Raw genomic sequence first — 208,156 nt, 5'->3', positions numbered from 1 at the left:
ATGGAAATGAGAAAGCTCCATGTCACCTCTTAAGCTTCGGGAGCTCTCTCGTCACTGTGTGAATAATGTAAGCGCCTTTGGCGTGAAAGACCTGGGTTCGATTCCACGTGAGATCACATGTGGTTCGGATCTGAAGTTAAACTGTAAGTCCACGTCTCATATAACCTCACTACTGAACGGGACGCTAAACTTGCAATCCAATGCAATCCAACCTTTTGAGCTACCTTTCGTACCATGAGTTGAGGAACTGCTTACCCCTTTATTTCCTTCTTAATATTTCATCAATAAATTCTACCATATTATTAGAGTATAACTAAAAGAGTCCGAAGATGAGACATACCATTCTATAGATCTCATTCAGCGGAACAAAATTAATTATGTGAATGTAAATCCTCATGTGCAGTTTTCGAAAAAAAATCTGCAGAAAACTTTTTCTAAACCTGAAAATTAATTATATACTATTACTATACCACCTCTTAAGATGAAACTGATAACGAGTTATACTCTTATCAACCTTTACATTATGATACCAGCAAGGTGATAATGCACAGCATGCGTAACGAGTTATTTCTCAAAATTATAATTAATTCTAAAATTAATTTTTGTTTAATAATAATATTGCTCAAATGTAAGGCACACCAATTGTAGAAGACGTGGAGCTGAATAAAATGACACGCTTGAAGATAAATTTTCATGCAAAGTGTTCGAGAAAATTTTTTTATAGCTCTAAAAAGTACAAAGGGCTTTCAATAAATGTTTAACAGATTGTTATAATATTATTATTAGTTGCAATATGATGATGAAAGTTTTAGGTGAACATCCCTTTGGTCCTTTGACTACAAGACCATTCACTGAATGTAGCTTCCATCTGCTGCGGCGCATCTCCTGCAACGTTCTTCCCATGTCCTGAATGCACCTTGGTGAAATTCAGGTGGCTGACTTTTATACCATTGTTTCACACACAAAATGAGGGCCTTGTTGCTGTCGAATATTTTTTTTCTCTCAGGTGTACCTTAAGAAGACGAAACAGGAAGAAATCTGAGGGAGCCAAGTCCGGACTATAGGAAGGCTGAGGGACGACTTCCGTGATGGAGTTTGATGTGCTTACCTTGCAGTTCCAGTCTCTTTGTCTCCACAGCACAAAAAGGAGGCCGTAATTTTCTGGTTTGATCTGGAAAATCTAAGTTTTTTAAACCGCTGCAATCGGCGTTGGTACTGGCACAATCTAATGTATGATCCCCATAAACTGGAAGCAACTTCCTATGAATTGATGCGACTGATTCATCACTGGTTTTGAATAGGAATTCCATAACCGACCGTGGTCAAGTTTTGATGTCTACTTCAGCGTCCAGTGTGGTTTACCTGTAAACAATAGGAAACAACAATTATTGCCGTTTTGAAGCCAAAGGATCAAAGTGTGATCACTTAAAATTTCATCACCATGTTGTAATTAATAACAATATTATACTCATCTCTGCAAAACTCACTGAACGCCTTTTGTACAGTATGTCGTTCTTTGCCAATAATAGTTCTGCTGGAACAGGTTGTTTATAGCATATTTATGTCCTACATAGAGAAAAATAAACGATATTCAGGTTATATTTTCTCCTATGTTGGCTGTATATCTATGTCAAATATTCCATGTTTTTAGATATAGCTAGGGTTACCACTCATTCCGTTTTGACCGGAGCAGTTTCAGTTTGAAGGCTCTTGATCCAGGCCAGTAGCCAGTCCAAAAATGTAGGGGGGGGGGCTGAAGTTAGGAGGGGCTCGATCCAAGCATATTATAGTTCATTTGCAAGCCTACCGTGAAAATTTTAGGAGGGGAGCGAAAATTTAGGGGCGGCCCCATAGACCCCCATGGATACGGGCATGTCTTGATCTGGTGTCTCACCGATTTACATTTTGCCCGTTTTCGATCGAGACAACCTCTTCTCTCCCTTTTTGTGCACCCTAATCTCATTCCAGTACTCCGGAGTATTACTTTAGTTATTACGTGCTCTTATTTTAAGAGTTACAATCACAGAGGAATATCCGTGTTCAGTGGAACAAACACAGGTCTGTTTTCAAAGCCATTGCTGGGTCTTCCAACTGTGTTAAAAGATGTTAGTATATTAGTGATAGTGACTTGTGTACGTATTGGTGCCAAGAAAATAACTTTACGTGTCACATGGCTGCTCCGATTCGTGTCCCAGTTGGGATAGAAGAAACCCAATCTTAGTACTGAAAAGAGACGTTAAGCTTCAAATCAACAAAAATGAGAAGGTGATCGAAAAACTACAAAATAAGCTTACAAAGAAAACTCAGGTAAATGTCAGGAAATATATTTTACAGTGAAAGAACAAAGTAATCAAACTTTTGTTGGAGATAACTGAAGAATGTCCTTATTGCTGTACCTTAAAAAAAAAAAAAAAATGAACACCATAAAATCAAAATTCCTTTTGATTTCATAGGCTTATTTGATTTTGCTTTATGGTCTTAACAATACCGAGCTTATACAGGACGGGAGCTACTATTATAATGGATCTGAAGCCCCATTCGGTCGATTGGTTGGACTATAGTTTAGCGTGCCTTTCAGCATCGAGGTTGTATGAGACACGGATTTAATGTGGGATTCAAACCACATGTGCTCCCACCAGGAATAGGATCCAGGTCTCTCCCACCACGTACGCTAACTATATAGCCAAACGAGAGCTCGAAGCACAATTTTTCCTTTTTTTTTAAGTTTAGCATCTCGTGATTATACACTAAGGCTAAAAGAAATTGTGATAATAATCATAAAGAAATGATGGAATGAAGAAGTGGGAGGAATCTGGAGAATCCCAAGGAAGTCCTCGCAAACAGTGTTTATCCACCACAACGCATAATATGTGAGATCAACATTGTGGAGCCCCTGCGGCCCCACTTACCTTGGCTTCCGAGTCATTATTTCAATAACCACGCCCACTTAAAGCGCATGTTCTAAGCATAAATTACGGAGCAGTCTATTAGATTTTATCTGTTGTATCTTATAATCTATAATAGGCCTACGTATATTAATATGGGAGAAATTAAACATTCTAACACCTTGATGTTTCGTTTATTTAGTATGCGACAATGATTGTATATTCAATGTGAATTTAATTTGTGATTTTCATCGAAGCGTGTCAGTTAGCTCGTGTGAAGGTCAGTGTTGTATTTTCATTATTGTTCATCTATGTACTTATAATGGATAAATATTGTAAGAGGAAATGAACTCTTTTTCACTTTCTCAGGCAAGCGGAAGGAAGGAGAACTGAAAGTTTACTTAACAGTTATAGTTATACTTTGAAGGATCTTCCGGCAGTCATTGCGGAGCTTCATAATACGTATTTCCATGCAGTTAGTTGCAATTTAATTTAGCACTTATCCATAAGGCAGTGGTTCCCAAACTTCTGAAGCTGTGCAGACCTTTTATCCAAACTTCAAGCTCCGGAGCTACTATATTTTTTTCTCTCTATTCCAGTAGAAATGTGAAGTAATTTGCTGTCTTATTTGGAGTATGGCTGCACATATAAATTTGACAGGAGTTGATACCAATGATGATTCAAGGGTAGTCCAGATTCCAAATTATCCTCTCCCTCGACGCTACGAAACCGAAATCCTTCCGGTGCACTTTTCTGATCACACCCAACATGGATCATCAGTATTTTCACAATTCTACTTTCAGCCTCTGTTTATTCGAAGTCCTCCTCCCCTCCTCCCAGAGAAATCTGAAATAATCACTGTTGATACATGTACTGCCCTAAATTTCTTTTTGTAACTCTTGTCTATATAGCTTCCATCTTTCGTTAAATATAAAAACGTAAATTCTTATACAATATTCAATCTCCTGAAAGACAATGTGACCAGACTCACTATTTCTACCCAAAATATAATATGAATAGTCAAATTATTTGTTAATTTAATGAGCTCTCAGATTAACTTATGCATTCATGCAGAATTTGATCTCTGGTGCATGGGGTTCCTGGTTCGATCCCAGCTCGCGCCAAGTAAACTTTGTGGTTGACAAATACTGTGTGCGTGGGTTTTCTCGGGGTTCTCCCACTTTATCCCACTTTTTTCATACCACCATTTCATTCATTTCTCATCATCACCGTCTCCTTTAGCGTAGCCGGCACAATCTTGGGACGCAAAACTTAAAGATTTCATTTCATTTTTAATTTTTTTCTCATGCAGAATTTGCTTCACTATAAAATACCTAAATTTGATGATTAGTAGATAAAACGATTCTTTATTTTGCAGATTGCGTCAATATTTATCGTCAACCATGTAATATGAAAATCACTGAAAGTAATTTTAAAAGCCACTAAAGGAAATTCTTGTAAATATGTTACACTGAATTGTGTTTTACACTTATTCGCTTTTCTGTGTTGTTTTATAAGATTTATTTGAAATTCAAATATAGCCTTATGCAATGCCAAAACTTTTTATACGCAAAATAAATAAATAATTGTACATTTAGTGGTCGGGATCTTACGAAATTAACTATTTGTGGGTAATAGCCACATTCATCATAGAGGACGATTCTAAGATGCCCTTTTCCTTTGGCCTAAAAGGAATAACTGTGATACGTTCAACTAAAAACATATTATTTCATTTAATTCTTAAGAGAAGTATTCATGATATGTTTTAGTAGCAGGAGTATGCTGGTGGGGAATTCAATAGTTATTATTGTATTAAAAAGAAATTGATTATGACTATCCATGTAGATAGGACAGGTTGATCTCGAGGTTTGTTCCTAGCTGACAAGAGAAATAGTTCACTTATTATCTGGATTGTAAATCTCATTCAATCCTTCTGAATGTGGAGCAGCTTTCAAGGGTCCTTTTGTGGAACTTAAGAAACAGTTGAATATGTTTGCCCACGAGACAAAACGAGACGAGACAGAACTTTTGTGACGAGATAGAAGCTCTTCTAATAAAATTAGATATACCTTTTGAGACGAGATACCACCTTAAACACCTGTTTCAGATAATATAGTCTCAACTCCTGTCTCGAACGCAGTCCTAATTGAATCTATCAAACGTAAAATTTGCTCTTTGCACATAAAGTGATTTTTCAAATTACAGAAATTTTTGTAATGCAAACAATGGATTTGGTGAATCTAGCAACAATATTTTACAAACATTCATCACCCCGAACATATCAGCGGATAAATAGCCGAAGATTGTATCGAATCATAATGCATATCATAGTTTCAATTTCGGATAAAGTGATTTTTGCATTTGATAGACTCACTTATTGAATCCCTAACTTGAACTTAAACGAGAGTGACCTGGTTTTGATCGACAATGTTCTACTGTAGAGAAACGATAAAGCGTAAAGACCTGAAGTGCTCAAGTTGAGAAAGCGACGACATACAGTATCTACGTCTCTCGGTTATACTTTGTTGGCTTTAAAAAATGAAATTTTATGGGATATTGTTGGCGTGCAATGAAAAGAAAATTCCAACAATGAGACATATCAGCAACTGGTGTAATGATCATGTTCTAAAATTGAATTTACAATGAACCACTACATTATCTTAGCACTAGATTTTGTTCGAGACCAATATAATACTTAACATTGTTATAGTATATTTGAATAAGTTAGAAATGTGTTTTCTTAGGCGAAAGACGCGACCATCTGAAATGGTTGTATAACTGTTAACTTGGCTATTGAAAGCAGATAAGGAAACAGCGTCAATAACATATCTGAACTCATTATGGGAAATGCAAATAGCGCCACAGCTACAGGGCTTAGACATCTGCTCCGTCCTTGTTGATTATCTTTGTTTAATGACTTGCCTTTGACAAAATAAATAAAGAAAAAATCTTAAAAATTAGGTTAGTATAACGAAATAAAAGATTTTAGAATTAATAATCTACTTGTAAATGCTGCTTTCAGTTGTATTTCTAACACAACCATTGCCTTCATTCCATTTTTATACAGATTCGTTGAATTGCAGTCGTGGGTAAGTTACTTCTTAAAATATAATTCCCCAAGAAGTAATACTTTAGCCTCAAAGAAAAAAAGAATATAGCTATTTAAAATATAAAATGTTCCAGTCTCGCAGTTACTTCTTGGGATGCAATGAGAGAAATTTTATTGTAGGTGTTTTTATAAATTTCCCGGAAAATTTCTCCAAATGACAAAGATTTAGAGCCTACATAAAAGAGACAGTTCAATTCGTCTATTATACGAAAATAGAGTAAAAAGATATTATTTCTTAGTTCAGGTAAATTCGAGATACTTTGTATTTAGGAGGAAATGAAGACAACGTTAGTTTTGCGTTCGAAGTTATTAGACTTATAAAATGTCACATTAAACTTATAAAATGTCACTATAAAAGCCCGGTTTCTGTCTGGGTAACCACACATTGCTATAAGAAGTTCAGTTAGATTTTTTTTTTTCTCCAGAAATGTCCTTGTCTCTGTGCCTGCGTTTGTGCTTTCTTCGAAGCTCCACTTTGAATATAACCATATATTATGTATACATTATAACATTGACTCATGGCACTTATAAATGCTGTCTTAAATTCTATAGATGTTTTCTTAGGTTCTCCGCCAGAAGGTGTACTTTTGGCATTTAAAACGGCTTATCAACTTAAGTTTCACAATCATATATTGCAATAGTAAATCTTGTATATAATTATTATACGGTGGTAATTTTTTAAATGTTGATATCATAGAACTCCCTTGCCTTTTCACAAGATGATTTTATCACTCCTTCTAAATTGTCTTACCATCTAAAGTAACGAATCTGCTCAATGCGATCAGGACTTTTATACAACCAAAACGTTCCCTTTGTAGAACTAACACGTACTACTACCAATACTACTACTACTACTACTACTACTACTACTACTACTACTACTACTACTACTACTACTACTACTACTACTACTACTAATAATAATAATAATAATAATAATAATAATAATAATAATAATAATAATAATAATAATAATAATAATAATAATTATTATTATTATTATTATTATATTACCCTAGAAAGACCAACGGGAGGGTCAAAATTCTCTCTAAAAATCCCTAATATCAACTTTGGACCCCTCCGGAGTGGCTCTGGGTAAAAGCACACACAATCCAAATATATCTCGAAAAATACTATAGGGGATAAGAAATGACTGTACCAAGTTTTGATTTGAAAGAATAGGTATGAAGAGAAAGCGTGTATTGTTATACAAGTTTTCCCTCATATCTACTCAGTCTATCAATACAAAACTTGGTACAGTCATTTCTTATCCCCTATAGGATTTTTTTTTTTAAAGATATATTTGGATTGTGTGTGCTTTTACCCCGGGCTACTGCAGAGGGGTCCAAAGTTTATGGTAGGGATTTTTGGAGGGAATTTTCCAGGCATTCTCCCAATTTTCCCTGTTCAAGTACGTTATGGACCCAATACATAGCATCTCTGGAAAGCTTGTTTCATGCTGAAGAGAATGAACTATAAACCATGACTTTCAAATGAACTTGGACAAAAAGAAGTCAGGCTAGTTTTATGCATACATATAGATTATGAAAACACATGTTATTACAAATTACCTTGAAAAGCATGAAATGAAACTGAAATTTGAAAGATACTCCTAATTTGAAAGATACTATGTTTAAGCATCTCTTAAAACAGCCGTTTCTTTCTCGCTTGTAGGGTAACCAACCATTCGTACCGATTTTCTCGGGAGAGTCCTGACACCTGAACTTTTTCTCAGCAGCCTTGGCGTTATTATTATAGCGATTAACTGGGAAGGGAAAGAAGGAAAATGAGTTATGAAATAGTCAAACTTAAAACGCTACTGAAAAAAGATACCATGGTTACCTATGCAGTTCGCCGTTTGCTGTTTGCTTTAGTTCAAAAGAACTCCACACTTCGGAAATTATTTTTACACTAGTGGTTGATGCTATTTATTAATCATCTATCATTAATATAGATAGTGGAAAATATATTTACTGTTTATTGTATCTTATATATTTTTCAAAATTTTTTGGGGAAGACCGTACCTACCTGGCCTACCCGCTAGAGCCGCCACTGCTTTTCCGTTTGTCTAATTGCTAGCGCGTGCGCTTACGTGTACATATACGTGGTCCCGGCTTCGATTCCTGGTGGGAGAGCATTAAAATTTGAACCATTGCGGTGTTTCGGATTGTAAATCTACACCTTTTATAGTTCGGTACTATAAAGAGACGCTGAACTTCAACAGATAAACGAACAAATGAAATTATGAAATAAAATGTGGAACTTACAACTTATGAGTTCTTGACTTCGAATTCAATCCTGGAGCCTACTAGATAAACTACGAACCACTTCTCGTTCTCTCGTCAATCTGATTCTGCTAATTGTTCAATCTGCTTATATGCACGTCTTTTGCTACTTAAGTCATCCCTTTCGGTACAAATTCCAAATGCCAAAAGAATTATGTTATTTTTTCTTTACCCCATCTATTCGTTCAAGTTATTCACGTTACATAAAGAATTCTAATAAACACGGGCGGATTAAGACCTTTGGGGCCCTGGAGTCGACTATTTCAAGGGGGCCCTATGTTACGAATGATTCCAGCGCATACAATTTCTTTGCTATCTTCCACAGCCTAATAGGCTCATCGAAACACCGAGAACTATGCCGTAATATTTTAATGTGATTCAAGTTTACAATAATTAGTTTAATTACATGCATTATTAACAGTTAAATGCTCATATACTGCAATGTAAGACATAAATGCCAAATACAAGCCAAATGGTCAACCTCACAAAATAAGTACGGTGAAGACGCTGGTAGAAGACTTAGCTCTAGTGACACCGCGAGCGTAGCGAACGGGGAAAAAATTAGCGTAGGTCTGAAGCCTATAATAGAATAAGTTGATTGCTATATTTTAGTATTAAAGAGGGGGATTTTTTGGGGACCCTCTCAGCCTGGGTTTCATTGGCTCCGCCCTTAATCCGCTCCTGCTAATGACTTTAGTTTCTAGCATTGAAATATCCGAGGGATGTAAAATTAAAAATGGTCGAGAAATCGTAAGAAGTCGTATGATTGATTGGTGTTGAATGTGAATACAGATGGAACCAAATGTGCGTAAAGTGTGTAATAAATATTGCTCTCGTACAATAAGTAAATCTATATTTATATACAAAATAATGTGTGTATTTGTGTGTGTGTGTGTGGCATAGAGGCGCACCCACGGATGTAGTTCACTAGGTCCGGACCCTTCGCCCCAAACTTCGGAAGTCGGACATTTCTACACTTTCATAAGAAACGTATGATTGCTCTAGAAGAGAAATGGTTGATGTAAATTAAAAAAAAATTGATCTTACACTATATCTGAACTGCCTCTTCTCTTATAAAAACAATTTAGTTTTATTATTTTTACTGAAAATATAGATGAGAGTACTTTAAAATTATCATTTTATCGAGTGTAGAATAATATCAGTTCAATACTACCTAAACATAATGACTACTACTGGTGGACACTCTTCCAAACTTCAGACACTACCCAACACAAATTTCTGGATGTGCTTTTGATGTATTATCAGGTTTTTGCATAGAAAAGAGTGCTTTAGGCCTACTAAATTTGGTACGCAGATAAATCTTCACCAGATCGTTCTGTATTAAGTACTTTTTTTTTTAAATTTTCCTGGGCGGGGCTGAAAATGTATACGAAAACGTATGCATTGTTCTCGCGGTTTTAAGAACGCCTTGCGTGTATGCAACCTGCATTGCACAGAGGTTGTGCAGGCTTACATAACAGTAGATGATACATCCCGAGTAATGGGGTAAAAACATTTTTCCCCCTCTCTTTCAATCAATGTTCTGAATTAAGAATCGGAAACGACGGGTCATTTTGTCTTTTTGTCCAAGCTCTCAATTAAGACCCAACAACGACTATGACTTACAATTGGTAAATAAATAAAGTTTAATGTAGGTATATTAGTTTAGTGTAGTGTACGAATAATGCAGATGGTAAGCCTAAAATAACAATGTCACATTTTCATTAGCAAACCTTAACTATTAAAGACTCATCACAATGCTTTCTAGTTAAGCTGTTTGTTTTACAAGTATAAGAGCAAGTATTCAGTTAAAATTCCATAATATTTTCTTTTATTTTTCTTACACCTATAAGACAAAATTTATAATATGTAGTGTTATTAAACAATATAAAAATCCTTAGTTGTGTTTACTTTCTGTTATTTGTGGCCAGTCTTTGAGCTTTACTCTTTAAAGGTAAATAGGGTCTCATAAGAATCTTCGTGTAAGTTAAAAAAAAAAAAAAAAGTTTCCTCTGAACAAGAGGGTCATTTGCGTAATGCATTGGCAATTATCCCTTGAGTTTGAGAAACACATGCTTTTTAATAAATTGAAAACTAATATAGTAATTTAAAAAAACGTGAAACTCATATATTGGGATAATCTTGCTCTCCCCTCTGCCAAAATCTGAAATGACACTACTGGTCCTGAAACGGAAGTTCCACGATTGAAATTAATTTTTTAAGTACATGAAAACATTACAATAACCAGTTAACATTCTAGAATTGACCGATCTTGAAATTGTACACACGTAAAGGTTTTTTGACTGGAGTATCTCGTTATTTTCCAAACAAAATTAAGAAATTAGACATGAAATCGTTTTATAAGACCTTAGTGCTTCTTCCAGGTATTTTTTTCGGGTACTTTGCCTATCCCTGCTTTTCGAAGTTGTTCAACACCTTGCTCTCTGTCTTCCCAGAGCTCAAATTAAATAGTGATTACGTGTCACTTCTGTGCATGGCACGTCCTTTATCGAATAATGTCCTAATATTCTGATTTCGACTCTCCGTCTTGCCTTCAGACAAAATCTTTTGATGAAGCCTCTAAGCCATATGACATTATGTTTAACTAGCTTATTGATTGCAATTGTGCATGTATTAAATAACACTTTTTTCTACATTGTTAGTACTATTTTGGAGAAACATTTTAATTGAGTTTCTTTTCTTTTTTTTTAAATTTTACTCGCGTATAAGTAAACTGTATCACAGGTGACATACTATATGGTTATATTACGAACCCTTTTCTACATAACAAAGTGTATCATATCATGCATTTTCAATATTTTGAAAACTTTGTTCCTCTGAAGCATTTTATGTAAACCTTTATCCAGTTTTCTAAATTTTGGGTAACGGGGTCTAAAGTTTAATGGGGCAGATCATATTCATCACCTATACGTTATACCTATATCTTCAAAATTTTGGAGGGAAGGAGGATTTCACCTCTTAATAAAATACTCAATTGTGCACCACGAAATTGACGATTCTTATTTTATTGCAGTTAAATACCAGAATGTTGGTGTTAGTTGGAGACATCACTTGTGTAATGCCCTCTGCATGTGAACTAACGTAACACACACACAGTATACTTACATTGACAGCCCGTATAGCCTTTATGTGTACGAACGAGTGAAGTGCTTGCTTTTCTCCTGCCTACACGGGCGACTCGCAGAAAGGCCTCCAAGAAGGATACAGAGCATGCGCAGATAACCTCTACAGTTTTTTTCTTTCTTCTCGTGTACTCGGTTTCTCTGTAGGAAGAAAAACATCCAAAAGGCAACCACTTCCCAAGAAGAAGTGGTTTAGCTGTAATTGTGTGCAAATCACGGATAGAAACAGAAACGAAAGAGTTAAAACGACGTTTTGTTTCTTTTTGCTGTGAATTTTCTCCGAGATTTCTTATTTGCCTTTATTTTATACCTGTAACGAATACCTGTGATGTGTTTCTAAAAGTGCGGGCTTGTGTTGTGTTTAGTGTCAAGATTTTTCTACTTAGTTTAATTTACATTGTGATCTTAAAAAAATCTAAGTGCATAGGAAGAAAGGATAACATCAATAATCGTATTAGTATTTGATCAAGGTAAGAACTATTTTATTAATAAAAGAACAAACACTACTTTGTTTATAATTTTACATTTGTGTTTTACATTTTTCTCTATAGAGTTTGTTTATTTTCATCTTTCGTTTACAATATAGTTTCAAGTGCATTGTATGTAATTTGTTAATGTCATTTAATGTAATTGCATTCGGGCAGAAAGATATTATCGCGTTGATATTGCTTCTTACACTACTCCAGTGTAATTCCTAAAATCGTAAATCGTAACCAATATATATCGGCTTTTAACAATATCGCTATTCAGATTGTTTTTGAAACGAAAAAAAAAAAAAAAAACTACGACATGCTCCAGTACTGTTCGAATGTTCATTCACCCCAGAGATTCCTCCATCCATTGGTTTTCTTCATCGCATATTTTATGGAAAGACTCCCTGCCGAGATACAGCTCTGTTTAAACAATGCTTTATGAATTAAATTAAAACTGGAAAATTTGTTTTCTTTTTCGTTCCGTTATTATCTTAGTTCCGTGTTCATTTTATTTTTATTTATTTATTTATTATTCTATAAAATTCGTCTTCATTTCGGCAAGATTATACAGTAAAACAAGTCATTAATAAGATAAAAAAAAATAGGATTTTCCTGTTGTTTAAACACATAATTTATCATAAAGATAAATTTTCAGATTTACTTATTTCAGAAGTACTGATCCAGAAACTTGTATTAGCTGCTTATATTTTTGAATCTGTGTACTAGAAAATGCAATACTTTGTTGGTGACAATTAGCCAAAGGACATTAGTACACCACAATGCCATCAAATACTTGTATATTAATATATTTGATATTTTAATACTAAAAATATTGGACTATATGAAAGATTATTTATTTACAACAAATTCCATACTACTTGTTCTAGTCAGGAAACAAATTGGGATGGATGATTGAAAAAGAAATAGTACAGATTATTATTATTATTATTATTATTATTATTATTATTATTATTATTATTATTATTATTATTATTATTATTATTATTATTATTATTATTATTTCAATACTAAGCTTTGGAATGGTATTGCAACAAAGTTTCTTTATAGAATTTGTTTATTTTTATCGTTATTTTCATGTTTATTTTCATCGTTATCGTTATGTATTTATTATTTATTACCTTTTTTCTACAGCAGCGAGGTTAGAGCATTCTAGAGTGTTATCAACACAATTAACAAAATTACTACCTTGTTCAGCGACACTAAATTTGAATAATAGTATTAGAAAGCATTGTACATATCAAACATAAGGGTACTGTGTTATGTTAAAACACATACACAGATAATAGGGAGTTATCTGTATTTGCTTATTTGTTGAACAATATACCCTATATGTGTCAGACTTCTCGATAAGTCAAATTATTTTTATTCACACTCTGCGAAAATTTGTTTCAATACAACACTATGCTTTCAATATAAATTATTTATACTTTAAGGATATTATGAACAGTTTTGATGCTAATATAACAGTATCAATTTAACTGATTTTAGCATTAAAATATTAAATTATGAAAGTTTGGTGTTGAAGGAATAATTGGACAGTGTTCTAAAGAAGTATTTAGTTTGTCTTTTGTTATTTATTTGTTCTTTGACTTCGGTTTTAATTATAGAATATTAAGATTATATAAATAATGGTGCATCTATTAATTAAGAGTATCTTAAAGTGAAGACACTAACAAGAGAACATCTTATGTTGATAGTAGCATTGCCCAATCAAACAATGTGCAATCGATAGAGGAGTGAAGAAAAGTGAGAAATCCAAAGTTTTACGGGCCAACACCCCAAAAACACAGGAGATACAGAGGAAAAAAGAATCTAGAATCATGTGAAGATAGCAATGCAAAAGATACACTGACACAGAAAGAACTTTAAAATGATTAAAGTAATCAAAATGGTATTTACACAACAGTATAGTAAGCAAACATTGTATCAATTAGGAAGTGTTACTTGAAGTTGAGGTGAGAGAGTAGTATTCAAGATAGTAAAAAGAAAAATGAAGAAGTTACATAGATTATCATTTAAGAAGTAATGACTTTATTATGGATGTGGGTGAGAATTTGGTCGGAGATAAAACGGAAAACAGAAAAAATGCTAATTCTCACGTGAAATCGAAGAGATTCAAGAAGGTCTCGCAGTACATGGAAGGGTTTAAATCTGTTATGATGATATCTGTGGCTGCTCTCGAGGGATGTCACATCGGTAAAAAAAATTGCAATTTTATTGCTACACTTCAAGGGAAGAAAACTTACTTAGTATATCAATTGCTAAATAGAACATTAAAAAAGTTTTCTTCTCTTAACTTACAGCGATAAAATTGTGTATAACAACTAGGACATTAGGTAAGTTTTCTTCTCTCAGGTTGTATAGATAATTTACATTTTAGAATTAAGATATTAGTTAAGTTTTATTCCCTTAGCGTATAGCGATAAAATTGTATACAGGCATTAGGATATTAGGTAAGTTTTCTTTCCTCAGGTTGTATAGATAATTTACATTTTAGAATTAGGACTAGCCCTTGGCCAGCTGGGGACTTCGCCCCCAGACCCCCGTATTTACTCGGCCTACGGCCTCGCATGTCATATGTTCGTGCATTTATTCTTAATGTTTCCTTCAATCGGCCCAACATCCCCAGATCTCACATTTATCATCCTTTGCTCCTTAATACTCTGCTTAATAACTCACAGTTTATTTTTTTATAGCAACCTTTGTTTTGTCAACCACAATTTATCGACTTATTATATAATGAATGATGATGTTGGATTCTCATTTTCAGAGGTTTTTTTTTTTCTTATTTATAATTTTCAAAAAAGAAATCTGGGATTTTTGTTCGACCATAACTCTTGCATATTTGTAAGACAAAGGTCGATTCTTTTTCTTGTAACTTTGTAGTATTTCCACACCACCCCTATGGTATCCTGCTACACGCATACTCCTTTGAATGAAAGCTTTTGCTTCGTCATGTCTTTCGTATACTAAAAAAACTGGAACGTAAGTGGTATTTGTGTCTGGGAAGGTTCGTATTATAGTGTGAAAATGAAGTTCAATATGATTTGTATTTGCACAGGCACCAAGCATTCTCCATAAAGAAGCTTAAAGGAATTTCTTTTTGCGTAGACTCTTATGTTACTATCAAGTATAAGTGAAAAGGAATTTTTGCAGCAGACATATATCATACTCCGAAATGAAAGTCCAATGGTGTTGTTCCCTGTGTAACTCCATAGCTATCACTCACTAAAAGGAACTATCGTAGAAGTTGTGGGTATACAACATTCTTTACAAAAGCGGTTCCTTCAATTATTCTTTCAGACTGAACCAGTAACACAACTGAATCCCTTGATCGGACACGTCCAAGTGCGAAATAAACCCAACCAAAGTTGGAGTTTTTTATTTCTGTTAATTTATAAAGGTAAGCAAGAAAGTTCTGTCGCTTTTCTGGAGGTCTGTGTTCAATTGGACCTCCCACCGTGAGTTGAATGCGAATGAGGATAAGACGAAGGTCAGCTGTTGTTCTGCGTATGTGCAGCATACTACCTGGTTATGGTAGTTCAGTTACATTGTGAACTTGCGTTAGAACAGAGTGAATGAGACCTCCACAGAGCGTCATAAAGGCGTGTATGCAATACGAGTTCAAAGTGGGGACAAAGGCAGCTGCAGCGGAGTGGAATTCTACAGACTTTCTTTTTTTTTTTTTTTCCTATCTCAACTATCTAAAAGATAAGATTTTGTATCCCAAGAAAACGCCCATTTAAATAGCATAGGAATTTCTTCATCCCCTTTCGACCCCTGAAAAATTAAAAAAAAAATTCACTTTTGGCAATTTTTTCACGGTTAGTTCTCAAAGGCTACAATCATGCCAAATTTCATCATTCTAATCATACCGGAAGTGCCTAAACATTTTAGGGTGTAGAAGACGTCCCACATAAATAACATGCGAAAGATTTTTTCAGTTCTCCATAAAACCAATCTACGGTTGCAAATTTTCATTTCTGATGATTCACTTAGGTAAAGCTAACGAAAACGTAGAAGCATACCGAATTTCAAGCTTTTATTCCAATTCAAAGTACCTAAAACATGAGATACGTAAAAAAAAAAAAAAAAGGTTCATTTAAATAACATGGGGAAATTCTTCATTCCCTCTTTAGAACCCCTAAATATTAAAAATATTCACTTCTGGCATTTTTCTGTGGGTTTGTCCCGAAAAGCCACAATCATAACAAATTTAATAATTGTAGCCCTACAGGAAGTGCTCAATAATTTGAGGGTGTAAAAGATGTCCCATATAAATAAAATGGAAAAGATATTTCAGTTCCCTATAAAACCACTCTAAAGTTGGAATCTTTTACTTTGGGCAATTTTTCTGTCGGTTAGTCCTGGAAGACTACAATCATGCCAAATTTCATCATTCTAATCTTGCGGGAAGTGCCTAAACATTTTGGGGTATAGAAGACGTCCCATATAAATAACATTGGAAAGATTTTTCAGTTCCCCATGAAACCACTTTACGGTTAGAAATTCTCATTTCTGATGATTCACTTAGGTAAAGCTAACGAAAACATACAAGCATACCGAATTTGAAGTTTTTATTCCAATTCTAAGTACCTAAAACATGAGTTTATAGGTCCAGAAAAAGTCTCATTTAAATAACATGGGGAAATTCTTCATCCCCTCTTTAGACCCCCTAAAAATTAAAAATATTCACTTTTGGCAATTTTCCTGTGGGTTTGTCCCGAAAAGCCACAATCATATCAAATTTAATCATTGTAGCCCTACAGGAAGTGCTCAATAATTTGAGGGTGTAAAAGGTGTCCCATATAAATAACATGGGAAAGATTTTTCAGTTCCCTATAAAACCACTCTAAGTTCGGAATTTTTTACTTGTACTGATTTACTTAGGTAGTGCTAACGAAAATGTGTAAGCATACCGAATTTCAAGTTTCTATTCCAATTCTAAGTACCTAAAACATGAGATTATAGTCCAAAAAAATGGTCCATTTAAATAACATGGGGAAATTTTTTATCCCCTCTTTAGACCCCCTAAAAATTAAAATTATTCACTTTTGACAATTTTTCTGTTAGTTAGTTCTGGAAAGCTACAATCATGCCAAATTTAATCATTGTAGCCCTACAGGAAGTGCTCAATATGTCAGCTCATGTAGTTTTATATATAGTTAGGATATTAGTTAAGTTTTATTCCCTTAGCGTATAGCGATAAAATTGTATACAGGAATTAGGATATTAGGTAAGTTTCCTCCTCATAGCTTGTAGCGATAAGATTTTAAATTACTGATGTGCCTTCCCTCAAGATACAGCATTGGCCATATATGCAGTGATGTTGCAATTTTTACTGTATTCTCTTTCCAGCCTTAGAAAAAAGTAGATGTAAACAAACCCACCTGACTACCAGTTTGTCGATGACCAGTGATTGGTTGTTGGTCTCAGTGCACTAGTATCCTATCGCAATATAGTCCCTACTAAAATAATAATTTCAAATAAAAATATCTGAATTTATCCTACATTTTGTGATAATAAGCGCAATATATATAATATTTAAGAACAGATGTTGCATTATTTCAACCTCACCGATACCTGAACATATAGTATTTACTGCGTATGGGTATGAGTTCACCCGCCTTCCCCACTCATTTAAAATTATTGTAGAATGCAGAGTTTCATGGCGAAGATGTGTGACAATAATCCATTTTCGTCTCGTGTTATAAAACACAAAAGAGGACAACAGGAACAGAGGCAATCTCGTTTATATAACGATTTAAGAAAATATATATCTCCAACATAGCAGTAGTCAGTGTCAGTCCGTTAATTATTTACCAACAAACTGTAGCCTTATAGTCTGGCAATTATGCGACGACAGTAAGTAAGCAGACGATCTTGCTGTTCACGTCTCTCGCTGCCGAAGCACGTGTGAGTTGCGGAGTAATTCATTTCGCTTTGTTTACGCTTACTTTGTTCTAAGGCTGGAAAGACTTTAGTTGGAATTACTCTAAAGTAAGGCATATGGAGTTAATAAGTGACGTGGGTAATTTCAATAGTTTCTTCAGAAACACAATTTCCATTCACCTTGAAGGGTTACTTCATCTGCTGGGGCCTTCTTGTTCTTTTCCATCCGCTTTGAATTAGTCAATTAACACAGTGTGATCTATTCACAGAAAAAAAAAACACATTTAAAATGTTATAAATTAAAGAATGAAAAGCGAAAGTGCTAAAGAAATTCATGTCTTACGTCTTTCTACTTCATATAATATTTAACTAGTGGTTTGTATACGTGGGTGCATAGCGAGATGCATATGTATGTGCTTAGTGAGAAGATAAAATGTTCTGTTTTAACGATCAATGTTTTTGTATAAATATAAAGATGAATGGAAAATGTCTATTTCTACAATATTATTAGCGCCTAAGAAAAAAGTCCAAATATAGATCTCACTGAGCTAAGTAAAATTATATGTGTAAGTGTACTTCTCATGTGTAGTTTTCGAGAAAATCGAGAATTTTTTGTAAACCTAAAATTAAAGGTGTACGACAATCATATTACCTATTAAGATCAAACTAATAGTGAAGTGTGCCCTGATCAAATATTTTTATTATGACACTAGCATGGTGGTAGTACGCGTAATGGTTAAACTATTAAGCTTTTGTTTATGCTTAACTACAATATTTTCCAAAAATGAGACGTATTTCAATCAATAGAACACATCAAATTGAATAAACTGACATGGTTGAGAGTAAATTCTTATGCATATTTTTCGAAAAAATGAAAGAAAATGAATTTTATTAGCGCTTTTACTCACTACAACTGGTATCAGTTTTGATTGGTCAACTCCCTCTCTTAGCTTGCAGTAGAGCTCTGAAAAAAACCCTACTCTAACCCAAACCTTTTTGCTTGCAGCGGAGCTTTGATGGGAACTTAACCCTTCTCTTAGCTTGCAGTGAAGCTTTAAAAGATTCCTAGCCACAAAATCACCCACCTTGCCGTGGAGCTTCGCAGTTCTCCTTTCCCTCCTAGCTTGCTGTGGAACTTTGCAAGGCTCCAACCTCTCTTTGTTCACAGTACAGCATTGATGACCCTACCTCATCTCACTCAGTTTGCAGCGGAGTTGTGTGAGGAATCCTTCCCTAACTATTAGTAGACTTTATACTTATTTAGTAAAACTATATTATACTGTTTTATATCAAAATTTTTTCGAGACCAGCATCCTCTTAGGTGAATGAGATTGTTTTGAGTGCCCCCTCGCCCATCATCTTAAAGCAATCATCCATCCACAAGACTGGACGTAAGACTTGGACGAAGCAGTCTAAGAACCAGAAAAAAAAAAGCTTCAGTTCTGAAAATTAGCCTTGAAAAATTCATTACTATTTCTTTAAAAAAAAAAAAAAAAAAGTCAAAACTTTTCATAAAATGCATAATGGCTTCCATCCAATAATAAGAAAAAATTCTAACAGACATGGAATATCAAACTCCTCCCAAGCGCTCCATGTGGAACGTTATCGTCCACGTTGAGAACCACTGGTATACTCTACCCTGTGATCAAATCCTGCTCCCGCCAAGTGAACTTTGTAGTGGAAAAACAAGGTGTACGTGGGTTTTCTCGGGGTTCTACCGTTTCCTCCCACTTTCTTCATTCCACCATTTCATTCATCTCTCATCATCACCGTCTCCTTTAGACTAACCGGCATAAGCGTGGGACGTAAAACTCAAAAATTTCATTTCATTTTTTACTCTACCCTGTTTTTGTTAGTGACACAAGCTCCTAGCAGTTATGCACATGTTCGGAAGAATTATGCACACATTAGTTGCAAATAAAGAATAATTGATTTTACGACAGTAGACACCAATAGCATTGAGTGAGCTTTAGTTGTAAAGTGGGTATTGTAACTGCTCCTTAACGAATAAAACACTTTCTCTGTCCTAATGCTATTTGAAACATGTATCTCGAATAGGAAATGGGATATCGACAAATGAACTTCATATTCATAATCAGAACCTAGGATTTATTAGATCATCTTCGTTGTTACCATATGTTTCTCATTGATGCCATTTAGCCATTGGATTGGCATTTAGCGTCACTTTGAGCAGCGAGGCTACATGAAACCTGAACCTACAGCTTAACGTGAAAGCTGAATCACATTAGCTTCAACCGGGAATCGAACTTGGATCTCCAGCTCCGAAGGCATTTATGCTAACTATTTCAGACGATTCAGCCATTTTCCCGTGATGTGATCACGAACAACAGGCAATGTTACCTTCAATGTAGCCCATAAATCAATGTAAATAAAGACATTATAGGGAAATATTTTCTTTCTTCCCTTAGACATAAATTTTCAAAAACGCTGGTACACGCATCTGCATATTTTAACAAGGAGTTTATAATATATACCGTATTTCATCTTCCCAACTTGATGGGGTCGTGTCATACTGTATTTAGGCATATATTTTGTATTTATGTATCCCCCTTAGAATACAGTTTCGAAAGATACAAAGTGACATGATAAAAACTTAGTTTGAGGTAGTTACTATGTTTCGAAATTTATTTCAAACTGTTCAGCCGTTCTCCCGTGATGCGATCAAAATAGACATATCGCTTTCAATGTGGCAAATGTACGTAATTTATATAATGCTTCCCTTAAAATGAGATTTTCAAAATCGCTGGGACTTTTTACTGCTTATTTCTAATGAGCAGTTTATGTACTAAATTTCATTTTTGTACTTGGTTGAGCTCGTGAGATACTCAATTTTTCACTTTACTGTGTCCCCCTTAGGATTTGTGCCTACATTTTATTCAAAACAACACAATTAAATCCATGTTCCACACCTAGAAATCTTCACCTAAAGTCTGCTGTCACCACATTTGTGTTTTTAAGTGTGGGGGTACGCGGGGGGACGCCGTCCACCCGCTTCCAGAAAAAAATATGTGGCGTCCCCCCACTTTCTAAGAAAATTACAATGGACAAAAAATAGGCACGGGGTACAGCGTGACGTCATGCGTCCCCCTACCTTTTCAAATCCACTTTTACCCTTGCATGTAGCACAAAAACACGTTGTTCCTTTGTTAATTTGGGATCCGTCTCAACACCTACACTACTCGGCACAACTTGACTTAGTAAACAACTTTTAAACAAAACACGTATGAGAACATGGTTACTAGTCTGAGCTACACTAAAATACACACGTGCCAGTTCTAATATTATAATAATAATATAATAATTTAAAAAACCTCGCTGATAGCTCGTTTATTTCTTTTCTTTTTTACTTGTTTTGGGGAAAGTGACTTTGTGATCATCATGTATATGTGCCATCTTGGCGGACAAACTTATTCATGAGCTTAAAAGATCACAGTTATATATTTAAGATCTGTGTAACTAACTTGAGTATTAGTTTCTAAATAGCTACTTCTTAGTACTTGGACAGTATATTTATATATAGGGGCCGCGGTGGCTCAGTGGTAGAGCGTTCACCTCTGGTGCTTGGGGTCCCGGGTTCGATCCCAGCCCCCGCCAAGTGAACTTTGTGGTGGACAAACACCGTGTGCGTGGATTTTCTCGGGGTTCTCCCGTTTCCTCCCACTTTCTTCATTCCACCATTTCACTCATTTCTCATTATCACCGTCTCTTTTAGCCTAACCGGCATAACCGTGGGACGTAAAACTCAAAGATTTCATTTCATTTATATATATATATATATATAGTGGCGGATCCAAGGGGGGCTATAGCCCCATCCCCCCTGACGCTCAGGTATATACTGAATAAAATGGGCTTTTCAGTCCTGCTTTACACTGGATAAAGCGGCGAATTATGGTTTAGCCCCTCTCTTGATCATATCCTGGATCAGCCACTATATATATATATATATATATATATATATATATATATATATATATATATATATATATATTTATATTGAGATTTATACATGACCGTATCTTTTTGTGGGAGTGTGTTAAAAAAAGAAAGAAAGAAAAAAAATATAGTTCCGCTTTCTTGTTTTCAAAGACAAACCATTAGAAACAGTTGGAGTTCCGTTCTAGTTGTTCCATTTAGTTCCGTTCACGAAAAAGAACTTCCGTTTACCTCTGCTTAAGCATCTTGGATGAATAATTTATAAATTGCACGAAGTGTTCTACTCTCTTACATATGAGTTTGCGTTACAATTCAGTAAAACGACATACCACAGAGACATAGCAACAATCCACAAATGTATTTTGTAATTGAGCTAAACATGATCGCAAGAAATGTAATAAAATAATACCTCCCTGACACTTCTTTTGTACAGCATGACGAATGTGGATGAAATTTTGCATGACCATCAAGGCCGTTGGTGGAAGCTTTATACTGTATATATAAATCTGAAATTGGTTTAAACATGAATTTATACTATAATCACAGAAAAACTTTTACTATGGAAATGATTAAGAATGGAAAATACCTAAACATATGCCAATAGTTATGAATTACGTTTGTTAGTGTTGTATAACTTCTAGGAGTAAAATACAGTAGAGCGTCGATTATCCGAAGTAATTGGGGGACATGGGTGTTTGGAAAACTGGTTTGTTCGGATAATCAAACTATACATGTTTATTTACCATGCGCGGAGCGGCACGCCTCAACTCTAAGCTGGCGCAGCTGTTGCTGTGAACAACTTTGATACTGCCGCTACTTCTATAGCCAGTGCCAAACCGACAGAAGTGTGCTGATTGTTGAAACACAGCGACTGGCGGCTTGGCCGGTCAGCAGCGCCTTATGAAGGCCCCATTAGAAACAATGTTCCGCCAGCGGTGGCTCAGTGCGGTGACTACTGTGGGAAACTTGGTTTGGGAGTGAGAGGGATGATGGACGGTAGGGTGGGAGAGTAACAGGTGCGAGCGAGTACACAGTTCGGTTAAGCGGTCGTTCTGTTGACCGACGTTCGGATAATCGACGCTCTACTGTAGCAAGATTTTGTACATGACCCAGTGAAAAGCTCGGAAGCCTGTGGAAGCAATAGCTGGCAGAAGTAAACGAGAATCACAGACGGTTAGGGCGCTGGAAACGCTGGTACTATTTGCAATTATTGCCAATTAAAATAACTTGGACCAATGTATCGTTATTTGCTGATATTATCGTTTAAAATACCTTAACAATACATATAACATGCTGTAGTGGGCATCTTGAGTATTTTCCTTAAGGAGAGTTACATGGCATTGATGCTAAGATTACATTATCTTGGTGTAAAAAGAGTTGATATTGACAAAGACTTGTAGTAGCGCTAACTTGTTCGACTACGTGTTTCATTTATGAAAGACACAGGATGCAAAATTAGGTATAGAGCGTCTCACCCTTAGATTGCAGTACAGAGTAAATGGGGCGCGCTGTTGCCACATTTCTTCCGCCGAATGTTTTCTTCTGAAGAAAGAACAAGAATGACAGAAAGAGTGACTGAGTCTGTATATAAAACCTTTCTTAAATTCATATATTTTCATCGCTTTTGCCATTCCATTCGCACAAATTCACTTGAAACGGCGAATTGGAGGGTAAGAAACAACAATCTAATAATTGTGTGTTAGAGGTTTCCTTTTATGATGGTTTATAAATTGTTGCAATAAAATTTCGATAAGAGCAATACGAAATCGAGAGAACATATGAAACGAATAGAAAACATGTGATTGAAATAAATGACAGGCTAAACAGTTTCACATAAAAATTCCTGTACCGATTGTGAAGCAAACTAAGAAATAGCAATGGGTAAGATACTGCTCCACTGTAAAAAAAAAAAATCGTTGTGTTATTTCAACGACATGTCTATATGTTAACATGATTGGGTTAAAATATAACACAAACAGGTGGTTACAACAACTTACTCTCCATTTAGAGTTGTGTGTCAAATGCCGGTACTTGAAATGACACATAGTCTGTATGTTAAATTAACTCAAGTGTAAAATCTTCGGTGTTGTTTTCTGCGTGAGTGTCAAATATGTTGGCATCTAGTTGTAAAGGCTAATGGATTGAAGCTACAGAAAAACACAGTAGAAAGAAATATTTAAACAAATCCAGATATACGCAAAATTTCAACATGGAAACCGCACGATGTGTTTTCAATTGTTTTACATAATGTTTCTGAAGAAATATGTCAACAGCTAAAAACAACATCATGTTACTGTGTCACTTCTACACTGCACTAGAGCTCACCAATAAGGACCGGTGACTGTGCTTCAAAAATGGCGGGAAACAAATAGAATCGCGATTAAGAGGCAAACATATTATAAGGATATAGGTAAGAGTTTCCTATCGTTCTTGAATAAGATGTTGGTGAAGGTTGTGTTTCGCACCATAAGGAAATACTTCACAATAAATGTTGGGGAGGACGACAAAAATTTTTATGAAGATTTTCTAAGTGAAGTGTTCTGTAGTTTACTATTCATATTTTAAAATTAGAACCTTCGGTAAGCGTAAGCATGCACACTACATTGTTTTCTAACACAGAAAAATGGTTACATCAACACCACACACGGAGTTATTTCAACACCGAAATAGGTGTCGTAGTAACACAGAAGTGGAGTCGAACTAACACCAAAAAATGGTGTTAATCTGGTGGTCTGACCTTGAATTATGACACAGATTGTGTGTTGAAATAATAAGAAAATGATGTTGAAGCAACACAGGGTTGTTATATTGATACTTGACATGGTGTAATATTAACACAAAATAATTAACACACTACACACTGTGTTACTTTCTTCGGGATGGTGCAACAACGCCACAAGTAACACTCAACACTTTTCTCGACACTATAAATACTAACACAGATCCGAATTTAACACCGCTCAACACCGCGGGGTCTGTGTTGAACTAACACCACGACCACATAGTGGTAGTCACGCTGGAACCACTGTCCTATGTTAAAATTGAGTTGAATTAACACAACCACTTTTTTACTGTACATTCACCCGCTATTAAAATTTGTCTTTCTTGGAAGATATATATATATATATATATATATATATATATATATATATATATATATATATATATATATATATATATATATATATATATATATATATATATATATATATATATATATATATATATGTGTGTGTGTGTGTGTGTGTGTGTGTATGTATGTGTGAGGAAAAGAAGGAAGTAAGTGGAGTTGACGCAATGTTTCTCGTAGGTGTGGTCTAGGATTCGATTTTGCGATCGTGCTTCCCTGAAGCAGTAGATTCGTGCTCGCATAGCATCAACAGTGAATATTCATCGGTATAGTACGACACCCTACATCAGTAACTTTAAAACAAATATTATAAGGAAAGTAGTATTGGCAAGGTTTGTCATGCCTTTCTTCTGGTCAGATGCGCGCGCTTTGGAAAGTTGACTCTTACCACTAAAAGTCATAAAACCTAAATAAAGAAAGATATCGGCCTGCGAATTGTTTTAAAAATAACTTCAATCATTTCTCAATATTTTTCTCCCTTCGGACTCCCATCTAACCTGAAAAATAAAAAAAGTTTCTCACTAGTCAACTTTTTAGATATTGCATTGCAATAGTATATGCACTTTCTCTTATATTTTATTTTTTATTTTCAAATTCAAAAAGTTTTTTTGAATTCAAACTTTTCCAACATTAGCACCAAACATGGTGTTAATAGCTGTATAAGTTTCAACTTTGTATCTCTTATAGTTCCGAACTTATGACGTGATATATATTTAACGCGACGTTAGAATTTGCCATTGGCAAGATTTCGCTATTTCAATTTATTTCAATACTTGAAAATTCTTCTTGATATGAGAAAAACATATTATTTGATAGAGAATACAATGTTCTACAATAATCTATCCATATCTATCAAAATAAACTATTTCTAAAATTCAGGTTAAGTTTGGCAACAATGGGCATAAGGAAAAGCATTGTCATTTACTCCTGTACTGCAATCTAAGAGTGAGACGCTCTATAGTATGATTCACTTTTGTGAGTAAAATAATGATTGCCATCTAACTTTTAGTTTTGACCCAGGCTGCTTACTGTCGGCGTTTTCTAACCTGGCATACTCGTCAGACCGTTCGAGGGTACACAGCAAATAATTAGTAATGTTAACTTTTATTTACAAATCATAAATATTGGAATTATCTAAAAATTGCATTGGCGTACGAGGAGGTTTTAGTACAGTCCAAATGGCAACAGATCGCAATCGACATTTTACTCATCCTCATAAATCATACATAGTCCCATTTAGACTCTTATTTAAAATATTTATTTAAAGTTTTTTTTGTATAAATGTGTGTGTGTGTGTGTGTGGGAGGGGGGCATGATTAAAATTAAAGCAGTTATTTTTCAATTATCTAAATAAGAGTACAATCAGTGGAAGACAACTAACAAATGGCAGAAAATATAGAAATGGTTGGGAGTCGCTACTCTAACATTATTAAACATTGAAGATGTGTGTTCTGGTTAAATTACATGCGTTCCTGAATGAAATGGCTCATTTTTATTTTATACTTAATTCAACATTTGATTATTTTTAACTGTGACATACTTCTTAACACAGTTACATGTCTGTTTTACATTCGAATGCGTGATTTGAAGAATAAAAAGAATTTTAGGAATGGTCGATTAAATTGATCAAAAGATTGCGATCTTGGCCAATAATGTTTTTGGATCAGGGGGCTACAAAATTTTTGAACAGTCTCTAAATCGAGTTTTCGTATTTTCGTAACAAGGAATAAGCACATCATACTGAGTTAAATGATAGTTTGGGTTTGGCTACATTATATGTAGTTCTCCAGTTATAAGAAGACCTGCAACAAAAGTTTTGATTGAAATATATTGGATTTTTTTAATTAAAAAGTGTGTACTGTCGTATTTTAAAATCCTTGCCATCCACGTGATTTGTGTTTCACAGGCGTTTAGTATAATGGACATCCGTATATGAAATAAAGATGTATATTCATTATTACAACACTATGAATGTTAGATGTCTTTTTGAGCCACTTTTGCCTTCTTATGATAAGTTCCTGATAAACTTAACAGAGGATAGGTGCTGGTAATGTGTTTTACCATCGACTGATAATAATATATAGTAATGTTGAATTTATCTCTCTGATTGTTTATCATTTAGTAAACAAACTGGAAGTTGATTAGGTCGTAAAACTGGCCCTTACGGTTGTGAGAAAATCCTAAATATAACTAACTAAACTAACTCTGTGGTATACTAAGGTTCAATGCCGCTTTCACAAAAGCTCTCCACTGACTTCTATCCTTAGCCAATTGGATCCAGTTTCTACTTTGTATTCCTATTTCTTCGAGATCCATCTTACTCTCATCTGCGCCTAGGTCTTCCTAATGGTAGTTTTCCGATTGGTCTTCCATCCTTCCTTTCAAAGCGTTCCTACCTTCTTCCATCCTGGCTACATGTCCTGCCCACCTGAGCCTCCTAGATTTGATGACCCTCACAATGTTTGGTAAACCGTATAAATTATGTAGTTTCTCGTTATGAAGTTTCCGCCATTCCCCATTTTGGGTCCGAATATTTGTCTCAGGATCTTGTTCTCAAATACTTTCAGTCTACGTTCTTCCCTCAGAGTAAACGACCATGTTTCGCAACCATACAGAACAACAGGCATGATTATCGTAAATCCTAAATGTAGAAGATACTAATTTTTGTTGCTCACGTTTATACGTACGTTATTCTTTTTTTTTTTTTTTTTTTTTAAATTTTGACTTTAATCTTCATTTACAAGTAAGTGAAATACAAAACTCTAGTGTTGAAAGTGGTACTGAATATCTTTTACGATCAGTCTATTTAAGAAGGAAAGAGAAAAAAACAAGATAAATCACAAAGCCACACGTATCTATGCGCTACTAGCAACAACATAAAACTCGTATAGATTGAGATATAGACCTGAAGAAAACAGCTAAACATGTACTAGTACCACATATATTTCCTGTATGTTTAGAAGACACGTGCTAACTATTTCGCAGGACAAGGATGGGAAAGGATAAACAACATAATTTGATGAGATTGTGTCATTGACAGTCAACGAAGTGGCTTGCTCGGTTGCAAGGAAACCAGTACCATGACTTCGGAAGGAGACTCCTTCACAGATTTCTCAGAGATAAGATGAACTACCTCATACAGTATATCTTGCTACACCAACTTGCGTTGAATTCCGTATGTAGTTACGTATTTCAAAAAAGCAAATGTTCTTCGTTTCAAATTCATGAACTCATCAATATATTCACTCACGTATCGTATCTTGATGTATACTTCTAAATGCAGCAAAGGACATTAAAATTTACTACAGCTAAGAGTGCATGAATTGCAATATCTAAAGAATAGTTTATGATAATTCAATAGACCTTGTGAAGATACTTTACACAAATTCCTTATGCTTTCATTTTCTGTGTAGGAAAAGTAATGATGTTAAATAAATATTGCAATTAGAGTAATTTGTTTATTGCATGTAAAGCCTCCACCGTTTATTATACGTTATATACCCAACTATTCATATTGACAAATACAGTAAGTTTTGATATTAGTATGATTGGAATCACAATTTTAATGTAGGAGATATTAATTAACTTCTCATCTTGACTGTTGCTTTAAAACTTCTTTGCTCACATCTATAGGTAAAACGATTCGATATCTAAGAAGCAATTAATATTTAAAACAGATCAAGAAGTTATGTTTTGTTCCATAGTCTTGTGAATAAAAGTAGAGAACTTTTGGAAAACGGATGTACGGTCAGATATCTTGAAGATAACAAACTGTGGCACAATGAAGAACAAAAATAAAATCTTGTATTTTGATGCGTTTGACTTTCTCAAAAAGCTTAACTACGTGGATCAAAAGATAAGAATGTGTTAACATTGAAATCTCACCCAGATTTGATTTGAGGATCATGTAATACACATATTTGCTATTAGTTTTCTTGGTCTGCTAAACTACCAGAGATAATTATATTATATATTAAGAGTAGAAAATAAATGAGGCGCCTAGTATCAAAAACCTCTTCCTTTGTTTTTTTTTAACCGAGATTGAGTTTATATCGCTTGTTATATGTTTGATCTAAAGGAATTCCATGGAAACAGAATTTTGTTTAAAAGCTAAATATTTCATATTAAAAAACTAGTTCAAATATGGGACTTTGTACGCGTGTATACGGAGTTTCACTGCACTTTTTGCGAGATTACTCGAAACTAAGCGAAATGGATGTGGTGGATTTTGATACTAGGAGCCTCAAATACTAGTATACTTTAAAACTTAAATAATAATAATAATAATAATAATAATAATAATAATAATAATAATAATAATAATAATAATAATAATAATAATAATAATAATAATACTTTAACTTGTGTTCTGTTTTCTTATTTGTTAGTTGATTCTTTTGGGTCCAAAAAATAAAATCAGTTTTCGTGGTTCAATAGAAATAATTTATCCTTTGAGAAATCATATGTACGTACATATTGCATTGAAACGCATGCAGAGAATTAATTGCTGTTGGTAACTTAGTGTGAAAGAAGTTACAAGTTACTATTATTACTGAGTTATTATTTTATAAATATTGTCATCCTTTTATAAAAAAAAAATATAATTAAAACATTTACATTATCTGTTAATCTGGACACCTTTATTTTTTAAAAGTATACACATAGTGTATTCTTACATAAAAGAAAACAAAACACTTTTTTTTTTTCATTGCAAAACTTGTTACACGACGGGAATTCCCATATAAGACAAAATGTATGTAAAAAGTACATTGAAAAACAAGGCTACATTTTAGGTGTACAATCTGTTGCGAAGAAAATTACAGGCAAGTAACATACTGAAAAAGGAAAATAAAAAGCATATACATAATTCAGAGGTGTTGAAATATGATCATAATTCACCAATTTAAAAATAAATGCCTGTTTTCTTTTTCTTTTCTTTTTTTGTACAACAACAAACATACTGGCACAAATATAATAAGGAAGCAAACAAGTGTGTTATTATTTTGTTATGGTTGAAAGTATAGTATTGGATTGCTTTTACGTGCAATGTTCCAATTCATGTACAATATTTTTAGCATAACATTAACATTATTGTTGTTTCTGATGCTTTCATTGTTTTTCTGCCCTTCATTTTATATTATTATTTTAACGGTAATAATCGAATTCCTATACAAGATATCCGGATATAATCCAAAAAAATGCGTAGGGTCAGTTCTTATTTGTACAAAACAAAGGAGTATACTCTTAAGAGATTTAATTGGTACAGTAAATCTTGCTAACTTTTTCTATGTCACAAAGTTGACGTGCTTATTCTCACTGCACATTTCTCTACAACTATTAGTTGGAATCATGTACACATATTACTTCGTTAGTTGAAATTATTTGGAATTATATACAGCTATTACTTCGTTAGTTGGAATCATGTACAGCTATTACTATGTTAGAAGTGGAATTATGTACAGCTATTACTATGTTAGTTGGAATCATATCCAGCTACATACTTCGTAGTTGGAATGATGTCCAGTTACTATTTCGTTAGTTGGAATTATGTACAGCAATTACTTCGTTTTACACTATGCTCTCAAAGCAGTCATTAGCTAAGATCTGACATTCAAACTCTCAAATTACAAGTTCGAGTTCAGTTCACGTAGGGAGTTTTCAACAATAACTTAAAAAGTTCGTTACTGAATTCTCTCTCTCTCTCTCTCTCTCTCTCTCTCTCTCTCTGTGTGTGTGTGTGTGTGTATGTATCTCTTATTTGCAAAATTTTCAATTTTGAGCTCTCCATTCGATAGAGCATCACAAACTATCTCAATGAAATGATGGCATTTTTTCGCGTCACTCTTACCGCTCCCGAAAAATTGGCCAAAAATGTTCCGATTTCGGGAGATTTAAAGAACCATACCTATCTCGGGAACTGTAAGTCATAGAGAGATGATATTTTGCAAATTTCTCAATTTTGAGCCCTCCATTTTGAGCATGTGTCTTCGTAAAACAACATATCGTAGAATGTTTTATCAGAATTCTTAGAGAAAACATGTGGATAAAAATTTAGTACTCAAGGAAATTATAAATGGATAGCTATACATATTACAAGAATTGTTTAATGAGTATAGTAATAACGTACACAGAACAATTGATATAAAGCCTGTAAAAGTTTAAAGAAAAATTAATTCTTTTTAAGTTTGTTCTGGCAGTGCTCTTGGAGCATTCTCAACTGCTTTCAGTTTAAAACCTTGAAAATAACTCCATGCAGAATAAGTAAACATTACCAGATTTATCAAGAAAAAATATGGGAGACTTCTTTATTATTTTTAAAAAATATCGATGCATAATATTTATGATATACTATCATCAATTACCCGCTTCGCTGGGTTAAATTAAGAAAAAATAGTAATATGTTTCGTTAGTCAGTCACTTTTTACTATTACGAACTCCCTCTTTGATATCGGTCATTTTCGATGATTTTTATATATCATCCTTCCCTCCCCATGTTGTGGGGCACCGCATCGGAAGTGTTACTGTTCATCTCAGCGACTCCGAAAACTATCAATTCGACACGTTTTTCATCTCGATCATTTTTATATATTTCCCCCCTCCCCCAAGTTGCGGGGCTGAATTTGGATTTAAAAGGCATCACAAGTGTCACTGTTCATCTTAGCGACCTCGAAAACTGGATTCGACACTAATATCGGTCATTTTCGATCATTTTAAAATGTCTCTCCCATCCCCCTTTAAGTTACACTGTCAAAGTGATATGACAAAAAACATCTTAGGTGTAAACTTAATCTAGGTTGTAAATTTGATCGAGATCGGTCCGGTGGTTCAAGAGTTACTAAGTTTTATTTATTTCTATATATCTCCTCCTCCTATCGCCTCCCCTAAGTTCTATCGTCAAAGTGAATAGGTAAATACCATCCCAGGCCAAACCTCATCTATGTGAAAAATTTGATCGAGATCGGTCGAATGGTACAAGAGTTAAGTTTTATTTATTTTTATATATAAATTTCCCCTCCCCTCCCCTAGGTTCTATCGTCAAAGTGAAAATATTAAAAAAATCCAGGCCCAAATCTCATCTATGTTGAAAATTTGATCGAGATCGGTCGGCTGGTTCAAGAGTTATTAGGTTTTATTTATTTTTATAGATTTCTCCTCTCCCCCTCCCCTAAGTTCTACCGTAGAAGTGATATTATATAAACCGCCCCAGGTCCGAACCTCATCTATGTTGAAAATTTGGTTAAGATCGGTTGGTTGGTTTAAGCGTGATGAAGTCACAAAGACAGTCACTTTTATTTTTATTTTTTAAACATATATTTCCCCTCCCTCTCCCCCTCCCCTCCCCTAAGTTCCACCGTAAAAGTGAAATGACGAAAATATCCCAGGCCCAAACATCTACGTTGAAAGTTTGATCGAGATCAGTTGGGTGGTTCAAGAGTTATTAAGTTTTATTTATTTTTTATAATTCCCCCTCGTTCCCTCCTCTAAGATCTACCGTTAAAGTGAAATGATTAAAAAAAAAAAACTTCCCAGATTCGAACCTCAACTATGTTGAAAATTTGATTCAGATCGATCGGGCGGTTCAAGAGTTATTAACTCACGAACATAGTAATTTTTATTTTTATATATATTGATTTTAATACATCTCCCCTCCTCCCCCTCCCCTACGTTGCTTCGTCAAAGTGAAATGATAAAAAAAACATTTCAGGCACGAACTTTATCTATATTGAAAGTTTGATCGAGATCGGTCGTTTGGGTCAAGAGTTATTAAGTTTTATTTATTTTTTATAATTCCCCCTCCTCCCCCTCCCCTAAGTTTTACCGTCAAAGTGAATAGCTAAAAAGTAAAAACACTCCCAGGCCAGAACCGCATTTACGTCAGAAATTTGATCGAGATCGGGCGAGCGTTTCAAAAGTTTAAGAGTCACATACATAGTCACTTTCAATTTTATAATATAGATAAAAATGGAATATTACTGTTTGAAATAATGTTTAAGAAATTAGAATTGAAGAATTAATTGAAAAAAAATAATAAAGAAAACTAAGAATCCATAGACTCAAATCATTAAAATGTCCGTTCATTTTAGCAAAACTTTTTCATATCAGAGAAAGCACATCTGTACTTATATCTATCAACTCGAAGAACTCCAATGAAACCTATGTAATTAAAGAAATAGATTCAGTCGTTCTATTAAAATAGATTCAATGTTTCAATAGATTCAATTCAATAGATTCAAGGTTTACTATGATTTAAAAAGTGAAATGGAAGCGTAATATGCTTAACTAGAACTAGAAAACTACATTTTTTGAACTGTAAAATTCAAGGCACAGTCTTCTGATATGCTTTTTTCCATCCGTTTTTAATAAGAGAAAGCAGCCAGAAGACCAGAAATAAATCTCGTAAGACAATATATTTTGCTGTGACACGGTAGCAGCTGCATGAATGGCATTCTTAAATACTTTTGAGTTCAATCCCTTGTAATAATGAGTCATTCCATTGCGACACCTTTGCTGGTAAATCCATTATTTACTATGGAGAGAAAAAAAAGTAGGCATAATGCCAAACACCCGACATTCCATTAGCTTCACTTTCCCCACCTTCCACTATGCGAAGGTCACGATTTTCCTGTTAATGAGGTTCCAATATGCATACCTTATGTACATACAGGCGATATGACAGTAATTTATTTTTCCACGAATGAATAAAGAATAATGTGTATATGCATAAGAACAGACACGAACACCTTCTTATATTAATATATGCTGGGTAGTTTATTATTTGACCTCAAACTGGAGTTGATTATATAAAGAAATGTTAGTAAAGTAAGCAATGGCTTCTATGATCCATAAAGTTTCAATATTGTACCGACACCACCTACGAAATGAAATTAAATTAAAATTTAAGGTATTGTGCAATAAAAGAATATCAATCGTCAAACACTACCTCATTTTCCCTATCTATATTTCTAAAAAGAGAGTGTCTACAGTGAACAATAATTTGTTAAATTCAAAAGATCAATAATCAGAAAATAACCCACCAGTTAAATTCAAGAGATTTGTGTTGAAATTTTACAGAAAGATAAATTCAATCAATAAGCAGAGGATAATCCATCAGTCAGATTTAAGAGATGGATATGGACATTTAAATCAAAGTCAAATTCAATAGTCAGAGGATAATTCATCAATCGAATTCATTAGATGTATATTGAAAGTTTACAAAAAGACAAATTAAATCAATAATCAGAGATAATCCGTCAGTCAAGTTCAAGAGATTGACGTTGAAACTTTGATTAAAGACAAATTAAATAATCATTGTATGATCTGTCAATTAAATTTAAGAGATGGACATTGAAGTTTTACTCAGACACAAATTCAATCAATAATCAAAGGATAATCCATCAGTTAAACCCAAGAAGTGGATATAATCAGAGGGTAATCCGCTAGTCGCATTCAAGAAACAGGATACTTAAAATGGGATACTCAAAAAATAGTGTATGTAAAAATTGTCCATTCCCTCTTTGGAATGAATCATATGAATGCTCATGGTAGGATCAGTAGTTGGATAGAGTTGAGTCGACCTAAGTTAAAGTCTAAGATAACTTCAATAACATGTTTCCATTGTTTACATTTTCAAAATCTGATATATCAAAATTATTCTTTCATTATTGATTTAATTTATCTTTGAGAAAATTTTCAACATTCACTTTTTTAAACATAGTATGGGGATGTTGTTACTCAGGGAGAACGTGTGCCATCTCTTGCTAATTGGTGCACTTTAACACTCAATTATTAATGATGGAGTATTTGTTGAAGTGACAAAGTGAGAAAAAAACAACGGCTTGCTAGCCGTTTTTCTCCCACTCTCCCTTGACAACAACGTTTTTGAATCACAATCCACATTGCATGAACCGGTGTTCGGACCTTACTGATGATAGATATGGATCGAATTCCACGTTTAACATTTAAGCCGTCTCCAAGACTTAGTGATCTTTAGAGCAACCAAATTTCACATAATGTGGACGAGCACAATTGAGACAATCTTTACAGAAAATTCTTCCTCTACAAGAACCAGCGTCGTATATTGCTTGGACGGCATAGGATACCACTGACCTTGTGTTATTATTATTATTATTATTATTATTATTATTATTATTATTATTATTAGTAGTAGTAGTAGTAGTAGTAGTAGTAGTAGTAGTAGTAGTAGTAGTAGAAGAAGAAGAAGAAGAAGAAGAAGAAGTCATAAAAAACAGTGAACAAATAGTGGTTGGTGTGTTCTGGTTGAAATTTAGTTTTCAGATCATTAATGTTTCCCATCGTATATGAAGTGCCATCATACATCTGTGCACAGCACCGATAAAATTTTAATTTTTACCAATGGTACTTCTCTCAAGAGCCGCGTCTGTTGCTGACGTTGGTTGTCATTCAGTAGCTACCAGTCTTCAATAAATTCTGCATACAACAATGAACGCAAAAAATTCCAAAAGTCATTATAATTGCTATGTTAATTATCGCAACCTCAATAACTCTTGTATTTTCTGTAGTAGCAGAATGAGAAATTAATATAATGGCTTGAAACAAGATCTCCTATCATTTGCCAGCAAGTACTGTTACAAAAATTTTAATATCATTATTAGGGCTACATTGGAAGTGAATTGACTCAGCGTTAAGAACTCCTCTTTCAAGAATATTTAGAGAATGAACACAGTCAAGAATTGGCGTAAGGTAAAACTCATGTGGTATAAACCTCCAAAGGCAAATCCACTTCATAAGTGTCGCGGAAATGTTCAGTGAAATATATCCAAGTAAAACTTATGCTGAATATGTTAAATTTATCAAATTGTACCCTTAAATATATTTTATCCATACCTCTGAACGGAAAAGTTTGATACCTTTCCAATTTTGAATTTACTTGTTTTGTGTTAAGACAGTTACAAAATTTCCTGATTTTCTTCACATTTTCTAGTCATTGATCTTATGCCTGAATTACATGTGGCCGCGGTGGCTCAGCGGTAGAGCGATGAAATCTGGTGCGTAGGGTCCTTGGTTCCATCCCTACTAAAGCCAAGTGCACTTTGTGGTGGACTAACACGATGTGCATGGTTTTATCGGGATTCTCCCGTCTCCTCCCACTTTCTTCATTCCATAACTTCATTCATTTCTCATCACCACCGTCTCCTTTAGCCTACACGGCATAACATGGGACGTAAAACTGAAAAATTTCATTTCATCTTGAATTACTCTTATGATGCATATTCTTGTGTAAAATTCGCACAATATCAGTAACGTGTAATTTTTATGCATCAAGTTTGATATCCATAGTTACTACCAATATAGTCGTGATAATTGTAAAACTATGTAATATGTATTTTATGCATAAATTTAGTAGTATTTTACGGTATATATATGAACATTAATTAGTCATTCATGGAGATACAGTATGTCGATAATGTATTTATATCCCATCTAACCTACAGGCTTAATTTGAAGAAAATTACTAAAATAAAATAAAATGGATAAACCCAGAAGTCGATTGCGATTCAGAGCTTAAGTCCGAACTAACTTAAGCGCAATAAAGATGCTAGACGCGAATACGAGTGAATACGATTCCCATTGATAGCGAGCCCGAGCTCTTGGTGAACGCCACGCCAGCCTATTAAGGTAAATGGGTACGCCATTAAGCTATCATGAACCTTGTTGAGGATAGCGAGCCCCAATTCGGGCGATTACGAGTATTAACCTCTGAGCACGAGTCTCTGTAAGGATAGTAAGCCTGGGTCCATAGAATGACAGCCTAAGCTGAACCAAAAAATAATAGAAAACGTTAACGGAAATAAGTACATAGGGTCTATTTGCTGCTGTAATACAGTGTCTCCATCGCATCTTTATAGTATCAGTTTCTGCTGAACACGACTACAGTATATATTAAAATACTAATAAGATAAAAAATATGATAAAATATTAAACTAGATATCTTCATTACTAGTAATGTTAAAAATAAAGTGATGTAATAAAGAACTACGAATATGTAACTAATACCTATAACTCCTCTTTCTTTCACATATCGTAGTAGTGGCTCAGGAGTAGAGCGTAACTTGTGTGCGTGGAACCTCTGGTTCGATCGCAGCTCTTATCTTGTTCATGCATAACTTGCAGTGCGTTAATGTTATTAAAAAAAAAAAAAGAATTGGTCCTCCTCAAAACAAGTGATTATCTTAGATGTCTACAAATATCTGAAGAGGATGAATAAGTGTCATCCAGAATTGTTCAATGAGTGTCAGTATCGTTAAAGTATCCTAATAATATTTAAAAGCCGTTTCTGTCCAAGCAAAGGGGGTATTTGAAATAATTACCAGCAGTAAAGATAATAAGTTTCAGTATGTGAAGTTTATTGTATCTGCATGTATATTTGCTGTTTATCAGGTAGCGTGCCAAAAAAATTACTTGGTTGTAAATAGAGCCCAAATTTAAGATTTTTTCTCTTTCTGAGTGTTGAGAATGACTGATAACATTGAAATTTAGAAATAGGCTTACATTGTATCGCTAAGTAAATTGTATTCAAGGAAGTAAGATCTTAAAAATGCTCTGAACGATGGTAGTTACATTTCATCTTTATTGAAATGATACATGCTAGTTGATTTTCTTCCTTTCTTTTTCTTTGCTTTTGTTTTCCTTTTTTTAGCGGGGGGAAGGGAGTAATATAACATATTTACTCCTTTTAATTTTTTGAGATGTTGCTTCTCTAAGTTTTTCATCAGAGAAGAATATATGATACAAACCATATTTGAAAGATAATATAAAGGAAGCAGAAAGATGGAAAGATGTAGCCTATATGGAGTTTTGATGTTGAAAACGTTCCATTGCTCTTTCTGAGTGTATCTCCCTGTGTGAGTACCTCTGTGTAAGTTCTATAGGCCTTGTTTATGCAAGCAGCTCAATTTCTCTTTGTACATGTAACAAATCCCACGCTTGAACAATACATTGTTAATACTTTTTTTATTTTTTTTTTTCTAATTTTCTCACAGATTTTTGTGTGTAGTGTGACGGACAAAAGACCTCTTGTTCCTAACTAAGAATGATCATACACATCATATATATACACACACATATACACGTGCACACTTCCGGACATATATTGAGAAACGTATCTGCTCTGCTTAACTACCTGACGAAATATCATGTATTACTTTTTTTTTCTACTGGTGGCCTACAAAAGTTATCTTATTATGTAGACTACAGTGAGAAGAGATACTACGAGTATTGCGTCAAGTACAAAGATACTATATTTTGTTATTTCTTGAGCACAATACATCTGATTCAATAAACATAAAGGAATATTATTTAAAATTTCAGTTGACTTCATCATACATTGTATATCTTACAGTAAAATTACAGAAAATTATTAGCAAACGCATTGTCATTATGTTATTGTTATAATATGTTTGACACTGACGTATTGACAGTATATTTGCCAATTCTGTACTGTGATTTTACTGAAAAATCTTAACCATGCTCTTGTTGGAACATTTTTTTTTTAACTTCTCCCCGCTGGTCTAGTGACTAGCGTGTGCCTAGTGCACGTGATCACAGATTTATTTCACTCTGGGAGAGCACAAAATTTAATTTCAGTCACTTTCATTAATCGTCCGAATCCTTTAGCCTAAAGCCCATAATCGTGGGACATTAAACTAAAAATTTCATTTTTAATTTCGCTTTGTGACTTACAAGAGTTCTTTCTTTATTCTATTATGCGCTGTCATATTTAAGCATATCATAACCTTTTGTTATTGGCCTGTATGGGAGCACGATGGCTCAGTGGTAGAGCGCTTGCCTCTGGTGCGTGGGGTTCCTGGCTCTATCCCCGACCAAGTAAATTTATGGAAGACAACATTGTGTCTGTGAGTTTTCTCGGGGTACTCTCGTTTCCTTTCACATTTTCATTCCACCAATGCTTCTATCAGCATTCACTTGCCTTAGCCATCCGTCTTCCTTAGCCTAACAGGTGTAATTGTGGGACGTTAAACCGAAAGATTTCATTTAATTATTGGCCTGTAACTATTATATTTAGCCTATATTCTTAAAACAATTCTTCTGCCAATGCTCATCATAGACCTTTGTTAGACAGATATACGAGAAACCTGAATTCAAATTATCGAAAAATATAGGCTATATTTTATGTTTTTTATATATATATATATATCTTCTCTTTGTCTTTCTTCAATGTTAGCAAGCGGGTTTGGATAAACAGTTCGGGTTCTCGATTTTACAGTTTGAAGGTCATAGGTTCAAATCTTGAGGCTGATCATCTTGATTGAGGTTTTACCTAAATCCCATCAGAAATGGTATATTTAAATACAGTTGCTGGTCGACATCCTTTCAAAAATTGTTTCTTTCCATTTTTTCCTCGATATATGATGGATTTAGAGGCATAGTTGGAACTTAGTTAACAAATGCATATATTATTGTTGGTTGTTGTTCAGCATTAACTTTGAGGCCTAACTTTTAGTTATACTGCTTTCATACGTTTTCTTAAACTTTTTTTTTTTTTTTTTTAGATTTATTCTTTTCAATATCAAAATAATAGAATGCATAAGAACCACCACTTAAAGTATATTATGCTATATGGTTTGTTCAAAAGTTTATTATTTTAGCTGTTAGCTGAAAAATTATCTATTTTTTCTGTTCAACAAAACAAAAGCACACAAGAAATTTAAAACGGAATGCTTGCACTTAAGTGAAGATCATAATATCACATTAAAAAAAAAAAAAAAAAGTGAAGGAAGAAAAACATTTCCTAATAGCGTGACTGTTTGACGCGTGCGTTAGTACCTTACGGTCAAAATGTTTTTTAAAAAGAAAAAGATACACATTCTAAAGATTTATTTAGTTTCCTCTTTTTTTTAAAAAAAAGACCGAAGAAATGTCTAAAAACGGTAAAAGAGTTATGTTTCTCGTGAGAGAAACGGGTTAGATGCTAAAAACATTTTCTTCCTCTTCTTCTTCTTCTTCGTAATGTTTGAACATGTTTCCTTTACTCTCACTCGTTGACACGACTTGGTAACTGCTTTTCAATCGTATCCAACTTCTCTTGCATTGCTGTTGGGTGGGTAAATACTGTATGAAGAGGGTGTTGTAAATTGCTTTTAATATTTGAGAAGAATTTTTGTTCAATAAGAAGAACCCAACCAGACATCCAGACTTGATCTAACGCCCTGCCCTGTCTGATAGTTATTTCTTCCAAGAAATTCTGCTGGACAATATAATGATTAGTCTATATACATTATATATATATATATATATATATATATATATATATATATATATATATATATATATATATTGTATAAAATAACAAGAAGTTTTTCTGCTTTAAAGAAGATTGAGAGCGGGAGTCTGGGGTTTGATTCTTAGTAAAGATAAATAAGGAAATTTGTCCTTCAAAGGTCGTTGCCCAGACAAACTTCTACCCATAAAAAATGCAAGAATGTTGTTTTGTTTTGTTTGCGTAAAGCAATGATCGATGGCATTCTTGAAATTTCACTATGGAACTGCCGTTTATTTCTTTTTCACGTTCAATTTATCTATCGTTAATTATATTTCTTGGTAATATTAATAAAAACAATGAAAATACCAGTTGTTAATCGTACATTTAAAAAAGAAAGAAAGGGAAGAAGTTCCGCAGCATAATTCATGAATAAGATGTTCGTTCTGCATGAAGACTACATGACACAAAATGGACACGAAATAGCGACCTTACATTCCAGAATTGAATGTTCTACCATTGAGCCATTGCAGCCCGTACTAAATGAGGAAGACAAATAGACATTTGGTTATTTCATTGAACATAGAACCATGAAAAGGAACTAAGTATCCTACAACAACATATATATATATATATATATATATATATATATATATATATATATATATATATATGAGGGAAAAAAGTAGAACAGGTGGTATATAGTTTTTGAAACCTGGTTAGTATTATTAATGATGACATGAAATATCAAAATGAAATAAAGCTATATCAACAAGAATAGGAATGGCGACAGAGGCATTTCGAAGAAAGAAGATATATCTATTTAATGGGTCCTTGGACAAAGAGTTAAAAGAAAGACTCAACAAAATGCTTCGTGTGGAGATTGTCCTCAATGGGGAAGAAACATTGACATTACACAAAACGATGGAAAAAGATTGGAATCTTGAAATGTGGGTATGGAGGAGACTAAAGAGAATTAGCTGAGTTGAACGGAAATGGAATGAAGTGTTTAAAATAGTGACGGAGAAAATAACGATTTCAGGTGTAATTAACAAAAGAAAGAGAAACTGATTGGGTCATTTTCTGCATAGGACGGAACTGTATTATGAGGCAATGAGAAACATAGTAGAGGACATGGTAGCAGGGAAAAGAGAGAGGTGTGAGAGAGAGGCTACAGTTGATGTACGGTATTGAAACAGAAAAGTCTTACACGCAGACGAAGAAGTGAGCTTAAGACCTTGGTGCATGGAAGTTTCTCAGTTGCGGCAAATGACTTGCCAATACTGGCAGAAGAATCCTATATATGATGATTATATAAAAACAGAAAGCGATTAATTTAGAGAAGTAATTTCTAACTTCCTGATGTATGACGTAGGAATAAGCTTTTCGACCGGAGAAGCGACAGGGATAACAGATGGAGCAAATGAGAGGAAATGATGATATAGGAGAATGGGATATATTTGCTTGCTTGTCACACTGTGTTTTATCAATCCCAAATTAAGCATCTGCTCCTTGTTTTCTCTGTGTGATTTACTGTGAATGTGAGCATAAAACGGTGACGTCACAGAGCAACCATATGAAAATTACTGGTTTAGAGATGCCATTTCATTTCGGTTTTAACGCTTTGCGGTCTTTTTTATTTTCTGAGTTTGAGCAGAGTAGAATTAATCTGCTAGATTATAGCATTTGGTATTCAGTTTATTCACAGGTTCCAGTTTCGCAAATTACAAATTTTTACCAATAAGAAAATGAAAATGAAATGAAATTTTTGAGTTTTACGTCCCACGATTATGCCGGTTAGGACAAAGGAGACGGTGATAATGAGAGATGAATGAAATGGTGGAATGAAGAAGTGGGAGGAAACGGGAGAACCCCGAGAAAACCCACGCATTTTACCAATAAGAGGTAAATAGAATCTTTCACTTAGAAATTGTGCTGTAATGTAAGCGTGCATACACAAAACATATGTGTGTTCTATGGTTAACATTCGCGTCTATGGTACCGGAGACCCAAGTTCAATTTCTTATGTGGTTCGGATTTTATGATAAACTAACTGTATGTCAATGTCTCATATAGCCACGCTACTAAAAGAGGCGCTAAATTCTAATGAACTCACCAACGTAAATATATGTTTCGTAGTCTTTAAACATTGAAGCATATATTTGTCTTGTATAATGTTTCAAATAGAACGCTAGGATCATTGTGGAAATTTAGTGCATTTTAATGAAAGAAAAGCTTTATACAATAAATCACTAACATTCAACCTCTCTATCTGATTGATCGTGCACTATCACGTGCAGAATTGATCTGGAATCAGTGTGTAGTATCGCGCATTTAGCATATCTACCAACTGTGCCCGTTAAATGAACAAAGAACAAAGAAACTTCTAACAGCATGTAGACAATCATATGGACAAGGTCCTAAGCTGTCACGCACAATGTATATGCACTATTGGTATTCGGTCGTGTAGCTACTAGTATGTAAGTTTGGGGCAATCTTATGTGATGTGTTTCTATTGGTCAATTTTCGAGTCGTGATTCTCGTATATATGTACGTACATTATACGTCTGATTGACGAAACAGCACGGCGTCTCATTTCCCTTATTCCCGTGAGAGTCTTAACAAAATGACAATTACAGCAGAAAAATGTTATTTCGTTTCTTGGAGAAAGAGATGGGAGGAGTTTCAATAGAAGTTCTAAGCATTGATGCTTGTACTAAAAAAATGTAGTCTTCAAATGGACTAATATCCTTATTGCACAGTGTTTCTCAAACTGTGGTCCTCGAGGTCTACTCTTGTGGTCCTACTAAATTAAACACTATTCAAAAACGACAGAAAACAAAATTAATTTAACTGACTTTCATATTACACACCAGGCCGGTAGCCAGCCCAAAAATGTAGGGGAGGGCGGTAGAAGTCGGGGAGCCGAATCAACCTAGATCCCCTTTGGATACGAACCTGTTACACACATTATAGTTGAGAATCTTGAACAAAGTTTGGGAAAGCACCTTTCACCTTCTTTTGCAAAACTAATATTTTATGTAGTTTTGTGAATGGATTGGAGTTTATCTTCCCTTTCAGCACTGAGGCTATGGAAGACGTGAAGTTACAGCTTAACATGGGATTCGAACCAAATAAGCTTATGCTGGGAATCAAAACCGGATATTCCACCCCATAGACTCATACGCTGATCATATAGTCAAGAGGTAGCTCATTATGAAATTTATTAACCCATCTACTCTATGAAATATTCCTGATACCCTTTGATTATTAAAAAAGTAATATTTATTTTCTTCTACTAACTATTCTTCTTCTTCTACTACTGCAGACTACTAAATATTTTTGAAAAAGTAATATTTTTCCTTTTGCCCGTTTTTCGTAAGTGGAAAGAGGTAATAAAATGTAACTTACCACAGTAATACTACTTTTTAAATAGTATTTCTATTTATTTTATAAACCTTACATAAATTATTACAAAATAAATAAAAACATTATTTCAAAAGTAGTAAACAAGGAATTTAGACAGCATGATAAGTCATCAATTACCGTTGAGTTCATTATTCTAGTCCCTGCCTTTATCTAGATTTTTGAGTAATTCAAATTCTGGTCACACTGTAATTTCTATGGATTGCAACACTAAAAATTCTTCCGCTTCGTATTTCCGGGTGTAGAATAACATTATCTATTATTGTGGTAAGTTACATTTTATTACGTCTTTCCACTTACGAAAAACAGGCAAAAGAAAAATTACTAGTTTTTCAAAAATATTTAGCAGTCTGCCCCCTTAAGGGAAGTTTAATTAAATCTACTTTAAAAATATAAACATGCTGGTCTTAACGACATAAGCTCAAAAGATCTTTTTTAATATTTATTTATGATAAAGTTGCCTTTGAAAGGGACAAAAAGTATTGTGCTTCATATAACATGCTTATTAATAAAATTGGCCTGCACTTGAAAAAAGTTCGAGTAACTGGTCTGCAATAGATTGGAACTGTCTACTGCAGTGCCATAGTGCTGAATAAGTGAATATTAGAATGGGTAAGAAAAATAACATTACTGGTAATTAAAAAAGAGGAAAAAGAAACAGTTGAAGAGAGAAATTATTTTCTTAAGACGTGGCAAAGGGTATGGTGAGAAAAAAATGAGGCAATGAAGATTTTATTTGATTTTTATTTAAGTTTAACGTCCCCTTTAAGTAACGAGGCTATATAAGACGTGGACATACAGCTTAACGTAGGATCCGAACCACATGAGCTTTCGCCGGGAACCGAACCTGCGTCTCTTGCCACTGGTGTGTATGCTAAGAGTGTAGGCACGAAGGAGCTGGAGGCAGCGAAGAAAAATATGGATTGCTATAATTGATTGATGATGCTATTAAATTTTTTTAAAAAAATCCCTTTGTATCAACTCTTCTTACATCCTGCTATATCAACACCTGTATCAACTCCTACATCCACATATACCAATTCCTCCTTTATAAAGGGAAAAAGTCCTATGTCTCGACAAAGAGATAGCAGGATCGGAAAACATGTAACTTTCTCGATTCAAGACAAGTGTTGGCTGATTACTTATGATCAAACCTGGACTTAGATCCAGTGCTTCTAGGCAGTTAACCGAGTCGGGGTCATCTTTGGTAATTTAGCAAAAAGAATGACTGAGAAGAAATCTGGACTTTCGGGTAAAAGTGAAGGAAAGCAACTTGAAGCGTTTGAAATGTGTGTTTGACGAAGGATGGAGAAGATAAAAGAGTTAAAGATACATAACTGTGATGCAAAAAGTCGATACAAAAAGGACAGTACTGAGTATGACAAAAAAAAGAAAAAAGAAAGAAAAAGAAAAAGAAAAAAAGAAAGAAAAAAAGAAAGAAATTGGAATGGTCATTGCTTAAGAAGAGATTGTCTATTGAGAGATGCTGTAGAACGAACAGTTTGTGGGGGAAAAGTAAGTAGAAGAAGACTGCAATTGATAGACAAAATGAAAACAAAGGTCGTATGTTGCTTCGAAACGTATGTAGCTTCTGTTTTGTTTCGTTCCGTGGGTCACAACACTAACTCCATCATTTCGAACCCTGTGCACAGCCCTAGACCAGTGGTTCTCAACTGCTGTGTCACGACTCACTGGTGTATGGCGCAATCTCATAAAGTGTGTAGTCAAATTTTAGTAAATTAATGAACTGGTCAGTTAGATTCAATTTTGAGATAGAACGTACCAGTCAACACCTCCAACGGCAACAACAATGCCCATATTACATAGAGTATTTTATAGAAGCTTTTAATCTTACACTGTTATAAGTTCCGTACGTAAGTGAAATTTCGGGATTTTAACCCGTATTGAGGAAGATATTACAAGGTTATGTTAAGATATATATGATATATACAAAAATCATGCATGTTCTGAAAGGATGAAACTCTGCGCACGCCACTGAATATTACAATTTATATATGATTTTAATTAAAAAAAACAAAATTAAAAAGAACCATTGCCCCAGACAACTTTTTAGTATGTCAGGCAGAAGTTCTCCGCTGTTTATGCTGAGATTATGGTAATGATAAAATAACTTGCAAAGCTGTATTTAGCAAATGAAAACGATAGTGAGGCAGACGTATAATACTCTACACAAGTTTAAATTTTTTGATGGCCCACGGTAAAGTAAGTTTCAAGAACTAATCTCGTGCTATAATGAGAATTAGGAAAGTACTCCGTAAGTAAAACTTCCTAGAGGATATTGTTCCCCCAATACCTACCTATCTAACTAATCTATGGCCTATGGAACCCAGAGATTCAATGCTGCGTTCACAAAAATTCTCCACTGATTTCTACCCTTAGTCAACTGGATCCAGTTCCTACTTTCTATTCCTATTTCTGCGAGATCCATCTTAATATTGTCCTCCTATGTACGTGTAGGTCTTCCTAAGAGTCGTTTTCCGATTGGTTTTTCAGTTAAGTCTAAAAGCGTTCCTACTTTCTTCCATTCTGACTACATGACTTGATGACCCTAACAATGTTTGGAAACGGTATAAATTACGCAGTTCCTCGTTATGAAGTTTCTGCCATTCCCCATTCATGTTCCTCTTGGGTCCGAATATTCGTCTGAAGATCTTGTTCTAAGATACTTTCAGTCTACGTTCTTCCCTCAGAGTAAGTGACCATGTTTCGCAACCATACAACAAAACAGACATGATTATCATTTTATATATATTACGTCACTACTTCTTAATTTTAGAACATTGATTATAAATCGAATAGGATAATGATAAAACTTACTCCTCGTCTTCCCTTTTACGCAGTCTATGGTCTCATTGTGCTGTATATAAAGAGATCACGACCCTTCGATTACATAATTAAATATAAACCTGCAACCTATTGTTAAAACAACTACTGGTCTCCATTCATAATACAGATTGTAGTTCTATACATATGCATGTAAGGTGGAAAGTGTACATGTATGTCTTTTTTTTACAATATCCAGCAAGCATCGTGAGTTTTCATGGAGCAGGTTTGTGAAACTTCGTTTCGAAAACAAAACCCCGGAAATGTATATGTGTTTATCATAGAAGTCAATATGTATGTTTCCTAACCGACTTCTGTTGATTTGTTTCTATTGGGTCAAAAGATTCATGTCGTGTCTAGGTCCAGGTGCAGTTGGAATTAGAGAAAGAAAGAAAAAGAACGTATACAATAAAGAGAAATTCTGACCTGAGATCACTTTCACTTGAAATGTGAAAGAGAGAATGATAGTGTATACGCCCGCCTTCCGTAGTGAGTGAGGGTGCCTCTGCTTGTTAATCTCTCTTTTCATAACAGAAAAAAAAATAGGCGCAGACAGAGGGTGGGAGAGAGCGAAGAGGAAAAGAAATTAGCTATTGTCATCAGAGTATGCTAGAAAGAAAAAAAAAACAACCTTGGTCATTTCTTTAATAAGTAACCTTTAATTAACCAAGAAGCAATTATTCACACGCACAAGTGAGCATGTCCTTTGGAAGAAGTAATAATAATAATAATAATAATAATAATAATAATAATAATAATAATAATAATAATAATAATAATAATAATAATAATAATAATAATAATAATAAAGTTAAAGAAAAAGTAACATGAAGATGTAAACAATGTTTTGTTTAGAAGGGGAGAACTATGACTTTATTGTTGTGATTTTTGTTTTTCTCAAGCATATGATTTTGTGACGTGACAAATACGAGCGAAATAAAGAGCTATGAAACGTGCAGTTCGCAGGGAGGGAGGATATAAAGATAGATAAAGACAAAATTACATTTCTCTATTTGTGAGGGCATCCTTTTCATCAAATAATCTTAACATCGTTTTTAAGAAATTGCTTATGTATTTTTTTTCACCACAGGAAAGAAACTGGAAATTCATGTAATTCTCAGTGTCACTTAATAAGTACGATTAACAATGTAACTATCATAATCCTATGTAAGACAGTGTATGAAATGTATTTTGGAGGCCCTCTCTTTTAGTTTTATGGTTAATGTACATGTTTTGGTCCGTTACTTAAGAGGAAGCGAATGTCGGTGTAGAACATGGGTGCCCGAAGGCCCCCCTGGCTCACGAAAATGTATACGTAATATAGCAAACTACATATATTAAATATCAGAAATACCGGTACCAGACGTAATATAACAACCATGGAGATGTCCTACTAGAAAATTTTCTTCGAGCGCTCCTGGTGTAGAATGCCAGAAATAATGGTACTGACTAATGTGACTATAGACGATATACTAATTAAGTATACTATCTGGCGCGTAACAGCATGGGATTTTAGTATGAAGTATGTTTCGTCGTGTTTATTTTCACGCGTTACTTGAGTCAAAAGATAACAAAATATGATTTGGAAAGCCCATCGGGTTGGCTAGTAAGAATCCTTCATGAGCTTTAGCCTCATATATGTTTTTTCAGGGTCGGGTGAAGTTATACATACAAAATTCAATGAAACCCTTTCAATAGTTTTTTACAGTATGGATTCCTATTTTAATTCGCAATGAATCGTTCATATTCGCTTGTTAATGAGAAGAATAATCAAATGTTTGGTATAATCAATGATCATTATTATGTTGTAATTTTAGAATTTAGTTCCCCTCGCAACGCATATTGCTGCATCAAACTTTTAAACGATCGATGAAAAATTAAAGTTAGGAAAGGATTTAACCTGGAATCTTAATCTCGATGGTTTGAGTCAAGTAAAAAAATCATAAAAATCTAAATGAAAGAAAGAAGTGTAATTTTGGAACTGTTCACAAAAGCAAACTGCTAGTACAGTAGTTAGTTTTCTCCAAGAATGATGGGATAATCCAAGTATGTTGTTATGCGTCAAATATGCTATGAATACAGGTATATCTGCCTCTTATCATATTTAGGGGCTATTCCATAGGATATTCACAGAATAGTATTCATATTGTTAATCATATATGAGAAAGTACCATAGATAATGCCTTTGCAACCTTGTAATCATAAACGTGCTGTTGCATATAATATCCGGAGGATATGCCAATGCTATTAAATATGGATGTTTTATGGAAACTTGTTGAACATCCTTTCATTATTAATAATAATAATTTGTGTATACGATAACTCAATAACATCCAACATGACAATTTCGTAGTATGCTGTTTAATACTGTGTAATGGAAGATTTTATACATATTATCTAATAGTATGCAATGGAAAATTTTTCGAGCTTCAACCCTCTTCAGGCAATAAGGTATAAGAAAATATAAACATGATGCATATACGAAAATCGCTTGTGTTACATATTAAGATAAGTATATAAAAACGATATTGGTTTGGGTCCTTGAATTTCCCTGTTGAAATTCTGTGTATGCCACTATCTATACATATATATCTGAAAGAGATCCTGAATGGTAGACTAATTGACTGATTGCAACAAGGTTAATTTATTATTTCTTTGCATTATTTTAGTTACGTTACTACATCACATTTATATTTTTCTTCTTAACTATTAATATTTTTCTTAAGTGATGTAGCAATACACCCTCATGTTTCTAACTAATATTAGAAATAGAATTAAATGACGTGTTGACAGATAAAAATATTTCCGATAAGGGAACACTATAGGTAGTATGGAGTGCTTTAAAATAAAAATAAAGAACAGAAAGAAAGAATTAAACTGTATTGTTATGTCTAATGCGCTTTTCCCATATACATCACCTTACATATATCTAAAATTTACTTTCATAAATCTGTTAAATTTATTCCTAATTTATACAAGAAAATATAATTAAGCACAAACACTGAAGCTTTCTTTGTATACAGTGAACAAACTTCGGTAAAGTTATAGACAGCCAATAGACATCACATAAATATACTCGTAGTAAACTAATGGTGGTCCATGATTGCTAATTCAATTTCAAGGAACCTGAAATGATATAATACGAAAGCCAAGGGACCTTGAAAGCAACTGGAATTGTCGGGAAAATAATTACTATTAAATTTCCCCGAAATTTAAATATCAATTTTTGAGAATATTAGACAGAAGAGGAATTTCTATTGTGTCTGAAGATAAAATAAGGTAAAAAAATGTGCTACAATGTACTGGAGGACCATTAGGCAGAACAGGAACACACCATTATAATAAGATGGTTATATCTTGGCTTCACTTAACGTTTGAGACATGAAATCTACTTGGAGTTTTTATTTAAAATAATTAAACACGTTTCAGCGCTTAGAAAATAATATCCTAGAAGGGAATTAAAAAAAGTGCAAAGTAAAAGGGGTAGAAGTTGCAGTTTTTGCAGTCAGATGTCCACATCTCGAAGTTTCTTAAGGTTGGAGATATGAAATTGTGTGTTTAAACTTTTCATCTAATATAATTAAACATATAATTCAGCGTTTTTAAATGTTTTACCTAGAATAAAAGAAAAAGAGGTAGGAGGCTTTTTTAAGGTGTCCATACGAAACGTTTCAGTTTTGTATGAGACTTCAACCTCAGACGAATTTTATTTGAAAGATGTAGAAGAAAGAACGCAAACTATTACCCATAACAACACATAAGAATAGAATTGCTTGCAGTTCAGGTCCTATGTTAAATTGTGTAATGTATATTCACAAAATTCGAAACACAAAGCAACCATTTTGATACTTACAATAAACATGTTCGACGTGTTTTATATCTCCTTATAGGAAGGTAAGTTAGTTATTGGATTGGAGCTAATATAGACATTTTCTTTTAAATCTGAAAACTTTCTTATTAAGATCACGCTATAATAGTTATTTATTTATTTTTAAAATACGACACGCGATTTGCACTATAAGTCACAGAAATGCTTAATTCAGTGAAACTGTAAAATCAAATCCATTATTTTTGACATGAAATCACGACATTCTTTTTATAAAACAACTTTTTAAATCAGTAGTAAACTTTCATTCTGTGCGTTCTATTTCAAAAGGCGTGGAACACCAAAATCGCTGAAAGTGGAGTGATTTTTTTTTTTAAACTGAATTTTAGATGTGACGTGACTGTTTCAATCTACATTTCAAGAGTTAAGAGTATTCCGGCACGCACACCTTTGCGATGAGTTTTTAAAAAATCCGATTATATTGCAGTTAGGTTGATTCTTGCCGACTCATTGGTGATTGTAGTGAAAGATATAAATCACTGTGTAAGGAATGACATAGTGTTTAAGTGCAGCAACGCTAAAGAGCAAGGAAACGGAAGAGGGAAAGTAGAGAACAACATTGGATATTTTTTATTTATTGTTTTTGTTCCTTTAATTCCAGTTCACCGTAAACGGTAAAACTGGCTGATTTGCTCTTCTTTGTTCTCTTATAGGAGCAAACAGAGCACAAATTTCTCTTAAGCACTGTATTAAAACTTCTCTTACTGTGCTGACTCACCGATATTTTGTCAAATTATCTTCTTCTTTAATATATTTTTTTTTTTTACCGTATTATGATTATTTTAATATGACTTAATATTGCATTATTATACAAAGGTTGTTTGAAAAGTTAGTAGCACCAGAACCATGAAATTCTGTGTGCATGTACTTGTGTCCTTTGTGTATATACGGATGTTACTCAATATATCCTCCATCCGCTGTGATAACATTTAGCCCACCATTCTTTCCATGTCATAAATGCACTTTGGCAAAACCCTGGACGCTGACTATTACACGACTGTTTCACATACACAATGAGATATTATTCACAAGCAAACTACTTACCACGAATCTGAATCTTTAGACGAGCAAACAGAAAGAAATCGGACGAGACCAGATCCAGACTATAGGATGGTTGAGAGTCCACTTCTCATCTCACATTTCTGATTTTCTGCTGTATGTGATTGTTAGAATGGTTTTGTTTCTGTTCCTTTGTGAGCAGGTATGACACCCAACGGGCACCAAGTTTTATGTAACCTAAAGACTATTAATGTTAGAACACTACACACAGATACCCAGCTGCTTCAATAAGCTATTGTGTAGTTACACATCTGTCAGTATGGTCTACCGCGCGGTGTTAGTTCAGCAGACTCAAATCACCACTGTGAAACCTTTGTACCCATCGATGGATATCGCTGCGATCTAATGTATCATCCCCATACACAAGAAGCAATTTGCATTGGATGGATATGGCTGAGTAATCGCCGGTCCTACACGGGAACTCAATGACCAACCGTTAGCAAGTGCGGCTGTCTACTTCCTTCTTCACTATGAGTGTAAATAGAGGAAGAATTTTTTATATATAATTTCAGCATAAAGGACATATGAACATACACAAAAATATGGTTCTAGTGCTATTATTATTATTATTATTATTATTATTATTATTATTATTATTATTATTATTATTATTATTATTATTATTATTATTATTATTATTATTATTATTATAAGTTGTAATAGATGAGCGTAGTTTTGTCGAATAATTACTTAAAATTGTTACCACATTAATAAAAACAGCATTTTCATGCATCCATACTAATGTACACTAAATACTTTTGAATTCATCATTTTAGTTGTTTGATGTTCATTACTAACGTAAATGAAGTTTGTCTGAAGAACATTTAAAAAAAAAAAAAAGATATTGTGATTAACAAGCGAGTGTTAGACAGAGATCGAATAACCTATTGAGTGTATGTGTATTTTGTATTATCCTTTCATCTCAATAGAAAAAAATATTGAGCTGTTAAAGCAAGGTACTTGATATATTCACTTTTAATATTTTGGTTATTACTTCCTTCTGGTTTCTTTTGCCATTTACTGAAGCTATCAAATAACAATACTACATTGAGATAAGTTTTTCTTTTCTTCTTCTTCTGTGTCTTTATATTTTTGTAATCGTTATTTCCATGTTCTACATAAGTTAGTATATTTTTGCCTTGAGATGCAATTCGTGATGATTAATTTAAGTTCCTGAAATGTGACAGGTATGTCACGAGCTCAGGTTTCCATTTCCATTTACGGGAACGAAAAAAATCCAACATTAAAGAAAACACACACACACGCATATATATATATATATATATATATATATATATATATATATATATATATATATATATATATATATATATATATATATATATACAATTGTTAATATGTTAATGTATGTTTGTTAATACGTATATTTATTTAATGTTGATAATGATTGAAGGCAAACAACGAATGACCAGTTGTTTGTTTTCTACGGAAGTGAAAGAGAAACATTAATATATAGAAAAGATAGTTTTCTCCTGATGATTTTCAGGTAGTTTATCATTCTGTTCTATTCAACTCTAGTTAAGAAGAACTCAAAGCTTTTTCTTTTATATCTAAATATATTAATGATATTAATATGTAAAGTACTTATGTACATAATTTATACATAAATCACTTTAACCTCAATGTTAGTCCATCCAAATACTGTTAGTTCTTATAGATGGTGAAACTTAACTTCATGCGAGTGCATATTTTACAGATCCTCATTTCTTACCTTATTATTTTTGTATACACATATATATTTTACCTTTATGATGAAATCAGCATTTTTGTAAATTATGACACTAAATCAGTGCACTAAATAATAATATGTTTTCACTACAATCAAACAATAACATTATAATATAGCGATAATAACTGTACTAGATCAGTCTGATCATTTCCATAAGGCTGAATTACAACAAAGCTGCCAATTTCCTCGTATATTTTATTTTGGTATACACGGTACAGCCTCATACATGTGAAATTTAGTATCGACCCGCCAACTCTTAGTGCCTGTCTCCAGTTTTTACGAATTTACTTCTTTTTTCATATTTAAGTAAATAGGTTTCTCAAATCCGTAAGTTTTAAACTTTTCAGCGTCCAGCTTCTTATTCCTCATATTTCTTATGGACACATTTTAAATTGGATATCTAGTTTGTTCAGCAGGATTTTATAATCTGAGAATGTATCTGTCACAACTTTCGAATTTTAAAATTATTTCGAATACTTCCTTGACAATAGCATTGATATACCCATTCATCTGTTGGGAATTTCTATGTATAGATTTCTGTTTATATTAGTTGAATTAAGTATTACCATGCCAATTGCAAGTTTGCTGTCTGCAAAAATTTACCAGTTCTTCTTTTATTTCTTTCATCCAACCTACTACACTACATTCTTGGAGTAATAGCATTAAAATCTTCCGTTACAAACACGAATATACCCCTTTTTTCTGTTTACGATTTATTCCATTATCTCAAATCTTTCCTTTACTCCTTCCGTTTTACGTGAACAGCTGGAAAATATCTGTATAATCACAAGATTGTTCTTCTTTTCTTTTACCATTATAACCTTATCATCAACAAATTCCACTTTTATTATTCTTTGGGCGTACGTATATTCAGAATTACTACCACAACATTACGATAGTTTTGCTTATTACAAGAATAAAACATTATATCCTGCGCTTCGTAATTCTCCATTACATTTTTTGTTAAGTTTACAAATATAACAAGTTATATTATTTTGTTTCATTTCTTTCTTAATATTTTGCTTCTTATTTCCCTCTCTGGAACGTAGAGCCTACGTTACGTGTTCCAAGTTTTAATATTTTGATCTTGTTTGTATATTTCCCTCATCTATCTTCCACATATTTTTGCTCTGTAATACATCATTCTCTTCCAAGGCATATATTTCCCAAAGATCTGAATTTAAGGCGATTTTTCTAAAACCCTGAATATATTGTCATCAGAAAGCCTCTGTCGTTTTTCGGATAACCAGGTGAAGTAGTGTGAATGGTTTTATGTTATTTTCTACGTGGAAATTACTTTGATCACACGTGCAATTACTGTCGTATTAATCAATATGATTTCGAGCTGCCTTTTTTCAGAATATTCTTCATCGGCTACTCCATTTGGGCAATTGGGCATGTTGAATTAAAAACAGGTCTTGTGACTGACAAGAAATATGTTCATTCAACCAAACACAAAATATCCAAATTATGCTTTTATTCTTTGTTCCGCTTGTATAGACCTTTCATTTTAAAATTTGTTCGAGTTTTTGATTGTGTAAAGTTTTGTATTAAAAATGCAATACTTCATTGCATATCTACTTTCGAATTGCATAACAAATTAACTTAGGCGTACTTCAAGCTCTTCATGTACCAGCAATAAAATGAAATGTATAAAGTTATATTATTACATGTATAAATAGTAGGCATACCGAAAAAAAATCGCCCTTCTCTATAATGAACATTATCCACTCCCTTTCTATCCTCATAACTGATATTTTCCACGTGAATAAATGACCTGTCACCCCTGACACATAATCATTGCAGTCTACTAGAAAAAGTACGTCAATTCGTTGTTTGTGTGTTAACAACTCATGAAGATAAGTAAAAGCAAAGATGGGACAGAATAGAAAGGTACCATTATATTTAGGCATGTTCATGCGCACACGGTAAATAAAATTGTCCAATTTGTTGATGGATCAAAGTGGACTAATGGACTGTTCAACGTATCTTTACAAGGAATAGTCTAACACACGTGTGAACGGAAGACGACTTCATAACTGTGATTGCAAAAATATTTTAATCTAGAGCGAGTGCCAATTAGTTTAAGAAAAATGATTTTCAAATTGTGTAATCTGCGAATGCATGTCCATTCCAACCATTTCCGAAAGGACATTGCGAAGGGAATTTCATTCAATGAGCATTTGGGGCCGAGTACAACGAAAGAGGTTAGTTATCACTGCAGTTCATGCGATTGTATATATTCAACGGATCTAAGAACACAGACATAGGACTGTAGAGAATTGGAAACGCTAGTGTGGTCCGATGAGTTACTTGTTTTTCTACATTCAAATTGTAAAGATATCGAGTGTACCGAATGCCCAAGAAGCATTTAATCTGCAGTGTGTGAAAGTATGATTCAAGCTGGAAGAGATTCTGTGATGGAGTGCGGGTGTTTTTCATACCATCAATTGGGCCCTGAACCAGCAAGGTTATTTCGTGGAGACGTTACCATTTCTTCATCTCAATGATTAATATACAGTAAACACTTCCATCTTGAAAGATGAAAACTACCGAGTTAACAGGACTTAAAACGTGTGTACCATTCAAACACTGTTACACCTGGTTAAAAATCTGTGAGACTATTTGGAGTAGCAAACAAGCACAGAAATTGTAGTCACTAAAACTACTAGATCCATTGATGAGTGAATGGACTCACATCAAGGTGGCATAGCTGAACTCCTTGTGGAGCTCCTTGAACTCCTTGAGTATACTTCCAGGAATGCTTTGCTCCCTCCAAGAGTTAGCCAATCAACCACTCAGAGCTAAAGTAAATTAAATTGCGAATATTTGCCATTTTTGAGCAGGGCACATCCTTTAGCAAATTGTCCCATTCCAGCCCCCTTACATTATCATTTTAACACTCCCCGGACAGATTTTTTTTTAAAGAAAGCCTGCTTTCAAACAGAAAATATGTAATTACCCAGGCCAAAAGCAGTGTTACTCAGTATAGGTATGTGCTACAGAACGTGGATAACACTGTTCAACAAATTTTGATCGAAAGTATGTAAATTCTTTGAAATTGCGATTTTTACATTCATTTAAGCATAATATGAAAGGAAATGATAATAGAAAAATTTTCTTAGCTCAGGTTGTGAAAAAAAACGCCCTTGTACAACAGTAGCTGTATATATACAAATGTATTAATATTTATAGAACATTTAAGCAAAATCCTTGTAAAAATCTACATTTCATTTTTTTTATCTATTTCACTGTGATGTGATAAGCTGGGGAGTTAAGAAGTACCCTAACCTATAGCTTTCTATACCCTTGTACTTCCTTTTTCAAAATTGCGCAAATACCAGTTTCACAGCGATACAGAAAATAAAGTAACCGTGGTCAAGTTCGTAACATTAACAATTCCGTAATAAAAATCAGTATTAACATCAAAACATGAAAAATATGTACAAATACCTTTTTGTGCAAGAACTACACTGCAATGTAGACAAAAGTTTCAAGTGATCCCTTGTACAGGATTATGTTTATTTTATTTTGAGCGTCTTCGCTTGGCTTCCCTTTTGTAGGTTACATCTGGAGCATCCCTTGCAATAGTCCAACAGTAGTCGGCCAATATGTTAGAACTCCACTTTCCATCATATCTCTTCTCCATGGCTGCAATATCTTGATGGAAACGCTCACCATGTTCGTCACTTACTGCTCCACAATCTTCGGGAAAGAAGTCTAGATGTGAATGAAGAAAGTGGAGTTTCAGAGACATATTGCAACCAAGATTTTCGTAGCACAATAACAACTTTGCTACCAGTTGTTTGTAATTTGTTGCTCGGTGTCTTCCTAAGAACTGTGAACAAACACTCTTCAAGCTTTCCCACGCAGCTTTCTTCTCACCTTGGGGAATTTCGTCGAGCTTGTGATCTTTGAATAGTTGCCTAATCTGTGGCCCTATGAAAACACCCTCTTTAACTTTGGCATCACTTAATCGAGGGAATTGTCCTCTTAGGTACTTATAGGCCTCATCCTCTTGGTTCGTGCTCTTAACAAAACTTTTCATGAGTCCTAATTTAATATGTAGAGGGGGAAGCAAAATTCGGTTACGATCTACCAGTGGTTCATGGTGCACATTTTTCACTCCCGGCTGAAGAGTTTCTCTGGTACTCCAATCACTTTTGCGGTAATGAGATCCACGATCTCTACTGTCCCATTCACATATAAAGCAACAATACTTTGTATACCTAGCAAGAGTGCTATTACTTTATGTCACCACAAATGAGCCACTGAAAATCGTAATATTTAATGGCTTGAAAATGAAATGAAAAATGAAATGAAATCTTTGAGTTTTACGTCCCACGGTTATGCCGGCTAGGCTAAAGGAGACGGTGATGATGAGTAATGAATGAAATGGTGGAATGAAGAAAGTGGGAGGAAACGGGAGAACCCCGAGAAAACCCACGCACACGGTGTTTGTCCACCACAAAGTTCACTTGGCGGGGGCTGGGATCGAACCCGGGACCCATAGCACCAGAGGTGAACGCTCTACCACTGAGCCACCGCGGCCCCTTAATGGCATGAAGTAAACGTTTCAAGTTTTCATAAGATTCCTTCATATGAACTGCGTAGCCTACAGGAATTGAAGGAAATTCATTTCCAATATGTAAAAACACTGCCTTTAAACTCACCTTGGACGAATCTATAAAGAGCCTCCACTCCGTATGTTCGTAATTAATTTTAAGTGCCCTCATGAGACCATTTACATCTGTACATGCCACAAGTGTGTCTTCCATAGTAAAACATGAAGTGAACATCTCCCTATTCCGATACACTGAAATATTTACTTTTTCCTGCAATAAATTCCATTGCTTTAAGCGTGACGCTAAAATTTCCAATTTGCTTTTCGAGAGGTCCAAGTCCCTGATTAGATCACTTAGTTCCTCTTGAGTAAGTCTATGTGGTTCACATGGAGGTTCTTCTACAACAAACGTAGGGTCCTTCGAAGTACTTGATTCAGAGCTTCAACTTCTTGATCATCATCATCATAAAAAAAAAAAAAAAAGATCGTATTCTTTAGGTGGGGTCAGGAACAGGTAGTCCTTCTCCATGTGGAACAGGGCGCATTGCAGAAGGAATGTTAGGATAGATCAAGGCCCGCTTCTTCTTAGTGGAAATTCCCTTCTTGACGGAAGGAACCATACAAAAATAACAGTCTCTGATGTGGTCGCTTGGCTCCCTCCAAATCATGGGCACTGCAAAAGGCATTGAGCGCCCCTTCCTATTAATCCAATTTCTTAGATTGCTGGCACAAGTGTTACACACAATGTGGTGTGCCCAAGATTTACCTTGGTCTCCAATTTTACAACCAAAGTAATATTGATAGGCTTTTCTTATTAGTGGTGTTATAGTCTGCTTTTGTGAGGAAAATGTCACTTCCCCACACACGTAGCAGAAGCTATCCGCACTGTTTACACAATTTCGCGGCATTTTTGTTTATTGAAATTCTCAAAATGTCACTTGAAATAGTTCCGACAACTATTTAAAAATATACATTCGAAATACCAGTATTTTTGCGTACTTGTAGTTGTATTTTTATGTCCTGCACTACACAAACGTCACACCCAAAACGCTGATAACTGCACTAAACCTGTCTTTTCTAACAATAGCAGAACACTACTGAGATAAGGAACACAATGAAACCAAGCGTTCATATAGTTTCTCCAGTGTTGCCGGATCAGTGTAACATTTTACCCCAAACGAAGCGAATATATTTATTTTTAAAGCGTTATTATTAGACATGCCTGTAAAACGAAAAGTAGAGCTAATATTCGAAAATAACTTTCAAATTCGTGATCAGCACCACAAAATCAATAAGAATTAGCTTATTTTGTTCAATTTACATTTTCGTTGTTGAACAGTGTAATTTATATCCAATGTGCTTATCATTATAGCATTTATTTATATCGCATAGTCTAATATGACTTTGCTGTGCATTAATAATTCAATTTCTCTAATTGTTTGATCTGTTCTCTAATTGTGTTGTTCTCTAATTGTTTGATCTAGTAGGTGATTGATTCATTTTACTTTATATCCTGTGTAACAATGAGTTTATGAAAGATGCCTACTCTGGTTGAGATGCAATGCATTGTACTCCCATCAAGGTTCGAACCTGCAAACCGTGCGGTAACGTTACAGAGCAAACGCTTCTTAGAACTTACTTAACCGTATGGAAACAATGAAGTTAAAATAGATATAGTGCACTTAGTAGAAGGAACTCACGAGGCTTTGTAGTAAAGAAATGACATGTAATTAGGAAAACATAACAGAAAAGTAAATAATGAGTTAAGAGGATGCCTTCTTAATACATCATTTCTTGTCTTAATTACAAGGTGAGAGTAACTCTAAATATTGTGTTTTTTTCAATGGCAGGATATTGTAGTTCAGGTCAGGAAAAAAGTGCCAAGCGCGGAAATTATCTTCCTTTCAATTGGTAATTAGCGTTCACAATTCAACATTAATATTGTACTTACAATTAGTATCTTGCTAAATTAACAAGGAGAAAAATATTCTTTAGATTGTCAAGGTTACTTACTTAACGGATTTGTTTTTTGTGATGCTTTGAAATTCTTCGCAGCACATTTACTAATCCATCGCACTTTCTAAAACCTTTCTAAGCTTTCCTTAATTTATCAAATCTACACTGGTGAAAGTGTTAGCCCTATAGTTTGCAGCTTTCTTTCTTTTTTCTTTCTTTGTATAAACATACTTATTACTTTTTCATAATAGTAATGATTCGTATGAGAATAGTTCTCAACTTTGTTTCTTAATTTTATAAAGCTGAAAAAAAATCATGCATGCCTTATATAAGATGTTGGAAAGATAATAGTTGAAAGACTACCAATTTCAAAACATCCACAGTCTCTCTTTCTGGAATTCAGTTGAAATCGGGTCCTTTACGAAAACGTCGTGTCAAGACTATTAACTTATTTTAGAGGTTGAAATGACCAAAATTAATAATAAAAATAGTAATGAAAATAAAAATAAACTGAATTACCATCACCGTAACTAATAATTGTAACAGTTGTAAAACCACTTCGCGAGATATCGATCCCAATGCACTTTTGTTAATACGACAAATCTGTTTTTAAAAAAATAACGTTAAAATTATGTTTCAGTGTAGAATAAGAGAGAATATCCATTGAGTTTAATCTATTGGTTTAGTTAGATGAATTCAGGAAATGGTAAACTTTGAAATAAGTCCAAGTGTCATCAAACGAGCCTAAACAATCAGTGAAAAACTACTCTTATACTATGTTCTACAAATGTTAATATCTAAAGAATCATATCAGAAATACAATAGTGAAATAAAAATCACTAATATAATATAAAACTATAAAGGTAATCAAGAAAGTTCTGTCACTTTTTCACCCACCACATTCGAACATATGTCGCCTAAGACGTACCTGGAAGATCAAAAACAGTCCCCATCAGCATCGACGACCTTCTGGTTCTGGAAGGCCATGGATTCCATCGCGGTAGAAGTTGGTGGGCCGTAAAGCGACGAAGGTATCAAGTGCATTTGGCACCTCTACTAGGGATTGGAACTGCCGTCCTCTAAGGTGATTGTCCAAGGAATGAAACAGGTGATAATAGGAAGGTGTAATGTCCGGGGAGTATGGCGGATGCAATAGTGTTTTCCATTCAAGAGATAGAATGATGCTCCGGGTCATCCTAGCCACGTGGGGCTTAGCGTTGTTCAGTAACAGGAGGACCTCTTTGCGATTTAGAAGTGCTGGCTCCAGAGTTTTGAGTTTTTCTTTAACACGGCTCAACTACTGGCAGTACACAGTTGCATTGATACTCTGACCAGCGGGTAGCATTTCATGATGTAGGAGACCGCGAGCAGCCCACCAAACACACAGAAGGACCTTCTTCTGGTGCAGTGCTGGTTTCAGCTGTTTTGGAACCGGTTAATGAGATACTAACCAATGATGACGGCGCCGTGGAGCTTCGTACATGACTCACTTCTTATCACATGTCAACACCCTGTTCAGAAATGGTTCCTTTCTCAAACAAGACAGCAAATAAACACAGGTGTCTGCTCGCGTTGCCTTCTGACCCGGAGTCAAATCATATGGAATCCATCGACCCAACTTGTAGTGCTTCCCAAGTTGATGGAAGTACTGCCGAATGGTTTCTCCACTCATACTGAATTGTAGTCCCAGTTCCTCACATGTCTGGCTACTATTCACTTCAATTGCTGTCTAAAGATCTTTATTTTGTACATGTGTAGGTCTTCCAACACGTGGTGCGTCTTTAAATGTTTTGTCAACGTCCTTAAACATGTTAAACCACCGCTGCACTGCCCGCGTAGTAATGACTCCCTCACCAAAGGCCTGGCATATCTTCCGCCCCACTGCAGCGATGTTTGACCCCAATTTGAACTCGTACAGCATACACGCCCTTATGACGCTCTGCGGAGGTCCCATGATCACTCTGTCCTTACGCAAGTTTATGGTGTAACTGAACTGACACAACCAGGTAGTATGTTGGATATACCCACACCAACAACTGACCATCGCCTTATCTCCATTCGTATTTAACTCACGGTGTGGGGACCAATGGAACACAGACCTCCATAAAAAGCGACAGAACTTTCTTGGTTACCTTATATTCTTTCAATTTCAAATTAAAAGTCTCTACATAGTTGAATATCTAATTTTCTCTAGTCAACTAGCATATTTCTTGTGTAGGAGTACTTATTTTGAAATAATTATTTAGATGTAATTACCAAAGGATAATTTTATATTCTGACAATGCTGTTTCGGCAGTCCATGTACTTGTAGAGTAAGGTTCTCATAAACACATTCATCAAATCAATGAGCTTTTCTTACTCATTTGGCAATTATAAGTAAGGGCTTGAACGATTTGGTTTCTCGTTTTTCTCTTAAAGTTCTCAATACTACTGTGAGTAATACACATGTAATATTTTGTTTACCGTTATGTAGACTTTCTGTATGTGTAATAAGTGAATGTAACGCTCGAAAACGAAATTGCGAGTCGACATTTTTAAGACATTGCTGAAAATGCTTGTGAATAGTTAGAACAAAATTTCTCACTGACGTTTTATGTGTACGTGAAGATGTTGACTTTACTTCAAAATTTTACCATTATCTGGATTCAGGGTCCTTTATTGTCCCATAACTTCGTTATTTCTTGCCATTACCACCTTCAACTTAGAAAGAAGTTACTTTCAAAGAAAAGGTTCTATTAAGTTCAGTTTTCATATTCGATAAAATCGTCTTACAGTTGGAAACCTTTTCTTGTAAGATATTATTTTCTTCTATCAGAAAAAATGTCAAATACCTGCACTCTAAGTTTGAGCAAGTAGATGACTATTCTTATCTATAGTTTTGAAACTATTTTATTAGAGTTCGTCTATCAATAGCTTATGTTCTATACTGACATTTAGTTCTTTTTGAATGAATATTTTCTTCCAGAGGAGGCTCGTGAGGAAAGTTTTCGGTATAAAAGTTTTATTACTTCCAACTAATGGAAAGAAATTTACCTAATGTACTAATAATTATTGTATTTGGTCTAGGAATTAATTCGTGCGGGTGGACAAGAGATGGCGCAACGAACGGAGCGTCCCACAGTTCCGTGTATCCACACATGTGTTGCAAACCCCTGTCATCGCGTATCGTTCGTAGTATAGGGCAGTGGATTAAAGCGTCAACAACACCAGTTTGTAGTTAAGTGAACATGGCGCAATTTGTGCCTGATAAAGTGCTTTTGCGGGGTGTCCTGCTGCATTACTTTAACATGCAGAAAAGTGCGACTGAAAGTCATCGTATTTTGGTGGAAGTGTATGGTGACCATGCTCTAGCTGAGCGAACGTGTCAGAAGTGGTTTGCACGGTTTAGAAGTGGTGATTTCGGCTTGGCAGACCAAGAGCGAGCTGGACAGCCAAAAAAATTTCAAGACGAAGAATTGACAGCATTGCTCGAGCAGGATTCGTGTCAAACGCAGGAACAACTTGCAGCAGCATTAGGCGTTGATCAAACAACAGTCTCCAAACGCTTGAAAGCCATGGGAATGATTCAAAAGATGTGACATTGGGTTCCACATGAATTGAAAGACAGAGACGTTGAAAGACGAAAAACCATTTGCGAATTCAACGACAGAGCAGAAAGGGGTTTCTGCATCAAATTATTACGGGTGATGAGAAGTGGATCCATTACGAGAACCCTAAACGAAAAAAGGCCTGGGTGAAACCAGGTGAACCAGGTCCATCACAACCAAAACGAGATATTTACTGTGCAAAGGTTATGCTGTGCATATGATGGGATATGAAAGGTGTGGTGTACTATGAGCTGCTGCAACCGGGTGAAACTATGAATGGAGAACGTTATCGACGACAATTAATGCGTTTGAAGCAAGCTCTGGCCAGAACACGACCAGAATGGGAGAACAGACATGATAAACTTATTGTTCAACATGATAACGCTCGCCCACATGTCGCAAAACCGGTCAAAACCTATTTAGAAAATGTCGGATGGGAAGTTTTACCCCACCCGCCGTATTCAGCAGACGTTGCTCCTTCGGACTACTACTTGTTCGATTGCATGAACAACGATTTGATTGGACAGCGGTTTACTTCTTTAGAAGATATCGAAACATGGGTCTCTGACTGGATCGCTTCCAAGGATGAGGACTTCTTTCGCCACGGAATCCGTACATTGCCTGACAGATGGGCGAAAGTGGTGGCTAGCGATGGACAATATTTTTCTTAAGATATTTATGTATTTTGTGTTTGTACTACAGCTTCAATGTGTGCGTACCAACCGCACGAATTAATTCCTAGACCCTTAGTTTGTAGTCACGAAATTTTAATTTTTACCGATTCCCTCACAACTAACGTTACCTAAGAGACGAGAATTAAGGCTTTTTCGCTTATTCTTGTAACTGTTGTAGAAGCCTCGTCTCGTCTCGTCTCGATATCGTCTTGTTTTGTAAAATATACAAATTTTTCCCAGTTTTTTTTCTTAAATCCATCTAGAAGTTATTAGAATCCACCCACGACATGAGAGGTCCACTAAGACTGTACAATAACAACGTTTAAATCATATTTATTATTGGAGTATATTGCGTAATGACTTGCGACTCTTTAAACCTTGATAAATACCCTTCGTTTTGTTCGTACAATCACTTTATCAATCCACAGTATTTATGCTATGAAAATAATGTAGGCTGTCATTAAAACAATGTTTGATACCTAAGACTTGGGTGAAATGTTGTGTTACCTATCGAGACCCGAGAAATTTTTCGTCTCTCTTGAATTTAAAAAGGCTTTTTCATATCTTGTGCGCAATATTACTCACAAGGTGACTCTGCTTTCTTCTCATGCACGTAAATTTATATATATATGCTAGGTTTATACGTTTGTCTTCAAAGAAAAGTTTATATGTTTATCTCCAATTCTTTCGACAATGATATCTCGAAAACCATAAGTACTAGAAATGTGCCGTTCTCACTGATCGATTCCAAGTTTTGTGTAAATTGTCAAGTTCTAATTGAATATATATATATATATATATATATATATATATATATATATATATATATATATATATATATATATATATATATATATATATACAGTATATATAACATGACCGTTATTTCTTTATTACATTTTTGAGGAGTACACTGGAAGTGTTGACATTAAAAAAAAAAAAGTAAAGCATCATATCCTCGGAGTTGAACCACATAGTTGTATACTGGAGTAGTATATATATCTCAGGCGTTTCTTTGATAGTCAAAATTATAATGAAAAACGAGGGATAACCATTTCTCCAGTCTAACAAGTAAAGGTTCCAAATCGATGATTCGAGTTGCGGGATAAGGCATAGTGCACCTGATAGAGGATATGAAAATATGTATATGTGCAAAGTTAAAGCGGCTGAACGCCATAAGAAACGGAGGGGTCAAAGTTGGTGGGACTAGGGCCATGCTATGTTATTGAATTACATCAAATTAACTGAAAAATAGTCATAATCCTGAAAAGATAGGTAATGTAAACGGTGGTAGTTTCACATATTGGCAAAAGAAGAATGGACAGAGTAAATCAGGAAACTCCGCCGCCATCTTGAAATCCACCATTTTGAAATCTGTGATATTTTTTGAAATGGAAAGGTAAATCTAGGAGACTGATACTCATATGTTGAAAGTTTGGATTATCACGAAAACACATATAAATTAAAGATATCTACAAGCCAAGAAAACTAACTGTGAAATTTAGTATCCAAGTTGCATATTATTACATTATTATCAAATTTTCGTAAATAATTCCTAGTCTTCTAGATTTTCGTAAATAACTATAAAGATGACCCTAAATCTTCGAAATAAATACAGATAACGATCACTAAAGTTCATAATTGACTTGTTGACAACATGCTGGCCCTAATTGATATATCACTTCACTACCTTTCCATTTCAAAAAAATACCACAGATTTCAAAATGGCGGATTTTAAGATTGCAGCGGAGGTTCCTGATCTATTCAGCCCAATCTTATTTTGCCAATATGTGAAACTATCTCCGTTTGCATTGTCTATCTTTTCAGTATTATAACTATTTTCACGATTCAACGGTTTATTTGATGTATTTCAATAACATAGCATAACCCTTTTCCCTTTGACTCCCTCCCACACCGTTTCTTATGGCGCTCAGCCGCTATAACTTTGCACATATACATATTTTCATATCCTCTATCAGGCACACTATGTCTCATCCCGCAACTCAATTCATCCATTTGCACCCTTTACTTGTAAGATGAATCTTTATTGTTTGGAGTGTTTTGCTCATATATCACTAACATTATAATTAATTGTGTGTGTAATGTATTTGCTTATTACATATTGCATGCAAGAAAGAAAACACTGATCATGAATGAAATAGAAACTCAAAGTGGAAGTAGGCTCAAATTTGGAAACGGTAAAATATATTGACAAAAATAATCGAAAAAACTCCCTTTGCCGATTTTTATCAAAACGTCTTTCACTTATGTCTCTAAAGGGAAACATGTACTGATGATGTGAGGAATGACAAGGAGATCCATGCTCATATGTGAATGATGTGTGTAGAGAGCGCAGGCTCAGCTAGTGTTCATTTATAAATTAATCAATGAATGTATTTGTTTTAAATTTTTCCATGAAATTTTCTACCCTTAGCGGATCATACTGTAAATATAGACCTACATTTAATTTATAGACACATGTCAGTTTAATAAAAATTGTATTGATATCCACCACTTTGAGCTATAATATGCATCTATTTAGGATTTTGCAGTGTTATTTGCAAGCATAGTCACAAAATCTTTATTCATAAGAAGAATTAGGGGAGGGGGACACATTGGCATATATGACGACATTATTTAGCATGTATTAATATTAGTTAATAGAAACTGCAGGCAAAAACAAATCAGATGCTAACACATGATATGTAAACATATTCGTTGAGTTTGTTGTTAAGCAAGTGTTGAGTCACCACTTTTACTTTTATTGCTTAACTTGTTGGTGAGTAGTCGCCGCGTCCCAGTTCGGAGGTCCTGCTGTAATAGAATATGTAACCTATTATAGACCATATACTGAAGTTTGGTGTTTACGTACGTATGTAGTTGGCACACTTCACTCGATTTGGCCAAAATAAGCTTATTTGATTTATAGCCCTCTCCGACGTTTGGTACCTAATATGCTGTTTATTACTTATTTTTCTCTCGTTCACATGCTACATAAGTTACCAATTGGGCTATTTGTTGTTGTTCATTGCTTGTATGAAATTATTATTATTATTATTTAGTGAATAGAAAAGCGATTTTAACATGGTGATTCCGTTGATTAATGCTCTTGCTTTATGAAAGAAATCAATTAATGTTGTACATAAACTTAAATATTTAGATGATTCATTGAAGTGCTTTCAGAAAGAATTCACCTTGACAGAATAACTATTACAGCATCCTATCGGTCGATTTTAACCATCATGACTGGCATAGGATGCCTGCCTGGCCTTTTTCTTATTTTTTAAATTGTATGTTTGTTATTTGTTTTTATTTTTCCTTAAAAATATAAACTACAAATAATTCAACTTGATTTTCCACAGAGAAATAATGAACACAGAATGCCCTCAAATACTAAAAAAATGGGAGTAACACATGGTGGCTAAAGCTGACTGATGCGACAGCCTGATGCAATATACAGTGGTTGAAATTGACGAATGATGTATTTTGAATATTAAACATAACATAGAAATCATTTAGATGTGGCAAGTTAAAACATGAATTTTATGAAAACTTATGAACATATAATTCGTGGTTGATATTAATCAGAAGAAAAACTGAGAATCGTTTGTTTCAACAATGTATGGCATCACTAGTAATTATAGTAATGATGGAGGTAATGATTGTGAATCTGATCAAAGACCTTACAATTAAAAAATAGAAAACTTTTCTAATATAAATAAAGTGGAAGTACAGTGAAACCTGTCAACTTGGCCATCTCTCTAAGTTGACCACCTGCTTATCTTAGCCTGGTTCGTCTTGAACCTGCATTTTCCCATAAGACATTCGTTACTTAAGTCTGTAAGTTGGCCTCCTGTCTATCTTGGAAGTTGGCCGCATTGAAGCAATGTTTACCCTATAATGATAATGGTAGATTTACCTACCTATCTTGGCTACTCAAAATAACGTTTTGTTATTTTTCTTAACTCTTTCGTATTCCCATATGAGAGGCAGATGTTCTGCATTTGTGACTGGAGACAAAGAAGCATGGATTCTCACGACTTGTTTTTGGAGGACAAAGGCCAGAACACTATCCTGATAAAGGGATAGTGAAGGAGATGTGAATAGGCACGTACAGGAATTCAGGAAATAGTTGTTTGTTTATTCAGTCTGTTTCTGTAAAACTATTAACTACATCGGCTCCTTTTATCAGTGGGGAGCTTTAGGATTTTCAGAAAATTCTCAAGGTTAAAGCTAACCATCTCAATTGTCAACTATTGTCATCCGACGGCTTGTCGAAAGGTAGCGGAGGTTTTGAAATATGAATTCCCTTAAGATTTACTCAAAACATCTTTTGCTCCGAGAGAAACACTTGTAGCTCATTAACAAGAAGTAGTTAACTACATATATTGTTATGATTACTCTATATGCATTATTTAAAAGTAGATGTCGTGCCATTGCTTATTAAAACTTTACAATCAAATAATACAAATCCTATTCTAAAAATACACCAATCACACTTATTTTCTGTAAGTTGGCGACCTATCTAAGTTGACCACTTTTCAACGGAACAGATGGTGGCCAACACAGACAGGTTTTACTGTATACGAAAATAAACATTATTTTCCATCTTAATGAAAGTTTTATTAAATTTCGATAAATAAGATTTTATTTTATGGTTTATATTGTGAATTATATATATGACTAACTAACTTACTAACCTCTTTGGCGTATGGAACCCGTAGGTTCACAAAAGCTCTCCACTGACTTCTATCCGTAGCCAACTGGATCCAGTTTCTACTTTGTATTCCTATCTCTGCGAGATCCATCTTAATATTGTTCTCCCATCTGCGCCTAGATCTTCCTAATGGTCGTTTTCCGATTGGTCTTCCAGTCAAGACTTTGAAAGCGTTTCTACTTTCTTCCATCCTAGCTACATGACCTGCTTACCTAAGCCTCCTAGACTTGATGACCCTAACAATATTTGGTAAACCGTATAAATTATGTAATTCCTCGTTATGAAGTTTCCGCCATTCCCCATTCCTGTTCCTCTTGGGTCCGTATATTCGTCTCAGGATCTTGTTCTCAAATATTTTCAGTCTATGTTCTTCCTTCAGAGTAAGAGACCATGTTTGCAACTATACAGAACAAAAGGTATGATTATCGTTTTATATATTTCAAGCTTCAAATTCCTCGACAGAAGTTGCGCGACAAGAGATTTTGAACTGAATAATAACACGAATTCCCTGCTTTTAGTCCACATATAAGTTCTTTGTGAATATGATTTTCGTCTGTTAATATTGATCCTAGATATTTGAAAGTATCCACTTTATCAAAAGTATTATTTAATATTTTAACGCATCCATAATTTTGCCATATTACGGACCCGACGCACTTCCATGTATTTAGTTTTCTCTGCATTTACTTCTAAACCCATGTCCCTGCAAGCGTTTAATAAGATCTCTGCATTACTTTCTATTGTTCTCCTGTCATTTCCTATTAAATTTACATCATCAGCGTATGCCATAACCTGGTGAATACCGTACAACTCTAGGCCCTGGTTGCTATCTTTTATTTTTCCTCATAGCGTATTCCAGAACAAAGTTGAATAATAATGGCGACAATGCATCTCCTTGTTTCAGGCCATTTTCGACGTGAAAACTCGTGGATAAAAATTTTCCTACCCGGACTTTACTTTGGGATTCATTTAAACATACCTTAATTAATCTAACTTAATTAGCTTTCTCGGTATTCTAAGTTCTGTGAGAACGCTGTATACTGCTTCTCTCCTAATCGAGTCGTAAGCCTTTCTAAAATCAATAAATAGTTGATGTACTGGGATATTGTATTCCCACTTCTTTTCGAGTATTTGGCGAATGATAAATATTTGGTCAATAGTTGATCGATTTCGTCTAAATCTGCACTGATAATCTCCAATTATTTAATCTGGGTATGGGTCAATCTTGCTAATACCGGTAGAATATTTGAAAGGATTTTTATAGAATGTTGACAGAAGAGAAATGCCTCGATAATTATTACAGTCAGTTTTGTCGCCTTTCTTGTGAATTGGAACAATGATTGATTCTTTCCACTCTTGTGGCAATTTCCCCTTGTTGTAGATAAGGAGACTGAATTTGTGTAGCTTGTACCACAAATTTTCGCCTCCAGCTAAAATTAACTCAGCCGGAATTTGGTCTACACCCGGAGATATGGGGGCATCAAAATTCTTGAAGTGCTTAGGGCCTCTAAGGATTTTAATCAGGCCCTGAGTATTAACAAATATAAGCTCCTTTATACATTAAGGCATAATAGCTAATTTGCCAAAGGTTGTAAAGGTTCTTGTGGTGAATTAAAGGATGATCCACCTTAAAATACGTTGTTAAGTTCAGGGTGCTGAAAATTAGTAAACCTCCTTTCTTCATATATTATCAAAATACCATTTTTAAAAATAGTTTAGAGTATATAACTTCTTGCCTTAAAAAATGTAGTTTGACTGCGTTTCTCCATGTTAAGAAATAGGGGCTCCCTGCCATATGCTAAATGTTACTGGATCCACGCTCGTTGCAACTCGATATTTAAACTTTCTTTCAGTTTTCTAAAAATGATATTTTTTTTTTTAAAAAAAAGGATGCATTAATACTGTCTTGCGCTCAAGAGCAATGGTAGGTTTTTACTGAAACACTATTTTAATACCTAAAACAACATTCTTCGAATTTTTTGTTTAATATCCGGTTACACAACTATGCAACCAATAGCACCAGCAGCCTCTGGTGATACATATGATGTAAGATGTTGCAAGCTTGTGATGTGCAACTACATAAATTGTCATGTCTTGTCACAAAACTTAAGGCCAAATACAGTCCATTCATGAAATACCAAACTGAATCACTCAGCAAAAAAAAAAAAAAAAAAAAAAAAAGTTTTGAGAATTGAAAAAAAAACGATACTTTTATTATGAAACACTTTTTTTTCTGCTGTGTAAAATTATTCGGAAATAACATCTTTTTATGAAAAAAAATTATCTCTATTGTTTGAATATGGAAACGAAATTATGAGCTCTACTATAACGAGTTCATATGAATTATTAGTAGGCCTATGCAAAAGTAACTGCCAAAGACAACGGACAAAGTTTCAAACTACAGTATATGTATTTTTTAGTCATTTGTATTTGGGAATACCCATACATAGTACCATCTTTGTTTCTACTCTTACATACACAAATAAATGTTCTGTTGTTGATTCTACCGTATGTGTAGAATACATTGTTTTATATATTTTATGGTTGAGCACATACAGTGCGATGGTAGCCAATCTTTATGTGCTTAATGCAGATGAATACTGGTTTCAACATAGAAATATACGTTCAGAAGCACATTATATAAACAGTGTGATGATAGCCAATCTCTGTATAATTAATGCAGATGAATAATGGTTTCAACATAGAAATATACATTCAAAAGTACAATATTCTATGATTTTGCTCATTGTCTACACTCCACAGTAAATTTTAGTACCTGATCACATTGTCTTGTGTTTTACATTTGCAGTACCCACTACTTTAATCCAGCTAACATAATAAAGCAGAAAGTATTTCTCATAACAGTTGTCTTTTGTTGGATTCAAATGACGATGAACAGAAATTTCTGTGTACATAAAATGTATGTTTAAATACTCTCTCCTCAAGAGTTTGGCAGTTCATATATATATATTTTTTTCTTTTGTAATTTAAGAGGGGGAGAAAAAAAATCTTATTGATGACCACATTGTCTGTTTTTTCTTTGTCCTTCTCGTTGACCTTGTGACTACGTAAAAAGATAAACGTGATGTGCACGTTAAGTGATTAGTAAGAAAGGAAGAACGAAAAAAAGGCCTCAAGTTTTGCACGTACGGAGGAATGGTCGTACAAGGTACAGAAAGGCAAAAACCAGCACCAAAGATCCTTAGCGAAAAGCTCTTGCAAGGCTAGTGCAAATGTGCTTGCTTTACCACAAAGGACTTCTTAGGATTTCGGAATTTGACAAAATGAGCCCATTTTCTTTGTAATTATTATTGTATTCTTCTTATTTCACTTTTTAATTTAAAAAAGCTCAAGATTATGCTTTCCTGTCTGTCCCTCTGTCAAGGTAATTTATTTCGAATTTGTGGCTGAGTATGAATCAGTACAACAACTTGTTAGATTTTTTTTCTTCAATTCTGACCCATAATTACTATTTTTTGACGGTTGGGCATTGTAATTGTCTTGGTCTTACGTAAAGGACAACCGGTATAATTTTGTTTTTATATAGATCTAAGTTTCAGTGCAAAGATGTCACCTAATTTTCTTTCTAAATACTTAAAAAAAATGACAATAAAACACATATTTTTCTAAGAGAAGAATAAAAGAGACAATTAAGTAGTGTAAAACTCTGCATAATCAGTGGTGTCACGGAAATTCTGGTTGGAGGCACCAATGGGGGGGTTGGAGGCAGGAGCGCACCAATGGGGGTTCACGGGGTCCGGACACCTACCAAAAAACTTTCTAACTCAACATACATTTGTACACTTTCTAAATAAAACTATACGTCTTTAACAGCGAAATGACTGATGTAGCATGGAAATTTAATCTTATACTTCATCTGTACTCATTCTCTTAGAAACACAATCTCATTCTTTTAGAAACACAATCTAGTTCTATCTTTTTTTTTTCTTAAAATATCGGTGGAAGTATTATTTCACAATTACTTATCCTCTTTTCGGATGTAGGATAATACCCGTTCAATACTACATAGACGTAGTAGCTTGTAATATTCGGCCCCTCCTAACAAATTTTTTCTGCTGAGTGCACGTCTGTTTGAAGGCATAAATCACAAAGATCGCTAAGAATAAGATTTAATCAAAATGATAATGTTTTATGATTTCTGCACTGCTTGTAATTAATAGTACACATAGACAATCAGATGTAGTCTGTGCTTCACTGTTAGGCGTATATCTATCGCCATTAGGAGAAGATAAACAAAAATAGGCACATTCTACTAGTTAATAGCGTGTCTTTACAAATAGAGTACGTAACAAACAAGCAATCTGTCCCAGAAGGATAAAAATTATTACTGGCAATGAACGATATACTGGTAGGCATATAAAAATATGTTTTCCTCAATTTTCCAAAAACTACACTTGAAAATATACGCTCAAGCGTGTCAGTTTATTCAATTTGATATGATTTATCTATTGATATATGCGTATATTATCTCAGCATAATATTATAGGTAAACAAAAATGAAAGGTTAAGAATTAATAGCAATTTTTGGTTATATCTCATTAACCATATTGTGTACTGTTCTCTAATGGAAAATTTGGTGGAAGTATTTTCAGGATCAGTTTCAAATTAATAGCTAGCCTGGCATAAATTTTTAGGATTACAAACAGTTTTTTCTCAATTTCTCGAAAACTACGTATGACAATTTAACTTACTCATATCATTTTATTCGCCCCTATAAGATTATATATATATATATATATATATATATATATATATATATATATATATATATATATATATATATATATATATATATATATATATATACAGTGGCGAATCCAGGATATGATCAAGGGAGGGGCTAAACCATAGTTTGCCTCTTTATCCAGTGTAAAACAGAATTGAAGTCCATTTTAACCAGTGTATGCCTGAGGGTCAGGGGGGCTATATCCCCTATAGCTCCCCCTTGGATCCACCCTTATATATATATTGGTTAGTACATTGTTTGATAAGAAATTCTGTTCTCAGAGATGTAGAAAGAAAGAGATAAAGAAGTCCCCAGACTGTGTCAAGACATGAGGAATAGACCACAGCACACGATATCTTTCATCTTCCTCAATTGACCTACCAGTGATGGTAGAACACAAACCTATCATGACGTCAATTTATAGGAAAGAACGTTCCTATCTCTTGCAAAGATAATTATTATTAAATAAGACATCAATAAAGTCTCTATCATACTATATTAAATTGAAGAAAAATATTGATAAGCTACAAAATATATAATTTCTATTTTACGTGTCTGTTCTATTTGTGCAGACGGCAAGTTTGCGAACTAATTTCGTTGCTTACTGACGACAGACATATGGCCGCATTGCTAGTGGCACTGGTTTCTCATTTCTTGGACATGTATAAGTTTCTTAAGGATAAGCCGAACTGTCCTTGATGGTAACAATAATAACAAATGGAGAAATGAATTATGTCTTTAGACTTACTTAGTCTACTCTTATATTGTGGCAACTCTGTAAAATAATGCAGAAAACCGCTGGTAACACTGCGTAAACACAGCAAAACAGCAAATGCAGTAACTCATCAGATATGTAGTACTTTACCATTTTGATTTACTGCTTCGTACGTTATTTTGAAGATTTTCAAAATCAATTAAATAAATGTAAAACAAAAGTTAGCACGTGCTATATATCAACAGAAATTTGTGTAACTATTGCTGGATTCATGAACTATATTTGAAGAGTTTAAATATTTCATACTACGTCTTCGTTTTAGTCACGATCCGCCACTGTTTCTGTTTGAATGATAATAAAGATGTTCAGCTCATCTTGTTTGAAACGTAAATTGTTATAACAAGGCTCTGACTTCGTTGATGACCTAGATATTACTTTTTCAAGAAAAATGGCAAACGTACTAAAAAATCAACGACCTTATTTGTGTGTACAGTTACTATTAAGTGAGCTCACTCGCTTTCATTAAAAATGAAAAAAAATAAAAAAACAGAAAAATACACAATGTAGTCAGTCATAGTTAACTTTTATTACATCACCAAAAGAATATGATTTTTTGTGTCCCTTGGTCTGTAACCTTCAATGGAGAGGAAAAGTGTTTTAACTATACACGGTAATTAAAAGTCGACAAGCAAAAAAAAAAAAAAAAAAAAAAAAAAAAAAAAAAAAAAGCTAAAATGTGAATTCTACATTCCCGACAAAATGAATATAAAAAAACTCTTAGAACAATTAAACTGTAATAAAATCCACAATATCAAAATTGTACTAAGATATAGCTTAACCTACATGTGAAAATCTGAAGTGAAAACAAAGAAATCGGCAGAAATAAATAATTGCCATGAATTTTGCCTCCTTTCTGTCTTTTTTATGATGTATTATTTATGTAGGCCTATTTATTTATTGAACACTGGAGGAAGTCACCTAGCTACTTTTGGCTAGCCTACCCCCGAAGTTGTTTGAAGGGAAGGAAAACTTTCCGTGAAGAACCAAATATTATGTTCTAATATATGAAATACGATAATATAACTTGCTCGTGCATGTACTGATTCAACCTTATGCTTTTCTTTTTATTTATTTTTTTTTAAATACGGGAAATCACATGCCTGGTGTCTTCCTGATATGCCTAATTCCTGTTCTGGCTAATGACTCTCCAGCATTTTGTAACATTCGTTTTATCCATTCTTATCTTTAGGTAGAACAGGAATTCCTGTTCTGCCTAATTCCCTTTCTGCCTCATCTTCGTAAAAAGGGATATTTAGATTTAAGGTAAATTTAATACTAATTATTTTCCCGACAATTGAAGTTGCTGTCAGGACCTCTTGATTTTCTTATATCATTTCAGCTCCTCTGAAATTAAATTAGCAAATATAAATCACCATTATTTTACTACGAGTATATCTACCAGATATCTTTTGGCCGTCCGCACTTCACCGAGGAAATCTTATCCTTCTGGTTCCTAGCGTGCCACTTACTGAACAATAACATAGTTAGATTTATAACTGCCTTTGCCAAAAAGCAGGTTGATTCTCTCTCATGATACGGAAAATTCTTTAAAATAATAAAGGAAAATTTGTATTTAAAAAAAATGACTTTTGATACTAAGGTAATTCAATCAACATTCTCTCATACAGAAGTTGAAATATTAAGAATAATATTAACATAAATATATAAGTTGGAACAATAGGACCTAACAGATTAAGTTGCATATTATATAAGCAATTATGGACAGCCATTGTTTTACTGTATGGTTAATTTACCGATCTCTGCCTGCAGTCTAAATAACAATCATTATTATAAGCACAGTAAGGAGCTCTCTACAAAAAAAATTCAGTTGTGTGGAATTTAAGTGTTATAATATGTAGTATTTTACCATCCAGAAAAACTTACTTCTCAACAGTAAAAGAATTACCCATCTGAAAAATGTGAACAAATGTTTGTTTGTGATTGGGTAAAATTGGGAAATGTAAACAAATGATTATCTCTGATTGGAGGAATGCCTGTTTAAATGAAACTTGTACAAATATTTGTATTTTTTTAATTGATGTAGAATTTTTTCCTTCGCAGTTTTCCAATAACTATTTGTCAGGTTACTCAGAGATGAAATATAGCATTCTTATACCTTCGTTATTAACGCATTTGAGTCATGTCCCCATAGAACAACTTGCTGGGTACACCCCTGAATGAATATGTGTTGTTTCTGCATACATTTTGTTGTATATCACATTAGTAGTCTAGCGATATATGTTGAGTTTCTTTCTTTTCTTCTCTTTCTTCCATTTTTTAAATACATATCGATCCTATGACAATAAACTCCAAATGGCTTTAGGACATTTTGGTGTAGAAAGTTTCGGTGAGGACGTTTGTTTGTGAGAGATGTTTTGGTGTTACAAATATATATATATATATATATATATATATATATATATATATATATATATTTGAGAGAGTATTGATTATATAGATCCAAAAATAAAATAAAACTTGATATTTTATATATAAAAAAGATACTTTGAATTTTGTGATCCTACACTCGAAGTGCCGTAGTGTAGTTACCGTGCCATAGCGTAAACTGGTTAAAATATTATTGAGACAATTACAGAAATATATTGGAGTGCGTCCATGATAGAATGAGATGTGTTCATAATAATATATTCAACTTAACAACAGAATTAACTTGAATTTAGTTCAAATTTATTTCAAAGTATTCAGCATCATCAAATAAGTCTATTGCATAATGTTACTGAGAAATCCACTTACATACTGAATCACAGGAGGGGAAGGGTCTTCGGTCTGCCCCCCGAAATCCTGACTTTTGTGTAAATTTAGGCTAATTTTAGGGGCGATTTTACAAATTTTAATATAATTTATCCTCATATTGAATTTGGGCCCTTCCAAAATAAATTTCTGCTTGCCTAATAGGAATTCTGTTCAAGAAAATCTGAACAACTTCAGTTTCCTCAGATCACGAAATTTAGAATTTAAAATTGTATGCAACTCCCTTTAACAAAGTAATTATATAATTAATTTTGCATTTGTACAAATGTTGCTCAGCCTCTTTGTAACACCATTTTTTTTTCTGACATCATATCCATCAGTAACTCGTTCCATTTGAATCTCCCGTATAGATTCATCTCATAGAAGAGAATTTAAGAACTTCCATAATGAGTCATTTACTGTACATTCGACTCAAATTCCCAAAGCACGTGTATCTTGGGTTTCCTCGTCCTCCCTCCTAAACTTCAATGAAGTCTTGCTTCTTGCTTCTGATTTCACACCTCCACTAATACATGTTTTAGTATTAAATTTAGTGCATACTAAATTTGCAGCTTCTATTGGTACCAACATTAAGAAAGTATTAACCTTGTGCTTCTACTTCATATTCGTAAAATGAGAAAGAGAGAAAAAAAATAGTTATTTCACGCAGATTAGTAACATTTCATGGCAACATTTAATTCTTATTTTAAATTTTTTATTTTTCCATGAATTTATTTCTTCCTAATCAATAACTTGCGTTACGTTTATTTCTTCCTATTGAAAATCTTTCGTTAGAAAGACTGGACATTTCAGTGTAAAGATTAGAAACTTTACACCGAACCAGCCTCACACCTAAACGTCTTTATAGCGAAACGTCCTACATCGAAACAGCCGTATCCCACTCCAAATTATCGAGTATGATAGATATGATTACGTGATGGATGACACTTTCTTCAGAGTGTTTCAGTATTAAAGGACTATGTTCAATATCTATTTTGATAATTTCCTTTACCGTTTCCTTTTTTTTATCGTTTACTGCTGACGCGCCTTTCTTAGCGTACGATTAAGCGTAATTTGCGATCATGGAGAAAATCCCTGTTCAAGTGCGTCAGATAGGGCTATTTATGGTTATGTCCAAAAGTTCTTTATATAGACGCGTTATCTGCAACCATGTGGAACTGTTAGGTTTGATTCGATTCCATTCTATTAATTCTCAATTCCACAAGTTGAATGCATGGGCGTCTCTGGCGGGAAGGGGGTACGAGGGGGACGCGTCCCCCCAATATTCTGAAGTACAAAATATGTAATATTTTATTCTAATTTAATTTATTTACTAACGACAGAATAACATATAAATAATAATAATAATATTTATTTGGAATATATTATTCAGGTTGTGCAACGATTATATCAGAATTCTTGATGCACCTTAGGGGGTCGTGAAGGTAAGCACAAAGGTAAAAAATTAAATCGAAGATAATAAATAGGTTGGGCTAGGTAGCACCATTTAAATCACTTTCTTGGATGTCCCCCACCCCAAATTTGACATGCCAGAGACGGCAGTGGTTGAATGTACTTTTTTTTTGGTAGAAGGTTACCATTCTTATTTTTGTAGAAGGTTATCTTTCAAGGAGTACTAAAAATCGAACTTGAAGAAATGCTTTTGTCTCGACCCGCCATAACATGCATAGTGGCTTAAGTTTTGTGAAAAAACACTCGCTAAACTCTTTGGTGTAACATTAACTTTCAAATGAAAGCAATTCTACTATGATACAGTATCTATAATGGTCTATAAATATTTTCCTGACTTTACGGACACCAAAGATAGTAAATTTTATTTGAAATTCAGAGTAAATATGGTGTACACTTCTTAGTAGAAAGCCATTAGAAAATTCTATGTAATTTATAGAATAGTTCTAATTTAAAATGGGGAGGAATATCTGGCCTATTACAAGCAAGAATTCGTTGACATTCAGTTTGCTCACCGAGACAGCTCTAAACGGCAACAAATACTTGCTTCTGATTGGCCGAAACTAAATGTCAACTACTTCTTGATTGTAGTTGGCCAATTATCTTTCCATATAGAAACCTAAGTTGCTTATTTCAAATAAGGATACATTACAGTTCTTAGATTCAATTGTCCTTACTAGCTGCCAAAAGCTACGTAAATTAAATTTATACTATATTATTTAATTGGAGAGCTATTTTATAAATATGATTAAGCATCACTTTTTAAACGTATTTCCACTAATAAAGTGCATACAAATTTAGTTTTAATTTCAAATAGAATTTATCTTCTTGTTGGTAGTCATATATAAGAAAAAGCTTTATTATGCTATAGTTTTCTAAAATGTCATAAAATGAATAAAATGAGAGAAATAAGTTATGAGAAGAACTCTTATCGAATATGAGTTGGTATGCAATAATATAGTATACAATAATATAGTACCATTTGAAAGAGAGCAAAGTCTAGATTTTTGACCTTACACTCGTAGCACACGATAGGCACTACACCATAATGTACAACTCATTAGGATTGTTTTTTCTGCAAAACTTAAGTTACAATGAATAGTTTTGAGGCTGATCTTCCACGGAAGGTTTATGCTAAAGATCTTATAGGAAATAAATTTTTTGAGTATGCTCTATGACTTGTTCTTTCGTAATGAATTTCAGTATATGTATTCAAATTCCAGAGACGGCGGGAGCTCAGGTGGTTCGGATTCCACGTTAATCAGTAGGTCCCGTCTCATATAGCCTCGCTGCTGGAAGGGGCCTTAAACTCCAAATCAACTCAACTCAAATTCCAGAGAATTTAATTTAAAGGGTTCTGGAATGGCATTAGAGAATCAAGGGAAAATTGACACTAATAAATTTCCCTCAAATTTATATATTCCCTTTTGCAAGAATTAGGCAGAACAGGAATTTCTGTTTGCCTAAAGATAAGATTAGATAAAATTTGTGTTACAAAGTGCTATAGGGTCATTAGGCAGACCAGGAAGGAACTACATGCCTTTTTTCGGATACTGATTTGTTCCAGAGTAGCTGAACGGATCGATTAGAGTGGAATGAAATGAAATTGAGACATATTTTGAACAGTGAATTGAAACCTATTTCTAGGTAAAGAAGAAAAGAGGGAAACAACATGAATATATCAGTGCGCAAGGATTCTACACATTTCTGACTAATGACCAAACAGCAAGCAACTTAACTGCTACTACTGCACGCAGAACCTGTTGTTGTCACAACAGGTACCGGCATGTGAGAGATTATAAGCTTATGTAAGTAGTTCAAATTGAAAATATATAAGAGTAAACATTCTAAGTATATTTATTTGTTTTCTTCTGATTAAACGGTGTTACATATTTCAAAACATAACGGACAAAACTATTTCCTTCACACTGAATGTCATATGGCGCATAATCATGATTTAAGCTTTCGTTTAATACTTTGTCTTCGCTGTGTAATGTCTTAATAAAGTGGATCTAGATATACCATATAAGAACTTACTGTACGGTTAATATAATGCAAAGCAACTGCATCGAATGAATAAAACTGAATTTCTTAACAATTCTACAATATTATTAGCACACACACACACACACACACACACACACACACACACACACACACACACACACACACACACACACACATATATATATATATATATATATATATATATATATATATATATATATATATATACATAAATCGATAGATCTAATTGAGCTGAACACAATTATGTAGGTCAGTGTAAAGCACCTTATGCGCAGTTTTCGAGAAAAACAAATTTTTGTACCTAGGTAAACATAAAAATTGATGCCATACGATAGTGCCATCTACATTTGAAACTGATAGTGGAGTATACTCCAGTTAAACTTTTCATTATGACATTAGCAATACTACAGAACACAATATGGTTAATGGGATATAGCCTAATACTATGTTTAAAACTTGAATTTTTGTTTAACTGTTAATCATTTTTAACATTTATCATCATCATCATATCATGTAATAATATAATGAACTTAATAATCTTGCATTGAAAATTCTAATAGTTAAGTTTTATAGGATAACCTGTTTATTGCAAATTCAATTACTGTATTACTGCTTAACAAGGTTGAATTTAGTGGTGGACACAAAAACCAGTTTTTCGGTTTCCGGCTTTCAAGAAAACCTTAACCGGTTTTTGAAAATTTTCATTAACCGGGTGTTCGCCGAAACCGTTTTCACCGAAGCAGGTTTCGGTTTTCTCCAAAACCGGTTCAGTTTTTTTTACCACAGCAGTTTTGGTTTTCTTCAAAAGCGGTTCATTTTTTCATCGGAACCGGTTTTGGTTTCTACAAAACTTGTTCTATTGCTGACCAGAATAGTGTTTCGTTATTCTCCGGAAACCGATTCCGTTCCCACAGAAATAGTTTTATGTTTTCCAAAACAGTTTTGGGTTTTTAGTTTCGGTAAAAACCGAACCGGTTTTTGGAGAAAACTAAAACCGGTTTCGATGAAAACCCTACCGGTTTCGGAGAAAACCGGAATGACGATTTTAATAATTTCGGTTTTTCTAGAAACTGGTTTCCTGTTTTTATAAAAACTGGTTTTTCCCATCCCTAGTTGAATTCAGACTTTTTCGTCCGGGAGAGATACGAACCAACTTTTCGGGCAGAGAGAACTCCCCGCCACATTAATATTCTTGCTTCAGCTGAGTTATTAAATACTGAGCTTATTTTTGCAATGTTTCCTTCGGAGGGTGAATTTTCTGCTATTTTCCACCCAGGTTTGTAGTCAACCCTATTTCTTCGACGGGGCAGAAATATTGCTGCTGAGGCAATTTAGAAATCACGGAACAAAACAAAAATGTTTGTTTATTTATTACTTATAAAATATGTTATAGAATCTGTATATTATTTATAGAATTAGTATATAAAATCTGTAGATCGTTTTCACCTTATATTTTTTCTGCGTATTTGTGAACACTTATTTATCTAAGTGAACACCTCAAAATTTCATGTGTTCTGAAGGTGTTCGCATGTGACGTTAAGCCTCCTGGGCACCCCTTAGTTCCAGGTATGCTCTACGGTTTATTTATGTTCAGAGTTAACGTTGTGTATCTCGACGGAACTATTCTTTGCAAGCGCATCTGATTTTACGTCTTTGAAGTTTGTATAGGTGCAATAATAAGATACTTGAGTTTGAAGTTCTTAGAGTGAGAAAAGTCTAATGAGACATGTTTGGTGCGTCTAAAAAGAGGTACCGGTATATCAATTTACCCAGAAATGAGTAAAATTCGCTAAATTAAATTTAACTTGGTAAATAAAATTACAAGAATTCCAATCTAGTTTTGCTTCGATTTAAAAATTGTTTACAACGTTCTATTTTAGAGAGAACAAAAATATTTTATGGCGGGTATCACCCCTCTCTAGTCCCTCCCTGACTACAGGCCTTACTCTTCTTAAATTAATCCCGGTTTTTAGTTAAAGAACAAATTTGCAAAATGAATTATGGAACATCCATGTTTGAATAGCTTGCAGATTCTCTAGTAATTATATATATTTGAATATTGAATGTAAAATTACACAAATTTTGACGTTTCTAATAAACACACGATATGTAATTTACAATTTTATTTTATTGACTACATATTCTTATTTTTATATTTTAAAATGCATAACTTGTAAAAGTATCTTTCATTTTTTCGTTTTATATTTAATATTATTAATAATGCGTGTTTAAATATTAATGTAGACCTATATACATTTCCTACTTTCGTGTATACATTTTCATATTTATATAACAGAAAATACAGTTACATAAACAAGCTTGTAGTAATGAATATTTTATCAAGTTAAATGCTTTGAGAATAACTGGAATATAAAATTAGCATTGTTTTATTAAAAGGGAAAATATTTGGAGATACTCCTTGTATATACAATACTCAGTGCTTTTGGCAATATTTTCAAATCGATTCTTATGTTAGTCATAGAGCAAAATTAGTCATAAGAATAATATAAAATTAAAGAAGCAGGTAATCTATTGTTAACTTCTGTACCGTATTACTCTATTGTCTTCTACCAAATAGTTTTATCAACAAGAATGCTGTAATGTCAGTGAAATATTCATTCCGGTTATTCTTGAAGTTTTCATGTATTACATGCAATATCCGAAACAAAAATCAAGCTATTATCTCAATTAAATACTGCATGTGTGTATTTTTTTTAACCATATATCTGTAATGTTTGTAAAATAATTCCTACCGTATAATTTAATACATAACACAAACAATATTTCTAATATTTTGCTTTTCTTTTTGTTTTGCTTTGCAGACCTTCAGCGTTTTGGATGGCAGTTCGGAGGGTTAGTGAAAACTTTTCAGTGACGATTTCATGACCTCACGAGTTTATCAGCGGAAAACGAAGAAAACGCAATGACGAAGTTAATTATTTAAAGTTGACCAGTGTTTGGTTACAATTTAACAACGCAATGACCTGAAATATTGTACAGTTTCATAGTTAGAAGCAATTTTGCTTTTTAAAAATGTAAAGTACAAATTCATGTGAAAGAATTGAATTCTTGAATCAATATTTCTAATAAAGTTAAACAATGACTTGAAAGTCAATTTAGGTGTATGTATTTTAAAAGTGCAGCGAAGATACAAAACACTGTGCTTTACGCTAAATTCAGTAATTTCACAATGGCTTGAGCTATTTTGTTTTGTGCAACACAGAATTCGGCTTTGTACCAAATGATCCAACTGTAAATAGTGCACACTGCACGAAGCAACTGTCGAATAATAAAATGTCTGACACGTCCAGTAGTAAGAGCTCCCTCTTGCAATATCTTTGTTGGAGCACAGAAAAGCTAACACCACGACAGTTTCTAGAGAAGTACTCCCTCCCTCGACTGGCGAGGATTAGTGACCCAGGAGAATCTGCTCTTAGCGTGAATCTCTCTCAGCCTCTAGTCCTGTATCGTAGTTACAGAAGTACCAAGATTCAAGCAAGAAGTGTAAAAGCAACTCGATCTGGAAAATGGAAAGAAGTCGGATCACCGGTTGTTATTCCGGAATCTTACACAGGTATGAATTTCGCCATTTTTAATATGTAATCCAATGTTGAAGTGTCGTAGTACCGGTTTTCATTTTATATACTTCCTTTTTTAAAAAACCGAAATCTATTCGAGGTCTATATGCAGACAGTACGAAGTGAATACCTCCCGTTTATTTGCACTTATATTCTTATTTAAGACTGCGTAGTTTTAACTTTAAACAGTTTTGAAATTGAACAAATATTAAATATAATAACTTTTCCGAGTCACGTACACATCATGTGTAGGTATGAGCATGAGACAACAATTGACGGCATCTCGCCTCGAACATGTTTCATAAAAGCAATGTCTCGCCTCGAATAATGTATTTGCCTCTATTGGAAGAGCTTTGTCTCGTCACGAAAATGTCTCGTCTTATCTCGTGCGCAATCCTACTTGTGTATTCCATCTGTTGTAGTGACGATGCTAGATGGCGGCAAGGAAAAGTTCCACCCCTCCTCCCCGGTGACATCTTCTCTCCATCCAAACAAGTTTATATTGCAATGTAGGTCAAATAATATAAAATTATTATTTGCGGTATACAAAAAAAAAAAGTCCTCCGTTTGCTCTTCCAAACAATAAAAGATGGCGTCGTCACTGATCTCTCCAAACCGTCGGGCGATCATGTTACCTCAAAACTGGCAAGATTAAAAATTATTCATCGATAACTAGGATCTGAAAGATTTGTTGTTTGAACAGCGTTGTCAGAAATTTTATGATTCTAGGAAATATCTGGTAGGCTTATTCATTTGTTTTTAAAATAATGACAGTAAATTTGTGACATGCAAAAACTTACTAGTAAAGTTCCTGCTCTCCCCTCCACACTACATAAATAGTAAGTAAATATTTGCATCCGAAATTGTGATAGTAAGTACTAGCACGTAATTTTGATTTTTCTTTTTAAACCGACTATTTAGAGATTGAACTAATCACTTACAAATGTCTACAATAACATCAGAAATTTCACTAATTTAATGCGTTCCTCTTACTGTTATGACAGAAATTACCTTCATGTAGATACTGTTATTCCATATTAACCCATGAAGACTTACCAAGAAAATGATTTTCAACTCCGCTGTTTGCTTCAAAACAAATATGCAAGGAACGAGTATTGTCGGTGTTGTTTGTACGTAGTTGATTTACGTTATGCTGTAACATACGTAATTCAACGTCAGACATTTGAATTTAATCAAGAGATTCGATACGCTTTGACGTAGAATATCTCGGAAACGGACATCGGCATTGAGGAAACAGAAGTTTTAAAATAAAACATATGTTACAGTGGTTGGTCTGGCTTAATTATATGAAAAGAGAGAAAGGTTATAGGTGTGTACTTGTGTTGGATGATGCAAACTCGCGGAAGTACAAGTTAACAGTATAAGTTAAAGAAAGTTGTTTAGCTAGGTCGAAGCATTTTTATGTGAAATAACTCTGTATTAGGCTTTCTTTTCTCTCGTGTTTTAAGGCGGAGGAACTTCAGTCTAGACAAATACATGTTTACCTGTTCACCTTTGTTTTTTAAGTATTTGCATTAAAGAAAGAAAAAGTAACGCCTAAAAGATCTGAACATATTGGATATGGGGACATGATATGGTTTAGTGGTAGTGGTATGATGTAGCCGAGCGATCTGAAATGTTAGGTTGGCGATTATGAGGTGAAACCCACTGGGGGTTCGAATCTCTTGAAAAACATTGGCGTTTTTTAACTGTCCTCGAAGTTTCTGTGTTCGTGTCCTTGTTATTCTGTATTAGACCTAAATAGAAAAGCGTATAATATTCATTACAAGACCATGGAGACATACGTCCTGGTTGAGGCGAATATTAAAAAAAGAAATGTAGCAGAATGCTCATCACTGGTGCGAAGGGTCATTGGGTCGATCCCAGACCACGTGAATTTGTGACAAACAACATTGTGTTCATGAGTTTTCTCAAGGTCCTCGCATTTTCTCCTATATTCTTATTTCACAATTTTTCATAATCATTCATTTTCATTATTTACTTGTTCGCTTCAGTTTACAAAGGATAAACATGGGACGTTAAACTGCAGATTTCATTTCATTTTCAGAATTTAGTATGATGATATAAATCTCCCAGTTCTATAATATGTGTTTTGATTTTTCTTATTATTGTACCACCTTGCATTCTGCTGTCTACACCATTACAGTGAACAGTGGCGGCGATTGGACGTTAAAATTGGGGGAGGGGGGCAAGACATGATCTGAATATTTGTATATCAGTGTTAGCTTTCCTGGTTGTTTCTAACACTTTGTTTGATGAAAGGTTGTATAACTAATAGGATACTATCTTTTTTAGTTAAAATACCGTATATCGTATTTCATATCTTATTAAGTAAATTGACAAAAGCAACGCAAGTAGATACTAGTCTTTTGTACTCTTAAACAACGAAAGTATAAGAAGAGATTTGATTCCTTGCTCATGAACATCTTGAAATTCTGTCTGGAAAATTGTGTGATCAGATTATTTTACAAATTTGCAAAACAACTACTAGAAAGGATAATATTAATCGTAGTAATGAATAATGAGGCTTGTTTTGCAGAAGTTATATTGAAACTAGGAATTAATGAAGAAATTATATTTTTAATTCAACACATGCCATTAAATGTATGTATTAACTTACCCTTAGAAAATAAAAGACAGTAAATACTAGAAGCATATGCTATGATATTTAAAGAAATACGCAAGTGTAATATTAATGGCTTTGAATTGCAATTAAAACGCAATTCCTGTAGCTTTCTTAACTCCACGGGAAGACAAATAACCAATATATAGGGCTACTCACGCAACGACAAATATTATGTGACACCATATTTTCTATGAACCAGTAATACATACAAAAACGTTATATTTCCAAATAAAACTATATACATTAAGGGTTCAGTTTAAAAAAAAAGTGGGAAGCAACTTCCCCCTCTAACTAACTAACTAACTCTATGGCCTATGGAATCCGGAGGTTCAATGCCACGTTCACAAAAGCTCTCCACTGACTTCTATTCTTAGGCAATTGGATCCAGTTTCTACTTTATATTCCTATCTCTGCGACATCCATCTTAATATTGTTCTCCCATCTGCGCCTAGGACTTCCTAATGATCGTTTTCCGATTGGTCTTCCAGTCAAGACTTTGAAAGCTTTTCTACTTTCTTCCATTCTAGCTACATGACCCGCCCACCTAAGCCTCCTAGACTTGACGACCCTAACAATGTTGGGTGAACCATATAAATTATGTAGTTCCTCGTTATGAAGTTTCCGCCATTCTCCATTCCCGTTCCTCTTGGGTCCGAATATTCGTCTCAGGATCTTGTTCTCAAATACTTCCCTCTTTTGCCTCCCCAAATCGCCGCCCCTGGCAGTGAACCACAGCATAGCAACCCGTTAATTCCAGAAATTTCGCGCAAGGTGTAAAAATGTATAATATCAACCAAAATCCGACCGCCCTTTATCGTGGTATCGAAGATGGAATCAAGGAACCGTCAGGAAGGTGGCTGCAAACAGCCCAATACGAAGGGCTTTGCTTGGAATGTTAATCTTCTTTCATTATATTGTAATAAATACAGGTATGTTCGTATGTTCTATGCCAGAAAATTGCAAGACTTGTGATTTACCTTTATAATAGGATAAGTATAAATATCCGAACATCAAAGTGAATTTAACTGGAGCACTGAACTGATGCCGTATACTGATGGAGTATATAGACTTACACTTGTTTATTCCTACATTTTCAATAAATATTCAAACTTATATATGGTTATTTATGGTCGTTTGAGGCTCGTAGCTGGAAGGTGACCAGGGGGAGTTCACACTTACCCTGCGACCATATTCATCTTCCCTGAAACTTGTAGTTTGTTGGTTGGTATGGATGAATGTAAAATAACTCAAGTTTGCCCAACAAAATTATCTCCCCAGTCCCCCTTTGTTTTAGTATTCTGGCTACAGGTCTAGGTCATTTGCAGCAACAAGAACTATACGGTAAAATAAAATAAATTGTTGTATATCCAAGTGTATTCAGGAAGCTTTCTTGGAGATCGATAAATTGAATCAATTCCCATTTCATGAAGCGAGAGTAAGAATCTTCTCCTATTCGACTTAGTGTGCATATATGTATATATGTGTATCTGCCTGTCTGTATCTCATAAAATTTATTGGATTTTAATAAAATTTAGTACGTGCATTCCACCAATCTTAAGAAATATTCTAAGTCTATTGAAAATTGAAATGAAATGACATCAACATTTGCAGTTTTACGTTCCATGAGTATCCCCTTGAGGATGATTAATGAAGCGAACTATTATGAAATAATTAGTGGGATGAGCATGAGTGAAGAAAAGAGAGACCCCTGAGAAAAATCACGAACACGATGCTGTTCACCCACGAAACTCACAATAACTGGGATCGAACCTGGCACATCCCGTGCCAGAGGTGAGCGTACTATCACTGAGCCATTATACCTGTATGTTTTTTCAGAATCATGAATAATAAAGAAAACATGAAATATGTAAGCTTACATGTGTTTTGCACATTTGAGTGTTAAAGGAAAACACATACCGACTTCCTACACGTATGCATTTATTGAGAAACATGTAAAGTGTTTCATATCTTTCGCATTCTCAGTTGGTACACTTTTCTTCAGTTTTTCCATCCATATTTTATTATTCTTTTCTTAAAAAAAGAAAAGGAAGAAGTCTTCCTTTGTTCCTGCGACCATATGCGTATATAAAATATTTCATATTAACGAAACACCGGTTCCATAATGTAATGGCTGTAGGAAAAAAACATAAAGGAAATCATAAAAAAAAAAAGGACGGAAGAGTGAAACATTCCTTCTACTACTTTAGCTTACAGATGGAAGAAAGATCTGATCTTTCGTTTACTAAGGTATGTTTCTCTAGTAGTGAGCTCTGTCGTTGTAAATGATATCCTTCGATGCGGAAAACTTGGCTTTTATTCCTAAGGGAATATATGTTTGGATTCCACGTAGCATCCAATTCTATATAAAGGTAACCAAGAAAGTTCTGTTGCCTTTTCACGTACCACCGTCGAACATCGATATGTCACGTAAGACGTACCTGGAAGATAAAAACTAGTCCCCATCAGCATCGACGACCTTCTGCCAACGTTCTGGAAGGCCATGAATTCTATCGCGGTAGAACTTGGTGGTCCACGAAGCGAAGAAGGTATCAACTGCATTTGGCACCTCCACTAGGGATTTGAACTGCCGTCCTCTAAGGTGATTGTCCAAGGAATGCAACAGGTGATAATCGGAAGGTGCAATGTCTGGGGAGTATGGTGGATGCAATAGTGATTTCCATCCATGGTGTAGAATGGTGTTCCGGGTCATACTAGCCACGTGGGACTTAGCGTTGTCCAGTAACAGGAGGACCTCTTTGCGATTTAGAAGTGCTGGCTCCAGAGTTTTGAGTTTTTCTTGAACACGGCTCAACTGCTGATAGTACACAGTTGCATTGATGCTATGACCAGCTGGTAGCAGTTCCCGATGTAGGATGCCACGAGCAGTCCACCAAACACACAGGAGTACCTTCTTTTGGTGCTGGTTTCGGCTGTTTTGGAACTGCTTCGTGGGACGGCGCCATGGAGCCGTGGAATAACCAATGATGACGGCGCCGTGGAGCATCGTACATGACCCACTTCTAATCACATGTCAACACCCTGTTCAGAAATGGCTTCTTCCTCAGACGAGACAGCAACGAAACACAGGTGTTTGCTCGCGTTGTTCTTTGGCCCGGAGTCAAATCAAGTGAGACCCATCGACCCAACTTGTAGTGCTTTCCAAACTGATGGAGGTGCTGCCGAATGGTTTCTCCACTCACACTGGATTGTATTCCCAGTTTCTCTTATGTCTGGCCACTGTTCGCCTCAATTGCTGTCTGAAGATCTTCATTTTGTACATGTGTTAGACTTCCGGCACGCAGTGCGTCTTCGAGTGTTTCGTCACCGTCCTTAAACTTGTTAAACCATCGCTGCACTGTCCGCGTAGTCACGACCCTCACCAAAGCCCTGGTATATCTTCCGCCCCGCAGCAGTAGCGTTTGACCCCAGTTTGAACTCGTCCTTATGACGCTCTCTGGAGGTCCCATGTTCACTCTGTCCTTACGCACGTTCACGATGTCACTGAACTGCCACAACCAGGTAGTATGTTGGCTATACCCACACCAACAACTGACCTTCGCCTTATCTCCATTCACATTCAACTCACGGTGTGAGGGACAATGAAACACAGACCTCCACAAAAAGCGATACAATTTTCTTGGTTACCTTTATATATAACACTCCTTGTTTGAAAAAAAAGTGGGGAGACGTTTAATTACAAAGAAATCTAATCATATTAGTCAATCATGATAAAAATGTACATTAATCTGTAAATCTCTGTAATGAATCTCTATAAGTTTAGTCTCAACTAGTAATTAATCGAAGTTGTACTGTGTATCAAAACTAGCAAATGCCTTCATTAGCTCCATTTCTTACTGCGGACAACATTTTTGCGTTTCTCTTTCTGCGTATTTCATATAGAATTCGCTTAAACTGAACTCGAAGTCTTACACGAAATTCGAACATCTCATTTGGGTATCTTACAAGTAAACCTTACGTTTGGGTGAATCGAGTTGCTGACTGAGACACATATGGAAAAGTAGTACTAAATGTGGTCAGTATTTCAGTGAAGTTATAGGTGCGAAGCTCCAGGGGTTTAGAAGATACAGCTACCAGAACATCACATGGAAGTACAGAATAGTTGTCATACAGTTGGAGGTAAAAGCTCTTTAAAACCTCTTGTAACGACAAAAGGTGAATAACAAATATATGGGTACATATTAAGACTAGGGCGAAGTCATATATTGAGGGTATACCTGACGGCGGCCATCTTGAAATCCGCCATTTTGAATTAAGGTTACGTTTTTAAAATAGGAATAGGGTCATGTAATACATGATTTAAGGCGCAAATTTAATCAGAAGAACAATGGTGACGTTAATTTTGATTTACGCGCAATTGGTAAAAAGTTACAGGGAAATTAAATATTGTTGCAGCATATGTATTAGTCCTTTACCCTACCTTGTACATTTTGTGTTAATGATAATAATTAAATAAAAAGCAGGTGGATAAATATTAGGTCTATGGTAAGAGTTGCCTTGCTGGCGGCCCTGTTCAAATCCGCCTTTTTGAATTAGACAAAAGTTTTAAACAAAACGCATAACATTGACACCTTATTAATAGCAAATTTTACCGTAAATCTAACGGTATAACCATTTTTGCTTTAATCAGCATTTGTTATTGCATAAACAAGTTGCCAATTGAAGGAAAAATGACCAAAGTGGAATTGAGTCATAATTGAACTTGGGTCTTTCTTCCAGAAAAGTCCTCAATTACTACAATCAATATGTAGTTCAGAAAAGAGTGCATGACTTCCACAAATGCTATGCTCACAGTGAGCACACCTGACAAAGGCAATCGAGTTACAGTCGAGGAGTGACACATTTGTCGTTAACAATTCCGTCAAAGCAGTAGTCGTAAGGAGCGATCCATTTAATTTTGTGCTGGTTAATGATAAAGCAAAAATGGTTATACCGTTGGAGTTATGGTAAAATTTGCTATTAATAAGGTGTCACTGTTCTGCGTTTTGTTTAAAACCTTTCTCTGATTCAAAATGGCGGATTTGAACATGGCCGCCAGCAAGGCAACTCTTACCATAGACCTAATATTTATCCACCTGCATTTAATTTAATTATTATCATTAACACAAAATTTACAAGGTGGGGTAAAGGACTAATACATATGCTGCAACAATATTTAATTTCCCTGTAACATTTTACTAATTGCGCGTAAATCAAAATTAACGTCACCATTGTTCTTCTGATTAAATTTGCGCCTTAAATCATGTATCACATGACCCTATTCCTATTTTAAAAACTTACCCTTAATTCAAAATGGCGGATTTCAAGATGGCCGCCGTCAGGTATACCCTCAATATATGACTTCCCCTAGTCCTAATATGTACCCATATATTTGTTATTCACCTTTTGTCGTTACAAGAGGTCTTACAGAGCTTTTACCTCCAACTGTATGATAACTATTCTGTTCTGTTCTAGTAGCTGTATCTTCTAAACCCCTGGAGCTTCGCACCTACAACTTCACTGAAATACTGACCACATTTAGTACTACTTTCTCATATGTGTCTCAGTCAGCAACTCGATTCACCCAAACGTAAGGTTTACTTGTTAGTAAAGTGCCCCGAACTCCGTTTTCTTCCCATCTAAGCCAAGTATCAGAAAACGCCAAATATCAAATTTCATGTCTAAGCATAAGGGTTTCCGGGATATATATATTTTATTTAATAATTGCCATCTCCTATTTCACCCCATTCTACGTCGAATTTCCAAAAATTCTTTCTCAGTGGTGCCTTACGTCAATAGTTTCCAATCTTTTCTAAGTGACGACATATTTTACTGATCTCCCACCCCATGGCGACACACTTGTTTATTTTTTTTAGTAGTAGTAATATAAAAATCATCACAGCTTAAGCTTATAAGTTTGTATAAGGTATGAACTGCATGTAGTAGTGAGCATTGTTCTTGAAGCTGAATGCATTGACTGGTACAACAGCTATCTCAAAATTGATTTTAACTAATTATTAAATATTTCATTATTTTTAAATTCTAAATTTATCGCAACACAGCAGTATGTTGCGACACACCGGTTTGGAACCACTGAATTACGCCACTAAATCTATATACTGTTTGCTTTTCAAGTTTCAATCTTAAAATAGTTTGTGTGGCGTTGATCAGTCAGTCAGGACTTTTTTTATGTTATTGGTTATAGATATTTTTCAAAACTAGTTTCTCTATTCATGAAGAAATTGTGATGAGCGAGCTACTAACAATACTGACTAGAGACGCCTTTGACTTAGAATACCGATAAAATGAGAGAATACTGATTAGAGATAATTAAGACTTGCTATAGAGTTTGTTTGTTAAGACTTGCCATTGTTGTTTGTAGTTTAATGTCCCTTTTCATCACTGAGGCTAGATAAGACAGGAACTTTCAGTTTGATGTGGGAACAAAATCACATGTAGGGTTGCCTACGAAACGAAACGAGAGGCAGCTCTTGCGATAGAAACACATATACATTTCGAGACGAGGTGAGGTGATTTTAGTTTAGCGTCCCGTTCTGCAGCAAGGCTATATGAGACGTGGACCTACTGATTAACGTGGAATCCGAACCACATGAGCTCCCGCCGGGAATTGAACCCGGGTCTCCCACGCCAAAGGCGCGTACAACATTTCGAGACGAGGCAGCATTTTTACCGCACCTTTACGAGACGAGACAACCCCAAATCTCGTTTTATAGGCAGTACCAATCATGCATATTCCCTCTGGGAACTGAACTAGATTGTTCAACATCACAGAGATTATAAGTAACATTTATGAATTTTAAATGTTCACTTTTCAATAAAATTAAACGAAGAATATAAAATTTATGTCTCTTTTTCTCACGACTTTGGTGATTGAACTTAAATCTCTTGCTGCCTGAACTACCCAATTCATGAAGGACTATAATCAGACATACCATGTAGATTTGATCAGCGTATTGATATATGCCCCCATTTGTCCTGGCTACATATACCAGAGCTCACTAATCCTTTATTCAAGTATTTTCTTGGGAATCGTGGTGGCTCAGTGGTAGAGCGTTTACTTTCGTTGCGTGGGGTTTATGGTTCGATACCAATTTGCACAAGTAGCATTTGTAATGGACGAACACCGGGTACGTGGGTTCTCCCGTTTCTTTCCGGTTTCTTCATTCCAGTATTTTATTCATTCTCATCACCACTGTCTCTTACTTGGCACAACAATGGGATGTAAAACTTAAAGATTCTGTTCACGAAAATGGGGTATTGATTGCACAAGAGAATCAATTCCAATACCAGAGTTATGAGAAAAAGAGGCATAAAGTTTGTACGGTACGCTTAAATACACAGGAAAGTTTTTTTTTTTTTTTTAACATTATAAGAGTTAGTTACAGTATTTGGAAATGAATTTTTTTTTAAGTTCTGAAAGGAGCTTCAGATAGAGATCTGAAGGATAAAATGACCAAAAAGTGGATTTGATTCCCTTGTACACTGAATACGCCAAATAAGAGTGCTCCAGTTAGGGAGAACAGCATTATCTTTCTTTTCATTTTTTAAGGATGCTATTGCTTCTTACTTTCGAAGCGTTTTCTGTACAACCAGTGCTCGAAATGAAAAAAATCTTGGAACACACAACGGCTTACGTATATCGTTCAAATTTAGAAGTTGAATTTGTCCTATGTTTCTGCTTTATTAGAAAGTTTGGTTGGGCGAGTTTTATTAATTTGTCTCTTTCTAAAGAAATCGTATTTGCCATAAACTGTATTTGTTCCCTCAGAAAAATAAAACTACTTTTATGTTTGAAAACCGATATTTCTTCTCCGTAAAAGAGATTATTTCGTGTTTTCCTTTTCAAAATGTCATTTTCTGTTTACACACAAGCTGATACTTAAACAGATCTATTGATATATCGGTATTCTCTCACGAATTTCGATCTTAAAAAGCGAAAACAAAAAATTGAATTTGGTTTGAAAACCGAAAACCTACTTTTTAGAATTAGGGATGCGCACGAGACGAGTCGAGACAGAATTTTTCTGACAAAATTCGAGTCGAGACACAGCTCTTCCAATAGAAAAATATACATTTTTCGAGTCGAGACATCCCTTTTACAGCACATTTTCGAGACGAGACAGCCACAATTCTTGTCTCGTGCGCATCCCTATTTAGAATCGAAAATTTTCCAAAGTAGGTTTGGAAGCACTAATTCTCTGACACACTGAGAAAAATCCATTATCCGGACAGCGGTATATTGTACAAATACAAGGATTCGTTATGTTTACTAAGGAAATCTGTACGGAGCGTACTTTATCCATATACTACATAGGTACTGCCTTTTACCCGCTTAGATATTACATCATGTCTCTGCAGGATGTCTGATATCTAACAATCTTCTGTATTTTACATACGTATACGTATGTTAAATACTTCAGCTATACGTTATATACGTCCATCTGTGTGTAAGATCCAGACCGCCTATAGACACTCTTTCTTTCGCCATGGCTGACGTCATTGAACTACCGTCTTTTGCTTGCGAAACGAGGTTGTTTACAAACGGAACAGAAGAGAGGAAGGAAACCTGGGAAGCCTGGGTAAGTACAATAGTTAACTTTTCTTTTAGTTAAATATTCCCATTAATTATATATTCTTTTAGTGTAACTTGCTTTAATATAGTACTAAGTAAGTAATGTAGTTTATGACTACAATTCTTACTATTGTAACTCGTAAATGATTGAGGAGAATGGAATGGGTGAATCTGAATTTTGAAAAAACTTTGAATATTAATGTTTTGAAACATATTATGTTTCAAGGTAGCAAAATGAATGTTATGTGTTTATTCATTCCATTTTATATGTGACGATTTATTACTTGGTGCAGATTTACTACAGGACTGCTTAACATAATTGCTAATAAACCGTTTTCAGCGCGGAAATTTCCTTGTGTAGTGAAGATTTAGGATTTAGATTTCTGGGCTTTCGGCATCAATGGCCTTGTTACCCCATATGAGGGATGACTTTCCTCGGCGAGTACACTATCCGGGGAAAGGAAGGGAAGAAAGGATTGGGGAAGGAAGAAAACGGCCTGGGACCTATATGTTAGGTACCACTCCGGCATTTGCCTGCTGTGAATGAGGAAAACCCAAGGAAACCTCATTCAGGATGGCTGGACTTAAAATCTTTTGATACTTTTTCGACCGAGTTCTCCCCCGGGATCGAACCCGGAACCGTTCGCACCGAAGGCGAGAGCGCTAGCGACTACCCTACGCGGGGCCACTTGTGTAGTCTAGAAAACTCATTTTTACTAGGATATTTGCAAAATTTTTTTTTTTTTTTTTGCTTTTAGTTTAACGCCCCATGATTGTACATCAATGTAAGAGAGAAGGTGACAATGAGATACATGATAATGGTGGAATCAAGAAAATGTAAGGAAACTGGAAAGTCTTAAGAATAACCACACCTACAGTGTTCACCAAAAGGCTATTTGTCGGGAGCAGGAATCGAACCAGGGACCTAACGCGTCAGAGGTAAGCGCTCTACTACAAAGCTTTCTTTTGTTTAAAGAACTTGTTTACATTGAAATATATATATTTTACGAAGATACTAACATATTTTACAGCCTCACTGAAATTAAAAAAAAAAAAAAAAGTAGTCAGGGAGAGTTTACTTGTCAGATTTTTATTTTTTAATTTAATTTATTTTTATTTTTATTTATTTTTGCTTTGTTATGTTCCCTAGTTAATTAATGTTTGGGTTACTGAAAATTAAAACCTTTTTAGTATTATTGTTATGTCATCACTTTGGAACCAAAAAAGTTAGATTTTTTTTCTTGTGTTTTCATATAGGAAGTTGGTAAGTTTGTGCCTTAGCATTGGTTTGGTTTCTAGAACGTAATTGAAGGTCATGTTGAGTTGAGTCTTGGCGGGTTTAGAGTTCGTGAAGTGTCAGGCACTGCTTGTGCCCCTGTCTTCTGTCTGTGATGTTTCCTGGCTTTGGGCTGTGAGGTATTTATGTTGAGGAGTACCAACGCAGGCCGCGTGATATACAGGTAGCTTCAACAGCTACGAGTGCCAGATGTTCATCTTTCGTTACGGCGTGACTAATGCAGTATAGTACTAGGTTCAAATTCTATGGGTGGTAAAAATGGTCGTGGTGTGGTAAGAAATACAACGTACTACCTATTTCACCCAGGAGTGCCGTTGTTTATTTGGGGGCGCTGATGTAGTCAACATTGAGTCATGCGCTGCCTGTCTCTGTATTGGCGAGTGTTGCTAACGCACAATATCGAAAACGAACTGAACAAAGCGTCACGTTCCAACAAAAGGTCCGGAACATGTTATGAAACATGCTACATTTTGAAACTTTATAACATACTCCTAAAAACATGAAAAATTAAAAAGTTGTAAGAATTTGTCTTGATGGTTTTTAGGAATCCTGCTGTAAGCACTTAGGCATCCTAATGCATCCCTTTGTTAATCCTGTTGTAAGAACAGCATAGTAAGAAAATGTAGAATTGTGAAGGATTTATCCTCATTAGTGGCGTAGCTAAGGGGGTTCTAGAGGTGGCTAAGCCCCACATAAATCCAAGTCTAATCCCACGTAGAAAAATCAAAAGTTAAGAAAAAAAACTCATGGAAAGAACTGCCAAAGATTATTGAAGTTTTACCCAATACAAATTGCATACCGTTCGACAAATAATTTCATCTATACTAAAAACAGAAATGTGAAACCTTACATTTCATATTTCAGTCTTTATTTATTGCTATTTTCTGGTTATTGTTAGTATGCTGGACCAGGGATTAGGGTGCGAAATTGTCCCAACCTAGGTGACGGGGAAGTGGGGGGAATGTTTCTTCTCAAATTGAAATAAAGTAGAAATGACATTTTATGAAGTTTTTAATGGGCGAGATTCCTCCAACCCTCTCGTGAGTGTGTACCTTACCCGGGGCCCACGACCCCCGTCTACGTATATTCCAGTAGGCTCCTATCCTCCCGATATTCCCCGTCACTCCTTTAATAGGTGGTGTTCCATACACTACACCACGGCGGGACCCTAGCCCCATCTAGGCTTTAGTGCTAGCTAAGCAAGAGACAGAGGGACAGTGTTCAAAGAAGTGAACAGGTAAACAAAGCTAAAATAGTAAAATAACTCGCATACAGAAGCATTGCATACTTCCTAATGTGAAATGTATGTCCCAACGATCAAATCTGTTGCTAATTTTCTGCAGATTAGCAAAAGAAACAACAATCTCTTGCAGGGGCGGATCCAGGGGGTCGATCAGGGCAATTGCCCTTCCCCCAGAAGAAAACACTTTTTTATTTTATACATAAATAAAACCCATCCCAGAGTTTGAAGCTCTTAAAAGTAGCTCTAACTAGCAGTATTACAACCCCCCCCCCCCCCGACAAGTCCGTCCTGGATCCGCCCCGGGAAATCAGGCGTAAGCCTGACAACCCTGTAACGTGATGTCTCGTATATCATGATCTGCAGAGATCACGTGGTTGCACATAAGCACGTGGTTTATGAGAACTGTAATATCTGATCAACACCTTATAGTGTCCCGTGTTGTTTTATTTTCGCTCGGGCAAGAGAAGGAAATTAGAGGAAGAGTTATTGTGACGTGTACTGTATTTTCTTGTTTATGTTTCAGTGTTTTATGCACACTTTATTTCTCTTGTTTATATGACTCCTATTGGCGTGTAAAATTTATTATATCATGTGTCTAGGAAAACATGTCATAACCCTATCTTGGATGCAGAACGAAATAAATAAATAATTTTAGGAACCAGCTGGGGTTTCTTTTTTTTTTTTTTTTTTCGTAACAAGTGCGATGCATTTTGCTCCTCATTCTCACTAAGCTAAAGAAGGAAGGATCACTTTTCTTCGAGGTTTTATCGTGAGCATTTTGTTCTTTCGTATTCAATGGAGTTACAGGTTTTCTAGTACATTGCGTTCGCAACCGTCTCGCCTGTCGAAAGGGGAAATTGTTGAGATAACAAATGATTCGGACACTGATGCATACGAAATACAAGCAGATTATTTTTCTGACGAAATTTGTTATTGATAAGCGAATGGGAGAATCGCTTTTGCCTCCAGTAAAGAAAGAAAAAAGACTCGTAATACAGATGAAGAATTAGGATGGACTGAAAATTTGCAACCATCTCAAAAACCTGAATTTTGCTGAATTTCCGGTTTCAATCCCTCCCAAGTATTTACTGCTATCCCTATCTATCTTTCTTTGATTTATTTTCTTTATTTCTTGACTATGATGCTAGCTATCGTAAATGAAATGAACAGGTACGAATCTCAATAAATTGCAAAGAAGCATCCCGAAGGTGCTTTGAAAAAAATACTCTATATTTTCTCTGTGGAGAGACATCACTCTTCCCGAGTAGAATGTTATTTTGTTAGCACCTATTCAGCATGCCGCTATCTAAACCTAGTTCCATTTGGGTATTTTTATGTATGGTTTAAAAGAAATGATTTTATTCCACGTTACACGTTTATTAGAATATCAGCAAAATGTTCTTTAAAAGTATGACGTCATCACACCCACCTTCCTGTGCACAAGGCATTTAAATCTGTTTCTACATGACAAATGGTTATTCTTCTTTCAGGAAACCAAATTTTATCTTTCTATGTGCATAATTAAGATTTCAGTAATTTTTTTCTAACTCTCAAAAAACCCCAGGACAAGGGGAAAATGAGGGCTGAAATTGTCCAGGATCGAAAGTGTTAATTCGAACACTGGCAGCAAGCCTCGGCTTGCGAGTTCTGTGACTATGACAGAGAAATAGAGAGAGAGAGAGAGAGAGGGCGGGAGATAGATAGATGAATAGAGATAGGCTTAGAGAGAGAGGGAGGGAGAGTAGTTGAAGCAAACAATCCTTGTCACTCACATGCCCATACATATACTCCTACGCTAACTTAAACCATGCTTGTTTCCACAAAGAACGTACCATGTTTTCTGCAGAAACGTACTGAGTTTTCAACACTGCAGATTACTGAATCACGAGTGGGCTGTCACGTCTTAGCTGCGTTCTGTTTACATCTTAGTTCTGTGTTTTGCCACCATAAACAACGGCAATCCTATCTGAAATGGGTAGTAATTGTTATTAGTTTATTAGTGTTTCTTCATAGTATAGTTTCACTATTTCTAGAAGGAATTAAGTATTAACGAAGTAATAAATAAGCAAAAGCACACTTTGATTGGCGTTAACTATTTCTCATACTCCATTGAGAATGTTTTGATCCTCAGTTGCGCAAACATCCAGTGTGCGTTTTTTTGTTTGCTTACACTGCCTTATAGATGAGCTCCCTCGTGGCTAAGTGGTTAGTGAACACGCCTTTGGCGTGGGACACCCGGGTTCGATTCCCGGCCGGGGGCCGCGGTGGCTCAGTGGTAGAAGGTTCACCTCTGGTGCTTGGGGTCCCGGGTTCGATCCCAGCCCCGCCAAGTGAACCTTGTGGTGGACAAACACCGTGTGCGTGGGTTTTCTCGGGGTTCTCCCGTTTCCTCCCACTTTCTTCATTCCACTATTTAATTCATTACTCATCACCGTCTCCATTAGCCTAACCATCATAACCGTAGGACATAAAACTCAAAGATTTCATTTCATTTTTTCGATTCCCGGCCGGAGCTTACGTGGTTCGGATTCCACGTTAATCTGTAGGTCCACGTCTCATACAGCCTTGCTGCTGAAAGGAACGTTAAAATCAAATCAGCACTGTTTTACAGATGCAATTGTTCGATTCCGAGTTCGAATGAAGCTTTTTACGGGCAGGGGGCGACTTTTATATATACAATCCAAGGATTTTAGTTATTAGTCAGTGATGCAATATATAGACCTATATATATTACAAAATTGAAAGTGACTATGTTTGTGACTCTTAATCTCCTAAGAGCTGCGGTGGCTCAGTGGTAGAGCGTTCACCTCCGGTACTTGGGGTCCCGGGTTCGATCCCAGCCCCCGTCAAATGAACTTTGTGATGGACAAACACCTTGTGCGTGGGTTTCCTCGGGGTTCTCCCGTTTCCTTCCACTTTCTTCATTCCACCTTTCATTCATTGCTTATCATCAGCGTCTCCTTTAGCCTAACCGGCATAACTGTGGGACGTAAAACTCAAAGGTTTCATTTCATTTTTTCTTAATCTCTTTGGAATCTTGTACTTAGGTTCACAGCGGAAGCGACGAAATAATTCGACTCATCCATTGTAGCTCTCTTCGCAACCAGTTTCCAAAATGTTTGCAATAAGTTTGCGAAACGGGATATGACGACTCCAATTTTGGGTGAAAAGTCGCTATAAAAAATAATAGAGAAATTCATTGTCTATAAGCATTGTTTTAAAGTTGTAGATGTAAACTAAACAATATGTTCTACTCACTGGCGCAAATCCGTGGGGGGGGGGGGGATGACGGATACATGTCCCCTCCAATCTTGGAACTGAGGGGGACTTCTCCCCAATAATCCGATTTGAAATGTGTTTTTTGGGAGAAATTTGATTATTTTTGTCCGATTGCTACAAAGGAACGTGAGATAAAATAGATGTCCCCCAGAATAAGCCTCAAATCTGCAGCCTCCCAACGCTGAAAACAACTCTGATCCTCCACAACATTGTTTTTCAACTTCATAAGTATTTTGGACATCGTCAAAAAAAAGTATGGTAACGGTCTTACCCCCCCCCCCCCTCCCAATGTTGAAGACAGATTTGCGCCGCTGGTTCTACTCACATCTTTGTAAATAGGGCGCAACCAATCCTTTAATTCAGGGATCATTTTTTTGTAAAAGAAAAAGTGCAGAATAATTAAAAGACCCCAAAGGACAAATATAACAAACATCTTCTTCGCCTTTATTCACGCAATCTATAGCTAATCTTGTTGCTATCGGTAATGATGTATTACGTGTGTTTCTCAACGGAAACTCTGCGAACTAAAGGACATCAAGTTTGTAGTTGTTCTTCGTTAGAGGGCAAGGGTAACATAACAATGCAGGATTGTGGGGCAGTGAGTATGCTGTATTTCCAAACTCTTCATCAGTTGCGCTGATTAAAACAAACAAACAGAAAAAAAGAACGTAAAAACTGTTTTGAACTAATAATGCTTCTCTACAGATGAACATTTTGTTTGGAGCAGAAAGTCGCTAAATGTGTAAGTAGGTAAATCGTCATTTAAAAATCACCCAAAAAAGTCTCCAATCGGAAAAAAATATTTTTTGTCGCTATCGTAGGGCGACCATACGTCCCGTTTTGACCGGGACAGTCCCGTTTCAGTGGCGTGTCCCGGCCGTCCCGTAAGTAGATGGAAAAATTAGTATTCGTCCCGTTCTATGTAAATGAAAGAAGTAAATAACAAACCCAGTATCTTTACTCCTTTTAAAAGTATTAATAATTAATAATAACAAAGAGGCAAAAATTGAACTGAAATTCCCTATATTAAACATACTCTATAGTTCGCAGTACTGCTCGAAAGGCAGCAGAGGTTTTAGCAGTTGGTTGTGTGTTGAACAAATTTCAACGTGTCTTTCCTTTTTCATAAGTACCCGTTCTGTAACAAAGAGAGAGAGGAGGAAATCTGATATCAAGGCACTGATAAGAACAAAGGTAGATCTAAAAGTCTAGGGTTGCAAGAACCTGTCCCGTTTTTAACTGAAAATTTTATGGTCAACCTACGCTATCGTTGAGGTCGAATTCCCCTTATTTAGCGACTTTACCCAAAATTGGCAACATTGACCCCCACCGAACAACCAGGGTTGAATTCAGGGGGTAGCCCGGGGGGAATCTCCCCCCCGAAGAAAATTCATTCCCCCCCGGAGAAACTCCCAAAATTTCAGTCACAAAATGTAGAAATTACTTCACCCAATTATTTGCTTTTCTGTCCGTGTACGTGCAGACGAAATCCGATCTCTCAATATACATATAAATGACGCAGACCCATTCTATATAAATGTTAACATGTAACATCTAAGATAGAATACCAAATAGTGAATAAAACTTGTATTTCTTAACGCTATGACTGAGTTTGGCAGAACATGAAATTGTTAACTGTTGAAGAAAGGTTTGTATTTTAGTAGGTACTATACTCTCGCCCTATATTATATATTAGTAGGTAGCACTAGCACAGGTTGAGATACGAAAGGAAAGATAGGGAAGATCTTTCGATCATTCCATATAATCTCTCATGTCAGCAGACTTCAGTTCTTGAAAATATACAGTTCCTACATTATTTGAAATAGGGCGCCTAAATCCCATTTCTCGCATCGGAAGTAACAGACGTAAATGTGTTTTACGATTGTTAAAGTAAACACATCTTTCTTTAATTAAAAATAATTCAGTTAAAGGGTGAGATTCAGTGGGCGTCATTTAGAGGGATCAGGGAGGAACAGTTATCCCTCCTTGATTAGAGACTTATATAGAATTTATCAATATGATAATAGTATATAAGTGAAAGATTGCTATTGAAGGTGGCCAAGATCCTGCTCAGTGCCGTTCCATGGGGGAGGGGCAAGCGGGGCGACGGCCCCGGGCGCCGAAGTAAGGGGTGAAAAATTCGGGAGGGAAAAAGAAAAAAGAAGGAAAGAAAAACAGAGGAATGAAATACATGTGGACATATATAAAATGAAAGGAAAAAAGTAATGAAAAGTGCTCAAAATCAAGGAAAAGCAGGGTTTACTTTTTAAAATTTTCTCACCTTTGGCGGCTGGTCTGTCGACCTCACTCATATATACGGGGATGCCGTCGTATACTCTCGCGCCAAGCGCTGATTTTCCACGACACGGCACTAATCCTACTGAAGATTTCGTCAACTAAACTATTGATGTATATGCAGTGAAGAAACCAAGGCTAATATGTTTGATTTAGAATCAGAAGTGTGAGAAAGAATGATAACTTTTTATTAAGATATTCCTAAGTATGTTTGTTTTAGGAGAAAAAATATTTCAGTTAATTTAAATCTTTTTAAAAATTTTTACATTAGTAACAAACAGTAATTACTGAATATAGGAAATAATAAAAATAGTTACTGTAAATAGCAGTTAAAGTTTAGTCTAAACTATTTTTGCCAGTCTTTATTTAATGTTTTAGATGAAATCAAACGATTGTTTTCTTAAAATTATAATCTCATTGAATATTTATCAGCAATTAGTCTCAATATTAGGTAAGATGTGTATGTGAATGGAATTGTTAAATATGCTGCTTTCTTGAAAAAAATACAGAAAAATAACCCTCCCCCGAGCAGTTGACATTCCCCCCCGGGTGTAAATGTCTGAATTCAACACTGCGAACAACACCCCGTTATCTTTAGCCTAGCCAGCATAATAGTGGGACGTAAAACTTAAAGATTTCATTTCGAACAACACTCCCAGAAACCTATTGTTATACCATTCCCAAAACACCCTTTTGTACAGTTCTCCCTATTCGAAAAAAAAAATTGTAAATAGCAGTGTTCATATATAAATATGGAACTCAATTTCCCTGAATTTTCCAGGTTTTCCAGGTATTAATTTTTCAATTTCCAGGTCTAGTGGAAGAAACTAATAGTACGAGAACACATAAATTTTAAGAATACTATATTTATATATTTGAGAATGGCCACCCTTCTCCCCAATGAACGATTGCAATTAAATATTGAGTCACAAGAAAATAAATAATTAAAATAAATAAAATTTAAGTTGAAAAATATGAAGTTGAGAAACCTACTAAGGGAATTATATAATACTTTTGTTCCATACTTGAATACATTCAAAATATACAAAAATATTGGCTTGGGGAAGAAAAAAGGGCCCGCGAGATTTTAACTGATTCTTATAGTACTCGACAACAGAAATAAATTACTGAAAGAATTTTCAAAATCGGCGCAGGTAAACATGCAGAAAATCGCATTTTCATGTACCGGTTCAAAATGGGGAAGAAAAGACGACCGCGAGATTTTAATTGATTCTTGTAGTACTCGTCGAGAGAAATCGATTAGTGAAGGAATTTTCAAAATCGGCGCAGGCAAACATAGAGAAAATCTCATTTTCATTTTCCGGTTCAAAGTGGGGAAGAAAAAAGGGCCGCAAGATTTTAACTGATTCTTGTAATACTCGACGAGAGAAATCGACTAGTGAAGGAATTGTCAAAATCGGCGCAGGCAAGCATGAAGAAAATGGCATTTTCATGTATCAGTTCAAAATGGGGAAGAAAAAAGGGCCCGCGAGATTTTAACTGTTTCTTGTAGTACTCGACGAGAGAAATCGATTAGTGAAGGAATTTTCAAAATCGGCGCAGGCAAACATGGAGAAAATGGCATTTTCATGTACCGGTTCAAAATGGGGAAGGAAAAAGGTTCCGCGAGTTTGAACCGCTACGATGTATGTTCACGAATGTCCCCGTCTTCTCAAATTTAGTTAATTACTGTGACACTGAAACATGTGACACAGAGTCACATTGTGGATGACTGCAATCGGCAACCACTGCACATATACTCCTCCCGCCCCACAGTTTGATTATTTCGATCCATTCCTCACGTGCTAACGGCATGGTTCAACATCTGCAAGAAAGAGGTAAATGTAACGTTCAATTGGCAATAGCTTTTCACCAAATTAAGCTGCATGAAATCTGATTGCATATTTGACATACTGAGAAAATTCTAGTCCGTGGCCATATGTATCACATATCCCATCAATTCATAAAAATTTTGAACACAAAATTACGGTCGTCCGTGTGACGTACTCCCAAAAGGCCTAATGTGTATCACCCACCTCACATTCAATGAAACCACATCCGTGTAGAATTTAGAAAGGAACTTCTTATGATGTATACAGGATGTCTCAAACGTTCCCTGACATAGGATAACTCTGTTATTATCAGAGTTACAACAAAATGTAAGAGGAAAAACATCTCGAAATATGACGTTTTCAATCTAAAGTGAACACTTTTTAAAAAAAATCGGACGAGATGTTTGTGCTGTATACTCTTTATGCACCCAATTTTAAATGAAAATGCAACGTTGTCATTTACCTGGACCCACAACATAAGTGAATGAAGTTACTGTTTGAAACGGGGGTTGGCCATCGACATGTTAGCGTAAAAGACAGTAGCTTCACTCACTTACGTTGTGGGTCCAGGTAAATGGCAATGTTGCATTTTCATTTCACATTGGACGCATAGCGAGTGTACAGCGCAAACGGGTCATCCGATTTTAAAAATTCCTTCACTTTAGAATGAAAACATTATATTTGGAGACGCTTTCCAAAGTAGTATAATTTAGTTTGTTTAAATTTACAATTTAATACAAGTAGATTCGGATTTATATGCGTAGGATTTTGTATGCATCTAACTAATGAATTCTTTATTTTCATGCTTAACTTAGTGACTTGGCTTTGGACTGCAACTGATTATTGTAACCCATTATTGCTTGAGAAGAAACAAGATATCCGAATCTTCATTTGGAGAAATCAAACGTCTATTGGAAAGCTGGGGATTACAATCATTAATTTCTACATTTCAAGGTGCGTAAATTATATATTCTGTGTTTGTTGTTAAATTACTATTACTATTATTGGGTTTAGAATCAATCAAGCACTTCATGATATTTTATGGGGATCAAGATGGGTGCCGGATAGATAAGTATTTGAGCGTCAGGCTCTTATTTCTTTTCAATTTAATATTTAATCAATGATTATTTTTCTCCCTCATTATTCCACCAAATCGTATTCCAAGATCATATATCCATTTTTGATCGATATATCCATATTTTTGATCTCTTTCATATTTCTATATTTTCGATTTTTGATATTGTTTATATTTCGATATTGCTGTATTTTTCGATATTTCGAACAAGTTTCGATAGTTTGTCAATATCGATTATCTATATCTAAATTCGGATATCCCAAAGCCCTATCGAACCCCCTCCGAAATGAAGTTTTTGGCTATGGACCTGATTAGGGATGCGCACGAGACAAGACGAGACAGAATTTTTGTTACGAAATTCGAGACGAGATAGAGCTCTTCCAATAGAAACGGATCCAGTTTTCGAGACGAGACATAACTTTCGCGGCACCTTTTCGAGAGGAGACAATCTCAAATCTTTTCTCTTGCGCATCCCTACACTTGAGCATGAGGTATCAAAAAAAAAAAAAAAAAGTTAATGAGAAATACCGGTAACATGTAAATACAATATAGGTAGCTAAAACATTTTTGTTTTCATTCTTCAGTAATGCATTATTATTAATCTCAGGGGGGCGGGGTGGCTCAGTGGTAGAGTGTTAACCTCCGGTGTTTGGGGTCCCTGGTTCGATCCCAACTCGCGCCGTGTGGACTTTGTAGTGGACAAACACCGTGCTCGTGGGTTTTCTCGGGGTTCTCCCGTTTCCTCCCACTTTCTTCATTCCACCATTTCACTCATTTCTCATTATCTCCGTCTCCTGTAGCCTAACCGGCATAATCGTGGGACGTTAAACTTAAAGATTTCATTTTTTATTAATCTCTGTATTTTATAGTGTATTCTCAAGCTTAAGGTGATGTATAATTAAATTTTGAATTCAGTTAACTTATTTTGTTTCTCAGATTGTTTTTAAAATGTATGTACAAACGTTTATTTTCATTCTTGAGAGTTTAAAGTGACGTATAGTTATTAAACATAGTATTTAATATTGTACTCTTAACGTGGAAGTGATATACAGTTAACTTTTGAATTCAGTTAACATTTTTCTCTCTGAAATTGCTTTAAAAAGTATGTAAAAACGTTTTTATTTTATTTCTTGAGTGCTAAAAGTGATGCAAAGTTATTAAGCTTACTACTTTATATTGTATTCTTAACCCTAAACTGATACACAGTGCGTTTTTGAATAAATTATGTCAAGTTATTTGAGTGACGAACACTGGTAGAAAATCCTGACTACTACTGGAACATTTTGATTTTAAGGTGACGACTACTGGTGCAAGGATTTTAAAATATTGTTTTTCCTCCAACGGCTACTCCTTTTTTAATTCTAACTACATGGTCATTATAGGAAGGATCAGTGAGTCTTTCCAACTATGGTACAGCTCCGACAGATTCACGATGCTCAGAGAAGAGACAAAATAGTATGTTTTCAACCTTAAAGTGAGAACCACTGGCGTTTTTACCCTGCTATGCAAAAGTAAGTGAGTACTCCAATGGAGTTCCAATGCGGTACTTAATTTCTGCGTTTTAGATATATGGAAATACATGTCTCTAAAATGTAAAGAACTGATTTTTTTTTTTTTACTGAAAACTGCAACTCGGTAAGCCTTATGGATACCGAGGTATGGGAAAATAAACTATAGGTATGTGGGGCTTGCATACTTGACGCTACAATTCGGAAATTGAATTAAAATATGACTAACGGCTATCAAGATGTTGTCAAATAAAGGGAGGACCAACACAGTTAAGGGGTTTTCGTGTTAGATGCTAAAATTTCCGAAATCGGTCATGGAAAGTTAATAAACACCAGTAGCAATTTCATCTTAAAGTAATTAGATATCTTCATGGGGTGTTAGAACATCATGGAGTCTACCAAAATTAAATTTTAAAAGCTTTTGAAAATATAATCTGACATTTGTAAACAGTATTTGAAATATGTATTTACCCAAAACTTCCAGCTAGTACATCTAACATCTGGAGAAACACTGTGAAATAAAAGCTTGAAATTTCGGAAACAATTATTGGTCGCAACAAAATTAAATAAGATGGTACTTCTATGGGTTAAATCAGTACCTCAGTACAATTTCGATCGAAAGATTAGTTCAGTCCTAGGTTTTCTTCAGGCAATTCCAAGGGTTCATCGAGCTGTGCAAAAGAATGAAAATTCGCTGTCAATATCTAAGATAGTAAATAAGATATAAGGAATTATATATTTTATGACGTGAAAATAGAGATCTTTATGGATTTGTACTTTTGGGTCTTTCCTAAAAGAAAAAAAATCAGAAAACTACTGTATATACCTTAATAGACAATTCAGTGGGCGGGGACACAGTAGCTTAGTGGTAGGGTATTTAACTAATCTTTTTTTTTTTTTTTTGCAGAAACTATTGGAGTATTCACTTAACCCATAGAAATACGATCATACTTAACTCCCTATTTAATTTTAAAATTAAATAAAAGGAAATATTTCAGTGTAGCGACCCACGATTATGCATTTTAGTCTCAGGGAGATTATGATTAAAGCAAGTGAATGTTGTTGACAGAATTGATGGAATGCAAAGGTGGGAGGAGAGTACCCCGAGAAAACCCACGAATACGATGTCCACTACAAACTGACTTGGCCGTGGATCGAACCAAGAACCCAATACACCAGAGGTAAGCACTCTACCACTAAGCCACTGTGCCCCCGCCCATTTAATTGTCTATTAAGGTATATACGGTTGTTTTCTGAAATTTCTTCTTCTTACAGCAAATACTCAAAAGTACAAATCCATGTGGGTCTCTATTTTTACGACGTCATAAAATACATAATTCCTTATATCTCGCTTGCTATATTAGATATTGACAAAAAATGTTCACTTTATTTCAGAGCCCGATGAACGCTTGGAATTGTCCAAAGAAAATTTAGAGCTGAATTAATCTTTCGATCGAAATTGTACTGACGAGTCTGAGGTTCTCACTTAACCCATATAAGTACCATCTTATTTAACTTTTGTTAGGATCAATAATTGTTTTCTGAAATTTCAAGATCTAATACGCTTTTATTGTATGGTGTCTCTCTAGCTGCTAGATGTACTAGCTGGAACTTTTAGGTAAATACATATTTCTAATACTCTTTACAAATGTCAAAATATATTTTACAAAACTTTTAAAATTTAATCTTGGTAGACCCCATGATGTTCTTAAACTCCATGGAAATACCTAATTATTTTAAGATGAAATTGCTAGTGATGCTTATTAACTTTACATGATCGGTTTCGGAAATTTTACCACCTAACACGAAAACCCCATAACTATATGGATCCTCCCTTTATTTGACAATATCTTGATAGTCATATTTTAATTAATTTTCTAAATTGTACTGTCTAATATGCAAGCTCCACGTACCTATGGTGTCGCTTTTTATTTCACCATATTTCGGTAACTGTTAGGCGTACCGACTTGCGGTTTCGGTAAACACACACCTCTAACGTTCTTTAAAACGTTATTAAGACATATTTTAGAATATTTAGAAATGAGAGTTCTGGGAATATCATGGTACCCGAAAACCCCCATCAGGGCGTGTGTGTAGTGTATTTAATTGAAACTACTTTTGAGGTTGTTGTAAGCCCTCGTAATTACGTTTCCGAAACTGCACCATCTAGTACGCAAACTCCACAGTTCTGTAGTGTCGCTCTTTATTTTCCCATATCTCGATATCCATAAGGCTTACCGAGTTGAGGTTTTCGGTAAACAGATGTCAGTTCCTTACATTTTAGAGACATATATTTTCATATATCTAAAAAATACAGACATTAGGTACCCCATGGTAGCCCGAACACCATTGAGGTACCCACTTACTTTTGAATGGTAATACATTTTGAGTTGTTGTTCAGCATCAATAAACACTTCATAGTTTTTCTACGTGCAACCCAAAAGTCCATACCTGACCTAACAGATTTTGTCCATTTAATCTCAAAAATGTTAAGATACTTTGTATTGTTAAGTACAACCAAATTAAGCACACTGAATATAACATTTTAAATATTTTCTGATTTTTGTTGCAGGTATTTCGTGCATCAAACCAGGATTCTGCTTGAAAGACAGTCAAAAGAAGCAGTGTAGGTTGTGGCTAAAAGTACGCCCTTTCTGAAGACAGACTCAGTTGTACTTACATTATTTTGTACGAATATATAACCCTAATAAAGATACTGTACTACAAATTATTTCTTTCTTCCATAAATTATAATAAAATATTATCTCTGTTTAAAGAAAATGATTGTTAATGTTAAGTCATTTTAATTCTTTTTCTCTGTAATAAGAACATTATCCCTAGCAATATTTTTTATCTTTGTGCTATTGCGATTGGATGAAGTAAAATTCTATACGAAGCACTATTATTTCAGACATGCATTAATAACTAATGTATTGTTCTGTATGTAAGACAATGTGTATACTGAACATGTCTAGCGAAGGTGTTGTTTTAATACAGAATCTATAACTCAGCTTTTCAGTAGTCAACTTTATTGGGAATCCGAAGAAAGAAGTTAAAAAAAAAAAAAAAAAAATGTTGGACTTACCAGCGTGTGTGTGTTCGAATTCTGGACTAATCCAAATTATCCAGAGAAATCATTATATATTTCTTTGTTGCTATTTCAGATGTATCCTTTATCCAAGTCGTATGAAACGGAGACTTCATACATCGCTATACTTTGTATGAACTATGTTCCGTATTTACTTAATCACTTTGTAACTTTCTCTAGTGTTGACAAGGCCGCAGGTGTCAATCGAATAGTTTAGTGTTTCACTCATGTCACCTTGTGACTAAGGTACGTCCTGTCGGTATATATATGGTACTGGGTTCAATTAGCGATAAAATACATTTTTAGCGTTAAACAAATGCAAAAATCTACACGAAATGAGATACCGTGATCTCTGACTTACGGATAACACCAAGCAACTAATGGTACTGAGTGTGATTGAGTTTACTAATTACTATTTGGCTAAAATCAGTGTTCCTTTATCTATAGTTCTTTTCGTGCTTTGAATTGCAAAGTTTGAAATAACCGTTTTAAATTATTGTGTATATATATCTTCCGAGTAATTCTGAGAATCATTGCTCTTTCTTTAAGCAATGTATGAGACTGTTAAATTGCTCTTTCCTTAAAATGTTGCACTAAGAAGGATGCATCCAGGAAAGTCCAAATTTGCAGAATGTCTATAGCAGGGAAGAATAAATATGTTTAGTCGATGGCTGCACAACGCCTCCGCTGTCACCACGTTGTCACACAGCGAATACAGCGAACGTTTAAGAGTATTCTGCACTTACTATTAGGTATCGGCCTGGGAACTTTGGCGCATCTACCCAGTCTCCTTCTTGGTGTTTCATTTTTAATGGCGAGTACTGAGTAGGAATAATATTGTAAGCGAATGCGTTTCCGGCTGACACCACACTTTTAATTATTGCGACATTAAAAAAAAAAAAAAAAAAAAAAACCTGTTAATTAAAATGTACAGAGAAGTTATTTCTGGAAAATTCTATTCAGGCCTCTTGTGGTAACAACTGCACTTTAGTAGAAGATACTATTAAGGAAAAGAATGAGGTAAAATAATCTTTATATCGTACAAGCAATGGATGATAACAGCTTAATAAATGATTGTACGTAAATCTTGTTTGAGTTTGAATATAGGATTGTATAAGGCTGTGCATTTTGCATTATTATTGAGGTGCTGCAACTAACTAACTGCAAACCATATGATAAATTCTTACAGTAATATATCACATATTGATTTACTCTGTATGGAAACGAAAATAGTTTAATATATGGTTAACCTCCTTTGTGCCAGGGGCGGATCCAGAGGGGGGCGATCGGGGCGATCGCCCCCCCCCACAAGAGGAAACTTTCTTATTTTATATATAAATAAACCCATCCATAACAAGTTTGGAGCTCTTAAAAGTAGCAATATTACCGCCGACCGCCCCCCCCCAGAAGTCCGTCCTGGATCCGCCCCTGCTTTGTGCCTATAATTTTAAAATTAACGCTTGTGTCACTTTTCAACACTTGACTTTGCAGTAGCTTTCCAACGAATTAGCAGGAAGCCCAAACTTATAGGACACCCTGCAGGTAAATACATTTCTTTTGACAGTTTCACTGCTCCAAACTAAGATTTGAAAAGTGTAGTATTGTTAATTTTATTATTATTGGCACAAAGGAGATCAACCATATTTTAAGCTATTTTTGTTTTCATACAGAGTAAAACAATATTTGACAACATTACAGTAAGAATGTATCATGCACTTTGCAGTATGTTGCAGCACTTTAATAATGGTGCACTATACGTACACTCTAGATCCTGCATATGTCCGATCCATACATTACAAGAAGGCAATACGTATTCGATACAGGTAAAATCTGTATATTTCATATGGACAACCTATTAGCTATATACATCCAATCTATACATTACATATGGCCAACCTGTACGCGACATACGTATAATCTATATGCTGCATGCAGACAGTCTGTAAGCTACATATATGCACTCTGTATGGTGCATACGGATATTCTGTATGCTGTATCTGGACAAGCTGTGTGCGACATAAGGAAAATCTGTATAATACATACGTACAATACGTATACTGTATCTAGTCGTACGTATGGGGCACAAGTACAATATAGATGCTGTCTCGGGGTTGAACGCAAGAAACATACGTACAGAACGTATATTGCATACTTCTTGAAATCATGCTCCGTCCTGATAGTCAGTGTATGTCGTCATTATTAACCCACATGCTACATACGACCCTGACGTCACAAAGCTAGATATTACCTCCGTATATACTTGTTACTGCAGATAACGTCACACGAATGACGTCATTGCACTTGTGCAGACAGTACGTATAATACATACTTTTTCAGCTATACGTTTGCTGCAGGATGTTATATACGGTTGTACGTTAAGTCCAGAAACTACAGGAATTACGAATGTAACCTACGTTTTTAAGTATGCCACCTACATTTTTTTTTCTCAGTGCATTTTCATTGTGATTAGAGCAGCACAGTGGAAATTAGTGAGTGGTCTGGAGTTGTAATGTTCCAATCATGACATCACCTTTTATGTACACTTCCTTCATATTATTTTTGTTATATCAGTTATATTGGATTTATCCTAACTGTAGCCTCATCCCGTCAATTCAGTACAGTAGGCGGTTCCCTATGTTGTTTTCTTGTAGATATGCTGGTAGCATATGAGAGAACACAATAACTTCTATGGAATCAGAGATTGTTAAGCTATGTAAATAACTCTTAACTTCGGATAAAGTGTCGAATGAATTCTTCTAATCCCCAAATCAAAACTACAAGAAATTAAACCAAAGTTAAGAGAATTTGACAATCATGGAAAGTATCGGAAGGAATCTAGTTCTACGAGAGATTCGACTTGCCCACGTATCATTCTTTCATTACCTAAAGCTGATGTCAGAAAGTTTAGTAGCTGGAACAAGCAAAAGTTACAATTCGTGAAGTATACATACTCGAAACAGTGTTGGCGATTGCCTATGAAATCTGGAAAGGAAAGGAAAACATGTGGATTTGATGTTCAAATATAAATAAATTAGAGATTAAGGGTCTTTCGTACTCCATTCTGTTCGTGGAAACGTGGAAGTTTTAGAGAAAGTTATTTGCTTCAACAGCTATACAGATTGCTATTTTAATATGTCCATATTCCATTGAGATTCGGTATTAACCTTATTTCTCAACGTAGTCAGGGCCGGATTAAGGGAGGGGCTATAGCCCCGGGCCTCTAGGCGGACAGAGGCCTCCACTCTTATCAAAATCTTGAGTGGCTATCTAAAAAGAATAATGAAAATACAGTTATGATCATAAAATAAAATATGACCAAAAATATGAAACATATTTCTTTAATTTTCCCACTATATTTTCACAGAAATGTATATAAGTGAAGTGAGCAGGAGCCACATATTTTTTCTAGCCCCGGGCCTCCAGTTGGGTTAATCCAGCCCTGAACGTGATAATAAATTTTAAACCAGCATCGTAAGTTCTCCATGGTGGAAAATAATCTTTCATTATTGATTTTACTAAATCTTCAATATAAGTAGGTAGACATTGCATTTATGACATAGTTAATCAATCGTATCATCATTTACGTTCGTATCCCTCAAATTAAAGTTTAACAGGTGAATTCTTTGCATTTTTTAAAAATTAAAAATACTATTTAGACCAATGTTTGATGAAAATTTGATTAAATTCAAACCCCTACTTTGATGGTCCACAACAAAAGCCTACACAGCAAAAACTAAGTTGTTGAAACAACACAAAATGACTACCACTTTGGCGTGTTACTTGTGTGTCAATTCAACACCATTTTTTAAAAGGCTAGCAACATCTTTCCAGCCCTGAACGTGATAATAAATTTTAAACCAGTATCGTAAGTTCTCCATGGTGGAAAATAATCTTTCATTATTGATTTTACTAAATCTTCAATATAAGTAGGTAGACATTGCATTTATGACATAGTTAATCAATCGTATCATCATTTACGTTCGTATCCCTCAAATTAAAGTTTAACAGGTGAATTCTTTGCATTTTTTAAAAATTAAAAAATACTATTTAGACCAATGTTTGATGAAAATTTGATTAAATTCAAACCCCTACTTTGATGGTCCACAACAAAAGCCTACACAGCAAAAACTAAGTTGTTGAAACAACACAAAATGACTACCACTTTGGCGTGTTACTTGTGTGTCAATTCAACACCATTTTTTAAAAGGCTAGCCATGGGCTAGCAACATCTAAGAGCGGTACACCCTCTTTTAGGGAAGGGAGTTCAGACGATCACTATAGTAGTGAAGGATCGGTTGTTGGGCTATGGGCTGTTATTTATTTATGAAACTTCATTATTATCATTATCATTCTGGCGGAAAGGTCTTTATGATCTTTGCGATCATAAACATATTTGCGGTTAGGCTGGAACATAAACAAGGTATAGACATGAGCATAAATACAACAGAGTTTATAATAACAGTAGAAACACATTCATATATAATCACATTCACATAAACATTTACGAGGATAGAAAACACATTCACATTCAGTTAGAGTAGAAAACACAATGTAACGAGTGAGAAATTTAATACAAGAGACAAAGAGCAAAAAAAAAAAAAAAAAAAAAGATATCATAAGGCATGATGAAAATGAGTAATGTAGTGAAGTGCACTTGACGCCACAACACAACATAAGTTTGTTAGAAAGACGAATGAGGTTATCTTTTACCTAGGGGTAGCTCTAGGCTAATGGGGACGTGGTGAACCCTGTTAGTAAAATGGAATCACTGTGCATAGGATGGAAAAAGATGGGGAAGATGGACATGCAAATGATAGTCTTCAAGGATCTGTAGATCGAGATGGTCTGGAGGGACTGTGTAGCAATATAATGTAAAGAGAAGATGAAGTGGGGTATTATGGTAGCGTGCAGGCGATGAGTGAAGTGCAAGATGGTGCATAGTTTCAAACAGTAGAGGATGGTGATGTGTGTAGCGTTGAGTTATGAATTTTAAGCGGAGACTTTCGAATTGGTAGCTGAGTATATGAAATTATATTAAGGAATATAAATCACGGGTTGGGCTTGGGAGAGAAATGCGGAAAGCAATACGGAAAGTATGTCTTTCTAAAATGGCTAGTTTCTGGTAGTATGAGGAAGGAGCGAAGATCCATGACGGAAAACCATATGTGAGAATGAGTCGGAGGAAAGCCTTGTATGTGTTGAGGACAACGGGTGCTTTGAGTCCCCAGGTTGTACCGGTGAGTCGTTTCAGGAGATTTAGGCGGCTATAGGTTTTAGTTTTGACATGATTAAGATGACGCTTCCAAGTTAAATGATGGTCGAAAATTATACCTAAGTATGTAACGGTTCGTGTGGGAAGATTAGCGTATTATGGACATGAAGTGACAGAAGAGATGGATTCCGGTGGACTTTAGTGCGTTTACGGGGTGGTATGAATACAATAACTTGAGTTTTTGTGGCGTTAATCTTGAGTTTCCACTTAGAACACCAGTGGGTGAAACGATCGAGGGCTATTTGTAGTGAGAGGTTGATATCCTGAATAGTTTTGCCAAGAAAGACTATATCATCTGCATATTGAAACAAGTGGACGTCAGGAGGAAGATGTGGAACGTCGGCAACAAAAAGAATGTACAATAATGAGGAAAGAGCAGAACCTTGAAGAACTCCGCACATGAGGAAAATTGGATGAGATAGCTGTTCGTTAATGGCAATGTAAGAGATGCGACAGACGAGAAAATGATAAATGATGCGAATGTGTGCAATCGGAATTTGAAATTTAATGAGTTTATAAATTTATGCTATATGCCAAACCTTGTCGAAAGCTTTCTCAAGATCGAAAAGGACAAGACATGATGGTTGAATAGAGTTGTAATGGTTTGTTATGAGGGTTGTTAGACGAAGTAGTAAAAAAGGAGGGACGGAAACCAGCTTGATATGTCGGTAGTAGTTGACGGTCTAGGAAATATGGATGTAGGTGTTTCACAAGAATGCGCTCGAATATTTTGCTGAAAGTAGATGTTAACTGAATAGGTCGGTAAGAAGAAACATCGGACGGTGGTTTAACTGGTTTGGGAAACATGAGTGTCTTGGATACTTTCCAGTCTGTAGGAAAAAAACCTGTGCGTAATATGAACGCATAAATGAGTGCCAGAAGAGTGAGTAGGATAGCGGGGCTTTCTTTAATGTGTCGATAGGTGATGGAGTAGAAGCCTGGTGAGGTATTGCGTTTGTGCTGGATGACAGAGGTATTTTCTGATACTGTGATGGAGTGGTAAGAACATAATTGGGAAGTGTATGAGAGACATGAGATTGAAGTGAAGGACAGCTAAGATCAACTTGTTCTACTGGATGATTGTTGCCTATGGTATCTGATTCTGAGGGTGTGCATATAGTTTGGAGATAGTCCGCAAAGGCATTGGCTTTTTCGGTGTCACAATGCAATGGCGAATTGTGTAAAAGAATCGGATATGGAGTCTTAAAGTGTTTGCCACAAAGGGTATTGAAGCGTTTCCAGTAGCGAGTAGGATGAATTGTATTGGATAGATGATTACAAGTTTTAACCCACTGGCGCAATTTGTAAGCAGAAACATAGTTGCGGACCGTGCGTTGAAGTTGGTGATGAAGTCTTAGAGCTTCTGGATTTCTGGTGAGAAGAAATTCGCGGTAAGATTGACGTCATAGACGGACTAAGGCTAGATATTGTGATGGTAGTTTTGGACGATAAGGGATTGATTCAGATTTTAGGATATAAAGTGCAGGTGCCTATTGAATGGAAGTGGTTTGAGAGCAACCTGTTATGTAAGTTCGTCTGGTGTGGTAGGAGGTTCGGAATCGACCAAGGCATTTTCAAGATAGTAACGATATTGAGGTCAGTTGGCTTTGTGATATCGGAATGATAGACGTGATGAAGATAAGGATTGTGCAGGAGCCAGACCTGAATGATATATGAGCTTGATGGGTGCAGGATCACCGCCGATTAAGTCCAGAACATCTATAGTGCAACGATTAATGATGGTATTTGAAACAATTGCTATATCGGGAGTGGTATTGCTGATAGGGCCAGTACAGCCAGGAAGATTGAGAATAGTGCCTGTAGTATGGACTGTGATAAAGTCAGTAAAGGAGGTTTGGTCGGCGTGTGAACGACTATGAAAGTTGACATCGGCCAGAATAATGAAGTGCTTATAAGTATTTGAAATGTGTGAGAAAAAGGCATGAGGTATAGGGAGGTCAGGGCGCACATAGATGGTAGCAAGAGTGAGAGCGATATTACGGAAATATAATGTGGTGATGACATATTCTGGAAGATGCAAGATAGGACATTTGTGTGGTCGAAACGAGATTGTGTGTCGAAATCCTATTGCATTTCCACCATTGGCTCTGAGGGCTGGTGTATGACTATCATGGCGAAGTAAAGTGTAGAGAGAAATAGAACAAGATGAAGTGGGTTTAAGAAAGGTTTCGTTTAGGAGGAAAGCTGTGACGTGTTCTAGCAAGAGTGTTTCGAATACCACTTTGTGCTTAAGAAGAGAGCGAATGTTGAGAAGCAGAATAACGATATCCATGATGAATACGATTATACAGATGTTTCGAGTCGACTTGTGTGGTAGTAGGCGTAGCTATTTGAATAAGTGGCGTATAATGAGACATGAAACCTAGATTTCGCACCGGCAATGATTTGTTGAGGGACGTGCTGACGTTGAAAAGGGTGAATATTTTGTAGAGTTAGAGCTAGAAATTTGAGAAGTTTGCTAACCGTGACGGGACGTTAACTGAGTTGTCAGTGGAATTAGATGATTCGACAGTTTTCAGAGGAACAACGAGTTCAGGGCGGAACTCCTGAGCGGGAGGTTTGCCTTTGCACTTATAGCTATAAGCTGGGTGTTGATCGGTGCAAGTTGGACATTTCGGAGGCTGTGTCATATTAGGACAAACTCGGGTTTGATGAGGTCCAGAGCAAAAGCCGCAAACGGTCGGATTTGGACAGGCTGATGTGTGATGTGAATTATATTGCTGACATTTTTCACATCGTAGCGGCAAAGGTGTAGAAGACCTGGAGGGCTCAACACGATGTTTCCGTTTATAAATATATGTTCCATGGGTGAGCAAATTGTCGATTGTGTCCTGGGAGGATGTAAGAATACGCACTATATAGGTGGCAACAGCCTTTTGAATAGTATGCCCTTCATACTGAAGCTCCTCTTGAATCTCCTCATTAGTGTAAAAGGGATCGACTCCACGAATAACAACTGAAAGAAGTGGAGGTTGTTTTGGTGGAGGCGCTTGTTTACGTTTGGTGGAGTTGAGGTGTGTAATCGTAGCCTGCTTGCCAAAGATCTCAAATGAGGCTTTATTGCGAATGAGTATCGCGAAATTAGAATCTGATTATTTTAAGTAAATGCCATTGCGTGATTTGACGACTTGGGACAGAGGAGTACTCGGTAAGTACTTACGAAGTTGAATAGTCACGAATTTCTCGTTGGAGTACATAGAATCAAAATTTTGCAGGAGAAATGAGTAAAGTATCGGATGAGTTGGTGAGGAAAATGGAAGATGAGACGTATGATTGATGTCTGTCGGCTGGGCTTCCATGTCAGAAGTATATGAAACATTATCTCGATGTTGTTTCTTTGCCGGATGGCGAGGATGTTTAACAGAATCAGAGCTGTTGACTATGTGGTGATCTGGATCTCGTGGAGACATTGGAAGCTGTAGAAGCAGTAGAACTGCCTGACTCCGTACGCTGTCTGTTGCTCAAAAACTTCCGCTTGGTCGCTTTCACAGCCGAAACAGAGGGAACGCCAAACACAGGAGTAAGGACATGATGGCGTCCATCCGCCGAGGATCCAGTGGCATCAGGAGGATCAGCCATAATGGACAGCCGTGTGCCCAAAGAATGAAGCAATGATGCGTCATGTGAGTGATATGAGCAAAGGTGGGACAACCCGTTTGGATAGTTGTCCAGGTTGGGCAATTCCTCTGGCTCGATCTGTGGATTCGGATGCTTTTGGCTAGAAAGTCTGACAGACGGTTCGTGAGAAAGAGACAGAAGGTGAGGCCCAGGATGAGGAAAAGGATATTTCCACAAAATCGTCACCATGCAATTAGCGATGCTTCAGAGCACGCGTTCAACACCAAGACATCGCCTTCAGAGCATATCAAAAATACCTCGTTACTGGCTGTGAGTATTTGCATCGTTTTTAACTGTTCGGTATGAATAAAGCTTTGCGAAGTACATTTTGCATTTATGGTAAGTGACTAATAACATTTTATGTTTTCTGTAATCGGACACAATAATATTGTTATAAACCTGTGAATCATCTGACAACAGTTACACAGATAGCAGTGCTTCCATCTATTTTCTTTATTTGTTATTATTGTGCCTTAGCACGTATGAACAGTAGATGTCAGTGCTGTTGCTTATGTAACTGTTGCTAGAGGATTTACAGGTTTACAATAATATTATTGTGATGGATAACAAGAAACATAGAACATTCGTTTCTTGACACAAGTGCCAAATGTATTTCGCAAAGCTTTGCTCATATTAAACGATAAATACCAATGCAAATTCTCTCAGGTAGTAACGATTTATTTTTGATATGCTTAGAAGGTGATGTGCTTGGTGCTGAATTCTGGACCCCTGTTACGTCTCAGCACCTCTATATACAATCAATTCAACCAGGGTCATCCATCATGTCTGGTTACATTCGATCTTGAAAAGGCATTCGATAAAGTTTGGCACCAGGGTCTTATATACAAGTTATACTCTTTCCAACTTCCTCTCTCTTACATTCGAACTATACACTCCTTTCTCACAGCCCGACTTGCTTACATATCGATCAATGATGCTTTGTCGTTTCCAATATTCCTTAATTTTGGCGTTCCTCAAGGATGTTCTCTCTCTCCCCTGTTGTATTTGTTATATGTCTCTGACTTACCAACCACTCTAGGTATACAACTTTTCCAATTCGCTGACGATACTGCATTTTTCGCTGTCGGACGGACAATTACTGGTATTCAACAACGCCTTCAACAAGCAATTGACACTTTTGTTGACTGGTGCAACGTTTGGCGCTTGGCAATCAATGCTACTAAAACGCAAGCTATTGTCTTCTTCCCATCTGGTCGTCGATCTCGAGTACACCGAAATCCTCATTTATTACGACTTCATGTTGATAACTCACAAGTCACCATCCATAACACTCTTAAGTATCTCGGCATTGTGTTCGATTTCAAGCTTACTTGGACACAGCACCTTCTCACTGTCATCGAGAAAGCCAAAAACAGACCTAACTTACTGAAACGACTAGTTGGTACCACGTGGGGTCTACATTCAAATCTCCTCCTAAACACTTACAAAGTTTTCATGCGCCCGGTCTTAACTTATGGTCACACAGCATGGTTGCCAGCTCCTCCTAAGTACTATCGAAAACTAGCAATACTCGAACGCCATCATTTCGTTTAGCCTTTCGTATCCAGCTCCTCCACCCAACCCGTCTACTCTACGACCGTATCCATTTTCCATCGCTCTTATCCCATCTTGAGGCTCTCCGCTTAAAATACATTAAGAAACGCATTGAAACTGCTCATCCAGTATTCCTGAACATTCTCCGCTATGATAGAGACTTTGATACCCCTGATGTTTATTATCCGACACCTTTATCAACATCTGATGACCCTGTACCATTTGCACATCGGCCGCGAGAACGTCGATCCGGAAGTTTTCGACATTTATCATCCTGGCACAGTTTCACCGCTCATCTATCCATCTCATGTACAGTAAATCACCCACTAACAGGGCTGCCTTTGTCTTCATTAGTTCCTGAGTCGCCCCAGGAACAGAAGCTAACAGCATTCGTCTTACTAACAATACCCATGTGTTGTGGCGTCATAGCAGTTCACCCTCATGACATCTACCACTCCTCCTGTCTTGACTGCCGTCTATTTCTGTGATTGCACCGTATGTTTTATACCTGCTGATGACCCTGAATCGCCGCAACTGTGTTTTGGTATTTTCTCTTCATTTCAGGCACCGAAGTTAAGGAACGACTACGATTTCTATGTCAGCCAGACGATCTTCCTTAGCATCCATGGCACACGAAAATTGCCCTTACTTAATTGATGCCCATCCCTCTGAGTAAACTGAATAAAATGTTAAATAAAGATGACTAAACAACACATAGACCCTCTCATGATTCAATTGATGCTCTTATACCATTCGACCTCTTCCCGAAGAAAGGACGCAACCCTTTAAGCGGGTAAACGTAAAAAAAAAAAAAAAAAAAAAAAAAAGCTTGGTACTGAATTAACACACAAGTAACACGCAAAAGTGGTAGTCATTTTGTGTTGTTTCAATACCTCATTTTTTATAGTGTAGACACCATAATATTTCTATGCGTACCAAGGTTATCAAGGTTTATCATTATGCCAAGTTTGACTGAAATCGAATAATGCTATTTTTTTCGAAACAGCTATTAGAGATCTTTTTGCGAAAATTTAATTACATCCAGACTCCCTGGATGTACACTATAGTATCCCTGTGATTGTTGTTTAAAAAGAAACAAATGAATTAAAGTCTCGTAATTGAAATAAATGGAATTTACTCTACACTTTAAATAAAGTAGTGGTCTCTCTTGATCTTATGAATATATTCTTGTTATAAAAATCTGACTGGTAGAGTATACATTCCCCTAAGTACGTACCCGTCAAGACTAAAATTTAGTGTATCGATTTCAATGAAACTTTCACGAATGTCTTCATCGCAATCTGACATTGGTTATCGCCTACCAATAATCATGTTTTAACTTTAGGGAATTGGCCAGTAGCGTGAAACTAGAAAGTGGAGAAAGGTGTGCGAAGAATTGATTAGTTCGTGGAAAATTTCATTATTTTTTATATGTTTCTTTGGATTATTGGGCATAAATGTATAAAATTTGGTGTATGAGGAATTTGAGATATATAATGGAGAAACACCTCATTCAGTTGAATGTATTTTAGAAATTTCATTCAAGAGAGGATGTGACAGGAAGAGGGGTTTAACTTCTATTATATTGTTTCTGAACCGCTTGTCATAAAGGAATGAACTTGGTAATATTTTTTTGTCTCTCTCTCTAATACACAGAATTCCAATACCATCTGATTTAATTGCTCAAACTTGTATGGTGAAGAAACGTGAAAAGTTTTCTGAACTGAGAAATTGAAAAGGACTTTGTGTAGGAAATTCCGTTTAATTACTTAATTCAAATTCGCGTCAACAAGATTCAAAACCGAGAAGAGGTTGCATTTTTTTTTTTTAAATCTTAAACTCATGTTATCTCCTACCATGCCCACAATAGGCACTTCAGTGAATTAATTAAACCATGTTTAATAATTTAAAGTGAAAATAACCTTGAAACCCTGTTACTATACACTTTCTTCATTTAACTTGATCTAAATTTCTAAGACAAGGAAATCAAGAATCTCGAAAATTAATCTAATAATTTTCTTCGACATTTGCTCTACCTATGCATATTGTCACTTTCAACTGTTGTTTACGATTATGCTTGAACTTTACATGGTCAAACTGGACGGAAATTTTTGCTTCGGAAGGAAAACAAGATCATCAACTTCTTTTCTGGCGAAAAAACGTCACACGCACACACATGATCTACACACACGCTGGCTATATATGTGCTTATTTGAATATACTGAAAGGTCAAGAATGTCAATATATATTTGGACAAGAAATTACAATAAATTTTAGTTTTATAGATCTAACCTCAGTAGGTTGTCTATTATTTTTAAAATTAACTAAATCTACCCACACAATATAAGCATTAGTAAAATATCCAAAAACTGTTTTATGCAAATCAACAGAATGTTGCGCCAGGAGCGGTTGGTATAAAATGGTTAAAAAAGATAATAGGAGTAATAATAATTATCCTAATAAGCATAAATTAATCTCGATAACTCGAATCTGAATTAGGGGACATAATGAATCAGTGGTAGAGCTCCTCTCTAGTGCCAGGTGTTTCTGGTTCGATCCCAGGCCATGTGAGTTTGTGATGGTCAACAACGTCTTCGTGGATTTTTTCAAGATTCTTCCGTTATCTTCTACATTATCATTCCACCAATTATTTCACAATCATTCCGTTTCATTAATCATCTGTCTCCTTTAGCTATGGGCAGCGGTGTCCAATCTCCCCAGGTGGTTGGGCACAATCCCCTACCCAAATTTGCTATTGCCCTTCTCGAAATTCCTAAGGTACAAGACATAGAATTCCTGGTTAATCCTGCTCAAACCGAGTCCTACTATCGGTTGGTATGTGCGTCAGTTTTGGGATTTTTCCCCGTTAAACGTAGAACACTGTAGAATTTATATTATACTGTATTTGTACAAAAATCTGTAAATTTAACAAGAAGCAATGCCAAACGTACACCACCTGAAGGAGTTTGGTTCTTATGGCGTGACACTTTCTACGTTAATATTGAAACCGAAAATAATAGATTTCTGCCACTTCCGTGTTTTATTAAAGATATTAGAGTGGAGATGAACTATATTCTTGGAATGCTTAACTGATGGCAGGAAACTGTTTACCGTTATCTATTACTGTTTTTGTTTTATAGTGAAAAACATTAAAACCGCAAAAGGTTAATTTCTACCATTTTTGGTTAATGAATTACCTCTATCATCGAACTTCATTTCTAACATTTGACCCCCTCCATCCTGGTCAAAAATTAGTGGTGATTATTCAAGTAGTGTTTGACATTTTATGTTTCGTAGACGGACACACGGACAGACATGATAAATATATAAATAAGTTCTGATTGGTTAAACAAACTCCTTAAAAACTATGTTCTCTTGGTCGCATAAATGCGAGGTAGCCTTGCTCCTATCCAACTCATATTACCAAGATTCCACTGTATGTCGAACAGGAAAATTATAACGAATTGGTCACTAAATGTTTATACAACGCAGCGCTTTCCTCTGCACTCGAAACGTTACTATGAAACATTATACATTCTCATAGCCGTATCCTCTATCAATCCACTCCCAAAACTTCTGGCTACGATTCAGTTTCCGCATTTTATTTGCTAAAGAGTTACGTATATAATAACTTAGTTACAGATCTGCATGTAAGAGTTACAAATATAATTGAAAACCATTTCAGATGTTCTTGAACTTTTAAGTACTTTTACTGAACTTCGAACACCATGCAATTAGCTATATTCATTTGCTTGGAAATTCGATCTGGTTAGGCAAACAGTAGTGTTGGCTATTTATTTATATTGGAAGAAAACATTCTGTTCATTGACGTTTGAAAATGGAAGAAAAAGAAAGGCAAAGAGGCAAAAGGAGGCCTTAAAAAATCTATTTATGAGTCTGTAACATTTTCCTTTGCCTGAAATAATAATAATAATAATAATAATAATAATAATAATAATAATAATAATAATAATAATAATAATAATAATAATAGAATTAAAAAGTAAATAAAAGTGAATGCCTTTATTCGGAGAAATAATGGTCCGGAAATACTAAATTAGGTTATTCTTTCTGTTCTACAACCGACTGAGAACTTTTTTCTTTTTTGCTCGCAACTAAACGAATTATAAGAACTTCTTGAGTGCATAATTTTTAAGTTTATATATCTACCTTGTCTGTGTGTCCATCCATCCATCCGTCCGTACGACAAAAAATTCTCAAGAACTACCTTATGGACCACCACCAAACTTGGTCAGAAAATAGAGGATCAAAACTTAGGAATCGAGTTCGTTTCTGGAGCCGATACTCAAATCGGAAGCAGTAGAAATTAGCCATTTCCTGTTTTATGGTGATCACTATAGAGCAAAACTGGTAATAGGCTATATAGGGAAAAGCTGTTTTCTGCAATCAATTAAGCGTCCCAAGAATACAAATAATCTCCATCTTTAACTCACTACTAAAACCGAAAATGGTAGAAATCACTACAAATTTCGATTTCAATATTGATCTACAAGAGAAAAAAGGTTCCAGATAACGATAAGAAGTGTTTCTGGAATCGGTTTAGCGTTCTAAGTATACGTACTATCTTCTTATTTAACCCAATTCAAACCGGAAGTAGAGGAAATCTACCTTGTCCCTTTTTAACTTTATTATAGGTTAAAAACGGTGGCGATAAATTTAACACAACTAGGATAACAGAGTCATTGTTTTGAATCAAAGCAGCTACTTTTTACCTTGTAGAATCCGCGAATTTAGTTTCTCATGTAATAGGAAATACATAAACCGTGCTGTGTGCTAATTCATAAAGCGTGCTGCGATTTGTTACGAAATTAAAAACTTGAATAACTTACAGTAAAGTTTCAATCTAGGTTTAAAAATATGTTAACTAATTGAATGTATTAAGCTCTAAACTAGGAATCAGTAATTGCAAGAAATAAAAGACTTTAACTTTTATTTTGAAGACGGTAAATATGTATAAATATAGTAGTTGTAAATATCTGTTTATTTAAAGCAGTATGTTCCCAACCTTCTTTAGCTGGCACCCCCTCGTAAACCCTGCATACCTTACCCTTTCCTTTTCGCTCTTTGGTCATAGGTGTTTTTTGTCTGACCCCTTCTGTGACTTCAGATGCAACATTGAATTTTCAAATATTTAATAATAACAATTTAATTTAATTTAATATCATATTTAAAGTGTCAATAACAGTGTTAGTCAAGTGTAGCACCGTACAATATAATTGAATGTAGACTTAAAATTCAAAGTTATACCATATAAGAGTACAATTGTAATTTCGTAGTTTAAAACTGAATCATATAAAGTAAACCCACTAAAATAGCCCTAATCTTAATGATTAGATTGTCTAATAATACAATATAAATATAACTATTTATAAAAGAGAATCATGTCTGAATTGTTACAACAGGATAAAACATTAATAAAAAGTACTAAAAACTTAATATAAGCCTGATGTCTAACAGTTCAGTCCTCTGTTGTTATACATAATAAGTAAGGTACTTAATGTAGAGTTCTTTGTACCGTTCTTACACAATAAATTTGCTTTCCTTACTCTGTGGGTTAGTACTCTGTATAATATATTATCTATAAGGTACTGACTGTATAACTTATTTTCTAGAATGTACTCTAAAAATTTTAGCGCTTGCTGTTCTCTTCTTTGCGATAAAAGGTTTAGATCAAAAACCTCTAATAATCTCTCGCAGTCACAATAATATTGATATAAATGTAAATGAAAATATACATATTTTATAGACCTTTTTTTGGATCTTTTTATTTTATAATTATTTGTTCTTCAAATATTTGACCAAATCGCACTTGCGAATTCAAGTTTATGTCTGATAAGAGCTTTATATAGTCTTATATACATGCTGTGATTCTTGAAATTCGACCGTTTCTAAGTAAAGTACCTGTTGCAGTGGTTGCGTGTTTAATAACGTCATTCACATGGAGGTTGAATGTGAGTTCATGATCAAAAGTTACTCCCAGTCCCTGACATATTCTACCTTTTTTATACTTTTACTGTTAATACTATATTTCGTTGCCAAATACTGAATTTTCTTTGTATACGTATTGTTTATATTTATTGCTATTTAAGCTCATACCGTTATCACACACCCATTTATAAATACTATCTAATGCCTTTTGAATGCATATTTTGTCCTTTACACTAGTCACCATTTTAAAAAGTTTTACGTCGTCAGCGTATAATAAAACCTTTACATTCTCAAGATTGTACATTATATCATTAGTAAAAACTGTGAACAATAATGGTCCTAGGGCTGACCCTTGAGGAATACCCTTAAAATTTCTCCTTGATCTGATAATACATTATTAGCTTTAACCTTAAAAGTTCTATTGCTAAGAAAGCTTTTGAACCATTCTATAAATAATGGTGACAATCCTAAGCAAGCAAGCTTTTGTAGTAAGAACAAATGTACCATGTCAAATGTTTTTAAAAGGTCTATATATATTACGTCAACCTTTTTTTTGCAGATAATGCTTCCGATATATAACCAGTAATTTCTATTAAGTCTGCCATTATCGATCTATTTTATATATATAAAACCATGTTGTTGTTCTATTATAAGCAATTTTAACTCGAAGGACAAATATTCATAGATCAACGTTTCGAATATTTTCCCAAAGGTTTTTAGGATAGTTATTAGTCGATAATTACTGGAATTTCTTTTGTCTCCCCCTTTCAATATTGGTACAATGATGGACTTCTTCCATTGATCTGGAAAAAGTATCTGTGCGTAAAGAAATATTATGTGTCAGCGAGAACTATTGCAATGTTGTTGGCACATGCTTTGATCAAATAACAATAACCACAATAATAATAATAATAATAATAATAATAATAATAATAATAATAATAATAATAATAATAATAATAATAATAATAATAAATTCTTAATATGTTTATAGGCAACAAACAGCATTTCAGCCACGAATGCACCAAAGCAGAGGATATAAAAGAAAGAAAAATATGTTTACAAGTGTAAGGCACATGCAAGTCGAATATAACATCATGCTAAAGTGTAAAATACATCTTTGACATAGATAATAATAATGAAATAAATTATAAACTATTAACAAAAATTAAATTATGAAAAACAAACATGTATCTGTTACAAACTAAAAAAAATATACAACATAAGGTACACGCAAATAGAATAAGTACAGAAAGTATAAAAATGTATTTTATACATCATAGAAAGTTTAAAAAACATATCTCATCTTTCACAATATTATTGAAGTAGTTTTATTAAAGAAAAAAAGCAAAATTTATAAAAGACAAAACTTATAATTTCTATTACATATTGAAATATGTTTTTTTTTCTGACATAACAAGTAAAATAAACTCATTCACTAGACCCAAGCTAAGTCAACATTTCATACAAAACCAATTAAATCACAAAATATAAAATAAAAATGTGACTTCGGTTTTAGTTAAGGGAGAAGAAACAAAGAAATAAGAAAACAACCCTAAGACCACCAAGAAACAAATTCATATTTCATAATAATAATAATAATAATAATAATAATAATAATAATAATAATAATAATAATAATAATAATAATAATAATAATAATAATAATAATAATAATAATAATAATAATTTTCTTTCTGATAAGATAATTTTTGAAGTTTTGCTGTATATGAAATAGTATTTTGTTCTCGTTTTTTTGAAAACTTTGTAAATAACTTTAATTTGTAATTATTTAGTTTTCAATCTTGAACAGGAATAGAAAAGAGAAAATGTCAAACACATAGCGTGTGCGCATTTTTCTAAAGCTATAGTCTTTTGGTCATTACAAGTAGTGAGTGTTTTATTTATCATTTTCCACCATTTTTCTCTTTATAGTTTGAGCTCCTTTGTCCGCTCTTCACACCTCTTCTTCCCAGATTGGGAACAGGGAGCAAAGTGGTATTGCTCTATTTTTATTTTTGCAACATAATATAGATTATAACTCCTATAACTCCTATAATATAGATTAAAGCAATGCAATATTTCTACAATTTATATATTTATTTTTGGGACAGTTTTAATATTATAATGCATCTACATGAAGTGTTTGTATACAACTATTCAACTTACTATTAAACTTGAATAAATGCCAATAATAATTATGGTTGAAACCACAGATTATCTTAGTTTCTACTAAGTTGCTTCATTTTATTTTAAAACTTGGAAACTTTGAAAATGAATATAGCACTAAAGTAATTTATTTGTTTTATGTTTGTGTCTGTGTTTTTATGTTTGATATCATCAAAGTTTCTAGAACTTTCTTAAATGTGTCATTGGCTAAAAAGCTCAAATGGAATCAAACGTTTTAGTATAATATGTTATATTAAAGCGTTGTGCGTTAATATATATTATATTAGAGCGTTTTGTGTTAATATTACACCACTTTAACCAATTAAATATTTTCTCTCCCAGGATGGTTTATGCCTGTAGCTGAGAAGAATCATTTGGCGCCAAGCTTTAGCAGTATAGATCAAATTGCTTTGGCCAAACCGAATTATTTTCTAACGAAATTCGACGTTCTTGGTTACAAATTGACTGATTCCAAAGGTAAGTGTTCTAAAGAAAGAGTATTGACACTTGGTTTGATATATGAATATTATATATGCTCATTAATGCAGTTTTGAATTTACAAACTTTCACTAATTTAAATGTAACGTAAAAAGCTTTTTTTTAATCTGTTTTCACTTCGGAGCATTACTAAGTTAGTACGGAAATGTTACGAGTACTTGTAACCTAATATGTGTAACAAATGTATAAAGTAGTATGAATATTTGTTTTAGTTCAAATTGATTTCCTTGTTGGTACGATAGATACGTACAATGATAACTTACATTTTCCTCGGTAGTATTGGTGAAAAATTGAAAAGCGGGAAATAAAGGCAAAAAGCCTTTAGGGAGGAAGGAAAGAATTATGTATTATGTGAGTCGTTAAATAAGAGTTACAAAAAAACAATCATCGAATGTTTCGTGCGTTTAGTATTATGCTGTAGAGTAGAAACATGGACGTTACGAATTAGCAATGTACAGTAAAATGGCTGAAAATTAGTGAAATAATTGTATTAACAAGAATAGATAAAATTAGCTAAATAGTAATAAAATACTATGAGAGAGTACTAGAAAAAATTGAGGAAAGAAGAACAATGCGAGAGGTAGTTTAGAAATGGAGGAAAGAAACTGGATTTGATATCATTTGAGAAGAAATAATCTTATACGATAGAAAGTAAAAGATGAAGAGAGAGAAAGAGATTGGTTTTGAGGGATGATATTAAAGAAGGCATTCCTGCATCAAAAAGAACAGTTATTGCATAGAAGATTTACAATTGTGGAAGTAGCCTATCAATGATGCAAAAATACTTTTGATCATAATGATTCACACTTTTTCCATGTTACGTCATGTCTTTGTTATTATTTAATGTTTACAATATGATTTTTTATTTTTAATAATAATACTAAAACAACTTAACAGTTTCACATCAAACTAAACAAGGTGTTTAAACATATGCGTCGTAAACACAGAGTAAATAAACTAACTATATTACACTAGACTGTTGTTTTAGAAGAGTCGAGAAACTGTGTTTACTGAGGAGAAGAAATTTTAATTTTCCGTGACTACCTTATAAATGTAAAATTCATGTTTACACTAACATTTCCCCTTTCCAAATCAGCATATATTTTTCAGACTTTCCTGCAGAAGATATTATTTAAGAATATTTATATAAATTTAAAACATTAAAGTATTGTCATGCCGCAAAAGAATTAAACTAAAAAGTTACATTAATTAAAATAATACGTATATATATCAGTGTAATACCTAAACAGAAAACTCAAATTAATGTTTGAGCTCCTTCATGGCTAAGTGGTTAGCGTACGTGCCTTTGGCGTGAGAGACCAGGTTTCGATTCCCGGCGGGAGCTCATGTGGTTCGAATTCCATGTTAATCTGCAAGTCTACGTCTCATAATTTATTATGTGTCATGTTAATGTTCAATAGTACTTTATAATTGATATGAAATTACCAGTGGTATTGTGTCACTGTCAGGACAGTGTGCATTAATGTTAAGAATATCTGCATCATTGAAAGGACTATATGTTACTGTTAGGATAAATTACAAAAAACAATAGAGATAATCTGGTATTTTAGAGTGTGTATTTTTCATATACAGTAAATAAGTAAATAATGTTTTTCTCCCAGTAGAATTAAAACTATGAATTGCATCAGACTAGTAACGAACGACTTATTTTTTTAACGCTACAAAAATTCGATTTTCTCTAAAACTACGTGTGACCATTTACCTTCAAGTATGTTATTTTGTTCAGCACGATGTGATTTATCAGTTGATATATATCCTATATCTTATTTTTCGATAACTTTATAGTTGAAAACAAAACATGAAGAGTTAATCACAATTTTGTACTATATTTCATGTACCATATCTTCCAAAAGCCATAATGAAAATATTGATTGATATACTGCAAGTATTAATTTGATTTTAATAGACTGTGTGGTTATCGAACATTGTCAATCTTTAGATTTACCAAATAATAATGTTTTTTTTCGATTTTGTCGAAAACTATGCATGAGGATATACAATCGCCCATATCATTTTGATCATCTCAGTAAAATCTATCGATTAATATATATAGAGTTTTATTTCTGGCGGTACGCAACGGTACGTCGTACCGGCACCTTTTTAATGAGAACAGAATATTTCCTCCTTTAAACTGAACTGAACTTAACTAAACTGAAAGCGAGTGCAAAAATTCTGTTGAGACTCCACTTCTGTACTTTCTCTGCAGAAAAGCCTTTACTCAGTTCCCATTTTAATGTATCCAATTAATGGTTTTTATTCATTATTAGGAAGAGTGTTAAGTGTAAATATCCCCTAGATTGTTTTTTTTCGCAAAGTTTATCCATTAATTCATTAGAGGTTTGTAGAACATTTTGGTAACACGACTAGTACTCGGAAGAACATTATGTGAACAATGTACTGTATGTGTGTTGTCATTGACATTCAGTATTTGTGGATTTCTTGATGCCTTTTGAAAACAAACAATAGCAGCTTACTTTCGTTCCTTTACAGAAAGAGAAAAAAGGAAGAAACAAATGACTAAGAAATATTGATTATAATTTCGTTTATTGTATTATAAAATTAAGATTCAAGAATCAAAAATTTAAACCAACTTTCTTAAGACTATAGTGATATGCTATGGAGATTATTATTATTATTATTATTATTATTATTATTATTATTATTATTATTATTATTATTATTATTATTATTATTATTATTATTATTATTATTATTATTATTATTATTATTATTATGAAAGATATGCAACTTTTTAACTATTATGAATCTGAGGTTCAGCGTACCGGCACCTTTATTTTTAGAAATAAAACGCTGTATATAATATTCTGATTTTTTTCATTTGATGTTGATTATATTGTAGAATAAGTATTATAAATTTAATATGCCATATTCTCCTTTTTGTTTACTTACTTAGATTCTAAAGGGAAGATGTTTTATGTTAAAACAACTGCCCGTTCTGGCCAAGTTCTAAAGTTTCTTGGAGTGTTTGAAGACTTGAACGCTAAGCGAAATAGTAAGTTCTCTGTGATCAGTCGAGTGGGTTCAGGATTTTCCTCTTCTTCAAAGTATGCTCAATGCTTGAACCATAGGAATGAGGTAAGATTATACATAGTAAATATATTATATAGTTATATAATACATAGTTAAATATATGTAACTTGTATTTACTGAATTAAATTGAAATGAAAATTCGTAAATGTTTATGTTATCTGAACTCATTATTTTTAATGCTTAAGTGGATGTTACGTTCCTGAAAACAATCTTACGTGGGCAGCTTTGTTCAAAACTTCATTTTTTTTTCAAATCGAATGAACTATCCATCAGATTTTACATTTGCTTGCATGCTATGTCACCCCTAGCTGATCCAGAAGATTTGTTTGTGGGGAAGGGGCGATAAACATAAAGGTGCGGAAAATACATTTTACGTCTAAAATAGAACAAAGTACATTGTGATTAAGTGGAGAGGAGCAGAATCAAAAAGTCCAGTCTGGAAGATGTTTCCTAGTTTCTCCCTGTCCCTTGGTATCTAGTACAAGAACATTTTTCTCCATCGATCGTAATTTCTTCTAGAAAAAAACTTGTCATCAGGTTCCTTTATATATGCCAAGTACTCGAAAAATTTTCTTATGACTTAGGTGTCAGTTCCGAAAACCAGGCAACACAATAATAAAAATTCAATGTAATAGACAATGCTATATGTTTTGTTTTAAATTATCTAGGCGTCAGACTTGTGTTTTCAGTCATCGTGGTGACCTGGCGCCCGGGGATTTTGTGACCCTTGTGTATCCCCTGTGTATGACAATAGTGAATCTATGTACCACAGGATTAATTGAACGTATAGCACCCATTGGGGGCTGCACCCCCTGGATCCCGCATTGGTGTCAACTCTTGAAGGAAGTCATAGTAAAATTCAAAAATTTTGTTGCTACGAGCTAAGAGAAGAAAATTTACCTAATCTACTAATTTTTGTATACAACTTTCTGAAGCTGTGTAAAGCTTTCGTTCTTTACCTTGTAGCCATAAAATTTAAAATTTGCTGATTTGTCGCTACTGCTTATATGGCATGGAAATACTAGGTTGTCTAAAATGTATTAAGTCTTTTGCGCACGAGATGGTGTTAGTATCCCAAATCTCACGGTATACGAGTTGCAGCAGATCAGATCTAGTGTTATTCGACAGCTAAAACTTGAAGCTAATTTGTGCCTCTATCCAAGAGTATTGGAAGTATTTCGCCGTGAAGACGGATGAACTTTCCAAAAAACTGAGCTATATTTTACAATTTTATTTTGATAGGGGCACAAATGCTCCGTAGGTCGGTGAAGAAATTCGTAGTGTTTATAGGCAAGATACGTTATCAAAAGTAGCAATCAAAAGATGATTCAGTCGCTTTCATTCTGGAAATTTCGATGTCCAAGATGGTCTTTGCAGTTAGGCGGCGAGTTACAGTAAAAGTGGAATGTCTTCTGGTAAAAGTCATTAAGATCCAGTAACAGATGCAGAATTTTAATTGTGTGGGTGCAGATTGGTGACACAAAGACAAAGTAAAACAAAAATATTAACATGTACGTAATACATTTATGCACATATTTAAAGAAACTGCATACATGGATATGAATGAATTCAATGAAATATCTGAGAAAATCTAAGTGTGTAAGAGTACATGTCTTACAATGTGAACTACTTAGGTACAGGTTGTCCGAAAAAGAATGTACCCTTTCCAAAAATTAAAAAAAAAAAAAATCAGACCTCCTAATGTGATATTAGAATCTTTTATGTACCGAAAGGAAGGTAATAAGACAATGTCATTTTTTTTGCCTACCTTACAAAGATTCAATATAAATGCCCTTCGCGACACGGCAGATATCTAGTAGACAGTCCATTTTTTCCTATACTCGAATCAACATGTCTCTTGTAACGGCAGCAAAGGCTTATGTGATCCACTTTCGCAGCTCCGTCAGATCTCGAGACAATAGTGGGACAAAGATCCATAAAAATAAGTCGCATTGTTCTATATCTGGAGACCTTGGGGGCCATTTCAATAACACTTCATCATCAGGACCAGTGCGACCCATCCAACGCAGTGGGAGATGTTCATTCTGGTACCGTCTCACATCATTATGGAAGTGGAGTAGTGTTCCATCCTGTTGGAAAACGAAATCTCTGGAGTTATCTTTAAATTGTGGTATCAACCACATCTGGAGATGTCAAACACGGACTGTCTCATTACAGTACTTTTTGCAAAGAAAAATGACCCATAAAACTTTGCACATATCAACAACGACGTTCGACTTTGCAGAATCTCTGATACGCTCAATGATTCACAAGGGTGTTCTGAACTCCAAATCCGAGCATTATACCTGTTGACTTTGCCATTGATTTAGAAGGTCGCCTCATCACTGAATACTATCCTGTTCCTAAAATCATCAATTTTCCAGCAATCCCAACATGTCTACACTAAGAACAATGCGAAGTTTTTTTTTTTTTTCGTTGTTGTTATCTTCAGTGAGTGCCTGCACAAGTTGCAGCTAGTAAGCACTGAATTTCAGACGGTTACGAAGAACATTCCCACTGTTGAGCGGGGACGGCCAGCTTCCCGAACTGACTTCGTGGTCTACGTTGGAAGGATTGCCGAACTCTATCCACTGTCTCCTTTGAATGCGTAGAATGGCCGGTGCTTTTGCCTTTGCGTAGGCAACTTGTCTCCATGAGTTGTGTATGTCAAGGTCAACGCTTATTGGAGTTCTTGTCAGGTGGATCGACCTCAAACTGTTGCCGAAATTTGCGTTGAACTATGATAACGGATGTTGTTTTTGCATATTCCACAGCACAAAATGCTTTCTGTGTCTGTGTTGTTTGGGTGCCATCTTGAAAAAAATTATGGGAACAGCAGGTATTTCAATCAAAACTTGGAATATTTAATAGCAATACTTGTCACTGACACCTCTTTCCACATGACATCTTGAAAATGTATGTTCATAGAAATCGAATTTTCAACAGAAAGAAACATAATAGAGCAACACGAACCACAAGAACAGATATTCAAAACTGAGTAAATTGTTGTAGGAAAAATGAAAATCAGAGTTAATATGGGTGCATTTGTACCTACTGTGCGGCTACCTAACTTAATACCAGCATGTAAGCAGTCATGACATCACCTATGACCTGAATGTTCTTCATCAAACAGTGTTAAATCATTTGAGAAAGCTATCTATAGAAAGAAGCTTGATGTTTAGGTCACATGATCTGATTCAAAAACATTTTCTCTATCGAATTTCTATCCGATAATCTCTACTGAAACTAAATGAACTCGAGCCATTACTGAAGTGGTTGAATACGAGTGATTAAAATGTGAGAAAAAAGATCATGGTTGAAGTAGGGAGAAGTTCCACAATCTGTGACAAACTCCAAACTCAAGTTCAGGGAGGTTTGGTGGGATTGGAAGAGCATGGTAGATCATGAGTTAATACTGCCGGGAAGAACAATACCTGGGTAGATTCAGACCTGTACTGTCGACAATTAGCTCAAGTGGGCCTAGCAATTCAAAAGAAAGGCCGTAACTGGTTAACGGAAAGGGCGTCATATACTACACTGACAACACCAAATCACAAACATTTTAATGACCAGTCAGAAATTGAGAAAACTTAGCTGCAATGCATCCTTCGTATTTGGCTTTGTCTGACTATCCTTTGTTTCGGTCTGTACAGAATTCCCTGAATGCTGTTAAGTCAATTTCAAAAGAGACCTGTGAAAATAACGTGTTAATTCTTTTCTTTCTGGACCAAAAACGAAAGAAATTCTAAGCGACGAGATTATGATGTTGCCGGACAAATGGCACAAAACCATCGAACAAAATGGTGCATATATGGTTTCATAATATTATTTTCCAATAACAATATGTCTATTCTCAATCTTGATATCCAAAGGCTCCATATTTTTTAGACAACCTGAAAAGTTAATCAAACTAAAGATTTATCGGTGGTAAATAAACGATACAGTAGTTAATTTGATGCAAAGAAAAGATGGAGCATCTCTCCATGAAAACTCTTCATGAAAAAGATGGATATTAGTGTACAATAAGTATATCTATAGTCTTTCTCGCTGATCTAGGGCAGGCGCGCGCCCTTGGTCCACGTGGTCCCGAGTTCGACTTCTGGTAGGAAAGTGTTGAACGCTTTACAAGGGTTTGGATTCCACCTTGAACTTAAGCCAAATCCACGTCTCTTATAGGATCACTTCTTAAAATAAACTCTAAACTTTAATCGAACATATTCTACTTCAAGTAGCAACTAAATGTTTACTGTCACCAAACCTTCCGGTAGTAAGAATTATAATATATAATTTTCTCAGCACAGTAAATTGGACAGATGACAAATATGCCTTTAAACACCACACATTCTAACTTTAGGTCTAATCTATAAATTTAAGTAAAAATCCAAAATGTGAGGAAAAGGAAAAACTTTATATTAGTAACTTCTTGTTTGTTAAAGACAATGATATATACGTCTAATGCCGAAACTGGAACTCAAATTATTAATATAATATGTTTTGCTTTTGTCAAACTTTGGCTTTTTACTTAATGCTTTTAAAGAGTGAACTAAACTAAGATTGCTATACTTGACATCCCGAAAAAAAAAAAAAAAAACGACAAAGACTCAATAACTTCCTCAAGTCCAAATTAAATGAAAAGTTGCTCAACATATAATGCAATAAAAAAATAATAAAAATGTATAAAAATCACATTCTTCCACAATCAATCGTGTAACTTTTGTAAAATTTTCTCAGGTTTTAGAGAATTAAATTTAGCCTCAATTACTGTAAATAAATAAAAAGGGATCATGTAAATAGTTTGATTAATTCAAAGCATATTAAAGCCATGCTTTAGTATGTCAATCAGGTTCGCAGATCTGTGTCACTATTACTTGGAGTTTAACCGCAAATGATCAAGTCAACGATAATTTTGCATGTAGTCATTAAATGGTAATTAAAGTTCCTACTAAGTTAAAACTACATAGTCGCCATCAAAAGTAGGTACTCACCTACATAATTTTTCCGAAAACTTTGATGTGCAGAAACTCTTTGTTACATCTTTCTGTAATTTACAAACGGCATGGTTGTCTTCAAACTTCAGCAAGTTATACTTAAATCGACTCATACACTCCAAACCTCTTGGGAAAAGAGGTTTGCAGCAGTTTTTAGGTGGATCTTTTCACATTGGTGTTACTTAGAACTCACACTGCTATACACACATAGTTCTGGGCGTTTTTGTATTTTCCATTTTTACGTACAACTTATTACATTTATGTTTGAAAGTACACAAAACATTAGTGATACATGATGTAATATGTTTCTCAGTAATAATAATAATAATACTAATAATAATACTAATAATAATAATAATAATAATAATAATAATAATAATAATAATAATAATAATAATAATAATAATAATAATAATAATAAATGTCTGTGTGTCATCAACTTTTCGCATACAAAGAAGTGACCTAGAGTCACCAAATTTTGCATACAGATCTTCAGCAAATCTCATTTGTCTATGAATCTTCTCTTTCTTTCTTTTTTCTTTCCTTTTTTTTAACTTTCGAGCGGTGAAAGGAGAGAAGGAAATATAATGACCGTACAAAAGTCAAATTCAAGATTTCAACAGATTTATTCGTTTTATGGCACATAGATACCGAAAAAGTTATTATTATTATTATTATTATTATTATTATTATTATTATTATTATTATTATTATTATTATTATTATTATTATTATTATTATTACATCTCTCCGTTTGTTCGTCCTAATGCATATTCGCCTAGAGACCATATAGGCCCACTGTTCAACGTATCGAGACCAATTTTAAATTTGAGGTATTCATGTGATTCTCTAGGTATTTTCCCTTTAAAAAAAATTTCTACAACTAAAAATAAGGGTGAAAATCAAAATTTACGTGTATCATTTCTGAAAAATAGCTCTAACAACTTTGTTCATAAGTCTATTTCATAAATTTTCAATAACACTCCAATACTGTGGTATAAGTACAAAATTCCTCTGGAACAAATCGAGTTGAGATAGTATACTCTTCGTAGGGTTTTCATCGTACGATATTCTCAAAAACAACACAGAAGGTTTTGTTCATGTCTTATAAATAAATATTTCACTAATCTGAAAGTATGGTGTAACTCATTTGTCCTGAAAAATGTACGAGGGGTATTTTACTCTTGAAGAGAACATTAAACTCTTTTCAATTAATACTTTAATTCATAGTGCAGTTCTTATTCACAATCATTAGGGGAAATTTCCATTATATTGTTAACCTAGACAACTGTGTAATAGGCTCAATTGTATAATATTCAAAAGGTAGAAGAGAGTTTACATCGTTTAACTAATTGGTAAAATGTAGCATTTGAATCAGGGATGTATCCATGGGGGCCAATGAGGGGGCGAGACCCCCAAATAATATCCTATCCCTCTAATGGAGTTCATGTGTTACATGTTTATTAAACTTGTTTAATACTTTACAGCAAATAAGAAATGTTGATGAATAGAAAATGAAAAAGAAAAGAACATTAAAAAATTAAACCATGTCCACAAGTTGAAATGGCTAAAACAATGAAATTAATCATGTATTTTGTTAGTCTTATTTGCCTAATTTGATGCATACACTTGCAAATTTATTACTATGATATTGCATAATAGTATCTGTGCTTATTTGTATTTTTTCTTTAAGTTTCTTTAAAGCCCCAAATGAAAGCAGAGTCAAATAAATGGACTTCAATAAACATTCTTTGTTTCTTTATGAATAATTTGTTGGCACTTTTCCTACAATATATAATTGTAACTTCACGCACTGTCAAGACCCATGCTTCAATAGGGTAGTATACTGTGAGAATTTAGTAATAATAATAATAAGTCATAAGTGATGAGTTAGTAATGCTTTCATATTCAGCAAGAACACTTTTGGCTTGAGTTTAATATGTAAAAAGGCCTGTTAACTTCTAATTTCTTTGTTAGAAATAACAAAATTGATATATTTTTCTGTATTTCCAGGTTATATACATTCCGTTCTCAGCGACAGGTCGTTTCTATGCTGTTGCTGGACGTGAAACAAAGGATTGCAATCACGTGTACTTGCTACCACATTTGCTCAGAAACCATTCTTTGCCAATGAAAGTTCATTTGGTTTGCGGCTTCCTTCCTACAGTACCATGCGGTTTCACAGGTATTAAACATATTAAAATATAGGTGTCAATTGAAACACATTTCCTGTAGTTTGCTGTACATATTCATGTTAAACGGAGAAAAAGAGACAAAGGGGTAAAGAACCAGAATTTTGTCAAAGGTTCTGAATACGCCTGCCATAGTAAAATATGATCCAGTGAGACTATAACAGTCCTCTAAGATCAGCATGTATATATAAAGCTGTGTTTGGTTTCTTTGTTTAAGAAAAATAATCATAATTTGGTAAAATTTATATTTGCGTGTCCTTTGTAGAGAGTAGATGAATATGAACTTATAATAATAATAATAATAATAATAATAATAATAATAATAATAATAATAATAATAATAATAATAATAATAATAATAATAATAATAATAATAATTAGAATTAGAATTAGAATTTCCAAGTATTGCTTTCTAACGACAGAAGAATAAAGGGAGTGTTGTAAAATAAATAAGTAAAGATTTCAACGAATTTCACATTCAATGGTCCCTACATGCCGGTTTTTCTTAATATGACCATTTCTGTGCTCATTCAGAAGAGACTACAGTATTTATTGGGCTCACGCTAGTGAAATTTAAAAATATGGTAATGTTAGTGTGTCTGTCCGTCCGTCCGTTATTCCACACGATAACTCTTGAACAAAAGCTAATTTTAAAAAAAATATCTGTGTGTGTGTGTGTGTTGTTTTGCAACAGACAGCTAGACTGATTATTTTACCCGAGTTCGTTAAGGAAGTCAATTCATTAACTTTCTTCAAGGGTAACGGTGGTTATCTATATCCCACATTCAACACTACATGGGAATATATGATGCTGATATCATATTTTTTAAAGATTAAAATATAAAATATTATTTTAGAGGTTAATCCTTAGATGGCTGTTTTTGAGTGAGATTTTAAATTTTACTTTAAAGAAAACAATTTTAAGTTATACATCATATATATTTTTTGACTTTTAGCGGTCCCACAGACCGATAATATCGTTTAAAGATAGAGTGTTTTTTTAAAAAAAAAGATTCATGGTTTTATAGATGTTAGATTTTTTGGTTAAACACAAAAAATATTAGTGAGGTTAAATCCTTTGGTTAAACATCAAACGTAAGATTTTTTTGTTTAGACTTCAAAAAATAAAATGAGGTTAAAATCTCACATACCAGGGTATGAGAACCTAGTACAGTATATAAAGTCTAGAATATTGCTATTGTTTCACATCAGTTTAACCTTATAAAAACATAGATTTATTAATAAATGTAAGTTGCGTGGTCCTCTTTATCATCTTTACCAGAGTTTATTGTATCTAGACCTAGTTTTAAACTTAAGATTTCAATGAGATTCTCTGCTGAAGATTTCGCATTTTTACCCCACCCAAATTAAAAAAAAAAAAAGACTGAGAAGCGAAAATTGATATTTTATCGAAAGACGCTCTAACGATTTTGTTTTAATATTTCCAATAAGCGATAAGTATTTTTTTTTTTTTTTTTTGGAAAACACATAAGGAATAATTTATTGACGTCAACATTTTTGAACATTTTTTTGTATATTATAAATGAATATTCCATTAACAATAGTACGAAGGATGGGGTAGCTGACTTGGGTGAGTTTTCTCCACTATTTTATCAGAAATGACTTTAATGATATTCGTACTTCATACGTAAACTTTCCATTATTAACTCTACAATATGAAATAAGCAATCTCCCTTGAAAAATTCAGAAGGACAAGTGTACTGGAAAGGGGTAGTTCTTTTCGGTCGATTTTGTTCAGTTTTAAATAAATATTTTACTAACAACCTTAAAATCCATCGTAAGTCGTTTCTCTTGGATTGAGCCAGATATGGGAATTTATTGATGGTGTAAGTGTTTTGATTCCTAGTGGCAATATGACTGGTCTTCGATCGTGGGAAAATATTTAAATTTAAGATTTTAACTTAATTATACAATTTTTTGGTCCCATCTTACTGAGTAAGTGATTTTTCGATTCTGTCCGTCCGTAAGTATGTATATATAGTTCACTATTAGTTATAGTTCAAACTTTAAAGCTTCTAAAGAGAATCTTCCAGAACTTTTTCAATTTTTATTACCTCCAAGAATTAGGGTAGTTCAGTGGAAGATGAAAATCCTAAATTACGAGTGTTTATAGCTTCAGGACTCGGTGATGCGAGAAACAAAGAAAATGTAGAAACAAACTTTACGTACTCATTGAAGATAATTTATGAATACTTCTCCAGGGAATGCAATTTTATTTTAAATATACCAAATGTTTATATTAAATAAATGAAATATTTGCTCCTACATTAGTAACCTAGTTGCAAATATAACTACTACTGAACCATATGTGCTTTTATGTATTTATTTTATTTTATACTTATATTCCCTATGTTTGTTTACTTCCAGGAACTTTAGTCTTAGAAAGATATCAGAGGCAAGATGTGATCTTGGCATGCACTCTAACTCGAGAGCAACCGGCTCTGCTAGAAATGGAGTTGGATTCCCGATTTCTGCTAACGCGTGCAATGGAAGAGGATCGCCTTGTCAAAACACCGCTGTTTCAAGCATCGTTAACATTCTGTCGTGATCAAGGAGAGGTCTGGAGAAGACAAATTAAAGTTACCCATCACGTATTCTCACGACAAGATCTTCGACGTTCCAGATCAATGAACGATGCAGAGGAGAGTGCCGCATGCCGAGTCAATCTTAAAAGCAAAGATAAACAACATTCTAAATCATTTTCTCGTTGTTCCGATAAGCCTTCTTTGCGTTCCAGTGATCATGTTTCTTCGTCTCAAGTTGAAGAGGCTCCTTATGCTCATGTGCTTGATGCTTTAACAGAAGAGAACATATATGCTGAAATATGTGAAACAGGTCACCACGACCATTACCTGAAAGTTGGACTTTCTGGTGGAAGCGATGGGACATTTTCAGGAACCATGTCATCATCAAATCCTTCTGGTCCAGAAGATGAGTGTTTTTATGATGCGGTCTGTTGATTACTTTTTGTTAATAATAATAATAGTGCAATTTATATCTCGTTTTCTACTTATTCGCTGGAGAACAAAACAGTGAAATTGACACTGGCTTTCAGACAAGTGCCATTCTATAGATTATTGAGCAATATTAACCTTTCAGTAAGTAATGTAAAACAGTCATTAACAACAGTAACATCAAAATTTTTTTTAAATGTCATTCCTTTTACATTGATATGACTCTTAAACTTTTAGCAAAGTTACATAATCAGTGGCCAGTGGATTGAATATGTATAAGTTATGCGAGATTAAAATTTATGACATCCATAATGGTTATTTGATGAAGTTTAAAATAGAAAATAAAACTCGAGAAGAATATGTTGCTGGATTTGAAAAAACAGTGATCACATATTACTAATTTCCTCAGAAGATTTATTTCTGCATGTATTGAAAATATGTGACAGCAAGGAAACAAGACAGTTTTGTATTACTGATATTTGTGTTGCTTAGTTTAGTATTTACTTTGATAGAATGTATTGAGGAGTTCATGCTTTCAGTTTAGACAAATTATACTTCTTTATAATTTGTGTTTGAACTGAGATACAAGTGTATCGAAATTGGTCTGTATATAATATTGAGCGACTCATGAGTGTACAAAATGAATAGGGGATGTTGCAGATTCAAGGTAATACTTTAAAGACGTAATAGTCCACTTTTTCGTGAAGATTTTTTGTACGAAACTAAATGTCATTAATATGTCGACTTTATCTGTGATTTTTTTGCATATTTTTCTTTCATGGTCCTGTTAGACTTGCATTTTTTTTACATCTGTTCAATCTTTGTTCTGAACAATATTATAATGTACTATTTAAGGAGAAGATATCGCTCTTTATGTATAAATGGAACAAATGTAGACCACTTCTTAGTATCATAATGTATAAATAATCAACAGAAAATGTGTTTCACCTCATTCTAAGAACAACTCTGGTACTCTCTGTATTTGATAGCTTATTCTTCTTACCGACAGATAAGTGAAAGAACAATCTAAAGTAGGGAATGGATGATTACTTATAACTTTTTGCTAATTAATAAAAACAGAGAAAACGATTAAATAAATCACTTCAATTAAATCAATGAAAACTTAAATGATAATCAATGTTTTGCATGTTTAATAACAATCATAATATAAAAAATAACCCTTATACAGTTTATCTTTTCAATAACTTTATACGAAAGAATGCTCAAGCAAATATATATATATATATATATATATATATATATATATATATATATTCTAGTACTTTTATGTAGTTTTCGAAATTTGTAGTCTTTGTAAGTTATAGAAACTGAATTCAAAACAGTTTTTCCATTTTTATTTATGTAAGAAATTACGTGGTGAATAATACGAAATGCAGATGACTATACAAAGTCAATAGAGAAACGTTGTTATAACTTACAACCACAATTAGGGTTAATTACAAATACTTTGATATTAATAGTTTAACATTCTGAATATTTAGATAAACATATTTGAGATTATTTGTGCTGTAACGAAGTTTAAGTACAGTAACATGTTGATAACTTCTTATTCAAATTCAAATATAAGATTACCTAGGTATAATAAACTGATCAATTTAAGACGTCGATAGTAAATAGCATTTTAGGTCCTATGGAAGTTCTTAATGAATCTATACAGAATTTATACAACACCTCAAAAGACATGACAATGTAATTCCATTGAAGTACTTATAGGAAATGTAAATTGTTTCTGACTAAATGAAGATACAATGAACCTTTATCATTTTGAGCAAAAATAAAGATCTCTAGCATAATAGAATATAACAAATGCATTTAGCGTTGATACGTATTATTTATTTGTTATATTCAAATAGTTATATTGTAACACTACAAACAAAATTTCCCTATCACGAATAAAAGAATATAATAACAATTTTATCACTTGAGAAACTTTCTGGATTCACATAATATAATTAAATGTCTTCCTGAGAAATAGTAACATTTTAGCCATAGCTTTATTAAACGCAAAAATACTCATGGCTAAAATTTTTTAAAAAATATTTTACTGTTGCACTATGCATTTCAATATTGCTTAAATATTGTTCTCATCATTGAATAGTAGTGAATACCTGCAAAATTTAGATTAACAGAGTTTCATCTATCATGAGTATTGAAGTTCTGTATTACAATAAGCTCTTTCTTCTTTCTTAAAATGCAAATATGTGAGTCATGGACGGTCTAAAGGATAAATTAATTCAGTTTTACACATTGCATTGCAACAGATGACTAACAACAATGCGTATGAATAATACATCTCTGCAATAATTTTGCGATAATTATATATCTATCATAATAAAGAAAATGTTAGTTTATCACTTTCAGTTAAAATAAATCGAAAAAACTATGTTCTAGGAGAGATATTATGCTGTATACTTTTGAATTAAGGTGCTATTGAATTAACTTTCATTAGAAAATTAAACATGAAACTTCAAGTGTAAATCTTAACATTGTAGTTGTTGAAGGAAATTGTTCTCATTTTATTGTGAATATCTATATATATATTTTCATTACGGAACATTTTCATAAACCACTGTGTTTGGACCTTTAAAATAGACATTCAATGTGAAGTTCGTATTTTAATGCAAAATCCGGCCAAATATAGCTTCGGTGTTCAAAGGAAATATTATGTATTGCAATGAAATTAACAATTTTATTACCTTCATTATTGTTTTTCTTTTCTTTACACTATTAGATTTTTATCATTATTTCAACATAATCTCTTTGTTTATACCGAGTTAGCTCGTTAACTGCGTTCGAAGAGCTTCCATTTCTATTTTGATATGTACAATATTAAAAACTCACAATAAAATATTCTGAAGTTACTATTTTGTATTATGAATAAAATAATACAAAATTAGAAGTAGCAAAAAAGTAAAAATAAAACTTTTACTTCTAAAAAATAAATAAATAAGTGATGATCCTCTTTGTGTACATTCTTCACGAACATATTATAATTTATGTATATATTCATTTTCATGGGAGTACTATGTCTTTAAAGTATTACAACATATTCGAGTACTTCACTAGTTCCTCATTAAAGATATGTAAACCTTAGTTCTGCAAAATTTCCATGTTATAATGAAAATGAAAACAATTTATTAGACTTTATTATTCTTATGGCTCTCTCACACAATAGAATAATTTATAAAATTGTTCTGACGTTAAATATTTTTCGAAAACAACATAATGGGAGCGGGCGGCCAGTATTTTCCGCAGAGAGTGTTCTAGAAAAATGTGAAAAATATCTCTACATGCTCTAATGTACTAATAAATAAATAAAAGTGTAATTTGCAATGGACTTTTGACTCCGAAATTTAAATTTTGGGATAAAAGGACACTCGGATCTGGGATAAACGCTCCCACCAGTGACTGTAGAGGGTTTTGATAATACGAATTGATAAAATTCTCGATCGATAGAACTAGCATTTCGGGAGATTTGAAAGAAAAACTATTAATCTGTAACCCTTCTGGTACGGTTCCATGTAATGAGACAAAAAATAAAATAAAATAAAATAAAATAAGAACATAGTAATTTTTTGTGGATTCAAGACATCAAACTCGACTGCAAAAATGTTGTACTTGTCTCCAAAGTATACTCTAATATCTACTGGTGTAAATTATTATAAAGGGCTTCATTTCAGCAAAATTGATCACATTTTTCTCGTACTATTTAAGATTTCTTGAAGCTGTTTTTCTACAAAGTGGTAGAAAAAATCAGAGATTAATGAAAACTAGGAATTGTCTCAAATTCTCAGGTTCAGTCTTTTTATTGTATATTATTATTTCGGTTACCTTCAGTAAAAAGTTTATTTGGTTATTGTGCAGTAGAACGCAAGTGAAAAACAATAGGTATTCAAATAATTTTGCAGAACTAACGCTCAGCTGTCTAACTAGTATATATACATATATACGTATATATATATATATATATATATATATATATATATATATATATATATATATATATATATATATATATATATATATATATATATATATATAAAGAACAAATTAGTTCCTTTTGTGATGTAACTTTTTCCTACCGATGTTATATGAAATATCTACTCGTGTGAGAAAAATTTGTAAAGAATAATAATTGATTTTAAAATTTCAAGCTTTAATTACTAAACACTACGCTATACATATAAATATATATACATGATACACGTGCAGTATTTACTTTGCTTCCCAACTGACTTTGTATCGTGGTGCTTCTGTTTTTAAATAGTTGTTTCTTACAACAGAAACAATGAAGAATACAATATATTGTCAATAAATAAAAATGTCAATTATTTACGAGATACATTAATGTTAATGTGCAATGATAAATGCTGTATCTTTAATTTTATATCTCAAAGAGAAAATTTTATGCACATTGAAAAATAAATAAAACTATTTTTACCTACTCTAATATTATAATTTTTTACACTAAAATTACTTCAATACCTGTATAAGTATTTTTATATTTTTTTTAAAGAAAGGTGTTTAATATAAGAGCTAAATCAGTATAAGATATTATATTAAACATATGTGTGTATTAGTACTATTTACAAAATAGAGAGTAGTAAAGCAAACATATGTTCAGTCACTTTTGGCCTAACTTCTTTCATTTGTATTACTTAGTCGTGTTTTAACTTACCTTCTTAATTTTCACAGGTTAAGTGCCTACTGTATATGATGCCTATCATATACGATGAACATGGATGAAAAGAAAGTTAGAAGTTATAAATTTACAAAAAGAACAAATTCCTTATCTATATATTTCAGATTATTTCCTACGAATGTTGCCTACTTTGAAGGAAGAATTAGAAAAATAACTAGCAAACGCCCTCACGTGTTATTGTGACCAGTATATTGTTACTCCTGTATCTTTCATATCTTAACACACGCACTCCATCGCTATAGGCCTACATTTAACGCACGCACCTTTGGCATGGGCGCTCATGTGATTGGGATATCACATTAAGCTGTAGGTCTATATCTCGTATTGCCTCAGTGCTGAATGGGACGCTAAATTCCACATCAACCAACTAACCAATCGAAGTCTCTTGCGAAATTTGAACATTTCGGTGTCTTTTTTTACTAGGTCAAATATCAAAAGAAAAAAATGAAATGAAATCTTTAAGTTTTACGTCCCACGGTTATGCCGGTTAGGCTAAAGGAGACGGTGATGATGAGTAATGAATGAAATGAAGAAAGTGGGAGGAAACGGGAGAACCCCAAGAAAACCCACGCACACGGTGTTTGTCCACCACAAAGTTCACTTGGCGGGGGCTGGGATCGAACCCGGGACCCCAAGCACCAGAGGTGAACGCTCTACCACTGAGCCACCGCGGCCCCAAATATCAAAAGACACTGAAACATGTATTTAATTTTTAAAAATGAAATGTTCAAATACCGATTTATTAAGGCTAGTAAAACGGGTTTTTCCAGGGCTAGTAAAAGGTTAAAAATCTAAGGACCCACCTTCAACCCTCTACCTCGTTCTTATCTTTATAAAAGGATTCCGATATATGAACATTTTAATATAATAATTACTGGTCGGCATGAAAATCCTCCCACGAGGGTGAAAGGGTGTACCGGATGGATTTCGAGATGCTGATTACGAATATCTCATCGAGAAATTTCCAGCACGTAAGGTTGTTTTTTTGGCGGGGTGCTGTTTCCATAATTGACAGAAAAATCGTATTTTTCGTATTTCATAAATGTTTTCCGCGTTTGGAGTGCATAATTCTGGATTTTTACGAGGGTGAAAGGATGTACCGGATCGATTTCTAGAAGTTGATTACGAATATCTCATCGAGAAAGTTCCAGCACGTAAGTTTTTTTTCTTTTTTTTTTGTGGGGTGCTGCTTTCATAATTGACAGAAAAATCGTATTTTTCGTATTTAATATGTGTTTTACGTGTTTGGAGTGCATAGTTCTGGATTTTTACGAGGGTGAAAGGGTGTACCGGATAGATTTCGAGAAGCTGATTACGAATATCTCATCGAGAAAGTTCCAGCACGTAAGTTTTTTTTTCTTTTTTTGTGGGGTGCTGTTTCCATAATTGACAGAAAAATCGTATTTTTCGTATTTAATATGTATTTTCCGTGTTTGGAGTGCATAGTTCTGAATTTTTATCTAAATCCAAGAACTGTTACTAGGCTATATCCCAGGAACATTCTTTTCTCTAGCTCACGTCCCCCCGGAAACGTACCCCCTCCCCATGGGTTGCAAAGATTTATTGTCGTTTCACACTGCATACACTAAAACCTAGGCGTTATTGACGGAGAAAGGTTTCGTAATCCACTTGCGATCATTCGACCGCTCCCTTTTGTCTAGACGACAGACAGATTGTTGAAAAAAGGCGGCAAGACATACACCACGTTGTCCCGTGAAACAAATATTTCGAGTTGATCTTCGTGTTAGAAGGTGGTGTTACGCTGTGTCTGTGTATACCGTAGGGGAAAAATATTTCTGCGTGAAATATTGACGTTTGTGTTAAACTAACATGCCGAGAACTTGCAACAATTCGACAGATTAATTCTGCTACATATGTGGGGAAGTGATTTTCAAGGGACAAAGTAGGCCATTGTCACCGTTCCTGAAGACAGCCTACCATCTGTACTTCGAGTGTAAAATCTGCGACCAGGATCGCGTTTGGGCTCCGAAACAAAGTTGTAACTCGTGTGCGCGTACTCTCACAGGAAGGTTGAAAGGTACGCATAAATCGATGCCATTCGCCGTACCTATGGTTTGGCGCGAGCCCCGTGATCATGTTTCAGACTGTTACTTCTGCCTGACTAATATAAAAGGTTTCTCAAAAAACATGAAGCATAAAATACAGTATCCTAACTTGGATTCCGCGAGGAGACCTGTGAAACATGATGTTTGTCTGCCTGTACCCGTACCACCAAACTCGTACACCCTGTGCAGTGTTTCATCCGATGAAGAACCTGCTGCTTGTGAGGATGTTGCACAATCTTCGAGTACACAGTCAGATCCCAATTACGCTCCAGTGCCTGACACTAATGGACCACATGTGATAAGTCAGGAAGAGCTGAATGATCTGATCAGAGTTAAACCTTCCCAAGTCTAAGGCCCTGTTGCTTGCATCACGACTTCAACAATGGAATCTACTAAACCAAGATGTGAATATATCGATGTATAGGAAAAGAGAGGTGAGCATAGTTCCTAATTTTACAAAGGATAGTGATCTGGTGTATTGCAGTGACATTCCATTGCTTACGGGACAACTGAAGTTGAACTACAACACTGAAGATTGGAGGCTATTCGTAGATCGTAGGCTAAGTCTCAAGGCAGTGTTACTACACAATGGCAATGAAAAGCCAGTCATCCCTAGTGCTCATGCAGTACATATGAAAGAAACATACGAGAACATGCGAAACCTATTGCAGAAAATAAAGTACGAACAGTTCCAGTGCTCTGTATGCGCTGACCTTAAGGTTATTGCCATCCTCACCGGTTTACAAGGAGGTTACACAAAGCACTGCTGCTTCTTGTGTCATTGGGATAGTCGAACCGAAGATCAGTACACCAGAACAAAATGGCCGCCAAGGAAGCAACTGGTCCCAGGGGAGATGAACGTGGCTAATGAACGTCTTGTGGATCCGGAGAAAATATTCTTACCACCCCTTCATATTAAATTAGGGCTCATGAAGGTCTTCGTCAAGACCCTGAACCGGGATGGTGAAGCATTTAATAATTTCACAAAACTATTCCCAAGACTCAGCGAGGCCAAGGTGAAAGAAGGTGGTTTTACGGGAGACGTTTTTAAGGATACTACATTTTCTTCTAAGCTTAATGAAGTGGAAAGTGAGGCTTGGGAGGCCTTTCGAGAAGTGTGCAGTAACTTTCTAGGGAATCATAAGTCACCTGACTACAAAGACATTGTGGGCAGGTTAATTACTTCATTTCGTAACATAGGATGTAATATGTCCCTAAAGTTACAATTCCTGCATTGCCACCTGGACTTCTTCCCTAAAATGTACAGCTTGGGGAGGTCTCTGACGAACACGGGGAAAGGTTTCACCAGGAAATAGCTACCATGCAAAGGAAATAGCTTCTGTTGGAATATGACACGCGAGACACCCTGTAGGAACAGGAAAAATGGCACTGTTCCTTAGCATCTGTCAAGCAGTATAAATCCAAATGCATGCTTGCCTAAAAAGGAAATGAAATTGAGTGAATGACCCAATTGATTAAATTTTTCGTGTGCCACTGGTGAAGAGTAAATGAAATCGATAACGTTCACTACATAATATGTTCCACATTACATATCCTAGGATTTATTTTAAAAATATGTATTTTAATTTCTCTTGAGCAGACACTTTGATATACATAATTTTCATGAGAAGATAGGCTTGTTCAAGTTTCCTGTAGGCTCTATGTGCATTATAATTAATAAATGCTAATGATAGTACGTATTTGAGTTACATCAAATAATTATTCTGTATAGTAATTCTGCTCGATTGTTTTTATATGGAAGTTTAATCTTAATAACCTATTAAGTTGTGAATTTGGATACTACGAAATGAAATTAAATTAAATCTTTGAGTTTTACGTCCCACGGTTATGCCGGCTAGGCTAAAGGAGACGGTGATGATGAGTAATGAATGAAATGGTGGAATGAAGAAAGTGGGAGGAAACGGGAGAACCCCGAGGAAACCCACTCACACAGTGTTTGTCCACCACAAAGTTTATTTGACGGGCGCTGGGATCGAACTCGGGACCCCAACCACCAGAGGTGAAGCTCTACCACTGAGCTACCGCGGCCCCTTCGATACTACGAGTAGTTTGGTTTGTCGATAATTGTTGTATATAGATGGTAACGTTCTTCGTTTCTAGTGATGAGCAAATGCAAGACCAAGACCAAGACCCGGGTGGCCTTGGTCTTGGTCTTGGACTTGCACTGGAACACTTGGTCTTGCTTGCAAGTCTTGCAAGACTTGCCTTTAAGAAATCTTACGCTTTTCATAGGTAAATTTTACTCTGGATATAAGAGATAATAAACTCTACAATGCGCCAATAGTAACGGAAAAACAATGCATGTTTCTAAATGTAATATAGTTTACCTTCGTGTACGTATGATCATAGTGTACAACATAGGTAATGACCTTATTTTTTTTAATGAGTGTCCACGCTTCACTACTTATAAGATAAATCACGTTTCGTAATCTTTCTATATTTTTTTTAACAGATCCAACACTCCTTTGGTTCCCAAACTGGGGAGGCTACCCCTGAAATGCACAAATTATTGAAGTACCATGAATTGCAAAATATTTTTTACACTCTAAAGGCATCAATCAGATTTTCCTTTTCAACCACGATTAGCTAATCCTTATATTGAACAAACTTCCGATTAAATATTGAAATTTTGTTTTATTGATTCCAATATGTACTCTTTGAGGCATAAACATGGACATCACACAAAAGCTTTGAAAAAATTGTAGGTTTTCGAAATGTGAACATGGAGAAAAAAGGAGAGAATTAGCTGAGTTGAACGGAAAACGAATGAAAAGGTGTTAGAAATATTAACAGTGGGGAAAAAAAGAAGAATTTTAGATATTGTCGAGTGGAGGAAGAGGAACTAATTGAGATATTGGCTGAGGAGGAACTGTATTATGAGGGACATGCTAAAGGGTATGGTGGAAGGAAAGAGAGGGAGGGAGCGAAGGAGACTGTAGTTGAAGGAAGGTGTTAAAACAGAAAATTGCTACGTTAAGACGAAAAGATAGTTGAGGACCATCGTACATCGAAGCTTCTCAGTTGCAACAAATAACCTGCCAATAATGGCAGAATAGTTATTATTATTATTATTATTATTATTATTATTATTATTATTATTATTATTATTATTATTATTATTATTATTATATGTTTAGCAATATTGACCCAAAAAAGAGAGAGAAAATTAAAATAATAATTATTATTATAACTAAACTTCCTAATATTTTAGAATAATTCGAGTGAAAACTGAAAACGACTCAACTGTCTATCTTTTGTGTAAACTCAATTCATATAAATACTTTTGACCTATATTAGAAATACAAAATAACGGCATAAAACTCCAAGTTATTTGAAATAACTATACAAAATCACATATATCATTTGTGAATATGGATTACTAGCATCAATTATCCACTTCGTTGGGTTAAATTAAAAAAATAATAATATGTTTCGTTAGTCAGTCACTTTTTACTATTAATTACTAAAGCGCTCTCTGATATCGGTCATTCTCGATGATTTATATATTTCTCTCCCCTTCTTCTTCCCAAGTTGCGGGGCTGAATTTGGATTTAAAAGGTATCAGAAGTGTCACTGTTCATCTCAGAGACCCCAAAGACTATGGATTCGGCACTGGTAAATATCGGTCATTTTCAATAAATTTGTATATATCCTCCTCCCCCATGTTGCTAGGCACGGCATCGGAAGTGTCACTGTTCATCTCAATGACCTCAAAAACCATGGATTCGACATTGATAATGTTCACTTTGATAATTTTTATATATCTTCTTCCTCCATCAACCCCAAGTAGCGGTGCTGAATTTGCATTTAAACGGGATCAGAAGTATCACTGTTCACGTTAGCGACCCCAAAAACTATGGATTCGACACTAATATTTGGTCATTTTTGATCATTTTTATGTATCTTCCCCTCCCCCAAGTTACGGTCGTAAACGGTATCGGAAGTGCCAGTATTCAACTCAGCGACCTCTAAAACTATGGATTCGACATTAATATTCGTCATTTTCGATCATTTTTATATATCTCTAACCCCACCCGCCTCTAAGCTGTACCGTCAAAGTGATATGACAGAAACCATGTCAGGACCGAACCTCATCTATGTTGAAAATTTTATTGAGATCGATCGACTGGTTCAAGAGTGATGAAGTCACAAAGACAGTCAGTCATCTTTATTTTTTATTTTTTTACACACACACACACACACACACACACACACACACACACACACACACACACACACACACACACACACACACACACACACATTATATATATATATATATATATACCCTTCCCCTCCCCGACGTTGCATCGTCAAAGAAAATGATAAAAATCGTTCCAGGCCTGAACCTCATGGGATCGGGTCAGGTGCTCAAGTATGTTTTGGCCAACCGTTAAAATGTTCGACATTTGCTCAACTACCTTATCTTGCTATTGATCATGAACTGGAAATGCATGACAGGCACGATAATCTTGGCTAAAACGGGTGTGTATGTGTGTGAGAGATTTTCATATATGATAAAATATACGCAAGGTTGCCACAAGTTAGATAAAAATTTTACTATGATTTTTTATTAGTAAGATCGAATGTTTTTCATGAATCATTTATGCCAAAGATGATCTGAATATTCCTGAAGTATGTGCATGCGCTTGCAATTTATGACTCAATCCTAGCAGTTATCACGTTCTCAGTGTCATATTTTCCATATTACGAAGGTAAAACACTGTATCTGAGCAATTCAAGGTACAAACTGGATTTCTTTCATTGCCTAAAAGACTTAAGAAAAAGAGAATAATTAATTACAGACGATATTTATTTAAAACAAACTGTCCTTTTATACGCATGTACGAATTCTTCAATAAATCACATTAATTTCTTAGGTTATGTACAGTATAATTCAAATGAGCCTGTATTGAAGGAAATTATGTTAAATTTTCGATTGTTTCAAACAAAATGTTTTATACGCAGAGTATAACAAGGATTAAGAATAGTGTTAGCCGAGAGACGAGATTGAGGCGTGAAAGCGTTGTCTTTAAAAACGTGCTTATTGAGAGAGTTGGGTGTCATCTCGAAAATACTCCTCGACATTATGTTGGGTAATACTAATACCATAATCTATATAGTACTATTATATAAAAGAGTGGAAGTGATTCGATCATGGCTTAGACTATAGTTCTTTAGGTAAAAATAAACGTGAAATTTGGACAGAATATTCCTTCGGTGTACTCCACTAGCGCAGAAAGAAATGAAAGAAAGTGCTTATGGTATCGCGAGCACCAGCGGCACAAATCTATCTTCAACATTGGAGGGACAAGTAAGATCGTTTGCTTTTCTTTTTCTTTCTTTCTTTATTTTTTTTAACCGATGATAAAAATATTTGTGAAGTTGAAAAACAATCTGTGGAGGATCAGGGTAGTAGAGTTATCTTTAAAATTGAGAGCCGGGTAGATTTGAAGCTTATTCTGGGGGGACATCAATTTCATCTCACTTTCTTTGTGACAATTGGACACAAATCATCCCATTTCTGTCCAAACAACAGATTTCAAATCGGATTATTGGGGGGACAGTCCCCCAGTTCCAAGATTGGAGGGGACATGTCCCCCCGGGATTTGCACCAGTGGCGAGCACACAATATTCGATGTTGTGTTGTCATGTTTGGATTTGTTTTACAAATTATGAGATTGTTTCTGTTACATAGAGAGGCAAGTATCAAGAAATATAATAGACGTTTATTATAACACGAATAAATGCCACATTTTGATTTTTGAAAAATATGGGAAGATGTTTTTGTATGAAAGGATAAATAGCAAGAAGTATAACATATACGCACGTAATATTATTATATAGTAAATTTTTATCCGCGATCTGTCTTTAGTTGATATTACCCATTTTTAGTTCGCATCTATAAAAAAAAAAGAAAAAAGTGAGCATCACCGGCTACCACCACAGTATAAGTGCCGCTAAATGTGTAACTTTCGTCAAGGGGAAGATTTAAGTTTGTTTGTGTAAAAGTTTTAGACAATTTAAAATAGGATTCTTGGATGCACAATAATCCTTGCTGTTTACTTTGAAAATGATTACCGTACCTTATGTTAATAGAGAACAGCAGTTTTTTTTTCTTTAAGTGCTGAAAATATGAAAGTACAAAGACATGACACGTAATGTGTTGACCTATCTCCAAATTCTGTTTCCTTCTCCAGCACAAATAAATTAACTAATCTTGTGCCTAGTGATAATGCAATATTTGTTTCGAGGGTAGAGGATGGTGATTTTGATTTTTTTTAAAATCACTATTGCCAAAAATTGTTTGACACAATGGAGTATCATCGCATCATATTTTGTGCACTCGTGGTTTGTTATCGCACATAGGCCCTTGTTTGTGCGCTCCCGGCCTAGGCCTATTTCTTTTATCACGGAGGCAAGAAATAAGAAAGGATTTTCTGGAGCATGTACTCTAAGGGAAATAAAGAGGTTTTTAAAGTTAAAAAAAATTGTATCTCACACATTCATGAAATTAGAGAGATGAAACTCAGCAAATAAACTCTTCTTTAAAATAAGGGAATATATATTTCAGCGCTTTCAAAAATCCTGTTTCTAACAGATACTTTCTATAATATTCAAACTTCTCTTCCTTTCTTCAGAGACTGTCGAATATCAAAATTCGCTTAAGTTGGAGGTGTGGAATTCGGTACATAGATTCTTAATTAAAAATATGGGAACCCTGTTTCAAGAGTAGAAGGAAGGTCATATTTATTATAGGATATTAAAATTTCCTTTTACTTATACATGAAGTGCCGAATGTGATAATTTAAATTTCATGTTTTATATTTATTACACCTTATCTTCCCGTGAGGAGAACGGAAACTTCTGCTACTGTATGTATAATCAGAATACGATAAAATATGTATTTAATAACTAGCCTTCGGTTATCTGGGGACTTCGCCCAAAAAAAGCCATATTTTCTCGGGCTACGGCCTTACATCTCATACACCTGCAGGCATACCGAATTTCAGTTCAAACATCAAGTTTCATGTTTCTAACTTTCGTGATCCTCAGATATGAATGTATTATTATAATAAACCCAAAGACCGTAAAGAGGATTAGACAATATTTTATCATTTAATATGGAATATGGAAGTTGTATGACTCTTCCAATTCCGGTTTGAATAGATAGATTAGTGTTGAGATGGAATATATTCTTGGGACACTTAATTGGTTAAAGGAAATCGCTTCTCACTATCTATTACCGTTTTTAATTTACAGTGATCAACATTATAGTGATCAACGTTAAAACAAGAAGTGGCTTATTTATACAACTTCCGGTTTCATTAGAGTGTTAAAAGGATGAAGATGAATGTTGTCCTTGAAACGTGTAATCGATTTCCGAAAATTGTTTATCTCTGTCTATTACCATTTTTCCTCTACAATGATAAATATGTTAACTGGAAATTGCTAATTTTACTACTTCCGGTGGGCAAATCACCTCCATCAACGAAGTCCCTCGAGATAATCACTCTATCTATCTAAGGCAAAAAAAAAAAAAATCGCATCCGTTCAAAAGTTATCGTGCGGAGTAACGGACGTACTGACGGATGTACTAACATTATAATTTTATAAGTATCACTACGTGATCCTAATAATTGTAATACTTCTACTATTTTGGTGCTTCGCCCTCAGACTCTTGCATTTGTTCAGCTACTGTCTCGCACATTATAAACCAACAAGCATACCGAATTTCAGTTCAAATACTAACCGTCCTGAATGCTGAGATACACTGAACATTTCAAGTAGCAGGGGACTTCGTCCCCAAATCAGCGTTCGATCGGCCTACGGACTCACATCCCATGAACCTATAGAGTACCGAATTTCAGTTCAAATACCAAGTTTCATGCCTCTAATCTTCAGGGATCCAAAAATATGAACATCTTATCTATTGTAATTGTGATCCTCACCTTTTTTCTTTCCTTCTAAGCCAGATATAATAAATACGTATAGGGTGACATCTTATTATAATAATTGCAGTCCCTACCTTTATTCCCACCACTTTTCTTTCTCTTTTTACTAAAAATCAGAAAACGCTTAAACACATCTCAAATTAGTTTAAATGAGAAAGACAAACACCAAATTTTAAGTCTCTAACCTGAAATTGGGAAGAGGAGAGAAGGAAAAAAGGGGAAGACAAAATATGTCAAATCAGATGAGAATATTAGAAAGACGTGCGCAGAATATGAAGTTGACCGATATATTAGGAAGTTTCTGAAAAAAGATGGCTTACATTAAAAAACTAGAGTAAAACCAGTGAAATTTCTTGAGGGCTGCTTCACATGTATATAATTTATTAGAAACTACAGTAAACTATTGAAAATTTTTGAGGACTGCTTCACGTGTCCATAATTTATTAGAAACTACAGTAAACTATTGAAAATTTATGAGGACTGCTTCACGTGTACATAATTTAGTTGACAAAGGAAATAGCTTACAAATCTTGTAATTGTAGTTTTTGACAAAAACAATTTCCTGCAGCTTTTACGCAGCCTATTTTCTGTATCTCACATAGACAATAATTAGTTCCAAGCCTAGATAAAGTGTGAGGGAAAGTTACAATAGCATTGATTTGTTTAATAAATTCTGCCGGAACGTGACGAGATGTTCTATATTATGAGGAACAATTTTCCTTGCTACCTGTGAAATTTAAAACTTTAAAATGTTCAGTTCTAATAATTTCATACTTTGGCTTTACTGAGATTCCCAGTTTACCATGGATGCAACAACTGCTCGCCTTCCAAAAGTAATAAATGAGACAGGAGTTGTTTTTGATTAAACCATGATAACTTGCTAAATAGACTAACTTTTACTCAATTTCGAGATTTTTTTTCATTCTTAACAGTATCATTGTAGTACAATTAAAGGTTGCGCCCTAGAACCTACCTGTAGATTTCTAGGCAATACAGAAACAAAAAAGAAAGAAAGAATCCAATAACAATGTACATCTTTTCTAAATTAGATACTCCCAAATTTTGTTTTCAAGCAACACTTGTGGTACATACAGTAGCTCACTTCTGATGAGGGCTGTTTAATCCCGGCAAGTGCAAGTTATATTTTGTGGTAAACAAACCTCGTGGAGATGGTCTCTCTTGGGAATATTGTTAATATCATCGATTCTTGCATTATCATTAACTTCTTTCATTCATCAATGTCTCCCATAGCCTTTGAGCATAATTGAGAGAAGTTAAATTTGAAAATAAATACTACATAGGCTTAGGCAGAAATATTCAATAGGAGGTGATATGTAATAACTATGATAATAATCATAATATCTTCCTATTGTGTTTCGTAGAGTGCATGTTCACTTCTCCCCCTCTCCACATAAATATGAAGAGTGCGTGGGACGAACGATGAAGGTCATATTTTTACATTTCTGATATACCAGTTTTTTTTTTAACTGTTTTAAACGGGAAAATTGACTTTCATCGTTCTTCCTGCGTACTCTTCATATGTTTCCTTCACTCCTTGATATTCAGATCCCAAATACCAAATCCCGATATTCCCTCTCCACATTATTTGTTTATTTAACTAAAATAAATAAACTTGATTTTCCTTCTTTATTTAAAAATAAGAAACTATTTGGAATTTTATCTTACGTCCCCCTATCAAAAGTTCTTGAGGTACACTGTGCAATACAATACACCACTCTGGAAAACTTTGGAAATGTAGGGCCTATAAAATACAATCGGGGATCTCATCCAGGTCTCCTGTAGAATGCAGTTATAGTGTGGTGCTTGAAGTAATCGTCTCTACATTTCCTTCACGCTTCGGTTAAAATATCCCTTTATCTCGTTTCCCTGGATAAGTATATACTGTAGCCTGTTAAAAATTTTCTAAGCATTTGGAAGCGATGTAATGTAATGCCTATAAATTAACCGCCCTCCACACATTGAGATTGACACTTTTCCAAAATTTAAGTCAAAATCCACTCTATTTAAGTAGTACATGAAAGTTCAATGTAATGGGTTACAACCCCCCATCAACCCGCCTTAGATACACCTCTGATATACTGTTACTAAAGGACTTTTAACCGAGAAGCAGAGAAGAAATGCAGATAACAGACATATACGGAAGGGGTTTGCAGAACATGGATCCGTGTGTTGTTTCAGTCTGGAAGTAGTATTCAAAATAAGCTTAATTATTTCGAAAAATGATACTAAATTCCTTTGTTATTGTTAACCTGCAACTTTTGTTTATCTAGATTGGACGCTAGTGACATGCGAACACAAAGCGCAAATATGAACCTTACTGAAGTTACAAGAAAGAATGTTAGTTACAATATGAAATATAATACAAATAATACTTAACGTACGTAAAAATTATGCATATTATTTATTTCAATGTTCAGATATGTTGCGTGGCTAATTTAATACTACATTGTAGAATTGAATCAGTCATTGTTAAAGGGGATTGTGTCATTTTGGGCCAAATTGATAGATTCGTAATGTACTGTATATTTGTAAACCCAGTGTTCGAAGTGAAAAAAAAAAAGCAGAGGCTTTTTTTTTTTTTTTTTTTTTTACGATTTTGATTCGACATACCGGCTATCTAAATATTGAATACAGTGAGGGAATGTTGCCTAAAAGATAGCGTTTCTATTTACATAATGACTGCAAATCATTGGAGTGCTTCTCTGTAGTGAGATATTACTATTATAACTTTGTAGTAGTAATGGTGGTCTGCGAGAGACCGGACTATAAACTTTAACTTTGGCAAGGTAAGATCAATCTCCTTCAAGATAGGCAACAAGCTATGCTGCCCTAATATGTAAATAAATCTTTCTTTCAAAGTGACTGAGCTCTGGGTCACCGACAATACACACTTAAAGGAAATCTGTTTTACAAATACTAAGCTCTTTCGCAGTAATTCATTACAACTAGATTCGTGCCTTTCTTCAACCTTTGGGTGATTATCTTAAGAAATACTCGACACACTATTTTGTTTTATGATGATGAGTGTTTATTCACATTACTTGTATACTTGTGCTATGTGAATGCCCTATACAAAGAACTACATCAAGATTGGAGATTTAACGATCCTCACAAAGAACATTTAGTTACCTACATGCCAGAGTTATGAAATCATTGTCACGTTTTAAAGTATAATTAACAAAATCGATTGAAATCAAAACACATTAATAGCTAGACACTCGATAGGTCATTTAGCAGTGATTCATGAGAGAAACTTCTTTCAGAGTGTATCCTTTAGAATTCAGAAATTTACATTGCAAGAATTACTTACATTGGCCGCTTGGTCTTGTCCCAGCTTCATGAACACACGAATGAAATTTTATGCACTTCGCGCACTAATCATATCTGTCTTTCGAGTGATTAGAAGGTTTCTTCACAAGCTCCTCCTCCTCTGTCCTCTGTGATGGAACGCTGTCAACTCCTCATTGTCTTGGTGGCCCAAACTGCTACAGGCAGAGTGGCTAAGATCCATAAACGAACCCAGGACCTCTCGAATGAAAGTAGTTGTATAGCACACCAGACTTAATGCATGGAGCCGTCTTGAAGTATCACAAGTGGAAATTAACGTGTCTAAAAGCCTCTTGCTGTGGATGGTCGGTCAAATATTGAATTCAGCTTTCAAATAATCTTGAAGATTAGGGCTTCGTCACACAGCAACTCCACGCACAATATGAATATTGGAAGTGAGACCTCTTGACCCACATTCTCTTAGTTTATATAGTTGCCGTTTGCGGAACTCTACTTTCTAGCAAACGGATTTCTATTTCAGATTTTGCTACTAAGAGTTAAAAGAGAATGCTGGATCCTGATTTATCTTTCTATCTGGACTACATGCACAAGAATAACCTGTTAACCAAATGATGTTCTCCATTTTGCAATTTTTAAATCAAAATGAATTTATTGTTTTTTCATATTGTCCTGGTAATGTACGTACGTGGTGGTGTTAAAGATTCATCACAGTAGTTACGGATGCGGACGAGGGTGGAGAGACTGATTCCCCAGCAACAATTTTCTTTAGAAAAAAAATCGCTTATATTGTATTATAGACAATTATACAGGAAAATCCTCAAAAAAAAAACAGGTTTTTATATTAACAATTTCCTGCGGGATAACTCAATGATCCCTACTCGACTGAGTTATTCCAAACCCACGGAAGATCTGCCGCCACAGCAGACAGTCTCTAAATCCACCCATGCTCAAAACACGACATTTATATGCATTAAGGCAATAACACACACACACACACACACACACACACACACACACAAGAAACAATTCAATGTCTCACATCAAATTATAAACTAGATGAACTTCTTTGAAGACATCTCATTTTTAAAAACAAAGATAGGAAAAAGATAAAAATGTCGGTTTTGTCAACTTAGAAATTATTTCTACATAAGAAATAAAATTTTTTCACATGCTAAGCTATTCGTCAATTACTGTGTATAAAAATGGATTTATTAAAGGTATTTCCAGTGACGGTATGTCTTGATCAATGAAAAACCAGAGGCGGTATGCCCTCATCAATGAAAAACCAGAGGTAGTATGGCATACCACCGCCTACCGCCTCACTTCGACCACTGAGTAAACCTGTATGTCAGTGGGAAAAACTATGTTGTTACTTCACTCAGTTGTTTTTAAACATTGAAACAACTATGCTTAGTTTACCATATGTTTAAAAACAACATAATTTTATCTGATACTCTGCAACCCTGTCTATCGGAGATATTTTATAATAGCTTGCAGAAAAATATCATCCATTCCCTTTCTGATATTTGCTAAGAATGCAGCAGGTAGTGATGAGCGCAAGAGTCTTGGTCTTGCAGTTTTTGCAAGAGTCTTGCATGCAAGACCAAGACCAAGACCAAGACCAAGACCAGGAATCGCGATGCAAGACCAAGACCAAGACCAAGGGGTGCAAGACCAAGACCAAGACCAAGACCATACCTGCAAGACCAAGACCAAGACCAAGACTCTTGCGCAAGAGTCTTGCACAAGTACGGTACTACTTGATTTTTTATAGAATGTAAAAAGGAAGGGGAAAAAGCATTACATCTTTCACGTGAACTTCTTGGCTCCAGTAAAAACACCGCCGGAGTGAATGTGTTCCCAGTAGTTTATGCAATCCATGTGAGTCGATCTGCTCCTGTAACATATAGCTACAGTATGTCATTTTTTGAATCGGTTGTTCACGAGACGACCGACAGCATAATTCTATGAATTGTTACAAGATATAATAACTTCAGTGTCTGATTTAGTTTGGTCATCATTTGATCATTCACGACGGCCCATGATTGAAGTGTGAGAAATCATACGAAGAATAATTGTGTCCATAAGAAGTGAATAAGCTAAAATAAACTAGAGCATGTTATGGCCACGGTAGCTCAGTGGCAGAGCGTTCACCCTGGTTCCCTGGTTCGATCGCAGCTTGCGCTATGTGAGCTTTTTTGGTGAACAAATACCCTGCGCGTGGGTTTTCCCGTTTCCTCGTACTTTCTTCATTCCACCATTTCTCATTATCACTGTTTCCCTTAGCCTCAGTGTAATAATCGTGGGACGTTAAAGTATATATTTCATTTCATTTCAACGGTTCAACATATTAGTGGTGTTCTTCTTCCAAAACTAAAGAAATATAGTATTGAACATCGGCAATTCCGTACACCATAGGTGTCGACTACATGGGTATGGCCTTGGATCTGAGGCTCAATCATCCGTTGGAAATTTTTAATATGTGCTCATAAAAGTAATATTGAAATAACATTTTCATGACATTGACAAAAACTTAGTGCATGTGACCGCAAGTTTGATTTCATAGGTGGATGCTTATACGTTGAATAAGTGTTTATCAATATAACTTATAGCCTCCTTAGGTATACGGCATATCTAGGATTTAACGATATAACATTATACAACAATAAATAATCTATATTCACAACTGAGAGTGATTTGGTACTTATTTCAAATAACTTGAAATTTGATGCCGTTATTATGTATTTCTAATGTAGGTCAAAAGTATTTATATAAATTGAGTTTACACAAAATACATAGACAGTTGAGTCGTTTTCAGTTTTCACTCAAATTATTCTAAAATATTGGGGCTGCGGTGGCTTAGTGGTAGAGCGTTTACCTCTGGTACTTGGGGTCCAGCGTTTGATCCAAGCCCCCGCCAAGTGAACTTTGTGGTGGACAAACACTGTGTGCGTGGGTTTCCTCGGGGTTCTCCCGTTTTCTCCCACTTTCTTCTTTCCACCATTTTCATTCATTTTTCATCATTACCGTCTCCTTTAGCCTAGCCGGCATATTCGTGGGACGTAAAACTCACAAATTTAGTTTCCTTTCATATTCTAAAATATTAAGAGGTTTAATTATTATTATTATTTTAATTTTATCTCTCTTTTTTGGTCAATATTGCAAAACATATCATCGTCATAATAATAGCTATTCTGCCATTATTGGCAGGTCACTTGCTGCAGCTGAGAAGCTTCGAAGATTGTGGTATTCAGCTAGTCTCTTCGTCTTAACGTAGCAATTTTCTGTTTTAATATCTTTGTTCAACTACAGTCTCCTTCGCCCCCTCCCTCTAGCACGTGCCTCATAATACAGTTCCTCCTCAGCCAATGTCCTCTTCTTAATTACATCTAAAATTCTTCTTTTCTCGCCTACTGCTACTATTTCTAAAACCTTCACATTCGTTTTCCGTTCAACCTAGCTGTATCTCTCATTTTTTCTCCATGCCCACATTTCGAAAATCTAATTGTTTCATCGTTTTTACGTAATGTCCTTGTTTCTGCCCCATACAGTACATATTAGAATCAGTAAAACAAAATTTCAATATTTAATTGGGAGTTTGTTCAATACAAAGATGAGCTAATCGTGGTTGGAAAGAAAAAAAATCTGACGCTTTTAGAGTGTAAAAATAATTTTGCAATTTATGGTATTTCAGTAATCTGTGTCGTCTTGGTTTTCTTTCATGCGTCTCACTGTCAGAGGTAGCCTCTCCAGTTTGGGGACCAGTGGAGTACTGGATCTGTTAAAACATATAAAAATATTACGAAATATTGTTATTTATCTTATAAGTAGTGAAGCGTGATCATCCATTGAAAAAACAGTAAAGGTGATCGCCTATGTTGTACAGTATCATCACACTTACACAAAGGTAAAATATATTACATTTAGAAACATACATTGTATTTCTCTCACTATTGACGCAATGTAGGATTTATTATCCCTCATATCCAGAGTAAAATTTACTTATGAAAAGCATAGATTTCTTAAAAGCAAAACTTGCAAGACTCTTGCAAGCAAGACCAAGACTGGGTGTGCAAGACCAAGACCAAGACCAAGACTGGGTGTGCAAGACCAAGACCAAGACCAAGACCGAGTATTCCAGTGCAAGACCAAGACCAAGACCGCATGCGCAAGACCAAGACCAAGACCAAGACCACCCGGGTCTTGGTCTTGGTCTTGCATTTGCTCATCACTAGCAGCAGGTGCCCCTTTTGTTTCAGTTGATGATCATCATCAGATTAAGAAAAAAGATAACCACTGTAGGAAATAACTCTGGTTTAGAGACTTGAGGAAATAGACACTTGGGCAAATTACCCTATTTCGAACCTCATCTATGTTGAAAATTTGATCGAGATCGGTCGGGTGGTTCAACAGATTAGGAGTTACAAACATAATCACTTTCAATTTTATAATATAGATTTATTGTTATAGTATTATCTTATACCGCTTAATCCTCGATGTACCATATTCCTAAGGAGGCTAAAAGTTATATTGATAAACAAGTATTCAACATATAAGCATCCGTTCATGAAATCAAACCTGCAGCCACATGCACTAAGTTTCTGTCAATGTCATGAAAATGTTATTTCGATATTAATTTTATGAGCACACATTCAAAATTTCCAACGGATGCTTGAGTCTCGGAGCCAAGGCCATACCTATGTGGTCGGCATCTCTGGTATACGGAATTAGCAATGTTCAATACTACATTTCTCTTTAGTTTTGGAAGAAGAACACAACTAATATGCTTTGAAATGAAATGAAGTATCTAGTTTATCTTCCTACTATTATGCACCGAGGCTAAGAGTAAGGCTAATGTAATGATGAGAAATGACTGAAATGATGGAAAGAAGAAAATAGAATGAAATAAAAAAAAAAAACAAGAAAACCCACGCACACGGTGTTTGTCCACTGAAAAAGCTCACATGGCGCAAGATGACGCCTGTGTGGCTCGAAAAAAAAAAGTAATATCTACAGAAAACGCGAACAACCAATTCAGAAAACGACAATTTGTAGCTATATGCCACAGGGGCAGATCGATTCACACGGATTGCATAAACTACTGGAAACACATTCACTCCAACGGCATTTTTACTGAAGCCAAGAAATTCAAGTAAGAGATGTAATGATATTTCGCCTTCTTTTTTATTCTATATATATCAAGTAGTCCCGAGTCTTGTGCAAGAGTCTTGGTCTGGGTCTTGCATCGGGATTCCTGGTCTTGGTCTTGGTCTTACACGCAAGACTTTTGCGAAAACTGCAAGAACAAAGACTCTTGCGCTCATCACTATTCGTTTCCTGTAAAAGATCTCGTCATTACGAAAGAATCCTGATCTTCAGTTTTAATCCTTCAAAGCCGAAACATATTCGTAAATAATGATATCACGGTCACTAGCGTGCGCAGGACATTGGGAATGTGGGTGCCAGATCTAAAGTACCACCATATGGAATGTCGTCCTCCCTCACCTTTCCCCAAAGAAAAGATAGCGTCATTGCACCCGACGCTGCGTTGGCGACGCACGGCACACATGCAGACGGGAAATAATTTACACGTAATCTCTTCTCAGTTTGTAATAATTCTACATAAAAAAGTTTGTCTAATGGGGGTGCCAAGGCACCCATGGCACCCACGTTGCGCACGCCTATAATCACGGTGCGATATCATGAGCGTTTCACCGCTCGTTTGTACATCTACAAATACGCAGATTGTCGTTACTATATAAAGAAAGAAATACACCTAATCGCCAAAATAATTGTCATTACAAGGGATGCATCTCTTCTGATAGAAAGTATAAAAATGTGGCGAAAATAGGCTAATTTAGTTTTAAAGGAAGGAGGCATAAGCTGTAAAATAAAGTAGTCTCCAGTCCAATGCATTTGACATGCAAATCAGCGTAGGAACTCAATTATCATTCGTTTCTGAAGGGGGAGGTATATCTGAGAAAGCGTTTTCGCACACTTCTTTGGGGAGAAAATGGTAAATTTGATGGATTGCACCCAAGCACTTGGGAGAGAGGCACTACTGGATTCGAACAACAATCCGTGCTTGAAACCGGAGTATTTGACAGTTACACAGACAATTATACAAGATCAATTTTAACAGTATAGGTCGTTTCCCACTACAGTATATTTTCAAAAGAGGTGGATTATAGGACCATACAACCAAACCAGGACCTCTCTGCTAGTCTAGTGGTTATCGCGTGCGCCTTTTGTTCACATGGACCCGGATTCGATTCCTGGTGAGAGAATATTGAAAATTTGAATGTATTGCGATGGTTCGGATTTAACCTTAAACTGTAGATTCAGGTCTTATATAGACTCGTACTGAAAAGGAACGCTAGCTCCAATCAACAAACAAAATTCCATCAACCTGGGCTTGTTTTTGATTAGAGAATAACAGGGAGAATATTGAGCAGGGCCGTGACTTGTGGGGGCAGGGGGCAACTGCTCCTCCAGGGAAGCTCCCCGCCGTTCCAGTTCCCACTTTAAGACAAAATATTCTTACTCCATATACGATACAAACATGAAATTATAATGAAGCAGAGATGTCGGCTTGTGCAGTTCGCAAAAGCACGTGAACTACCAAATATCGTGCACTGTTTGTTGCTCCTTAAAATATTTAATAATATTTGGAATATTATTATATTGTCGTTTCGCCTCTAGTCTCTGCTTGCTTTGCCCCTTGCGTGTATGCATTCCATTATCACACCACCACGTTCACAACAGAGCAGCGACCGTGATAGACTGCTCTGTGTGTAGTTCAGAAGGCTAGCGCGGGCAGCTGAGGTGGTCTCCTGACGTTCTAATCAAGATTTGAACTTGCAGCGTTGACGACTGTTATTGATAATTTTCCAGTAATGTGGCGCTTTAAATAGAATCAAAGAACGAACTGCAATTTAAAACAGAAAACTATAATAGTATGTAGCTCATTCTAATGAAAACAAACTAATGAAACAAACAAAATTACGGTTCTTCGAGGTCGTACTGAGAGGAATGGAAAGTTTAGAACCCTTCTCCAGAGATTCTTAAGTTAACACAGAACTAACTTAAATTTTAATTTATTTTCAAGTCTTCTTTTTAAATACTATAACTGTTCATAATAAAACTATAATTGTTTAGTAGAGAAATGATTGATGTAGCCTAAAGATTTGATGTTACACTTCATCTGTGCTCTTTCTTTTCTTAACAGAAAATATAACTTAATTCCATAGTTTTTCTTAGAATATAGATGGCAAAACTTAATAATCATATCTCGTTTCTCGGGTGTAGAATTACATCCAGCGGCGGATCTGTTTAAGGGGCACCCGGTCACGTGCCCTGCCATTCATGATCTAAATAGAACTGCAATTATTAAATCAGTACTAATATATTAACAGAAGCTTTATCTTTTTTTTTCTTTTTTCTTTTGTAATGTTTGTATTTGTTCCGCCACAGCCGTGTTTGCGAAATGAAATGAAATGAAATTTTGAGTTTTACGTCCCACGGTTATGCCGGTTAGGCTAAAGGAGACGGTGATAATGAGTAATGAATGAAATGGTGGAATGAAGAAAGTGGGAGGAAACGGGAGAACCCCGAGAAAACCCACGCACACGGTGTTTGTCCACCACAAACCGTGTTTGCGAGTGAAGAAGGCTGTGGTTATGCGCTCTCGTAGGATAGACGAAACTTGGCAACACAGCGACGGTTGTTTTTTGGCTGCAGACTTACAATCTCTATGCTTTGACCAAGGATGTTATAAAATAGAGGATCTGCCCATACGTATCTTCATCCTATGAAATCAGTGAAGCCAAAAAACAACCGAACATCGTCTTATCCGGCACGTCTGATTGGCTACTCTCGTTTCCGCCATGTTTGTTGGCTCGAAACATTGCGATCTTAGTGGCGCGGAGTGGGCAGAGTAGGTGTGGCGAAACTGTGACGTATAGCTTCACGATTTTCTTGTATGGGCAAATCCTCTATTTTATAACATCCTTGGCTTTGACAGTAGCCCTATCATCAGAGGTGGTAGGGGATGTTATGGCTATGTCCATTGAAAATGGGCACAGTAATGTTGAGACCTGTCACATGAGGCGCTGTGCTCTGTCTTATAGAACATACAGCGGTAAGAAGGTCGCGACAAGGAAACTCAACTCTGTACAGAGGGGAACGGAAGAAGGGAGAAGGGGGAAGGAGGGTCAAGTCATTTTCAGAATTTGGGGATAGAAAAGGTTTATGCTTGGCCTTTCAGGGTATAGCGAATGACATATTAAGGATTGCCACCATGGTGCAGTTAATTTACAATACATTGACCTTCTAAAATTTACACACATAAGTTACCAATCGGCATCTGCAATCGTATTTTCAAATAGGAGCTACACTTTGCGTATAAAATGTTTCCCAGAAAAGTAATAAAGAAACCACACATAATTGAAGGAAATTGACATATAGTAGTTGAAACAATTTGTTGTTGAAAACAAACAAATAATTCGTTACACAAAATATCAATCAGGGACGTTTTTACATATGGGCCAACATGGGTCATGGCCTGGGACGGCGAGTTTTCTGAGACCATTTTTTTAAATACGAGCTTTGGAATTTTCAGGTATTTATTTATTATGCATAGTTATGGCGATATGACACGGAATTATTGCATTTGTAAATATAAAAAAAAAGAAGAAGAATCTGCTTGGCAAGAAGTAAGTAATTAACGATCCAGTTATTAATTTACATCAATTATTTCCCTTCTTGTATTGCTGACACCTTATTCTTTTATCGTGATTTTAAAACATTTCCATTGTTGACAAGGGCGCCCATGTTGTGGTTTCCAAGGGAAGGGGGCACGTATACGCGACATTTCAAATATGGGTTCAAATTTTGCTGTAACTAATGTAAAAATTCTATTGGGTTTTCGATATTCCGAAGTACAATTTCCTCTAGGGGGGCGAGCGCCCCACCTTGCCCCTCCTGATGGGTACCCTTGATTGTTGATAAACTTCCAGAAGTACCTACAGTTTTCAAACATATCAACCGAGCCGCCAACGCAAGAAATTTGAATGTTTCAATGTTGTATTATTATTCTTGAACTTGGCTGATCTCATCAACTTGGTTTCATAATCAGCAACTGTCTCAGAATTTCTATACTGGTATTTAATTTATTGTTATTGACGGGGTGGCATATGGCTCGAAGGCGGCAAAAATGTTAAATATGTCCCTGAATATCACGCTACTGATCTTCAACGATGGCAGGTTTCAAGAGAATGGTCACTCTGTTTTTTTAGAAATTTAGTAGTTGTTTACTGTTGCAGTAGGTTTTTTTTTTTTTCATCTTAACAATTGTTCATAACATGGCAACCCTTTAACCTGCCTTGAAATGTGTTCGCGATGGCTTGCACCCGACCGAATGAAACTGCTACCCCTTTAACAATGAAATAGACAGCGCGGACACTGGTTGAGCGGGCTTTTTTTTTTTTTTTTTAAACTATGGTCCGCTTATTCCGGCCTAGTCAGTGTCAGTGTAGTGTGCTTATTTTGTGTAGTATCATAATTCATGTCAGATGAAACAGGTAAGATACTTACGAACTAAAAACCTAGATTATCAAGGTCGTCTTTTAGCAAAAGAATTAGGCCCACCAAGACCAGAGCTAAACATAAACCAAGTGTTCAAAGATAAAAATAGAACGTACAATAGATGTTTCAGTAAAAGCGTGTACGAAACTTATTCGATTATTATTGGTATATATATATATATATATATATATATATATATATATATTCCAAGAGCCGCCACTGATTACATCGGATCAATCGTACAGAGATGTAGTGTCTTATAGTATTGGACCCCTCTCCCAAACTTTTGACTCATCCACCAAAATTTTCTGGGTGCGGGCCAAATATTCTATCACGATTCGTTCGCATGATCATTTCTATTAAGACTCATAATAATCTTGTAGAAAAAGAAGTCGCATTCGCTCACTTTTGATTGATTGCATCAAATTTTGGGGTGCTAGAATGGGAATATGCTGTATGTCTCTAGTAGCCGAAGATTCTAGTAGCTCTGGTGTTTTCCGTGGTTTGGTTGACTTCATGAAGTGTCCTGGTGTCCTGTTCTCCTCTTTTGTATAGTGACTAGGTATGTCTTTGGTGGACAAGCCTCGGGTTCAATTCCGGATGGGAGTGCATCAAACACGTTACAGTAATCTCCTTTTTAAACTGTAAATCTCGTCTTCTATAGCCTAACCTCTAACAGAGAACGTAAATATAAAATAAACAGTCATGAAGTGTCTTAAGTTATCTCTGCAACTATCATAATAATTTGATAGATTGCATATTTCTTGTATAGTGTTAACAGTTTACAAAACAGCATACCTAGTAATTCAAATGTACAAGCATGCAGACGTTTGGGGTCTAACGCAGATTCCATTTAGTATATTGTCGTAAAATTGATGGTGAAGTTGAAATTAAAAGAGAATGACATTCAACAAAATTCGTAAAAGCCATAGTAAATAATCCGACGCTGACTTCAGAAACTAAAAATTGTTTTACCATATTAAAGAATATAAAGGCATTTAAAGAAGTGCTGTAGGTCAAAATAGTCTTCAAAATAGTCTCAGTGCATTAGCTAAAGTATCAACATAGAAAAAAGTGTAAAAAATAAACTTCAAAAAAAAAAATATTGACAAGTTGGTTGCCCAGAAGAACATCAGAATTGATTTCATATACTAATGAAATGGAGCATTTGTTTATGAATGGGTACTTGTTTACTTTCATTGATTTTTATCATTTTGTTTATTTAGAACACTGAAAGAATTCTAGAATTAGAATTTTCTAACGGCTGTGAACTACCGAAAAAATTGTCACGAGACGCCACTGAAATGGAGCAGCAAATTGGTTCACTATATTACTTAAACAAAACGGCATACAAAAGGTAAATAAAACAAAAATGAGTCGTGACCCCATTTCAGTAAAAAAAAAAAAAAAGAAAAAAATGCCTACTGTTAGGGACCCTAGAAATAATATTTATTCGTACGGCGTTGAGATTTATCAATATTGTTCCATTAATTAATTTGACATGTATGGAACGAGCCCAGGAGCGTGCGGGAGGCCCCACAGGCTCCGGGGGGCACAAGGAGTAAGAGAAAGATGGAAAGAAGGCGCCTATTTTCGAATTTTGAGGGAGGGACCAAAACAACTTTTTATACGGGGGGTAAATATTAATGCTTACCCTCCAGAAAACAATCTAAGTTATAACGCTGATATTAATTTATGTATGTTTTAAGCTAGTGCACTAAAATTAGAAAATACTTTGTTTCCTTTATTCCTAATTCTGTTCGAACTAAAAGTAGCTAAACGTACCAAAGTACATAGCTAAATTTATAGCTAACAGAAAAAAAATGAACTGAAACTCAAAATTTCATTTCATTTTTTTTTTCTGTTAGCTATAAATTTAGTACGTTTAGCTACTTTTAGTTCGATTCGGTGTGGATACTTTTTGAACGCATACGTTAGCAACATTGATTATTTATCTTTCAGAATTTTTTTAAAACTCAAGAACGTAGTTCATTTTGACAGCGAGAGATGGCGGGAGGAGTTTTTATTTCCTGCCGACAGATGGCAGTGCCGTCTTATTGAACTCATTGTATGAATATTTATATTGCTGTAAAAAAAAATCATTGTCTTAATGTTTCTGCAATTGTTAGGTTAGAAAAAATCTGGTAGTAAATGCATGTGAAGAACCTAGAACTACTTTTAATTTATCTTGCAATTATTAAAACAATAGTTGTTTTGAAAAGTAGATGACCAAACTCGGTCACTAACATATCCAGGTCGGTTGGAAAGATGATAGAATATTTCTGTATATATATCAAATTATTATTGTTAAGTCTCCCTCAGAATCACTAAATTGATTACATATATAGCCTCTTACTTTTAAAATGAAATATTTAAAAACATTACTATATAATGAAAAGGAAAGAAAACTCATGGGTCCTTATGCAGATCATTCTGAGCCGTGATTAGTGCAATACTGAAGTTTGAATGATTTTTGTTTCCTGCAGTAATCAGGCCTTTAGTATGACGCTAATTATACGTCAAAACGATTGTATAAGGCATATGATGTGTACAAACAGATTTTTCTTTGATTTGTCACCTTTCCGCAGTTATGAAATATACAAGGTTATTGCTAGGCCTTAATCCTACCAGTCTTCGCAAACATTGTAACGCATAACGCAATGCATAACATGCAATAATCAATTATTACTGCTAAGCTTATTGCAAACTAAATCGCAGGTTTTGCATCGAATTGACGCAAACCATTACGGAAAGTAGTCCATATCTTCGTGCGTGAAGTGTAATTTGGAAAGCATTGCTTGTCTTCGCGTAGAGCAGTGATGCCAACGTGTGGAAAAAATCCCATATCGTGTGTTTTTTTTTTTACCTTATTTTCTCGGAAAAAGATAAGCATCAGCATATATGGGACTTTTCGAGAAGATCGAAATTTACGGTTTAGTCATTTAGACATTGTAAAAAGTGACTAAGACAGAGAAATTTTATTTTTAATGTTATAGTATACTTTTAGTTAGTATAACGTGGGAAATTCGGACGTAAAATATGATTTTTTGCCTCTCGACATTGGATTTGATATTGTTTCGGGTTGGCATCACTGGCGTAGAGTAGGAAATGGAACAGTCATGTTGTTGAGCCCTTTCTAGTAAATTTCCAAATGGAGTTCAATCAACCTAATTTACTTCCCATACTTTATATTTTGAAATTAAATTCTTTAACTCGTTTCGTTTAGTTGTACGTAAAAAGATTCTTACTCAATGTATGAACACAACGTCCCTGGGCTATGACAACTCTAGATAAGCGTGTTCGAACGCTTTTTTCGCCGTAAAATGCGTTTTGTGCATGAAGCGACTTTCGATATTATCCCAAATATAATCTTTGAATGTGAATTTCATAAACCTTTGTGTATTTGCATTTGCCCTAGTTTTCTTTATCCTAAGATCATAACTCGGAATGCTCAATATGTAACTTCGATTCTTCATTTTTCCCCCCAGATAGCAGTACATTTCAAGATTTGTGTTTACGAAAGAAATCAGGGCTTAAGTTTAGAGTTACCCCTATAGTTTCAAACCTACAATAAAGCAATTAAAACATTAAACATTGTTAGGTTAGGTTAGATTAGTTTAGGTTAGGTTGGTTACTTTAAGTTAGGTTAGGTTAGGTGGTAAGATTTAAATCAGACTAGAACAGTGAGTAGACCCTGTTCTCATAGAAACTTTAATTATCAATTAAATTTAGTAATACGCGGTTCTCATAAAAAAATAATAGAGTCTCTACGTTATTCTTATATAATTCTATAAAATGCAATGCGGAAATATCTTATTCAACGCACCCATTCACCGTCCTATACGGCTACCATGCTGCTGAATCACCGAAACCTTCCGTGTGTTGCAACTAGTACCCACTTCTACATAACTTTTCTCATATTAAATATATATTTACTGCCAAACTTACACATCTAAATATCACATAAGAAACCCAAATCATTATTTCTTACCTAATTTCTCCTGTAAATTTTCCTATTTTTTTATAACTCTAAACTTAACCCCAAAACAGAAAAGACAAAAATAAATAAAGTCATGGAATATATTAGATTATATGTGGTTGTAACTATATGAAACTAGGTCTAGAGTGATAGAATTTCTCGAGAATATTGCGAAGCTTGTGACTAAGATTGCCAACTCTGAAAAATAAAATTATGCCACCTCCTCCCAAATTGCGTGCTGTTTAGGCATATAGATAAACAATGTTGACACATAAAAAGTAGCATTCTAAATTCACTAATGAGAATAATAAACACACAGCGAGAGAAATTAGAAACTAAACTTAGTATTTTAAATCTTATTGTACTTCCATGACCTTTAATGTAGGCTACTAAAAACCGTTAAAACAAGTCATACTTATTAAAATACAATTATCACAAATAATAATAATTGTACTTCAAACCTTAAAAAGTTAGATATCAGGAATGAAAATTAAGTTAATAATCCTTGGGGGCCATATGCACAGTCCTTCTGACGTGTGATTAATGCCATACTAAAGCGTTCGACTTACATATGCTTCCTGCAGAAGTCGGGCGTTTAGCATGTCGCTAATCATTTATCAAAACGACTCTGCATAAGGCTGTGCATGTCTTGATATCGATATTTGGATGGCATTTAGTATCTTTCCCAAATCCATAGACAGTTCCGGAGCCGGTACTAAGACTTAAAGAGAGCTCTTAAGACGATTATTGGTGGCCAAACCTAACCTAACCTATCGTAATCACTACCAAGTGATTTGTGGGTGAAAGTAAATAATACTTCGATATTTTAAAGATTCAAGTAAAAATTAAAATTCTGTCCACATATTCGGCTCTTATGGAGTCTGGTCTCTACCGGCTTATTAACATTGTTTACTACCCTGCTTGTAAAGTAGCACTCTGTTAGCAACCCAAATCACGACTGATTTATACCGTTACTATCAAATCTCGTTATAGTGAGGCAGTTTCGCTCGCTCATGTGAATCACACTTTGGAGCATTTCAGCGTTGGGATTTTAGAACTAATTTACGCTAATTATTATAATAGGATTTATAAAGTAACCTTCTTAAAAGTTAGCTCTAAATATATCAAGATTCTTATTCTATGTCTTAACCAACGAAGATAAAGTATTACAGACTTTTTCGTTCTATTTTTATCAATGTTGGTAAAATGAAAACATTTCCAACTTGATTTCAGGGATAATTGATAACTTGTCTAAATATTTTGACATTAATGATTCATTGGACAGTTACCCCAAGCATAAGTAGCTTCCGAATAAACATGCATTTAATATTTACATTGTAAATTAATTTTTATCAACAAATTTACGCATAATAATTTAAGATAATAACATATACAGATAAACATAACACTTTCGCAATGCCAAGGTACGCTGCGTAACACCAATGAAAAATAAAAGCGGGAAATTAAGTTCTTTGATCTCATTGGTGGCTTCGTGTGCACTAGGAGTAGCCCGCCATATTGCAAAGGAGAAGTGCAAGCTTGAAGATGTCGGACAGCGAAGATAATACGAAAGTCGAGGAGAAAGAGGTATGGTACCTTATATAGCACTTGATGTGAATCATTATGGAAAATCATTATGATCTTTAATCTTCATTACGTATGTTCATATGTGCAAGGTGTATCCACGCCGTTTGTAGGCCTATCCACGTTACGTTTGTCTATTCCAAGATGGCGTTCTATGATGAGAGCATTTATGGTTGGAAATCGCAAAACTGTTTAAATATGTTTAAAAACATAGATATTGTAATATAAATTTCCATTAATTAGTTTGGGTTTTATAAATTTTAAATGATAAGTTATTTAGTTATATCCCAAACGTTGTATGTACTGCGAATGCGTGCTAGAAAAGGCGGGCACCGGGCTGCTTCCCGTTGCTTCGTATTTAGCGGCGAATGGGAGATTTTGTTGTTTCACTGTAAGAAGTACGGAATTGTATAAACTAACACAGTATTACGAAGAAACTTTCGATAAAACTAGTTGTTACGGATGTTTTGAGGAACGATTAACTGATTAGTTACTAGAAATTAGTTGAATGAAATCTGTTTACATGTTCCTTTGTAAAAGTTGAGGGAAGTAAATACATATAGAGCACTCGAAAATGTACGCTGTTACGATCTTCGATGTGCTTATACAGTTATGGGCATTTGTGCCGTATCGCTGCTCCACTTGGAAAACTGAAAAAAGAGGTAATAGTTAAGAACAGCTATTTCTCATATCCCGTGCACGAGGATACATTTTACTGTTGCACTACCTAAACACCCTAAGTACAAGGGCAAGAACTCAGTCTATTACCTACTTTTTAACATCCTAGATAATCATTGAATAATTCCTGAAAGTATGGCGTTTCTCGTCCTTCCCTAAATGGGAAGTACGGCTCCTTAACTATAACCGAATGGGCGGCACGGTACTTAACCTTAACCTTGTAGCATAGGTGAGTTTTTTCTTATGGAAGAAAGCATTTTTGTCTTGAAACCATACGACCCAGTCTTATCTCGGAGACTTAAAAGTTGAGTATGATTATTCATTGGTAGATAAAAATTAGGCGCAAAATCCGGATGCTCAATATTCGTGTAATGTCTAATGGATGTAAGGATAGAGTTTATTATTGATGAACAATGAGATGAAGTTCGTAGCTATCTTTAGAGGAGAAAGTTACATTTTGGGTACTAGTCAAGTTTGCATAAACGACATTTTGCAAAATTTACAGGTAAATTCAATAGGCATTTATTCCGAAGTTGGGCGTCCGCTTTCGCCACGTTTTTTCGCTGTTATCTCCTTTCCACACTTTCTGCAATTTGTTATCAGGTTCATTAATCCGTGCTCTTCCCAAACTTTTAAAAGATTTTGCTTGTTATCAACGTATTGCTTCACAAATGTTAAAACTGTTAGTTCATTGCCCTTGTACATTCGCCATGTTGATAATATAAATGCTAATTTCTTTCCCACAATACAACTGTTCGGTTATCTTGCGCCAAGTAGTTCCCTCCGCTCGCCGTATAGTCCCATGTTTATAACCGCTTATATATAACAAATAAACAGATTTTTCGAGACTCGTTTATATTATCAAGCACACAAACGATCAAATTATCCATATCTTTCCTGTAAATTTTAAAAATTTTACTGTAAACGGACGCCCAACTTTGGAATTTAACCCATTCAATATTCCGCATGGAAAGACATGTTAATAAGGAACAAATTTCTGCAGACGGCAGCGTAAATAGTAAGTAATACAGCTGTATTATGTTTACAAGTGTAGAGTTACTGGTGTAAAATCCTTCACAACAATTAGAAAAAGTAAGTGCATATGAAAGATAACTGTATCAGATATTATTTTCCGCTGGTGGAATATTTCTGAATAGTATACACAAGTAGTTTTATGTTTACAAGTTTAGCGTTACGAATGTGAACCGATTACAAGTACTATAAACTTGTATCATTGCGAAAACCGACGCGTTGTCACCTTTTGCTTTAGCACATACCCACCATCACTGACAAACCTGCATGCTGCGCGTGCCCTTCATTTTCGCCCTGACCTGAGTGGGTTAGATAACATTCATGCTTTTTTAGTGACCACCAGGCACAAGCAGAATTGCAGGTTTTTGCAACAATTTTCGTGGCTACCCCCCCCCCCCCCAAATTTCATTTATACTAATTGTGGTACGGTATTGTTGCCGTATTAGGTGCTGTATTGCGAGCAAAATTTTAGGAAATTTACCGGTTCAATTGGAGGATTTATTTAAGTTTGTGAGAGAGAATAAGTTAGTCAGGTAAGGGAAATATTGAAAAGAGTAGAATATTTGATGTAAGCGTCACTGGATGTGGAGGCGGATGAACTATTTCGCGGAGAGGTACACTTTTGATAAAGTAGCGCGAAGGGCAGTGTAAAAATGGCGCTTGTGTGACAACGTTGTGACAGGCGACAGTAAAGAAACTGTTTCACACAATTTTCTTCTTGAAATTGCTGAAGTTTACAAGCCTCAGTTTTGAAAGTGACTTCTAACTCAACGGCAGTATATTTCTGCACAGTGTACATAAGTTGCATAGTATGTTTACAAGTGAAGTGTTACCAGTATGAAACCATGACAAGTGCTACTTGAATGTGTATGATTGCCAAAATCCGCATGTTTTTACTATCCTCGCTTAAGCGTACACCCACCGTCGTTGGCGCTCCTGCTCCGGTATCGCGCGGGCCCCATCAGCTTCGACCCCGCCCTGACCCGGTTAGCATTCGTCCTTAGTGACCACCTTGCACTGGTTGGTTTGTTATTTTTGTACTGTAGTTTTTATGCCCCTGAACTAATGTAACGTAATCTGACGTAACTTAATCTACTCCAGCTAAATATAACCAAGTGAAGTTCATTTTGGTACTTTTTTTTTTCTGTTTTCAAATTGATCTGGCGATACAGCACTAATGCCTTGTCGCCAAACGCGAATATTTTGGAGGACAAGAAAGAGAAAGTTAATGAAAGAATTATAATTTTTGAACAATTATTTGAGGTGGTATATTCAGGCTTTCCAATGCTCCTATTTTTCCTATATATTTGCGTCTCTTTCTATACTCTCCTATATTTCTTACATTTTAACGAAACCATCTATATTTTTGTGGCATTGCTACTTCCACTGCTTATGAAGTGTCTGCATCCACTATTGACAGAGGAGATTAATTGTTTATCCCTTGCTCGGAATTTAGCAAAAGAAATGAAGCATATATCTGCAGATTGTAGTGGAACCGCTTATCAGAGATTCTTGGTTTGTGGATAAAACTGAGTGTGGTGATGTCAGATGCTTGCCCGTGGATTAAGAGTGGGCAAGAGTATGTGATATAAGAAATTCATGTGAAACAATTAAATATCCAATGATGTCTAAAGTGCTGTTAGTATTTCTTGATAGGGCTTATGTGGGACGTGGTTTCTCAGTGAACAAACTCATATTTTAGGAAGTGATCTATCCCATCTTGCACACGGGAGTGTAAAGGTTTTGAAAACTTTAAAGGACAGCATTAGCATAAATTTCCACATGATTTTTTTTATTGTTCTACCTATTGGATAGTTGAAATGTTCCTTTCAATAGGTAGAAATATTGTTCTATAAGCTTCTTTGTTCCTTGTCCTTTTAAAATGTTTCAAATGCAAAAATTTTCCTTCAAAATGTTCCAGGAAACAATTGAAATGTTTCTTCTTTCTCACAGCTTCACGAAACCTGCTATATTTTTTCGTGTTTTTTTATTTATTTATTTATTTATTTATTTATTTATTTATTTTATTTTATTTTATTTTATTTCATTTTATCGTTAGCATTGGAAAGCCTATATACCTCAACTTGACCAGGACATTTTGTGTAGTGATCCTTTCGGAAAATAGGTTTATTTCTTTTTAATATTGTGTAATGTAGTGAGTATTTGTTCTTAACTACCAGTACCGTTGCATCCACGAACGTCAGGATAGATTATTGGTATGTAAGTGACGTGTGTCGGCCCAGAGTTCAGTGGATGGAAGCGAGTCCTGTAAGTGGGTGGAGAGCTGGAACCGGAGTCCAAGTAAGCGCAAGGTCCACTGAGGCTATTGAATGTGAATCTTATTGATGACAGCAAGCCAAATCTCAGTTGATCTAACGGGATCGTCATTGAAATTAATGATCCTGATTGTTGGAAAGGTGTGAAAGCCTTTTCAGGCTAGTCTTCTTTGAGTGAGGTTTTTCCTTACTCACATGAAGGAAATGTTGTGATATCTAACATTAACGGTGCCAAGCCTTTTCTTTTCTTCCCCGCTTCTCCATATAGTGTGATCGCCCAGGGAGGTTATCCTCTTATATATACGTGATGGACTTGAATGGTCATTATATGCAGAATACCATTCCTACCTACCTTGAGATTAGTGAGCGAGTCCCATTGAGGATAGTGAACCTGAGCCCCGATTGCAAACTTCATGCTCTCATGCAATGGTAGTTGCGAACAGAGTAAGGAAGGGAATTAGGTGGAAGTTTTTAGGAAGGTATTGCCGTGCTTTTAGTGAAGATTTCGTATCTTCTTATGTTGTGTAATTCAAGTCTATTAGAATTCTTTCCACCGATTGACTTGAGATCTAAATCAATTCCTTTCTAGCTCAATAAGCCATTCCGGAACTGTCAAAGATTGTCCAACAAAAATTTCTTTCTTTTGAACGTAAAGGGTATAAAGATGAAATGACGCCCGCAGTTATATTTTACGTATTAGCGAATGGGAAAAACACTCAGCTCCGAGCAACAAGCTAGGGCGTAGTCGTAGTTTTTTCTAGAATTGCAAATGAGAATAATGTTACATAACACTAGTTGTTCCCCCCAAGCTTTCGGCTCCTGAACACTATAAAGTCATTCCACGTAAAATCATCCAGCTTTTTTTAAATCCCACAATCTCAGATTTTCATGGAACTTCTGTCATTTGTTAGGAGTACAAGGATCATAACTTGTGTTTTTTTTCCTCCTTAGACCAAATATGTTTCGAAACTTAAATTAACAGAAAGATATTTAGGGTAGTGATGAAAGATAACTGTCAAATAACTTGAATAGCTTATATCTCTCGTTAGAAATAAAAGAAGAGAGTTACATACATCTTTCTAGTTTCTTCTATACAGGCTTACATGAAACACTAGAACGTTAACATACTGAATATGATTACAGCAACCTGCACGGATGGAGACATCCTTGCACATGAACTTCTTGTCTGTTGGTTTCTTTTTATAACAAAATTAAAGGTTTTAACTTGCAGAACTAATGAATAATGGGAAACAACCTTTTCCACCATCTTTCTTGGCTAGTGATTTAACTAATATGAGTCCCTTGAGAACAAGCTCAATCTGAACGAGTCTCTAGTCAGTTTTCACACCTTTGTTTACCTTGTATCCCGTTTATATATTCTTGTTGAGTCTTTCCCAGATTTTTTATTTATTATTATTATATACTTTGACTCTGTTTCTGTTTTTCACTTTCAGTATCTTTCTAGTCTTTGCTTTCTGAAAAGTGAAAATCGCCTGTTTTCCAGGAAACATTGCTTAAACTTATTTTTACGATGGTATACAAAAATTTTTAATACACATCAAATAATCAAAAAATAATATCATAGGAGTTAGAGGCGATCAAAGTTTGGGGAAACAGCACATGCACACAGTACAGCTTTCGAGATACTGCTTTGAGTCTGCACTCTAAATTGAACATGTTATGGCGCAAGATCTAACAAACATAGCTGCGTAAAAAAATTCTCAGAAGCACCAAGGTTTGTAGATTTCAGGAAAAAAAAATTCATCAAGATAGCCAACTCCTGTCTTTGTTAAAAAATGAAATAATAACGAATGTTATAATTACATTTATGGAGCGAACACACTGCAACACTAAACAAGATTTCTCATGAAAGGTACGCATGTTTTGGTGGTAATTTTTTTGTCTTCAGCTAAACGTAAAGCTCTGCTCTAAAGAGTTATGAAAAGCAGTGGGATTTTGGGTACATGTTGGTATTATTAATAAATGTTATAATTTTATGAAACGATATGATTGAGCTGTGGTGTGGGGGCGAAGTATTCCAAAGATTGCACCCAAATCAGGGCAAGAGGGGGCGCAAGTACACAAATGCAATGTAACCGAACTCTTGCTTCTTACAAATCTATATATAAAGATGAAAGTGACTATGTTTGTGTCTTGATATCTTTTGAGCCACTCGACCGATCTCGATCAAATTTTCAACATAGATGAGTTTCGGACCTGGGATAGTTTTTATCATTTCAGTTTGACGGTGTAGCTTAGGGGAAGCGGGATGTGTGTATATATATATATATATATATATATAGATAGATAGATAGATAGATAGATAGATAGATAGATAGATAGATAGATATATATAAATGATGGAGAATGACCAATGTTCGAATCCATAGTTTTTGAGGTCGCTGAGATGAACAGTGGCACTTCCGATGACGTTTAAATCCAAATTCAGCCCTTTATGTCCAAAATGAAACTTATTCTGCTAGCTGCTAGTAAATAATAAATAAACGCAAGGAGTCGCTGAAGTCAACCACTTGTTTATTTTGAAAAATAAGTTTTCTATGTTCAGTGCAAAGTAACATCTCTGCTAAAATAGATTTGTGAGGTGCTCAGTAATATGTGCATATAGACAATGAGGTGAACAGTGTTGCCACCTTAAGGGTATATCTGCATTAATTCAGTCTTCCTACGACGGTTACTATTTTAGATATTTGTGTAATTCGGTACGTGACACACTATTTCTACACCTTACTGATCATAAAGACAAATTATTACAAATAAATAAATTACTTTTTAATATGCAATGGATCACTACTGTAGGCTTATATGTATATATGTGTATTTACTGAGTTAATAAGTTCTTATATGAGTACCTTTAGAAACAGTTTCAAATCCTACGGCTCGTAAAATGTGTTGTAGTAAGAGATGCTTTTCCAATGAAGGTTCCAGTGTGTCACACACTTAAATCTGCTGTCAAAGATGTGTGTGGCGAAGCTAGTTGTTGATGTCGTCTCCAAAATTGTAAGAATATGAGAGATTGGAATCCGGCACACCGTCTCGAGTTGAAAGCCGTAGAATGAAGTACTTGGACCAGGCGGGTGCGTGAAGTTAACCTGAGCATTTCCTTCTGACCTGTTAACGTAAGTCTTATACCAGCGAACCACTTCTCGCCGTAGACACGTGTAAAACAGCAGCCGGTATACTGTTTAGGCACAATATTATCAGTAGAGGTCTGCGCGGATGCGGATATCTGCATCAAAATGGGTATTTGCGGATATATATCTTTTCTGTGCGGGTAGCGGATAATCTTTCCTACATTTTTTTTACCTAAAAAAAAATACTGTGAATTTTCTGATAATGGTGGAAAGAGCACTAGAAACGTTCGTTTTGAATTAAAAGTTTTAAAACCAGTTGAAAAATACTAAAATCAAAATACGAGTGTATTTGAAGCTTGTGACTCAGTAAAAGCTAAAGGACAAAAAAATGACACGAGAGAGTTGTCCTTTTATTGCTGTTTTCAATATTTTTAGCAGCCGTTTTGTAGGTGAATGACATCTCTGACCTAAACAGAAAGAAAGGACAGGCCCCATCGCTACTCCTCAAGTACCGCTATTTGCTGTGAAAAAAGAAAAATAATTGCCGCCCAAGCCCCTCTGATAAAGCTGAAAATTTTCAGACCATTCGTCTTGAAGAGGAAGAAATGTCTTCAAATAAAAGTTTTTCTAGCCTGAGAGGTCACGAACCAAAACCCTAATTTAAAACACGCATATTTAAGAATTATCTTTGCCTTTTGTGACAAACTGGAGAAGCGCGTAGGTCACCGAAATAGTAAACAAATCACATCATACGCTCATCTTCTCTCTCCCTCGTAATATATATTTAAAAAAAAAAAAAAAGTTTCCTTTGAAGTACAGCAGTTATTGAATGCACATTTGCGACCCCACAGATTTCTCTCTTCGGAGAGGTACCACAGACCTCAATGAACATTTCGAGGGATTGGAGTTTTATAACAGCAATTGTTTCTCTTTCTTCTTGTGTGTGTGTGTATATGTATGTATGTTCTGGGCCTCTGGTAAAGAAAGAAAGAACAAACCAATCCGTTGTTTCTCCTACCCTAAATGTGTCCAACAATGAGTGGGGGCTGCAAAGAAAAGCAATAAATTTTAAATTTCCTGTATTGCCTCTTCCCGAAATTAACGGTATAGACTTCCTATTTGTATCGAAGGTATTTTCAGTAAAAGTGTAGTCGTAAAAGCTTGAGGTGATTTTGAGTTTAACGTCTCGTTCGGCAGCGAGGCTATATGAGACGTGGACCTACTGATTAACGTGAAATCCGAACCACATGAGCTCCCGCCGGGAATTGAACCTGGGTCTCCCACGCCAAAGGCGAGTACGCTAACCTCTTAGCCACGAAGGAGCTTGGTCGTGATAGCATGGATTGTATTGCGTTGTTAGTTTCGTCACTTATTTTTAAAATTTAGTGCAATTACTGGTGCTAGTGTCAGTGCGGGATATGTGGATGTGTTTGCGGTCCTGTGATTAATTTTTATTTCTTAATAACGATTGTTTCTATTTCGCCTTTGTGTTTAGAACAAATACCCATTTTTGATATTTAAAAAATTGTGACGTGCTCTAAAATTAGTCGATTGAGGGGATATTACCTACGTGGCATTATTTTGGTCCGATATCTGCATTTGAAGATCTTGGGTAAGTACATACATCGTTCATTAATTTCTAATTTGTATTTTCACGGTTGATATTGCATTTTATTTTTCGTAGTTGGTATTTGATCTGGAAGAAACTGATATAATATATTGTTTCGTTTGATTCAGAAAACTACGTGTATTATAGAATATGTAAGTTGTATATATTTGCTACCTCATTATCTGCGAATGCGGATGCGATATTTTGTATCCGCGCAGACCTCTAATTATCAGAATCACACCTGGTTTCCGTTTCAAAATTGAAAACAAGGATATTTTTCATCCTGATTTGTTTTCTTCAATCTAACTTCGTGTTGGGATAGTGGAAACACCATGAAAACCTCCAGTGTTTGTATATGTTTTTTCACTCCTCCCTGCGTGCTTTCCATAGGCCATTCAGGGTGCGCGAACGGTGATGTTGAAGACGTCGTTTTAACAGTCCAAATGCGCAAAATTCAATTGGACTGGCATCTGGGCTTTTGACAGGAATGTCTTCAAACGAATTCCTAATTCCTCTGCCATTTCCTGATAAAAGCGTACTGATGTTTTTGGCAGTATGGCGCGAAGTTGTACATATGGACCATCACCTGGTTCGTGTCCATTCTTTACAGTTGTGACATGTCTCTCTGATAGGTGTCAGAATGGATTTTTGGATTCACCTTCGTTTTTGTCCACCTTGAGTATCAGCAACTTATCCTCATATCCGAATCCCGTAACAACCATAAAATCACGAGGGAAACTTTCCCTACACTGACGAACAAAGTTGCTGCACCCCTTTCCGTCATTGTCACGGTATGTGATCGCCCGAATGTGACCACCAGCAGTGAAATGGATATATGATTCATCAATTGTGACAACTTTCTTCCATTTGGAACCCGCCAGGTACATTTCAGACAATTACCTGCAGTTCGTCTTACGTTTGGCAATGTGACGCGGTAGCAGGTGGTGTACACGGGCCTTCCGTATACACTTCAACCTCAGGCGCTTGCGAATTGTTTTGTTCACAGTTGATGGTGCGAGGTGAAATCTGTGGCCCATGTCACATTGAGTCGGGCGATTTTCTTGGCACGCTATTTGACTAATCCCCCTTAGCACTATGGGTTTCACTTTGTTTGCAGTCCTTCCTCTGGTGGTTTTCGTGGGTAAATGTTTCGCAAGTGGAGCATGTTTCCTGTTGTGAGTAACTGGCTACAATACCTTTCGCAGTGGTCACCCCGAGTGTTAACCCATTCTCCCGACACTTCCACAATGCGTAAGTAAGAAAACTGCAAGGAAAAGGTCCATTACGTAACCCTCGCAATACCGGTTGATTTTCGCCGCCATTTGATAACACACACTTACAAGGTCAGATACAACACTGCTTCCGCCAGCAAACCCATAATTCCAGCATGAAACGCCAGGTGGGAGCACCGAATCGAAAATGGACGGATATACGGCGAACAATCTTCTGTAGATTAAACGTATTTTTTTTGGGGGGGGGGGGAGGGACATTTAACCTGGAGTACTATCGCATCAGGGATGCAATAGAGGAACCGTGGTTCCCTAAATGCTAGGCTGTAGAAGCCCATACATGCACGAAAACTTGTATATTTTGGTTTATACTTGGAAGGACCACTGAATGAAATGTAATGGGTTTCTATGTGGTACATGCACTGGTAGGAGGATGACGTCAGAGGGACGGTGAGTTCCCTGCTGTCTCACTATTTTTGTTTCATATTTTTGTGACGTCATAACCACTATAGTGAAACGTAGGTGTCTTTCTGCTTATAAGGTTGCGTGGTGGATTGTTCGATATGGAAATGAATACACGACTCCTTCCTCCCTCCTCCTTCCTACCCTCTCCTTTCATTTGTCTTACATAGATTGAGAGTAGAAACTATTTCGTTTTTTTTTTCTTCCACTTTTTCGAAGGTGTAATGAAATATATCACAAGCCTCTGCATAGCCCAGGTATGAAGACTGGGGACTATAACGTCACAGGTAAAGGGCGAACAAGTACGTTGCTTCTATATGGTTTTCACGTAACTTAAGTGATGGTTTTATGACGTTATTACTCTGACAGTCGAGTATTATAAGCAGAATGTGTGTTTGTGAAGGTTTCTGATAAACATACAAAAATTGCGAAACAAAACAATTTACTTGGCTTCTCCCCAACCTCTTCCATGAAGAGGTACTGTTTATAACAGGGATGCAAATAAGCAACAAAATTTTAGTAGCCCAAGAAAAGAAGCTACTAGCCCACATCCCACAATAGAAATCATTTACTTACTTTCGGTATGATACTAAATACTCGCCCGCACCGATGAACCACTGGCCCCGGGCGAACGGTTATTTGCGTCTCTGGTTTATACATGACTCTTGTACGCACGTGTCAGGAAGCTAGTGTAACATCACGTGTAAAGGAGAGGGGGGATATTGCTCCAGAGATTATTTTACATATTTTTTCCCACGTCACTAATCGGTGTGGTTTGCGTACTCTTACCCGGAACCGCTCTAGGGGGCGCTAAACTTGCAGAGAGGGATTTTTTTTTAGACCGATCCCGAATTTCTCCAAATTTCACTTTCTTTGCACGTCATACGGACATGCGTCATGTTGCATTGAAAGCCTGATTTATTCTAGAGAGAAAAAAACGTGCGTGGAGTTTTCCGGGTTTCTCCCGTTTCCTCCAACTTTCTTCATTCCACCATTTCATTCATTACTATCTTTAACCCACACGACTCAAACGTGGGACGCAAAACTCAAGGATTTTTTTTTTTTTCATTTATTTTAAAGAGAATGATGTACTAACCATAAATTCGGATAAATATTGTTCAGTAGCTATATAAATCAAGATGTCACAAATTGCTCCAAAGAGTTAACCATAATGAAAAGAATTTAAATTAGAAAATTTTAAAGTGAATTGAAATTGTTATAAATTCTTTTTCAGACTGACGACCAAGACTCGGTGAAGAACGAGAAAAAAGATGATTCTAGTGCTGAAGAAGAGGAAAAGTCTGATAAAGAAACGGAAAATGCAAAGGAAAATGATAAAGAAAGTACCAAAAAGCCATCCACGAAAACGAAAGAGGTAAAGAAAGAAGTTAAAAAGAAGGAAGAGGAAGACGAAGAGGACGAGGAGGAAGAAGACGAAGACGATGATGATCAGGAAGAAAAAGGTAATTAGTATTTTAGAGTTTTTGTACAGAATCATTTATTTCGTCGTACCTATTAACATCTTTGAGGGTTAGTCATTAGCGACCAAAATCGGATTGAAAAATACTTTGAAGAATAGGTCCGTGATATGCTGTTTTACTTCTAGGTTCTCGTTTCTTTTTTAAAGAAGTTCTATAATTTGCATATAAAAGACGATTTAATGTGCTGATTTGATTTTCTCTGGTTTTAATCACATTTTTGGGTCGTAGAGTCCTACTTCGATCTCAGCTTGCGCCAACTTGGTGAGGTTTATGTTGGACAGTATACATGATGTTTTTATGTGTTCTGCTATTTCCTACCACTTTCTTAATTCATTATCATCTGGTTATCGTACGCGTCTTTGGTGCGAGATAGCATGTTTCGATTCTCTGCAGGAACTTGTGTGAATAGGATTTCACGTTAAGCTGTAGGTCCACGTCTCATATAGCCTCGATGCTGAAAGGGGCACTAAATCATAATCCAACCTTCCATTATTCATTATATTCATCATTGCCTCCATTTCAATTTTATTCATTCAGTCGCGTTTTTGGTTATGAAAATTGTTTTATTTAGTGCTAAGAATTACCTTCCGAGGTTTGTCACTTGATTTTAAGTGATTCTGTATATAATTTCTAGTGTTTGTCAATGGAAATATGTCTCTCATGGAGAATCTTTTAAAGAATGATCACTATTCTACTGTCTTCATAGCATACATTTCCAATTTAAATTATTACATAATTGAAAACTTTATCTAAAAATACTCCACACTCCAGTTTATTTATTTTTTAACGGTATGGACGACTCTTAATTCAGATTAATTGGATGAGCATGCTAACTGCGCAAACATCAACTGCTGTGTTCGTAACATTTGTTAAGAGCCCGACCCGCACTACCCGTTGTGTAGTCAGTCGTGCGGATTATCCAATGTAACACCTAATTAAAGATGATCCCGATATGCAATTAAGAACCCTGACACGCCATGTTAATCCACTGTTTCCTTATCAGGTATTGTTCACGGGCGAAATACCTTTCTTCCTGAATGCTGAAATAAACAATTATATTCATCGATACTGGCCACTCGACACCACATTGGATTGATGCGTGTGGGTGGACAAACTTATAGTGTGGTTTGAAATATGGGATACACGTTTATGGGTCCCATGTTCATTGAAAGGTGACTGGTATGAGAACCTGTTACGCAAGGATGTGTTTCGACCACTTTGGATGGTGCGTTTCCAGCATACTTTTAGCATGTTGGTACGCGTCCGCACCATGAGTGCAAGCCCGACTGTAGTTGTATCAACAGTTCTCTCGCAACTAGAATGGCAGATGTGAGTCAGTGTAGTGGCCACTCTCACGCTCCCGAATTTTTATCTGTAAAAGCTACTGTATACTAGGTGCAAGTCAACAGCGTTCGTGAACTGGAGCAACGCATAATGCATCCCTGCGCTCGCGCGGATCCTGATGTGCTCAAAAGTGTGCCTCGAACGAGCCTGTCACCAAAATTAACACGTATTTGAATTGCTGGTGTCTCACATTGCCATGTGGATTATTCTTACAAGAATAAAGTTAGTGTACCTGGAGACTTTCTAGCCTCAGGTGACATTACATTGTCACAATAATGGCTACGTTGATCAGTATTACAGAAACAATAATCGTGAGCGAAGTTAGTATACCTATTGAATGTATGTTGCCTGAGTTAAAAGTGTGTAATTTTTTTTAAAGGAAAAAAACATTTATTTTTAAGAAGGACACAGTTGAAAAATATGCACTTTTCATGAGAACCGTCATAATCAAACACTTTAGTTTTAGGATTTTGAAATGATAATCGGAATAACTCTATCGAATGGACTACGTAAAATAAACATGCTCTTGCTTTTTCGATTTTTAAATTTTTAATGAGAAATTATATGTAATATATATTTTTTTTCGTATTTTAGTTCCCCTGTTAGATCAACCTTTGGAAGTGAGTGGAACGAGGGAGCGGAAGAAAACACAGAGATTTACCGAAGAATTTAAAGGAGAGGTAAAGGAATCAACTGTAGAAATTCCAGAAGGAAGAGGTGTACCTTTAGGGGAAATTCCTATAATAGAATATAATATTCAGGTATGTTTTTCCTTATATTTTATTAACTTTCTTCGTATTGTAAAAGTCAAGCACAGGACATCAAACTGGATAAAGATAAAATATATTATTATTATTATTATTATTATTATTATTATTATTATTATTATTAAAAAAAAAAAGCTTACCTTGGGAGCTTTCCGGGAAATAACAGAAATAAACGTTACATTAGATCCTTAACGTAGTTTTTCCTTCAAAAAAATCTCTAGAGGGCTTTGGAAGCATCATACTTTGAAACATAGGGTTTTTAATAAAGAATTCGAAGGCAAAGAACGTATGTATGTATTTGCTGCAGTCCTGTTGAGACATCATAGTTGCGTCTTTTATTCTTAGTAAACTAAGCGAACAGACGAAGCAATCTTGAATAAACATAGTGGCCAAAAAAAAGGGGGTTATATTTTGTACAGGCAATCAAAGCCGTATCACTACTTAAGATACCACATAAGCATTCACGTTCAATGTTACACACAAATCTAAGGAATTTCCTTGTCGCACAGGGGGAAAGTTTCATTCACCTTTCTTGGTGTACACTTTGTATCATTGGTAGTAGCTTACTGTTTGATTTCTAGAAAGAAGAAAGTATAAAATTTTGTACAGTAACACAAAAGTGGGTAATTCTATATAATATAGAATAGGACTCATTACAAACGAATCCCTGGGCCAACCGCCTTGTTTGAAGATCCATGTAGTTGCCCTCAAAACACTATCAAGTAAATACTAGGATATACCTCAAAATACGGGAGCAAGAATAAGAATCTATTAAATGGACGTTTTATTTACAAAAAGAAATAAGAAAAGTAGGCTTGTTTGGAAGGACTGCAATGTCGGAAACTTTTTTTCCTTTCTTTAATCTTATTTCCAGTTGCCAATTTGCTTTCTTACAATAGGTTTTACAGTTAAAGGGCCTTCGTAATATGCAATAATTGTACTATTCCACTAGACACGCAAGAAGAATGTGAGAGTTGTTTCCTGACCTGTTATGGGAACAATTTTTTCTTTCGTTTGACAGATCAAAGATACACGTTGGGAAGCTTATGGTATGGCATGTAATGTGGAGTAGTCCAACCAGATTGTGTAGAATAGAGCTGCATGTCTGAGCACACGCCAAAGTTCAGTAGGTGAGCGACAGTGATCCGGACTGGAGGTCACGAAGAGTGAAGAACGTGCGTATGTGCAAGGAGCATTTCTCCGCGGCAGGAATGCACGTGAATTATGGGAATGAGTTATGGGAAGCACTAGGTGCGCGTGCCCTATCCTGTTGAACAGTGGCGAGGTGGATAGCAGCTTTCAAACGGGGCAGGATGTCTATTGCTGATCCACCACGTAGTGAACGTTCTATGTCCGCGGACAAGGAGGTACGGGTGATGGTGCTGAAACAATGTTTACACGATGATAGACGCGGGACACTTCCAGAATTACAAGCGCAAACAAGGATTCCGGCAACTACAGTGCACCGCATTTTACGAGAGGACTTGAACATGCGGAAAGTTTGTGCAAAAATCAATTAAGTGAGATACAGAAGTCGACTCGCTACGAAACATGTTGCATAAATCTGGAGATATTTCTGGAAGAATGAGATGCTATATTCAGACGCATAATTGCAGTTAATGAAATAATTCGCGTAATTTGAACGAGACCTCAAAAGACAGTTCAGTGAATGGCGTTCTTCTGTATTCGTAATAAATAGACATTAAGCCAATTTTGAAACTAGGCGTGTACTGTAAAATACAATCGAAGAAAGTAATTGTAATCACAGTAAGGTTATCATTTCAATCCAGGTTTTGAAGTATATTTTGGAAGTTTTGAGGGGATGGTTTATTGTCGATTTGTACTCCCACCTGTAAAAATAAAATCAAATCAATGTTTCTTTTTTTTGGGGAAGGGGGAAGGGGGCTGGGAAAAAATTTTCAACAACCGTGGTTCGTACACTACGAATACTTCTTCACTAAATAATCTCCCTTGCTTGTTTCTCTTCGCTCCTTCGAACTTAAGATGCCCTGACGTCGTCATCGGCCAGCTGGTTTGAAAACGCTCTGTTTTGAAACTGAGCTATTAAGTTTTATGTGAAATACCGTGGATTTATAGTTGCCTAATAACGCATTGTGGTTTATGGAACACGTTCAGCACCACAGGAACAAGATCCCACCCAGCTCAATCCAAACCAATTAGTGTATGTACGTACTGATATTTTTTATTTTTGTAGCTGTCGTTGCATGTACATTAGAAGATTAAAGAAATTGCATGTATTATAAAGTTGGAATTTTGAACTTGAAAATGTAGCACATATCTTGAAATGTTAAATTATTGGTTGAGAAAAATCCTATGTTCTCTTATGGAAAATTGAACACTGCATCTAGAAACATTTCAGGTTTGATAGGTTGCTTAATGACTAGCACTCATTACTTTTGTTCATTAGATACCGATCAAATCCCATTCTTGGTGGGAGCAGGTTTTTAATATACAGAGCAGAAATGGAAGAATTATACCGTATGTCACATAATTTTACATGGTTGGAGTTTCCATTGACAATTTCGGCAATTAAAGACGTATGATAAGATTATTCAAGTGATATGGTATTGTTGTTTGGGACATTTCTTGATGCAACGTTAGGCTAGACGATAGAACATGCGCTGATGAATATAATCATTCGTATTTGTATGAGGGGTAAAAAATATTGCTAACACTGTTTTTACGTCAGAGGGCTGTGTCTCAGAACCTTAAGAGTTCCGTAGCTCATAAGGGATTGTGAAGCGATGAAGTGTAGCGACTGTGTTATTCAGTTAAAAACAACAGTTCCGTAAAGTAGAAGAGGAAAGTGGAAGCGTCATAAGAATATTTTTCGGAGAAACAAACAATTGCGTGGATCAAAATTAAAATGATACTTGGATGAGTGCACAATAGTGTGTTCAGTGTCTTCGTGCCGACCTTTTCGCCAAAATGAAGAAACGACTTTGCGATGAGCACTACAGCACAAGAGAATCCATCCGCTGTTCCATACGGCGATCTCTGAGACATCGACAAAGATTAGCGCGCTGACGGTGTATGACGCCTTCCACACATGCGACAGAAGCAGATAGATTAAAGGCATGTAACAGGTTTTCTTCTGTGCATAAGCCAAACAGGAATTATAACAATGTTGCTATTTCTTTTTATCCAGCCCTTGTAATTAGGTTAAAACACTTGGTTTCGTACGACGGGCAATCAAAAAGTTCCCGGAGTTTCGTTGTGGCTTTTTATTACCACAGTATAAGTATACATTTACTACTCAATCGCCTACTTTGAAGTAAACACCTTCGGAACACATACACACTTGCTTCACTGCTCCTGCCATTGCTGGAAACACCGACGAAATTATCTTTTGGCATTTTCCGAAGTTCAACCGTTCCCTTGGGTTTTGATCTGTTCTATGGTGTCAACTGGTACCTTTGAAGGAACCAAAAATTCGATGTTTGTCCGTTGCCAGAACTGCAACATTGCGCCAAACTTATCGCCACACACTTTTCTGTTTAGCTGCACTACTCGTGCACTGTGTATTGTGACTTGTTCACACAGTTCAGATTCATAATTAGGCGACGTAAGGACTGTACTGTACAAGATTCATTGTAATTTTATTACAAATGCCAAAAACTACAACTTTCCGGGTATTGTTTTGATTGCCCGTTGTAAAATTTATTGAATTTTTAAAAATGTATTGTATAGAGTTTAGTTTAATTTGTTCCTGGTGTATTGATTTGATGTTTGCAATCTTTTTCTTGAATGTTCTTCTAGAGAACTCACGTAGATCAGTTAAAGCCAGTGCACCGTGCTCTGTATAATCGACAAGGGAAAGCAGCTGTATTAAAAAAATATATCCGAAAATTCAATGGATTTGATTTCAAAGAAGGATCGGATCAGTATGAGAAGAAAAAGTTACATTTACAAAAGTAAGTATTATTTCTTAATTGAATTTCTAATTTTAATTTTTACGATTGCTATCTTTGAAAATGACTCACAGTAGCTGCACCGCCATAAAGTCGATGTTGGGATGTATCTCATATAGGCAGGCTGTACTTTGGGTTCGAGCGGCGCTCATCTAAGGTCGTAAGGTGAAATGAAATCGAGACAATAAACTCTTGAAAACATATATAGAGAGAAAGAGGTAAGAGAGGGGGCTAGAATGATTCGAATATAGGGTTAGTATCTGGGACACTATTCTGCAGCTTGGCTTCTCGTCGATCTCCTTCAACCTGATTCGGGAAGTTTCTTTAATTGCACTATTCGCGTGCTAAATTTTAGTGTCTTTGTTTTAGCCTAAAGGTGGCTATATCTTGGACTTGAGCGTGCACCTTGAACCGTCAGCGTTCCAGTCGCTAATTCTCTGGTTGCCTTTTTTAATTCCCTGAACGACCGGCTTGTGTGCCAGAGGCCACTCTGACAGAAGACAGAGTGAATTATCTTGAATAACTGAACTGACTGTCTCTCGTATTGTAATCAGTTACCCTTTCTTCTTTGATCTCCTTGGTTTTTGTTTAAGGACTAATCCATTACAGCGTCATGATGATGATAACGGAAAGCTTTGTGCCACCAGTCTCTTGACGTCACAGATTTCAGCAATTGTCAGGAGACAGGTTTTGTCCAAGTGGGCCCAGCTCGAAAAAACCCGGTGGATTTTTTCAGGTTAGACCCACCTGAAAAAAAAAAAAAAAATTAAAAACCATCTGGGCTTTTGAGCTTTATCTTAGTATATTATTGGTACAGCTAAGGTGATCACATTGAAGGTGATTTTTATCACATTTTGGACTTTCTTTGGACAAATTAGATGCTTTCACGTTAAGGTATACAACAACGTTCAACGTAAGACCTTTATAAAGCTCTGAATGCACTGAATTAAATAATAATAAAACTTACCTTAACTTGAGATAATTAGAGAACAAATTAATGTATGGATTACGTTTATAGCGTATTTGAAGTAAAATATGCAATATTTAATTTTAGAAAATATTTTCCGTGAATAGTGTACTCGGCGACACCGAAGTATGTCATCCCTCATACATTTAGCGGGTTTAAGGCCATAGGTGCCGGTACTACCAGTAAAATGAGTAAATTCATTAGTAAAACTATTAGTATTATTTCTTACGTTTGATGGTAACACAAGTATTCTTCAGTAATATTTGGTTTACAAACAATAACAGTTTAGTTATTTGTTGGTGCTTTTCAAATAAGCACTCTGTATAATTAACATCAGCAATAGCGTACAAATTCTTGTCAAATTTAAGAAGCTTAATGCTCAGAGTTCCGAAACTACGTAACGCTTACTATTTTAAGTGCTGAATTCAAACTTACGTACTAGTGGAGTTTCGGTGTACAGCTGGGATGCAAATAACCACTCCAGCACCAGAGGTGCTGAAAATTTGACATTTCCACTTTCCGTGAAGGGGGAAGGAAGGACAACATAATGGACGATATTAAAGATGGTAATTATTAATCGAAATCTGGAGAGATCAACTGAGGATCTTAATGCATGCAAGCTCGTAACTTAACGGTAAGTGACTGCCAGTACTAGTGGTATATTTATGATAATTATATATCTTATGTCTTCCGCCATGCATCATTATCACAAAACGAATGAGATATAGTGGCAGTAAAGTAAATTTCGTGTTGCGTAAGGCATTTGCATTTTCCAGTTACTCATTTTTATCTTACAAGCTTACCATTACCTTGTATTTCGTTTTCTTTAATATCTGAAAGGTGGCGTGCTTTATCAGTGGAAACGTGTAAAACTAAACATGAAATTGTAGAATGTATTGAGGTGAGTTATTACTTTGCAGTTTCGCAAATGATATTGTGTTACCCATACGTATCGGACGTTTAGCTAAACATTTTAAATCATTTTATTTGTAGGCTGGATATGAAATCCCTTAAACAGGTCTGTACAGTGCTGGCGTTAGAGAAGAAGGGAACAAGAGAAGAAATTGCAAATAGAATACTAGAGTTTCTTATGGATCCTCAAGATAGTGGGAAGAAGCCTCCTGGCTCCAAGGGCAGGAAGAGTAGCGGTGGTGGCGAAGGGAAACGGAAGTCACTTTCCAGGAAAAGTAAAACCAAGCAAACATCCAAACGGAAACGAAAGTCGTCAGAATCAGTGGATGACGAGGATAGTGAAGAAGCTGAAGAAAATGACGAGGAAGAGGATGCTGATGAAAGCGTGGAAAGCGAAGAGGAGGTAAGATATATAAATAAATAGTCCTACGTTTTAAACATGATTCTTGGAAACAGAACAGAGTTCAGAGAATTATCAACAAGAATAAATTAAATTTCATCCTGTTATTAAGTATACAATGTAATATCCGAAATAGTGAAAGAGATGCAATAGTTTGATCTTAAGTCACAAAATTACATTCCAAGATTATTGGGATCTCGCAGTTTCCCTGTTGTTCTTAGTTTCTCTTCCTCCTCTACTTTATCTGATAAAAGGTTTAAGGAAAGTGTATCGAGTATATTTATAGGAGACACTAGTAGGTATCCTATAAATATACTCTTATAGGCTTATAGGATAACTAGTAGGTATCCTATAAATATACGCTTATAGGTAACTTATTTTAGTGTTGTTCAGTATTTTTTGGTAATTGCTCGATTCGGGACATAGATATGTGGAGCTAACTTGTCAGCAATAGTAAATTCATTATTATTTAACTCTAAAAACATTAGATGAAAGCAATAACATAAATGTAAGTAACAATAGTTAGTTTTTGTGTTTTGCATTCTTATGCAACACCTAGTTTGTGAAATACGAAACCTGTTAACGTGGATACTGAACCACTGCCTGAGTTTTACTCCGGTGTAGTTGGCAGATGCACAGAACATAATACAAGAACCCTCACAGAATAGGCAGTTCTCTACAACACTACCTCACTTCCAGGAGAACTGGAGTACAGCAGTAAGACAAATACAGAGTTAGGAGCACAAAACTAAAATGCTAAAATAAAAATGAGTGAGGACAAAAAAAAGTACAAATGGATACATGGAAAAGTTGAAATACGGTTTTCTAGTTCTTTCGTAAATACTGTCAAAGGTTTGGAAATAAAATACACAGTATTGACAATGTATTGATATCCTTTTGCAAGATGATATATGGAGATGTGAAGCGTAAAGAGCACCAATCAGTTTCCAAAATGTCCACCTTGAAACTGGATGCAGGTTTGGAGTTCGGCGGGTCACTTATGGAATTACGAATCGTGTCGATGAAGTGGCGGGCGACCTTGATATGGGCGAGCTTCAGGGAGTCCACATTAGTCTCTTTTCGTGCAGGCTGTTGATCGAAACACTTAGCACAGTTTGTAATCGAGTGGGTTCAGATCCGCTCTGCTAGAAGGCCAGTCTGATGCGGAGATGAGGTCTGGGACGTTGGCCGTAGCCACTCCTGTGTTGACCGTGTCATATGCGCGGGAGCAGAATCCTGTTCGAAAGTTCATTGTTGGTTGGGGAACATGTTGGTACTTAGCAGTTTCACAGTGAGCTCCAACACAGATTTGGCACAGAGTAGCCGATAAGGCGTGCTATACATTACGAGATCAATCCTAGGAAATATCTTAGGATTTATCTTCGGAAAAATGTTATGACATATCTTGTAGGAAATCTTACCCTTGTGTGCCATACACGTGAAGATTTTTCCTGTCTGACCGAATGACGTATATCAACATTGTGAAATAGTTCTATTTAATAAAAGTATAAAGTTGAAGAATTACTATGCTAACCACACTGCACATCCCACTGATATTAATATCAGGCGCTATATTGTTAAATTGGATACCTCTAAAAAAAAAGCATAAGTCAGAAGGGTGCTGGTATACTTTTGGCGCACCACATTTTAGAAGATTTATAAGTAAAATTTAATACTTTGCATGAAAAGACATATTTATAAGGAACAAATTTTTTGGAAGCAACATAATTAAATACAAAGTAATACACCTGTATTTTATGTTTACAACTGTACGGTTACTAGTGTAAAATCATTATAAATGTTTTAACGACGGTTAAAATAGGTGAGACAATGTTTAACAGAAAGGGTCCAGCTATTTTTTCTAAGAAATGCTACAATTTCGGTAGTTTATATTCACATTAGTTTAGTTTAGGTTGGTTCAGGTTAGTTACGGTTATGTTACGTTAGATTATATTGGTATATGGGTCCGACACAATTTTCAAAAAGTGATAGAATTTCGCTTACTTCTATTAATATTAGGTTAGTTTAAGCTAGTTAACTTCATTAGGTTAGATTTAGTTAGGTTGTGTTAGGTCTAAGTACTTGCATCTTCCATTTCTTCTGTAAATTTTGTATGTTCTGCTTACTTCTGGACCCCTTCTGCGAAACTTTTACGTAAGTGAGTGCATATGAAAGTTGACCGGTGATACTATTTTCCACCACCGGTGTATTTCTGCATAGTTTACAGAAGCTATAATTTATGTTTACGAGTGGAGCGCTACTACCACGATACCATGACAAGTGCTATTCAAACTCTTATCATTGCCAAAACCCACTCGTTTTCACTACATTCATTGACGCGCCTGCTTCCTTCGCTCGCAGCCCCTCACTGACGCTCGGGACCCCGTTTAGCCCTGCTCTGGCTCGGTTAAATAGCATTCGTACTTTCTAAAAACAACCTAGCACAACTTGGTTTGCGTTTTTTGCACTATAGTTTTTATACTATATATATATATATATATCTTGACCCCGTATTTGTACGCAAATCGTAAAAGAATTGTAGTTTATCAACAATTGCTTTTGTTGGTTCCCTTCAGGGATTTTATCTATGCTATGTAAGATATTTTCATGTCGGTCAACGCAAATCGTTTAGGAAATAGTGACAAATTATAATTTTTCAACAATTATTTCGAGTGGTAAATCTAAAGTAAACCTGCACGATCAGAAGATACCTCATCATTTGTGTTTTCATTTGTTTTGTTTTCACTTTCTCTCACCTGATGTCGCTTAAATCAAAATCTTACGAATTTTCTTTCCGAAATAGAGCGTGCTCTAAACAAGAGAAATCTCATAGGATCGTTCAGAACACAGGAAATGACATGGGATCTGTTGCCATACACGTTGAGATTTTGACTCTAGGATAAATCGTAAGAGATTTCCTAGGATCTATCGTATAGTGTATAGCCGGCCTAACTTTATCCGTTGTTCAGAAAAATGAAGCCATGTTGTGGTGTTAAAGCTCACACCCTGACAATGATGTGTACATATGATCATTTTGAGGATTAAAGGACTGCTCAACTGTGAAGACCTTCTTGTCCTGTAACTATGTCCTGCGTAATGCTTGAGGAGACATTTGGTTTCCACCACTCTGTAGTGGCGTAACGTATCAGTAACGAAGTGACATGTACGTTGTTTATAGACTCCCCGGTCCTGATTGAGCAATCGTGTCATGATTAGTCTCGAAATGAACATCTCGGGACATCACTGATTGAGTCGTGACGGGATTTCGACGAATCCTTACAGCTGCAGTTTTAACTGTCTATATCTTCACTGTGTGTAGTCTGCAAGTATGTTGCCGGTCATGGACACTTCCCGTTTCATCGTACAGGGTTCCCACATTCTGGAAAATCAGGGAAATGGAAACATGTCAGGGAAATTATGCATTTCGTGTAAAATATCATGGAAGGTCAGAGAACGTAAATGTGCAAGCATGGAGTACTGTATATAAATGTGGACATGTGAAGAGAAAGGCAATGATACATCATTCCCAGTGATGATAGTGATAGTACAGTATTGCTACTTCATACTAAGGGAATGAGGTAGTGTGTGTGTGTGTGTGTATGTGTGTGCGTATATATATGTGTGTGTATGAGACGGAGAAGGGGGAGGGGATAATAATTGATAATTTGAAAGTAGAAGTCGAAGTATGACTTGTCATTTAGAATTTTTCCTTATTGAAAGCATAAGATTCTAAAGTCGCACAGGTTCTGAAAAATACTAGCTCTATTGTTGAACGTGTACGCCTACATAAAGCTACCATGCCTACATATCTTAAAGGATGCATGTATTTAAACTTACGCCGGTGCTACACTGAGTGAAAATTCTCTTCATTTCTTTTATCTCTTTCTACTCCACAACTCCTCCTAAAGGGTTGGAATGATTTTAATGAAACTTGTCAGATGAATATATTTGTGAGATACTTTGACTGCAGTACAAATAGAGTGGCAAATCAGTATTACAATAGTGCGTTCTTGGATCATGCAACATCAACAGTTCTACTGCAATCTTTTCTCAGCGGACTGTGTCCTCTTCCACCAAACAACTTGTTGCAGGTGTCAATGGATGGACCCAATGTTAATCATTGCTTCCTGAAGAACTTGAAAGAAAAACTGAATGAAGATTTCCCAGATGGAAAAAAAAATGGACATTGGTGTGTGTGGTTTACATGTTATCAATGGTTCAATTAAAAGTGGTATTCAGTTTGCTGGATGGGACTTGCACAGTTTTCTTCGTGACATATACTATTTGTTTTGTGATTCTCCAGCTCGTTGTGCAGATTACACTGCTTCCACTGGTAGCAAGATGTTCCCTTTAAAACACTGTGCAATAAGATGGGTAGAGAACGTAGGGTGTGTGGAACATGCTTTACTTATTTTTGATGACATAAAGCAGTTTGTACGAACAAATAAAGAGATCAAGAGTAAACCATTTAAAATTGTTGTGGAAGGTACAGGTGATGCTTTCATGAAGTATAAATTATGTTTCTTCAAAACTGTCTAAGCAGAGTGTGAACCAATTTTAAGAAAATTCCAGAGTCCTAAGCCATTTGTTTGTTTCCTGTACTCAGAACTTCTAAGGGATCTAATGACTCGTTGTGTCAAACAAAGCAGTATGAAACTTGCTGACAGTGCAGTGAAGCTTCTTGCATTAGATTTGACATCCAATGAAAAATTGTTGGAAGCAAGAAAGGTAGACATTGGTTTTAAGACAGAAAAACTACTGAAAGAACTTAAAACATCAGATAAAGAAAAACTATCTTCCAGGCTTGAGTGTGGAAACTTTTTGCTGGGCACAATCAAGAAGATTGTGGAAAGGAGCCCTCAGAAGTTCAAACTGGTACGTGCTCTGTCAGCTTTTAATTCCAGGCTACATAAGAACAACCCAGAACTTGCTCAGACCAGGATGAAACTCATCCTACAAACTATGCGTGAGCATAACAGAATATCTGATTCTGTAGCTGAAAAAGCAAAGTGTCAATTTATGTCTTTCTGCACTGAAATTCAGGGATCCCTTGCAGTTGACTTCAGAGAATATGAAGAGAAAATGTGCAGCACTAGGTTAGATTACTTCTTTGCAAAGGTATTGTTCAAGAAACAAGAATATGCTGATTTGTGGCATATTGTGAAAATTTGTTTAATTTTATCTCACGGCAATGCTTCAGTGGAGGGCGGGTACTCAGTCAATAAGACACTTATTGTAGAAAACTAAATAGAAGACTCTCTAGTTACACAGAGGCGGGTGCATGATGCAATTATGTACTATGGAGGTGCAGAATCTGTTCCCATTGATCGAAGAATGCTTCTTTCAATTCGTTCAGCTCGGAGAAGCTATGATGAATACCTTCAGCAGAAACGAATCCAGAGTGCAGAGGAAAGTAAAGTCAAAGCTGCAAAAAGAAAAGTAAGTGCTGAAGTCAAGAAATTAGAAGCAAAGAAGAAACAATTGGAATTATGTTATAAACAAGTACAGGACGCTCTCGTACAACAAATTGAAGAACTGAAAGCAAAACAAAGATCTGTTTAAAATCTCAGAGCTGTCACTGTTAGGATTTTCTTGATTGGATATTTTGTTGTTTTGTCAAGCCAAAAAATAACTAATTTCCAATGTCAAGGTATGTGGTTGTTGAATATAAAAAATACATAAATGGTAATTAAAGGAGTGTGATGGACGGCTATGGGGATGGAGGAGGCGTTAAAAAAAAGTGTATGAAAGGACTTACCACATATCTTCCCATTGATATTCAAGAATTCAAGTCAGGGAAAACAAGAATTTGAATCAGGGAAAGTCAGGGAAAAGGATCTTCACTTTTCTGTGGGAACCCTGTCGTAACACATAATGGTGCGGTACACAAATAGTTCTCTCGTGGTTTTGTGGATAGCGTACGTGCCTTGGCATGGGAGCCCCGGGTTCGATTCCCGGGAGCTGATGTTTGGATCCCTCTTTAAGCTATAGGTCCAGTCTCATATACCTCGTTTCCCAACGGGACGCTAAACTTAAATTCAATCCAAAATCGTTCACTGATTTGTAGGGGTTTCAGTGTGTCGAAGATCCGTGGAGATTGCATATCTACCTTGTGTAGCGTTACTACTGAAATTATTCTCGTAGATTCCCCACTTTGTTACACGTGCCTTACCGTGGAATGAACAGTTCAGAGACTCACTTCACCCACGATACCCAGATGGTAGCACTCTCATACCCAACATGGTCAAACTGACAGTATTTATTAAATAACTATGTACTTAATAAAGAAGTGGATTAATAAACAAAAATAGCAAGATGATGATGATAGAAAATAATAACAGAACACAAAAGGATTTAGTGGGGAAAGGGAGTGTAGGTACATTGTGTTTTTCTTACCACTTCATATATATATATATATATATATATATATATATATATATATATACTGATTGATTTATCTATGTTACAGTAGTTTGCTTTTGCCAGTCTGAAATAGTATTTATTTAATCTTAAGGAACCCAAAAAGAAGCGAACATCAAATGCAAAGAAAAACGCAGCAAGAAAAAATTCCAAGAAGCCTGAAAAGAAGGGAAACAACAAGAAAGCTGATGGAAAAGCTGCAGAGAAAAAACCTGCCGGCAGGAAAAGGAAACCAGCGGAGGATGCTGACAGCGATGTTTCTTCTTCGTCATCGTCTGAGGATGAGCCTTTGGTGAAAAAGGCAAAGGAACCACCAACGGTAAGTTCACATTTTATTCTTTTAAATCAGTAGAACAAACATTGCTTGGATTTAGATTCATTTGAAAATAATTATATTTATCAGTCTTACATTTTAAAATAGTTGTACTCAGTAGCCTTTATGTTGTTTCTTATGTAGCAGTTTATCCAGGGTTTGCCCAAGTGGGCCCAGCCCGAAAAATCCCACCGGGGTTTTTCGGGTTGGACCTACCTGTAAAAAAACACCTTAAAACCTACCTGGGTTTTTGAGCTTTTTGTTAGTATATTGTTGGTGCAACTAAGGTGATTACATTGAAAGTGATTTTTATCAGATTTTGGACTTTCGTGGGCAAATTAGATGCTTTCACATTAAAGTATACAACAACATAAGACTTTCATAAATTTCTGAATGCATTGAATGAATTAAAAAAAAATAATTTAAAAAAAATAGCTTGAGGTAATTATAGAACAAATTAATGTGTAGATTATGCTTATAGCCTGTTTGAAGTAAGATATGCAATTTCATATTTTAGAAAATTCTTTCCTTGAAAAGTGTGCTCGCTGACGGCGACGCAGAGGGACGTTATCCCTCATCGGGTTTAAGGCCATAGGTGCTGGTACTACCAGTAAATATGTAGTGCAGTAGTAAAACTATTAGTATTATTGTTTTATTACCTGTGATGGTAACACAAGTATTCTTCAGTAAAATTTGGTTTTCCAACAACAGTAGTTTAGTTCAGTTATTTGTTGCTACTCCTCAAATGAGCATTCTGCAGAATGAACACCAGCAATAGCGTAAAAATTCTTGCCAAATTTAAGAAGCTTAATGTTCGGAGTTTAGAAGATTACGTAACTCTTACTATTTCAAATGCTGAATTCAAACTTCCTTACTAGTGGAAGTTTCGATGTACACCAAGAAAAAGCTGCATTTTCGAAAGAAAGAAAGAAAAAAAAAAAAGTCGCGAAAGAAGTGCTCGGGAAATACCCGCAATTCAACGCACAAAGCATCGCAACTGAATAATTCAACAATAGCACTATTTATTTTACGCTGGAAGATATTGAATTTCATTTAAGACATTTTGAAACATTTACTTTATAAAATATGAATTCTGTCTGTGTTAATTGTTTTAAATTAATTATCTGGAAAGAGCCGTCTTGCAACAAATGCTCGGGAAATTCCAGTAATTGAACGCACAATGTATCGGAAGTGAACTCCAAAAAGGGGCGGCGGTTAGACGTTAAAAGTGTGTGGGGGGAAGGGTGGGCAAGACATGATTTGAATATTTGATATCAATGTTAGTTTTCCTGGTTGCGTGTAACTCTTTGACGAAAGGTTGTATAACTATTAGGATACTGTTTTTTCAGTTATACTGTATATTTTGTTTCATATTTTACTAAGTAAATTGACAAGAGCAACGCAAGTAGATACTAGCCCTTTGTACTCTTAAACAACGAAGGTGTAAGAAGAGATTTGACTCCTTGCTCATGAATATCTGTCTGGAAAATTGTGTGATCAGATTAGGGGTCTATTTAATAACGGTGCAAGCGGTCCCGGGTTCGATTCCCGGTGGGGGCACTCGCTCGAAAAAGTGTAAAACTCTTTTTGAGGCCAGCCACCCTGAATGAGATTTTTCTGGGTTTTCCTCATTCACACCAGGCAAATGCCGGGGTGGTACCTAACATATAGGTCCCAGGCCGCTTTCTTCCTCCATCCCTTTCCCCGGATAGTGTGTGCTTGCTGAGGGACGTCATCCCTCAAAACGTGAAGGGTAAATGGCCTTAGATGCCGAAAGCCCAGAAATCTAAATCCTAACCTATTTAATAACAAATTTGCAAAACAAATAAACAGAAAGAATAATATTAATCAAATAATCATAGCAATGAATAATGAGGCCTGTTTTGCAAAAGTTATATTGAAACTGGAAATTAATGAACAACTTATATTTTTAATTCCACGAATGCTATTTTGTGTTATTACTCTTAGAATGACTGAATACTACAAGCATATGCTACGACATTTAGAGAGATACTTTTGCAGTTCCCGAAACACGTTCGCTGCCGTTGAGTACAGTTTTCACTTTCTTGGAATATATCAAAACTCAGCAATACTTAGTCACTCCATATTTCAGTTATACAAAATAATCCTAAAACCTAGAATTATGCTGAATTCACTAAATTTAATTGTATATACAAAACTGTATATGTACACCCCTAAACTCGTATGTTACACTGCAAAATTAATATTCCTTACTGAGCTCCTTCGTGGCTAAGCGGTTAGCGTATGTGCCTTTGACGTGGGAGACCCGGGCTCGATTCCCGGGGGAGCTCAGGTGGTTCGGACTCCACGTTGACCATTAAGTCTACGTCTCATATAACCGCTGCTGAACAGGATGTTAAACTAAAAAAAATCAAATCAAAATATTCCTTATTATTAGAAAAAAGAAAATACATTTTAGGAACTGTCGACTTTTGTGCAATTAAAGAATAACTTGTGAAGGACTTCTTTTCTTGCGAAATGTTATTTCAATTAGTTCCAGAGCGGCTGACTAGTATATCGAGCCCTTGCAAGAAGAAATGAAAGTACGCTGGAATTGTGGCGCTCCAATAGGTTAATTTTGGGGCTATTTTTAGTTTCAGTTCAAACACAATTCCTGTAGCTTTCTTAATTCCACGGGAAGATAACCAATACGTACTCATAGAACGACAAATATTTCATGGCACCATTTTTATATTTCCAAATGAAACTATATACATTAATGGGTAATTTCAACAAAGCAAGGGGGTAATAAAGTTGGATATCGTCTTACACGAATCATCCCAGCAACTGCCCCTCCTAATCGACGCTCATGACTCCAACAATAAAACTATTTATTTTACATTTGGAAAATATTTATGTCGTGTAAGACATTTTGAAACATATATTTTATAAAACACGAATTATATATCTTTGTTTTAATTAATATATTTGGTGTTCATATTTGGCGAGTGTCACAGGCTCCTGGGATGATTCGATCTACATTTGTTCGTTCGTCTGCCTGTACCACACATACCACAGGGTATCACTTTCGGTTTTTTAAGTTTAAATTTTCAGGGTACAAGCACGAGACACACTAAATTTCCTGTATAGATTTTGGCGGCATACCAACGTAAAATTTCAAAATGGCGGCCGTTTTTCAAAACAGCAGTGAATAGAAAATTGTTGTGACAATGGTAAGCTTAAAATATAAATCACATTTTAACACTTTTACCCCAAAAACATTGAAATATTTCGAAAAAAACCAATTAAACCCGAAAATACCCGAGAAAACCCACATGGGCCCAGGTGGTTTTGGCTTTTTTGAAAAAACCGGGTTTTTTCAAACCCTGAGTTTATCCCATATTAAGTCTCAATAAAAACATAAGAAATACATACTTGCGAAAATTTGTACGTAGTTTTTCTTATTAGATATTTCACGTGAGGACCACGGTGGTTCAGTAGTAGAGCACTCATTTCGGTTTTCCAGGCATGATGGATTTTCTCCCACTAATCTTTTCTTAATTTACTCGCTTTTATTATGTTTGATCAATTGAGGAAGTAATCAATTTCATATTTTATGAATTCAAATTTAATTTATGTACAAAGTGAAAAGTGCACGACAGAAAATTTGAACCAGTTCATCGTGAAAGACAACTGCTGTGTTATCCAGTGCTCAACCACTCAGACTACATGACTGTAGCGCAGTTCAGATTAAGGAACATCTCTGATGGCTGAATTTTATATCATAAATCAAGAACATTCCAGTTCCTGTAAAGAGACAAATTCAATAGTATGTTATTGAGTTTATAAATAAAAAAATATAAAAAATAAAAAAAGAAATAACATAATTGAAAAACGCAATGCATGATTGACACCACTTAGCTTGCTGTATCCTTTTCTCTCCACTTATTTCGTTTCCTATCCGAAAGAGCTCAGCCTTTCTTTCTTTCTTTCTTTCTTTCTTTTCTTCTTTCTTTCTTTCTTTCTTTCTTTCTTTCTTTCTTTCTTTCTTTCTTTCTTTCTTTCTTTCTTTCTTTCTTTCTTTCTTTCTTTCTTTCTTTCTTTCTTTCTTTCTTTCTTTCTTTCTTTCTTTCTTTCTTTCTTTCTTTCTTTCTTTCTTTCTTTCTTTCTTTCTTTCTTTCTTTCTTTCTTTCTTTCTTTCTTTCTTTCTTTCTTTCTTTCTTTCTTTCTTTCTTTCTTTCTTTCTTTCTTTCTTTCTTTCTTTCTTTCTTTCTTTCTTTCTTCTTTCTTTCTTTCTTTCTTTCTTTCTTTCTTTCTTTCTTTCTTTCTTTCTTTCTTTCTTTCTTTCTTTCTTTCTTTCTTTCTTTCTTTCTTTCTTTCTTTCTTTCTTTCTTTCTTTCTTTCTTCTTCTTTCTTTCTTTCTTTCTTTCTTCTTTCTTCTTTCTTTCTTTCTTTCTTCTTTCTTTCTTTCTTTCTTTCTTTCTTTCTTTCTTTCTTTCTTTCTTTCTTTCTTTCTTTCTTTCTTTCTTTCTTTCTTTCTTTCTTTCTTTCTTTCTTTCTTTCTTTCTTTCTTTCTTTCTTTCTTTCTTTCTTTCTTTCTTTCTTTCTTTCTTTCTTTCTTTCTTTCTTTCTTTCTTTCTGTCTTTCTTTCTTTCTGTCTTCTTTCTTTCTGTCTTTCTTTCTTTCTGTCTTTCTTTCTTTCTGTCTTTCTTTCTTTCTGTCTGTCTGTCTGTCTGTCTGTCTGTCTGTCTGTCTTTCTTTCTTTCTTTCTTTCTGTCTTTCTTTCTGTCTGTCTGTCTGTCTGTCTGTCTGTCTTTCTTTCTTTAGTATTGTAATGTTTGTTTTTCCTATACTTGTATGAATAATGATTGGTTAAACATGAAAGATATGGAAAATTGAATGTTTGTGTGGAATGTTTGCATTGCACAGCAAAT

At 35.1% G+C, this 208,156-nt stretch overlaps 2 protein-coding genes across 3 annotated transcripts in view; both read left to right on the top strand.

Moving 5' to 3' along the window:
• Nucleotides 1–11,453: 11,453 nt before the first annotated feature.
• LOC145674014 (uncharacterized) lies at nucleotides 11,454–147,099 on the top strand. Of its 2 annotated transcripts, XM_081743842.1 has the most exons (7): nucleotides 11,454–11,892; nucleotides 80,005–80,165; nucleotides 83,208–83,959; nucleotides 129,743–129,877; nucleotides 132,834–133,015; nucleotides 139,972–140,143; nucleotides 142,539–147,099. In XM_081743842.1, the coding sequence occupies exons 3-7, from the start codon at nucleotides 83,680–83,682 to the stop codon at nucleotides 143,129–143,131; spliced, it is 1,362 nt and encodes a 453-aa protein (XP_081599968.1). In that variant the 5' UTR covers nucleotides 11,454–11,892; nucleotides 80,005–80,165; nucleotides 83,208–83,679; the 3' UTR covers nucleotides 143,132–147,099. The 2 variants fall into 2 exon arrangements, with proteins under 2 accessions (XP_081599968.1, XP_081599967.1); XM_081743841.1 differs by lacking the exon at nucleotides 80,005–80,165.
• A 29,050-nt stretch (nucleotides 147,100–176,149) lies between these two features.
• Nucleotides 176,150–208,156, top strand: part of LOC145674013 (protein DEK-like) — a gene marked incomplete in the record, with an annotated part of 42,324 nt that continues 10,317 nt past the window's right edge. Inside the window, 6 exon segments of the mRNA XM_081743840.1 lie at nucleotides 176,150–176,350; nucleotides 187,960–188,188; nucleotides 190,145–190,311; nucleotides 194,098–194,252; nucleotides 196,210–196,531; nucleotides 203,043–203,267. Coding sequence (XP_081599966.1) covers nucleotides 176,309–176,350; nucleotides 187,960–188,188; nucleotides 190,145–190,311; nucleotides 194,098–194,252; nucleotides 196,210–196,531; nucleotides 203,043–203,267 — 1,140 coding nt within the window.

This window comes from Thermobia domestica, chromosome 2 (assembly GCF_964235325.1).
Source record: "Thermobia domestica chromosome 2, izTheDome1.hap1.1, whole genome shotgun sequence".
In the NCBI taxonomy this organism is placed as follows: domain Eukaryota; kingdom Metazoa; phylum Arthropoda; class Insecta; order Zygentoma; family Lepismatidae; genus Thermobia; species Thermobia domestica.
Note: the sequence above shows the minus strand (reverse complement) of the source record. Positions and strands in the feature narration are given on the sequence as shown.

Excerpts from the sequence above, each read along its gene's own strand:
- LOC145674014 (XM_081743841.1), top strand. The coding sequence starts at position 83,680 with ATGTCTGACACGTCCAGTAGTAAGAGCTCCCTCTTGCAATATCTTTGT. Across the intron at positions 133,016-139,971 it reads GCTTGAACCATAGGAATGAG|GTTATATACATTCCGTTCTC; the intron begins GTAAGATTATAC and ends CTGTATTTCCAG. Across the intron at positions 140,144-142,538 it reads AGTACCATGCGGTTTCACAG|GAACTTTAGTCTTAGAAAGA; the intron begins GTATTAAACATA and ends GTTTACTTCCAG.